This window comes from Monodon monoceros, unplaced genomic scaffold (genome assembly GCF_005190385.1).
Source record: "Monodon monoceros isolate NGI ecotype Baffin Bay Population unplaced genomic scaffold, NGI_Narwhal_1 Super_Scaffold_6, whole genome shotgun sequence".
Lineage (NCBI taxonomy): Eukaryota > Metazoa > Chordata > Mammalia > Artiodactyla > Monodontidae > Monodon > Monodon monoceros.
The window spans coordinates 26,105,050-26,340,342 of record NW_021703783.1 but is presented as its reverse complement, the minus strand read 5'-3'; the positions used below and the strand labels follow the sequence as shown (position 1 = coordinate 26,340,342).

At 38.7% G+C, this 235,293-nt stretch overlaps 1 protein-coding gene, 1 non-coding gene and 4 pseudogenes across 6 annotated transcripts; 2 read left to right on the top strand and 4 right to left on the bottom strand.

Annotated features, from left to right (window-relative positions):
* Window positions 1–8,807: 8,807 nt before the first annotated feature.
* On the bottom strand, window positions 8,808–8,914 carry LOC114886306. The gene has a single exon (XR_003791312.1). It is a non-coding gene; the product is annotated as a U6 spliceosomal RNA (small nuclear RNA).
* A 7,992-nt stretch (window positions 8,915–16,906) lies between these two features.
* LOC114885079 lies at window positions 16,907–17,553 on the bottom strand (annotated as a pseudogene).
* A 291-nt stretch (window positions 17,554–17,844) lies between these two features.
* FGD4 (FYVE, RhoGEF and PH domain containing 4) lies at window positions 17,845–224,326 on the bottom strand. Of its 5 annotated transcripts, none has more exons than XM_029204412.1 (18): window positions 223,751–224,127; window positions 92,056–92,208; window positions 83,955–84,138; window positions 79,320–79,827; window positions 63,628–63,717; window positions 61,508–61,653; window positions 60,894–61,050; window positions 51,565–51,703; window positions 49,301–49,359; window positions 48,842–48,988; window positions 42,912–43,084; window positions 39,622–39,652; window positions 39,311–39,403; window positions 38,847–38,972; window positions 34,317–34,457; window positions 31,450–31,590; window positions 29,142–29,319; window positions 17,845–17,952 (listed from the first exon to the last, which is right to left on the bottom strand). In XM_029204412.1, exons 1-18 carry the CDS (start codon window positions 223,914–223,916, stop codon window positions 17,924–17,926), a joined length of 2,661 nt encoding a protein of 886 aa, XP_029060245.1. In that variant the 5' UTR covers window positions 223,917–224,127; the 3' UTR covers window positions 17,845–17,923. The 5 variants fall into 5 exon arrangements, with proteins under 5 accessions (XP_029060245.1, XP_029060244.1, XP_029060246.1 ...); XM_029204411.1 differs by lacking the exon at window positions 17,845–17,952 and adding an exon at window positions 23,449–23,532; XM_029204413.1 differs by lacking the exons at window positions 17,845–17,952; window positions 223,751–224,127 and adding exons at window positions 23,837–26,648; window positions 168,844–168,879.
* On the top strand, window positions 137,419–138,289 carry LOC114885081 (annotated as a pseudogene).
* LOC114885080 lies at window positions 146,674–147,540 on the bottom strand (annotated as a pseudogene).
* LOC114885082 lies at window positions 165,795–166,430 on the top strand (annotated as a pseudogene).
* Window positions 224,327–235,293: the final 10,967 nt, after the last annotated feature.

Genomic DNA, 235,293 nt, shown 5'->3' with positions numbered 1-235,293 from the left:
GGCAAAACCAGTGTGAAAATTCCGGATAGGAATATGTGTTAAGTATAACGGAGTCTCTTGGTATCCAGGACGTCATTTCCTGATAAGGACACTTTTTCAAGTAGGGTGGGTTAGAAAGGCTTAAAGAAGAGCTCCATAGCCTCAGACACCCTAGGCACGTACGAAAGGTCTGTAGGCTGATACTAAAAGATGTGAGGTGCTGTTTTGCAACAATGCAAAACCAGCTCAGGTTATAACACGAGGGTTCTCCAGGATATTTGTTAAAAATGTGTTTAGAAAGAATCTGAAAGTGTCAGAGTTTTAGAGGGGAAGGGCTGGGCCCTCATTCTCTATATTCTATATGTCTTTATTCACTGTGGCCTGATTCCTGGCAAAGTGGAGAGCTGATAACTGCCTTACTAGCTGTTTGCTAAGTGTGCTTACTGTTCTATTCCTAAATGTTTTTCTTTTTAGACAGATAGTATCTCTCCTCTACTGTGAACCTCCAAAGGTTTCCTCTCTCAAAATAAAAAAAGGTGACATCTGAGCAAAGATCCAAAGTAAGGGAGGAGAAAGACCCCTTCCCTACTTGATTTTTTTCCATAGTGTGTATCTCCATCTAACATGCTATATACTGAACTTGTTTACTCTCTCTCTCTTCTAGATTATCAGCTCCTACATGCCAGGGATTTTTTTGACTGTTTAATTCACTGATGCATCCCTAGCCCCTAGAAAGGGACAAACAAGATAGTCTCAAACTCAGTACCCTCTGAGTTTACAATCTAACAGAGGATGACACCATTATAGACAAATGGATAAAGTGCTATGACTGGGTTTATTATGGAGTGCTTTTTCTAGTCTGAGAGGGGAGTGAAAGTTCAAGCAAGACTTCCTAGAAGTCACTAGATATAATCTCCTTGAGAGTGAGGACTACCTCCAGTAGTGGAAGTTGTGCCCTGCACAACTTCACTGGGTACCATTAACCTACACAGCCATACACAGTGGCCCTGGGGAATATGCTTGATTTGTTCAACAGAACACATGATAGACACTCAATAAATACTTTTTTAAAAATTTTATTTATTTTATTTATTTATTTTTGACTGAGTTGGGTCTTTGTTGCTGTGCACGGGCTTTCTCTAGTTGTGGTGAGCGGGGGTTACTCTTCATTGCAATGTGCGGGCTTCTCATTGCGGTGGCTTCTCTTGTTGCGGAGCACGGGTTCTAGGTGTGCGGGCTTCAGTAGTTGTGGCACGTGGGCTCAGTAGTTGTGGCACACGGGCTTAGCTTCTCCGTGGCATGTGAGATCTTCCCGGACCAGGGATTGAACCTGTGTCCCCTGCATTGGCAGGTGGATTCCTAACCACTGAGCCACCAGGGGAGTCCCTCAATAAATACTTTTGAACAAATGAATTAAATGTCATCTAAGCTAAGACCTGAAGGTCCACTAATGGTGTTTTGGCATCAAGTTTTATGAACATTTCATTCTCTCTAATTCTTTTGTTTGTTTTAATTTCAGAGACAAAAATGAGACAAGAACTTCAGAACTCCAAAAACAGAAAGCAGACCAAAGAGATTTATTCCAAGTTCTTTTATTTTCTACCAAAGATAATATTATATAACAGTCAGATGTTACCCACTTTGTTTCTCAGCCCTCCATTGCTGGAACTTTCGTTCTCTTCTTTTTCTCTGAGCAGTCTATATTCCTTCCAAGAAGAAAAGGCAGACAAAAGGAGAGGGTGGGTTCACAGTGAAGCTCCATGGGCATAACCAGTAACTGCTTCATAGGGGCAAGGTGCCCTGGGGCAACAACGATGCAACTGCTTTTCCTTTATTTGTGGCACCAAAGGACATAGTCGTTTTTTAATTTGCTAATGGCAACATTTAAAGAGCAAGCATACATATATTTCAAAATGCGAAATGTCATGAATTTTGGATGGCATTATATATTTCCATTTAAATTATAAAATATCTGTTGGGATGGAACATACAAAGCCTTGTATTAACATGCCTTAGGAACAATAGGGACTGCTTTTTAATTCTCTTTTTTTAGGAGAAGGAAGAATGATCAAATGGCCAGTGCTCAAAAGTCCTCCTGTCACCCCCACCATCACTTAGGTTAAAGCAGGATTGTCCAGCACTTGTCTAGACTCTAGAGCATTGAGTTCATCACTCACAGAGGAAAGAAAAGTGTTTGAGGCTGCAGAAACAGGAAACGGCGAGGCCTTGAAAAAGAGTGTCTGTAATTTGATGACTTCTTTTAACATAAGGCAGGACACACTAAGTGCAATGTGTTCATTGGAAGCAAACAAAGCAAACCTATTTGGATTTTCACATTTTAATTTCAGAACACTCTTGCTTGTGGGAAAGCCACTTAGCCAATTAGTAGGTCTTTCCTCATCTAAAGTAGAATAATGTGTTTTTGAGTGGGTTGCTATGAAATCACGTTAAGCTGTTATCAGAGTCTGTCTCCAAAGTCTTTTTATTTGTTTGGTTGCACTGGGTCTTAGTTGTGGCACGTGGGCTCCTTAGTTGTGGCATGTGAACTCTTAGTTGCGGCATGCATGTGGGGTCTAGTTCCGTGACCAGGGACTGAACCTGAGTCCCCTGCATTGGGAGCACAGAGTCTTATCCACTGTGCCACCAGGGAAATCCCTCCAAAGGCTTTTTAAAAAATTCTTCTCCTTCAGCCATCCCTCCCTCACTTTAGGTTTATGATTTAGGAAAGTTTAGTTTCAAGTCACAGAAATTTAACTCAAACTAACTAATTTAACTCAAAAAGAGGAATTAACTAACTTGTATAACCATAGTGCTGACATGGCCTTGGCCTCAAAAAATAACTGGAACCAGGGGCTCAGTTAGCATCAGAACTCTCTACCTCTTATCTCTGCTTCTCTCTGCATCATCTACCTCATTATCTCAAACCCCTGTATTCTTGTGAATTAGGAGGTTGGGCAGTGGGTGAGGCTGTTGGGAGATCTCACTGAGCAAGCTTCCTCAGGGCAGATGAGGTTGAGGGAATCTGGGGAGGAGCTGAAACTAAGTTTCCACCCTATTTCCCTGGCATAGTAGTTTCCTATTGTTGTTTTAACAAATCACCACAAACTTAGTGGCTTAAAACAACAAAAATGTATTATCTTACATATCTGTAGGTCAGAAGTCCAACATGGATCTCACTGGGCTAAAATCATAGTATCATCAGGGTTGCATTCCTTTCTGGAGCCTCTATGGAAGAGTCAATACCCTTGCCCTTTCCAGATTTCAGACCTCTCACATTCCTAGCTCTTGACCCCCTACCGACATCTTCAAAGCTAACAATGTCACATCTCTTTGACCCTGACCCTTCTTCTGGTCATCAAATGTCTCTCTAACCACAGCAAAGATAGGTTCTCTGCTTTTCAAGGACTCATGATTAGATTGTCCCACCTGGATAACCCAGGACAATCTCCCCATAGCAAGGTCTGTACCTTTAGTCCTATCTACAAATCCTATCTTTTGCCATGTAAAATTCACAGGTTCCAGGGATTAGGGCATGGACATGTCTGAGGGGCCATTATTCTGCCTGCCACACCACGTTAAGATGATTGGTCTAGGGATGGATCTGACCCAAATAGGGCCTTTGACCTGACCCAAAGGGGGCCTTCTCTGAGAATTTTTTAACTTGAGTTAGCCAGATAATTTTCTCTCTCTCTGGTTATGGAACTGTAAGTATGTGAGTCACTGACTCCAGAGATCATTTTTCCTACCACTTGGTTTTAGAGAATAAAGTAGAATCCTCATTCAGCATAAAAAAATTCCCCAAATCCAACAATTGTTCCGTACTTCTAAATGTACATATATAGTACATAATCTTAGATTCTAATCTCCATAGTTAATCACTCCCTCTTTTCCTTGTTGCCCTTTTCACACGATATTATTAAACTATTATTTATTGAGTACTTGCTGTATGTGAGGCACCGTGCTAAGCATTTTATGATGTAGAAACTAAGGCTCAAGGGGTTTAAGTAAAGTAGTACGTTTACATAGCTAGTATGTGGCAGAGCTGGGATCAAAACAGGCTATTTGGCAAATTCTTAACCTATACACATATGTTTGTTCATTCATTCCCTCATTTATTCAACACATATTCATCAAGTACCATTAGGCATATGGATCTTAGCCAGACACTCTATTTGCTAAAGGGAGGGGGTACTGTGGACATGACAGTAACATGCCTTTCCCCCTTAGCCAACACTGAGCTCACTGAAGGTAGTAGTGGTGTCTTATTTAGCTAGTTATCTCTACAACCTATTCTGATGCTTGTTACATAGTACCACTCTAGTGGACTTGGAATTTCCTTTTCTTTTACTTGGAAAAGCTGGAATAGCAAGGATTTAACCAGCTCTGAATAGGTACAATTGCAATTAGGATTTGCAGTCAAACCCAACAAAAACATAATGAAGCTGGCCTGGCATGGGACACCTCATCATAATAGCTGCCAAGTTACTTTGCTAGGGAGCAGGCTGGCTTTGCTCTAACTTATAAAATCCCTAATGAGAGAGTTTATTTTGAATTAAATTAATAACTGGAAATTATTTTAATAGTTCTTGCAAAAATTCAAACTATTTTTAATAGCATAAGCATCCAATATCATTTTATGCCAACATTTTGATCATCAGTCATAGCAAAGCTGCCATCATTAGTGCCTTCAAATCATAGTGGAATGTGCAGATCTAATGTTAATATAAAATACACAACTCTGATGGGGAAGCCTCTTTGTCATATTTTGGAAACTGTCCATATTTTGCAAAGACAATAAGGTAAGCAGCTTTAATCAGTTTGCGCCATTCCCCAGGCCTCAAGCTTAAGACAAACTTTGTCAACAAGTGCGGGGAAACTGTCGGCAGATGGCGGAGTCAGGTGGTTCAGAAGCCAGCAGTTGAATCTGGCAAGATACTGACAGCCCGTTAGAGGGCAGTGTGACAACACAATTAATAGTAAAGTCTTGTTTCTTCTTCCTATACTGTTTTCTTCCCTTTACTCCACACCCACACACCAGTGGAACTTAGCCCTTCCTTTAATCCTCCCACCCCCAAAACATGTGGCATATTTTACTAACTGTTTGAGATAATAGAGTGATTTTACATCACAATAATGCCAACAACAAAATAGTACATGTTAGGCATCCCTGTTCTTAAATACTTCACCTACCCTGTCTCTGGGAATTTCTCATTAGCCTCTTTTACATGTGCACTTCAGGTTCCCAAAATGTTGTTTGGCATTCTTAGAAACTCTTCAAACCTCCTTTCTCCTCTGTTTTTCAGGATTCCTTTTCATCTCCCCTATACCAGCTCAGAGCCCACACTTTATGACGAAGAGAAATATAGCTTTTCAGCCCTTGGTTAGCTGCCTTTGCATATCCAAAGGCTCACTGGTACACTGTGGTAAACAGAAGGGACACCTATTCAGGATTTCTTCCTTCAGCAGCCAGGCCTAGGAGAGACTTTGAACATCTCTCTTTTCTAATTCCCAACCAGTCCATCTAACCAGTAGTGGGCAGCATGAGTCATGCTGGCATGGGCAGTTTTGAGGCTTCCCTGGTGGCGCAGTTGTTGAGAGTCCTCCTGCTGATGCAGGGGACACGGGTTCGTGCCCTGGTCCGGGAAGATCCCACATGCCGAGGAGGGGCTAGGCCCGTAAGCCGTGACCGCTGAGCCTGCGCGTCTGGAGCCTGTGCTCCGCAACGGGAGAGGCCACAACAGTGAGAGGCCCGCGTACCGCAAAAAACAACAACAACAAAAAAGAACCAGTTTTCTAGAAATGCTATACAGTTGTGATGGATGATAAGACTTACACATCAATGACACAGCAAAATTAGTGAATAAGGCAGCATATCATAAAGTACTAAGTATATTATATATAATATGTATAAAGGTTTATCCAACAGTTGACTTTTTGTTTCTTTCTGATGGCTTTTATTTATTCTTATTCCTCTTCAGTTACTGAATGTTTGACTAAATGGATAAATGTATGTATGAATGAATGAATGAGTAAATGTTTTGCATATTAAATATACTTCATCTGGGCTAGTCAGGAACTAAGAAGTGTTGTTTTAGACTTAGTATAACATGAGGGAAGAAGTTCTGAATTAATTATCCTCTTTAAGAAGCTGTGACCTTACTCCCAACTTCAATCTATGAAATAGGAATAGTAACATAACTACTAAGGATGTGACCTACTACCAAAACAAAAGTAAGTTTTTAAGCAGCACTAGCAGTACTAGTAAACTAATGCAAAGGTAGAAAATTATATACATCCAAATCCCTACAGCAGTCTTAAATGTGTGCCTCTGTTCACACCACTGGCAAAAACAAAAGCAAACAGAACAAAAATGAAAACAAAAGAATTAATTACTATATTAAATACTAAAGATAGAAAGGCGAACAAAACACATTCATTGGCATTCTTCAAAACGACTCCTCAAATCTATTCCCTTCTCATTCTTTCCTCTCAAGAAGAAAATCATCAAGTAACCAGAATTAATATGGAAGTCAGCACATAGGAGATGAACCTAGCCTGGGCTTCCTAGATTAAAGGATGTATAGGAGTTGACCTGTCAAAAAGAAGGGAAAGAACGTCCAGACCAGACAGAGGGAGCAGCCTGTGCAAAAGTGAAGAGAAAGGAAAGGACATGAGACATTCTGGATGCTTTAAACAGTTTCGTGTGTCTAAGTATAGGGCATGAGGTCTGTGAGGAAATGGTGAGTGACAAGGCTAATAGCCGGTCAGACCGAGGTGAACTCTTAAGAGTGAGGAGCTAGAGATGTATCCTGAAGGTAATGAAGAAAATCAGAAGAGTGACCAAAGAGAGACATAATCTTATGAATTTTACAAAGATCACCCCCATCCCACTGAGTTGGGATGAAGTAAGGGAGAACAGGAAACCACGTAGGGAGTACTGCAGTAATTCAAGTCAGAGATGATCGTAATATATCCTAGGGTGGTAATGACGGAGATGGAGACACCTGAACAAATGTAGAATAGATGCACTTGTCCAGAGAACATAAAGAAGAAGAAAAACTACCAAGGGCAGAATGGGCAATAGTATTATTTAAGAGGAGACAGAAGAAGGATGTTAAAGAAATAAATCATAAAATAGTGACCAAAAAGATAAAAGGAAAAGTAAAAGAGAATAGCTTGTTCAAAATGTATTTCAACCTCTTTCTCGTGGGCTTTTTCTTTAATTTTTTTCTTTTGCTTCAGAAGCTAAAAACTAAAGGCTACATTTCCCAATATATTTGCAACGAAGTGCTCCAGGTTAATTTTAGTTCCATAAAACAGATGTATTCACTCACAGCTTAAATTCTGAACTAAATTGTGAGAGGATGGAGTTACACAAGGCATCCATTTTGCTTGTGCAGATCCTGGGAAGCATGACGTGGCTCCGGAGCTGATGGTTCTGATAATGCTTTCCTGATTCTCAGATACTGGCTGAAGTGAAGAGATCCTGAGAGCCAGCTCCTGATTGTGGTACATATATCAGTAACCCTAGGTGTCCCAATTGTTCTGGGAGTAATTCCTGGATGTCTAGACTAGAGCCTGTTTTTCCAGTCATTCTAACAGATTCTTAAGCGTCTAATTCCATGTATTAAGTCTCTTTCTGCATCAATTTGATAGATAAGTGTATTCATTCCCTAGGGCTGTTGTGGCAAAGTACCACAAGCTGGTTGCTTTATGACAACAGAAATTTATTGTCTCACAGTTCTGGAAGCTAGAGTCCAAAATCAAGATGTCAGCAGGATTGGTCTCTTGTAAGGGTTGTGAGGGAGAATCTGTTCCATGCCTCTCCACTAGCTTTTAGCGACCCGAAGCATTTCTTGTTTTGTGGCAGCATAACTCCAATCTCTGCCTCCATCTTCACATGGTAATCTGCTCCCTGCATGTGTTCACATCATCTCCCTTCTGTGCATGTCTGTCTCTGTGTCCAAATGTCCTCCTTTTATAAAAGCACCAGCCTTGGGCTTCTCTGGTGGCACAGTGGTTAAGAATCTGCCTGCCAATGCAGGGGACACGGGTTCAAGCCCTAGTCCAGGAAGATCCCACATGCCGTGGAGCAACTAAGCCTGTGCGCCACAACTACTGAGCCCACATGCCACAACTACTGAATCCCGCACACCTAGCGCCCGTGCTCCGCAACAAGAGAAGCCACTGCAATGAAAATCCCGTGCACCACAACGAAGAGTAGCCCCCACTCACTACAACTAGAGAAAGCCCACGCGCAGCAACAAAGACCCAACGCAGCCAAAAATAAATAAATAAATAATTTTGTTTTTTAAAAAGAAAAAGTACCAGTCTTATTGAATTAGGGCTCGCTCTAATGCCCTCATTTTAAGAGGAGAGAGAAGAAGGATTTTAACTTGAAGGCATTTTTAACTTGACTACCTCTGTAAACATTCAATTTCCAAATAAAATTATTTTCTGAGGTACTGGTGGAATATCATTCAATCCATAACAAGGAGTATGACAGAAATATTTGGTATTCTTTAAATGTTCATGTAGTTCTCATAGTTCCCAGCTTCCTTTGCAACTTGGTTGGGGTCACGTGACTAGTTCTGCAATAACTATGAGCAGAGGTGTTGTGTATTTCTTCTGAGCTGGTACCCTGAACATGGAATTCTTGCCTCCAGAACTGTGAGAAAATAAATGTCTGTTGCTCAAGCCAACCAGTCTGTGGTATCTTGTTATAGCAGCTTGAGCTGGTTTCTGGTAAGACCCCTCTTTCTACCTTGCAGATAGCTGTCTTCTTTGTCGTCTTTTTGTGTGTGTGTTTAAGTGTTGATCTTGTTTTAAAAAACATGCAACGTTTCACAAATTTGTGTGTTATCCTTGTGCAGGGGCCAGGCTAATCTTCTCTGTATCATTCCAATTTTAGTATATGTACTGCCAAAGTGAGCACAATAGCTGTTTTCTCAGTGTGTTCTCATGTAGCCTTTCCTCTGTACACATGTGGAAAGAGAGAGCTCTCTGGTGTCCCTTCCTCTTCTTATAAGGATACCAGTCCTATCGGATAAGGGCCCCACAAGTATGACCATTTAACTTTAATCAACTCTTTATAGGCCCTTTCTCCAATTACAGTCACACTGGGGGTTAGGGTTTCAATATATGAATTTAGAGGAGGCACAGTTCAGCCCATAATAATGTCATTAAATGAATGATATAAAATATAAAAAAGCTCACTGCAGAACGTACTCTCCAGATGAGAACCACAGTTAATAGCTTCTTTCTGTTCATACTTTTCACTGTCCAGATGCAAACATATAATATAAATTAGATCATACTATACATACAGTTCTATTTTTTCACTAAGAGTGAAAAAGTTCCTTTTATTATAGTTTTTCTTCACTTATTACTGTATTACAGATGTTTTCCACACCAGTGCATAAAAATATCAAAATATTCTTCCCAATGGCTGCATAGTAGTCTCTTATAAGGAATATTATAATTTATTTAACAGTTTTTCTCTTGGTAGATGATAGATCACTTCGAATTTTTTATTATGGACAATGTTGCAGAAAATATCCCTATACATTTGTGTATTCATAATTATGTTAATATTTCTGCAAAGTAGACTCCTAGAAATGAAATTGCTAAGTCAAAGGCTATGCATCTTTAAAATCTAAATAGATATTGTGTGCTAGTTTAAGTATGTAGGAGTACCCATTTCCTCATACCCACCCGTGGGTAGTATCAATAATTTTACTTTTGCTAATTTAATCAGGTTAAAAAGGATTAATCTCCAAAATATACAGGCAGCTCATGTAGCTCAATATCAAAAAACCAAACAACCAAAGAAGATGTGGCACATATATACAATGGAATATTACTCAGCCATAAAAAGAAACGAAATTGAGTTATTTGTAGTGAGATGGATGGACCTAGAGACTGTCATACAGAGTGAAGTGAGTCAGAAAGAGAAAAACAAATACCATATGCTAACACATATATATGGAATCTAAAAAAATAAAATTAAAAGGTTCTGAAGAACCTAGGGGCAGGACAGGAATAAAGATGCAAATGTAGAGAATGGACTTGAGGACACGGGGAGGGGGAAGGGTAAGCTGGGACGAAGTGAGAGAATGGCATTGACATATATACACTACCAAATGTAAAATAGAGAGCTATTGGGAAGCAGCCACATAGCACAGGGAGATCATCTCGGTGCTTTGTTTCCACCTAGAGGGGTGGGATAGGGAGGGTGGGAAGGAGACGCAAGAGGGAGGAGATATGGGGATATATGTTTATGTATAGCTGATTCACTTTGTTATAAAGCAAAAACTAACATACCATTGTAAAGCAGTTATACTCCAATAAAGATGTTAAAAAAAAAAACACGGAAATTTCCTGTTCTTTATGTGTTTGATTAAAAATCTATCCAAAAAAGTCTTGATGCCAGTAACACTATCTCCATCCCAGTTGTGACAAAATGTCTCCAGACTTTGCCAAATGTCCCTGGGGAGGGAGGAGAAAGGAGATAAAAAACCAGGTTGAGCACCACTGTTCTGGAGTGTGTGGAGGCAAAGAATAGGAATACACCCTGGCCACCCCCCAATTTCCTTTCTCCTTTACAAATATTTTGCTGCTTTGGAAAGGCTTTTTATGGATACCTTAATTCCTTTCTCTCTTCCAACTGGATAGCTGTTTCTGTTTTCATTCTAGTCACCCCAGGACAGGCTGAAGACATACCCTAGAGACACTTGGTGAAGTCTGCAGCTGAGAGGAGAGCAGGAGGGTGTGAGGTCATGGGAGCAGCCCAGAGACAGAGGTCTCCTCTAGACAGGGCTTGTGGTGTCTGGCCTGAGCACAACACTGAAGACTAATGTTCTTCCCTCAGTTTTGACAGTTACAGTGGTTCATAAAAGGGGGGTGGGCAGGTACAGGAAGAAAGGGAAGAATCAGAATCATTTGGGAGAAAATTATACATCCTTGTCCACCTGCCGGCACGTAGCATCAGGCACATCAAAACTGCAGCAAGGTGTGGGATAGGTATGCATGTTTTCAACTCCACACAGAGTAACAGTCAGGTGTTACTTCCTCCCACTCTCTCCTTCCAGTTGAACTACCTGCCTAAGAGGTTTTCTGTGATAGACGAATGGATAAAGAAGATGTGGTACATATATACAATCGAATATTACTCAGCCATAAAAAGGAACGAAATTGGGTCATTTGTTGAGACATGGATGGATCTAGAGACTGTCATACAGAGTGAAGTAAGTCAGAAAGAGAAAAACAAATACCGTATTTTAAATTTTTATTTAAAAAATAATTTTATTTAAATTTATTGAATTTATTTAAATTTTAAATTTTATTTAAAATGATACAGATGAACCAGTTTGCAGGGCAGAAATAGAGACACAGATGTAGAGAACAAACGTATGGACACCAAGCGGGGAAAGTAGCGGGGGGTGGGGGTGGGGGTGGGGGGGTGATGAATTGGGCGATTGAGATTGACATGTATACACTGATGTGTATAAAATTGAGGACTAATAAGATTCTGTTGTATATATATAAAAAAAAGTTTTCTGTGATATTTAACCTATTGAGGTGTAGCCCTCAATAACAAGTTAAAGATTTTTTTGAAGCATTATTCAAACTAGTGAAAAATGATGAAAACACTAATTTGAAAAGATATAGGCACCCCTATGTTCATTGCAACATGATTTATTATAGCCAAAATATGGAAGCAACCTAAGTGCCCACTGATAAATGAATGGGTAAAGAAGGTGTGGTATGATATAGATAATGGAAAATTACTCAGCCATATATGCCAGTGCTTAGAGCATGATGTTAAATGAAACTAATAAAACCTCAGACTACAAACAGTGGGTCCCTATTTTATAAACAGATACCTATAATTTGGGGATCAAGAATGAGCTGTGAAGGTCTATACCTTGGATTCAGGGTGGACATATTTGAGGAATTTACTCTGGTGTTTTTAAGGGAAGGAGAATAAGGGGACAGAATTGAGGGGGCAAAGGCAACTGGGAGGACCATAGAGCAGCTGCACTGTCAACTGTTATTCCCAGCAGAGCTGGATTAAGGGGTGGACCAGCAGGGGAGCTGTCCATGTTGCCATTGTAGGGGATACTGAGGTATCAGTGAGCACTGTTGTGGTGGAAAACAGTGATATGGAGAAAATTGTATTTACCAGAATTCCTCTTAGGAACAGAATGTGGTTAAAATCACTTGTCATAGTTCGAAACCCCCAGGGGGTACTCTTTAACAACAGTACATGGTCTCTAAGCTGCTTTTAGTGAAACTGGGTCCAGCTGATTTCCATCTTTTTATTTTGTGAATAGTAAGTATTGGGTTGACCAGAAAGATTGTTCGGGTTTTCTGTAAGATGTTACAAAAAACCTGAACGAACTTTTTGGCCAACCCAATATATACAACTCCCTTGCCAAAACTGAAGAACCCAGAATACAGTAGAAGAGTTTGCCAGCTGCCCCAAAAGTCTTATTACTCAGTTCTTCCTTCTCTAAGTAAATGTTAAACAAGCATTTCAGTAGCACTAATTTTAAGAGGCACGAAATTATTACTGTACCTGGGAACCTGTATATCCCATTGGGCCCTCATCCCTGGCCTCCTTCAGAGCTCATAAAGATCAGGATTATTGGCAGAAACTGGAAGAATTTTTCTTTGTTGTAAGCTGGTTGTTATGTTGGCCAAGGAAACTTTTGAATTCTAAGATCTAAGCAGCCTATGTTGTATAATTGGGGCTCAGGTGACAAATAGTGATGCAAAATGCAGGAGCTGGGGATGCTTTCTTCTGTGTGGAGCCAAGCTTAACTGCCAGATAATACCCTGCAGCTAAGAGGAAGTTTGAATCTGCCGAGCTGCCGCCACGACTAGTAAATGATGGCAGGTGGTGAATGTCAGTAGCTCCTTAATAATGGCATGTTTCTTCTTAACTTCTAAATATATTTTTTAGGCTTCAGAAAAAAATGGAAAATACAGAGAAGAAAAGTTAGGAAAAAAATCACCCAGGATTCCATTTTATTTTTAAATTTCAGACATTGATCTTTGCTTTGGCTGCTTGAAGTCTGATTTTCTGCTCTAATCTCATACTGGTTTCATGGTTTTCTTGCTTTGGGTTCTGAATTGTGAAATGTATAACTTGTTCTATTGCACCTTTTCTATTGTTGCTTGAAAACAGTAGCTCAGGTCCTCTGTGGAATTTAGGACTTTTAAAATAAATGAAGGTCTTCCCTGGTGGTGCAGTGATTAAGAATCCACCTGCCAATGAAGGGGACATGGGATCGAGCTCTGGTCCGGGAAGATCCCACATGCCGTGGATCAACTAAGCCTGTGCACCACAACTACTGAGCCTGTGCTCTAGAGCCCGCGAGCTACAACTACGGAGTCCCGCGCACCTAGAGCCCATGCTCTGCAACAAGAGAAGCCACTGCAAAGAGAAGCCCGCGCACCGCAATGAAGACTAGACCCCGCTCGCCGCAACTAGAGAAAGACCCAAAACAGCCAAAAAAAATTAAAAATATATAAATTAAAAAATAATAATAATAAAATAAATGAAAATACATTAGTGAAGGTCACTGATGCAGCCCTTGGTCTCTCTGTGAGAACACCAAATGCATGAAGGAGCTCTGGAAGTTGGAAAGGTGAGAGATATTATCAGCTTGTTATCTCTTTTATTCTCACATGATTTTTTCCTACTCAAATTCCATTAGCATTTCTTGGATCTCTTAAATAAACCAATCATTAATAAATATCAAAACAACCAGGAACAATCATAATTCCTTTAATAAGTTTGAAACAATGTGTAACTTTATAATGTTTTAGATATTGATTTGTTCAAATTTCCACTCTGATTAAAATAGGATGCTTCTCCTGTTTTTATTTCATTTTATAAATCTTACATTAGGTTGAATCACAGATGACAAGTGTGGGATGGGTCAGAAATTTTCCTCATGAATGTTGACATACACATATTTTGTGACAGTATGGCTAATATATTTTAAAATATCCAGAGTATTTTGTTTACAAAGAACATATCTTCTGATTAGAGGAATGACAAAATATAGGGATAGAATTATTTGTATGCTAAGAGAAATTTTAAAAGAAATTTAAAAGGAAACCTACTGTCAGCATATTCAAAGTAATCCTAGACCTTAAATATTGATACAATAAGCAACTAGCATATATACCCTGATACCAAAACCAGACAGATGTCACAAAAAAAGAAAACTACAGGCCAATATCACTGATGAACACAGATGCAAAAATCCTCAACAAAATACTAGCAAACAGAATCCAACAGCACATTAAAAGGATCATGTGGGGTTTATCCCAGGAATGCAGGGATTCTTCAATATATGCAAATCGATCAATGTGATACACCACATTAACAGATTGAAGGATAAAAACCAAATGATAATCTCAATAGATGCAGAAAAACCTTTTTACACTCATTTATGATAAAAACCCTCTAGAAAGTAGGCATAGAGGGAACTTACCTCAACATAATAAAGGACATATATGACAAACCCACAGCCAATGTCATTCTCAATAGTGAAAAACTGAAACCATTTCCACTAAGATCAGGAACAAAACAAGGTTGTTCACCCTCACCACTATTATTCAACATAGTTTTGGAAGTTTTAGCCACAGCAATCAGAGAAGAAAAAGAAATAAAAGGAATCTAAATAGGAAAAGAAGTAAAACTGTCACTGTTTGCAGATGACATGATACTATATATAGAGAATCCTAAAGATGCTACCAGAAAACTACTAGAGCTAATCAGTGAATTTGGTAGAGTAGCAGGATACAAAATTAATGCACAGAAATCTCTTGCATTCCTATACACTAATGATGAAAAATCTGAAAGAGAAATTAAGGAAACACTTCCATTTACCATTGCAACAAAAAGAATAAAATACCTAGGAATAAACCTACCTAAGGAGACAAAAGACCTGTATGCAGAAAACTATAAGACACTGATGAAAACATCAAAGATGATACAAACAGATGGAGAGATATACCACGTTCTTGGATTGCAATAATCAACATTGTGGAAATGACTATACTACGCAAAGCAATCTACAGATTCATTGCAATCCCTATCAAATTACCAATGGCATTTTTCACAGAACTAGAACAAAAAATTTCACAATTTGTATGGAAACACAAAAGACCCCGAATAGCCAAAGCAATCTTGAGAAAGAAAGATGGAGCTGGAGGAATCAGGTTCCCTGACTTCAGACTATACTACAAAGCTACAGTAATCAAGACAGTATGGTACTGGCATAGGAACAGAAATATAGATGAAGGGAAGAGGGGAGAAAGCCCAGACATAAACCTACGCACATATGGTCACCTTATCTTTGATAAAGGAGGCAAAAATATACAATGGAGAAAAGACAGCCTCTTCAATAAGTGGTGCTGGGAAAACTGGACAGCTACATGTAACAGAATGAAATTAGAACACTCCCTAACACCATACACAAAAATAAAATCAAAATGGATTAAAGACCTAAATGAAAGGCCAGACACTATAAAACTCTTAGAGGAAAACATAGGCAAAACACTCTGTGACATAAATCACACCAAGATCCTTTATGACCCACCTCCTAGAGAAATGGAAATAAAAACAAAAATAAACAAATGGGACCTTATGAAACTTAAAAGCTTTTGCACAGCAAAGGAAACCATAAACAAGACAAAAAGACAACCCTCAGAATGGGAGAAAATAAATGAAGCAACTGACAAAGGATTAATCTCCAAAATACACAAGAAGCTCATGCAGCTCAATGTCAAAAGAACAAAAAACCCAATCCAAAAATGGGCAAAAGACCTAAATAGACATTTCTCCAAAGAAGATATACAGACTGCCAACAAACACATGAAAGGATGTTCAACATCACTAATCGTTAGAGAAATGCAAATCAAAACTACAATGAGGTATCACCTCACACCAGTCAGAATGGTTGTCATCAAAAAATCTACAAACAATAAATGCTGGAGAGGGTGTGGAGAAGAGGAAACCCTCTTGCACTATTGGTGGGAATGTAAATTGATATAGCCACTATGGAGAACAGTATGGAGGTTCCTTAAAAAACTAAAAATAGAACTACCATACGACCCAGCAATCCCACTACTGGGCATATACCCCGCGAAAACCATAATTCAAAAAGAGACATATACCACAATGTTCACTGCAGCTCTATTTACAATAGCCAGGACATGGAAGCAACCTAAGTGTCCATCGACAGATGAATGGATAAAGAAGATGTGGCACATACATACAATGGAATATTACTCAGCCATAAAAAGAAACAAAATTGAGTTATTTGTAGTGAGGTGGATGGACCTAGAGTCTGTCATACAGACTGAAGTAAGTAAGAAAGAGAAAAACAAATATTGTATGCTAACACATATATATGGAATCTAAAAAAACAAACAAACAAAAAAAAAACGGTTCTAAAGAACCTAGGGGCAGGATAGGAATAAAACCTGGGACGAAGTGAGACGGTGGCATTGACATAGCTAGTGGGAAGCAGCCTCATAGCACAGGGAGATCAGCTCCGTGCTTTGTGACTACCTTGAGGGGTGGGATAGGGAGGGTGGGAGGGAGACATATGAGGGCGGGGATATGGGGATATATGTATACGTATAGCTGATTCACTTTGTTATACAACAGAAACTAACACAACATTGTAAAGCAATTATATTCCAATAAAGATGTTAAAAATAAATAAATAAATGCTGTAGTGCTTTACAATTTTCAAAAAAAGAAAGAAACCTACTGTCAGTATATTCAAAGTAATCGTAGACCTTAAATATTGATACAATAAGCAACCAGCGTATAGGAAACACTCAATATTTATTTATTTATTTATTTTAATGGTGGGAGTATGGCTTATTAAGCTGTTCCTTAGTAAAGGCACTGGGGCTTGCCCATGGTGCTCTTAATGTACAAAGCCTGGATGTTCCGCCAAATTTTTCTTAAGCAATGACACCAGGAAGTTGACAACTAAGTGGATGCTGTACACAAGCTCATATGTCATCTTCACGTGGCCAACAGCCACTGCCAGACACAGCACCTCCTTCATCTGGAGCTTGATCATGGACTTCATCAACTTTGACCACCATGTTCTCATTGTGGGTCAGCAAGGAAAGGAACTTGCCAGCCTTATTCAGGCCTGGGCCCAGTATTCGTGGGATCTGCTCGATCAGAGACTCTGAAGCCAAAGAGGCATCGTACTTCTTGGCCAGCTTCTTGACCAGTTTCTTATACTTGTTGAGTTTCTTCAGTGCCTCGATGTCCATGCGGGGGATATCCACAGCCTTGGCCTCATCACAATACTGTTGGTCCCGCAGAACACATACAGAGAACTTGGGGCAGGGAGTGGACTTAAGCCTGACAGTGCCTGAGAAGCGTTCCTCTTACTGAGAGTCACAGTTCTTCAGGCTGATTTGAAGGGCCACTGGCTCCAAAACCTTCCGGCGCTTGCACTGGTTCCGGTACAGGACTTCCAGCACCGCCTCGTAGAGGGTGTCGTGGGAGACTTTGCTGCTCATGGTGCCTTGTGCCACGATAACCGGAAAAGAGCAACACTCAATATTTAAATGTTGAATGAGTGAATGACTCAAGACAAACTATTTCTTTATACATTGTTTTTTCCTGGGACAATTTAAGTTGCTTTTCTTTATATATTTTTATGAAATAATTTTTATTTGTATGAAGAGAGATGAAGTAAAGGAAAGTTGCAAATGGCTTACAAAACATCTCAGGAAAATAGCTGGGTTAAACTCCATAAAAACATTAAAAAATTTTATTTGAAATACCTGTACATGTTTTGTGGGTTTTGTTTGTTTTGTTTTTCTCGGCCACGCTGAGCGGCATGTGGGAATCTTAGTTCCCCCACCAGGGATGGAACCAGTGCCCGTTTCATTGGGAGCACAGATGTACATGTAGACCTAAACAAAAGTTAGAAATATATTACAAAAACTCTAGTTTACCCTTGTCTAGTTTCTCTATTAACATTTTACTTCATTAGCTTAATTATTCTCTCTCCCTCTTTCATCTCTGAACCATTTGACAGTAAATTGCAGACATGATGCATTTTTACCCTGAAATACTTGAATATTTTCAAGAACAAGGATATTCTCTTACATAACTACATTGCAACTTGCTGAAACAAGAAAATTAACAGATACAATGTGATGATCTAATCCAGATATTATTAATTTCTCACCAATGGCCTCAATAAAAACTTCATAGTAGAAAAAAATATTCTGGCCTAGGTTCGATCCAGGATTACATACACATTGCATTTAGCTGTAATGTCTCTTTAGTCATTTATTCTGGAAAAGTTCCTCAGTCTGTCTTTGTATTTCATGACCTTAATATTTTTGAAGAATATAGACCAGGTATTCCGTAGAATATTTCTCAGTTTGGGTTTGTCTGTTATTTCCTCATGATTAGGTTGAGGTTCTGCACTTTTGGCAGGATTACCACAGAAGCGATGCTGTGTCCTTAGTGCTTCAGATCAAGAGGCCCGTGATACCAGTTTGTCCTTACTGATGATATTAACTTGGTTAAGGTGCTGTCCACCAAGTTTTTCCATTGTAAAGTTATTTTTTTTCCCTTCTGTAATTAATAAGAATTTTGTGGGTACAACTTTGAGACTATGTAGATATACTTGTCTTCAAGAATTTTTTACCCATTATAGTATCCATTGATGATTCTTACCTGAATTATTACAATGTTTTGTCAAATGCTATTTTTTTAACTTTATTATTCCTTCTACATTTACTTGTTTGCATTCTATTATAGGGAAGAGTTTTTCTTTTTAAATTTTTATTTACTTGTTGATTGACTGATTGACTGATTTTTGGCCACCCCATGCCGCATGCGGGATCTCAGTTCCCCAACCTGGGATCGAAGCCATGGCCCCTGCAGTGGAAGAACGGAGTCCTAACCACTGGACTGCCAGGAAATTCCAGGGAAGAGTTTTTCATTTTTCCTCATTCATTCATTCATTATCAGTTTGAATCCATGTGTTCCTATTTTATTCAATGGATTTTAATCAATTACCATCGTTCCTTCCCCTTCCCCCTCCCACTTCAATGACATGTTCAACTGTCCCAGATTTTGCCAGCTGGAGCCTCTTCAAGCTGACTCCTGGGTCTTTTGACATGTCCCCATCATTCTTTGGGTACTTTTTCACTTTCTGGCATTCTAGAGCTAGAGCAGAGAAAATTCAGTTTTCTCTGCTCTAGCTCTAGAATCAGCTAGTTTTTCAGGGAGCTCTGGTTCCTTTTAGTGGAAATGGTATTTAGAAACCAACATAGGTATGCTCATTGCTACAGGGTTTTTATTGCTTCTAGACCCTCACAGCAGTCAGCTAGGAAATATATGCTCGTGTACACACACAAACACACACACATACACATATGTCTATAAATGTATTATAACTATCTATACCCAGTTAGCTAGCTAACTTTATAAAATCATGTGTTCATACTGATACCTGTAATTCTAGTCCAACAACACAGAATTTAGTATCACGTTCCTCCTTTTCCATATTGAAACTGCCTTCTCTGACACTGAGAAATTTGGCTCCCATTATGCTCAACCTATTATTTGCTCAGTTGAACTCAGTAAAAGTAATGTTAGAAATGCTAAGTCATACCACTGGGTAAAACAAACCAATGACCTAGAATTCAGTATTTATAATTCGATTTGCCTTTAGTTTAAGCATGTATAGTCAACATACTGTGTTCAAAAGTGTGTATTAGTTCTAATTTTTATCTTCAGAGTGGTTATGTTATTCATTTGCTATTATTTGACATATGTTCATTTGTATTTATATTCCATTTCAGATTTTTTTTTCTTTTTTCTTTTTTTTTGCAGTACGCGGGCCTCTCACTGCTGTGGCCTCTCCCGTTGCGGAGCACAGGCTCCGGACGCGCAGGCTCAGCGGCCATGGCTCACGGGCCCAGCCGTTCCGCGGCATACGGGATCTTCCCAAACTGGGGCACAAACCCGTGTACCCTGCATCGGCAGGCGGACTGGCAACCACTGCGCCACCAGGGAAGCCCCCATTTCAGATTTTTTCATCATTTTTTATTATGTGTGTTTGTGTATATAAAACACTAAGATGGCTCAAAAGTCAAAACTCAACAAAAAAGGTATACTCAGAAAAGTATCAAGATTTTTTAGCAAATATTTTTTCTTTATTGAGCCTTCCTTCTCCTATATTTACAACTGTGAGCCTGGACCCTTTGGTTCATTCTCCCTGTAGTCTGTGCCTGCCTGCCTTCCACTCCCGAAGCACACACACAGACATACATATACACATACTGATGGAAAAGATATTGAAAAACTACAAGATGATCTTTAGGATGAGGTATGTTTCTTCCACCTTTGGACATGATTCTATATAGAAACAATATACTTAATTTTGTTCAGTGTATTATAACCATATATGTAAGTGATCTAAAAATATTTTTTCTTGTGAAAACACCATAATGGACTACATGGTCCAATCTCACTGTATAAAAGCAGAGTTTCCTTTATTAAGACAAAGCAACCTGGATTTGTTTTTACTTAAATACAAGAACAAAACAACACATGAATCATTTCCTCTATAAGAGAGTGACTCCAGACTGGGAGCTCATTATCCAAACCCTGTGTCAGGTCCACTCTGCCAGCCCCACTTCCTCAGGACATGTATCTTTCATCACCTCTGGCTCCTCTGGAACAGTAACCAGCTGCCTCTAATTGCCTCACAGACCAGGTGTGGTGGTGGTAGTGGTGGTGAGAGTGGGCTGAGACATTATTTAAAAAGCAAGAATCCGCCGTGCGAAGGTTAACTAAGATTTTCACCATTGTATTTTGAAGTCCTTGACTATGTTTTAAACACTATCAGGAATCTAGCTTTGTTATTAAAACAATTTAGCTATATAAAATGTTGATTTCTTTTCCTCTCAGCCTCTATTCCAAAGGTCTATACCCATAACAATTTGATGTTTTGGAAGAACAGTTCTGTTAGTTTTTGTAATTTTATATAACCTGGCTTTTGTGCAGCATGCGGGATCTTAGTTCCCCGACCAGGGATGGAACCCGTGCCCCCTGCAGTGGGAGCGCAGAGCCTTAACCACTGGACTGCCTGGGAAGTCCCACCACGTAAGTATTTACTGAGTGCCTACAATGTGCCAAGCAACCCCAAGTACTGTGGATTGGGGACATCAGTGGTCGAAACAGATAAAAATCCTTACCTTTATGGAGCTTATGTTCTAGCAGGTGTAGACAGACAATAAAAAATAAACAGCTAATTATCTAATTTGTAACAAGATGTTAAGAGCTACGGGAAAAAAACAGATCAGATTAGGGCAGCATGGGGTGCTGTTGCAGCAGAGGCAGTTAAATGAGGTGGTGGTGAGATCCGAGCAGGCTTTAGCTTGCAAAAGCTGTTCATTATGCAGACATCTAGGGGAGGAGCACTGCAGGAAGAAGGAACAGTGTCTGTGATGTAAGGCTGAAGTGTACTTGGCTTGCTTCAGTAAAAGCAAAATGTATGGTACGGGGTGGGAGGGTGGGTGGCGGCAGAGACATAGAACCATGTGAGGGCAAAGGACTTTGGCTTTTATTCTGAGTGAAATGGGAGCCCCTGGAGGGACTGGGGTTAAGAAGCAACATAATTTGATTTGTGTTTTAACAGACTCCCTGGCTGCCTATTTAACACTGGAAGGGTGGAGGGAGGACTGGAAGACTTGAGACTAATTAGAAAGCTACTGAAATAATGTAGCAAGAGATGATGATGGTTTAGGCCAGAATGGTAGATAGCGGTGGAACTGGTGAAAGAGAATCTGATTCTAGGTATATTTTGAAGGTGAGCTAATATAAATTCCTGATGTACTGGCTGTGTAGTCTCAGAAAAAGAGGAGTCAAAGATGAAAGATTTTGGCCTAAGCAACTTGAAAAGCAGAGCTGCAATTAACTGAGATAGAGAAAATTATGGATAGAGTAGGTTTTATGGGGAAAGATCAGTTGTTCAGCCTGACTGGAGTACATTCAGGAAAGGATGGGAAGAGAGAAATTGGAAACAGATATAGAAAACTCAACTATTGCTCCAGAAGGGAAGGGAATATGGCAGCTGGCAGGGGAAGTGAAGTGAAGAGGTCTATTTAGGTTGGGAAAAATTATAACAGATGTGTTTGCTGATAGGCATATTCAGTTAAGAGGGAAAACTGATATCGTACAAGAAAAGGATAATGGCTGGAGCAGCATCCTTGAGAAGGTGCATGGGGGTAGGATATGGCACACAAGTAGAGACCAGATTTAAGCAAGAACATGGATGGGCAGGAAGATAGACTACATGGAACCTGTGCTGGTAGATGGGTAGATTCGGTTGTGGGAGGCTGTGGAAGTTCCCTGCCAATTTAATTTTTTGAGTAAAGTAGGGAAGAAGGTCATCAGCTGGGTGGACGATGAAGGAGAAGGTGTTGGAGGTTTGAGGAGAAAGGAGGTGTGAAATGGTAATCTAGTAATGAATTTAAAATGAGACCAATCAGTATAGTTGTTCATTTTGTTCAGCTGCATGGCTGTAGGCATGGAGAAGACAGAGTTGAGTCAACCAGGTTTTGGTTTTGCCAAACAAGTAAGACAAAGCTAGAGAGTGAACTGAACGCAAAGGAGTGACTGTAATGACTGAACTGTAAGGGAGGGTTAAGGGAGGAAGAGAGGACATCAAGAGCTGAGTGACAAATTACTTAACCTCTCTAAACCTGCTTACTTATATGAAAATGTTAAGAGTGCTGTTGTGAGGCTTACGTGGGATAATGTGTTTATAGAATGCTTAACATAGGACCAAGCACTGAGTAAATATGCAATCAGTTTCTCAGGTGAGGTTTCCCATCAGGATCACCTGGGGAATTTTTGAAAATACTCATGCCCACAGCCCAACCCCCACAAATAGAATTTCTGAGGGTGAGGCCGCAGCATGGCTTGGTTTAACTACTCCCCAGGTGATTCTAATGTATAGTCAGGGTGGCAAACTTCCCTGTTAACTAAATGATCTCTATTAATAATACTAACAATCACTTACTGAATGTCTCCTATGGGCCAGGCAATATACTATAGTATTATCTCATTTAAGGGCCACAACTTTTCAAGGAGGAGTTCGTGCCTGAAGTGACAAACAGTAAGTGACAGAGCCAGGGATTTCTAGCCAGTTGTCTATGACTAAGTCCCTTCCACTATAAGCTTGCTACTCCAAGAATGGTTTGAGGAGCATCAACACCACCAAAGACCTTGTTAACAACAAATGCCTCATCACTGACCTTGCTAAATCAGAATCTGCATTTGAGTAAGATCTTCAGGTGATTTCTATGTATATTAAAGTTTGAGAAGCTCTGAAATAGGCCACACTGGCTCTCTCCGCCACAATTTCCATTCTGGTGTAAGGTGGAGGCAAACAAGTCATATCGATGGACCAAGGGCAACAGCTGATGCCAACTGCTTGTAAGTATCAATAAATAGTTCTTCAAGGCCTGAAAAAGGTAATAAACGTCTAAAAAGGATTATCTCTGGAAATATTTTACTTATGAAATAATGCTGAATAATATTATTCTTGAAATATTTACACAGGTTTTGGTGGGATTGGAGGTGGAAAGGAACATCAGTACCTTAAGGAGTAACTTTTTTCTGAATCAACCAAAATTTCTGACAACCAAAATCATTGTGAACTGAACATATATAATCCTAGCTCAAATAACAGCTAAGTCTTTCGAATTCATTTAAAGGTGTATTTATTTACAAGATACAAGTGTTTAATATTTAATAGGAATTAAAGTGCTTAATTTTACAATGTTTCCAATTCTCTGCCTTTATGAGCAAATATACATATGTTACACAATATATACACTATCTGCAAGTATTTTACATTCATATAGCTAGAAAAGAAAAATTACTTTCTCACATTTGACTTAATTCTAAAATTTTGCTAATATACATTTCAAATTGATCAGTCAACAATTCAAAAACCCAGATAACACTTATTCAAGAATATCAGTCAATTGTCACTCATAAAATGAAATGCTAGTTTGGTACAACAAACAAGAACCTCCAAAGTTTTATATACAGACATGATTGCTAACGAAGGGAGACACCCCTCCCCAAGCAATACATTTCAACATCCATATAATGTGTAATATATAATGTAATTCTGTTATCATAATGGTCCCCATAGACTATTATGTCTCTTCCCAAACCCATATATATATATGATATATATATATATATCACTCTATGTATTTGGTATTTACTTATTCAAATATGCTACAATATTTCTTGATTTAATTTCTCACTAAATCTACCTAATCACACTAATTCAATCTATAATGAATTTTAGGAAGGGGTAAACATCATGTAACTCTCAGTGACCCCCAATGAGTTAAAAACTATCTTGTAGAAGCCATGTGCTATTTCATCTCAAAAGACAGAAAAGACACTATTTTCTGCCAAATGTTCAGTCCATAAAGTAGAATACAGACCATGATTGACTTTAGAGGGATTTTTTATGTCAGTAAACAGTGCAGAAAATAGTCCAATAGAATTAATTCTTTTTTTTAGGTCTAAAGAAAAAGTAATGACAAGATACTAGTGGTATAATTTAGAGGGCAAGGTGAAAGGCCCAGGTGTAATGGATCCCATCAGTGTGCAATTACATAGATTTACATCTTGTAGTTTATATCCCTCTGCAGTTTAAGTGTTTTTCATTTATCTTAGCATATATTGCTCTGATTTGGAGTCCAAGGGACTCTTTCTGTCCACCTCTCTGTCTGTTCTTGCTTGTTTCAGTTCCTAATCTTATTCCTCTCTACCACATCAGTAAAGAAAGCAAAGTTACTCTTTCATGACAACATGATTACAGGGCATACATAAGAATGAATTATACTAAAAATCCATGTATATAATTTATGTTAAAATATTTAAGTTAAAAAGAATACTTTCTATAAAAATTTCATTCCTATGGATAAACAGAATTGGAAATCAACATTGCTTTTACATATATACATGTATGCATAAATTCAGAGAAAGGGTTTTTAAAGTATATCTAGTGGTCTTTTATATATCATACTCCTATTTTCTAAATCTGGAGACTCTATAGTAGATAGTAATATGAAAATAAAAAGCAATTTGATTTTACTAAAATTGGATGAGAATGAAAAAGTAACATGATCCACTACAGATGTCCAGTATAGTCCTAAGAATAAGAACAGGTTAGCCACAGATTTTATATTAATATATTCTTGAAGAATACAAAAGTTAAGAATGAAGACATTATGACATTCTTGCCTTTTGAATTAATTTTAGCTTATAAATACCATGTGATTAATCTTAGACCCGCTAACAGGAACATTATGTGATGTAGAAAGATTTAATGTATTTTCTACTGTGCATTATAGCAAGGATACCTGGAAAAGAAAAAAAGAAAGAACTTTGTTCCCTATAAGTTTATTTGCTCCTGTTGGTGTCTTTTCCTCAGGATATATCCAGCTCAGGAAAATCATTATTACATATGCTCAGAATAAGAACTTAAGGCTTTGAGTATAACCAGAAATGAGATCTAAAATTTAAAGGGGAATTTAGATCTGTTTCCTGTTTCCACAAAGAAGACAATAAAAAGTGTGGTAATTTAAAAAAACTGTTGTTGTTGTTTTAATTTGGGTAGCTTACCCAGTGAATATAAGTACACCAAGCTATATTAAACTTCATGGAAAATGAAATGTGTAGTGCAGATGTGCTTTAACTGTTTTTAACCACCCATACATACCCTTTGCAAAAAAAAAAAAAAAAAAGGCTTTAAAAAACTTTAAAGTAAAATAAAAAGGATTTTGATGGTTACTTGAATCCAAGGAATAATGTTGTCCCTTCCCTACCCCACCCCCGCCACACATACGTTCTTTTCCCTATACTGAGCAATTTGAATCACAGTATCACTCCTAGGAGTTAATTTTCTATACCCTTGTGGCTAGGAACATTCACATTAAAAGTTCAGTGTAAAACCTACCCTGTAGAGTTTTATTGCTTGCATACATGATGGCATTATAGATGCCATTATTACAAAAGTGGCTGGTGGCATTTTTCATTATTGGGTCCCACTTAAAACCTGGAGATAAGTCTGCACTACATTTCATTGGTAGACTTTCAATAAAGCAAAATTTATGTTGAGAAAACTGGAATGTTTTATAAAAAATAGCAGTTTTATCAAAGAAGTATTTTGTTAAGTTTAGAGAAAGGGCACTTTAAAAAAAAGATGATTTAGAGAAAATAAAGAATAAGACCAGAATGGAATGTTGGTTTTAATAGTAAAACAACCAATTATTTTTCTAGGTTCAATTTGTCATGACTGCTCAGGTGTCTCAGAAAGCAAAAGACAGATTATTCTTGTAACCAGACAATCACATTTTGAGGTCTTTTGGTTGAGTGTTTCTAAATGGCTAAGAGTATTCCTTTGCCTTTCTCCAAATAAAAGCATTCGTGATTCTTTAATAAGAAACAGGTAAGGCTGCTTCATTGCTTCTCTTTGTGCTTGGCAAAAGAACATGTGGAATGTGAAGATGGTGACTGGACAAGCAGAAATTCTCTTCTAATACTAATATTTCTATTTTTTAAAACAAATTAAAGATAATGTTAAGAGCATGATAATAAATATTCTCTTTACATGAGTATTCTTTAAATAATCTAAATTAAATAACATTTGATATTTATTGAGCCAAAGCTTGAATGTGTTCATGTTACTTCCATTCCAGCAGAACTTATTTGTAGGGAAAGTGTAATCTTCTTGTTGTTCAAAATAGTTTTCAAAAATAATCTGGCTCGTAAATCTTCTAATTGGCTCTTACATTTCCATTTTTCTATCCACATTTACAGAAGTCACCTTCTCCTGTTAATCATTCTACATTTTTATTGCTTCTCTTTTCTTGAGATTAAGAAAACCAAAGCATCACCTAGAGCCGTAGTTCAACCTCAATAACCACCCCTGAACACAAATACACACACGGTTGGCAACTAGAAAAGAGAATCAATGTAAAAAATTAAAAATTTGTCCTTAATTTAATAGGGCCTAAGAAGCTACCTTTATCTTTTTTTGGCTCTAAGTATTTGGTTTAATGTTGATGGATCATGGCTGGTGTTCCTTTTACAGAGGAAGGCGACCTAATCATGCCCACTATAATTAGTTTATCTGCTCCTTAGGGGTGTGGGGGGAAGAAAAGAGATACTTCAAATATTTCTTAAAAAAAAAACAGGGCCTGAATAGATGTGTGGCAATCTCAAATTCTGAGTGAAGCTAATCTACATTTAAGGTGTAATCCTCAAAGGCCGAGGATAGTGGGGCCATTCTTGTTGATTTCTAGCAGACAGATGCATTAAAAAGTGACAATATTTGGAAAATGACAGAGTAAATGAGAAAAAAAAAAAAAGAGACAGAGAGAGATCTAATTTTGAGGAAAGGATTAACTTAAATAGCCAACTTAATGTGAGATTTTAATCACAATTAAATATAATAAAAAGCAGCCTTTGTGACAAGGAATCACATTTTGTCTATTAAAATTCCCCAGAGGATAAAAGGGAAAAGAATGCTCAAAGTGTCATCAATCATCTTGTACCCCCCAGAAAAACCTGCCATTAAAATATTGCTTTTTTATATTGTATTTTTCCCCACTCTTCTTTAATGAGGTGGTTTAAAGAGTTGAGGATAAACTTTCTTAATTACCTATCCATCCCCCTCAATCATAGGTTATCCCATGTGAATTTTGTTTCATATCTGACAAACGAATAGGCCCACACAGTTATCTTAAGTGTTAACTATATATAGTCCTCATTTAACCACAATTAACAGTCTTATGGGAAAGAAAAACATAACAATAAATGTAGTTTCCATATGTCCCAGTTCTGTGTAAGGTCAGGTATCTTGTACATGCTGATATTAACTGCTGCAACAATTAGAGGATTGTAAAAGGTAAAATAACCTGTATGACTTGACCATCCCAGTGACCAAAATGCACTTATCTCAGAATAATCAAGACTGAAGCATTAATTAAACCCTCATCTTATATTTAAGTAGGTATTATTAGCACCTTCAAAGAGAGGCACTGTTTTAAATAGGCACAGAACAAAGAAAAATAGTGCTTTAAAAATACTGTTGGAATTCACTAATATATCCCATGCCACATAAATTACAGCTTTTTATTATAAAAATATCAAGACCCTTAGATGTCAATCAGTTAAACATAAATCATCAAAAACATTTCTTAAGTTTAGAACACTGGTCAATTCCAAGATAAAACATGCTGTGTATTTAAAAAATAAATTAGAGACAAATATGAACCTAAAGTTGAAGAGAAAAGCATGTATAATGTGTGTGTATATATATATATATATATATTTGTATTTAATACTATATATACATAATTGCTATATACTTAAGATATTTTATTCTTAGAAGTATTTCTACAAAAACAAGTATCTTAATAAGTTGAAAGTTTGAATACCAACAATTTGTTCTTTTTCTTTTGTTTTAAAAGAATGTACATCATTTATGCAGCTTGAGCTTTATAAACTAAATTAAATAAGTTAATAGCCTAAACTGTCCCTGTATTTTTTATTTTTAACGTGGATCTATTTTGGCAACATGGAGGTATATCTTTCAAACTGTTATAAATCCTACATGTGTAAGTGAAGACATTAAAGGATTTCTTAAATGAAAATGGCCTTTTCTAACCTGAAGTGATAGAATTGATACCAGTTTTTTCCAAGACAAAAGTACATATTCAAGGAATAGCTCATTAAAAAATGCTCCATTTTTCACATTATTTCAAACTTTATGGGTAGAATGGCTCTACACGTTAATTTCAGTAAGAGTACATAAACATAGGAAAATAGTCTCCCCAAAGATGCATTTATGAGCCTGTATTTTTCAACATAAAGTGCTAAGAGATGAATAAGGAGAGCTGAGAATGTTTTGAGCTGTAAATCTTGAGACCCCCCATCCATACTGCAGTAGGCCCTGGAACTCAGCATTCTGATTTTCTCTTAGGTTCAGGATGATCGTCCAAAGTGGCTGGATGCTTACTAGGGCCATCTGGCGTCTCACCTGTGACAGCTAAAAGGATGATTTTCAGCCACTTCTGTTTCAGTTCTTCACTGTCTGCAGCAAAGCTGTGCACAGACTTGGACTGGGTCAGTTTGAAACTGTGTGGCAGGTCTGCACTCCTCAGCATATCATCCACAATGTAGCCCAGGAGTGGAATGGTGGCCTGGGCTCTGACATCCTAAGAAAAAAGCATGGTACATAAAGAAAAAACATGGTGAGATGTGATCCGGCGCCCACTAAACCCCCTTTCTTACAACCATTCCACAGACTCGCACTGTGAACTCTCCATGGAGAGAGATGGGGATCCAGTGCTTTTAGCACAGTGCTTGTGTATGAGGCCACCCGTAACGTCACCTGAGTGAATTGATGAATGAGTGCTGACACCTAAATCAGCTAGAGTTCATTGACCCCACACCTCTTTCCCTGTGAGGGAGCCCATTCAGTTCTTCATTCAGTGTAAAAGGGAAGAATAGTCATCTTATTGTACAAAACCAGCAAATGTTAATGATGATTTCATTATCAAATGCAGTTCTATTTGGTGTTTCATTCATTCATGCATCAATTTACTTATGGACAGGAAAAGAATGTAGGAAAAACAATGAAACAGAATAAAAAACCAAACAACCCAATCAAAAAATGGGCAGAAGACCTAAACAGACATTTCTTCAAGAAGACATACAGATGGCCAAAAGGCACATGAAAAGATGCTCAACATTGCTAATTATTAAAGAAATGCAAATCAAAATTACAATGATGTATCACCTCACACTGGTCAGAATGGCCATCATCAAAAAGTCTACAAATAATAAATGCTGGAAAGGGTATGGAGAAATAGGAACCCACCTACACTGTTGGTAGGAATGTAAATTGGTGCAGCCACTATGGAAAACAGTACGGAGAACAGCTCTAAAAATAGAGCTACCATATGATCCAGCAATCTCACTCCTGGGCATGTATCCAGAGAAAACCACAATTCAAAAAGACACATGCACCTCAATGTTCACTGCAGCACTATTTACAGTAGCCAAGACATGGAAGCAACCTAAATGTCCATCAACAGATGAATGGATAAAGAAGATGTGGTATATATACATACAATTGAATATTACTCAGTTATAAAAAAGAACGAAATAATGCCATTTGCAGCAACATGGATGGACCTAGAGATTATCATACTAAGTGAAGTAAGCCATATAAAGACATATATCATAAAATAAATAAATTTTTAAAAAGACATATATCATACGATATCGCTTATGATATATATGGAATCTAAAAGAAAAAAAAAAAAGACACAGATGTACTTATTTCCAAAACAGAAAGAGACTCACAGACACAGAAAACAAACTTTGGTTACCAAAGGGGAAAAGGGGGTGGGAGGAGGGATAAATTAGGAGGCTGGGATTAACATATATACACTACTATGTATAAAATAGATAACCAACAAGGATCTGTATAACACAGGGAACTATACTCGATATTATGTAATAACCTATAAGGGAAAAGAATCTAAAAAAGAAATATATATATATATATATATATATATATCTGAATAGCTGTGCTGTATACCTGAAACTTACCCAATATTGTAAATCAACTATATTTCAATTAAAAATACACACACACACACACACACGCATATCTCAGCATTTTTAGTCTATTTCTAAAATAAAGTTTTACTAGCACTTAATGTAGATATAGGCTAAAACACAATAGGTACATGAAAATTTTTATATGTTTCCAGGTGAGTGCACAATTGATTTAAGTGTTGTTTGTTTTTTAAGCACAACACAATCCATAGTGCCTGGTGCATGTCTGCTGTTCCCATATATTTATCTCAGATCCATTCAAATAAGGTCTCAAAAAATTGTTATTGGATAATGTTAATCCAAGGTTGATTTAAATTCACCTTCTCACATTCCTTTCTTTTTCAAGTATCCCTCCGTGTAGGAAAAAAAAAAAGGCTTACTAATATTTCCCATCATTAAAAATGCTCCTTCTTCTTGCCTCTCCCTCTGATTCAACCTCTTCTCCCTATGCCCTTTCCTAATTCAACTCACATTTTCTCAAACCCACTAAATAGGAATGAGAGAAGAGGGCAAATGATTCACAGGCTGAAGAAATTATTGGCTATAGAAGGAATCAGTCTAAATAAACTTGAATTTTAGTTACTTATTATTTTTCAATTATAATGAAAAATAGTGAAACTGTGTGAATTCTCTTGTTCTATAGAGAAGTAATGGAAGGATTTTAAGTTCAGTGTCTACTGGCCTCCCTCCGTCCCTTCAGAAAGATGAAGTTTAGATACCTGGGGGGCACCATACATGTACAGCACAAGAGGGTCTTGTTTGGGGATCACACACCAAGCTTTCTGCCAAGGTTTTGACTTTTCCATATATTGAAGAAAACTGCACACCACACTGTTTCCAGATACTTCTGCAGATTCGATCTAGAAAATACGATGGAAAGAAACAGTGAGAGAGAGTGAATGAACACAAAATGAACCAGATAGAGAGGTAATTCAACTTAAGGTAACATTCATAAATTACAATGTGTTTATATAAAATGTCTCCTGGGATTGTCTAGAGAAGGTTCATCTGCAATTATTATTTAAACATTCATCTAGATCCATGATGAATTAAGTCAATTTTAACTGTATTACCAGACCTGTAATTTAAATAAAATTAAACATTTATTGACTGCTTACTATGAAGGCACTTTTCTTAGCTCACTACTTATATCATTTAATCCTCACACCAACACCAAAAAGTTATTACTTGCATTATTATGAGGTTTAGAGATGAAATAGCTTTCCTAAGATTTAGGAATTGGTGTGCTTGGATTTGAGTCTGCACCCAGAGTCTGAACTCTTAGCCACAATGCTATACCAATGTCACTATGTAAGAATGCAATAGCAAAAAGGCAAATACTTACCAGGAACCTTTGACCTATACCTGAGATAATTTTAAAGTTTTTTAAATTGCAATAACTCTTTGTGGAGCCATGTACGGTTTTCTGCTTTGTCTCCAAATACGTAAATCACTGGCTAAAAAGGGAACAAAACCCTTTGACTAAATGATGGTTTCTATTACACATATCATGGAAAGCAACTGGTTTGCTTCTATTTTCTATCTCTCAAATCCAGTGTCATCCACTGAACAGTGCTGGTTTGCAAACTGCTTTGCTGCCAGTTCGAGATAAGCACAGAAAGCAAGAGTAAGCATTTAGAAACTTTTATAGCAATCTGACTTGTGATGATACCCAAGCACATAATTGTGTATTTTACAAAAATACTGAGCTGTGATGGTTTAGAAAGTAAAACTGGCCCTTCATCACAGATAGTTTGAGAAGCATTGACTGGCAAACAATGGACTGCTAGCTCACCACCTGTTTTTATGTGGCCTGTGAGCTAAGCAGAGTTTTTACAGATGACCATTTAAAATCAATCTGATGATCTAGAATACGAAAACTTTGGACTCCAACTAAGTGAAATGTTATCTCCCCTCCCCCAAAGGAATTCCATACTCCTTATTACCATATTACAAAAATTATACTAAATTATTACTTTTAATTTTGTCAATAAAAATTTGAGAAAATTTGTTTTCTCTCTTGTTTTAGAAGTAATATTCTCAGTTTTGCCTTTCAGCCTGCAAAGACTAAAATAGTTTCTCTCTGCCCTTTTACAGAAAAAATTTGTTGATCCTTGGTCTAGAGGACATAACAAACTAGTTGTCATGAGAAAGTTTCAAATATATATGTATATATGTGTGCATATGCACACATCCACACTTATCTTCTACTTATGGACTTCACACTATAAGTACATTTGATTAAATGTGTTAACCTAATAAGTAATTAATTTTCCTCTAAGTACAGGTTTTTCTAGAAAACTACCTAGAGATTTTTATTTCATAGATACAGCCTGAAATGCACCCCTTAAAACAAGTTATTTGACTCATTATTCTATGCCAGTCTCATCCATTGCTGCTGTTCAGTCTTTCGAGACTGTGTTTCTGGAAGCTACTGAAGCATGTCTTTCCACCCTCCCTGCCAGAGAAAGTCCACTCTGGTCTGCCATACAAGCAACATCTATATCCTAGAAGAATGCAGAGTTATAGTTTGTGGGCCTGTACTTTAACCTCAAGTGGACATTGAAGTTTATGATCCTTCTTCAGTTAACAGAAATGACTTTTTGTATGTTTATACAGTGTAGGGTTCAATAAACACTCATTGATTCTTAAATAAATTGTAGAAATTCTTAATAAACCAAGTATGTCTATGATTTTAGATACATAAGAGTTTTTTTTTTTGATACATAAGAGTTTTGATCATGAGTCTATTCTTCACATAATTCCAGGCTATCTTGAACTTTCTGTCAAAAAGCCGTTATTATGTAGTTTATTACTTATGTTGTTAATATCTTTGGGTGTAAAACTTATTTCAGACACTAGTCGCATTACAGTTCCTAGGTCTGGGAGGTCTGAATTTATCTAAAACATGAATCAAACTTACTTGTGAGACACTTCAGTAATATTTCAATGTAGTTCTCAGATTACTGTCACTGGCCATTAAATGATTCTTTTAATGCAATAAGCTGGAAGAGTTTTTCAGGTAATAAGACTTTAATCTAAATTTTAATAATATCATACAGTATTTTCAAAGCCAATATGATGAAACTGAGAGAAACGCTTTCCTCTTAAAAAAATATATATAGTAGTAAGTTGGGCATTAGAAGAGATGTCAATTAATACTCTAATATTTGACCACAGCTACCTTCACAAAATCAATACACAATCAGCCCTCCATATCTGTGGATGTAGAACCTAAGGATATGGAGAGCTGGCTGTATCACGCCACTGTATATAAGAGACTTGAGCATCCGCGGATTTTGGTATCTGTAGGGGTCCTGGAACCAATCCCCTGCAGATGCCAAGGAAGGACTGGATTTACTCTCAAATGCACATTGGTTAACATAGCACTGTCCCTCATCTTTCTGTACAACTGAGCATGACTGCAAGAGTCAGCAATAGAACAAAAATATAAATCTTGCTCATCATAGTCCAAATTATTAAATACTAAGAGAAATAAAATATATTATTTGTATTCTTCAGAGTTAAAAAAATTCTGTTTCTAGTATAAAAATCTGAAAGATATCCAATATTTAATATTTCATACCTCTAAAATTCCTTTTCTTTTCTTTTCTTCACTGTCTGTGAATCCACTTATTATCTGATAACAGTCTTTACAAACTTTGCTCAATTTACCACCATCATACTCAAGTTGAGCTTTATAATCAGAACACTTCCAACAAACCACCTTAAATTAAGAAAAAATAAAGAAGAGTGAATAATCATATTTTAAAAATAACAAGATTTAAGCAATAATCAGTTATAGGTAATAATAAATGAGAAAAAGTTAAATGTAAAAGGCAAATTTTTATCAGACTAACAATATCCCCATGAACATTTGGAGTATTTGTCATGTATTATAATGCTGTTTGTGATGGGCTCTGCTTGCTCATCCTTCTCTTCCTGGCCCTAAAGGTAGGAGCTCTTCAAAGGCTTGGTCCAGACCATTACACTTCATACCTCTGGACATTTTATATCTTCCCCAAATGAATTCATGGTCTACCTTGCTCCCAGCTTTCTCCTTATCACACCTCGTCCCTCCCAACCTGTTCCCCTCTCAGAGTACTCTCTATCGCTGGAAATAGCACAGCCTCCTAACCAGTTATGGCAAGTCAGAAACCTAGGAGTCATCCCGATACCTCTCTCTACCTCACCCCATAGATTCACCATGTTATAAAGTCCTGCTGATTTTATCTCCTAGATATTTTTTCAATCTGTCCATTTTTCTACATCTTCCTTGCAATTACCTGAGTCCAAGCTATCAATGTCCTGGTTTGGACCATTATAGCCTCACAACTGGTCCTTGTAGCATTCCTACTGGAGTCCAGGCCACTACTCTAAGATCCCCTCCAAGCTATTTTCCAAATGGTATCAGATGCTTCCTTAAAAATGCTAATCTGATATATTTCTCTTCTATTTAAATTTCTTTAAAGTCTTCCCTTTGCTCTTGGATGTTGAACAAATTCTTAACCATGGCCTATAAAGTCCTGCATGATTTACCTCTCTTACTCTATCTTCAGTGACACTGGCTTCTTACAGCTCCTAGAGTGCTCTGCTCCCTCCCTCTCTCATCTCTGCTTCAGTGAGTTAACTCTTGCTCATCCTTCAGATACTGACTCAAATTTCACTTCCTCAAGGAAGACTCCTCCAACTTCCAGAATACAGCCCATCTCTTTTCACTGTGCTATTAAAGTTTCATGTGCTTTTATTTTTTTTTAGAAGATGTTGGGGGTAGGAGTTTATTAATTTTTATTTATTTATTTTTGCTGTGTTGGGTCTTCGTTTCTGTGCGAGGGCTTTCTCTAGTTGTGGCAAGCAGGGGCCACTCTTCATCGCGGTGCGTGGGCCTCTAACTATTGCGGCCTCTCTTGTTGCAGAGCACAGGCTCCAGACGCGCAGGCTCAGTAATTGTGGCTCATGGGCCTAGTTGCTCCGCGGCATGTGGGATCCTCCCAGACCAGGGCTCGAACCCGTGTCCCCCGCATTAGCAGGCAGATTCTCAACCACTGCGCCACCAGGGAAGCCCTCCATGTGCTTTCTGCATGCACTGATCACAATTTGTAATCATATACTTGTGTGATTTTTCAATTAATGTTTGTCAACCTAACTAGGCTGTAAGCTCTATGAGAAATTGGCCTTGTGTATTTTGCTATTTATAGTAACTGTTTAAAAAATAACCTTGCAGTTTAAAAAATTATCTTCTTGGGGACTTCCCTGGTGGTCCAGTGGTTAAGAATCTGCCTTCCAATGCAGGGGACGTGGGTTCAATCTCTGGTGGGGGAACTACGATCCCACGTGCTGTGGGGTAACTAAGCCTGCGTGCTGCTATTACTGAGCCCGTGCACCCTAGAACCCCTGTGCTACAACTAGAGAGCCTGTGCACCGCAACTACTGAAACTGCATGCTCTGGAGCCCACATGCCACAACTAGAGAGAAGCCTGTGTCCTGCAATGAAACATCACACATGCCACAACAAAGATCCCGCATGGTGCAACTAAGACCTGACGCAGCCAAATAAATAAATAAATAAAATTATCTTCTTGCTTCTAGAAGAATATTTTCCCTCATTTATAGTGGACAAACTATATTTAAGAAATATAAATATTAGTAAAACTTTCGGTTTAGATTCACATCATGTAAAATTCATAATAAAAAATTGTTCATTGTTTTCTCATACTTTCAATGAAATTACACTAGGATTTAAAATTAGACATGTCTGTATCTGCAAATTCATATCAACTAATATTTATTTTCAAAGTATGTCACAGTACATTCATATTTTTGTTTGTTTACTGAAAGCAAGTATGTCAATATCTGAAATCATTTCAAGCAAACTCAATGAGAGATTTAAAAAAGTCTTGCACTGGGGGGGGAAAAAAAAGATGTTTGCTATCAATTTGATTTTGATTATAAAACTGTCTCACTGAGTCAAAACTTAGGTAAAAAGGAAGAATAAATCTGCAGTGTAATTGAGAATAATCTGAATGTACTATCAATAAAAACTGTTGCACGAAAGCATACTAATAATACATTCAGTCATGAAACTACAATGCCTACCCTTCTCTATGCTTATGTGTTGCTTTTTAGTAGAAAGTATTAATCTTCAACTTGGTTTACAAGGCCCTCCAAAACCTGCTGCTACTTCTCTCCAACTTCAGGTCATGCTTTGTTCCTTCTCATTCTTTCTATATGAAACAATTCAATCCCTGAAAACCTGTCAACTGCCTTAGCTGGCTTGAGTTGCTGAATCTTGTTAGAAATATTTCATTCCATTAAATGGACTAGTGTGTCCTTTTAAATTTATAACCATAAACCTCTAATAGGCATCTTTGTTTCTTTGGTAGGCTCACTTTTTCCTGCCCAGAGACAACTATTACATACTTAGCTCTCTTTCTCAAATCTCCCCCCTCCCTCTTACTTCCCCCTTCACTTTCAGATGATGACTCTTCCTCATACTTCAATGAATATGTAGATATTATCAGACCTAAATTCCCTCATTTCCCACCACCAAATCAAAAACACACCCACATTTCCACTCATCTTTCCCTTTATCCTTTTCGTTATAATGGAGGGAAGTTTCCCTCTCCCCATCAAAAGTCTGAACTTCTACTTAAGCTATAGGTTCCATCTCATATTTTCTCAAAGTCATTGACTCCTTTGGTTATTATTTATCTTTCTATTTCTTAGATTGCTCATTATGCTCCAGCTACATGACCTTTTGGCAGTCTCAAGAATAGATCAGGGCTTCCCTGGTGGCGCAGTGGTGCAGAATCTGCCTGCCAATGCAGGGGATATGGGTTTGAGCCCTAGTGCCGCAAGATCCCACATGCCGCACAACAACTAAGCCCGTGTGCCACAACTACTAAGCCTGTGCTCTAGAGCCCGTGGGCCACAACTACTGAGCCCACGTGCCACAACTACTGAAGCCCGCATGCCTAGAGCCCACGCGCTGCAACAAGAGAAGCCACTGCAGAGAGAAGCCCATGCACCACAACGAAGAGTAGCCCCCACTCACTGCAAATAAATAGAAAGCCTGTGTTCAGCAACGAAGACCCAATGCAGCCAAAAATAAATAAATAAAGTTATTTTTAAAAATAAAAAAATTGGGCTTCCCAGGTGGCGCAGTGGTTGAGAGTCCACCTGCTGATGCAGGGGACATGGGTTCATGCCCAGGTCCAGGAAGATCCCATATGCCGTGGAGTGGCTGGGCTCAGGAGCCATGGCCGCTGAGCCTGCGCATCCAGAGCCTGTGCTCCGCAACGGGAGAGGCCACAACAGTGAGAGGCCCGCATACCGCAAAAAGAAAGAAAGAAAGAAAGAGAGAGAGAGAGAGAGAGAAAGAAAAAAAGAAAGAAAAATTTTAAAATTAAAAAGAATAGACGAAGCTCTATCCTACCTCAGGGCTTTTGACATACAACTCTCACTGCCTGAATGCTCTTCCTGCCTTCTTTCCTTTTTGTTTTTTTTTTTGCGGTACGCGGGCCTCTCACTGTTGTGGCCCCTCCCGTCACGGAGCACAGGCTCCGGACGCACAGGCTCAGCGGCCATGGCTCACGGGCCCAACCGATCCGCGGCATGCGGGATCCTCCCGGACCGGGGCACGATCCCGTGTCCCCTGCATCGGCAGGCGGACTCCCAACCACTGCGCCACCAGGGAAGCCCCTGCCTTCTTTCTTATGGTTAGCTCTTTCTCACCTTTTAGGCATCAGCTTAAATATCAAACGCCTCAGATAGGTCTTCAGTTTTCTAACCGAAATTGGTTCCAAATCTTCTTCCATTACCGTTATTCCCCATTTTAACTTCTTGATTTCTTATTGCATTTATAGTCATTTGAAATGCTTGTCTGTTAATTTGGTCTGTTTTCTCCATTAGAATGTGAGCTCTGTGAAGCTGGCTACCATTTTGCTTACCAGTTTTTCTCCAGGACCCAGCACAGTGCTTTGCATAAAGTTATCACCAACAAAAGTTTATCAACTAAGTGATTTATTGAATGATTTCTTTGTTTTTTTCCAAGTTAATGATTTTACAACACTTATATAGTGACTAACAACCTTAATGACCAAGAAAGCTCACATACATGTCCACATGCTCGACAATGATGCCTTCTCCTTGTCAGGGCATTAAAAGGCTCCTTGCATTTCATACACATTGTAACTTCATTATCTCGGATCCATCTTGGGGCTCTTTTTCCTAGCTCAGCAGTCTAAAAAGGAAAGAGATTCAATTTTAATGGCAAAAACTGTCATTTCCATCCATCCATCCATCCGTTCATTCATTTATTTATTTTAAAAAGAATTTTAACAACATTGCTCATACCATGTTCTGAAACTCAAGATCCAGAAAAAGAGAGAGAGAAAAAAAGTTCAAAGACATTTAACAGCATGAAAAGGCATTCTATTTTATTCATCTAAGAAGAAATGAGATCCTGTCCAAATAGCCAGTTTTGGCAATGCAAAGGGAAAAGACTGGGTAACAAAATAACTAGATAGATCTTCTGCAACTGCAAAGAGAAAAGAACTTAAAGAATTTAATTCAACTTACAGAAACCTCTGAGTGAATGTCATTATCCTTGGCAATTGCATTTCTGAAGGTTTCATGCCTCTGATGGAAAGCATCAATAGTCTCTTGAAGTGCCTAAAATATACATGAAATTCAAGGCAGATATTAAAGTATCACATGCAAATTAATAAAAACACTTTTTTAAACAAATATCTTGGATGGAAATCACCTTAAAAATTAAATGACCTTATTCTGATGACTACAATATGTGCATAATACAACAATATGTGCACATCTGGGTACACATACAGAGGTTACCACAAAACAAAAATGAAAATAGAAATCAGGTTTACCTTGATCCATTCTTCTTTGTCTTGCTCAGAACTAAAACAAACAACAACGAAAAATTAAAGTGAATAAAGAGAACATTAATGAGTTATACCTGGTGCATACAACTGTATTTATGTTAGTCCAACTTTCTGGAAAATTCAGGGATGTCCAAGAAGGAGTTATAATAAAAATTAAACAGAATCTCTGGCAATTGAACAAATGAATTCATAAACATAGTTTTATACCATCCACTTACTTTGGTACACATAACTTTTGATGGAGAGAGTTAAGTTTGGCTTCTATTAGTTTAACCACCATCATCTAGTTGTATATATCAGGTATCTGTAGATCTAGCATTATACTAGATATAGGCCTAGTCTTCCAATTCACCTTTATGAAAACACATGAGGCTTTGAAAGGCTGCTAGTCACAACCCATCTTAGAAAAGATTGCAATTATCCTTGAGACTATAAATTATCTGTGTAAAGCCTTAGGGAGCTATGTAACATTTCCTTTGGTAAACAATTTAATTCTATTTTGCTAGGCTTCAGGCAATACCATACCTAATTCATTATAGATAAAACACAACGAAGATTTAAATGCCTGTAGGAAGGAGGTTTCACAGATTAATGAACCCCAGTATTTAATAATTTTCTGTTGGGAAAAAATGTCCCTTTTAGTAGACTTTGTACTCAGTAAGATCTCCAAACTGAGGGATTGTGAAGAGTGGGCTCTATTTGTTTGCATGTATTTGGTAGGCATGGGCTAAGTCTGAGTCCCTGTCCCAGCCTAAATGTCACATGCCACAGTCCCACAGGTATCACATATGTATAAGTCTGTGATCATACCATCCATGTGACACCATCCATCTTTCTCACAAAAACTGAGTATCATGATGTGCCAGGAATACTGCTGGAATCCGTGCATGTCAAATGTAAGATTCTGCTTATATTTCACCTGGGGATCCTGAACCAAGAACCTTGGTGGGGGCAGGGGCTTTAATCTTGCCCCTCAAAAAAGGTTTCTCCCTAATGCTATGCCCCGCCCCCAGAAAATCAGCTCTATTGCTCTGGAAGCATAGTTATTTGCTAGCTGCTTTTAGCCTTTTAAATGCAAAGTAACTTGACAAGTCTTTAATGCCTTTTGTTTTACTTTCTCAATCATGGCAGATTTTTAAATTTACTCCTTTGTTTAATTTACTCATCACTATATTTTTATATCCATTTAGCAATAGAAAACCATTGAATAAAAACTACATAAAATAATTTTGTTTCAAAAGTTTATATTCTTTTGAATATGGAAGGGGAGGCAGAGTGTGAGAGGTCAGTCTTCAGGCTGACTTATTTAATAAGAAAAGTAGAACATTTTTTTCTGTGTTGCCTTCAGAAGTGATTTCTCTTTAAATATCACCAAATATATACGCAATTTGGGGTTCCATGTAATCCTTCAGACTTTCTGAGAATTCAGTGTTTGTTCTTCTTGAGAGAGAAACTTCTTGAGAGAGTCATTATAGACCAGAAGATAAGTAATCACACTTCATTCAGATCTTCAATTCATCATATAATCATAAATACAACTAAAGCAATGAGATTAGGGGAATAAGAAATTTAAGGAAAAATGAATGTGTTTTCAGTACTAACTGGAATGTATCCAATAGTGCATATTGGAACTCTACAAAATGATAACTGCCTGTACTTAAGAAAAATTTTCATGAATCAGCCCCATCCTGAAGCGAAAACAGCCCAACCTGCTAATGGAGGGGGGCTGGAGTCCGTCTCAACTCAGGTAACCCAAGAATCCTTGATAATCTCTCTTCTGCTGTTCAGACACATCTCTTGGGTTTGCAGATTTGGAACTATGCTGATATTCAGAGCCAGCAGAACCTTCATTCATCTGTAATGAAGACTTCTATGATGATCAGAACAATTGATGAGTCTTCTCTGTGGCCAGGGCCAATCATTCAGGGAGTCAACCACTGAGTGAGGACTTAGGTCAGGGGCTTCCAAGTACAGTAACATAAATTGTTCTCTTGGGTTTGATGGCTGGGGTCCAAATCCCACCATGATAAAGTAGGAAAACCATAACATCCAAGCCAAGTCCTCCACCATTTGAACTCATGCTTGAAATGCTGCCTCCTAACCCTCAGGGCAGCCTCCTGGCAGCTCCCTAAGTAATGCAGGTTCATTATATATTTTCTGTGGGAAATCAAAGAACTGGCTAGGTATTTCTTCAAACTTTCCTAACCTGCCACATGTTCCATATCTATAATCACCAATTCCCTGCCTCCCTGGGTACAGATTCCTATTAAAATAATGTATTCTCTTTTGAAAATGTGAAGTTTAAGCTCGTACATAGTTACTAAACACAAATATCCAGGATGAGTTCACCTAAGCAGCCAGAACCACATGCTATTGGTGCAAAGGAATAGAAAGGAAGAGAAGGGCTCTCTGATTATCCATGGATTCTAGGGTATGAAAACCATCAGAGATGGGATTAGTAGTTAACCTCTGATCTGTGAACTTCTGGTGTATCTCAATTTTCACCATGCTAGGTTTTTTTTTTTTATAGGATAAATGGATGACAGTTTCCTAAAGCAGATATTTTAAAACCTGACAGCACTCTGTCTTCTAGAGGTTCACGCATGAGGTAGCTGTGATCTACTACAGTGGTTCTCATGTTTTGTTTCATTTTTTTTCTTTCCAAACAGGGTTATGCTAGGGGGATGGATGCTAGGCCTCCAGCTCTTTCTCTCCCACTCAATAAACATAAAAGAAGAGCCACCCCTTCCAGAAGTCCTGGTTGCTAGAGGCTACTAGAGCCCCAAATGGCCCCCTTCATGTATCCTCAACTGTGGCAGGAGAATCATCTTTTCCAAAATGCCTCCCAAATGATTGATTTCCAAAATCATTCTCTCCATCAAAGTGCCATTAAGTCCTATAAATGCAGAGTCTCTGAAGGACAGATAGTTAAAGCTTCAACATTTATCATGAAATAATAAACATCAATCAACATTTGTGGACCAAAAGGAAGGATGGCAGAAAAAAGGTTAGAGAACTTTTTCCTAGAAGACTCAAAACTTTGGCTTGAATGCAACAATTCGGTCACTTTAATTTACTGAATGCTTACTGTCTGAAAAACCACTGTCCTAGGCACTACAGAGGAACCAAAAGGGAAGACATAATTCTTGACTTTCAAGAGCTTACCTCTTTCCATTTATGTCCAACCAGACATGGGATAGATCCTCAGAATTATTTTGTCCTACGATTTATTCTGATTCTTTTGTAAAGTTGTGAGATAGGAATGGTTCTCTTACCTGGCTTGCAGTTCCAGTGTTCTCTCTTTCCCAGATACCTGGAAAGTGTGTGGATATTCCTCATTGTGAGTCTCTACAATTTTCATTCCATCAATTCCAACCCTGGTTCGAACTGTGAATTTAGAGCCCACCAAGCTGAATCTTGGCACGCAGTACAGCAACATGTTGTTGAACTGCAAGAAGGCAGAACACATGTCAAAAAAAAGGAAAACAAAGAAGACAGAGGAAAGTGACCAATATTGAAAGTAGCCCTAGACATAAATTCCAGGGAATACCATACTTTCTATGTGAGAAAAATTACTTAAATACCAGAGAGCTTTTATGCTTGTATCAAAATTGTCATATTTTAAAATTTGTAACATATATTCCCCCCGTGTTGGTTCATAAATATTTTATTAATATTTAAGTAAACCAATCATCATTTTGTATTAGTAAGGAAATTAGTTAAGGAAATTAAGCTCAGCAACAATTTATTAAGGACCTCTATATACAAGAAACTGAAGTTCTCAACCATGTAAGTTGAAGCCCTTAGACAATAAAATTTCTAACTGTTGTGTCAGGCAACAAGTCTACAACAGCTGTTAGAGGAAAAGATTAATATTTAGCAATTATTTTTACCAATGTGTTTAATGTTGTTTAAAAAAGTGGGCAAATTTTTTGCAGTACGCGGGCCTCTCACTGTTGTGCCCTCTCCCGTTGCAGAGCACAGGCTCCGGATGCGCAGGCTCAGCGGCCATGGCTCACAGGCCTAGCCGCTCCGTGGCATGTGGGATCTTCCCAGACCAGGACACGAACCAATGTCCCCTGCATCGGCAGGCGTACTCTCAACCACTGCACCACCAGGGAAGCCCCTGCCCCACATCTTGCTTAAGAATTCATCATGTACGAATTAACAGAAAAGTCATTTATTTTAGCAAAAAGTCTTTATTTAAAATGAAGAAACTTATTTTGAAACTGAATCAAATTAGTGCCTCATTTCTAGTCAACCATGAACAGCTCCTGGTCTTCCCTGGTGGTGCAGTGGTTAAGAATCCGCCTGCCAATGCAGGGGACACAGGTTCAAGCCCTGGTCCAGGAAGATCCCACATGCCGCAGAGCAACTGGGCACGTGCGCCACAACTACTGAGCCTGAGCTCTAGAGCCTCTCTAGTGAAGCCCGCATGGCTAGAGCCCACGCTCGCAACAAGAGAAGCTACCGCAGTGAGAAGCCCGTACACCACAACGAAGAGCAGCCCCTGCTCAACGCAACTAGAGAAAGCCCGTGCGCAGCAACAAAGGCCCAACGCAGCCCAAAATAAATAAATAAAAAATAAATAAATTTATAACAAAACAAAACAATGAACAGCTCCTGCTAATCAGTACCAAGCAATGATTTGGGGAAGGCAGTTAATTAACTTTTAAATATATTAAAACATGCAAAAGGATGAAACTCTAAATATGGGGGTTAATTTGTAGGCAGATTCCTAAAGAAGGTCCATATTTATCTTTCTACTTCATATTTATTGTTTCTAACACTGTTTCTAGGCTTAAATATATTTTTGTAAGACAAAAGCAACTGGGAACTTAAAACACTTATGTAACCTCTCATGTCTCAGGATCATTATCTGTAAAAGTCACAGGTTGTTGAGAGGATTAAATGAGGAATAATGTCCTGTTTTGTCAGGTCCTCCTTTTAGCTCCAACCATGAAAGAAATGTTGATGGATATTTAAAACATTTCAACATGTTTATGTGACAATGTCCACTGTACTCATTCTGAAAGCAAATTTTTTACCAGTTTGTTCCTCGTACATTATTTTGCAACTTCCTATAACCAACATCATAAATTTCATTTCCACACTGGATAATGTAGAAATAAAAGGGCACTAAATGCATTTTTTTTTTTTTTTTTGCGGTATGCGGGCCTCTCACTGTTGTGGCCTCTCCCGTTGCGGAGCACAGGCTCCGGACGCGCAGGCTCAGCGGCCATGGCTCACGGGCCTAACCGCTCCGCGGCATGTGGGATCTTCCTGGACCAGGGCACGAACCTGCATCCCCTGCATAGGCAGGCGGACTCTCAACCACTGCGCCACCAGGGAAGCCCCATACATTTTTATCATATATATCTGAGCACCACATTTCACATTTACATTTCTAGAAGGGAACATAATGCTTTATCATTAATTGTCCACTGTATTCTAAGTATGGCAATCACAGCCTCATTGTAGTACACAGAATTTAAAGATCTGAAAATATCTTAAAGGTTCTCATCACCGTCCCAGCTTGATTAAGGCAACAGCTTGCTAACTGTTCATGTTAGTATTTCTTTCTCTCTTCTATAAGGCCTTCTCAGGAGGGGATTTGGCCATGTCTGAATGGTACTGCAGGAGTTGCAAAGCACCACCAAAATGGACAGGACTAGCCAATAAATACCCTTTTTCTTCTACTTAGAGGTGAAGGTAATAATGCTTACAAAGAAGATGCCATATACGTAAAGGAATTAAGTAGCTAGTCCTGTTTCCTCGGTGAACCTGGCTCCTGTGGCAAAAGCCACCATCACCTTCTCTGGGTTTTGCTGGTGCTAAAAGAGGGAGTTATAACAACTGTAGCACCAAGTAGACTGACTTTCCCTTTTAGTGAACGAAACTCCTTTTATTCCATGCCCCCTGCTCAGAAGTAGTTATTGACAAAGCAGTCTCTGGCTGGCAAGCTCTAGAAGTGCTAGGCTGTGCCGAAACCTAGAAGAAAGTCTCAACTTTATTAAAAGTGTAGGGAGGTTCCTGCTTCTTGATCTCCAGGGTTCCTCGACTAGTTATTTCAAGTCTCTTTAAAATATATTATTTGATTGAAATAATTCAATTTCATGTCTCGCAAGTGACAGTTCATTAAAGTTTGTTTTAGAAGGTAAAAATACATTGTTGGAGAAAATTTCCAGTGCCCGGCCTGTATTCAAAGTTTAAATAAGTCAAGAGAAAAAAATATATATAACTCTGTCAAAAGGTATAAGGAAATAAGGACTAGAACTCCAAAGAGCCAAGATAAAACCTCCTATCATTCTATGGGATAATTCAGTGATTTTTTTTTTTTTAACTTTCAGATGTCAGGTGTGGTTATTTACTTACTCAACAGAGTACCCTACATAACATAAAAAGCATGATGTGGAGGCAAGTAAATATGCAAACACATGATGATCATTTGAAAGCTGAAATCAAATTCTAAATATAACTTGGTTTTTCAGATTTACACGTGTAATATCCCCAGAATAGGAAATAGAAAACTATTTTCCTTCTAGAGAGAAAGGAGAAAAAATAAAAGGTACTTCTGAAGTTTCTACATATAAGAAAAAAAAGATGCTCCATAGGAATAAATGTGTGCTGGGGAGAGGAGAGATTCTGTGACAAGTACAGTACTAGAGGGGAAGGACTGAACACTACAAGAACTGTTTCTAAGATGGTCTTCAAAAGATGAATAAGGCTTTCCTAAAGTTTCTGCTGTATGACTCCATTCTCCTGGAAGGCAATGACACGATATGTTTGATAGCTTATAATAACTGGAACAAGATGGGTACTTTTCTCTAAGTCACTACTGTTGTATTCCCCCAAGGCTCTTTGCCATCTGTCCTCCAAATAGCTGTTTAATTTGGCTCTGAATTAAGGTATTCAATCCAAAACTATTTCCAGAATAATTCTCAAATGTGAAAATTAAACCAAGACCATTGGTTAGACACAGAGCTGAAAGTTTAACTACAGAAACCGTGACGCTGATGTTGAAGAGGGGAAAGGAAAATTATCTAAGCACCTACAGGTAAAGCCAAAGGGAAGACACTGACTCCCAGGCATTTTGCCCAGAACAGTATATTAAGCATGTCTTTGTAATCTGGATTTTTGATGCTTTGACATCTTGGGGCCTTGCTGACATTGGAGGACTGCCCCCTCTCAGGACTACTCAATTCTTTGAAGACAGTGAGTGACTCACCTGCAAGCATGACTTCCATATGGAAACCAACAGATCCAGAACTCACACCCCAAGCACCTCCTCTATTGAGCGCTTACACTCCGAGTCAGTATTCCCCTTCCGTAAGAACCCTAAGGCTAGGTACCAGTCAACAGTCCCTGTGTGCCAGAGCCTGATGAAATTATTTAAACTAGCAAATTCTAAGCTGGTTTTCTCTGCCTTGCCTATCCCTTCTCGCAGAAACCACAGTACAGGCTCTTGCCCACATTTGCTGCTTGCTTTCTCTGCCTTCTGACCAACTCTGGTGCTTTCTCATGTAGCTCTTCCATGGTGTGGCATGCCCCCTCCTTTTGGAATCTGCGAGTATAACTATCTTTTCAATGGCAATCATCTCCTGATGTGTTGGCCTCACCATATTTGAATAACAAAACCTACATTTCAAAATAAACAGCCCTCTGGACCCTAACATGACATCACATGTCCCTGATTAACATTTAGGTCTCTGTAAAGCTTCTGAAAGGTGAAGTTCTTCTGTTGAGCTCCAATGAAGATTTTTTATAGTTAATTTGTAAAATATCTATAAATTTTTAAAGTTATTGAGATATAATTCATATACCCTTTTAAAATGTATAATTCATGGGTTTATATAGTTGTAAATTGTGCAGCCATCACGACTATCTAATTTTAGAACATTTCCTGACTCTAAATGGAAATCCTGTATCCATTTCCTCCTCCCCACCAGCCCTAGGCTACCACTACTTACTTCTTGCCTCTATGCATTTGCCTATTCTAGACATTTCATATAAATGGAATCATATCACACAGTGTGGCTTTTTGTGAATGGCTTCTTTCACTTTACACAATGTTTTCAAAGTTCATCCATGTAGCATGTATCAGTATTTTATTCCTTTTTACTGCCGTATAATGTTCCAGTGCATGGTTATACCACATTTTGTTTATCCATTCATCAATTGATGGACATTTAGTTTGTTTCCACTTTTTGGCTATAATGAACACTTTTGCTATGAACATTCATGTATAAATTTTGTGTAGACATGTTTTCAATTTTCTTGAGTTATACAAACTTGAAGTAGAAACGCTTTCAAGAGAGATACTGAATACCCTTCTGCATGACAATTAGTTCCTGTAAATCTTCCTTTCAAAGGAAGCTGTAACCAGACAACAGAAACCTCTAAGCCCCCAACAACTCATACTAAGGCTAGTGAGATGACTGCCTTGCAGCAGAAAAGTCAGATGTGAATAACATCCTGAGAATGTGTCATGTGCCAGTTACTGGGCAGCCTCTTTACCAATGTGTCTGTTTCTTTGCCTATAATAACAATCATAGTAATAGCTAACATTTACTGAGCTATTACTCAATGTTAGCTTATTGTTACTCATTGTTAGCTATTATGATTATTATCATATCATTAGATATAGAAAGGAACTGGAATTAACAGAGACTAAAATATAATGGCCTGGATGCCCCAGGGAGAGCTCCTATATTTTCGATAAGTTCTAGACTAACTGTCATTTCCCAGAAGTTAAGAAAGGGATGGAGATTGATTGCAGTGAAAAGGAACTATGTAGCAAACTCATGTACTTTTACATAGATATCTGAGGCACAAGTTTTACAACTCTGTCTATATATTTCTTCAACTAGAAGAATTAAAAATAGTGGTCCCCACATATACACTGATGGCTACGATCATCATGGAAAGGTTAAATCATCTTCACTACGAGTTACTGAAGTAAATTATACACGGTAAGTACACAGAAAAATTATAGAAAAATACTTCAAAAAAAGAGTTGTGTCCTTGAAAGAACAAGTTTCAGTTACTAAGGACATTCCCTGATGTGGAATCCTGACAGTACTGACTAAACCAGGTTAGATATAATTGTTCTGGTGAGAGCAAGCAAGCATCCTACTTTTCCAAGATGCATATAACAATGTTTATGGGTTATTCTTATGTGACTTGCTCATACTACAAAACTCACTAAGAAAAGGTAGCGTTCTTGTGCCGATGTGTTCCGAGCAGCTAGTTTGAGGATCTGTCCTTCTTTTATTAGTTCATTTGAAGGATTTACAATGTCTTCTTCTTCTCCCAACATTTCATAAATCTCTAAGAGTTTTTTTAGGTTCTCCTAGGAAATTAAAACAAAACACACAAGATCATATATAAGGAGGTTTCACCTTAGTTCCTTTAATAAATGACCTTAGCTAAAATATACATAATTCAGAAGGGATTGGAACTAAGCATAAATTTTGGTATAAAGTATGTCAGTTATGATCAAGTTAAAACCTGGGAGAAGAGGGATAACACTAAACATTTTATAAACAATCTTTTTTGTTCACTTGTATCAATTCATTTGGGTCCAAACCTGTAGATAATATCAGACTATATTATTGGCAATTATCTAACTAGAATATTCCTATTTCCTCTGGAAACCACTTACCATTTTTCTTATTGCACTATTAGAATGACTTGCTGCTGTAGATATAATTTCAAGTGATTCTAAATGGAAAAAAGGAAAAGTAAATACATTTTGTCTTTACTATGTTACTAGATAGCTGAATAATATACAGTACAATAAGAAGAAATCTGAGGCCGAAGATACACGATAAAAGCAGGGGGCAATTTGCATTTATAAGCTGGATACTTTCAAAAGTTCATTTGTAAGCAGATTATTTGGAACTTGAAGGGTATCGCCTCATTAAAAGTCATATACAGTGAGTAGGCTCTCAGGTACCTTTAATCGATAAGGGACCTTCAAAATAACAAACACCCTGACACTAGCTCGGTACAAGGAACTTTGTCAGGGGCTTTCATATATATTAGGTCAATTCATTCTTATGCAACCTTGAATGGAAAGTATATTAGCTTCATTTGGCAGATGAAAGAAGTAGAGAGTGATGTGACTTGGCTAAGGTCACAAATTATGATACTGAAGGGCTACATTAGAACCAAAGTCTTCTGACTCAAATTTCTACAACATTTCAGCAGTAGTAAGTATTTCACTAGTTTTATGAGCAAATTAACCACCAAGCATAATCATTTTTCCCTGCGAAAACACACTCACATTTCTAGTCTAGGTGAAAGGGAATTTTCTGATGCCAATGTTGATGGAGGGTTTTGTTGCTAGGGCAGGTGGTAGTGAGAGATGGGAATGGGAACTCTGATATGGGCAAGGTAGGAGCTTCGGGACTACCGGTGAAGAGATGTGGAAGCTAAGGCTTCCTGCTGGATTAACCTGAGGGAATGTTCTCAATCCTACATCACGTCCTGCTCTCTTCCTTTCTTTCCTATCTTATGAATACTGGTTGGGATAATTCTGTTACCACAACAACCTCATTATTCTGAACCAACTTTTCTGTCTTCTTCGTTCTACTGCCGAACAAAATGCACTTTTGTTGCTTTCCCCTCTACTTTTAGGTCTCTAAAAGTACTTCTGTGATTTCCTTACAATTTTAGTGTAAGTAGTAATGGGAAACCAAAAAGAGTAATAAAATACCCTATTACGTTGCTGACTCTCTGATTTTTGACATAGCTACCTTAGCAGGAGTCAAAGTCTTTTGAGTATAGAAGAAGCAGAATTGTTATTTATATTTTACAGAACTATCCTGATTTTGACAATTCTTTGCATTCCACATAGGATCCAAGGTAGAGGGAGACAAATTAAGATGGGCTGGGGCCACCACCCAAGAGACTAGTTTGAGAAGTAGCAATGGTGATCCAACCTCCAATCCTACCACTACTAAAACCAAGCACTCAGGCCAGGTGAGTGGAAAGTGGAGATGAAGTGGAAAGTGGAAGAAGACAAGTTAGGATAATTCTAAACTTTAGAGGAAGAAAGGGGAGATAAGAAGTTCCTGTGGTCACCAACTCACTTGGATGGTGGGAGAAACATCACAGATAGCCTATGTTCAGAAAAAGACCCAGTCTCTAAGACCAAACATTGTGTTTTGTGTTCATCTCTCAACAAGGTTCACTTATAACAGCAGACAAAAAATTATTAGAGAAAGTAGCAATGCTTTAAGATTGTACACCAGTATTGTTTGTACATGTTGATTACTAATCTAAGTTAAATTTTCTCTTCACAGTTAACTGATTTTTTTTAAAGTACACAAGAAAACAAAATTCTTATTGAAACTCTTAAGCCCTAAAAAGTCTTCCATTATGATCTAATGTAGCACAGGAGTTGAGCAGGAATAAAGTTTTCTCAGGGAAAATGTTAACTGACATTAAACAGCACCATTGCCTCTTCTGTCTTACAGTAGAAAAAGGTAGAGAGATATCACTTTGCTTAGGCTATTTTTACATAGTAAATATCATCTTAGTTTTCTTGGTATGTATCAACCTACCTAATTAACCAGCAGCACTAGTAATTCTGAATGGTTGTATTCTTCCTGTGAGAAGGTAATTGTGTATTGCTATTCCAGATGTCTCTAAGACTACAGTTTTATATTTCAGAGTTAACGATTAACGTGAAACCAGCATGAGAAATGTGATTTGCACTGCTCCAAGCCTATGATTTGGGCTCAAAAGTGCTTGCCCAATTGAGGTACTGATGACAATTTCCAGTGAGGTTATTTTCCGGCACCAATATTTTACTAAAGTGGCTATGAGACCTATCTCACTTTGAAATCACAAGTCTACTTGGCCACTAAATTATCCAAAAATGGAAAGCAGGGGCGGGGCCGGGGTGGGGGGAGTATTTACTTTTAGCATCATTCCAGTCCGGAGAACCAGGGGGCAATTTCCTTAGGTAGTCCTTAAGGAGCATCTCATACCGGGGAATCCGCTGAACAGGTTCTAGCATGTGATGCTGCAAAGTCAAGCTCCCACAGATCTTCTGTTTCTGTAATGAGAAAGGTTTTTAAAAAAAGATTTAAAAATTAGGTTAGCCAGTCTAAAAAAGTTCAACGTAACATAGAATTTTCATTAAGGGCAGCATTTCACTACAAAGTGTGGTCTGTGCATCACCTGCATTAGATATACCTGGGATGCTATTAAAAACGGAAATTCTGAACCCCATCGCAATCTATGAAACCACAATTTTGAGGCCACAGCCTGGGCATATGCATAAAAACGCCTCCAATTCTTCCATTAAAGTTTGAGGACCACCAATCTAGTGTTAAGAACAGAAAGAAAAATCAAGCAGAATTTAAGCAAGAAATTTCCAGATTGATGACATCCACTTCAATTAGTCACTACAAGGGTTTGTCAGGTCACATTATTAAATCATACTCCAGAGATTTTCAAAAGAAGCATCTATTCAATGAGGTTCACTAAGTAACACTGCATTAAATGACTCTGGACTCAGCAGAAACTATTTCATAATAAGGCTACCATAAATGTCATTACCTTTTAACTTAAAAGACTCCACATGTAGAAAAGTGACAAGATGAGAAAAATTTAATTTTTCATTAGGTCATGGCATTCTTTTCCATTAGAAATCAAACTCTAAACAGATCTCCTTTGCTTAGGGCAAAACTGAGTCTATAGAACATGCTTTCAGTAAGCTGTCAACATGGAAGGAGAGAAAAAAGATTACTTGAAAAATAAGGTGTGTTCCTGTTCATATTAAACAAAGAAGAAACCCTCTTACTATATTTATTGATGACGATGATCAGGGCACTGCAGGGTAAAAAATGTTGTATTAAGACATGATGTTTGCATTCAAAGCAAACAAGAAACTAAAAGCTTCATAGAGAATGGAATATTTACACATAAACTCAGGTGAGGTCAGGCTTTGGGCAGGGAAATGAGGAATACCAGGTAAGTGCAGGAAGAGGGACGTTGGAGAACAGGCCCAAGACAGTGGGGCATGAAGCATGTTTAGTGAAAGGGGGCAGTTGAGTTCTGCTCGGAAATAAGATATTTACAGGGAAATAGGGGATAAGGAAGAAAATGTAATCTGGGGCAATAATGTCAAGCTGGGTTTAGATTTACTTCATCTAATGCAGGTTTTCATGCAGGGGAGTGATATCATTAGATATGACAGCTATTAAGATTAACCTACAGCAATGTGGCTTTAGGCAGATGTCGGGAAACTAGTTTGGAAGTTATTGTAGCCCAGGAGAAAAGTAAAAAGAGCCTGAAATTAGCATGGAAGCTGAGGGTTAATGGCTTTCCTTAATAAAGTATAAGATATTAATATTATAAGTTTAGTTATTGCATTTGATTTTCTCCAGCAAGCCTATGGTAAATATACACACACATGCATATATGTGTGTGTATATATATATATATATATATATATATATATCCAGGAAAATATTACTGATCCCCAAATTTTTACATGAAGAAACTGGCTCAGAAAAGTTAGGGGAGTTTTCTAAGGTCAAGTGGCTCTAAGTGGCAGACTAGAATCCTAAACTAGATTAGTTGATTCTCAATCTACCATTCCTTTCACAACTCCATCCTTTCTTCATAACATGGAGAAGACAGACGTTGCTGAGATAGTTTTAATATTTGATGAAACAACGATAATGACCACCATTGTGTAGTGAGCACTTACTATGCAACAAGCTCCATGCTAAGTCCCTTGAAAATATTATCTAACAGGCAAATGAACACATACAGAGAATGAGGAAAAGTGACAAATCAAAGATAAAGCCAAGTGATCAAATTCTGGTGAATAAAAGAATATTGGTGCTATGTGATAAATCCAATCCCATAACCACAAGCTACTCTATGCAAGGCACAAAAGGTGAAGTGGAAAAAATGTTTGTAAGCTAAAGACAGGAATGGAACATGTTGACTTTGTATTGACAACAAGATGTTCATACAGAATTGTGTAGCCAGCACTCAGCATTTTGTAACTGGAGTTCAGGGGTAGAGGAATACACTAGAAATAATGACTCTATAAGCATCTGTATGACATGATGGTTAAAGGCTTGGGAAACTATGACAACATTGAGACTGTGGAGAGAAAGAAGACTATGAAGGGCAAAAACCTTGTATTCTGCCCACATTTCAATATTAACAAAAGGGGTTAGTGAAAGAACCAAAGAAGGAGCCAGTGTTCAGAAAGGTAGATGAGTGCTTAATCATGAGAGAAAAGAGATGTTCAATAAAAGGAGTGAAGGGGAAGAGCAGGACTTTTGGCTATGGCTGAGTGAGGAGATTGGCAAAATCCTCCCTTTAAAAAGCGACTTTATAATGAGAACCTACTATAGCACTGGGAACTCTACTCAATGCTCCATGGTGACCTAAACGGGAAGGAAATCCAAAAAAGAGGGGATATATGTATACCTATAGCTGATTCACTTTGCTGCACAGTAGAAACTAACACAATGTTGTAAAGCAACTATATTCCAATAAAAATTAAAAAAAAATAAAAAGCAGCTTTAAAGCTGGATAAAATTGATTTTAACAACAACAGCAATCATTTCAGCACTTTGGAAATTGACCAAAGGCACAAAACAATCTGAAAAGTGTTTCTCTTAAAAACTGCTGAACTTTGGGTAAGAACAGCAAGAAGCTGTGGTATTCTGGCCTGGGGCTGCACCTCTTCCTCTCCCAGCTCAGTCACTGTGAAGATTCTGCAAGGGTGGGGCAGGCTGTGAGGACTGGCAGTTTCTCTGCTGAAGTTGAAGAGGGCTCATTTGATTTACAGCGGTGAACCATATGCCCAGCAACACTGTCAGTGGAAGTGATGGTCTCTGAGGTGGGCAAGTGGGGAAGACCAATGACTTTAATAGCCTGAAGCTGTGTTGTGGTCGGACAATCATTTCCTTGGCTGAGGCTGTGTGAATAACCAGCAGAGACAGAAGAGAGCCCAAGCCAGCAACCTCCTGGCCACTCCGAGGTTGTGGAGATGCAGACAGAAGATACAGATAGGAGATGGGAAAGGGCCACAAGGACTTTGGAAATGGCCCGATCTTTAAATAAGTGTGTGTCCCTCCACACACAATTATAGGGCCATCAGCAGAGGAGAGAAGCTAACTGGATCTAGGTAGTTAAGCACCTGTGTTTAACAACTGTTTGATCTTTAACCTACACAGATATAGGGGCAACCCCTATAAAGCCAAGATCACATACAAACACAAGAACATTCAACAAAAAACTGAATAGAGACATTAGTGGCTGCATACCAGAGGAGAGATAAAGTTCATAGATTTAGTCTAAGCAAGTTAATAAACAAACACAAAAACAAAAGTAACCGCAGCCACTCTCAGTAGGGAAAATCCAAATCTAGAGTTCCCACAAAATAGGTTATCTAAAATATCCAGGGCTTCCCTGGTGGTGCAGTGGTTAAGAATCTGTCTGCCAATGCAGGGGACACAGGTTTGAGTCCCGGTCCGGGAAGATCCCACATGCCGCGGAGCAACTAAGCCCATGCAACACAACTACTGAAGCCCGCGCGCCTAGAGCCCGTGCTCTGCAACAAGAGAAGGCAGCACAAAGAGAAGCCCACGCACCTCAACGAAGAGTAGCTCCTGCTCGCCACAACTAGAGAAAGCCCATGCGCAGCAACAGACTCAATGCAGCCAAAAATTAAAAAATAAACAAACAAATAAATAATAATGTCCAACATTCAGCAAAAACAAAAAGAGATATTCAAATAAACAGTGAAGTATTAACCTACACTGAAGAAAAAAGGCAGTCAAATAAAATTGTCTCTGAGTGAACTTAGATATTGGATATAGCAAAGATTTCAACATAGCTATTATATGTATGTTCAAAGAAATAAAGGTAATCATATTTGAAGAACATGAAAAGTATAACAACAATACATGCATACATAGCAATTTTCAAGGAGGAATCAGACAGTATAAAAAAGAACCAAATGAAAATTCTGGAGTTGAAAAGTACAATAACTGAAATGAAAAATTCACCCCAGAGACTCAACGGAAGAAACAAGATGGCAGAAGAATCAATGAACTTGAAGGAATATTAATTGAAATTATACAGTGTAAAGAACAAAGAGAAAAAAGGAAGAAAATTGAACAGGTCTCAGAAACTCACATAATGGGACTTCCTTGGTGGAGCAGTGGTTAAGAATCTGCCTGCCAATGCAGGGGACACGGGTTCAAGCCCTGGTCCGGGAAGACCCCACATGCCGTGGAGCAACTAAGCCCGTGTGCCACAACTACTGAGCCTGTGCTCTAGAACCCACAAGCCACAAATACTGAGCTCACGCACTGAAGCCTGCTACTGAAGCCTGCGTGCCTAGAGTCCATGTTCCGCAACAAGAGAAGCCACCACAATGAGAAGCCGGCGCACCTCAACGGAGAGTAGCCCCCGCTCGCCACAACTGGAGAAAGCCTGTGCACAGCAACGAAGACGCAGCGTAGCCAAAAATTAATTAATTAATTAATTAATTAAAAAAAGAAAGAAACTTGGGTAATGAAAATATGAAATTCAAAGAAACAATGGCTGAAAACTTCTCAGACTGATTTAAAAAAATCTACACAACCAAGGAGCTCAATCTACTCCAAGCAGAATAAATACAAAAAAGATCCACATCATTTTCAAACTGCTAAAAGCCAAAAACAAAGAGAAAACTTTGAAAGCAGCAAGAGAAAAGCGATTCATTACATACAGGGGACTGTCAATACAATTAAGGGCTAACTTCTCATCTGACACGAGGGAGGACAGAAAACACTGAAATGACATTCAAATTGCTGAAAGAAAAAAGCTATCAGCCAAGAATTCTGTGTCTAGCAATGCTATCATTCAATAGTGAAGAAAAAAATATTTTCCAAATAAACAAAGCCCAAGAAAATTCATTGCTATTCACTCTGCCTCACAAGAAACACATCATTTTCATGCTGAAAGGAACTTATTCCAGAAATGGTAAATATATGGGTTAAAAACATATTTGTAGGGCTTCCCTGGTGGCGCAGTCGTTGAGAGTCCGCCTGCCGATGCAGGGGACACGGGTTCATGCCCCTGTCTGGGAAGATCCCACATGCTGCGGAGCAGCTGGGCCCGTGAGCCATGGCCGCTGAGCCTGTGCGTCCGGGGGAGGCCACAACACTGAGAGGCCCGCGCATAGCAAAAAAAAACCCCCAAAAAACATATTTGAAGACATTTTTCTTTTTTCAAATTGAAGAATAGTTGATTTACAATGTTGTGTTAGTTTCTGGTGTACAGCAAGGTGATTCAGTTATACATATATATTCTCTGTCCATATTCTTTTCTATTATGGTTTATCACAGGGTATTGAATATATTTCCTGGTGCTATACAGTAGGACCTTGTTGCTTATCTATTTTACATATAGTAGTTTGTATCTGCTAATCCCAAACTCCTAATTTATCCCTCCCGCACCCCCCTTTCCTCTTTGGTAACCACAAGCTTGTTTTCTATGTCTTTGAGTCTGTTTCTGTTTCATAAATAAGTTCATTTGAGTCATATTTTAGATTCCACATATAAGTGATGTCATATGGTATTTGTCTTTCTCTTTCTGACTTACTTCACTTAGTATGATAATCTCTAGGTCCATCCATGTTGCTACAAATGACATTATTTCATTCACTTTTATGGCTGAGTAGTATTCCACTGTGTATATATACTACATCCTCTTTATCCATTCAACTGTCGATGGAGATTTAAGTTGCTTCCGTGTCTTGGCTATTGTAAATAGTGCTGCTATGAACATTGGGGTGCATGTTGTATCTTTTCGAATTAGAGTTTTCTCTGGATATATGTCCAGGAGTGGGATTGCTGGATCATATGGTTACTCTAAGTTTTTTAAGGAACCTCCATACTATTCTCCATAGTGGCTGCACCAATTTACATTCCCACCAACAGTGTTGGAGGGTTCCCTTTTTTCCACATCCTCTCCAGCATTTATTTGTAGACTTTTAAATGATGGCCATTCTGACTGGTGTGAGATGATACCTCACTGTAATTTTGACTTGCATTTCTCTAATAATTAGTGATGTTGATCATCTTTTTATGTGCCTTTTGGCCATCTGTATGTCTTCTTTGGAGAAATGTCTATTTAGGTCATCTGCCCATTTCTTGACTGGGTTGTTTGTTTTTTTGTTATGAGTTGTATGAGCCATTTGTATATTTTGGAAATTAAGCCCTTTTTGGTTGTACCACTTGCAAATATTTTCTCCTAGTCCATAGGCTGTCTCTTCGTTTTGCTTACAGTTTCCTTTGCTGTGCAAAAGCTTCTAGGTTTGACTAGGTTCCATTTATTTATTTTTGCTTTTATTTTTATTACCTCAGGAGACTGACCTAGGAAAACATTGGTACAATTTCTGTCAGACAATGTTTTGCTATATTCTCTTCTAGTTTTATGGTGTCATGTCTTATATATTTAAGTCTTTAAGCCATTTTGAATTTATTTTTGTGTATGGTGGGAGGGTATGTTCTAACTTCATTGATTTACATGCAGCTGTTCAGGTTTCCCAACACCAATTGCTGAAGAGACTGTTTTTTCTCCATTGTATATTTTTGTCTCCTTTGTCGAAGATTAACTGACCATAGGTGTGTGGGTTTATTTCTGGGCTCTCTATTCTGTTCCACTGATCCACATGTCTGTTTTTATACCAATATCACAGTGTTTTGATTATTGTGGCTTTATAGTATTGTCTGAAGTCTCGGAGGGTTATGCCCCCAGCTTTGTTCTTTTTCCTCAGGATTGCTTTGGCAATTCTGGGTCTTTTATGGTTCCATATAAATTTTAGGATTATTTGTTCTAGCTCTGTAAAAAATGTCATGGGTATTTTGATAGGGATTGTATTAAACCTGTAGATTACTTCCGGTAGTATGGCTGTTTTAACAATATTAATTCTTCCAATCCAAGAGCATGGGATAGTTTTCCATTTCTTTGAATCATCTTCAATTTCCTTTATCAATGTTTTATAATTCTCAGAATATAAGTCTTTTACCTCCTTTGTCAGGTTTTATTCCTAAGTATTTTTTTTTTTTGGCTGCAATTTTAAAAGGGATTATTTTTTCACTCTCCCTTCTTGATATTTCACTGTTAGTGTAAAGAAATGCAACAGATTTATGTATGTTAATCTTGTATCCTGCTATGTTGCTGAATTCATTTATCAGTTTCTAGTAGTTTCTGTGTGGAGTCTTTAAGGGTTTTCTATATACAGTATCATGTCATCTGCATATAATGACAATTGTACCACTTCTCTTCCAATTTAGATACCTTTTATTTCTTTTTTCTTGTCTGATTGCTGTGGCTAGGACTTCCAAATACTATGTTGAATAGAAGTGGTGAGAATGGGCATCATTGTCTTGCTCCAGATTTTAGTGGGAAGGCTTTCAAGCTATTCACCATTGAGTGTTATGCTGGCTGTGGGTATTTCACAAATAGTTTTTATTATGTTGAGATATGTTCCTTCAATACCCATTTTGGTAAGAGTTTTTATCATGAATGGATGTTGCATTTTATCAAATGCTTTTTCTGCATCTATTGAGATGATCATGTGGCTTTTGTCTTTTCTTTTGTTGATGTTGTCAGCATCACACTGATCTGCGTATAGATATTTTTTAATATTCTCTTAACTCCTTTAAAAGACATAAAATTGTACAAAACAGTAATCATATCACTATATTAATGAGTTTAAAAAACATATAAAAATATTTATGTAACACAGGGGCTTCCCTGGTGGCGCAGTGGTTGGGAGTCTGCCTGACAATGCAGGGGACATAGGTTCGAGCCCTGGTGTAGGAAGATCCCACATGCCATGGAGCAGCTGGGCCTGGTGCCACAACTGCTGAGCCGGCACTCTAGAGCCCGGGAGCCACAACTACTGAAGCCTGTGCTCCTGGAGTCCATGCTCTGCAACAGTAGAAGTCACCACGATGAGAAGCCCACGCACCTCAACGAAGAGTTGCCCCCGCTCACCACAACGAGAGAAAGCCCGCACACAGCAACGAAGACCCAATGCAGCCAAAAATAAATAAATAAATTTGTAAAAAATAAATATATATATATTTATGTAACACAAAAGAAGTCAAGGAGCAAAAGAATCCCCACCCAGGGGCTTCCCTGGTGGCACAGTGGTTGAGAATCTGCCTGCTAATGCAGGGGACACTGGCTCAAGCCCTGGTCCAGGAAGATCCCACATGCCACGGAGCAACTAGGCCCGTGAGCCACAACTACTGAGCCTGCGCTCCACAACAAGAGAGGCCACGATAGTGAGAGGCCCCCGCTTGCCACAACTAGAGAAAGCCCTCGCACAGAAACGAAGACCCAACACAGCAAAAATAAATTAATAAACTCCTACCCCCAACATCTTAAAAAAAAAAAAAAAAAAAAAAAGAATCCCCACCCAAATAACCTTATGTGATCTAAAGAATTCCTTTTCAATATTTAAACTTCAGCAAAGAAGAAATGATTAACAGTTTTGACTAGAGAATCAAACAGAAATTACTATGATATTATTAAAATGTATTATCCAGGTCTGATGAAATTTTAAGTCAGGACACATATATAAAATGACCAAAAAAACACCCCAAAATGAAATAAAACAGAATACAGTTGATCCTTGAACATGGGTTTGAACTGCACAGGTCAACTTATATGCACATTTTTTTTTTCAGTAAACGCGTACTACAGTACTAATCCATGGTTGATTGAATCCATGAGGCATAACCACAGATATGGAGGGCTGACAGTAAAGTTATACTGGGATTTTCAAACACATAGGGGATCAGCACCCATAACCCTTACATTGTTCAAGGATCAACTGTAATTATGTTTCTAAAATGTCAGGGTTTATAGCAATCATTCTTTATATTCATTTATAGTCATTCCAACATCTCAACCTCTGAAAGCAAGCAAGAGAGACACAGAGCTGAATGGGAACTTACTTTGTAAATTAATGTGGACCCTGATAAAGCCAGACTTTCCTTGTCTCAAAAGCAAATGGAGAATTCACTGTTCAGTATATTGCACGTGCTCAATAAATATTTTAACTTTGCAGAGATGATTTCTGCATAATTCAGACCAGAATGGAATTTGGCCAGGTGTCTCAAATCTCTCAATCTAAATTTTAGATCTAGAAGACCTTATGATTTGTACAGAAAAAGTAATTATAGCCTTGAACAAAAGAGTCCTATTACCTGAATTTCTTCAATTATTGATTTGAACTGGGGAATACGCTCTGTCATGTTTTTAACCAATTCCATTGCGTTATCAAATCCCTTCACATATTCTCCATACATCTTAAGGAATGGGGCCAATTTCTGAAGGATGTCACCAATTCTAGGGGTAGTTTCCCTGTATAAAACATAGAAACAAGTTGTTAAGATTTCTTATAGAATGAGTGAATTAACAGGACTCCAAATGAAGTAATCACTTTCTACATGTACCCTGCGCTTTGTCAGATCCACTTTGCTGTGAGATTGAGAGAAAGCGAAAAAGCACCTTTTTACAGGGAGGTTAGGAATAACACAGTAAAGAGAGATGCTTTACTCTTGGAAATCTTGAAGCTCCAGATTACCCTTAATATCTTGTCTCCACCAATCAAACTATAGCTTGGAAAGGAGAGATGAAACCTTTTTCAACTAAAGACAAAAATGTACCACAAGGTCTTTCAGTGATCTTTAACATAAAAACTTTGTGTAAATGTTTGTTTACAGCTCTGTGTAGCATTATTATTTCAAGTTAACAGCTGAATAACACAGCTTCTAGTATGACTGCCTTAGATATATTATTTGCTATCTATGCCTCTTACCATTCTTGCATTCTTTTCTCCAGCTCTGGCAATAGGAATTTACTATGGAAGGCATTTATTGATGAAATATTAGAAAAGATTTTATTCACCATCTCTGCTGGAAATGAGCCTCGATTTGCTTCTTCCAGTAGTTTGCAATAAAATACCTGAATAAGAGAATTAATGCAAACATTACTTCAAAGTTATTGGTTAACCATCTAGCACTGTGCTAAGGCATATAGTGGGCTCTTAGTAACTTTTTGTTGAATAAATGGCAAAGCTCGTGATTCAAGAAATCAATCATTTTTGAAATGTAGGAGTGAGTATATGCTTTAAGAAGAACCAGGAATTAGAATTAGGAAGCTTTGACTCTAACCTAGGCTATGCCTCTATCTGTGGGATGTTAATCTTTTCTGTTCCAGAGAATTTCCAGTTGAGGGTAACAGGATTTACCCTTCCTATCCATAGGTAGAGTTAAAAGATGGAAAACTATACAGATACATAATAACTGTGGTATTTTCCACTCCTCTTTATATTTTGATTGACTTCTATGGCACATATTACATATTGCCCTTTATTATAATTTGTTGGCATGTGTCTCATTTTCCCTATTAAAACTGTACACTCCTTGGGGAGGTAGAACATTGTGATTTACTTCTCACAGTAGAAAAGGTGCTTAAAAAATACGTGGTCAATGCATAAACAAAAGACTATTTCAGTTCTCACATGTTTTCCTGCTTTAGTAAATAATAATGCATGGTAACTTAAAACTCAGAAATGAGGATAAAAAGATCTTCTCTTGTACATAATAACAGGTATCTTAAAGACAGTAAAAAAAAATTTTGCAGTCTTAGCTCTACTCTAGTAGGGCTACTATACCTCTTAATTGCCATTCTGTTAAATGTAGGCAGAAGGAGGTCTGTTCTTTCATAATGTCCAGATGGTTGTCTATTTTCTAAATTCACCTCCATTGCATTTTCTTGAGAGGCAAAAAGAATACCAAATTATGTCCTTAGAGACTCCAATAGGATATTTTAGTAATTATGATTAAATTCTAAAAGGTCAGCAACAGGAGCTGACAAGATAATATGGATGAAAAAAAAGAAAGAAAAAAAAATGCAACTTGGTAAGTGGAAAAAACACATTTCCACTATGGGAATACCTAAAAGTTTCAGGTCTGTAATCACCATGAGGAGAAACATTGTTTCAAAGGCACAAACCAACATGAATTGATTGACTTATGGCGAAATTCTTTGGAAAGTGAGTATTTGAGTCACAAACACATTATCTCAGAGAACACAAGTCTTAATCCGGACCCTTAAGGCTCACCCTAACAGGCATGTAGTCTGCCCTAGGAACTGATAAAAAGGTGTGTCCAGGATGGCCTGTTCCCACGAAGTTCCATTTTTCCAACTGCAGTAGCGGGACATCTTCTTGCAACTAATTTACTCAAAGTTGGCAACTTTATCTTTTAATAAGAGGAGTCTGTATCAGCAGACAATCTACCAATTATCTTGATCTTTTATCACTGAAACAGGATTAAGAGGCCATCGTGTTTAACAGTTATTCTTAATGATGCATTTTCAAACTTTCTTTGCAAACGTATATTTGAGATGATTCACAAGCATCTACCATGATGGAAGTACAAAATGTTATTCACATATTCAACAAATATTTACACCTGGCACTGTTTTGAACGTTTTATGCAAGGCCGAACAAGCAAACTCTCAAAATTCCTTCTGGCCCTATGACTGCAGGAATTCAGATCATTTACAACAGCAAGTGAGACAAGAATCAGTGATGTATTCATGTCAGTATCAGAATCTCCTATTTAATAACACAGCCTTCAGGATCACAATAAGTGGGCAAGAAACAGAGTAGTGTTTAGGATTGAAAGACACAGATAAATGCATTTTGCGACTCCTACAGAGAGTCCTTCAATCTGTTTTTTATGAATTATGAAAACTTTATACCTAATGAATTCACTGACAGAGCTGAAAATGTTAGAGATCTCCTTGAGGAAGTAGCTTTCACTTGCCAAAAATGGTTAGGTCCTTCTTGCAGTTTCTTAAACACTTAAATTACTAAGTTAAAATGATGTATAATGCCAAAAAATAAAATACTGAAAGGGAAAATATTACCTGATCTAAGAGGTCAAGTCGGCTGACGTAAGCTCTTTCTGTAAGCAAAAGTTCATTGGCTATTTTGTGAAGTTTTTGCTCATTAGTCTCCTGAAAACAGAACAGATATTCACATATCAGGAAATAAAGCTTGGACAGTATTTCTCAAGTAATAAATATTATCAAATGGTTTTATCAAGGACTTCCCTGGTGGCGCAGTGGTTAAGAATCCGACTGCCCGTGCAGGGGACACGGGTTCTAGCCCTGGTCCGGGAAGATCCCACATGCCGCAGAGCAACTAAGCCCGTGTGCCACAACTACTGAGCCTGCTTTCTAGAGCCCGTGAGCCACAACTACTGAGCCCGCGTGTCACAACTACTGAAGCCCGTGCACCTAGAGCCTGTGCTCTGCAACAAGAGAAGCCACCACAATGAGAAGCCCGGGCACCGCAATGAAGAGTAGCCCTCACTCACAGCAACTAGAGAAAGCCCACTTGTAGCAACGAAGACCCAATGCAGCCAAAATCAAGCAAATAAATAAATAAATAAATAAAATTTAAAAAAAACTGATTAAAAAAAATGGTTTCATCAAAAGTTTTCCTAATCTTCTCAGGTACCCAATTCCTTTCAGTCATCAAGGAACATCCAACCAGAAATGAACAAAATTAGAAATCAGCTAGATTTAATCTATGATAACTTCTTTGATCTCTGTATCAATTAACACTATCTTCCACCTTTTCTTTGAAACTTCTTTTATCTTTTTTACTTCCCAGACACTATACTTTCCTCATTTTCCCCCTACCTCTCTCAGGCTACTCTTTGGACATGTTTTTATCACTCTCTCAAAGATCTTGTTTAATTATTAGCTCTATGCACAGAACTTTTTACCTTAAAAAAACTGTTTTTATTATGGAAAATTTCAATCATATATAGAAGTAAAGAAAATAGTAAAACAAACCCCCATGTGTCCATCACCAAGATCCAACATCAATTCATTGTTAATCTTTCACCTATGCTCGCACCCACCTCCCTCTATCTATATTACTTTTAATTAAATCTAGACTTTAATATTTCTTCAGTTTATATTTACTTAACTCTTAAATATCTCTGTATAACCTTGCTAGTGCCATGAGGACAGGAACATTTTTTCGTTGTTAACTGCTCCATCTCTTTTATCTACTGCAGTGCTTCAATAAAACACTGGCACTCAATAAAATATCACTGAATGAATGAATGAGAAGCAGTCTCACATGACTAACTATTGCTGGACATTTATTACCACTTTGACATGTTGTCAATCTAAGACCAAACTCATCATTTCTGTAAAATCTCCATTCTACCACCACCCTCCAACCTTACCATCCTAGCAATGGTTCCATCCCTTTCCAGTTAGCTGACTTAAATTACTTTAAGCTTAGTTCCCTACCACAAAATCCAGTCAGCCACCAACTCCTATTCATGGCATTTTGTCTTTAGCATCCATCTTTTAAGCTCTCATCACTGCCACCCTGTTTTGCTCATACCTTATCTCAAGCCCAGGCCAATCAATAGTTAGTTGCCCAATTAACTGATTCCATTATTTTTTTTGGCTCTAACCCACCTTGAATACTATTGTATGAGGAATTTTTCTAAAACTCTGCTCTGGGGACTTCCCTTGTGGCACAGCAGTGGTTAAGAATCCACCTGCCAATGCAGGGGACACAGGGTCGATCCCTGGTCCAGGAAGATCCCACGTGCTGCAGAGCAACTAAGCCTGTGCACCACAACTACTGAGCCTGCGCTCTAGAGCCCCCAAGCCACAACTACTGAAGCAAGCATGCCTAGAGCCTGTGCTCCGTAAGGAAGAGTAGCCCCTGCTCGCCACAACTAGAGAAAGCCTGCGCATAGCAACGAAGACCCAATGCAGCCAAAAAATAAATAAATACAATTAAAAAACAAGACAAAACAAAAACTCTGCTCTGCTCACCTAATGCTAATTCCCATAGGAAAAACCAAAATGCTTCAATAGTCCTCTTCTCACTGACAGGATAAAATCCAGACTCTGCGTACCATCCAGAGTTGTTTCTACCTAGTTACTTTACTGAAATACTTTTCTCATTCTAGGAGACTATGAAATATAATAAGAGTTTAGTAAAAACTTTAGTACCAAAGCAGACCAAAGTGTACTTTAAACCAGTGTCTGATTTGTGTAAATGCTACATTTTAAACTATGTATAAAATGCTATTAAGCTGTATAAATGCTTCATTGTGTTAAACACATATGACATCTATTTTATGCTTTATATGCAAAATATGTTCTAACATGGTAAGTTACCACGTTGCTTCTTACAGAACTGAGGTATTTTTATGTGAAGTCTTTAGGGTAAAGTAATATAATACGTTTAAATAATTTGTGGTCTCAGAAACACTGAAATAAGAACTATGTAGTAATCGGGACTTCCCTGGTGGTCCAGTGGTTAAAACTCCTCGATCTCATTGCAGAGGGCCCAGGTTTGATCCCTGGTTAGGGAACTAGATCCCGCATGCCACAATTAAGAGCCTAGATGCTGCAACTACAAGATCCCGCAGGCAACAACGAAGATCCCGTGTGCCACAACTAAGACCCGGCGCAGCCAAATAAATATTTTAAAAGAAACAACTATGTAGTAGTCAAATTCCATAATTAGTCAAAGTTTTGGTTTAACTTAAACTCAGAGTAAAGTACTAGCATTGCTGCTTGCCTACCTGGCATCCCTTCCCCGCTATCTCTTAATGGTATCCAGATTTGGTTCGTGTGTCTACCCAACTACTATGTAGCCCTTCCTTTGGGGAAACTGACCTTATCCACAGATCAAAAGGGGAGCCCTGAATGGTGTCACAATCAGGAGTATACAGCGATAGGTTGGGGGGCCAATGAGACACGAGGGAATATGCACTGGCAGCTTTGGAAAAGGAGGCTCCCTGCTCTTAAGGAAGAACCATAAAAAAAGAGATCTCTCTTTGCTGCTCCACGTAAATGAGGGTACATGTAGTCTTGAGTGCTATAAGCAGCCATCCCATAACCACAGAGATGAAGCCAATAAACTTCCTTATTGTTTAAGCCAGGTCGAGTAATATTGGTGTTATTTGTAGCATCCTGATTAATATAAAAAACTTAAATACTAAGAAACATATGTAGTATATTCCATGAAACTGATAAACTTTCAATAAATTTTTAGACAATCACTATTTATAGAGAAGAAAGTAAAATACTTAACGAACTAAAAATGTGACTTTCAAAGATGTAATTAAGTGTAATAAGTAAATACATAAGAATTACATCAACATTTCAGAAAAAGTGATATGCTGTTCTACACACTCACAGGAAATACTGACCTGCACCAACACTACAGCCATTTGTTTTGGTTTCTTAAGCCAGATTTACTGAGGTGAAATTTACAATTAGTAAAAGTCACCCTTTTGGTGAATAGTTCTAGGAGTTTTGATGAATGGTTACAAGCATGTCACCACCACCACAATCAAGATACAGAACATTTCTATCGAAACTTTTCTTAGGTCTCTGCAGTCAACCCCACTCCTCTTCCACCACCAGCTCCTAGTAATTGTCGATCTGGCTTGTTCCAGAGTGTCATGTAAATGGAATCACACAGCATGTGCCTTTTGAGTCTTGCTTTATCAAAATGCATTTGAGATAGATCCAAGTTGTTATTAGTAGTTCATTCTTTTCAAGCCCTTCATTTTATTCTAATAGTGGAGATATATTTTTGACCCACTATACTCTTTTGTATATTCTAATTCTAGTTCTAGCTAATATCTTTAAAGAAAACAATCCAGCAGAATTTGTGCCATGATAAAATAATACATCTTTTGTAAGTCAGAGAATTCATTAAACAACAAGTCATAATGTCTATTATTGCTATGCAATGAAGTCACCCCTGAGGTCTTCCATATCCTACGAGATCTTAAATAGGAAGCTTCTAAGAAACAATCTTTTTGCTGATCGCAAATTATACTTTAGCTGAACGTGGCAAATTGTGGGTATCCTGGTCATATTTTGCAAAATCCAAGGGTATGCCAGAAGTTATTAGTAAAAGCTATATTTCTTCCACACAGATGGTCTTCTAACATTAGGTCCCTGACCTTGCCAAAGTCAACACAAAGTAAACTTGCTGACATATGGTTTAATCACTCACATATAAGGTTTGTGAAAAGTTACTAGGGATTTTGTGGTGGAAGTGAGGACATCACAGACTCATGGAGCCTTTCTTTAGGTTAATCACAACAATAATAGCATCACCATAATAAGAACAGCTAACAATTATTCACTCATTGCTTGTTATATGCCAGACTGTTAAAAAAAGTATTTTACACAGATTGACTGGTCCTTACAACAAGTCTATAAAATGGGTACCATTATTATTCCTATTTTATAGATAGTATACACACAAAACAAAACAAAATTCCAGAGCTTAAAAAAAAACATCCAAGGCTCAAAGAGGCCAGGAAACTTGCCCAAGGTCACACAGAACCCAAATGAATCAGATTTTATTCACATAAGAGAGTATGTGATTTCTGAGTAACTCTTCAGTAAATAGTTGGCTCTCACTCTAACCCTTCTTTGCAACAAAAAACAAGATTGTATTAAGTGCCTACAAGTGAACAGACTAACAAGATACCAACTATCCACTTAAAAATGGAATGTGCATTTTAATTTATATACTGATTATTTTTCCAACATGAATTTTATTTAAAGCAGACTTTTTAGCATTTAGTAATAATTATCAGGTATAAAAAATTCAGTCATATTTGATGTAACAATACGATGGCTTCCAAATTTTAAAAAATTAGTTTAGTTTCTGAAACTTAACTATAATGTACAGGGTCAATTACTCTATCAGACTTAAATAATGCACAAAGTAGTTTTAAAGCTGCTGGTACATTGGGGCTGTAGCCTGATATTTTTTAAAATAGCACTTTACTAAGAAGTCATTTATTTTTGTGATTCTTTGGAAAACAATAATGGTTACACAATACTGATTTGATGAGTAATCCCATTGGATTCTTTTGCAGCTGAATACACAGGCTTGACTTTTCAAAATAATTATAAATATGCTATTTAAAAAGTATCTTACTTTTGATATTCCTCTATAAAATAAAGGGATTGGTTTTCTTTCTTTTTTTACCTGCAAATATATACTCTATTGAAAGCTGATTCTCAGAGTATTGCCTCAAACAAAAATACACTAGAGTATACCTAAACTATCAGAACTGAGAAAGTAAGATACACTCCTCTTACACTAATAGACTATACAATTTATTTTCCCCTGCTCCTCTCTGCTTATGCATTCCTAGGCTATTACTGTGTACCTTTACACCTCTGAGAATCTTTTCGTAGAGATCTGCTCCATTTTCGCTTGGGTTAGGGTCAGCCTAGTTATTAGTCACTGTACCCACTGGCACATGAAGCGTTGCAGTGTCAGTTCTGCCTCCTTCCTTGCAGATGTCACCAGCTCCTGCAGGTCTTTTCAGACCTTTTGGCATGACTCTTCCATATGGCAGGAGCCGGGACAAAGAGCAGCTCTCAGAGTTCATTAACTGGATAGGCAGAAAATGCTTGCGTGGAGCCAGCAATTCACTCTTCAGAATCTTAGTGCCATACGCCCTGCACATGTCTCAAAACCCCAAGCAGGGGAGTAGATATTTTGAAAAGAATTTCACAAATGCCAATGAGTAACTGTTTCCTGAAAGATGCTTTAAGGGCAGAATCTTAAACTGTTTAAAAAGGAATCAGATATTGATACTATGGCTTTATAACTCTTCAATACATGTTCTCATGTGATTTCATTTTAAGCAGGAAGTTTTTCCCCTAAAAACACTGAATCAAAACTACTAAAAGTTCTTATAGCCTTTTCCATATGTATATTTATAACATATTCCATATGTTATATTTAAAATAATATCTATATAAATTATCATGTTTTATAGGACCAAATGGATGTTTCTTGCTCGTGCGGAATTTCTATCCAAATCTGTCATCAGTTAACTGTATTCTACCATGCAGAAAGAAGATGTGGTTTTGTATAGGTATGTGTCTCTGCATTCCCTAAAGTCCATTCTCTCATAGCAAGATGAGTCAACTTAGGAAATAAACACTTGATTTTGTACCACAATTCATGAGATGCATCAACATTTTGATATGTCATTTTTTAATGTATTTACAGACATCAAAATCTTCAGTGTGGTTCCAGGTGATAATTAAAAATTAGATCACAATGATATTTAAATGTCACATAATTAGTCTATCATCTCAAAACACAACTTAAAATCTTTAATTTTGTGTTAGACACCTTCATTCCAGTATTCTTTCTCAGTATACTGAAGAGCAAGGTAATCAAGGGAAGTTATATCATAAGTGAGTGACAGGGGCAACTCCCACTATTTATTGGCACTATTCTACGTTCTTCACATGAATTATCTAATGTAACCCTCTTAATACTCCCAGGAAGCAGGTAGCGTTATCCCCTCATTTTATAGACGAGGAAGCTGTGTCCTAGCGAGGCTGGGTAACCTGCCCAAAGTCACACAGCTAGTAAGTGACTAAGCTAGGATTCAATGCAGGTCTGTGAAAACAAAGTTCGTACTCTGCTACCACCTTTTAACTAAGAGAACTCCCCCTGGATCTGGGGAACAAGAAAATGAAAAGGTAAGGGAACAAAACACAGATTTTGTGTTCTATTAAGATCATGCAATAATGCCATAAGTAAGGTCACGTGGTCTCAGGGAAGAGTTGTAATCAGGAAGAAATTTATCACCAGGTTCACATTACAAGAAAAAGAGAACGCCCACTACGACAAGCAGGCATTATTCCTTTCCCTGCTGCATAATATAGTGTCACAAGCATAAACAGTCTGGTACTTTAACATGATCCTTCAGGAAGCTTTGGGAGCAAAATCCAAGCCTAATTGTGACCAGCACCAATATTTTTCAAATCTATGTCCTCTATACTGTTTACCCAATTCGAAAGAGGAGAAGAGGCAAGTGAGAGCTTTTAATCTGAAGGTTTAAATTACATCCTTTTAAGAGAGGGTGGGGAGGAGGGAGAAAGAGCCTGCACTGAGAGGGACAGTTTGGTTACTTGCACAAGATCAGACAGGAAGTGACAGCAAAGAGAGAAGAACTTTGCTCTTCTTACACCCAATTTAGTGTATATTAGACTAAACTGTCCTTTGGGTTTAGCAGAAATTAAAGATCAGACACCAAGAAAATGTAATATATACTCACAATCAATAACTGAATTAAACTATCCCAAGCCTAGGCAGAATATCAAAGTAATAAGGTCACATAAATATTTCTGGTGATGATTCCGCAGAGTTAAAACTTTGTACACAGTAGTGAGTGCCTCATATGGCATGAGGCATGCAAACTTATCTCTGTGTATCCGGTAAGGGAGCACCTTAGTTTAAAATAGAACTGAGAGAGAGGGGCTGGGATCTTCAGCAAGTAAGCTATGTTGAATTTTGGTCTATTAAGGGACATCTCAGGTCATGAATCTATTCATCTAGATTTACAAATGAGGAAACAGGATTTTTATTTTATGTTTTATTTAACAAACAGCTCACATTGTTTCAAGGCACTGTTCTATGTACTTTACAACTATTTAATGATTCTATGCCTTGTAAAAATGTTATGAGGTAGGTAATATTACCTCCATTTTACAGATGAGGAAACTGAGATACAGAGATGTTTAAGTGACCTGCTCAAGGCCACATAGCTGGTAAGTAGCTGAGCTGGGATTCAAACATAGAGAGTCTGGCTCTTGAGCCTATCTTCCTGACCACCAGGTTATGCTGTATCACTCTGTTTTGTTTTTGTTTTTTTTTACGCTACATACAACAATCACTGTGTTTTCAAGATCTGACCTTTCCTTTTCTCTCACACCCATACTGAATCTTTGTGTACCCTGTGACCTCCAGGCACCTGACTTTCCAGACTCTGCCTGAGTTCTCCATTTTTGCTAACAACAGGTAATTCATCCTCTCAGCCATGCTCCAAACCTTGGCTTTATCTTTGAGCTCTCCTTTCCCCTTTACCCCATGATATCTTAAGTAATGGTCATTTATTTATCTTAATCCTCCTTCTCGACTAGTAGTTTCCTCTTTGAATTTACTGCAGTGACTTGAACACAGTATATGTGCAATATAGATTCACTGTATTTAATCTGAATACCCAGGTTTACTGAGCTACTTAGCTATAATGTCCCAGTAAAGGCCTAGGTCTCCGGGTTAACTTCTAGTTCCACATTCTAAATGATGACCATCCTCACAAGCTCACCAATACCCCCCCATCCCCCACTCTCTCAACCCCAGTGGTTCTCATGATACTGCTCTCTCTTCTTCTTTCCCCTCTCAGACAAATCTCTATGTTCCCCTTTCGATTATGCTTGTGCTCTCTAGGGCTCAGTTCTTGGCCTTCTTCTGGTTCCTACACATTCTATTTTGGCAATATTAATCACATGCTTATGTATATCCTTTTACATTCCTACCCTCTTTCCTGAGCTCCAGGTCCATACTTCATCTGCCTATTTAATATCTCCAAATGGATGTCTTGCAGGTGCCATAAACTGAGTAGCATAAAAGTAACCTAATCAGCAACTCTACTCCCTCCCCTCATTCCAAACACAATCACTTTCCTTCTTGTCTGTCATCTCAACCAAGGCCTGCAGAGTTATACTGAAGTGCCGTGTCTGAGATCACATAGCTGGGAAGTAATGGGGCTGGGACTGGAACTCACCTCTTAATTCTAAAGCTTTCATCCTTAACCAATAACCCATAATGTCTCCAGAATATTCCATTTTTGTTTTAGGTATCTTTACCTGGACATCCCACAAGTCCTTTAAATACATTATGTCTAAATCCAATTAATTTTTTTGCCCCCCCAAATATGTTGTTCTTTCTATTCTCTTGTAGTTCAGTAAATGGTACACCGTCTGCCTCTTCATCCAAGCTCGGAGTTGAACATGACTCATTCTCTACATCCAGTCACGCAGTTCTCAGAAATCTCTCTCCCTTGTCCTAACCCTCTGCTTCGTCCAGGACCTCTTCCTTTCACACCTGGACTACAACAGTTGCTTACTAACCATGTTCCCTGCACCATCTGTTTTTCCTTTCATCTGAGTCATTTTTCTAAAACCCACAGATGTATAATCATGTCACTTCCATGCTTTAATTAAATGCCTCTTAGGCCAGATAGTATTAGGCTTATGGAAAGTTTGAAATAACATGGGAAAATACCTATGTTTAATCCTACAAAACAGGATGCAGAATGACCATACATTATGCTACTGACATATATTTTTTTAAAATATCAGCTGAGAAAAACAAGCTGGAATGTTAGATATCAAAGCATTTTTCTCTGGGTGGTGGAACTATGAGTGATTTTGTATTCTCTACGCTTTGCTGCATTTTCTTGATTTTCTATGAGGATTATTAATTTTTATTCAGACTTTTAAAAATCTTTAAAAAAAGGTCTCCATTGTTTTCAGGGGAAAAAGTACAGCTTAGGCACACAAACCCACTGCAATTTACCCTTAGCTTACATTTTCTTTTTAAGCCTATCCTTCTACTCCCACACTCATTTCACTAGCCCTTCTGGCCTCTATTATGAGGCCAGAAAACCCCTAAACATGGCAGCTACCCTCTTGTCTCTACTTCTCACACCTGCTCTCAGCCTAGATGCACTCATCTTCCCTACCTCCGTGTTCCTGCCTATTCTGGACCACCAGCACCTCCCACTCCTCCTTCAAGCCCAATTCTGCTGCTTCTCAGCAGCCTGCCCCTCACCAGCATTCCTCCAGGCACAGCTGTTTTCTCATCTGTGTTTCCCAAGCCCTTTTTGCAACATATCATGCTGATTTACTTATGTCTTTCTCCCCTCAGCAGACTGAGGTTTTGTGGAAAGGGCTTGCCTTGTTCATTTCTGTTTCCAGCACCAAGGAGAGTGAGCCTGCATACTGAATTTTTAAAGTGAACAATAGGTGGTTTTATTCAGGTGCAGGCTCTCTGAAGCACACTTTTTCTCATTTCTTTCTTATATCTTTCCAACATACTAAACGGAGTCACCACAATATAAAGAAGTTTCTGGGGCTTCCCTGGTGGCGCAGTGGTTGAGAGTCCGCCTGCCAATGCAGGGGAAGCGGGTTCATGCCCCAGTCTGGGAAGATCCCACATGCCGCAGAGCGGCTGGGCCCGTGAGCCATGGCCGCTGAGCCTGCGCGTCCGGAGCCTGTGCTCCTCAACGGGAGAGGCCACAAAAATGAGAGGCCCGCATACCGCAAGAAAAAAAAAAAAAAAAAGAAGTTTCTGAGTTCCCCATCAATTCTAACTGAATAATGAAAAGCTACCCTCAAGGCATTTATGAACTATCCACATGGTTAGTGAGGAAACTTTTCCATTATTCTACACATCATTTTAAAATGCCTACGACTTTAGTTGGAGCTGTCATTACAATACTAGCAACAATGAAAGATCGATTAGTAAAGCTGGGTAATTTCTTCGCTTGTGTTGCCTTTCACTTTCTTGGAATTAAAGCTGATTTGGCAAAAGAAACAGAGGTGTAATTTAATACTTGCCTTCAAATCTAACAAGACCTCAGCAGTTGTCCCCTTATCTTTCAAGAAGTGAACCAAAAGAAATTTAAAGCTTTATGGGGGTGGTATAAATTGGGAGACTGGGATTGACATGTACACACTACTATATATAGAATAGATAACTAATAAGAACCTACCATACAGCACAGGGAACTCTACTCAATATTCTGTAATGAACTATATGGTAACAGAATCTGAAAATGAGTGGATATATGTATAACTGATTCACTTTGCTGTACAGCAGAAACTAACACATTGTAAATCAACTATACTCCAACAAAAATTAATTTAAAAAATAAAAAGTAAAGCTTTATAAAAAGAAAGGACTTGTAGCCCATCATAAGAAATGGATAAGCAAAGTAAGCATTATGTTTTACCTCTCAGAGAACTTTGATATCTCATATTACACCCTATAAAATTAATCAACAATTTTAAGAAATATAATTAAACTTAGTGAGGAGAAATTGAAGGAAAAAGAGGAAAAGTGAGTTAACTTGTATCACACCACTGGTTTTCTGTTTGCAATTTACTTTTTTTTTTTAATCAAGCCTCACTTTTTCTTTTTTAAAAAATTAATTAATATATTTTTATTTTTGGCTGCATTGGATCTTCGTTGCTGTGCGTGGGCTTTCTCTAGTTGCAGCGAGTGGGGGCTACTCTTCGTTGCAGTGCGCGGGCTTCTCACTGCGGTGGCTTCTCTTGTGGCAGAGAGCGGGCTCTAGGCATGCGGGCTTCAGTAGTTGTGGCACGTGGGCTCAGTAGGTGTGGCATGTGGGTTCAGTAGTTGTGGCCCACGGGATCTAGAGTGCAGGCTCAGTAGTTGTGGTGCACAGGCTTAGTTGCTCTGCGGCATGTGGGATGATCCTGGACCAGGGCTCGAACCCATGTCCCTTGCATTTGCAGGCAGATCCTTAACCACTGCGCCACCAGGGAAGTCCTGAAACTTACTTCTGAATGTGCTTTTCCGTCATTTTTTCCCCCTAGGAGATAATTATCTTTCTTAACTTTTGAGTATGTTCAAAAGTTATAAACCCTCAAGGCTTATATAAAAACATAATAAGTAAAATAGCAATTAAAAAACCAGAAATAAGCAGGAAATAAACATTTATGTTTTTTTAAAAAATATATGTTTCTATAAGTCTCTACATTGTGGACACCACCTTCATCTATCTGCCAACTTCACTACATAATTTCTTTCATTTTTGGTGAAATGAAAGATTAACTTTTAAAAAATCTGCTTCTTTTACATTCTTGATAAAATTGCTATTATTATAGTTTTAATACATTGCTACTTTGAGCTTATGTTGGCAATAACAGAGATTCGTTATTTATATAAACGTTAGTCTTAAAAAGTGCATATCTACACACTGATATTTGGCTTGCCGTATGAAATACAGAGGAAGGGAATACTTTGAATAAATCTCAGAAAAAACTACCAATCAACCCATGGAAATATAACCTGGATATTAAAAGACTCGTGAAAACCGTGAAGAGAAATTTTCATTTCCACGGCACAAATTGACGAGTGCAGCATTCAACATAGTGCATTTCTACTAAAGCTCACCCACTGAAGCCTACAAATCTGAGAAAAAATAACTATTTTTAATGAAATTCATTCTAACCCATTTACCTGAGTCTCCTAATATAGTTTAAGCTATTTATGATAACCCAAATTCATCATGACAAACAAGAATTATAATACTGTTGATATCCCCTGATGCCCTCAAGTACCATCCCTGAGCGTGCACATGCATACACACTACGATAGTCGTTGACCCATACCTTTCCTGTACCTTACGGGTTTTAGTATGTGTCCTTATAATATTGTATAGATGTTATGGAAAAAACCTAACAAACTTTTTGGCTCACCCAATGACATCTTCCTTTTAGTAGATTTCAATCTGTAATCTGCTGTAATACATGATTAACCTTAATTTAAAGATACTATTAACACATTGTGGCTGAAAACTTAAGGTATCATAAGGTGCTAAAATTTTTCTTTGATTCTGAGATTTTAAAGAATTATCTGATTACTTTGAGGTGTCTGGCTATATTTAGATCACTGGTGCAAAAAGTTTAAACGTTGGAAAAGTGTTGCTTTGCTAAAGTATAGTAGAGGCAACAGTTTCAATGAGGTAGGTATTATCTTTTACATGGTAAAAATAACATTATTCTATATTCACCACTGTAAGTGATTCTTGATCAAAATACATCAGATAATCAGTGAAAGAGTTACACAAGCTGAGACTATTTTCAAGTCTGTACTCAATTATTAATGATGATTGTTCAAGATATATTTTAATATGTATCTACTTTCCTGAACTATCTTTGCAATTCTATTGTACCCCCACTTTCCATCCCCCAGTCCCTCAGTCTTCCACTCCTGGTGCACAATGTCCATTAAATTTAATTCTGGTTTAAATGAAAGCCAATAAGACTATTATGATGTAAACCTCTATATCAAGTTATATAAAGACTGAGGTAACTTTTTTTCAGTTGTCTGCATAGTGAAACTCAAATACTCCATGATGTCTTAGAAGTTCAACACATTAGATGGTTTAAGAAGCAGCTGACAATCTGGAGGGCTATGCTAACAAAGGAATATACCTACATACAACAGCACAGGATTATTATATTATTATCACTAAGGAGAGACTTTCAGACTCAGTTTATATTCTTCAACTAAAGAATTTTAGAACCCTTTAATTAGAGAATTTAACTGATTTGTTCAAGGTCATAATGTTGGTTAGTGGATGTACAAGAAGTAGCATCAAGATTTCCTGGTTCCAATTGTTTAGTCTACTATATACTACTAACTTAAAATTTTTTTAAGTTTATTTTTTATTTTTAATTGTGGTAAAATACACTTAACATAAAACTTATCACCTTAACACTGCTAACATTTATGTTTGCATTTTGGAACAAGGAAAGGCAATGTAACAAGCACTAATGCTTGCTACTCTAAAGCAGCAAAAGAGAACACATTGTTACCATGAAGAAATTACATTCTAATACTCGTTTTTGGGTGGGAGACTCATGTAGTATTTAGATCAACAGCTCTGCAGAGAAAATTTCCTTTTTCTTCCCACATATAGCATGTGCCAACCACTGCTTAAATGCCCATTAGGAGAAAGACCAGATGTACTATTCCATGTCTCACTAATTTAATAGGAAGCCCTATTAAGTCTCTCCCAATCCAAAGAAGACTCATCTATGAAAATGTATACATAATAATATATGACATGGGAAAAAAAGTAGTACCCAGCAACCACAGGCATCATCACCAATTAAAATATTTCTCTTAATAAAAACAGCTCTTACTGTTTTACAAATACTTGCTGGTGGCATCATCCCAAGTGTAAAAGGACAGATGTGAGTCTTGAGTTCCTTGGTTCTAAACTTCTTTTCCATTCACCGTGATTTAAACACAGAGACACTAAAATCTACTACTATATCGAGATGTAAAGAGATTCACTTTGCAAAGTCCTGTTTCTTTAATGTTTCAGATATTGTTACCAAGTATGATTCACTTTCTCCCACTCACTTCCTTATTTAAACTTTCTCTGCTTGAGTCAGCATTTAAAATTAATTCACTAACTGGAAGAAAATAAGCTACTGGCTCTTTGCCTATTTGTGATTTTTTTCAGGATCACTGTAAATTGAGCTATAAGATAGACTTCACTTTAAAGTTCTGAACACATTAGTCAATCATTTTTTACTCTAATATTTTAGTATCAGTCCTTTTGAATTTCTGGCTATGTTAGTGCCACTTAAGATACAGCATCATAAAAAAATTCTAAATAGATTTAGGACTTGGATTTATCCTTTACAAATTTTCCTATAATTGTCCAATTTTCAATTATCAGCTCTCCTACAAAGATTGTTATTTATAATATATAAGAGAGACTAAACAATGGAAACTTTTTTCTTGTCTTCAGAATTATAAACAACTCCCCACTCCAGGGAATGCTATGATAATGCTTATATACCATCTTTGATCCAAGACATTCCAAGTGCTTTGTAAAAGCCGTATTTATTGCTCTTTCCAAAGCACTATATTGACATGAATAAAGAATACAAATGCAATCGTCTTGTTACTGAAATTGTATAAAAGTTTCTGCTATAGCCCAGGTAGATTATGAACATATTTCACCAGCAAATCAGTTCTTTGTTAGCTCAGAAATGCCATTCAGGTGGTTCACCAAACTGCTGCTCTGATTAGAAAGGAAATGAACTTCTAGTTTGCCACAGTCTCACTTCTCTCTAGTCTATTCCTCATGGCTGCTGCATTCATTGACATTTCCTGCAATTAGGCATTTACACTTGTGACTTCTTGCATCAGGACACAATACCGGCCTGAGAGTCAGGACACAAGGAGTCTGGGCTTTTACTGTGAGCCTGGAAAATCACTTAAGCTTCCTGGGACTGTTTTTTCTTCTATAAATGAACTATGAACCAAGATGATCTTCAGGATTATATAATTTCCTGTTACTTAGACCATAAATATTAGGGATGCAGCCTTAACATTTGGGCAACAAATAACATTTTCTTCCAATGTAAGTAAAAACAGTATGTTTGTGGTTTTCCTATATCAAAGTCTTCACACTGTTCTGAATCTTGAAATCATAATAGAGAGATCAACAGAAATTACATAGAAGAAAAAGTGGAATATCTCCTCAGAGTAGGGAAAACATGCATCATCAGCTAGAGCTTGAAAACTATTCAACCAGTGGTGTGGGTGATCTGACTTATTCATCACATAAGTGCTATAAAATAGTTTTCAAACCATAGTGGAATAGTCAGTCAGTGCTTGAGACTTCCCTGGTGGTCCAGTAGGTAAGACTCTGTGCTCCCAGTGCAGGGGGCCTTGGTTCAATCCCTGGTCGGGGAGCTAGATCCCACATGCATGCTGCAACTAAGAGTTCGCATGCCGCAACTAAGTCCGCATGCCGCAACTAAAGATCCTGTATGCCACAACTAAACATACTGCAACGAAGATCCCGCGTGCCGCAACTAAGACCCGGTACAGCCTAAATAAATAAATAAATATTAAAAAAAAAAGTCAGTGCTTCTTCTTACTTATGCTTTACCTTCATCTCATGGTGCTGGTCCAGCTGTTCCAGTTCTAGGGGGCTTTCTCCATCTTCCCTCTCTTGTACCTTGGCTTCTGTGCCTGCTCTTCCTTCTTCCAGGGGGAGCAGTGGGCCGACATGTAAAGTCCTGCAGCTACTGTCAGAAGCATTTTCATCACAGTCATTTGTTGTGGGGGATGCAAGGTCTGTGGCTGTTTCCTGTCTTTCTCCATTCACTAAGTTTGTATCGGGCAAGGGCTCAGAAGTTTGAATAGGAGTATCTGGGCTAAGAGTGGCCGCTTTATCCTCCTCACATTCCATCTGGTTTTGTGCTGCTACCATACCGTTAGCCACACAAGTCTGTGCACCCTCAGATTGATCTGTATCATTTCCCTGCTTCTGTGGTGAGTGTTGGGAGAGGAGTTTTTGCTGAGGTGTGGTTGTCAATCCATGCCTCCCCGGGGTTCTAGGCGCATTTAGGTTCACAGCAGAATCTTTTTTCAAATCACTGTAATTTGATAATGAGCTAAAAGATAAAATACAAAGGAAGTATGAAAATGTTGGCATGGACAAGTTCTAGAATAAAAACAAATTTATTCTAGCTGTTTAGGGATATTTAGTGAAGACATTTTTTTCCCCTCTGATGGTTTTAGAAACATAGGTAAGAATATTCCAGAGTAATTCTCAGTCTTTTAGGATGCTAAACATTTAAATAAAGATGATAAGCCTGAGCTTTATGTATAGGGTTGAAAACATTTCCTTGGGCTGTTTATTGATATAGCTAGTTAGTGAAGACTTAGATGTGCGAAATATTTAATAAGGCCATCTTATCCCAAGATTTTTACTTTCTTAACATTTTAAAAACAAGTATAGTTAGCCCTCAATTTATGGACAGGTTAGAAACAAAGGTTATTTTTCTTTGGAAAGCAGAACACATTTCTCAAAAATTTTATTGCACGTTTCCATAGCCTCCTAACTTGTCTCTCTGCTTCCACACAGATCCCCTCCAATCTAGTCTTCCCAAGTTGGCCACAAAGATCAAACTCTCAGGGTTTGCCCAAACACTTGAAGGTAAGTCTGGCATCTTGATCATGGCCTATAAGACTCTATATACTATAGCCCCCACTAGCCCTGGCCTCATTAAATGCTATTCTCTCCTCACTCACTGTGCTCTTGTCATACTAGTCACCTGCTGTTCCCATCCCCAATAAGCAAATGTGCATATCTAAGGGTATTTGTAGCTGCCATTCTCTCTGTCCAGGGCAATCTTCCCCAAGTCAATGGTGTGGTTTACTCCTTCCCATCATTCAGGTTTCTGCTCAGACGTCACCTCAAAGAGGCTTAATCCTAATAGTATGTTGGAATTTAACTGCCAATATATTACAATGTTCCTATGGAAATTTATATAGTACTTTAATCTAGGATTCCAGTGAGGACAAACACAAAACTCTGGACTTCAGTCTTGAAGAGATTCTTATGACCTAATGAGGAGAAAAAATTAAAACAGACTAATGCTCTGTGACGGTACAAAATGTGCTCGTCTTGTTCTCTGCTTTATCCCCACCTCTGAGCACAGCACTTGACATGTGACAGTGCTCAATAAATAGCTGAGGAGCAATGAATAACTCATCGTGATAGTGATCATGACAGTAATTCAATAATAGCAGCTAACATTTATTAACTGCCAGAAACTACATTAAGCCCTTTACATTGATTATCTTGTTTCATACTCATAATAATTCCAAAATAGGGACCCCACAAATAGAGAAATTGAGGCTTAGAAACTTATATAATGGGGCCAATGTAACGTGGCTAACAAATAATAAAGCCCGTGTTCAAACCGTGAAGTCTGACTCTAAATTCTGTAGTCTTAACCCCACATTATAATAATACACTGGAATAGGAAGGATGGAGTGAGAAACAGGTGAGCAGGCCACATACAAAACATGGGAAGAGGGCTTCCCTGGTGGCGCAGTGGTTGAGAGTCCGCCTGCCGATGCAGGGGACACGGGTTCGTGCCCCAGTCCGGGAAGATCCCACAAGCCGCGGAGCGGCTGGGCCCATGAGCCATGGCCGCTGAGCCTGCGCGTCCGGAGCCTGTGCTCCGCAATGGGAGAGGCCACAGCAGTAAGAGGCCCGTGTACCGCAAAAAAAAAAAAAAAAAAAAAATGTGGGAAGAAAGTCCAGGGCTGGCATCTTCCTCAGCACAAGCAGAGGTTATGGGGTGAGGGCTCATGAGGGATGTGGGGAAAGGGCACAGCGGAAAGGTCCATGAACAATGCTGAGATGTGTGTTACTGTCTCCCTTCACTGTACTCCTCCCAGATACTGCCGATCTGGACTGGAGAACGGAACAGGGAATAACAGTAAGAAAGTAAGTAAGAAAGCAATAAGAGAAGAAAAAAGACACAGTAAAGTTTATCAGCACAGGAAGGAAAGGAAAAATCTGGTAGGGGAAAATGTCATATAAAAGTTGGAGGTTGTCAGTATAAGTAAATGTGACACACTCCACCGCTGATATCTGCCTTCTAGGAGCATATACCTTAGGCCTAATTTCTCCAAAAGTCCTTGAAGATTTGAATCAAACTGTGGGCCACAACAGTGAGAGGCCCGCGTACCACACACACACACAAAAAACAAAAGCAATAAACCAGAGCTACTTAGATTATTACAAAGAGCAAAACTATGACGCATGGGTAAGGTTTTAATAGTGCCATATGGTCTTACATGACCCCACTGTAACAGACATTGGTTCTTCCTGTCAATTTACTGTGGTAAATCAGAGCCTGCAGAATCTCGCTCTATTCTACCAAGCGCTAGTTTAAGCTGTAATAACTGGGGTAAAATCGGACAGCCACACTGCAGGCACATGGACCTCACTGAAAAAGGAATAAAAACTTCCATTCAAGTCCTATAGATCCAATGCAACACTAACCCATACTTTTTAGGGGCTGTTCCTACTGGAAATACCTCATTAAAAACATATAATTATTTTTCGTACTGGCAGTGGAACTGCCCCAGGTAACATCCCTTCAGCAGATTGGCCCAAATGCTCACATTACATCCTATCTGCTCTTAGAACAATTTTGCTTAAAATGCCATACATTACATCTCTCCTTAGAGCCAACCTTCAAGTTTTGCGTCAAAAAATGACTTTGAATCTGTTAACGCTGGAAGAGTAAAAGAAAACTGATTTGGAAAAATATATTGAAAAAAGTTGATACGGAAAAACTGCATGTTTTGTGTATGGAGAGGAGGAATACAAACAGTGGGTTACCAAAATAGTGAGGATTAGAGGACTCAGTCTTTGGAATACTGACCCATTCGGGGCTCCCCAAAGCTACCCCCAAATCTGAGGATACAGGCTCTGGCATGCACTATGGATAGGGGTCAGGGCTCCATCCCCTCCTTTTATTATGCAGTCACTGGACATGGCCCTGGGAATCTGCAAACATGCTATTGAATCAACTTGCCATGAGAAACAAAAAAATTTTCAATGGAAATAAATCATTCTAGGAAAGATTACTATAATTTAAGATATCAAAGGTATTAAAAATCCTACTTCTGAGGGGGAGATGTTGAAGTTTAAATATTTATGACTCAAGTTCCCATAATTGATTAAGAACAGAAACTACTTTTCTCTAGAACTTGTTAGTAAATATAGTCTCACAAATGAGGGACACTGCAGTTTTGTACTTGGTCACAATTTCCAGAAGATCTTAAAGTATTTCTAAGCTATGATTCATTACATAAATAATGCATCCTGCAAATAACTACTGAAATCACCTAATGGGAAACCATTCCCAAATATTACACTAGAATGAATGGAAATATTTGGCTTCAAGGATGAAAGTGAAATTATACATACTGTTTAATTATATACAGACTTTTGGTGATACATAAAAAATCCTTCTGATAAAATTTTTTAAAAATTCTATTTAAGTCAGTGGTGGGAATTCTAAGAAAAAACAATTGAGTGTCATATAAGTAGAAAAGCAACTTATGTGAGCTTTTTTTTATCTTTAAGTGAGAAATATACGTTTCGGCTACCTTTGTGAACCATCAGGACTAAAGAATATAAAATTATAGCTAATAAATACGAATGGAAATTTAGCATGAATTTTGTTATTGCCAGTATCTCTTCACAATCCTAGTACAGTACAGGGGTATGGGGAGAGGGGAAACAGGGACTGAATGGATACAGAAGACCCACATTAAATAAAATGGGTCAGAAAGAAGAGATGGGACAGGCCCACAGGAGTTAAATTCAAGCATATGAAGTAAGAAGCAAAGAAACAGAGACAACTTCCTACGTTTCCAACCCAGATATCTAGTGACCAATGGAATGACCCCAAGGAGTAACAATACACAGATGCGCAGGAAATGAGATCTACACAGCACACAATGTGATGAGAAGGCTGGGGCACAGAGCACTGCACACAGGTAATATACAATATAATATAATATAATATGAATGAGAATTCATATTAGGGCAAGATTAGCATTTTAAAAATTCACTCTTTCTAAAGGCCTACCAAACCTAATGGAATAAAATACTCTATTTTTTATTTTAAAATCTGTAACTCTATCATACTTTTTAGAAAACCAGCTTTCTTCTCCCCCCTGCCTTCTCCCATTGTAAGTTAGCTCTTACCTGCCTCCTTCAAAGCGACTGATGAGATCTGATATCTTACTGGGTTTTTCTTTTGAGACACAAGAAGCAGAGGCAGGTTTAACTTCCTCCATCCTTGGTTTTGCACTAGATAAAGCTTTATGCCTGGGGGTTTGGTGTATGTTGGACGAAGGTGAATTCTGCAGGTGTAGTGGCTTTGGAGGCACTGTAGAAAAAGAATTAATAGAAATCAGTATTTCACTGATATTTGTTCCTTAACAAAAGAATTCTGGTGTCCTGAGTGTAAAAATCTTTACCATTATCAACCTTTTGTAAAGGGGTCTGTCAAATTTGTACTGAACCTTAACCAAGAGACCTTTATCTATCTTGGACATTTACTCTGTGTCCTGTAGAAATCCCATCTCCAAGATTCAAGTGGTTCTTTTAATTTTAAGTGACTTTAAATATGGCTTTATTAAACATCTATGGATCTACATATGGCTATGACATTCCAAACTCTATTAGAGATAACATAGCAGTTATTTATCTACACAGAGAAAGGAAAGCACTAAATTTGAAACTAATTCCTAGACATACATTGCTTGCTATAAAACAGATTTTCTAATAACAGGGTGATAACAGATATTCCAGAAACCAGAGCTAGTAGGTTAGACATAAAAGCCAACAAAAAACCCAACGAACAACAGTAATGTAATATTGCACTACTTAGAGCATCTTGCCAGTTAAAAGCACCTTATCTCATTTGACCTTAGATGAAATTTTTTCTTTATAGTCCTCTGAGGTAGATCATTATTTGCCTCCTATGTCTATGAAGTCTTAGAGAGCTTAAGTGATTGGCCTGGCGTAACAAGGCTGATCATATTTCATAACTGGTACCCAGACTCTAGCTCCTTCCATTATTAGCACTGCTCCTCATAATACATCTGCAAAAGGTGGTTATAGAAGTTCTATTACTATTGTCTGCTACATTAATAGTTGCCTAGCATTAATATACCACAAATCATTTGGTTACTAATAAGTCCTCCACTCAATTAATAGAATAGTAACAGATCATTTCCAAAATACTAAAATCTACAGGTTTTCCCTAACAGATGAGAAATTCTGTAGATGAGAAAATATAATATGTCACAAATGTTTAATCAGTACAGGAATTACTTCAATTTTGAAAACCAACACAGTATCATTTTTCTCTTCAATTAACGTTCTGGGTAAAAGAATATATAACTATACATGTTTTAACAAATCAAATAGAATCATCTCCTTTTTTCTTTTTTAAACCCTTTTCCTAACTTCTGGAAAAAGGGTGGGGAATCATGTCTTCTTCTAATTACATGCCCCATTTTCCCAGAGCTGTTTACCCTGGTTTTCAGTAATCTCATCTCTTTTATGAACTTAGCTAGCTGACAGCTGCCTGATGCTCACTGGCCCAGATTTCATCATTTCTGTGCCAGTTATCAATTCTTACAGAGAAGGGAGAAAAAAACATATACACACACACATATATACCTGTGTGTGTGTGTGTGCATATATACATATATATATATATATAAACACACAATGAGCTACAGCTGTAACAATTTACCTCTTTCCCTGTCAACACAAACAAGAAGAAAATTCCAGTGAAAAAATGAAATGCTTCTTTTTATGAAAATGATACTATTTTCCAAGACGTACTTGGGGGTGGGGGTGGGATGGTTAGTATAGTATCCATTGGAAAGGAAGAGGCTTACACAAGTGTGACATTTGTTCATTTTAAGGAAAAAGTTCCTGTGTAGAACAAATATATACCAAATAGTAAACCAGGACAATATTCCACCCCCCCAAATAGTTTTAATATTAGGAATAATTTCAATATTCCTAACTAGAATATTCAAAGAAGTGAATGTGTTCTTTATCATTCTGTGTGTAAAGATTGTTATAAAATAACTCTTCCATCTAGAGTTTACTCAGTGAACATTCCTTCTTTGATACTTGAAAGATGCAAATAAAATGATATGTATCAGCCAGTCAGTTTCTCAGAGATGACTCCACCGACTTTTCCCATCTCAATTATGCCTCTTTTAAACTGCATCATAGCACTGTGTACTTTTTCTCTAAAGTGCTTATAATAAATTGTTATATAATTATTAAGTAGTAATAAGCAGCATTAAATAATAGATCAGCAATAAAATATTAAATACATTATAGATATAAAGCTTTCTCTTCCACAAGTCTGGAGTCCTGTTAGGGTAAGGAATATGTCTGTTTTGATCATAACTATATTCACAGTAACTACCTGCACAGAGCTTGGCAAATTTGTGGACTACATGAAGAAACTAATGTGTCATCAAGGAGCTCATATTCTAATGGGGAGACAGTTTAAAGATGTTGATAAAGCAGAGCACGGGGTACACAGTTAATTTAGAGGCACAGAGGAGGCATCTATTTCAGCAAGAGAGACAATCCAAATGTGTATATTCACTGGTTTATGATACATTTTAAATAAAAGAGCACAAATGCTACATGGTATATGACAAAAATCCCAAGAGGGTCATGAATGGCTAAAGTGTCAGAAATACTGTCTTAGAGGAAAACAATGCATACTCTGATGAAAAGACATAACTGACAAGTGAAAATGATCCTTTTCTCTTACTCTCATTATTTTTGATCTTTCTTTTACACTATGGAGGTCAACATTTCCAAATGCTCTCTGGACATCTCCTAGGTGTCCTATCAGCACCTCTGGTTCATTATGTCTGAAACTCTACTTACTACTTCTTCCCCCTGCAGCCCAAAGGGTGTAAACAGAAAAAAGTGTTCAATCTAACCAATAATCAGAGAAATGCAAATTAAATCCACCATACCACTTCAGCCCCATCAGATTAACCAAAATTTCAAAATCTGACAATACCAAATGTCACTGAGGCTGTGAAGAAATGTGAACTAATACATTTTGAGAGGGATTATAAATTAATACAACAGCTAAGATCTCTCCCTCCCTCCCTTCTCTCTCTCTCTCTCTCTCTCTCTCTCTCTATATATATATATATATACACACACACAAACTTACACACATATATATATATATATATTTATTTCCAAAATATATATCATAGAGAAATTCTTACATATCTACACAGGGTTTTTAATTTTTTAAAACTTTTTTTTTGATCCCAACAAATATTTATTGAATACCTATTAAGTTCTGTGAACTTGACCATATCAATGAACAAAGGGAAAGATAAGAAACAAAAAAAATAATAAGTAAACCATGTATCAGAAGGTAGTAAATGCTAAGAGGAAAGGGGAGGGGCTAAAAGAACAACACAGGGGATCTGGAGTGTAGGGAGTGGGGGAAAAGGGCATACTGCAGTATTAAGTAGGGTGTTCAGAGTGGGCCTCTTTGAGAAATTCAGATTTGAACAAAGACTTAAAGAAGTTGAGGGAATTATTTGGGGAAGAGCATTCTACCAGGTAGAGTGAAAGCTAGAGACTAGTGCAGGGCAATGTGACTGGAGCCAAAGGAACAGGCAGAGCAGGTATTCAGGTCAGAGGGAGGGCCTGAGAAGGCAGAACCTGTGGAGTGCTGTAAGGATTTAAATTCCTGTAGAGTTCTGAGCTGAGGGATGATATAATATAGCTTAAATTCCAACAGGACCACACTGGCTGCTAGGTACAGAATGTAGGGAAGTAGGGTGGGATCAGGGTAGGAACAGGGAGAAGAGTTAGTGATGCTGAAAGCTCGGTTTCTGTGCACTGGTGCCGTATTGAATCTCAGAGACAGAGTTTTGGGTGAAGTATAAAAGAATCGCTCTATTGCTTTGCCAGGCAAAGGGGGCACAGAGGGCACCTGCCCCAAAACACTGTGTCCCAACCTAGGAGGATTTGACGAGGAGTTTTATAGCAATGGGTCAAGGGTGGGATTGCTGATAAGATTAGGGTGTGTGCAGGGCCTGCACTCCTCTAATCTGGTCTCAGGTAATCTTGATGAGTTTCTCTGGTTCCTTTAATGCAGCCTCAGTTGGAATTCTCTGGTATGAAGAAAGCTGACATCTAAAAAAGCTTAAAGACATAGTTCTGTGTATCCCTTGAGGTGGAACCAGGACTTTTCCCCAAGGCTGCACTATTGTTTCTTGGCTGCCTCTCCCTTGTCTTTGCATCCCTTCCCTTCCCGGATTAGCAACGGTTGGAATCTGTCCTTTGGAAGGCAGAGAAGGTCATGAAGGCTGGAGTCAAGAAATGGGGGACAGAAAGGCTTCAGTGCCCAGGAGCCCCACAGGGTCTTGCTTGGTTTCATTATGAAGTTACTATATAATGGTGTTTAAAATGAGGCAGTGAGAAATAGATTCCAGATATATTTTAAAATTAGTTTTCCTGAAAAAAAAGAAGTAGTTTTCCTGAGAGATTAAACGTGAGGTTTGAGAGAAAGAAAGAAGAATCAAGAATGACTCAGACATTTGGCCTGCCCAACTGGCAGGATGGAACTGTCATCAACTGACACAACAGGTAAAGCAATTTCTGGAGAGATCCGGTAGTCTAGTCAAGGACATGCTAAGTTTGAGATATCTAGATGACTATAAATAAAATGGGCTCTACTATAGCCAATTTTACGGATAGTAAATAAACCAAAATATTTAATTATTCAGAAATTTCCAAGTATGCAAAATAATTATTGAGAATGAAAAAGAAACTAATTGCCACTGTCTACTGAAAGAAAAATGCATAAGGAAAAGTTATAAATTAAGTTTTATTCAGGGACCTTACTAAGGACTCAAGCCAGGGAGACAGCCTCTCAGCCCTGAAGAACTGCTCCAAAGAGGTAAGGGAAGAACCAAGATATATATGAACTTTTTTTTGCTGGGAAAAACATGTAATCAAGCACAGAATGATTACTGCTCATCACAAAGAATAGACAGACATCTCATGTTAATGATTTTAGTGCTTTTCTATGTAGGGAAGATTCAAGAATCTGGGGTCATTGAAATTTTTCCTTAGATAGGTATCTTAACTTTCTAGGGTATGGTATATCCAAGCAAAGAATGCTTCCTGTTTTTCTCCATCCTAAATTCCCCTCAGGGTGTGCAGTCGGTGGGTTATTAGCTTGATTCCTGTAGAATTGGAATGGCAGTAACACTTTTTTTCTTTACACCAGTTTAAGTTTGGGGACGACCATTTGTAACATATTATACTTTAAGAATGAAACATTACACATAGAATGCTTTACTTTAGAAGCAGATGAAATGAATTACTAAGTTGAGTAAATTGAGTGTATTTACTTAAATTATTTGAACAATAATGTGGCTTTCAAAGTTGATGAAAATTTTTTAAACATTAAGGCTTAATGATTGAGGAGTGACACTATGTGGACTTTATCAAAATAATTAACTATGGAGGATGTTGTGGATCAAAGCTCCTAAGAGAAAAAGTACAGCTATCTTTAATTGCTAAGGAGTTTCAATTATATAATACAGTATTATTGACTATAGCCACTATCTAAATCCTCAGGATTTATTTACTTATTGGTAAATAATAAACACAAAAACATAAACTTGATGTTGTTCCAGGCACATTACTACATAATCACCAATAATAAGTCAGTTCTCTCCTTTTAAGCATCACCAAAATAAATTGTAACCATGATATTATCAGCACTCCACATGAGAAGCAAACACATAAATAAGATTCAAGTATGAGCCATTTTAGGATCTAGATCAGAGTTTCTCAAACTACTGACATTTCGGTTCAGATAATTCTTTGTTAGGGCAGTGGAAAAGGCTGGTCTGTGCATTGTAGGATGTTGAGCAGCATCCCTAGCCTCTACCCACTAAATGCCAGTAGCAACTCCCAAATGTTGTCGCAAGCAAAAAAGCCTTCAAGTAATACTCATGGGGTCAAGAGGGGTGCAACAGGCCTGCAAAACTATCTCCAGCTGAGAACTACTGATCTCGAATAACATTTTCTGAATGAAAATTCCATAATGGATCTTGAAGCCTCAACAGCCTCATCATGCATAACTTATAAGGGAGTTGCAAGGAAGTGGGCAGAAGGGTGTCAGTGTGATAATCCCTAACTCTGAGCAGCAAGTCTCCGTTAGCATCCCCTTCATTTCTCAGCCTCAGTCACCAAAACGGTCCTAAGGATTTGGAGAAATTAAAAGTAGCTTCTCTCTACTAGAGGGTGGGAAATACTATCTGTCAGCAAGTCAATAAGTAGTGCTCAATCTATTTGGCAGCTGATCTGACAAAACCAAGATGTAGCCTCATTTCAGGACACTGCTCTCTTTATGGCACACAGTCTAAGTTTTAAACAAAGAACAGCCGAAACTAAAAGAGACATGATGATGGAGCAGGATTCATTCAGTAAGTATTACTGAAGGCCTGCTATGCTGTGTGCTAGGCACAGGGGATGTAGTAGTGTAAAAGGCAGAAAAAATAACCAACATGGATGAGTTACATATATAGTAGACCAATCTGTAATGAATGAGAAAAACCAAAGCAGGGATGATCAAATATGAGATTTAAGGGGTGATGGTGGGGTTAAAATTTTAGCTAGGGGGGCCAGGGAAGGGCCAAACAATGAGTGAGAATATTTTGAAAAAGAAGTATAAAGTACTCTATGTAGTTTATTTACTATCTGGAAATACTCTGTCGTTATGTAAAATTATATATATAAACCCATATTCAAGATAGGAAGTAATTATATATATTTAAATAGCAATGCATTGACTTCAATATAACTACAAACAGCAAAAAGCAAGGTCAGTGTTTTCTCCCCTAAAGAATGGGATTATTTGGCACATGGCAGGTCAGAAAGGACACTGCTAGAATTTATCTCAATGAACTAAAAAAACAATGAAGTAATGCAATGCATCTTTCCAAAACAGTCTTTATAAATAATGAAATTCATGCTTTTGATCTGGGCAATTACATAAAATTGAACTGTATTTATTTCTTATATATATTTTTTACCTTATTTGAGGTCAGCTCAGGTCTAATGAGCAATATGGAATTTTGTATTGTGCAAATAAAATGGCTTAAATCATGATCAGAAAAATTTCTATTTTCATATTCACAATGTTATAAGGAATGTGGCCAAAGATTAAGGTTATAAACTCATGAATGAGCTAGTCATTTGAATCTCCAATTATCTGACCTTGTTTGATAGCCATATCCCATACCACGACCAACAGAGCTAGCAGTGAGAACAAAAAGAAAAATATCCCATAACCTGGAAGACTCCATTTTACCCCCATTAAAGATCTCTTTCAGAAATTCTTAAAACATAAGAACAAGAAAGAGACCAAAGTAAATACAAAATAATCCAAATAAAAATTGATTTTTCCAAAGTATAGTGATTCTGAAAATGCCTAGTATTGTTTCTTGGCTGAATGTTCAGCATTTGATATAAATGAAAATATATTAGAAAGAAACTACACATTAAGCCACAGTGTAGCATAGTTTTGTGTTTGTTACACTTCAAAAGGCCTTGCTCTTAATCATCAAAATTATAATTCTGTGCTTCTTAAAGTTAATACACAGTTTACTAGAAATTTATTTGTAAAAGAAAGTGGTCACTGAACAAAGCATTCAGAGATTTCCACCATATAATTTTTCCCCTTGTTGGATGCTCAATTCCTGGACAGAGGGACTCTTTTAATTTCTGTGGATGACTTTACTAGGAAGCCTGAAAAGCCCCAGTTCCTTGATATTGCAAAGTCACATTCTTGCTAAGTATATTAAAGCACTGTTTTAGAACAATCTGTTTCACAGACCCTCTGACATCTAGCAAGTCATGATGACTTTCCGACACACACGTTAATTTGTTACATATTTATTATGCAAACAGTAAGTTAGGCTCTTGTACTATGTCACGCATAATGCATGAAGAGATCACATTTCCATTAAGGGGACATGTAAACAATTTATGTAACATGAAAAGAACCATAATAGAGAAATATATAAGGTGTTTTAGGAGTAGAAACCCCGCCTGAGTAGGTTCACAGACTGACTTTTCTCCTGAAAAAATAAATGCACCCAGTTCCTCCCATTTAGAGCTTAAAACTCTTAGTGATCATCATTCTTCTGTGTTGCCTTCATCAATGAAGAAAGCATGCAACCTGATCAAAAAAACCCGATCAGCATACCTTGTGGCTTTGGACTTGCAGCTGAGTGTTTTGCTGGAGTTTTCCCATTTATTCCCTGAGCCTCTTCATCAGATACATTCTGATCAATCAGTGTGGTTGTGCTGCTTTTCAAGCAAGGTGAAACTATAGTGATCTTTGGACAGGTACTGCTGCCTGGGAGAGTTCAAAAAGAAAGAACAGGTAAATGCAGAGGTGGAGCATAACTACATCTCAGGACTTAATTTCTTCTGACCCCATAAAACAAAAACAGTCACAGTTACAAGAGTATGCATTGAAATAATTTTCCCACGTGTGCTGGCCTTGACAAAGAGTTTTCCTGAGAAAGATCTCATTCCACGTGCTTGAGGAACCTTATAATACACGCTGACAGAGACTGCTGACTACTACACACACACACACACACACACACACACACACTCTCTCTCTCCCCCCCCCCACCCCCGCCCCCACCCCTTTTCTTGCAGGGCCATGGAAAGGGCAGAATGCAGCTGCTATGATGCAGGTGAAGGAGAGGACCAGAGGGCCCCAGCACTAATCTGTTAAAAGCGTTCCTTTCCAGCATCCAGTCAGTCACCAGTCATTGAGTGGTTCAAAAGAACAAAGCAGGAAAGCACAAACATGACAGCTGACCTAAAGACTCTAGAAGAATGGCTTGATTAAAAAGGAAGAAATCACACACACACACACACACACACACACACACACACACACACACACACCATGACCCTCTTTCACAAGCTTACTCAGACTCCAAATCAACGTATTATTAATACCCATGTTTTCAAAAAAAAAAAAAGAATGACGAGGGTATGTAGATAATATTCATATTTAGTTACAACTCAAAAATCTTTGAAACACTGCAGTGTTTTAAAAAACTGAAATACATCATGAAGCATAGATGGAGAACAGATCAATTCTTAGTTCAATTTCTGATATAAGAAGTTAAATACTGAATTTCAGAGACTTTTAAAGAAATCATAAGCCAGTGTTTTCTCTTTAAACGCATGCTAAATTTTCCTTTCTTCTAGTTGACATGGTGATATTAACAACAGATTAGACCCTGTTTAGGAGAAAATAAAATTTCTACCAGGAAATTCACTATCGTTAAATAAAAGTATGCCATTTAAGAAACTATCATTTGACTAAGAAACAGTTACATTTTTACAGAATCCAAATATTTAAAATGAGAACTATTAGAGATAAAAGGCCTTAATAATTATTCAAAACAAGAAAAGCTAATAAAACCCAATCAACTTTTTGTTGAGTAAAAAAATTCCCTTTTACTTCAATTGATTGGGTAATATTGATTAAAAACTAAAATACTGCTTTATTTTCTGCACTCCCCTTAAAATATATCTAGGTAAAACAAATTTTAGAAGATATTAATAGTTCCAAGTATTGTCTGAGAAGTTATTAGAGACCCAATGCTAAAACACATCAGACACCCTTCTGCTAAAATGGGCTGCCAACTAAATAAAGCATTGTTTAGCCAAATAAAGGCCTTGAATGCAAGATTTAAGGAACATTTGACAGCATATTATAAATTATAAACAGAAGAAATTATAAACAGAAGAAATAAAAGCTCAGTCTTTAAATGTGTGATCCTATCTACCTTCTTAGAAAAACCACATGAAGTAGGCAAAGCATATTCCTGAAATCCACAGTGTACCAACCAACCACTTAGCCTTTTAGGGGCATTAGGATGTTTGTTCCACAATGATCCCAAGAATGGCTTAGTATCTGAAAGGCCACCTGCTGGGGTCTAGTGAAGGATGGCCTTGGGGCAGAAACAGTGAAAAGCCACAGCCCAACTACAAATCAGAGGCAGAAACTGTAACTTGACAGTAAAATGAGACACTGAAAGCAAGAATGCAGCTTTAGAGATGATTTATAGCAACAAAACTATAAAAGGGGGCAGCTAAGGGGTAAATGAGAAAACAAATTAAATTGAATCTTTAAAAAATAGATCACCACTGTAACATATTAAAAGATGAAACTACTTTAATAATTAACCTATTTAGAAACAAAACATGTCTTGAATAAATAATAATTTTTAATTGAAAACTAGGCACTTAATTTCTGGATAGCAAGCTTGCAGGATCTGATGGGTTTACAAGATCATATTTATTAAAGAACATCTCAGATGAATGTGATGAAATGCCTGCAGTAGGAGATCAAGTACACATCTATTTTCTTTTGAATCCATTAAAGTCATGATTACATATCTTTTGCCAGTGATAATAAATCCACAGCCAGAAACTTCATTTCAGATCATTATTTAAAACCCATCTCCAAACTTCAGCCATTATCACAAGGTATGAAAATATGGTGAAAGACACAGAAAACACATTCTTAAAAGGTTGTTAAAAAAAAAAAAGCAAAGACAAATATGCAACAGAGACCATGCAAAGCCCAAAATCTTTACTATTATTTACCATCTGGTTCTTTACAGGAAAAGTTTGCTGACCATGGTCTAGGTCAAACACATAATGGTAAAGGAAGTTTGACTAAAATTAGGCAGCACCATTTCATTAAATCATCTTTTAACATCCTGGATATTAGCAACACAGAGGAATACTTTTTTTTGCTTGTTTATGACTGACTCAGCCTATTCACATTTGGAGACAGTCCTTATTTGGGTACCAGTTGCATAACAGGGACTTGAAACCAAAATTGTAACCAGATGGTCTACCTATACAAGAAATTTTATATTATAGAGGTTTTCAGATTCCAATTTACCAAGAACCAGTATGAGTGATTAAACACGTATCTCTGGGCACAGATACAACCAGTTATATTATGTTAGCATAGGGAGAGGGGTCCTATTTACTGTCTCTTCTTGAGGATTGGTAATTTATTTAGGTACTGGTCTTAACCATTTTGCATTCCTCTGTCTTATGCTTGCTGGGTCATATCTCCTGTAAGAACTGCCTAGACAGATGTAACTGCAGGGTATCCTCAGATATTCTCAGTTAATCCAGCCTCATCTTTGACTGCATAAACCTCCCTGTTCCAACTGGAGAGGTTCCCACTATGGCTTAACTTTCATTTATGTGTCTTTTGCATAGTACTTGTGAGTGGCAGATAATCTCTCTGACTGGTTAGGGTAACTTTGTCTTCTATTTGCAAAATTTTGTGTTGGGTTGTTAACGTTTTGCCAACTTATTCTTGAATGGCTCGTTCACAAATTAAGGTTGGATTTACTCCAAAGCAAAGTCCGTTCACTTCTTGATTCTTCAGGCCTGATCTCTTGTCATGGTATCCGTGATCTCAGATCACATCTTTATGGCCATGTCTATAGTGCCTCACCCAACCATAATATCTCTCCCAACTGCACCACGTCTCTAGCCCAGAAGATCTCCATGGACTCCATCCCTCAGGACAAGAGGATCTCTTGATTTAAGAGCACAGAGTAGTTTTCTAAGGGAAACAATCTTCCTAGGTGTATATTGTCCAGAAGGAAAGAGATACTTAAAAAAGAAAAAAAAAAAAAAAACACCAATATTTTGAAATAATCTTAGATTTACATAAGAGTTGTGCCCAGGCTCTTAGGTTAGCATCTTATGTAACTACAGTATGTTATCAAAACTAAAAATTTAATATTGGTACAATACTAGGCCACAGATTTCATTCAGATTTCACCATTTTTTTCACTAACATTCTTTTTCTGTCACAGGATCCAAACCAAGATATCATGTTGCATTTAGTTGTCCAATCTGTGAGAGTTACTGAGTCTTTGCTCGTCTTTCATGACCCTGGCAGTTCTGAAGAGTACTGGTAAGTATTTTGTAGAATGTCCCTCAAACTGGGTTTCTCTGATGTTTTCTCATGATTAGACTGGGTTTACAGGTTTGGGGGAAGAACATCACAGAGGTGATGTACCCATCTCACTGCATTACATCACTGCATGATACCAACATGATTATCATGTGGTATTAACCTTGGTCACTGAGTAAGGTGATGTCTGACAAGTTTCTACACTGGAAAATATTCTATTTATAAGACATTTTTCAACAGTCTTCTCCTATTATCCCTTCAAAGTCTCCCCACCTGTCCCACAGTTCTGGATATGGGTCATATCTCCCATGTGCTATTTAAAATGCCTGGATTAAGAGATCAATTGCACTTTTTAAAAAAGCAATTAAAATTATAAAACTCATGGTTCACAACTCATTTGTCAATGAGGAACAAATCCTGAGCAAGGAAATTTATTTCAGAAAATGACTTCAGTTTCCCAAACTTCAAGACCTCAATAATAAAATCCATACCCACGTCCACTCCACCCTGCCAAATAATAAGCAAACCACAAAGGATCTTAAGAAGAAAATATGATGGACAGTTTAAGAAATTTCCTTGGACCTAGAAAATCTAATTCTAGGAATCTAATCTACAGAAACAATCTTGTGTGTGTAAAAGTATGTGCATATGGACAGTCAATGCAACATATGCAGCTGTGAAAAACAGAAAAACAAAAATAAGACTGGGAAGATTTCCAAGATATTATTAAATAAAAGACAAAAAACTAGAAAAATATGTACAATATGATCCCACTTTAAAAAAAGAAATAACATACATACAAACGTGTATAACTGTACTGAAATGAATGTAAGGTAATATGGCAAGGGGACAGGGGTAGGGTGAGAGAATGAATGAGAACTTTTATGTTTTGCTGTCTATACAGCAATATCATTTAAATCTTTTATAATGAAAATGTACTTATTAATTACTTATATAAAAAAGAGAAAAATCTATGAAAGTTGCCAAGTATATGAACTACAAATTATTATTATTTTTTTGTTTGTTTGTTTTTTGTTTTTGCGGTACACGGGCCTCTCACTGCTGTGGCCTCTCCCGTTGCAGAGCACAGGCTCCGGACGGGCAGGCCCAGCGGCCATGGCTCATGGGCCCAGCTGCTCCGTGGCACGTGGGATCCTCCCGGACAGGGGCATGAACCCGTGTCCCCTGCATCAGCAGGCGGACTCTCAACCACTGCACCACCAGGGAAGCCCTACAAATTATTTTTAAAAGTATATCCTTTACATGTGTACACCAATGTTCATAGCAGCATTATTCATAATAGATAAGATGTGGAAGCAAACCAAGTATCTGTTGACGGATGAATGGATAAACACAAATATGGCATATACATACAATGGAATATTATTCAGCCTTAAAAAGGAAGGAAATTCTGATACATGCTATAACATGGATGGCCTTGAGGCCATTCTGCTAAGTGAAATAAGCCAGTTGAGAAACACAAATCCCTTATGATTCCATTTAAATGAGGTACATAGAGTAGTCAAAATTGGAGACAGAAAGTAGAATGGTGGTTGCCAGGGACTGGAGGGATAGGAGAATGAAGTTATTGTTTTACAAAAGTTAAGTTTTACAAGATCAAAAGAGTTCTGTGGATGGATGATTGTCACAGTAGCACAACGATGTGAATGTACTTAATGCCAATGAACTGTGCGCTTAAAATAGTTAAGATAGGGCTTCCCTGGTGGCGCAGTGGTTGAGAGTCCGCCTGCCGATGCAGGGGAAGCGGGCTCGTGCCCCAGTCCGGGAGGATCCCACATGCCGCGGAGTGGCTGGGCCCGTGAGCCATGGCCGCTGAGCCTGCGCGTCCGGAGCCTGTGCTCCGCAATGGGAGAGGCCACAACAGTGAGAGGCCCGTGTACCAAAAAAAAAAAAAAAAAAAAGTTAAGATGGTAAACTTTATATTATGCATTTTTAACATAAAAATTTTAAGTAAAAATGCATATCCCTTGCTTAATAAAAAAAAAAAATACTAATATATTCAATTGCCTACTTAGCATCTCTACTAGTATGTCTAAGAACTAACTCACACCCAAATCTGACACCCTTGTCTCCCAACTCTCACTCAAAATTAACTGCCTTTACCATCCTCTCCATCTCAGTTAATGGCAACCTCATCTGTGCTTAGGACAAAAAGCTTGGAAGTGTCCTAAAGTCCTCTCCTTTTCTCTCAGACTCTACAGCCTATCCATCAAGAAATTCTGTTGACTCTACCGTCTACCACTACCACCTGCTCAGCTACTATTCTGGCCTAAATTACCACAGTCTTTGACTGGATTACAGCAAGACCTTCCACCTGGTCTCCCTGTGCCTACCCTTGTCCTCTGTATGTGTTTTCACACAGGCCACAGAGATCCCTTTTAAAACCCAAGTCAGATCATGTCCCTCCTGTGCTTAAAATTCTTCCATGGCTCCACATTTCACTCACAGTTTAACAACTCAACTCTTCACAGTGGCTGACAGGCTCTACATGATCTCACCTTAGTCCCCTTGCCACTGACCTCATTGCCTAGTATTGCCCCCTTGCTCACTCCATGCTAGTCATACTGGTTCCCTGCTATTCCTCCAAGGGGCCAAGCATGCTTTACAGCCTTTGGTCTAGCTGTTTTCTGCTGGAATGCTCTTCCCCCAGATAACTGCTTTCTCCTCACATCTTGGCTAAAATTGCATCTTGTCAACATGGGCTACCCTGACCACTCCTTCTAGTATTACTGTTACTCACAGGGTTTCCCGCCCCCCACCCCATAGCCCTTATCACCTTCTAAAAGACTACATTATTTATTTTCTTAATTGTCTGTCTGCCCTGGTTAGAATGTAAGCCCTGGGAACATCTCAGGAATACCACCTGCCACATAAGTAGAGGCTCAGTAAATAACTGTTGAAGAAATGAATTCTAGATACTTCAGGAAAGTTTCTCTTCATTTGCTTACATTCTCATTTTCTATTTCATGAGAGGTGCTTTCTAAATTCCAACAATAAAGGAGACATGTAGCTGTCTGAGAGCTTAATCTATACAAAATTTCAAACATTTCCATTCTTAGGTAAATTTTTAAACATTCTAGGTTATTTATACACAAATTCTAAATATCATGGGGGAAAAAAAAACTTTACCCAAGTAATCTTCCTCACAACCCAGCAGATGTCTAAACATCTGGAATTGTAGAACTATCCAGATGTTTGTCTTGATAAAAAAAGTAGCAGCCAAAAATCCCAGCAACTGACTGAAATATTTTTATTTATTATAATCTGTAATTTTATTTACATTTATTAGAGTCACTAACTAAAATGCACTATGGCTGCCAATGTTTCAGACTCAGCATCTGATGCTACCTAAACTTATAGTATAGTACAGAGTTATACTGTCAGGAAAAGCAGATTGCTTTAGGTCTTTGAAGTTCAAAAGTAATATGAACTCAAAATAAGCCTTGAAGGTAGGTGACTGTAGATATTATTTTTAAAGGTCCCATTGCTGTATGATAAAATAAAATATGTAAAAAGGCAACTGTTACTATTGTATCTAAGGTATATGCAACAACATATGTAATGAGATAAGATAAATGCAGCCTCTAAAAACACAAAAATCATTTGTTTTTAAACTAGAAATATTTTACTTTCCTGAAACATGCTCCATAATTTTATTGAAATTTTTGCTACTCAAAAGTAGTGAAAAGGATAGTAAAATTTCTAAAGAATGCTACTGTGACTGAAGAATTCTATTGTGACTGATCCTTTCAAAGGTAAAATCTATTAGATGAACTGAAACACATCTCACTAAGACTGTCAAAATTCCAGTTTTGAGTAGGAGCGCACAGATGAGGCCCACAGCCATAGTACGTGTTATGTATTAATATATGTATGTATAGCAGACTATGTATATCACTACAATTCAACCATGGGTTCTAGGGGTCTGAATCCCTGCTCCCCACTCTCAGAGTGACCATTCATTAGGTGCCATGAGTCCCCGCATAGAAAGTGTTGAAAGTGCACATTCCACGATGCCTTCTGGGTTGGTGCTGGGCCTGGTTGGTCAGTGCGTTTTGCTGTGCCTTGGCATGGTGTTATTTTAGGTAGAGACCAAACTTCCTCTGCATACCCCTGCGTAGGGAAGGGAGCTGGTGGCAGCTCTTCCACCCCCAACCATACACCGATGGAGATTCCCCTTTCGGCTATAGTTAACTAAGAATGTTGGTCAAGATTACAGAAAAGTTCTTGCCATTTAAAGCACAAAATATTACTCTATGCCTGCAGCCATGACCAGAGGGGAAGGTGGGAGTAAAGAGAAACCACAATCAATTACATGCTGCTCCTTCTGCCTGCTTGCAAAGGGCGGTTTTAGTTGACACCATCTGAGTTGGAGAGGTTCATAGCCTGCTGTGCTTTACCCGATAAACTGATGCCAATTTATAATAACACCCATTTCTTGGTTCCTTCTTTTTTATAACCAAGTGGAAGAAACTGGGCCCTAGATTTGTCAAAAGAACCTGCATTACTGCTGTACTGACAATGAGAAATATCCCTGAGAAGCTGCCCATCCATGTAATCAAGTAAGTGCTGTTTTGAAGTCATCACACTTTTTGCCAGAGCCTAAGGTTCATAACAGTTTTAAGTTTTGAAATCTATGAACATACATACTATAAAAGATCTCTAAGTATATTAATGTGCATACGGGCCTGCTAACTGGTGTTAGATTTCCCCAATATGATCATCTGTATCAAAAAGTCAGCTCAGGGACTTCCCTGGTGGTGCAGTGGTTAAGAATCCACCTGCCAATGCAGGGGACACGGGTTCAATCCCTGGTCCAGGAGGATCCCACGTGCCATGGAGCAACTAAGCCCACATGCCACAACTACTGAACCTGCACTCTAGAGCCCGTGAGCCACAACTACTGAAAGCCTGAGTGCCTAGAGCCTGTGCTCTGCAACAAGAGGAGCCACTGCAGTGAGAAGCCCATGCACCGTGATGAAGAGCAGCCTCCGTTCGCCACAACTAGAGAAAGCCCACACACAGCAACGAAGACCCAACACAGCCAAATAAATAAATAAATACATACATACATACATACATACATAAATAAATGTCGGGGGGAGGGGAGTCAGTTCAGATGCTGCGCATATGCACACCTAGGCAGCTTTCCTTGATCCCCAGAAGCGTAACACTTGGCTGTTTCCAGGTCAGTTGTACTAGTAATTGTATATACTAAATATATCCTTAGGGCAATATAAACATTCTTCAGGGCAGGTCAGTAATATAACTCTAATTGCCTAAATTCAAATCCTGGCTTCACCGTTTAATAGCTGATTGACTTACTTCAATTTCCTGACCTGTAAATGAGAATTCATAGGATTCATAACAGTACCCCTCTCATAAGGCTGTTGTGAGGATTATGATTTAATTAATTCTAGTGAAAGTACTAGAGCAGTAGCTGGCACACGGTAATTGCTATATAACTACTTGCTATTACTGTTACAACTTGTATAATACGCAATGCTGTATAATGCCCAATGCTGTATAATGCCAGGGTAGTGGATCAGGGGACCAGATCTTTACTCTCTCCTCCCTCCAGCCTCTTAAGAACCCTACCTTTTGCCTCCTTCTGTGCCCGCCCTATCTGCTTATATTTGCCCTTACCACTGCCTAAATTATGATTTACTACCACCCAGCACTTGCTCACGCTGGTTTACTCTCTTAGCAGCTGCCATTTGCTTCAGTGCCTCTGCTTTCAGGGATTCCCAATAGGTCATTTTGGATAAATTCCGGCCAATTAATGACTCTTTTGCAAGTTAATACAATAATGAATTATTTACAAATATGTGGCCTGGTGCATTAAACATGATAACAGTATTAGTAATGACAATGTGATGTCTGACGTTTTTTTTTTTGGCTGCCCTGTGCGGCTTGTGGGATCTTAGTTTCCTGACCAGGGACTGAACCCGAGTCCTCAGCAGTGAAAGCGCAGGGTCCTAACCACTGGACCGCCAGGGAATTCCCTAATGCCTGACATTTGACGTGGAGTAGAATTTACTACAGACCATTTTAATCCCAAACAATTTAATAATTATTCTTCACCCTTTACCATGATTGTAAATATGTGTCCTGGATTCCATAACTTTCTTCATTTTTCCTCTATTTGACATTTCTTCATTTAATATGAGGCACAATTGCTGGTTTTTAAACAATTAATCATTTTCTGAAAAGCACATTTAAGTGCTTATGACCACTTAAACTCAGTATTTAATAGCTCTCATCTTTATGCTTCCAAAGTACAAACTGTTTTTGTAAGCTCTGAGAATATCCAATGATCAACTGCAAAATGAGTAAGAAAACTTATCAAGCTTCTACTTTATTCTATTCTTTTTTTCTTTTTGTTCCTCCTTACATGTACTGAGTGATAACTCCCTAATTAAAAGTGCCAGGTACTCTGCTAATTACTGGGGACAGGAGGACAAATAAGACATAATTCTCACCCTCAGGTAATTCCTAGAGATATGCACAATTCCACAGGTGTCAGTCCCCCTGCCCCCAACCCCTTGTTAACTGCAACTAGGAAGCAACTGCACTATTCACCCTATCAGCAATGGCAGAGGGTGAAGAGGAGAGGAATGGATCTGAGGCTTACTGAGGAAAGAATCAGTAAGGGACTAGCTTAAGAAGGAAGGGACAAAGAGGAGGAAAGGATAACACTTACTTAGGCTTCTGACTAACATGACAGGGAAACAGTGCCTTTCACTTTAAGAATGCAAGAAGATGGGGCTTCCCTGATGGCACAGTGGTTAAGAATCCACCTGCTAATGCAGGAGACACGGGTTCAAGCCCTGGTCTGGGAAGATCCCACATGCCGCGGAGCAACTAAGCCCGTGCGCCACAACTACTGAGCCTGCGCTCTAGAGCCCACGTGCCACAACTACTGAAGCCCAGGAGCTTAGAGCCCATGCTCTGCAACAAGAGAAGCCACCGCAATGAGAAGCCCGTGCACCGCAACGGAGTGGCCCCTGCTCACCACAAGTAGAGAAAGCCCACGCGCAGCAACGAAAAACCAACGCAGCCAAAAAAAAAAGAATGCAAGAAGAATAGAGTTTTGAGTTTTGTGTGAGATATTTTAGGAGCCTGTGAGACTGTTCAGGATGAACGGTCTGCCCTGATGTTCATTAGGTTTGGCCAATCTTAACGCTCCACTCGCCTCATTTTCCAATCTCCTTGTTAAAGTTTTCGGACATATTCCCTTTGATATTTTCTTTAAAATATCATTTTATTGACTATTAAGGGAGGGGGGAAAAGCCTATTTGCCCCATGCAGGGCCAGCTGTAAGAGACTCTGACCCATTTTGTTGTTGTTTTTGGTCTCAGTAATTATGGGTTAAATCACCTGTCTTTCCTTCTATAAGAAGAACTGATTTCCTTAATTTTATTAATAACAGTAACAAATATCAGTTTCCCTGGAGGGAGGGAAAAGGCACTTATTGAGAGCACGGACAGGTTTCTGGGTGTTTGTGGGTTCCTTCAGGACTCCACAGGGCTCAGCAGTCCATTAAAGAGCCCAGGTGAAAACGTAAAATAGATAGCTAGTGGGAAGCAGCTGCATAGCACAGGGAGATCAGCTCGGTGCTTGGTGACCACCTAGAGGGGTGGGATAGGGAGGGTGGGAGGGTGGGAGACGCAAGAGGGAAGAGATATGGGAACATATGTATATGTATAACTGATTCACTTTGTTATAAAGCATAAACTAACACACCATTGTAAAGCGATTATACTCCAATAAAGATATAAAAAAAAAAAAAGAGCCCAGGTGAAAAGTCACAGGAGTCTTCACAGCAGGTGTCACATGTGCTAGGACAACTTTCCCCAAAGTGTGTTCTGTGAACAGGATTCCTCAATTCCCCCCTCCACCACCCCACCACAACCAACCAACCATGATTCTATATGAAGTATCTGTGACCTGCCAAATTTGACAGTTTTATCTTGTAGACTCATGATGCCAGTGGGCATACTAGAGGCCAATGCAGAGCACTACAGTAAAAATCAAAAACAAAAACCTATTTAACTTTGAACCTAGTATACATCCATGAAACCTTTCCACCATTTATTACAAATTAACATCCCATGGAGCATGGAACACATTTTGGGACAACTTGCCCCAGGGACTCCTCCCGTTCTAACAACTGTTGCTTGGGCTACTTCCCATACTTTCCCATCTCTACTGCTCCTGACTTCCCGATAATCATCTTGGCTGCCCTCATGACTGTGACTCTCAAATTATGAACTGAAACTCCAACCCGGCCTTGGCTTTTTGGACATGACCCTGCTGTCCCCAGCTTCAAAGCTGCCCAATCCCATAATGTGCTGACCACAAAAGCAGCATTAGGGGCAGACCCAGGATGCTTGAGGCCTGCACATGGAGTCTAAAACTGGAGCAGCGCTCAGCTTAAAAAATCAGATGAAATTACATTCTGTAATCCTGCCAGTCTATACTTCCTCTCCATTCTCTCCACCTCCCTCTTCCTCTCACACGCATAATCCCACAGCCTAGCAGACAAACACATGTAATTTAGTAAACACAAAAAAATCTCCAAAGGGACTTTTTCTTTTCTTAAAGTGGTTATAAAACAGGATGTAAAGTATTATAATAATTAACAATGCAGAGAACAGTAATATGTAGAATAATGCAGGCAGTTTCATTTCATTGAGACAAGTATCATAAGACCTCTGAATATAAAAGTACATCACTGGGGCTTCCCTGGTGCTCAGGGGTTGGGAGTCCGCCTACCAGTGCAGGGGACACGGGTTCAAGCCCTGGTCCAGGAGGATCACACATGCTGCGGAGCAGCTAGGCCCGTGTGCCACAGCTACTGAGCCTACACTCTGGAGACCACGCTCCACAACTCTTGAGCCCACGTACTGCAATACTGAAGCCTGCGTGCCTAGAGCCTGTGCTCCGCAACAGGAGAGGCCACTGCAATGAAAGGTCCGTGCGCTGCAACAAAGAGTAGCCCCCACTCGCTGCAACTAGAGAAAGCCCACAGGCAGCAACAAAGACCCAACTCAGTAATAAATAAATAAATAAACAAATTTATTTAAAAAAAAAAAAAAAAAAAGGACATCACTGGCCTTTAATTGGGAGAGTGGCAAGCAGATACAACTGTTCCCTTTGTTCTGTGACTTCCCTGTGTGTTTAAACCCCAAGATCAGGCAAAACATTTTATAAGAAGCTTGACTTCTTCCTAAAGACTTATAACCCACATACAACAGGGTATTAGGACAGACTGTGCTCCCTGAAAAAAACAATTTTTCAAAATAGCCTTTTCTTAACTGATTTGTTTTCTAGACATCAAGAGGAGTTTATATAAATGCAGTGCAATGCATAGCTTCAGACAGGGATGCACTGATGCTAAGATGTCCTTCAGTAACACACACACACAAATATCTATCCTGAATGTCACAAAAAAATTAACCATCATAACTTGGGATTTCATAGTGCTTTAAAACATACACAATATACAACCAGTATGCTTGCAAATGCTAGTACTGTTCTTACTACTAGTAGTAATAATGGTAGTAATAAAACCGAACAATATTGTCTATTCTGAGCCAAGTATGAGGTACGTGAAGTACTTTATATACATTATTTCATTTGTTCCTCTCAAGAATCCTATGATAGGATAAAGTAAGGTAGGCATTTTAATGTCCACTATAAAGATGAGTCAACTGAGGTGGTGTTAAGTGACTAGGCTGGTGTTAGATGTCATAACTACATATAGTTTGTAAGTACCTTCGGGGCTGGGACCCTAGCTCATAATCCTTTGGCTTTCACTCAGCAGGTAACAAAGTGATTACATCTCTGTTATAGTATAGCTATCTGCCATGACTCTGTGCCTTTATTTCAGCAAACACTATGCAGCCAGGAGCTTCCAAATATCCAAGACATTAAAAAAAAAATCATACGAGATTAAAAAAGAAGTATGAGATAAGAATGGGAATCTTATCTGGAGTCACTAAACAGCGTCCCAGACTTCCTTGCCTCCTCCAGCTTTGAACTTCCTCCTCACTTGCTCTTCAGTTCTTCCAATTTCTGATCTCTTTGCTCTAGGATGAGTCTCTCCATTACAGACTCTTAGACGTTCCCTCTGGAAACCAACGGGCATAGTCCCTTAGGTTCACTCCATGCTAGTCTAGTCCTACTTAGCTCTTGGCTACACGGCTGTCGCTTCTGCTAGACCTGACCCGGACCTCTTCAAGGAGAGGTCAGAAAGACCCCATGAGGCACTTTCACATGTCATACCATATTTCACCTTCAGCATCCATAAAAGGTATGTAGGACAGATATCTGCATATTATAGTTGAAGAAAGTAAGGTTGGTAAATAGTGGTAAATCCAAGAGTCACACCAGGTTTTTGATTCCAAGGTCAGTGCTCTTTCCACTACAACTGATGGCCCTGTTGTCAGGCTTGTTTGTATTTTGCACTGGAAATGAGCTCATGATCTGGGGCTGTATTTCCAGTATTTCTGGGGCTGTGAGGACTCATCAGTATTTGCTCTGCTTGGCCAAAGACTCCGCTCACCAGATACACTGTAGTGATCTTAAATCCAAATGAATTGAAATTGTTTTGAGAAACTAAACATACTCTTTAAATTGTTAATGACCCGCTAGTTGTCACAAAACCAAGTTTAAGAAATATTTTGAGTTTTTAAATAAAGTCTTAGAATCTACTCTAAGAAATTAGGATAATAATAAATGTCCTCAGGGAATCAGGTCTCTATTCCTTTCAAAAATTCTACTAAACCCAGCAATTACAACCTGCCACAGACCTCAAAGAACTAAAGTGCGTTTCTTCTTCATAGCTGGAATATGTGCCAACTTTTCTCCTACCCGAAGACTGGTTATAAGAGTAGGCTGGAGATAAAAGTAAAAAAGTTAAAAGTTGCATGTATGCATTAATTCAGTAAGCATTTATTTAGCACCTTGCTAAACTGTACAATATGGGGAATATAGCCAATATCTTATAACTATAAATGGAGTATAATCTTTAAAAACTGCAAATCACTATATTGTACACCTATAACTTACATAATATTGTACTTCAACTATACTTCAATTAAAATGAAGGAAATGAAGAAAAATATTTAGCACCTTGCAAGAATCAGTTAACAGAATCAGTGCCAGGCACTGTATAGGATCAGTAAGATCTTCAACCTGCTTTCAAGTAGGAAGATTAGAATGCCCTTCAATCAGGGAACTGCAAACTACAGCCTGTGAGTCCCTCAGAGATCTACAATCCACAGTTCACAGGCCAAATCTGGTCCACCACTTATTTTTGTTAATGAAGTTTTATTGGAATACAGCCACATTCGTTCTTGTACATACTGCATATGATGTTTTTCGCTAGGTTGGCAGTTAAGTAGTTACAACAGAAATCATATGGCCCACAAAGCCTAAAATATTTATCATCTGGCCCTTTACAGAAAAGGTTTGCAGACCCTGACCTAAATAATCAAGGCAACAAACCATGGATTAGTACTATAAATGATACAATGTTATCACACTATTATTATAGCACTATGTTATAATACATTTGTACTTTAATTTTCCAGAATCAATCTTGGTTCTGTCCCCAGCTAGCAATGTGACCTTGGGCAAGGAAAACCCTCTAGGTTTCAGGGAACTCACTGGCAGCATCATAGCACAATTGATCTAGCACAGCTGCAGTTACAGATGACTCTGGGATGTATTTGGTAAATTAACAATGTTATAGGGTATAATCTTTAGTTTGTTATTGGTCTAAATCCCACATGCCTAGCATGCTAGTGATTCTTTTGTCTTCCAAATATTTTTCACAAGAACTATCTTCCCCAGCTACCTATTGCATGTGAACAAATAAGCCAACAGGTCATGCTCCTTGGTCAGTGCTGCTCAACCATGAATCACCTGTGGAGCTTTAAAAAAGAAAACTATAAATACCTGGGCTGAAACCCAAGCCAATGAAATCACTATCTCTAGGGAGTGGGACCCAGGTATCAGTGTGTTTTAAAGCTTCCCAGGGGATTCCAATGTGCAGTTGAGATTGAGAACCACCATTCCTGGTATCCTGGTAACAGGCTTGGATCAAATTAGTATTTTCAGTAGAAGCCATATAAAATAGATTTCCAACATCTGGTTGATAAAGTTATCTGATTTTAGAATCTACTACTGAAAAAAAAATAGACATCCCCTGGTTCATATGAAAAGCTACTAATTAGGAACCTTGAGAATTCAAAAGAGAGATTATTTCTGGCCGATGGAGAGTATGGCAAGCTTTGCTTTGAAAGAAGAGACTTCTGAAAACAATAAAATTAAAAATTTTATTGCCTTTATAAACTCTGAAAGAAATAAAAACAGATGTAAGAAATGAACTTGAAGGGCAAAAGTTAGTTTTTCTCCTAACAGCTATAGCCAACTCATTTATTCAAGATGTCTGGTTTATAAATTAACCAGAATCTTGGCTTTTCCTCTTCCTTTTACCCACTGCCAAACTATTTTCCATTTATTCACGGTAAATTTATCTGCAGGTCCAGAGAGAAGAAGAAAATCAAACTGGCCAAGATGTTTCATAAGGTTTGACAAGGATGTTGTTAAAACCACATAGAATTGTTTTTCATAATGTCAATCACAGCAACCAAGAATGGACTACTATTTCTCTTCACAAAGGGAAAAATACACCCTTTTCATAAGCAAATCCTTCCTGACCTAGCTCGATTTTCATTAATTTTGTATCTGCTTTTCTGGTTTATTTCTCTGAACTTGATTTCTCTAAACCTGGTTCCCAATGGCCAAAACATTCTAGCTTAACGCTCTCTATAAACTTAAGTTCTATGAGCTCCTGCCTACTTCACGTTGCCTGTTTAAAATTACTGGCTGAGTTCTGCTTCTCAGCCCACTTTGTTTTGCAGTTATTGACACAGTTCATTCATTTTTCAAACCTAATTTGGCTTCATGGTAGTAATGGATAAAATGAACTCTACCGAGTAGGAAAATCTCTTTAGGGCCAGCCAGTCCTTCAACCTGAACTGCTATTTCAAATGCACCAATCCTATCACTGTAGTCCAAGGCCCAGATCAGCCAGGCCTGGGAAGAAAGGCTATGTTTATCTGGGAAGTGCATGCCCCCCCTCCCCACCCCCACCAGGAGAAAACAGGGTGGATTAGGAAAACTAGAGGTTGAAAGGTCAAAATTTTGACATGATTATTACTTTGTGACCATGAGAAAGTTACTTAAGTTCCTCATAAATTAGAGAAATTTTTACTGCTCTAGTATCATTGCTTAGGCACAGTTCACAGGTAGATGCAGACCTTGATTACTGGTAGTTTTTAAAAAATCTGACAAGGTAGGTGGTTTTAGAAAAAGGGCTTGGTGACAATCTCTAATCTATCCCAACTCTCCTTTTTATTTTGATATTCTTTTAAGACAAACATTAATATAAATCTCATTTTACTAAAATTTAATATTTAACAGCTTACATGGATATTTGCTTTCCTTACTCGTTGCTGTGTAATCAGACCAGCAGGCCTCATATTTTTCCCCTGGCTACATTTCTAGACCAGGAGCACAATAGCATTTGTGTTTAGCTTCTAACAGTGTAGGGGATTGTTTCAAGTCATGCAAAACTTAAAAAGCAAATACTGATCTAGCTTATCGTTTATTTCCTATATATATTTTTTGGCTGACAAAGGAAGGAAATTAGGAAGAAAAATAATCCAATTTATCAAATATAACCATTTTTCTAATTCTGAGTTTTAAAACTGCATTACATAACTCATGTTTAGTTATGTCTAACATGACTGATCCTACAAAGAAAAAGTTTGTTTTATTCACTGAATGATGAAACCAATCTTATTACTCCCTTGCTTAAAATCCTTTAATGGGACTGCAAGATCCGTAGGAAAAACTCTAATTTCCATACAGGACCCTTCACCATCAGACATAAGCCTGTAAATGCTTCATATCTATCTTCTCACAGCCATGCACCCCTAACGCTCTAGCCACATTCTGATCTTTGCGGTTCCTGTAACACATTATACTCTTTTCATGCCTGTATGGTTTTGCATATGTTGGTTCCCTTAGCTCAGTAAGGTATCTTTAAACACATTAATCTAGTTCCAATGTCACCTTTTTGAGGAAGTTTCCTTGAGTCAAATAAACAGTCAGTTGCTCCTCTTTTTCTGTTCTCCAAACACGCATTTTGTACCTATACTATGACACTTGTCATGCAGTCACTGCTTTTACTGGTTTCCTACCCTTTCAAATCAAGTTTTACAAGAACTGTTAAAGAGGAAACATTTCTAGATTGTTACATTTTATTCTGTTTCCTTTCTTTTCCTATCATCCTCATAACAGGAGAGTTTCAAAGAATTAAATGTTTTAAACACAGGAGGGGAAAAAAAAGAAAAACAAAAAAGGGAGGGAGTATACCCTTAGACCAGAACAAAATATCTTAAATATTTTCTCTTCATCTTGCCACAATTTTCTCCATGCAAACCATTCCCCAAATTTCTTGGTCTCCCACTCAGAAACGTCTCCCATCTACTTCCTCTCTCAACACAACCCCGTAATACAAAACCAATTATGGAGCCCTCCACAGGCTGCATCTTCATTACCCATGCCCAGCCCACCCCCAAAACTTTGTCTCAGTTCTTTATAATTGGGATCAACTTGGCCTCTCAGACTTCATGGACAGATCAGAATGAGCAGGGAACACATTGAGGTCAGAGAATTAACAGGGTAGAGGCTGGCATCAGGACAGGCAGGGCCTTGCACGTCACTGAGAGGACACAGGCTTTTCCTCTGAGAGAGATGGGAATCCACTGAAAGGTTCCGAACAGAGGAGAGACAATATCTGTTTTCTTTTTTTTTTTTTGCGGTACACGGGCCTCCCACCATTGCGGCCTCTCCAGCCGCGGAGCACAGGCTCCAGACGCACAGGCTCAGGGGCCACGGCTCATGGGCCCAGCCGCTCCGCGGCACATGGGATCCTCCCGGACCGGGACACAAACCCGCATCCCCCGCATCAGCAGGCGGACTCCCAACCACTGCGCCACCAGGGAAGCCCTCTGTTTTCCATTTTTAAAGGAGCACTCAGGCTGCTGGGTGGAGAACAGACCTCAAGAGGCCAAAGGTGGATAGGAAGGTACTGGAATAATCCAAGGAAAAGTTGAGTGTGAACTGAACCAGGGTAGTAGCAATGGAGGCATTAAGACATGCTTAGTTTGATATCTTTCGAAGCAGGACTGATTGACAGATTGGATTGGCAGACTGGTAAGAGAAAAAAGATTCAGGAAAACTAAGATTTTTGGTCGGAGCATAAGAAATAACTGTTGCTATATTATGGCATGGAGACGACCAGGCTACAATGGCTTAGTGGTTTTTTTAAGAGGAGAAAGAGAGGTTTTCTCCAGGCCAAGTTTTAATATAACCATCATGTAGAATGACCAGCTTCCATGACTAACATTATTTTTCTTCTCAGAGGCGCTTTCCTTTGGTCTGCTTCAATACATGACCGACCAACTACAGACCCTGGGTCAATTAGCAGAGGAAAAACCCTTAGAAGGATCTGATCTAAACACGGCTTAACAGGGATTGTCGGAGGAAATAAGTTTGAGAACATATTTAAATGAGGGTGAAGACCTTACAAATGTATTTCAGACCAATAAAAATTAGCTTCCTATTTTATATATAAGAAATAGCACAGAGAGTAAAGATGACTACCAGAGGGTAGATCAGAAAGGTGGTAGGGATGGATAAGCCTATAACCACCTAGGAAAAGGCCTTTTTATTTTTTGAATGAATGGTATATTCCAGTGTCTAAGGAAAACTGTTCAAGTTTAAATCTTAATCTTGAATTAAAATTTAATTTACCTATACTTTGGATGAATATCAACTGAAGACCATGTTATCATCCCTGCAAAGACTTAAGAATACTTCCCACTGAGTCATTCCTCACATTCCATTTTTCTCTTCAATTTTTATGTGCTTTTGTCTACAAGCATAAGTTTTAAAAAGGAAAGTTTCTTCAAGTCATAAAAAAAGATAAAATGTTTACAAATAACATGTACACTAAATGCACATATTTACAAATTTTCTTGGACAACTTCATAGCAATAAAATAACCCAGTAGTGTGGGCAGGAAGTGCTACATTACTGTCTTTTCAGTTTAAAAACCGTAAAAGGAACTTCTAAAGCCTACATTATTGTAGTGGCCACTCACTATAGGGAGTTGTCCATTAGAGCAGAAAATTCGAGTAGCACTTCTCTCTCCAATTGAGGCTGCCTTTCAGGAAGGAATACTACTTCTCTCCAATCATCCCTAATTATTTAAAGGTGGAATGAGAAGGGACAGAATTGTTCTAGGTAAAGAGAGAACTCACTAACGGAGAGTGAATTCATCCCTTTTGCAGCTTTTTAAATAAGTTTCATATTTAAGGGCTTCCCTGGTGGCGCGGTGGTTGGGGGTCCGCCTGCCGATGCAGGGGACACGGGTTCGTGCCCTGGTCCGGGAGGATCCCGTGTGCCGCGGGGCAGCTGTGCCCGTGGGCCAGCTGTGCCCGTGGGCCATGGCTGCTGGGCCTGCGCGTCCGGAGCCTGTGCTCCGCAACTGGAGAGGCCACAGCAGTGAGGCCCGCGTACCGAAAAAACCCACACAACACACAAACCTTGGGGAGATCACACAAACCTTGAACTTAGAACCCCTGCGAAGGAACTGAGGCTTCTTCCTGGATAATGGAGGGAGTCAAGGCAGACATGGGCTGGGCTACTCAATCTCTAGCAACTACTGGAACCTGGGAACAGAGCCAGTCAAGGCCTTCTAGCTGGGGGAGGGAGCCTCAGCTTCCCAGCTGCAGTACTGTGACTGGCCCCGCCCCTGGGCTTCCAAGCTCAGTGCAACTCCCGTCCGCCCGGTCCGCTGCCCCCCAGGCAAAAAGAAGGAAACAGTGACACCACAAGGAAGAGAATCTTGGTAACTATGAAGACTTGCCTGTTCTAAGTTTCAGTTCATTTTATTTAATTAACAGTGTAGACAGCGGGGTAGACATTCCTCAGGAAGGTTAATATCCATGCACAAACAATGGGAAAATAGCATCACAAAATGAACCCATTTCAGTTTTAAAAAATATTTTTAGCAGAAATTTCCTGTCACATGATTACATTTCTACCACACAGTATTTCATGCCTCTTTGAAAGAATCAACTTCTCATTAATATACTCTCTAGAATATTGTAGGAAAAAAACGGTGTCTTAATACCACTAACAACAACAACAAAAAATCCATGCCTGTCTCTACGATGTTATCTTATATTGAAAAACAAGTAATATTCACTCTTCTGAACTTTGCTGAAACAAGAAGACTGGGATGGTGGGGATGTGTGTGTGTGTTTGCTTGAACAGAACAGTATTCCATGCAGTAGTACTAGAAAAGGATTAGTGGTAAACATTTCTTAGCTTTGTTCACACGAGAAATGGAAGAAAAAACTTTTGCTTTCTTTGTCTGTATTCTCCCGTCAGTGACTAACTTTTCAAACTTCTAATGTTAGTAAGAATGAGTCAGAGAAACAGAACTATTAAATTTGTATTTCGCTAAACCCAGAAACAGCCTCCTGGAAGAAGCAGAAACTATGAATACAGTACATATTTTAACATTAAAGTTGAAAAATAATGTGAGCCTTATTCTTAACTTAAAACCAAACTCTGCAACTTTCATGTCCCTCAGCATGCTGTTATAAATTGACCCACAGAAACCGGGTGAAAAAAACAAAACAAAAACGAGAAAGATAAACCAGAAAATGAAACTACTTACCTTGATCAGTGGACATGATTTCACACATACTGATATAATTAGTTTGCTTTGGTTTGATAAGAAAATATTTGGCTTTACTCTTTAGTTCATGTGATAAAATCTCACTACTGGCTCTAAAGCCTCTCACAGCTTGGAGACCCACAGGTTAGCCCGGAGCTCTGATGGTGCACTGCTTACTTCAGGACCTCCTTAGACCTTAACTGCTCAAAGACAACCTCATGCATAGTATGCCACACCTCCCCAGAGGAGGGCTGCTGCAGTGCTTTTCATGAGACCAACTTTATGAGGATGGAGAGAAAATAAACAACAACGGAGGCCCATGCAAGCAACAAATGCACTAGAAATACATTTGGGAATAGGACAGTTTATAAATTGAATAATTCCTTAACGATTAGTAATGCTCTAAAAAAGCCAACATGAAAACAGTTTGTTTCCACTTGAACTGGGTCCATGCTCTAGACCAAAGAGGTTACAGATTCAGGATTCACAGGCTTAAGATGTTAAAACGTCATTTTAAATTATTTCAAATGCTTTTTGTGCCACTTAATACTTTCCATTTTACCATAGGTCATTGATCTTAGTGCAGAGTGAATAAATACTACTCATAAATTTCCTAAGGAAGTCAAATTTTATGTTATTTCAGAGCATTGTTTACAATCACAATGAAGTAATGGGCTATAGACATCACGCTCACAGTTGAAAGTAGCCTCTCCAAACCCCTCCTTAGTGTGTCCAGACGCAGTGGTTCTCACATACCAGATCATCAGGATGGCATTTTAAAACACACACTGCCTGGTCCCATCCCAGGAGTTGAATTCAACCAATCTGTGGTACAACCCCAGAATCTGCACTTCTAACAAGCTCCCAGGTGACGCTGACACTGCTGGTCTGGGACTGCACTTCAGGGACCATACAAGGAGAACCACTGGGGCAGAGACTTCACACTCACTGGTGGCCTAAAGCTCTAGCTCAATTGCACCTGCTTAGGAATTGCTTAATGTCAGGGCAGGGGCCAACACTCAAGATACGGTATTGGGGACTATGTATTATACATTCAGATAAGACACAGTAACATCCAACTGCATATCAGGAAATGGACTTATCAACTTAATTCTTAATAAAATAAATTTGCATACTAGGCATGAATAGGTTTTAATCTAAAAAGTATAGACAATTAGAAAATGTAGAAAAGGAGTCAAAGAAAGATAAGAAACCTGAATTGTCCTTTATGTCTGTCAGGAACTCCACCAGTGTTTAAAATTCACTGTGACAGGAAAACTATTAAAATTTGATTCCAAAGACCACTTAGCCTGGGCAAGTTTCAGTACCATAAAAAGTAGAATGTTTCCCTGTCATAAAAAGGCACCAATTCTCTGCTTCCTGAATTTTGATAGCAATGTTTAAATTATAATCTCAGGTTAGGTTTCCAAAGAAATACCTTTTTTTCTTAACATGTTTATTAGAGTATAATTGCTTAATATTGTTGTCTTAGTTGCTGCTGTATAACAAAGTGAATCAGCTATACGAAAACATATATCCCCATATCCCCCACCTCTGGCATCTCCCTCCCACCCTCCCTATCCCACCCCTCTAGGTGGTCACAAAGAACTCAGCTGATCTCCCTGTGCTATATGGCTGCTTCCCACTAGCTACCTATTTTACATTTGGTAGTGTATATATGTCCATGCCACTCTCTCACTTCATCCCAGCTTACCCTTCCCCCTCCCCGTGTCCTCAAGTCCATTCCCTACATCTGCGTCTTTATTCCTGTCCTGCCCCTAGGTTTTTCAGAACCATTTTTTTTTAAGATTCCATATATATGCGTTAGCATACAGTATTTGTTTCTCTCTTTCTGACTTACTTCACTCTGTATGACAAATTCTAGGTCCATCCACCTCAATACAAATAACTCAATTTTGTTTCTTTTTATGGCTGAGTAATATTCCATTGTATACATGTGCCACATCTTCTTTACCCATTCATCTGTCAATGAACACTTAGGTTGCTTCCATGTCCTGGCTATTGTAAATAGTGCTGCAATGAACACTGTGGTACATGTCTCTTTTTGAATGATGCTTTTCTCAGGGTATATGCCCAGTAGTGGGATTACTGTGTCATATGGTAGTTCTATTTTTAGTATTTTAAGGAGCCTTCATACTCCACAGTCTCCATAGTGACTGTATCAATTTACATTCCCACCAACAGTCCAAGAGGGTTCCCTTTTCTCCACACCCTCTCCAGCATTTATTGTTTGTAGATTTTTTGATGACAGCCATTCTGACCGGTGTGATGTCATACCTCATTGTAGTTTTGATTTTCATTTCTCTAACGATTAGTGATGTTGAACAGCCTTTCATGTGTTTGTTGGCAATCTGTACATCTTCTTTGGAGAAATGTCTATTTAGGTCTTCTGTCCATTTTTGGACCGGGTTTTTCATTCTTTTGATATTGAGCTGCATGAGCTGCTTGTATATTTTGGAGATTAATCCTTTGTCAGTTGCTTCATTTGCAAATATTTTCAGCCATTCTGAGGGTTGTCTTTTCACCTTGTTTATGGTTGCCTTTGCTGTGCAAAAGCTTTGAAGTTTCATTAGGAGCCATTTTATTTTTGTTTTTATTTCCATTTCTCTAGGAGGTGGGTCAAAAAGGATCCTGCTGTGATTCATGTCATAGTGTTTTGCCTATGTTTTCCTCTCAGAGTTTTATCGTGTCTGGCCTTACATTTAGGTCTTTAATCCATTTTGAGTTTACTTTTGTATACAGTGTTAGGGAGTGTTCTAGTTTCATGCTTTTACATGTAGCTGTCCAGTCTTCCCAGCACTACTTATTGAAGAGGCTGTGTCTTCTCCACTGTATATTCTTGCCTTCTTTATCAAAGATAAGGTGACCATATGAGTGTGGGTTTATCTCTCGGGTTTCTACCCTGTTCCACTGATCCACATTTGTTTTGATGCCAGTACCAAACTGTCTTGATTACTGTAGCTTTGTAGTATAGTCTGAAGTCAGGGAGCCTGATTCCTCCAGCTCTGTTTCTCTTTCTCAAGATTGCTTTGGCTATTTGGGGTCTTTTATGTTTCCATACAAATTGTGAAATTTTTTGTTCTGGTTCTGTGAAAAATGACATTGGCAGTTTGACAGGGATTGCATTGAATCTGTAGATTGCTTTGGGTAGTATAGTCATTTTCACAATGTTTATCATTCCAATCGAAGATCATGGTATATCTCTCCATCTGTTTGTATCATCTTTAATTTCTTTCATCAATGTCTTATAGTTTTCTGCATACAGGTCTTTTGGCTCCTTAGGTAGATTTATTCCTAGGCATTTTATTCTTTTTGTTGCAATGGTAAATGGGAGTGTTTCCTTAATTTCTCTTTCAGATTTTCATCATTAGTGTATAGGAATGCAAGAGATTTCTGTGCATTAATTTTGCATCCTGCTACTTTACCAAATTCATTGATTAGTTCCAGTAGTTTTCTGGTAGCATTTTTAGGATTCTCTCTCTATATAGTGTATCACGTCATCTGCAAACAGTGAGTTTTTCTTCTTTTCTGATTTGGATTCCTTTTATTTCTTTTTCTTCTCTGACTGCTATGGCTAAAACTTCCAAAACTATGTTAAATAACAGTGGTGACAGTGGGCAACTTTGTCTTGTTCCTGATCTTAGTGGAAATGGTTTCATTTTTTCACCATTGAGAATGATGTTGGCTGTGGGTTTGTCATACATGGCCTTTATTATGTTGAGGTAAGTTCCCTCTATGCCTACTTTTTAGAGGGTTTTTATCATAAATGAGTGTAAAAAGCTTTTTCTGCATTTATGAGATTATATGATTTTTATCCTTCAATTTGTTTAATGTAGTGTATCACATCAATTGGTCTGTGTATATTGAAGAATCCTTGCATTCCTGGGATAAACCCCACATGATCCTTTTAATGTGCTGTTGGATTCTGTTTGCTAGTATTTTGTTGAGGATTTTTGCATACTTTCATCAGTGATATGGGCCTGTAGTTTTCTTTTTTTGTAACATCTTTGGTTTTGATATCAGGGTGATGGTGGCCTCGTAGAATGAGTTTGGGAGTGTTCCTCCCTCTGGTATATTTTGGAAGAGTGTGAGAAGGCTACGTGTTAGCTCTTCTCTAAAAGTTTGATAGAATTAGCCTGTGAAGCCATCTGGTCCTGGGTTTTGTCTGTTGGAAGATTTTTAATCACAGTTTCAATTTCAGTGGTTGTGATTGGTCTGTTTATATTTTCTATTTCTTCCTGGTTCAGTCTTGGAAGGTTGTGCTTTTCTAAGAATTTGTCCATTTCTTCCAGGTTGTCCATTTTATTGTCACATAGTTGCTTTTAGTAATCTCTCATGATCCTTTGTATTTCTGCAGTGTCAGTTGTTACTTCTCCTTTTTCATTTCTAATTCTGTTGATTTGAGTCTTCTCTCTTTTTTTTTTGATGAGTCTGGCTAATGTTTTATCATTTTTGTTTATCTTCTCAAAGAACCAGCTTTTAGTTTTATTGATCTTTGCTATCATTTCCTTTATTTATTTCTGATCTGATATTTATGATTTCTTTCCTTCTGCTAACTTTGGGAGTTTTTCGTTCTTCTTTCCCTAATTGCTTTAGGTGTGAGGTTAGGTTATCTGAGATTCTTGTTTCTTGAGGTAGACTTGTATTGCTATAAACTTCCGTCTTAGAACTGCTTTTGCTGCATTCCATGGGTTTTTGGCCATCGTGTTTTCATTGTTATTTGTTTCCAGGTTGTATTTTTTTTTTTTTTTTTTTGCAGTATGCGGGCCTTTCACTGTTGTGGCCTCTCCCGTTGCGGAGCACAGGCTCCGGACGCACAAGCTCAGCGGCCACGGCTCATGGGCCCAGCCGCTCCGCGGCATGTGGGATCTTCCCGGACCGGGGCACGAACCCGTGTCCCCTACATTGGCAGGCGGACTCTCAACCACAGCACCACCAGGGAAGCCCTCTAGGTATTTTTTGATTTCCTCTTTTATTTCTTCAGTGATCTCTTGGTTACTTAGTAGCATAGTATTTAGCCACCATGTGTTTGAATTTTTCACAGTTTTCTTCCTGTAATTGATATCTAGTCTCATAGCACTGTGGTCGGAAAAGATACTTGATACAATTTTCAATTTTCTTAACTTTACCAAGGCTTCATTTATGACCCAAGATATGATCTATCGTGGAGAATGTTGCATGAGCATTTGAGAGGAAAGTGTATTTTGTTGCTTTTGGATGGAATGTCCTATAAACATCAATTAAGTTCATCTTGTTTAATGTATCATTTAAAGCTTGTGTTTCCTTAATTATTTTCATTTTGGATGATCTATGCATCGGTGAAATTGGGGTGTTAAATCCCCTACTATTATTGTGTTACTGTCGATTTCCTCTTTTATGGCTATTAGCCTTTTGCCTTATGTACTGAGGTGCTCCCATGTTGGATGCATAAATATTTACAATTGTCATATCTTCTTCTTGGATTGATCCCTTGATCATTACGTAGTGTCCTTTGTCTCTTGTAATAGTCTTTATTTTACTATTTTGTCTGATATGAGAATTGCTACTCCAGCTTTCTTTTGATTTCCATTTGCATGGAATATGTTTTTCCATTCCCTCACTTTCAGTCTATATGTGTCCCTAGGCCTGAAGTGGGTCTCTAGTAGAAAGCGTATATATAGGTCTTGTTTTTGTATCCATTTAGCCAGTGTATGTCTTTCGGTTGGAGCAGTTAATCCATTTACATTTAAGGTAATTATCAATATGTATGTTCCTATTACCATTTTCTTAATTGTTTTGGGTTTGTGATTGTAGGTCTTTTCCTTCTCTTGTGTTTCCTGTCTAGAGAAGTTCCTTTAGCATTTGTTGTAAAGCTGGTTTGGTGGTGCTGAATTCTCTTAGCTTTTGCTTGTCTGTAAATGTTTTAATTTCTCCGTTGAATCTGAATGAGATCCTTGCTGGGTAATCTTGGTTGTAGGTTTTTCCCTTTCATTACTTTAAATATGTCCTGCCACTCCCATGTGGCTTGCAGAGTTTCTGCTGAAAGATCAGCTGTTAACCTTATGGGGATTCCCTTGTATGTTATTTGTTGCTTTTCCCTTGCTGCTTTTAATATGTTTTGTTTTTAATTTTTGATAGTTTGATTAATATGTGTCTTCGCGTGTTTCTCCTTGGATTGATCCTGTTGGGACTCTCTGTGCTTACTGCACTTGATTGACTATTTCCTTTCCCGAAGTTTTCAACTATAATGCCTTCAAATATTTTCTCAGTCCCTTTCTTTTTCTCTTCTTCTTCTGGGACCCCTATAATTCGAACGTTGGTGCATTTAATGTTGTCCCAGAGGTCTCTGAGACTGTCCTCAATTCTTTTTATTCTTTTTTCTTTATTCTGCTCTGAAGTAGTTATTTGCACTATTTTATCTTCCAGGTCACTTATCTGTTCTTCTGCCTCAGTTATTCTGCTATTGATTCTTTCTAGAGAGTTTTTAATTTCATTTGTTGTGTTGTTCATCATTGTTTGTTTGCTCTTTAGTTCTCCTAGGTCCTTGTTAAATGTTTCTTGTATTTCCTCCATTCTATTTCCAAGATTTTGGATCATCTTTACTATCATTATTCTGAGTTCTTTTTCAGGCAGACTATTTCCTTTTCATTTGTTTGGTCTGGTGAGTTTTTAACCTTGTTCATCTGCTGCATATTTCTCTGTCTTCTCATTTTGCTTAACTTACTGTGTTTGGGGTCCTCTTTTCACAGGCTGCAGGTTCATAGTTCCCGTTGCTTTTGGTGTCTGCCCCCAGCAGATAAGGTTGGTTCACTGGGTTGTGTAGGCTTCCTGGGGAAGGCGACTGGTACCTGTGTTCTGGTGGATAAGGCTGGATTTTGTCTTTCTGGTGGGCAGGATCGCATCCTGTGGTGTGTTTTGGGGTACCTGGAACTTAGTATGATTTTAGGCAGCCTCTCTGCTAATGGGTGGGGCTGTGTTCCTGTCTTGCTAGTTGTTTGGCATGGGGTGTCCAGCACTGGAGCTTGCTGGTCATTGAGTGGCGCTGGGTCTTAGCATTGAGATGGAGATCTCTGCGAAAGCTCTCACCAATTGATATTACGTGGGGCCAGGAGGTCTCTGGTGGTCCAGTGTCCTGAACTTGGCTCTCCCACCTGAGCCTCAGGCCTGACACTCAGCTGGAGCACCAAGACCCTGTCAGCCACATGGCATCTTGACCCCTAAGAAAGCTGCTCACTGGACGTACCACCACAGTGGGGATCTGAGGGGCTCGCTGGGAACAGGAAATGACGCCACTGCTCAGCCTCAGGCACCTGAGGGATGACCTGGATGCCCCAGGGGCACCGTCTAGGGCAGGGCAAGAAGAGCTCCCACACCAAGGGACACCCCCCCACCCTCTTTTTTTTTTATAGCTAACATTTACTTTGTGCCCGGTGCTCTGGTAAGCACTTTCCATGCAGCATTTCTTTAAATCTTCACTGTGAGGTAATAATTTATCACTATATTACAGAAGAGAACACTTTCCTACAAAAGGAATAAATAATACAGGTAAGATAAGGAATAATAATTACCATTTTGTACAAGAGAAAACTAGTTTAAGATGTTAAAAATCTTGGCCAGTAACACAAGTAAAATGATAACCTTTAAGAAATTCAATTCTCTTTTGCACAATATATTAAGATATAATGGAATCCACATTTGAATCTATATAGTGAAAACCAAAATATGATTTGCAGCTAGGAAGTGATAAGTAAAGTGAGAAATAAAATATCATTGACTCTCATTGTTCACTGTGGATAATCTGAAATTATATTTGGAATCTACCACAAACTTGTGACTAAATTAAAGCTACCCAATAGGAGCCATGGCACTTTCTTATAAAGTTAAACAAGCATTTCCATATGACCCAGGAATGACACTCCTAAGTACTTACCCAAATGAAGTTAATACTTACATTCACACAAAAAGCTGTACATGCATGTTTACAGAAGCTTTATTCATAGTTATCAAAAGCTAGAAAATACCCAAATGACCTTCAATCACTGAATGGATAATCAAACTGTGGTAACTCCATACAATGGCATAACACTCAAGAAATGAACTAAGGACACTTGCATGGGCATTAGAAGGAAGCCAATGTAAAAGGCTACATATATACGATTCCATATGACATTCTGGAAAAGGCAAGCACACAGGGACAGAAAATAGATCCCAGGTTGCAGGGGGCTGGAAGAACTGACTGATTACAAAAGGGTATGACAGAATTTTCAAAGGTAATGGGACTGTTTCTTATCTGCATTGTTGTGGTGGTTATATAACTGTATGCATTGTCAAAATTCAGAATTGTACCCTAAAGAGGGTGAATTTTACTGTATCCCTTAATTTAAAAAAAATAATGATTTTTGGTACAACTATTGCCTTTCTTGTAATCAATAGTAGAGATAATCACTGGTTCATTGTATCTGTTTCCTGTGATTTTTAAAAAATATTGAAAAATTGAAAAGTGACTTAATTAGCTCCCCACACAAAGTCCATTTGTGAACAATGAAGTTTATGATAGTGTATTTAAAAGCATCTTTCAAATTAATGTTTAGATAATTTAATTAGATCATTTGTCATAGACATCAGTCCTGAAAAATACCTGAAATCCATGCTAACCAACTCAGTTATTCACAAAATTCCCTGTGCACTGAAGACTTAATGGGCTCTTTCCCTGCTGTTAGGCTTCTCCTCCTTGTAGAGAGATTATTTCTTTACAAATTGTGTTGAGTGAGTAAGGAACATAGAAAGTTCTGCCAAACATTCACACGGTATTTCATAACCACCTGCTTTTTCATTATATTAAACTTAGTTTACTTTTTATTAAAGGCTACCTGTATTATTTTCAATAGCTTACCATTTCTAATGGAAATTATCTAAAACAAAAATTTCACCATGTAACCTGTTCTTCCTGAATTAAAATTTATTAATTTGTAATGCTAAGGGGTGGGGGAAAGACTGAGTTGGTCTGCCCCAGCTTTCTTTTTTGGCCAAGCCACGTGGCATGTGGGATCTTAGTTCCCTGACCAGGGATCAAACCCATGCCCCCTGCAGTGGAAGTACGGAGTCTTAACCACTGGACGCCCAGGGAAGTCCCTGCCCCAGCATTTTTTTTTTTTTTTTTGCGGTACGCGGGCCTCTCACTGTTGCGGCTTCTCCCATTGAAGAGCCCAGGATCCGGACGCGCAGGCTCAGCGGCCATGGCTCACGGGCCCAGCCGTTCCGCAGCATGTGGGCTCTCCCCGGACCGGGGCACAAACCCGTGTCTCCTGCATCGGCAGGTGGACTCTCAACCACTACGCCACCAGGGAAGCCCCCCAGCATTTTTATTTAAAGGTACCTAGCACATCATCTATCATATAATTGAAAACTTCCATGTATCGATACTAATGGCAAAGTTGGCTTAAATAATTATTTACTAATAAATATATTTTGGCAGTATAATAACAGGACAATTATACCAAGTGAATATTCAAACAGAACGAGGAGTAGGAAAAAATAATTGAAGTACTTCTGACTTTCAGTTATCACACCTAAGGAGTAAAATCCTCAGGCTGATTCTCCAATGATATTTAACTGGGGGGCAATCTCCATTTTCATAGAATGAAATCTGAATCTTAACCCAGTTTGCACACTTTAGTATTCTAATAATAATCTAATAAAATCAAACAATTTGGTATTAAACTAATTTCCTCAGTGGCTTTAAAAAGCCACATTTTAATTTAAAAATCCAATCAAATGATGTTTAATTTCCATTTTGTATGTCTGTGAGTCTTAATGAAGGCCTGTAAGTTCTTGAATACATGCCAGGTAAGTCATGTTTCTTTTTTTTTTTTTTTAATTTTTGGCCACACCATGCAGCATGTGGGATCTTAGTTCCCCAACCAGGAATCGAACCTGTGCCCCCTGCATTGGAAGCACGGAATCTTAACCACTGGACCAGCAGGGAAGTCACTAAATCCTGTTTCTTGAATATTTCGTTCCAAACTATTTTTATACACATCTTCAAAGCAAGCTTATTATCCCTGAATCTCTATTCTTTCAAAAAAATTTTTTTTAATTTAACATATGTTAAAGTTTAACATATGTTAATGTTTTATATTAATTCTTCGGTTAAATGTTCAGTTAAAGTCCCAACCACACAGTACCGTTAAAGCAGACAGTGACCCCAAACCAGGGTTTCTGGATGGATGACAACACAATCCTAGATTAAACTGTTGCCCATTCTGGGTTTTAACTCAATGCTATTACTCTTCTACTTTGGAAGCCCATGCTGAGAAGCTATACATGTTTTTAATGACATGTGGATCGGGATAGTTTGTATATTTTAGGTATGCAGTTTAGGAGAAGAAACCTTGTATCTGAAGTGTCATCTCACCTTAATAATTCTCTTCTAGTTAAAAATATTTAATCCTAGAGAATAAAACCACTCTTTCTTAACCTAAATTATGGAATTGATCCTCACCCCAACTTATAGTTTGTCTGACCTTATCTGTACGGATTTCCTGCATCACACCACTCATTTCATCTGTTCACATAAATAGCTCAGCAATAAACACACTTTTAGGTTGGTGATATTTCAGCATTTCCCCCCATTGTGGTCCACTCTTTAAAATAAAGGCATACTTTTTATCTAATTTTGCTTTTGTACTAATCCTAGGTCATTGATATTACCTAAATTCAAAGCAGGAACAAAGTTAATTGATAAATACGGTGTTTCTTCTTTAATTATGACCTTTTTTTTTTTTTTTTTTGCAGTACGCGGGCCTCTCACTGTTGTGGCCTCTCCCGTTGCGGAGCACAGGCTCCAGACACGCAGGCTCAGCGGCCATGGCTCACAGGCCTAGCCGCTCCGTGGCATGTGGGATCTTCTGGGACCGGGTCACGAACCGTGTCCCCTGCATCGGCAGGCGGACTCTCAACCACTGCGCCACCAGGGAAGCCCCTCTCCAAACTTTTTGATGGCACATCCTCTCAGTATGGAATCTGGGCACTGCACTCCCAAATATGTATGTATGCATACACACACGCGTGAATGTATATACATTAAATACAAGTATGACGGCACTAAAATGCATACTGTAAAACGCAAAAATAGAAACTAAAATAGGATGTGGTAAAGATAATATGCTGTTTTTGAGAAAACAGTATGATTCAATCTGCTTTGCTTTTTAAAAATGTCTTGGTTAAATATTTCATGATACAGACATTTGAAAGAGTAGATCTAAGTCACTTTACTTCCATACATGGTTTTAATGATGCCCCAACTGAGAAAGATTCACTGTTCTAAAGGGAAGAAGTACATCATCAGCTGCACTTACTAAATCATGTTATACATTTTTCAATCCTATCTACCAATTATGCAAAGGTTTTCCTTGAAATTCTTCTAGTAAACTTCCACCTTCCCAGATGTCTTGAAAGGTGTCACATTTCTTAACTTTGAAAATATGGTCTAAAATCTACTAAAACTATTTCCAAAATTTTTAAACAAGGTAAAAAAGATCTATATTTAATATATACTACTATATATAAAATAAATAACTAGTAAGAACCTGCTGAATAGCACAGGGAACTCTACTCAATACTCTGTAATGGCCTATATTGGAAAAGAATCTTAAAAAAAGAAAAAAGAGTGGATATATATATGCATATGTATAACTGATTCACTTTGCTGTACACCTGAAACTAACACAACATTGTAAATCAAATATACGCCAATAAAAATTAAAACAAAAAAATCTGTATTTAAGTTTGTATGTGTGCACAGAAATGAGTTTGTTTTTTTGTTCCTGTTTTTTCAACTTTAAAAAGGAAGATACACATATCAATTTTGGTGGTAAAATGACACAGTAATGGAAACATTTCCAAACAATCATTTAAAAAATGCTCTGTCCATAGAGCACTTTCCCTCTGCTGAATGCAGTTACTTTCTCACTGATTCAAATGTCACCTTTACCTGAAAAAGATAGGTTGTGTTTATTTTTGTCAAACGTATCTGTTGGTTAAGAACCTGCTAATTATGTACTGTGCCTACTTCTCTTCACATGAAAGGCTAGTAAATGGGGATCATTTGTGGGTTTTGTTAAAAGAAAAAGATACAATGTCTGACAACTCATTTAAGTACTGTCATCTATAACTCGCAAATCTCTGGGTGGTACAAAAGATGTTTATGGTCACTTATTACTAAGTATTGCCAGAATTCCACCATCTAAGATAATGTAATCTCAGTCTATTTAACCAGCAATGCCTAAAATGTCACGGCAGAAAGGAGACAGATGAACCTGTCACTGCTCACCCCTCAGTTTTCCCTCAGAATTCCTCACTTGTACCTGAAACACTAGGTGTATTTGACACATGGACTGAATGAAAGTGCAAGAGTAAGTCTATATATATTTGGAATGTTAAAGTGTTTCTTTTAAACTCCTTAGGCAAAATGTTCTAAGTTCTAGGATCTGCTTCCCACACTGCAATGGTTAATTTTTTTGTACCACGGGGGCACATAACCCTTTATAGACAATTGCTCTGGAGAAGGAAACTTCTGGAAGACAAGTAATATTTATATTCCTAGGTAGTTTTTCACAGGATCTTTCATCTAATAACCCTTCAATCTTCAGGTTATTCCTAAAATTAAGATAAGTCATAACATTGACATAAATGTACTGTACCAATGTTAAAATTATGACTTTAGAAAGTAGGCAGCACAAACAGTAAATGCATTACAGTAAATTTAAAAGTAAATACATGAAAGTAATTTGAAAAAAAAAAAATCTCCAGAACAATTTTAAGTTGAATTCTTCCAAAATTTTAATCATATTCTCTAGATCAGTCTAGGTAATATAAAGACTACCTAACCCTATAGTTTGATTCTAAGGATATTATGATAATGAAAATTCCATGATTATATTTTCATCTAAAAGTAACTGTGAATAATATTGGTAAAGAAATATTTCAAAAAGAATGTCATCACCATAATAAAAAGAAAAAAATTCAAATAGGGCTTTCCTGGTAGCGCAGTGGTTGGGAGTCCGCCTGCCGGTGCAGGGAACACGGGTTCGTGCCCCGGTCCGGGAGGATACCGCGTGCCGCGGAGCGGCTGGGCCCGTGAGCCGTGGCCGCTGGGCCTGCGCGTCCGGAGCCTGTGCGTTGCGGCGGGAGGGGCCGCGGCAGTGAGAGGCCCGCGTACCGCCAAAAAAAAAAAAAAAAAAAAAAATTCAAATAATACAATTTTTTAGCCCTGGATTAGAATAAATGCAATTGAATTATAAGATCCAATCCTAAAGAAACCGTCATCTCAAGCACACCCAGTGGCAGGTAAAATGAAACAGCCATTGAGGAGGCAAAATAGTAATGCATATCAAATGCTAGAAAACTGCACATCACCTAGCTCTGCCACTTTGGGCAAGCTATCCTAAACAATGTATACACATAAAGATGAATGCATATGCTTTGCGATAACCTAGAGAGGTGGGATAGGGAGGGTGGGAGGGAGGCTCAAGAGGGAGGGGATATGGGGGTATATGTATGCATATGGCTGATTCACTTTGTTGTACAACAGAAACTAACACAGTACTGTGAAGCAATTATACTCCAATAAAGACTATTTAAAAAAACAAACTATATATATAAAAAGAAAAAGATGAATGTATAACATCATTTAGAAAAGGAGAAAATTAGAAGCAATCTAATAGTTTAATAAAGTAACTTTATAACTTTAGTCCTTCCCCCAAGACAAGGTCAGTTCAAAGTAGAAAGAGGCCATACAATATTTGCTTATTTGCTAATCTGAATGAGTTAAAGAAGCTTTACTATGCACTTAAGCCCTTTTTGGGGTACTCACTAAAAACATACTAGACCTGAAATTATGGTAATTTCCAGGCCTACTACAGTATTATGTAGTAATATTCCCAATATTGTGTCATAGATACGTATTCATTAGATAAATTGCCATCTCAAACCGAAGTGCTAAGTTTCCCATTCTTTTCTTCATTTAAATAATGAATTAAAGCTTTGGTATGCCCAAAACAGTCTATTAGAAAAGAATTTTTACTCTTATCATTTATATATAAATTATTTAATAACTACCCTGGAGTTTGAAATGAGAGATTTTATTCTATTAATATAAACTTTATTATATTTTAAATGTAAGAGTTCATGTTAAAAGATCACTTTATAATTTACACATTTCACAGTTTATGGTATGCATCAATGTAAGCAAGCATTCATGTTTAGAACAGATAACCTTTGTCAGTTTCACCATAATCACTATTAACCAGGATGGTGTCTAAAAGATCTTGCAAATGAAGTGCAAATAGAAAATGCTAACTATATTAACCCCAGCTCTAGATAGGGAAATTAGTTCCACACCCTATAACTTTTCAAAGGGCTTTTTTTCCTGATTACCATTGTTGTTTTTCTTCTGGTTTCTGAGAAGAGTTTAGGTTTTGGTTTTGACACTTTTAATTATTACATCATATACTAATTTGGGATTAACAGCACATTATTTATTAAAATCAAGTTGCTGGTTGTAGACACATTTCTTGCCTCAACATTCACACTGCTTTAGTATTTTATTACTGAAATATACATAACTAATTTCCTGCTTGAATATATTTTAGACATTTTGCATAAACATTGGTTTTTTGAAGTTACACTGTGAACTCAGAAGAATCCTGTGTTAATTTTGGCTTTCACTTCACAGCATGTGTTTAACCACCTGTTGATAGGCAAAAATTAATTTTAAATGGTAGAAAGTGCTAGAATTTGATGTATGATACACGAAGAAAAATTAGGAGCCATTTTAAAACATCTGATTATTTTCCTTTTGCTGTCATAGTTCCCTTTTTTAAAAGATGGAAACATACATTTTAATCATACTAAGAATTTGTGGCATATTTTTAAAATTGTAAAAAATATAAAGTTCACCCATAGATTTAAATCAGCTAGACATGTAATGAAGATATCTAATATAGTTCCTGAATCAAAAACAGGATTCAAGCCTGCTTCCCCCGTGGCTAACGATGTAACATCTAGGCAGCTATCCAAGTTGGACACTTCAGGGCTGTCCCTGACACTTCGCACTCCTTCATCCCATCCACACATCCAGTTAATCACCAAGTCCTAACAATTCTACTCCTATATACTTTTCAGTTCCTTATCTCTTCTACATCTTTGTGCCACTGTCTTAATTCAAGAAGCTCATCATCTATTTAGCATCTATTGCAGATGTATTTATTATTGCAGATTGTATTTGCTTTATCAATGTCTTTGCTTTGGTAATCAAAAAATAAAATAAAATAAAATCTGACAAAAAAAAAAAGAAGCTCATCATCTCTCTCCTGGACCATCTGTTGCCTGTCAAAATGCCACGGCTCCTGCACCTTGCTACACTAGCCCTTCCTCTATAGTGCTATTAAGGTCATTTTTCCAAGATGTATAAAGGACCTCCTGCTTGCCAGTTTAAAAATCCTGAAGAGCTTTCTCCACTGCCAACAGGATAAAGTCCCACCAAGACATGGTTTACACTAACACAATCTAATGCCATTTATCTTACAAATCCTAACCACTCCACTCCTGTACCCAATCCCAATTCCCAATACTCTAGTTACATCAACTTTCTTGTATTCCAAATGTGTATTGTTCTTTTGGTGGGTTGTTTTTTTTTTTTTAAACAGTTGTTAAAGTCGTCGTTGTTCCCTTGATAGGAAATGCCCTTCCTTCTCCACCTGGCAAATCCCTCCCTTCACCCTTAAGATGCAGCGCAGAGCTGGCTCCAGAGTGACATCTTTCAGATCCTCTGGCCTGGGCATGAGTCCCTCCTCTCTGTGAAATCACAGCACTTTGCACACACCTTTGTATATAGTCTTAGGACCTTGCATTATACTTAGTTACTCAAGTGAGGTTACTGAGAGCAAGACCATTGCTAGACACAAAGAAAAACACTTAAATGTTTATGAAATGAATGCCTGGAAAGCCTGGACCAGGAGATAAACCTATCTAACTTTATCAAAAGGAGATTCCATTTGATCTGTTCTCCACTAGAAATTTTATGCAAATATCATGCCCTTCCCCCTTTCTGCCAGTGTTCACAAACAACAGAATAACTTTTGTGAAAATGTATTATACCTATGGGCAATCAAAAGGGATAGTTCTGGATGGCTGAAAAAATGCAGGAAAAGTAGGGAGCCATTGCATATACTTCAAATCATCCTCCTTTACTCTGTCCTCTTGTCATTTCCACCTGGTCAAAATAACTCAATTTTTACTGATGTTAAAATATATATGCTCCCTGGGAGGCAAAGAGCTCAGTCTTTCACAAAGTCAAACTATTGAATTAGCTAGTGGCTGTTTTACATGATACAGAACTGGTTCTTCTGAAAGAAGAAACAACTATTCTGGTAATTTTCTGTGACAAGAAAGCAGTAACAAACTCTAATATGGAATGGGAGTGCTAATGTGAAAAGAGGAGTCCCAAATATTGTAGCACCAATAGATACCTGAAGGTTGAAGCTAAGTGAGCTTAAACATAAGTATGCCACTCCTTGAGCCCTCAAAGTGGCCATGACCTTGAGTTTAGGATGTACTCATCAGTATTAGTCTAGAAGCTGTTAATCATCACAGAAGAGACTTAATGTATACAATGATCAGAAAGCAGAAAAATAAATCAAGGAAGAGCTATATTATTGATCATTTTACAGCAATAATTTTATGTCTATTCCAATTTTTTAGAGAGGGAAAATCAGCTTTACAGAAAATGCTAAACTAAGTTTCAACCCTGAGATCAACTTACTCTTTAAGGAGCTATGTCTTTTTGTAATAAACAGAAAGAATATACCTTTAGTATTACTTTACTTTGGCAAAAAGATGACAACAACACATACACACACACCTCAGTAAAATTAAAAGTCTGGCTCCTGTGCGGTTCTTTGTAATTTCAAAGACTTTTAATGTCTGAGAGTTAAACAAGCAGGTTCAATTTATGGAATAGCTGTTAATGTATTACTGCCATAATTTAACATAACCACCAAAAGATAAAAATCATGGCGGCTAATCCTAAAGTTTCTTTTCTAGAATGCAGTTAGGCCCACAAACAAGCAGACTGGCTTGACTTTGCTCTCTTTTTCTAAAGTGTAAGTTTTATACCACTTCACTCACTAGAGGATGAACAAGGAAAATGTTCTCCCATTTGTCAAGTCAGCTTGAGTACTCTCCTTTATCCATAAATGGCCAGTGGAATCGTAATTCTGCCTTAGTGTCAATCACTGTAGACCTTAAAAGAACTTCCATCACATAATCCAATCCCTGCATATCACCTTTTTCAAGATGTGACTGAAATTCATTTCCTCCTGCTTAATCCCACAGACTCTGGCATCTCCTATGAGAATTTCATATCTCTTTCACAAAAGCTACTTGCTTTGTATACCTTCCCCTAACATCTAATGGAATTTTTTAAAACAAGCACTCCAAAGTAAATCTGTTTTCCTAACAGAACATGGGGGTTGAAAAGGACTTTAGAAGTCATCTAATTCTTCATACCTGATAGATGAAGCTTTTCTACAGTATCTTTTATAAATGCTTGTCTAATTTCTATTTGAACAACACCAGTGATAGGAAAACAGCTCTTGAATAGACCATTCTACTTTTAAAAAGTACATTAGGAAATCCATCCTTAACTTTTTCTTACACGATCTATAACACTAATACATACTAGTTATTGGTTACTATTGGTTACTATTGGTATTGGTTACTATTACTATTACTTTACCTAGAACAAGTTTATCCTTCCTACCAGATTGTAATTTGCTTTTTTGAGTATTTTTTATAAGTATAAAATTACTATATGGGTTTCCCTGGTGGCGCAGTGGTTAAGAATCCGCCTGCCAATGCAGGGGACACGGGTTCGAGCCCTGGTCTGGGAAGATCCCACATGCCGTGGAGCAACTAAGTCCATGCACCACAACTACTGAGCCTGCGCTCTAGAGCCCACGAACCACAACTACTGAGCCTGCGCTCTAAAGCCTGCAAGCCACAACTACTGAAGCCAGCACGCCTAGAGCCCGTGCCCCACAACAAGAGAAGCCACTGCAATGAGAAGTCCACGCACCACAATGAAGAGTAGCCCCCGCTCTCTGCAACTAGAGAAAGCGCACGTACAGCAACGAAGACCCAACGCAGCCAAAAATAAATATATAAGTTTTGATAAGTAAGTAAATAAATAAAATTACTACGTGGCTTTTGTTAATCATTTAAAATCTATAGAAAAATTATAAAGACAAAAAAAGTGATTCTAAAATCTAGTAATAATGTTTGATGTAATTACCTCTAGTATTTTTCTATGTATTATATAAAATGTAACCTAGTACAGCATACATACAACATGTATATACATTTACATTTCATTGTAAGCATCTTCCTATATATTTTGAGAACATGTTTTTAATATTTGCATAATTTACAATCTCATGAACAGATCATAATTCATTTAGCCATTTTCCTGTTGTTGAACATGCCAGTGGTTTCCCATTTCTTCCCATTCCCACTGGAGCACCTGATGTGATGTGATAAATCATTTGTGATCACTTAATAACTTACTACTGGTAGATTTCTAAAACTGGAACTGTGAGATCAAAGGACATAAACATCTTTAGCTCTACTGACACATGGAGCAAGTGTGTTCTTCTATTTCCTTGTTTTAATTATTCCCCTTTCAAAGAGTTCCTGTTTCACAGGACATTCTGAGTAGGTAGTTAAGTCAAGTGACCTTGTGTTCCATGGTCACATTTGATGGGACCAAGGGTAAGTGCTGACCAAAGCTTAGCCCATCAGAGTCTAGCTCCAAGGAATCAGTAATTGGAACTTCTGTTTCTGCTAGGCACTGGTACTAAGAACTGGTATAACTGAGATTTGTGGTAGCCATGTTTTTTTGCCATCCACACAGAGATGCAGAAGAGGCCGGTCTGAAGGACATGGAGTTGTAACTGTCCTGGTTCCAGGCTCCTGTGAGGCCTGGATGAACTTACTGTCCCTTGGCTCCTAGAGACACTTTTTTATTGTTTCTATATATCCCCCTTTTCTCTTGAGTTATAGTGGGATTCTTTTATTCCTTGCAACAAAATGTTCTCTAATTCAAATAATACATATTACTACATTGTTTCCCAAAAAGTTATATCAATTTACACTGTGATCTGAAGTTACATGGTTATCTGACGTATATAAGGGTGCCAATCCAAAATATAACCATTCAGGAAATTTTTCCCAATGTAATAAAAGAATATTTTATATATTTCTTTGACTGCCAGTTATATAAAACTTTTTTCTCATTTATTAGGCATTTGTGTTTCTTCCTTTTTGAAATATTTGTTCATGTTCCTGGACAACTACTAACTACCTAAAGGCTTCTTAAAGACAGTAGTTATTAATTCTCTCCCTTCATCTCTTTAGAATCTTGTTTCTATACAACTCTGCTACTATGATGTTTAAGTTTCTTATATTTTTTTGACTAGGTTAATGCAATGGCTTTCTAATTGAAACTGAGCTTTTAAGAATATGAGATTGAAGCAGAATAGATCAGGGTTTTAATCATTTAATTACTAGTGAACTTGAAAATAGTATGTATCTAATAGCAAGTTTTATTTGTTCAATGAGGATAAATTCCAATTATCTCAAATGTTTGTTAAAGATTAAATGAGATGATAAATGTACTTTGCATCGTCTGACATACAGAAAACACTGAAAGTTGGTATCGCAATTACAGCAGTTGTGTTATAAGTGTATTTAAACTGGCTCAAATTGAACTACATATGCTTTGCAAATATAAAACAGCTGCACAAGAGAGCGCACAAACACAGTTGCAATAGTTTAAGTCATTCAGGCAACAGTGCTCATGTGCTCTGTTGTAGGAGTGAGACCCAGAGATCATGAACCTGCTGCTCCCTCATACTGCATACAGCATGACCCCGAAATACAAAAGAAATTATTTCTTCTGGTGCCAAAGCAAAGAAGCAGCAATCTATTCCAATCCTGAAAAAAACACACATACTGGATTGGTCTTAACGAGAGAGTTGATCTCCAAAGCTATGCCTTCCTAAGGGAATTCTCAAGGACTTTCTGAATTCTATACAAGTTTTACTTAATGTGCTGACTTTAGAATCTAAATATAAGAATAAGATATGACTTAATTATATTGTGGTGGTAATGATAGATGAAGAAAAATTCTGGCCTGCTATGGATGAAGATGAAGATGAGAAAAAGAACAACTCAGGCTGCCTTGGGTGTTGTTCTCTCCAACGTTTCCATCATTTTAACTGCCAGTTATCTTTTTAGATGACAAAACTGAAGATCTATTCCTTGAATGTTTAAAACTATTCAAAGGTTCCTCATTCTTTATAGTAAAAATTTCTATGCAAACCAAGGTCTCCATTCTCAAATCCTGCCCTACCTTAGCTCAGATTCTACTCAGCTACCAGCAGTTCCCAGGCCCATCATGCCTCCTTGCTTTTGCTGCCTCAGACTATAATTCCCAGCCCACTTCACCTGTAGTCAATCACCTGTTCCTGTCTCCTACACCCCTCCACTGTGTCACCAATCATACTGAATGCAACTGAATGGTTAACAGATTGTTAGTCGAGCACCATGTGAGTACAGACCATTTCTAATCATGTTCTTTATCCAGAACCTAGCAAAGGCAGATGGACATGCAAAAAGTCTTCTTTTGGAGGTGATGAATATGTTTATGGCATAGATTAGGGTGATGGTTTTACAAGTGTATACTTATCTCCAAAGCTCGTCAAGTTATATATATTAAATATGTTCAGCCTTTTGTATGTCAATCATGCCTCAATAAAGTGTTGTTTTCTTTTAATCACTTGTTGAATAAATGAATGTGAGGAGTGAGAGAGTGAATGGAAGAGATCAAAGAAAAATTTATCCTATAGAGAGAAGGCAAGTAGTACTCCCAGGTTTTCACTGCCAACCGTAGAAATTACACTGTTCATTTATTTGTTTAATTGTGTATTATCTGTCTCCCCCTCTGTTATGTAAGTTCACTAAAGACCCTGCACCCATTGTGTTCCATGCCCTGTCCTCCACACCTGCAACACTGCCCAGCATAGAGTACAGGTTCAATAAATATTTGATAAGTGAATGCAAGGTTAACACTGATAATAGTAACACAGCCGAAGAAGCAATGTCTCAATAGGCAGTAGGGTGGTCCTGAGCAAGGTGAAGCAGATGGGTGGGGTGAGCAGAGCAGAGGGAAGGGAGGCTGGATAAGCAAACACAAGTTGTATGTCTCCAGCAATGTCCACAGAAGAAAGTGCATTAACTCACAAGAGAAATATACTAACCAGGTGACAAGTGTGCCCTAGAATGGAACTGTATTTGTCCTTCAGGCTGTCCTTCCTCAGTGCTCCACCACTACCTGCTCTGGGCTCCATAATCACCAAGCAACGTCCTGATCATGATTTTACTTCTATAGATACAGATACAAGGGCGAGACCCTGCAAACTAAAAAACACAAACATCTAGTTGGCTTGGCAGTTACATTTTTTAAAAAAAGTTTAGGCAGTTATGAAAAATATGTTTCTTATGACCTTGGTTACTGAGGGAATCATCTTTCAAAGCTGCCCTCCCCCTGGGCACATTGAAAATTGCATCTGTGAGGCTTTAGGGTGATACCCCCTATGTTCTGTGCCTCATCAAGGTGACAATGTAGGAAGTCAGTTGGCTTTACCCATATCTTTGTATTCCTCATGCAATACTGAACATTAGCTGTTTCTGCAACTCAAGTTCTGTGACCCTGGACAAGCTGCTTAATCTTTATGGACCTCAGATTCTTCTCTGACAGATCCTCCCAATCTCTAAATTATGTGAAAATAAACATCTAGCGATGTATAATAGGGATCTAAAAAATCTCTAATAGATTCCATCTGTTTGCCTTATGGAAATACATCTTTATGGAAATAAATCTGGGTTCAGGATCAGGAAACAGGCAAAAATTTTAAAAGAGCACAGGGTTTAAGCAGACAGGGAGGAAGGAAACAACTGCTTACAGGGGAAGTCAGTAACTCAACACCTTTATTACAATAGAACAATTACAGCCCCCACAGAGTAGGGGTTATTTGTAAAAATATGGAATTTTTCTAAGGATAAGGTATTGCTAGATACCCTCATACAACTCTATCAAGCCATCACTGGGCTTAAAGCGGTGACAACTGAATGAGAAAGGTATGAGTGTGTTACACAAAACTGTTCCAAGGATCTGCTGCTGCCTACATAGGTCCATTGCCAATTTATAGAAAGTTTGCCTTTTTATTTTACAGAAGCATAGGAGCAGGTATAAAATCAGAAGAAGGAATATCTCAGAAGAAACTGATGATAATCAAATATATGGCACACTCACAGAAAGAAAAATCCTGCCAAATGCAACCACCTTTGAGCCATAGCTTTTGGGTGAGTTTACAACATTCATGTGCACATTGTATATAGGTGTCACACCCTGTAGCTCTATAACTAACACAGCAATGCAAAATTTTTACTGATGCACAAAATTAACTCATTCTAAGCGTTTCTTGAAACCATGGCAATATGGAACTGTAGGAGAGGGCAAAAGAAGGCAATTTTTACTACATCTATTTAAAAAAGTCACATTTTTATGCAAACAGCTTCAATACCAGGGGACATGTGAACAAAGCAGCATCAGCAATGACAGCATCAACAGGCACTCCTTTCCTTCAAATCCCTAGTGTTCCATCGTCTCAGCACAAGGGCCAAATGGACCACCATGGCCAAAAATAATGAACGGCAAAAATGGATTATAAATCTGTATCCCAAAAGCAAAAAAGACTCAATTTAGAAGTTAGACAGAACGTGGCAATAACCGGAAGAAAAATGTAATAATTTAACTGCTGTTTATGAGCTCTTTGGTCTACTTATTCAAATAGTTAAGTCAGGCAGCATTCCAGCATAATGTGTCAAAGAAGCAGAAAGACTTGACTGTTTGTCCCGAACTAGTGGTGGGTTGACATGCTGTCTACTCAGACTGTTATGGATTTGAATCATTCCAGGCACTTTATTCAGAGTTTCCAATTTGTCATCTATATAATACTTTTATAAGAAATAACTCTAAATAAGGGTTGCTTTACATATTTACAAACATAAATCTAAACTTGCCATTTAGTAAAATCTTAAGTTGTACTGAAGGACTGAAAAGTGTCATGCCATCGAAGAGCTTGAAGAGTTGGAAGAAGGGTCACAAAGCACTGAAATCTAGCACCTCCCTCCACCCTCAGAGACAAGGACAGTGGGAACCAGGAAGCAGTGCTTCACAGCTGACCTGACATTCTCAACTTGTTACCACAAGACTGTGGACATGGTGGTGGGTCTGACCACTGACAATGTTTGTGAATGGAAGTGAACACATCACCGTGAGCAATAAGAGACACCAGGTCCAAAACCCACACCCCCTCGAGGAAACTAACGTCATGGGACTCACTAGTAGGGATCACAGGTGCTTCAGGGACTGTCCCACTGCCCATTCCTCTTCACCAATTTCAGAAAGTGTAACCCTAAGCTTCTTGTCTTGTCAGTGGCTGATGGAACAAAGTTTTTCAACACATTTTGAACACCCCTGTGGCTTTATTCTTTATTACTCAGAAAAATCATGCAAGAAACATATTAATAGGAGACTGCTGAGCCCCATCCGTCCTTCGTCACCCACTCTGGACACAGAACATCCAGTCATGGATAAAAATGAGCCGGTGTAGAAGGCCAAACTGGCCGAGCAGGCTGAGCGATATGACGACATGGCGGCCTGCATGAAGTCTCTAACTGAGCAAGGAGCTGAATTATCCAATGAGGAGAGGAATCTTCTCTCAGTTGCTTATAAAAATGTTGTAGGAGCCCGTAGGTCATCTTGGAGGGTCGTCTCAAGTATTGAGCAAAAGACAGAAGGTGCTGAGAAAAAAACAGCAGATGGCTCGAGAATACAGAGAGAAAATTGAGACTGAGCTAAGAGATATCTGCAATGATGTGCTGTCTCTTTTGGAAAAGTTCTTGATCCCCAATGCTTCACAAGCAGAGAGCAAAGTCTTCTATTTGAAAATGAAAGGAGACTACTACCGCTATTTGGCTGAGGTTGCTGCTGATGACAAGAAAGGGATTGTGGATCAATCACAGCAAGCATACCAAGAAGCTTTTGAAATCAGCAAAAAGGAAATGCAGCCAACACATCCTATCAGATTGGGTCTGGCCCTTAACTTCTCTGTGTTCTATTATGAGATTCTGAACTCCCCTGAGAAAGCCTGCTCTCTTGCAAAAGCAGCATTTGATGAAGCCATTGCTGAACTTGATACATTAAGTGAAGAGTCATACAAAGACAGCACACTAATAATAATGCAGTTACTGAAAGACAGCTTGACATTGTGGACATCAGATACCCAAGGAGACGAAGCTGAAGAAGGAGAAGGAGGGGAAAATTAAAAGGCCTTCCAACTTTTGTCTGCCTCATTCTAAAATTTACACAGTAGACCATTTGTCATCCATGCTGTCCCACAAACACTTTTTTGTTTATGATTTATGACAGGTTTATGTTACTTCTATTTGAATTTCTCTATTTCCCATGTGGTTTTTATGTTTAATATTAGGGGAGTAGAGCCAGTTAACATTTAGGGAGTTATCTGTTTTCATCTTGAGGTGGCCAATATGGGGATGTGGAATTTTTATACAAGTTATAAATGTTTGGCATAGTACCTTTGGTACATTGTGGCTTCACAAGGTCCAGTGTTAAAACTGCTTCCATGTCTAAGCAAAGAAAACTGCCTCGTATTGCTTTGTCCTGGTGGGGAATAAAAGGGATAATTGGTTCCAGTCACGGGTGTAGCTGTGGGTACTTTTAGGTTTGGAGCACTTACAAGGCTATAGTAGAAATAGATATCCCATGGATATTACATGTTAAACCATGTGTTATCTGTGGAATACTCAGTCTCAATGTGCACACCATTGACTACAGCTACAGAAGTGCTCCTTTAGTTGTGACCCAATTTACTCTGGATAAGGGCAGAAACGGTTCACATTCCATTATTTGTAAAGTTACCTGCTGTTTGCTTTCATTATTTTTGCTACACTCATTTTATTTGTATTTAAATGTTTTAGGCAACCTAAGAACAAATGTACAAGTAAAGATGCAGTAAAAATGAATTGCTTGATATTCATTACTTCACGTATATCAAGCGCAACAGTAAAACAAAAAACCCACGTATTTAACATTTTTTAGGGTTTTTTTTTTGCTTTTGTGGGGTTTTTTTGTTTTGTTTTTTGTGTTTTTGTGTGTGTGTGTGTTTTTTGATACTTGCCTAACATGCATGTGCTGTAAAAATAGTTACCAGGGAAATAACTTGAGATGATGGCTAGCTTTGTTTAATGTCTTATGAGATTTTCATGAACAATCCAAGCATAATTGTTAAGAACACGTGTATTAAGTTCATGTAAGTGGAATAAAAGTTTTATGAATGGACTTTTCAAAAAAAAGAAACATATTAATAAACATATTTATAAGTGAAAACAAATGATTAAATGCCTGCCAATACCTATAAAATACTGGGATACATTCTGACATAAATACCCACTTAAAAAAACACAATCTTATAACTTTAACTTAGTAACAATCAAAATAGTAAAGAAATTCACAAACACTTAGAGAACTTTAGAAGTGTACTGATTTGCCCAGTTCACCTCAACTGCTTGAGTAACCACATCCCAGGCACACAGATGCTCACACACTTCATACCCATTCACTCATAGGCTTTTCAGGTTTCTAAGACACAAGGTAATTAAGGCAACATAAACAGCCTAATGTTCTTAAATTATCTCATTTCCTCCCCAAACTTATATTGCTTATGAACAATTGTTTTTATGGGTGAAAATTTCATCTAAATAATACAACATTCACTTAAAATTTTTTACAGATGCTGCCAAGGAAATTTTCAGGCAGATACATATCTATTATTACTGAAAAAGATGCTTTTTAAGAGCCAGTATGCACCTAATCTAATTTTGCATATTAAAAAACTTTAGAATAATATAATGTATTAATTAGACCAGTAAGCACAAAAGAAAGTAAGAATTTTAGCTACAATAAGTCAACTACAATAAATACCAAGAACCCACAATTAGCAGTCAGGTCTGAAAACCTCTTCTTGAAGTAAGAACATGAGTCCTTGACCAATTCAAGGTTATCTAATTTTATATTATAATAAAAAAAAATCAAACAAGTAGGGCCTGTTGGCAATGACCCTTTCTAGCTCTCTGGGCAGCCACTGACCCACTGGCATGAATGTCCAAGATAACAGCAGAACAGCAGAATTAGAGGAACTAAAGCTGCATTAGCAAATCCTCTCCTTGCAACCCCTTCCTATATCAAATAAAAATGGCAGACCCAGCTAGACTCACAGATCCCTGGCACTACAGTTTAAATGATAGGAAAACTTACACAAAAGAAGTATCCAGAGTACAGACAGCACTCTTTTTGTTTTTCACTTTCATGTTTTAGGGCACAGTTTTGGGGAAGGGGATACAATGCTGCTTTACAAAGGACATAGAAGTCCCTTGTTTGAGCTACCAACCTCTTAGCCACACAGAAAAATGTCAGTCATCCATTTGTTAGCACCAAAATCTCCTTCTACTGCTTACAATATGCACCACACATTTTAAGGGGCTGTTCAAACAGAAAAACAAAGGCAGCCCTTGAAATAGAAGCAGATCTTCCTAGCTTTGCCCCTTCCTTTATCACTTATGCCTACATGCCTGCCGTTAAAGCACTGTCACATTGTTTCCACATGCTCAGGCCCTTGAAACTTGTGCAAAAGCATTGCAAAATAAAACTGCATAAACATCACATTACAAAACATGAGCTAGTAATAGTAGATCAGTCATGTGGGCCAGAATAATGATTAATAAAATCATAACTTACAAATGTCCCTGACCTGAGACATTTTTTTTACTTGAAGAAGACATTGAACACGTTGTGGCCATGGGTGTATTTCAAAAAGCATATTGGTACAATTCACTCTGAGAAACCATTTAAAATGATTGTCTTTTTGCCAATTTCAGTGGTCATAATACAATTTCACAGGCATGAAAAATTTTTAAAGATTAGAGAATAATTCTTTCATTTTTCCAACATCAACTTGTAATTGTATAGGTATAACTGAGCTGCTTAAAATCAATCAACAGAAGTGTGTAATGCTGGAGGCTCCTTCCAGAAAAGCTTATAGCTCCCTTTCCTTGGACCACATAGAGATAATGCCCCACGCCAAATGTAGTACAAACTGGATACACAGTACTAGGATTACTTACCTTATAAAAGCTGAATTTATTCCTCTTGGTTAGAAGTCACAAATGGTTAAGAAGTAAAACTCCCTTCATTTGTTCTTCTAGTGAGCCAAATCTAGCCTCCCATTAACCCAGTCCATTGCAGATAATTTCACACAGCACACGCTCCCGGTTTCCAGCCCAGCAAGGATAATCACATTCCGGCGGGGAGTGAACAGATGGTGGATTCCATGGAAACCAGCCCTCCTAAGGCGATTGGTAGAAGTGTGTGACTACTGCTTATTGGGTAACAATCGCTGTCTTTGTGCTCCAGCCTTGCAAATCCTAAAGGAAAGAACGAACATATAGCCACTCACATGCGCAGGGGCTTGCCTAGCAGGTGTTTGGCTATTTAAACAAGGCAATACGGGCCAATTAAAAGCTGTCCTGTAAATCTACCCTTGGAGGTACAAAGTCCTAACATGTCAGATAGCGTCCACTGCTCATTCAGGGAGAAAGGTCACATGAGGCTTAACTTGACAAACAAAATAAAACTTGAAAGTTAACTTGAAAATTCAAGATAACGCATTCCAGAAATCTAAGCTGCATCAGTACTTTTCCAATTTACAATCCACATCAGAAGTGAAACTGGTTTTATATTTAGATCTTCTTAAATAAAATTTTGAAATTTGCAAAACTTAGTTTGAAAATAAAAGTTTTCAAAATCAATTGTCTTATAAATGTACACGTAATAATTTTTTTAAACTTACATAAATTCATTTTTACTGTTTTTGTTGATTTGGAAGGAGAGGGAGAGGCTACTAAACTTCAAATTTTCATAAGGGGCTTATGCAATTATAGGATTGAAATCTCTTGGTTACGTAGTCTCTACTGGGTTTAATTTGTTTCTGCATCCATGAAAGTTAAATGTCAATTCAGCAGGAAAAGAGCTTTCCCCCAATCCGTGGTGCTCAAGGAATCAGAGAATACGTCCTTGGAAGAGCAAAATGGCTGAAAACCAAATATATACCACACCTAAACCAACTACTGGAAATAATGCATAAATCTAAAACAGATAAACACTAAGCACTCAAAATAAATCCATCAGAAATAAATTTTTTAAAGGCAAGGAAAAGAAATAATTAGGATATAATCTTAAAGCAAAAACTAAATAAAACAAAAATTGTGAGCTGTGACTAGACCTTTACGTCTTAATTACCTCAGTACTCTATGGTTTCCCACTATCCTAAATTTAGGACTTCTTTTCTTGGCATGAACAGAAATGAGACACAAATGTTGAAAGGAAAAAGACAAAATTATTATTTGCAAATGATACAATTCTACTGTAGAAAAATAAATTCAAAGAAATCAAGGATATTATTTATAATACCCAAAATTTAGTGATGTGGCCAAACATATCAATATAATTCCTTTATAAGGCAAAAACTATCAGAATACTGGTGAAATTTATGAACAAGAGCATACAACACTTGGGAATAATATCAAGAACTGTGTATGAACTATTTGGGGAACAAAGAAATGAACTCTTATCAGAAGAAATAAAACTAAATGGAGAGAAATAATGCACTGCTAGATACAAAGATCCATTTTAAAGATGCCAATTCTTCTCAAATTACCAGATAGTCAGTCTTCTAGTAAATTTACATATATATGTATATATGTGTGTGTGTATATATATATATAGTTTTCCAGTAAAATTTCCAACATACTTTAGGAAATAAATTTAACAAAGTGACTCTGAAGTTTATGTGGATTAAAAAAACGAAAATACCAATGAAAATTCTATGAGAGGAGTAATGGGTAAAATAACTGTACCAAGTTTTTTAAACTTGTTAAAAATACTATAAATATACAGCTATCTCCCAAATTTATAACTCCAGGACAAATCTCTTTCCCCGTGAATTGCAGATTCCTACATCTAACTACTTACTGAACATCTCTGCCTGATTAATGTTTAATAAATATCTCCAACATAACATCCCAAAACTCAACTCCCAATTTCTCACCCAAACCTGCTCCTCCTGAATCCTTCCTTGTTTTTGGAAACAGCAACTCCAACATTCCAATCACTCGAGCTGAAAGCCTGAGAACCCATCTTTGACTTCTCTCTTTCAGACATCTTCACATACAACCTGACAGCTCATGACATGGGCTATTTCTTCCAATACGGCCACTTCTAATATGGCCCCTCCACCACTTCCACCTGGTCTAGGCCATACCACCTCTCACCTGGATTCCTTAATAATTTCCTAATTAAACTCTCTGCTTCCACTTTGCCCTGTACAGGCTATAAAACCTAAGCAGATAATGAGAATTCTCTTCTCGAAACTGACTTTCCCCTTGCACTGAGGATGAAAGTTCCATTCTGTATGAGGGCTTAAAAAGCCCTTAATAGGGCTTCCCTGGTGGCCCAGTGGTTGAGAGTCCGCCTGCCGATGCAGGGGACACGGGTTCGTGCCCCAGTCCGGGAAGATCCCACATGCTGCGGAGCGGCTGGGCCCGTGAGCCATGGCCACTAAGCCTGCGCGTCCAGAGCCTGTGCTCCGCAACGGGAGAGGCCACAGCAGTGAGGGGCCCGCGTACCACAAAAAAAAAAAAAAGCCCTTAATAACCTGCACCTCACCCCCATTAACTCACTTGATTCGTCTCCCACAACCCTCTCCTCCCTTCCGTGAGCTCTCCAGGCAGAGTCTGACATTGTCTCTTCTCAGCACCTTTTCAGTAACTTGGACAGTGACAGTGTTTACTACAGGCCAGAGTTCTCTGCACATATCTCCATTTACAAACCAATAGCCCCTCAAAGCCAGGGACTGTGCCAATCTGATCTTTGTGCTCCTGGTGTCAAGCAAAGGTCCTTATACACAGTGAGTACTTACTGAATCTGCTGAATGAATAACAGCTTGCTGAAGAATTTTTTATTCTAGGGCAAATTTAGAGGCAACTTAAGAATCTAATAATAGATGAATGGTTATGCAAATAAGAATGTATTCAACTTGATAGAATATCATGCAGTTATTAAAAATATGGTCATGGACTTCCACGGTGGTCCAGTGGTTAAGACTCCGCCTTCCAGTGCAGGGGGAGTGGGTTTGATCCCTGGTCGAGGAATTAAGGTCCTACCTGCTACAGGGTGCAGCCAAAAATTTTTTTAAATAAAATTAAAATATGGTCACAAAGACTATATGGCATAAGGGAAATGTGAATGGTATAATATTAACAATGGGGACTTCCCTGGTGGTGCACTGGTTAAGAATCCACCTGCCAGTGCAGGGGACATGGGTTCGAGCCCTGGTTGGGGAAGATCCCACATGCCGCGGAGCAACTAAGCCCGTGCACCACAACTACTGAGCCTGTGCTCTAGAGCCCACGAGCCACAACTACTGAAGCCTGCGCGCCTAGAGCCCGTGCTCCGCAACAAGAGAAGCCACCCCAATGAAAAGTCTGCGCACTGCAATGAAGAGTAGCCCTTGCTCACCGCAACTAGAGAAAGCCTGCACGCAGCCAACGAAGACCCAACGCAGCCAAAAATAAATAAATTTATTAAAAAAATAATAAATGTTCTATTTACTGAGTCCCTAGTATGTGCTAGGAACTATAATAAGCACTTTACAAATATTTTATTTAAACCTCACAGAGATTATGAAGTAGGTATTACTATCCTCATTTTTCAGTTATGGAAGCAGACTCAGAAACTAAGTTCTTTGCCCTACATCTCACTGCTGAGACTAGAACCTCATGTAAGACCAAAGCTTGGGTCTGATCATTAAGCCACACTACCTCCTGGAAGTGTAGGGGAAAAAAATACATAACTGAGTACTAACTATGAACAACTACATAAAAAAGAAAAGATTCTTAGGAAGAAAAGTCTAAGCCTCCGTATCTCAAAATTATAAGAGCAGCTGTGAGGAAGAAATATTGGTGATGTTTTCCTTTCTCTGTTTTCCAAAATTTTTAATGTCATAAATGATAATTTTCTAAAAATAATATTTATTGTTCCTACACATATTTTTCAATGTTCACCCCACTATGTTCTTGGGTGGATCTACTAACTATCAAGACAATAAAAAAAAACTAAAAAGGGGCTTCCCTGGTGGCGCAGTGGTTGAGAGTCCACCTGCCGATGCAGGGGACACGGGTTCGTGCCCCGGTCCGGGAAGATCCCACATGCCGCGGAGCAGCTAGGCCCATGAGCCATGGCCGCTGAGCCTGTGCGTCCGGAGCCTGTGCTCCGCAACGGGAGAGGCCACAACAGTGAGAGGCCCGCGTACCGCGAAAAAAGAAAAAAAAACTAAAAAGAATCTGGCTTATAGTTTCTAGGAAATTGATTCTGTCAGAATTACTCAGAAAGAAAAAAAAGTCAGATCTAAGAAAGGCAAATAAGTAGTAGTGTCCTCTTTAGCTCCAGGTTCACCTCTGGCTGTTCTAACATTGTCTCCACAATAGCACCTCAAGCCACTCTGCTCAGAATCTAATAATAGGGTCCCCAAACTTAAGCTGTAGGACACGTGTCAAATAGCCAATAATCCCCATAAAGGTTCTCGAGATAAAAAGGTGTTGGAAGCAGAGACGCCTGATAATTTATCTTCTTCAAATACTGGGCAGTCTGCAGTGTTGCCTAGAACTTGTTATAAGTAGCCACTGTGCCAGCTGAGCAGTGATCAAATAACCTTGGGAGTATTGTTCTATCTCCCTTCACCATTGAATCTATACCTAGGCACATATTTTTGGAATGTTTTTAAGCCCTTAGCTTTTACAAAGCTCAATAATAGAAAGACTCCCTAATTAGAAATTCAGAAACCTGGACTCTAGTCCCTGCTTAACCACTGGTATGATATGGCAAGCCATTGCCCTCTCTGGTCCTGTGCACTTCAGTCACAGAATGAGAGCACTAGGTTAGATCATCTTCAAAGATCTCTTCTATTCTAAACTAATGAGAATGAATTTTGGAGGAAGGAGGATCCCTCCTCATTCTTACTGGTTTCAGCAGAAAAGGAGAAAGGGGCTAGAGCAACAAGGACAAGAATAAATATTTGTTTTCCAAAATGAAATGGCATACTAAAAATTTCTGGGTACAACCCTTAGGTGTAGTGTGACTGAAAGGTCTGAGCAGGAGGTATTACTAAAGTACCAGGTGAGATGGCAATTGTACCCACAACAAAGATGCCCTGTGCAGGTGCACTTCGAGTAACATTACCACCAGCTCAGTTCTCACCACATTCTCTTTTTCTTGCTGAAACTCCTTCTTGACAAATAGTTCATATTATGAAGTGACTGGATATTGTTAGGGTTTTGTCTGTGAATATGAAACAGACTCAAGTTACCTATCCTAATTGGAGATAAATTTATCATGTAAGCCTAAGAAGCACCAGGTTAAACAACAGAGTTAACCAGTCACAGACACTGAAACACAAAATGCAACGTCTGAAAAAGGTGACATTTTCTTAGGTATTTTCAGTGTGTACCAAGAATTTTGTATTTTTGCTTAACATTCTGTGTAAGAGTTTTTTTATTTGACTGTTTTGCAATTAGTTCTATGAAGATGATTTAGAGCAAAAATATATTTGCAAGGTACGAAGTACCTGACAAGCAAAAGAAAACATTGAAATAAATGAAACTTCTCTGCCCAGTTTGCAAGGTGTTAACAACGATGGAGTAACAAATACCCTGGCGGTCCAGTGGTTAGGACTTCGCTCTTTCACTGCTGTGGCCTGGATTCAATCCCAGGTGGGGAACTAATATCCCTCAAGCCACATGGTGCGGCCAAAAACAAAAAACAAAACAAAAACAAAAAACGATGGAGTAAAAAGTCTACCCTGATTTGGTGGAAGCTTTTTTTTTTAAAGGAAACAATGTAAATATTTTAATAAAAACAATCCCACAGCATTTATTGTCATCTGGTAACAACATAAAGGTGAGCAAAACAATATGAATAAATGCTTCAGAACTACACTTCTAACAAAGGACACCTAAAAAAACTGTATTGCCTTCTCAACAATTTCTCACTTCATTGATCATTTCTAGTTGGAGACACTCTGGAGCAGAGTAATGTTACCTCCTTTTAGCATGATCCGACCCAGTTGTTTTCTTGACTTTGTTTTAGAATGAATCTCTTCTGCATCATCTAATACGAGGTTCATATACTCATCAAAACCAATGATACAGCCCTCTATTCGCATATTCACTTGCTCATAAAGCCACACCTGAATCTGAAATTTTGCAAGAATCTGAAGATGAGATTGACTGGCTGCACCATCACCTTCTGCACCTTCTGGCCCTGGCCCCAGTATGCCATGGTGGAAGCTCACAAAGACCACACTATCCCGCACACTACCTCAAAACGCAACTTCCGGAATCAGAAGCATTTCTTTTTAATTGCCCATCATTCCTCTGATATGGTTAGCATATCAGAGAAGTACTTTCCTTTCCCAGCTACCACACTGCAAAGAAAACAAGTGTTGAAGATAAGTCTATGTCAGAGGGTCTCTAGCCCTTTTTCGTCAAAGTCCAACCATTGGGACTTGAACCCAGATCTACCAATGCCCCAGGGATATTTTTTTATTAAAATCAGAAGGATAATATATCTTAGTCAAATGAGAATAATTGGATCCAATTCTTCACATCATGAGATCATTGCTATCTTCATTAGGGTAATAGTCCCTCTCTTTCCATATATTTAATGTTGACTCTAGAACAGAGGCTGGAGGAAAGTATACAAATATCTGGGTCCTAGTCTGTTGCCTTCCCCATTCTTCATTCTTATCCACATTCTTTTAAGAAGTGATGCATCTAAATCGGAATCTAGATGTTTTAATTCTTTTTTCTTTGTCTAAGAAACTTTCTGAAATATATGAAAGTGAAGACTCTCTTTGGGGAGTACATATATATAACATAATAAATATTTATGTTAATACATTAATTATATTAGTAACTATATTTTTACAAATATTTGTGACAAGTGGAAAAAGGATTAAGAACAAAGAATGTTCTATAAACAAGACTTATTGGGGATCTACAATTTGCAAAGTTCCAACCTAAACTTTACAGACAAAAAAAGGAGACACTGGTTCCTTCCTCTTGATGAGTTTTTAATATGTTCACACAACAAAGACTTTCACCTTTTTGAGAGGTGAGGGGTGGAAACGTGTTAACAACTGTTATAGATGTCTAGCACTAGGTAAGTGAAAAAGATATACCACACAAACATCACTCTGTAAAAATTATCAAAATATCAACATTATGAACCTTCTTTTTTATACTTTAGGTGCTGAGATCACGCCACAATGAAAATTATGTCAATCCCAGTTTTGTGCTCATAAAATCCAACGCTGAACAGTTAATCCCCACAACTCAAAAATTATCCTGAAGGACCAAAGCATACAAACATCTATTGCTCTAGATCAAAGCTAAGCAAAAACTGTTTAGCATAAGTTCTACAGGGTCTCCCTTGGGAACGAAAGCAAATTCAGCAAAAACTGAATGATCAACTGAACTCTTACTGTTGAAACCTAGGGATTTATAGGCATGCCTCTGAGATAGTGCAGGTTTGGCTCCAGACCACCATAATAAAGCAAATATTGCAATAAAGCAAGTCACATGAATTTTTTGGTTTCCCAATGTATATAAAAGTTATGGTTACACTATAGTGTAGTCTGTTAAGTGTGCAATAGCATTATGTCTTAAAGAAACAATGTACATACCTTAATTAAGAAATACTTTATTGCTAAAAACTGTTAACCATCATCTGGCAACGCAGGGCTGCCACAAACGTTCAGTTTGTAAAAAATGCAATATCTGCAAAACTCAATAAAGTGAAGCACAAGAAAACAAGGTATGCCTATATGTATGGTCTCTCATCTGATCTCATAAAATCAATTCTTTCTAACCTAACTTTACCTTTTTATCCCAAATCCAACCCCAGAAAGAGGAAAGTAGTCTAGTTTTGTGGGCAAGGGTCCTTTGAGACTAGGACTAAGGTGTATCCAACTGTGAACATTTGAGGCTGTGTGTGTGGCAGAGATATGTACGCGGGATGAGTGGTGTGTGTGTATATATGAGGGTACACAGGTGGGTGAGAAGGGTGTGTGTGCAGGGGGATTTGGGAAAGCTTCTTAGTTTGCCTTATGAATTATATCTAAACACCCTGGATTTACTTTTCGGGTAACCAGAGGATAACCACTTGAATACAGGGCAAATCATGGTCAGTTAGTGCTGCGAATACAGATTCCCAAACTCTGGGCAAGATAGGGTATACTTAAAAATTTCTTGCCCCACAACTTATCAGTGGGGAATGACTTCTCAGCTACAACTTCTGAGCTTTGAGGCTTTCATCTAAGAAACAGGTAGATTAATATTTGGTACCTCCCTCTCAAGAAGATCAGTTAGACCACATAGGTGAACCCCCTATGAATACCTAGAAAACTATATAGCTGTAAGAAGTTTTAAACATGTTTAAAGGGGCAGGGGGGAAGGGAGACACAACTGTCTACTCTGAGACAAGAATAGCAAAGGATGACTTCCTGTTACGGGGAAAAAAAAAACCTTAAGTCTCTTTCAAACCCCCCCTTCCCCCAAAACCCAAAATACCAATAAAACAAAAAAGTCCTTTCTTGGCTCCATTTATATTCTTGTCAAGCTATCTAATCGCATCGCTTTTCTTGTTGACAGTTCTCAAAAAGTGGGAACTCCAAGGTCACTGCCTCCACTTTCTCACCAGTTAGTTGCTCCTTAGCCTACCAGTGTAACATGCACCTGATCCTACTCCCACCAAAGCCAGTGGGACATTGCAATCAGCAAACCCACAGGTCACCATTCAGGTTTTCGTTTTTTTGGTTTTTTTTTAATTTATGTATTTATTTTTGGCTGCGTTGGGTCTTCGTTGCTGCACGTGGGCTTTCTCTAGTTGCGGCGAGCGGGGACTACTCTTTGTGGCCGTGCGCGGGCTTCTCACTGTGGTGGCTTCTTTTGTTGCAGAGCACGGGCTCTAGGCGCGTGGACTTCAGTAGTTGTGGCACGTGGACTCTAGAGCACAGGCCCAGTAGTTGTGCCGCACGGGCTTAGTTGCTTCGTGGCATGTGGGATCTTCCTGGACCAGGGCTTGAACCCGTGTACCCTGCATTGGCAGGCGGATTCTTAACCACTGTGCCACCGGGGAAGTCCCACCATTCAGTTCTTGAACCCCTACACTTCTCTGGGAGCACCTGACAGTGCTGACCTCGTTCTCCTTCTTGACATTCTTTCCTCCTGGGCCGCCTCACAACCAACTCTCCTGGTTCCCTAGGACTCTCTCCAGTAACTCCTTTCTTCTTTGCTTTAATCAGCAACTCTTTCTCCACCTTCTCCCTCCTCCATACATCCAGTCAATCAGGTCTGTTCAATAAATGTTCACTGAATAAACATTCATAAAACATCTCCAGTAAATGTGTTTAGATATTATACAGCAATTAGTTGGCCAAATATGAAGTTATGAGTTCAAACATGGAACCCCACTGACTGAATAAAAGCCTTTGATCTTTATAAACAAGAAAAAAAGCCAAATAATATCTTACTGAGTGTATGGTTGGAGGTGGGTAAAAGTAAAGACCTTCCCTTCCCTCATAAACTGAACAGTTGTGTAGGAATTTAAATACTTACTTCCCTGCCAAGTTCTCACTGCCAAACCTCATTCCTGCCTCAAGTCCCTTGCACTTGCAGTTCCCTCTGCCTAGAACGTTTCATCTAGATTTTCCTCTTGCTTCTGTAACACAATTCATGCAAATCTGCACTTCGATGCCACTGTCTCAGGTAGGTCTTTCCTTCCTCACAACCCCATCTGTCCATTTCTATCGATCCTAGTACCTTGTTCTTTGTTATTTAATAGCACTTATCGCTGCCCAACTTTATATTAAATGTTTCTTTTTTACTCTTTTTACTTTCGGCTCCCACCCTATTTTTTAATGGACAAAAGCTTCGATTGGGAACCTCACAAAAGGTCTCCAATAAGCATATAAAAATCATTAATCAGAGATGTGCAAATTAAAATCACAAAATGATACCACTAGATACCTGCCACATGGCTAAAATTTTTTTAGACAAGCAAAGTATTGGCTAGGAAGGGGAACTAGAATATTCACACCCTAAAACCACTATGGAAAACCTTTAGGCAACGTCTCCTAAAGCTGAACATACGCATAACACAATAATTCCACTAAAAGATGTAATGTTCATAGAACCTTTCATTACATAATAATTGATGTTCATCAACAGCAAAATGGAAATAAAATACTATTCATACACACAAAAAATTGCTGCACAGTGTGTAATGGATAGGCTACAATCTTTGGGAACAGACGATCTTGGACTTGAATTCCAGTTCTGCTATTTACCATGTAATACTGAATATGTAGATATGGGTATATAACCTCATTGAGTCTGCTTTCTCCACCTGAAAAATATGGTCATATCAGCTATCTTACAAGATTATTCTAAGGATTCGAAATAATGTGCATATAACACCAAGCACTGTGTCTAATAGGTACTCAGTAAACAATAAGACTAGGATTTAGGAGATATAACTTATATCATTCAGTATCAATTACCAATACTTTTTATACATAAACTTTCTTCCTGTAAAATAAAGATGATGTTTCACCTGACCTGCCAAACATATCTGCAGCATTTCTGAGTTACCAACACAGTCATCATTGAAACTATACAAGAACCAGGTCATAGCATTTTATTATTCAGCTACTTTACGGACCCCATGTGCAACTGCAGCTGTTGGTCCTAATGCCAGAGGAGCAAATGAGTTGGAAAGATGAAAACAAATGTGCAGGAGAAATGCCAAGAAGTGTGTAAACGGCTGGACAGGAGTCCAATTGGTTCAGTGACAAAGCTGATCCTGAGAACACTGTGTGCACTGTATGCACGCTCCGAAGAAGCATACACAGGTTGGCATGCCTGAAAAACAATGGGGGCCAAAAAAACCCCCCCTTGAACTACTGTGGTTTTCAGCCTAATTCTGAGTCCCCTTTTGTCTTATAAATAGCTCTATTTATACTTGTTATTAGAGAATAAAACCTACAGGTCCTATAATAAATCCTACTTTGACTTTTTTTTAATGTAAAATATATATGTATACATATAATCTGGTGTTTAATAGCAACCAGATCCTAAATTTTAAAGTTACAATAAAAATTAGGAGAAATGACTATTTCTAAGTATAATACATGTTCAATAAAATTTTACTCATCATAATAAAGAAAAGTCGGATAGTAACTTATATTACCATCTAAACTAGTGAGGAGGACGCAGAGCAGGGCAAAGAAAAAATAAAACTCCTAAAATCCTGAAATCAAATTTTCCAATCCAAAATAATTACTTGAAGAATAAGACTCCAAACTTCCATATTTTGATTGTATATTCACATTACTCTAGCTATTTGTATTCTATTAAAATTTATCATCATGCCTATAAAGTTTTAAATGCAAGACACATTTAAGAATTTATAAGTAACTCAAAGTACTCTAAACTCAGTTCCATTCATTCCACAAGGTAGGTCAGTACTCCACGTTGGTGCAAGTCTGTGACATAGGGGCCTCTATACAATGGGAACGAAGAACAACAAGCTTTTTCTTTCTTTTGTGGCTGAATTATTGGGAGAATCTCAGGCCATTTCTAACCTAGTGAAACAAAGAAAAACTAAAGGCTTTGGCTAAAGTCTTGTGAATCTGTGTTTTCCCCAGCACCAGTATTTTCATAGCCCATGCTTTTATGCATAGATCTAGTTTTCCATTCACATGAGGCTTGTGGCATAGAAGAACCTGCCTTAGTTAGGGAAGTTCTCTTTCAATGTTCCTCAGTGATCACCTATCTGCAAATATTCTATAGAAACCACTCCAGTTTTTCTCTATGAAGAAAGCAATGTCATCTACATTTGAAAAATAGCTAGCACATGGGCTCCCTGCCACACAGAAGAAAAAGTTTTTAAAATGTGTGATTCGTAAGTTTAAACCAACATGGAACCTAACACGTTTGTTTAAAATCCTAATTCAATGTCTTTAAAATTCTAAGGTATAGGTATTATTAATATCTTAAATGAAGAATACAAACACAATGGGATTTTTCCTCCCCAAGGCACCTTGCAAAGACAGTCTTTAAAAAATGGTGGTGTTCTCTCAGTTATTTATAATCCAAAAACTTGAAAGATGTTAAATATCTAACAATGGAGGATATATTAACTAAATTAAAGTACTACTTTTTAACAGAATATCATACAGCTATTGAATTTTTACTAGGAAGTTTTGTAATGTGAAACATCTAATGTTATGTGGGAAGGGGAAAGCATGATTTTAAAAATCCATGTAAATTACGACCTCAGCTTTGCCAAACAACAGATACAAAAGAGGAAAAACACATCAAAATGTTATCAGTAGTTACACCTAAATGTTTATTTTCTTTCTCCTTACTACAAATCAAAAATCTGTTTAAAAATGTTTTTCTGAACAAAACATTCATCTAACGTTGTTTTTCAGTTAAATAGAAAAAGACCATGAGAACAGTAAAGCTACAACGCTAGGAGGATCTAGGCAAGTCAACTGACTTCAGAGTCCAATAAATCATATGTAATTTCAAGAAATCCTTAACCTTGTGTGTTACCAATGTACCTTGCTGATGTTTTAGAAGTAGAGGGAATCTTTCCCCAAATAACTGATGAATGAGAGAATATTAAGTGCACAAATAAGTTCTAAGAAACTTGAAGTGTAGCTTTTACATATTAGAAACAGAAGGAAGGAGGAGAAATAGAAACTAGAAACAGAAGGAATGAGGTTATAATAAAAAGGCTCAGCTAAGAAAAGTCAACAGCAATTGCACTTAAAGCACAGTTCACTTTCACTGCTCTCAGGGAACACTGCTATGCTATGAATCCTCAGGAAGAAATGCCATTATCTCAAGTAATCGTACTTGGGCCATGAAAATAAGAAAAAGTGTACCTTTGTGCTAAAATCACAGTATGAAACCATTCTAGACAAGAGCCAGGATAATTTTTCAATAATGATACAAATTACTTATAATTTAGTAGTAAACAAAGAGATAAATACCAGTTACTTCATCTACTCATATACTTTGCATACTCAAAAATTTCAAATGTTTTTAACCTAAGATATTTCAAAAATGGAAACTGCAAAAGCAATACTCACAGACCCCCATAAAGGATTCCTTTCAAACAACATCCAGCAGTGCCTTTTATTCTTCTGATTAATCATACTTATTTCCTGCTTGTGGAGGAACTCGTTGGATATACAACTTGTAGGTACAATCTATAGGCATTCTGTATTTAGACACCAAACACGCACACATCTTCTGTTCAACATGGTGAAGAACCAACTAAGGGGAAGTGCACAGCTATGTTTCATAACTCCTCTTCTAGCACTGATGCAGCCTCAAAGAACTACGCAAGTAACGAATTTCAAAATTCCACGAAGGTATTTCAAAATGTGGTGAGAGAACTCTAGAATACTGTGGTAAAATGGGAAGGATGGGGCCAACTACCTGTGATTTTATTGTAGTTAGAGTCTTTAAATTTATAACAAACTATCCTTTAAAACTAGGTCATAAAGAATCTTAGCATATTTTTTCATGGTCATAAGAAAGTCATAAGAAATGCTGAATAGCAAAACCAAGGTCCCCCCAAGCAAAGGGACCTTGTTTCCTTCCCAGGTTACTAGCAATTCCAAATGACTTCTTCATTTAAAAAAAAAAAATCAGGATTTTAAAGGAGAGGCACCAATGAGCAAACTTTCCATCCCTGCCATGCTTGTAAGAGAAAATTACTAATTAAAGTCAATGTTTTAGATAATGTATCACATAACATAGACTTCTTAAAACATCTAAGGTTTATCACCACATGGATTTAACATTTACATAATAACCCAAATTCTAATTTTCCTTTCATGTGATATTTAGATGGTGTAGTCAGAATCAAACTATAATATCTAGACGCAGTACAACTTTGCAACAGCACTTCTTCAAATTATTCTGTTTCTGAAAGAATAACAAACTGAAAATAGTGTATTACCTTAAAGTACTTGAGGACATTTTGACAGGTAGAATAAAATAAACATTAATGTAGCTTATGAACCAAGAAGTGGAAACATGGAGAAAACTACTTGGAGAAACACATGCTAAAATCACAAAGCCTTAGAAATTTAGAAATCCTCCCTTTGTATGGATAAGAAAACCGAGGCCAGGAGTGTTAAGGTAGGATAGATATGGACATACTGATATTAGGGAGACAAAATATATACATTTCAGATATTCTGATAGATTTTTTTCAGTTCAATTTCCATAGCATTATATTTCTAAATTAGCTCTTTCTTAAACGTGCTGTCATCCAGTATACTACTTTCACAGGGTGGTGGTCTTGAGAGCTACTAACTGGCCTGTAACAATCACTTACTATCAATGAATATTGTTATTATAAGCTTTGAAAGCTTATCTCTATGAAATGAAAGGTATAGTAATGAGACATGGCATGTTCATACAGTGTGAGGTATCCAACCGAGGGATAATGCTTTCCAAACTTCACCAACCCAAGCCAGCATCCCCACCCAGATCAGCTGAGGGCTGAGAGTGTCCTCTGCAGAGTCAGGGTAGGTTTTGCACAGGAAGTGTTGGTGTATGTGCTCAGGCATGAGTGATGAAGTCAAATGAGGACGTCAGCATTTTTGTTTCCTTCTCTCTAGTTCAGAGAAATACAGCAGGAAACTTCAAACTGACCACATGCCAGTGAACGACTGGCTGAAACTGGAACTGTTCTGCTCTGCTACAGTGTACCAGGGCTGGAAGGATCCAAATAAGTATGTTGGCTCTGGTTCTTGGCCTCTTTTTCAATGGTTTAGCAGTTTAGCAGGCAAAGAAAAAGAAAATTCATATGGAACATTTTCTGATAATTTGACATTGTACATTGTAGATTTTTAATATGTCTTTATAATTAAGTAAACCCTTTCTTTTTTATTTTTATTTTTATTTTTTTTGCGGTACGCGGGCCTCTCCCTGTTGTGGCCTCTCCCGTTGCAGAGCGCAGGCTCAGCGGCCATGGCTCATGGGCCCAGCCGCTCTGCGGCATGTGGGATCTTCCCAGACCGGGGCACGAACCCATGTCCCCTGCAACAGCAGGCGGACTCTCAACCACTGCGCCACCAGGGAAGCCCCTAAGTAAACCCTTTCACTGTTCATTCAGATATTATGTGAATATAGCTGTAGAAACATGTTACAGGTATTGCACTGAAATAAAATTTCATAAATGTGTGCTTTTATTTGTCTTAGTTTTCTGCTTATACTTTGGTCTGCTAGATTTTACAAAAACAGATTTATCCCTCTTGGCTTTAAATCAAGTGATTTTGATCCATTTAGCCACACATTAAGAACAGCTTTAGGAACCACAATATCAACCAATTTGTTATAAAGCCAAAATTAGTACTCCCCCAAGAAAACCATTATTACGTGGCTAAAAATAAATCTTCATAAAAGAGTAAACAAAGCTATTTGTTTGCTCCTAACACCACCATCATTCCATTCCATGTCTTGATAAAATTAATATTATCATCAGTAATTACAGCTCTGTATTATTATATACCCTTCTCATAACAACCCTAACAAAAAGGCATTAATTAGTCCCATTGTATAGATGGTAAAACTGAGAACTAAAGTTAAATAACTTAGACAGTAACTGGCAGAGCTGCAATTCAAACCCTGGACTTTTTAACTTCAAAACCTGATATCTAAAATGCAAACTGCCTGCCATTCTCCCAAAGTTTTCCCAAAATTACTAACCTGTGAAAGGATAAGAAAAACTTTTACCCTATGTCTGAGTTTTCTTGACTTTAACCCCCAAATTCAAATACTAAAACTGTTCATGCCTGCTAAAACAAACTTCCTCTTTCTACTTCATGTGACTCTTGCCATAAGTAAGTTCCTCAAAACTTTGTATTTAATCTACTTGTAAGTGAAGAGTTTTATACATAGCCTAAAACATTAGAATAATTTTAGAATAACTTATCCTATAGTCCACCAGAGCAATAGTCAGTTTTATCTTAATTTGCTTATTAGTTATGAGAATGAGAAGAGTCACTTCCCTCAGGGTCACTTTGAACCAGAAATAGAATTCTGGTTTAAGGTCTGGTCGCTAAACCATGCTTCCTCTGCAATAGTAAGCTACCATTGGTAAACTGGTCACTAAGAAACAGAAAATAACAAAAAATATGGGATGTTTAAAGTATTTTTCCTGCTGATACCTCTTTCCCCTACCTGTCCACCCCTTCTATTTTGCCCATTGCCTATATATTCTATATTGTGATTATGGAAAGAAAGTGCAACTGCCTTGGCAGATAAGGAAAAAAACCTATCCCTATTTCAAACATGAAGCAAATGTTTCATTCCCTTTTCTTATTAAAATATGGGATATAGCCTCAAAAATCATGGTAGCTTTTAAATGCATCACATTAAATCCATTTTTTTTCTATTTAAATTTTGCTGGTACATACTAATGTCTTTTGATTTATAAATTTAAGATAGTTCACTAAGAAATGTGTAGGTGCCCACATGTATGGCAAATGGCATTATTGATTTGTCTAAAGCATTTGTGCCAATTGAACTTTCTGTGTTGATGGAAATGTTCTATATTTGTGCTATAGTATAACGTAGCCACATGAGCATTTGAAACATGACTTGTGTGATCAAGGAACTAAAATTTTATTTTAGTTAATTTTAATTTTAAAAGCAACTTGGGGCTAGTGGACCACACATGGCTAAGTCTGGGTATATGTATATATATTTTGAATAAAATATATAAAGTACATAAGTGTATTTTGAAATAATTATTGACTCATAGGAAGTTGCAAAAATACTACAGAGGCCCAGTTTCCCCTAATCATTATGTCATATTATATAACCATAAATACAATACCAAAACCAAGAAACTGACATTTGTACAATGTGTATGTTTAGTTCTATGCCATTTTATCACTTGAATAGACTTGTGTAACCTCTGCCACAATCAAGATACTGAACAATTCCATCATCATGAAGAGCTCCCTCATGCCACCCCTTTCTAGTCATACCCAACACCCTTCTCCTCACCGTCCCTAACCCCTGGCAGCCACTAATCTGTTCTCCACATCATGCTGTCATTTACAGAATGCTTTGTAAGTGGAATCATACAGTATGTGACTTTTTGAGATTGGCTTTTTTCACTCAACCTAATGCCCTTGAGATCCATTCAAGTTCTTGTATGCATCAATAGTGCGTTCCTTTTTATTGGTGTGTTGAATTCCATAATGTGGATGTTCCACAGTTTAGCCATTCATGTTAATGAACATGAGTTTGTTCACAACTTCGGGCTATTACAAATAAAACTGCCATGAACATTTTGCACAGGTTTTAGTGTGGATCTAAGTTTTCATTTCCCTGGGATAAATGCTCCAAAGTGCAAATGCTAGATTATATGATGAGTGTCCACATGTGCTTATTTTCATTTGTCATCTGTATATCTTTTCTTGGTGAAATGTGTCTTCATGTTGTTTGCCCATTTTCTAATTAGACTGTTTGAGTTGTTTCTGTTGAGTTTTTTTTTGTTTGTTTGTTTTGTTTTGTTTTTGCGGTATGTGGGCCTCTCACTGTTGTGGCCTCTCCCGTTGCGGAGCACAGGCTCCGGATGCGCAGGCTCAGCGGCCATGGTTCACGGGCCCAGCCACTCTGCGGCACGTGGGATCTTCCCGGACCGGGGCACGAACCCGTGTCCCCTGCACCGGCAGGCGGACTCTCAACCACTGCGCCACCAGGGAAGCCCTCTGTTGAGTTTTGACAGTTCTTTATACATTTTAGATAGGAGTCCTTTGTCAAATATAGGATTTCCAAATATTTTTCTAGTCTATAGCCTTTCTTTTCACCCTTTTAACAGGCTAAAGTTTTAAATTTTGATGAATTTTTTCTTTGGCTGCATTGGGTCTTCGTTGCTGCGCGCAGGCTTTCTCTAGTTGTGGCGAGCGGGGACTACATTTCGTTGCAGCACACGGACTTCTCACTGCGGTGGCTTCTTCTCTTGTTGTGGAGCGCAGGCTTCAGTAGTCGCGGCATGCGGGCCCTAGAGCGCACGGGCTTCAGTAGTTGAGGCGCACAAGCTCTAGGGCACGTGGGCTTCAGTATTTGCACTGCATGGGCTCAGTAGCTGTGGCGCATGGGCTAAGCAGTTGTGGCTCGAGGGCTCTAGAGTGCAGGCTCACTAGTTGTGACACATGGGCTCAGCTGCTCCGCAGCATGTGCAATCTTCCCAGACCAGGGTTCGAACCCGAGTCCCCTGCGTTGGCAGGCGGATTCTTAACCACTGTGCCACCAGGGAAGTCCCCTGATGAAATTTTATTTATCAGTCTTTTCTTTTATATTCATGCTTTTGGTCACATGGCTAATAACTTTTTTAATTTTTTACTGGAGTATAGTTGATTTACAATGTTGTTAGTTTCAGGTGTACAGCAAAGTGAATCAGTTATACATATACATATATCCACTTTTTAAATTTTTTTAATTTCTTTTAATTTTTATTTTTTGCAGTACATGGGACTCTCACGGTTGTGGCCTCTCCCTTTGCGGGGCACAGGCTCCGGACGTGCAGGCTCAGAGGCCATGGCTCACGGGCCCAGCCGCTCTGCGGCACGTGGGATCTTCCTGGGCCGGGACACGAACCCGTGTCCCCTGCATCGGCAGGCAGACTCTCAACCACTGCGCCACCAGGGAAGCCCTCCACTCTTTTTTTAGATTCTTTTCCCATATAGGCCATTACTGAGTATTGAGTAGAATTCCCTGTGCTATACAGTAGGTTCTCATTACTTATCTATTTTATATGTAATAGTGTGTATACGTCAATCCCAATCTCCCAGTTTATCCCTCCCGCCTTATTCCCCAGTAACCATAAGTTTGTTTTCTACATCTGTGACTCTACTTCTGTTTTTTTAACTTTTTATTTTATGTTGGAGTATAGTTGATTAAAAATGTTGTGATAGTTTGAGGTGTACAGCAAAGTGATTCGGTTATACATATACATATATCCTTTTTCAAATTCTTTTCCCATTTAGGTTGTTCATAGTTCCTGTACTATACAGTAGGTCCTTGTTCGTTATCCATTTTTATTTTCTTTTAATTTTATTTAATTTTGGTCATGCCACACGGCATGTGGTATCTTAGTTCCCTGACCAGGTACCGAACCTATGCCCCCTGCTATGGAAGCGTGGAGTCTTAACCACTGGACCGCCAGGGAAGTCCCGGTTATCCATTTTAAATATAGCAGTGTGTACATGTCAGTCCCAAACTCCCTATCAATCCCTTCCCCCCTGGTAACCATAAGTTCATTCATGAGTCTGTTTCTGTTTTGTAAATAAGTGCATTTGTACCCTTTTTAAAAATTCCACATATAAGTGATATTATATTTGTCTTTCTGTGTCTGACTTACTTCACTCAGTATGACAATCTCTAGGTCCATCCATGTTGCTGCAAACGGCATTATTTTGTTCTTTTTTATGGCTGAGTAATATTCCATTGTATATATGCACCATACTTTCTTTATCCATTCCTCTGTTGATGGACATTTAGGTTGTTTCCATGTCCTGGCTATTGTAAATAGTGCTGCAATGAACATTGGGGTACACGTATCTTTTCAAATTATGGTTTTTTCTGGGTATATATGGCTAATAACTTTTTGCCAAGCCCTAAGTCCTAAAGATTTTCTCCTATGCTGTCTTTTAAAAGTTTTGCAGTTTTATGTTTTACTTTTTTTTTTTTAAGATTTAACTTTTTTTTTTTTTCTTTTTTTTGCGGTACGCAGGCCTCTTACTGTTGTGGCCTCTCCCGTTGCGGAGCACAGGCTCCAGACGCGCAGGCTCAGTGGCCATGGCTCACGGGCCCGGCCGCTCCACGTCATGTGGGATCTTCCCAGACTGGGGCATGAACCCGTGTCCCCAGCATCGGCAGGCGGACTCTCAACCACTGCGCCACCAGGGAAGCCCTATGTTTTACATTTAAATTGATAACCTATTTTGAGTTAATTTATGGATATATTCTAAGGTTTAGGGTTTTGGGGTTTGCTTTTTTTTTTTGGTCTGTAGATATCCAATTGCTCTAGCAGCATTTGTTGAAGAGACAAACTGTATTACTCTTGCAGCTTTGTCAAAAATCAGCTGGCTCTACCTGTGTGAGGCTACTTCTAAGTTCTCTATTCTGTTGCATTTATCTATTCGTCTATCCCTCTGGCAATACCATAGTCTTGATTGCTGTAGCCACATGTCTTAAAACTGGATAGAGTGATTCTCCCAACATTGTTCTTCTTTCTCAAAACTGTTTTAGCTATTCTAGTTACTCTTTCTATGTAAATTTTAGAATAATCTATCCACACCTATAAAAATTTTCCCAGAATTTTGATAAGAATTGTGTTAAACTTTTATATTAATTGGGGAGATCATCTTTACTATATTGAGAGTTTTCTAATCCATGAACACAGTATGTCTCTCCATTTATTTAGATCTTTGATTTCATTTATCAGCACTTTATAGATTTCATGGGTATATTTTTTAAAAGCAGCCCAAATGAAGAACTAGAAATAGCTTGTAAATGCTACCAAAATAAAAAGTGGTAGTTCAAACAAGTTCTGGGAGTCAAAATTATCTTGGTTAACTAGAGTTAAAAATCAAGAATACCACAAGCACAACAAATATACCCATTGGGGCAAATAAGCAGATTTTGTTGAAAGACTGGCTTTATATAATTTACAAAGAAATGAAAGGGCACCATAGGGCATTGTGCAATTAAAACAATAAACAAGGCAGATTAAAGGTATAAAACAGATAAAGTATCCTCCAATTACATGCAGCACTGTCTTCCTCCCTTTTTTGATTATATTAATTCTATGTATCAAACCTGTGCATTACTTATGCAACAACAGAAGAGAAGGGCTCTAAATCACATAATTTCAAAGGTCCCTTCCAAGCCCCACATTAAATTATTTTACGAATTATATTTTTAAAGAGTTCATGGTTAAAAAGGTTTTATGAATTTTGCTGCTTAGGTATCTATGGAGGGCAGGTCAAGTGGAAAAATAATTCTGTTGAATGTAAATATATGTAGCTATTTGGACAATTTACTAAAGCTATGGGGAAAAGCGGGATATGAGAAAATCTGAAGGGGATTAAAATTAGTTAGTCCAGAAATGAGTATTCTATGAAAATACCTGGAAGGTAATCAGGAACTACCCAAGGGAAATAAAGGACAATTTTTAAATACATACAAAAATACATTCTTAACAACTGGAGTTCAAAATAGTGAGACTACAGTAGGCTGTATAAACCCTGAAATAAGTAAGATCCTATTTAATGACTAGTGAAGTACAGTTGTGAAGACAGCAACCCCCCCCCACCCCCCACCAACATTCTACAGGTGTCTAATCCAAGCCTTCAGAAAACCATGCCAAGCTTTCAAATCTGACTGGGAAGGAAGAATTTGAAGACTGGAGAGTAAGAAGCAAATAACAGTGACCATTTCCTATTCACCTAAGTGTCCCCAGAATGCTTTACTAGTTCTCACACTCACACTAATTGCTTGATGGACTGATGAGTACCTAAGACACCCCAAAACATGTGGAACTTTAATTTGTAAAGAAACAGAAGATGATATTTTCTGACAACGAAGAGCACAGGCATCATTTTCCAAACTGTTGGTAATGATATCATGCCAGGGAAGTTTGATGCTGAAGAGTATCAAGAAGAAGCTAGGGGCTTCCCTGGTGACCCAGTGGTTAAGAATCCACCTGCCAATGCAGGGGACACGGGTTTGAGCCCTGGGCTGGGAAGATCGCACGTGCCGCAGAGCAACTGAGCCCGTGTTCCACAACTACTGAGCCTGCACACTAGAGCCCGCGAGCCACAACTACTAAGCCCACGTGCTGCAACTACTGAAGCCCGCGCACCTAGAGCCCATGCTCCACAACAAGAGAAGCCACAGCAATAAGAAGCCTGTGCACCGCAATGAAGAGTAGCGCCCGCTTGCCACAACTAGAGAAAACCCGCACGCAGCAAAGAAGACGCAATGCAGCCAAAAATGAATAAATTAAAATAAATAAATTTTAAAAAGAAAAAATGAATGGTGGACCTTCTGGGCTGGAAAAAAAATTTTTTTAAAAAAAAGAAGAAGCTAGAAGGATCCCTCATACAGAATCATAAATACATGTATAATAATCATCTCATCCACACCACCCATTATCTCATTCCTGAATATATCATTGCACCAGACTTCACAGGGTAGTAGGAGAATAAAGAAGAAAAACATAAAAAGAAGAACGAAGGAGAGACAGAAAGAGGAAGCAAATTATTAGTCACACTTGACAACTACTGTAGAAGAGTAAAACTAAAAGCAAGTGAGGGAAACCAATGTTGCCCCAAACATTTTTATAAACAATCAAATTAAAGAAAACATGCTCAAATTATTTCAATATTTAACAACTTATCAGTGCTATCAAGATAACGTATAACGAAACCCAAAAGCATGAAATCAAAGCTAAAAAAGGAACTAAAGTTAAAGGTCAAAGATTTAATACCAGATTATATGAATTTTAAAGCTACAAGATGTATTTAAACTCTTTTGAATCACTATTGTAATAGAGCATTAATTTGATTTTAAGAGCTTCAAATTGGATAGCGAAAAATTTACTAATGTAAGTGCTTAACAAATTCAGGAAGTCATTTACTAGCCTGTATGACCTTACCTAATAGATGATTTGGGTGAATAAGCAAAAGCTTGGGCAACCATCGTCTGTTTTGTCCTCTCTTGCCAATCTGGAAAGAGCTGCACACAAAAGTTCCAAATGATAGAAAACCTTGGGATCCTTTCATCCCATTATTCACCCTCTGCTTTACCACAATCACTTCAACAAAGCATCCAGAGTCCCCCTTTCATTGCACACAACTCTTAAACAGCATTTTGTCCCTATTTCAAGAAGGGGAATCTTTGGAAGGGGACTATTTCTCTACATGTGGTAACACAGAAGGCAACCTTTACTAAAAATAAACAGGTCAGTGTTAAGACCAAATAAGATACATAAGTGCATTCAGACATCCCTGTTGCATACAAATCTTGATACCAGAGGTGCTTAAGAGTAAATAAATAAATAAATATTGGCTACCCAATGCTTAGTGCAGTGCCTGGCACAGAGTTCATAATTAATAAACATTTGTTAAATGAAAAAAAAAAGTATTATTCTGATGAGAAGAAATTTTTTTTAAAACATCATTATTGGAGCATAATTGCTTTACAATGGTGTGTTAGTTTCTGCTGTATAACAAAGTGAATAAGCTATATGTATACATATATCCCCATATCCCCTCCCTCTTGCGTCTCCCTCCCACCCTCCCTATCTCACCCCTCTAGGTGATCACAAAGCACCAAGCTGATCTCCCTGTGGATGAGAAGGAATTTAAAAATTAATTCTACCCCCCCAAAATGACTTTTGTCCACCAGTAAAATATAACATATAAAATTTTCACAGATATTGAAATGCCTTCTTCCAGAGCTCACGACTTTACTTCAAATAATAAACAATTATTTTTCACCATCTCATAACTTGAGCCAAGAGTGCCTTTTCAATACTGTCAAAAAAAAAAAAAACCCCTAACAGAGTAGAGTGGATTCATGACAGCCACATATTCTCTGTCACTACTCCCACCAAGAGGTGGGGTCTATTTTGCCACCTCCTTGATTCTGGATTGGGCCTATGACTGTCCAAAGGAAAAAGGGCAAAAATGACATTGTGCCAATCCTGGGCTAAATCTTTAAGAGGCCTGGCAACTTCTGCCTCCTTCTTTTTGGAGTCCAACTACCATGCTGTGAGCAGGTCCAAACAGCCACATGAAATGAGAAAAACCCACATGGAAAAGAAGAAATACCCAGCTGACAGCACCTACTTGCCAGGCATGAAAATGAGCTATCTTGAAAATAAATCCTACAGCCCTAATCAAGTTGTCTCAGCTGACAGCACACAGACTGTGAGATACAGTGAGCTGTCCTTATCAAACCCTACCAAATCCCAAAATTGTGAGCAAAAACACCATTGTTGTTTTAAGCCACTAAATTTGGAGGTGATTTGTTACGCAGCAATAGATAACTGAAACAAAATTTGGTACCAAAAGTGGGTTTTGCTGCAACAAAAACCTAAAATATGTACTGGCTTTGGATCCACGTGGTGGGTGGAAGCTGGAAGAGTTTTGAGGAGATTGCTAATAAAGATTTGAAAAAGTGAAGAAATGTTATCAGTGCCTGAAGAAAAGGGACCCAAGTTATGTACTGTGAGAACAATTACCAAACCATTGCATGCAGTGATGTGGAAGGTGGAAATGGTACCTAATGAACTCAATGATCTGACTAAGGAAAATTCAAGGAAGAAAGTTGAAAGTATCAACTGATTCATTTTAACTGCCTATATAGTGAGATGAACTAAAAAAGGCACTGTTTGGTTCCTTTTCAAACAGAATTTAGAGGAAATATAAAGGGGTCAGATTTGACTGGTTCAAAAATAAAACCATTGCTCATTTCAGCATCTTAGCAAAAAATAAGCTCAAAGTAAGAAATGGCTCCAGGTAGCTCTTTCCCTGCTGTGGCAGAGTCCCACGGAGGTGGAAGCTTGGGTGCATTCAGGATTCAGCTCCACCCGTAAGCCACTGCCATAGCCACCACCATAGCCGAAAAAAGCACTGCTGCCAGAGGTATAATGGATGTTAATACTGCTCTGCAAGAGGTGCTGTAAGACCGCCCTCATCCACGATGGCCTAGCACGTGGAATTCGTGAAGCTGCCAAAGCCTTAGACAAGCTCCAAGCCCATCTTTGTGTGTTTGAATCCAACTGTGATGAGCCTATGTAAGTCAAGTTGGTGCAGGCCCTTTGCGCTGAGCACCAAATCAACCTGATTAAGGTTGATGACAACAAGAAACTAGGGGAATGAGTAGGTCTCTGTAAAATTGACAGGGAAAAACCCCGTAAAGTGGTTGGTTGTGTGGTGGTTAGGGACTATGGAAAACAGTCTCAGGCCAAGGATGTCATCGAGGAGTACTTCATATGCAAGAAATGATCAAATAAAAAAAACGGGCTCTTGGGACTTTCCTGGTGGTCCAGTGGTAAAGGATCTGCCTTACAATGCAGGGCACATGGGTTCAATCCCTGGTCACGGAACTAAGATCCCACATGCCGCGGGGCAACTGAGCCAGCGCACCACAACTACTGAGCTCGCAAGGCTCAACTATAGAACCCGTGTACCGCAACAAAAGATCCTGTATGCCTCAACGAAGATTCCGTGTTCCACAACACCAATACAGCCAAAAAGACCCGATTCAGCCAAAAATATAAAAATAAAATAAATAAATAATCTTAAAAAAAAAACACAACTGGGCTCTTGTGAAAGGGAGGAAGGGAGGGAGGGAGGGAGGGAGGGAGGGAGGGAGGAATGGCTCAGGGCAAAGATCAAATCCTGCATTGCCAGTAAAATGTGGCCTTGAGGATGTGGCTGTACAACCCTTTGTTGACCCCTCTTAAAGATTTTAGGTTCCTCATAGACTTTTTCCTTTAGACCAGTGGTTCTAAAATTTTGTGTACACACTTCTAGGTACTCATGTCCTTGTAGAGTCCCTTCCCACACTGACTCTGGGCTAAGCCTATTACTGCTTAGACGATTAGAATAGGATAGAAATGATGCAGTACCAGTTCTGGGCCCAGACCTTATTTGGTTGGGCAGCATCTATTTTTTCCATTTTGGAACCCAGACACCTCAGGTGACCTAAGCAGCCACTGGGTCCTAGCTGAGCTCCTATCCAAACCTCAGAGGACCATAGCCTTTCTAGCAACCAGCTGACAGGACATGAAAACAGAACTGCCTGGTCAACCCACTGAACCACAAAATAACAAACTGCTGCTTTAAGCTACTAATAAGTTTTGGAGCGGTTTATTACACTACAATAAAGAACCAAAACACAGGTCCCTTTTACTGGTGTTTTAAACTTCACTTCTCTCTAGTCATGACAGACTAGATAATTATGAAGAAATGTAACCGAAACTTTTTGTTCTAAAAATTTAATGTCCAGCATGGATAGAACTAGAGATTATCATACTAAGTGAAATAAGCCAGACAAAGACAAATATCATATGGTATCATTTATATGAAGAATCTAAAAAAAAAGAAAAAGATACAAGTGAACTTATATACAAAACAGAAATAGACCCACAGACATAGAAAAAAAACTTATGGTTACCAAAGGAGAAAGGGGGGAGATGATAAATTAGGAGTTTGGGATTAACATATGCACACTACTATATATAAAATAGATAACCAACAAGGACTTACTAGATGGCACAGGGAACTATACTCAGTATTTTGTAATAACCTATAAGGGAAATGAATCTGAAAAAGAACATATATATATATGTGTGTATATATATATATGTATAACTGAATCACTTCGCTGTACACCTTAAAATAACACATTGTAAATCAACTATATTTCAATTTAAAATATATATATATTATACCTAGGATCAATTTAACCATCATTTAAGCAAATGAAACATACCTTCTAAGTCTCAGGAAACTTTTTTTAGAGGCTATCTTACAGACAGATCTTAGAGTCTAAGCCACTAATAATAACAAAAACTTAATAGCTTCCATTTTCAGTAGAAAACAATAAGCACCTACGCAGGCCATCAGGGAGGACTGACCAGGGAAGGAGATCTTAGCAAGGCATACCAGGGGTACAGACAAAACTGAGGAAGGCCCTGTGTATCAGATAAATTCACAATGGAATTTGGAAGTCAGCAGGGGATACACAGACACCAAACAATCTGTGGTAACAGCCAGGGAATCCTCAAGGCACAGTCACAAGAGTGAAGATGGCAGGTCTTCCAAAGCCTGTTGTTATGGCAACCAGCAAAGATTTTTAACATCAGAAACTCCAATAAGAATTTGTAAGCTCTGCTTTCTCTTGTGTTGATGCAGTTGCTACCCGTCTGCTTAGCTCCTTTGGATTTAAAGAGCCCTAAATGTCTGAGCCATCACCCCTCTTTCAGTCCATCCTATGGATGACCATGATGGCATATAGGGAGGCTGGAGGCTTTCTGCATCTTGAGAATAGGCACAATAATAGTAAATCCCTCATAACATGGTAGCATTATTCTTCTAATTTTCACAGAACAGTGCTTAGAAGAGTTCTAGGCACATAGTAAACTCTCAATATGTTACACTATCAACAAATTACATTTGGTAAATTTGTTCAATTACAAGTGCATCTGCCCTAAAAACAGTAACTTTCAAAGAAAAAAAATTAAAAGAACATCAACTCATAAGCCTATTAATAGGGAACTGGTTTAAACAAATTGTAGTACAGCTATAAAGTGAAACACTATGCTGCCTTAAAAGAGATAATAAATAAAATAAAGGAAGAGGATTTTAAAAGATTTGATGTGGGAAATTTCTAATATAAGTGAAAAACCAAGTTGAAAAAAACATATAATTCCACTTTTAAAGTAAGTATATACTGTTGTATATGCATAGAAAAGAACCTGTTAGAAGCCACCAGACTAAACAGACACCACAATCTGGGTGGGAATTCCACTTTCTACATAATATACCACTATAACATTTGTTGCTGTTGCTGTCTTTTAACAGTAAGAACAAATGACTCTTATAATCAGAAAAACATTAATGTAAAGGCACACAGATCCTTCTTAAAACAAAGCATGCTTTTACCTGAATTTGTCCACAAGTTTTCAGTGCTCATTCTTATTCAGCACACAAGCAGCTCAGGTCTGTTTTTAGAACAGTGTCAGAAGCTGCTATATGAGCTGTTTCCTGTACTGGGCAGCTATTTTTAATTAATGAACATTTTGTTGTTAAGAGTTCACTGGAAAAATAGAAACACCACCATTGCTGCAAGTTAAACTAAAGAAAGGCTTATTCTCTAAAATAAAATGAAAGGTTTAAGTTATAAAAAAAGTATTCCACTTTAAAAAGTATTAAGGTATATAGTATTTAGTATTAAATATTTCCACTATGATATTGAGATAAATTAGTTTCATTTAAAAATTCCTGAAGGAGATCTAATTCTATTTACTTAGTTTCTCCTAAAAAATAATACAGCATTCTTTATATAGTGGGGACTCAAATGTGAGCTGTGGAAAAATCAGAGGTAAGAGAAAAGAGGATGAATACAGAAATAGAATAAGATTTCTTTCAAGCAAAATATTTATTAAGCAACAATGTGCAAAATGCTGCCCTATACTGACTAGAGAAAGTAAAATTGTGGTTACTCTGTCAGTATGAACAGCAACAAAATCACCCTGTCCATTTTATTATTTTCTCCCAAGGTTTATATGAGATAATATGGCTCAAAAGATAGCTGCTATGTAAACAAATAATATTTTTCATCTATTCAGTTGTTCAACCCATGGGTCACATAGCACCACAAGGAGTCCTCTGGAGAACCAGCAGCAGTGAGAGTTGGTGAGAATTCAAATAGCTGGGTAGCAGAACAAGAATTCCCAGGTCCCACCCAAGCCATCCTCCCATAGAATGAAGATGGGATTTTCCTGTAAACCTAAGAGAAGGTTCTAAGAAGGCCTCACTGCACTGGGTATGATTACGTGCAGTCCAGTCACAAAAAGAAAGGTTTATTGTTCTCTTGCCAACCTATAATCCTCACGACAGGTGGCAATCCACCCAATTATGCTAAACTCTACCCACACCCTCTTCACTCACCACATCCCTAAATTCCGTGCATTTGTAAACTGCTTCACAATTTTTTAAAGTGCTTTCTTATCCATTAATTTGATTCAGAAAGGTTATAAGATTTCTTCCTAGTGTGTTTAGTTAAAATTGTTTGCATTTGAGAGAAGTTCTGAGAATGGGATAGGATCAACATCTGGCTCCCAAGGGGTGGTGAGGGCTCCCAATATCCTCTAAGGAGGCCTTGCTTTAGCATGTCCCATGGCGGGGTGTGAGGGGGAGGTATTAATACTATGCATCAACCTGGAGGGTGTTTTGGACAACATAAACATTTAAACCAGTGAACTGTGAGTAAGCAGACTGACTTCCATAATGTGGGTGGGCCCCATCCAATCAGCTGACAGCCCGAATAGAACAAAAAGACTGGCCTCCCTGAGCAAAAGAGAATTCTTCAGCAGACTGCCTATGGACTCCATCTGCACCACTGGCTCTCCTGGGTCTCTGCCTGTTGGCCTTTGGACTGGAGCTGCACCACCAGCTCTTCTGGGTCTCAAGACTGCCAACCGACACTGCAGACTTGGACTTGTCAGCCTCCATAAACACATGAGCCAATTCCTTATAATATATATATATGTATACACACAACCTATTAGTCCTGTCTTTCTAAAGACTCCTGACTAGTACAGAGGGTCCTGCAGTTTAATAACTACACAGGAAGAGTCACTAAATGAGGGACAAGTGGCTTCTCCTGACTAGGGGATGCCTGACCTTTCTCCCTACCATGGTGCTCTCCAGAAAACCATACTGTTTAGAGATGCATGAATATGCCTGGAATGGATACACACATTATTATTCCTTACTTACTAGATTCCTGAGAAATGAGTCCTGAAAGCAGTTCACACTCTGCTCAAAGCTTAAAAACACAAATATAATATAAAAATCACATAATTAGGGCTTCCCTGGTGGCGCAGTGGTTGAGAGTCCGCCTGCTGATGCATGGGACACAGGTTCATGCCCCAGTCCGGGAAGATCCCACATGCCACGGGATCCATGAGCCATGACCGCTAAGCCTGCGCATCCGGAGCCTGTGCTCCGCAAGGGGAGAGGCCACAACAGTGAGAGGCCCGCGTACCGCAAAAAAAAAAAAAAAAAAAAAAAAAAAAAAGAAAAAGAAAATCACATAATTAGCTAGACAAGTCTCAGCAATGACCTGCTGAGGTCATTATGGAAATGAGAGTAAAAGAAAAAAGGTAAAGGTGACAGTGTAGGAAGCACAGTGACGTCTGATTCGGGGCATCACACACATTATTCTCCCTTATAAGGACTGAATTATTCATGCCTGCCTCAAAACACCTCAATATTATCAAATATGTACCTAAATAGTTATGGAACTTCTCTACCCAGTTCTTAAACCTTCACCAACATTTACCATGGGTCACTTGCTTAACTAGACAAATGTACCACCTGTGGTTACGCTTCATCCTAACTTCCCAGATCCTCTTGAGGCTGTCTAGTCTGGCCCACCCTCTGCAGGCAGCAGCACGACAGGGGAGCCCTTTACCTCAGTCCTCTGATCTCTGACAGATCTACTTCTACTTCTTGAGCTCTACTTCTGGCCCCTCCCACTCATCATCCCATGAAGGTAGTTCTTACAGCCTACCCTGACAATTTACGTATTTGCACTTACTTTTCCCTCATCAAACCAATATTTTGAAATATTTTTGCATATAAGCTTTTAAAAAATATACTTTCTTTCACTTTCTATTGTCTTTACCTCCTTGTCTTTGCCTCTCGTTTCACAATGTATCCTTCCCCATGGCCACTATACCTCTCCAGCTTTAATTCCCTCCACAAAGTAGAGTTGTAGGTAGAACAGATACTATCACACAATTTAGAGGTGAGGACATAGGCAAAAAGAGACGAAATGACTTGTACAAGTTCAGACTGTAAATTAATGGTAAAACTACAGTCAGGACCCATTTTCTATTAACTCTTAGCTTAATGTCTGTTACACAGGATGGCAATACAACAGTTATTAAAAGCACCGGATCTCAAGTCAGATTATACCTGCTCCAATACTTATCAAACTGTGACCCTCACTATTAAGCTAAACTATTAGTGGTTTGGTTTCCTCACCTATAAAAACTGAAATAATAATGTTACTACCTTCACTGGGGTTTTGAGAAGATTTCATGACATAAAATGGGTAAAATACTTTGAACACTGCCTAGCACACAGGAAACTCTCAGTACACTTTATCCATTCTTATTCTTATTTAATCACCTTTTCAATGGGTATATAAAATTAATGCTCTCCTCAAAATTGTCCTTTTTCTTTAATCTTTTGTAGAATCATGAATTTCAGCTGGATGAGACCAAACACACATAAAAACCAAGGCTAATCCACTGTTTATTTACATAGCATGTTTCACTGGGTCACATGCAAAATTTTAAGTGTTTAGCAAAAACTTTAAAAGAAACTGGGGGGGGCTTCCCTGGTGGCGCAGTGGTTGAGAGTCCGCCTGCTGATGCATGGGACACAGGTTCATGCCCCGGTCCGGGAGGATCCCACATGCCACGGAGCAGCTAGGCCCGTGAGCCATGGCCGCTGAGCCTGCGCATCTGGGGCCTGTGCTCCACAACGGGAGAGGCCACAACAGTGAGAAGCCCGCGTATCGCAAAAAAAAAAAGAAAAAGAAAAAAGAAACTTGGGGCAGAAAGGAAAATCACAACTTAAAAAATATTTCTACCTGTTATTGGCTATGTGAAATAGCTGGTAAGTGCAGAACTTTAACCTTTCCCTCATGGGATTACTTTACTGAACACTGACAAAACAGTCTTGACACGGCTACATTCTAAACCCAAGTAACAAATGCAAGGTGAGGTCCTCTTCCTCTGTCATTTTTAACCTTGGGTCTTTACCCAAAACACTCAATTACTCTGCCCACATGGATTAATGCCTCTGCAAAGAAGTGGGCAGGCCGTCAGAAGACCAGAGTTCTTATTTAAATTCCCACACAATCTTTTCAGATCTTAGTGTTGCCGACAATATCATCACCACATGCCCCCTTACCTCACAGGCTTTTCAGAACAAAAACGGGAAATGCGACAAACCATAAAACATGGGCATTTACCACAGGTTTCCAGGTTTGCTGCACAGAGGAAAAAATATATATTTATGGGGATAGTATCAACGTTCCTCCAAATGGAAGGCAACTTGAATATCTGAAGTACAAAGTTGAGAAGAATGGTTATTTACCTTTAAACAACGATAGTTGAATAATTCTTTCTTGTGCTATAGTCTTTTAACTAATTTGTCTCCCAAAAAGTTAGTATTTTAATTAGTACTTAATACACAACAAAGGTACTCCTGACATTAACATTTTTAATTATGAAGGGTTTTGGTATCAAGGTTTTTAGTAATAAGGCAGACCTGGTTGAAGCTTTACTCTCTCCTATAGCTATGTGACTTTGAACAAGCTAGCTAACCTCTTGAATCCTTGGATTTTATTTGCTTGTTTGTTTTTCAGTGGTGATGGTGGTTTTGAATAAAGAAGACGATTTCATCTCTTCTCTCACAGGGCTATGGGGAGCAAATGAGATCACACACCCCAGGGTATGAACAAGAAGGCACCAGTCAACACTGCTGCCCTAGTCCATCAGCAGCTGAGGCAGCAATCTGTTTTATTCAACAGTTTATACCTTATAGCACAGGGAACTATATTCAATATCCTAGGATAAACCATAATAGAAAAGAATATAAAAAACAATGTATATATGTGTATAACTGAGTCATTCTGCTGGATAGCAGAAATTAACACAACATTGTAAATCAACTACACTTCAATTAAAAATTTTTTTAAAAAACCAACAATTCACACCTGAATTTCCTAAGCTGTCTCAAGTGGGTTTGATAGGTGATATGAGTTAACACAAGCCCATTGATCCAAAAACTGAAAGAAATAAGGTTAAAATCGACCCATGAAAGAAAAACAGGGTGAGTAAAAGTTTTAGCAAAAATGTTGGCTGTGATTCACAGTACCTACGTTGCATTTTCTTTCTGTTCTCACTGCCTTTAATCATGGCTATGGCACAACTAAGTGTGAGGTGAGCTAATGGAAATGTCAATACCCCTCAAGTACTACTGGAAGCACCAAGGTCTAGGATCCAAACTTACATGGTCTAAGAGGTATAACCTTCTCATTTTGAACTTGACCCTGGATTTGCCAACCTGAAAGGTCTTTAGTTAAGATAGAAAAACAAGCTCAAAACGAACGTTTTCTTATCTTTCTTTAAGGCAGAAGATTTTTTAAACTGCGGTCACATCTCCTTAGTGGATCTGATAGAAAATAGCAGGGTATATAAACACACAGAAAGGATTAAGTTTTATTTCAGACACAAATACACATGCACATGGACACACAGAGTTTTGTACTGGGTTGTGGTTAAAATGTTTGAAAGCAACTATTAAGAAGCATAGTTATGGACTGTTCTCCTTCTGAAAACAAGTAGGAAAGCATTATGTATTCAGTTTCCACAGTAACACTACTTTTTTCAAAGTCCATTGCTGTGACAAAGAAAAGGAAGACAATTTAAAAGCCTGGACTCTTGAAAAGAAAGTTTTCCCCCTGACTTCAGCATGTTGGTTCCAACTAATCATTAATATGCCCAGATAACTAATATATTTTCAAAACAAGAGATAAACATGGGGGGAGAGGCAACTACAGAGGGAAAAACATTTTATTAAATTCAGGTATTATGCTAGGTTATACGCCAGGCACACGTATAGGCGTCCTCCCTCAATCTTCACAATTCTGTAAGCATCACAATGTGGTAGCTGCTATGACTTCATAGGTTTGCATTTTAAGTGACAATCTAATGAAGGTTGTTTTCTTATAGTCACAGGACTGGCAACTTTGGTCATTACTACCTGCCTGGTTTGGGTTGCATCAGGGCGTACATTCAGAACTATGGAAAAGCAGAAGGTAGAATCCAGAACATCTTCTAGTCTCTACTTTTTCCCATAAATAGACTGCACTTAAAAGAATAGCTTAACTGGCACAGAACTGTAATTCAAAGAACAAGACCAGCCAGTGACTTACTGTGAGATCTTGTAAAAACCAACTTCAATGGACATCTATTTGTGCATCTATAAAACAGGGATAACACACACGCACTTAAACTTCGGTTGGTGTATGTCGAAGAAACGTCACTACGACCTGAGGAGACCAGTGAAGAGGGACCACTGAGGCTCGCGAAAGGTCCACTGAGTGGGCTCCCATCCAGAGCTACTCCAGGCTGCCGCGCACCCAGTGGAGCCCACGCCTGGCACAAGTGTGGGACCCCAACCTTACCGTCTTCGCAGAGGAGTCCTCACGTAAAACAAAATTTCTGCAAAGAAGATACACAGATTGCCAACAAACACATGAAAGGATGCTCAACATCACTAATTAGAGAAATGCAAATCAAAACTACAATGAGGTATCACCTCACACCAGTTAAAATGGCCATCATCGGGCTTCCCTGGTGGCGCAATGGTTGAGACTCCGCCTGCCGATGCAGGGGACGCGGGTTCGTGCCCCGGTCCGGGAGGATCCCACATGCTGCGGAGCAGCTGGGCCCGTAAGCCATGGCCACTGACCCTGCACGTCCAGAGCCTGTGCTCCGCAATGAGAAAGGCCAAAAGAGTGAGAGGCCCGCATACCACAAAAAAAAAAAAAAAAAAAAGGCCATCATCGAAAAATCTACAAACAATAAATGCTGTAGAGGGTGTGGAGAAAAGGGAACCCTCTTGTACTGTTGGTGGGAAAGTAAATTGATACAGTCACTATGGAGAACAGCATGGAGGCTCTGAAAAACCTAAAAAAAAAGAAAAGAAAAAACCTAAAACTAGAACTACCATACAACACAACAATCCCACTACTGGGCATATACCTTGAGAAAACCATAATTCAAAAAGAGTCATGTACCACAATGTTCACTGCAGCTCTACAGAATATGGAAGCAACCTAAGTGTCCATTGACAGATGAATGGATAAAGATGTGGCACATATATACAATGGAATATTACTCAGCCATAAAAAGAAACGAAATTGAGTTATTTGTAGTGAGGTGGATGGACCTAGAGTCTGTCATACATAGTGAAGTAAGTCAGAAAAAGAAAAACAAATATTGTATGCTAACACATACATAAGAAACCTAAAAAAAAAAAGGTTCTGAAGAACATAGGGGACTTGAGGACACAAGGAAGGGGAAGGGGAAGCTGGGACAAAGTGAGAGAGTGGCATGGACATATATACACTACCAAATGTAAAATAGCTAGTGGGAAGCAGCACATAGCACAGGGAGATCAGCTCAGTGCTTTGTGACCACCTAGCGCTGTGGGATAGGGAGGATGGGAGGGAGATGCAAGAGGGAGGAGATATGGGGATATATGTATACGTATAGCTGATTCACTTCGTTATAAAGCAGAAACTAACACACCATTGTAAAGCAATTATACTCCAATAAAGATGTTAAATAAATTAAAAAAATAGGGATAACAGTGCCTTACCAACCTGATGTTAGAGTTTTTTTTTTTTTTTTTTTTTTGCGGTACACGGGCCTCTCACTGTTGTGGCCTCTCCCGTTGCAGAGCACAGGCTCCAGACGTGCAGGCTCAGCAGCCATGGCTCACGGGCCTAGCTGCTCCTCGGCATCTGGTATCTTCCCGGACCAGGGCACGAACCCATTTTCCTTGCATCAGCAGGCGGACTCTCAACCACTGCGCCACCAGGGAAGCCCTGATGGTAGAGCTTTGTAAAGTTTCTAAAAACTAAGATTTTATGATTTATGCTTTTTAAAAAATTAATTAACTAATTTATTATTCGTCTGCGTTGGGTCTTAGCTGCGGCAAGTGGGATCTTTGTTGTGGCACGCGGGCTCAGTAGCTGTGGTGCGCAGGCTTAGTTTCCCCACAGCACGTGGGATCTTAGTTGCCCAACTAGGGATCGAACCCACGTCCCTCACACTGGAAGGGTGATTCTTAACCACTGGATTACCAAGGAAGTCCCGTGATTCATGCTTTTAAGATGACACATTCTATACTCTAAACTCCATCACCAGAAACTTCATTACCAGAGGTAGAATTAAAATTAGTAGTAGAGAAATAAACTCTAGGGCACAAGTTCTTTCCCTGTGGCACCCTGACTGGCCACACCCTACCTCCAAAGCCTGAAGTATGGCTAACCAGGCTTCCTAATATTATAGATCTGCCTGGAATTTTTGCCTCTATCTTGCCACCTAGTGGCAGCAGGATTCACACCACTATAACCAAATGTTGATTCCTGGTGCTCAAGAGGAAGAAGGGTTTGGGCCATTCTCTGAGCCAAGAAATTCTTTCCTCAGTCACCAGGCAGGAGCCACAAGCCTGGAAGCCCCGCTCTCCCGGCTGGAGTCTAGCCTTCAGATGCCTCCACCTTCCAAAGCTTGTCTTCATTAACAGAAACTTCATTGTTAGATAGCCTCATCCACCAGAGGGCAGAGAGCAGAAGCAAGAAGAACTACAATCCAGCAGTCTGTGGAACAAAAACCACATGCAAAGAAAGACAGACAAAATGAAATGGCAGAGGGCTATGTACCAGATGAAGGAACAACATAAAACCCCAGAAGAACAACTAAGTGAAGTGGACATAGGCAACCTTCCAGAAAAAGAATTCAGAATAATGATAGTGAAGATGCTACAGGACCTCAGAAAAAGAATGGAGGCAAAGATCAAGAAGATGCAAGAAATGTTTAACAAAGACTTAGAAGAATTAAAGAACAAATAAATAGAGATGAACAATACAATAACTGAAATGAAAACTACACTAGAAGGAATCAATAGCAGTATAACTGAGGCAGAAGAACGGATAAGTGACCTGGAAGACAGAATGGTGGAATTCACTGCTGTGGAACAGAACAAAGAAAAAAGAATGAAAAGAAATGAAGACAGCCTAAGAGACCTCTGGGACAACATTAAAAGCAACAACATTTGCATTATAGGGGTCCCAGAAGGAGAAGAGAGAAAGGACCAGAGAAAATATTTGAAGAGATTATAATCGAAAACTTCCCTAACATGGGAATGGAAATAGCCACCCAAGTCCAGGAAGCACAGCAACTCCCATACAGGATAAACCCAAGGAGAAACACGCCGAGACACATAGTAATCAAACTGGCAAAAATTAAGGACAAAGAAAAATTATTGAAAGCAGCAAGGGAAAAACGACAAATAACATACCAGGGAACTCCCATAAGGTTAACAGCTGATTTCTCAGTAGAAACTCACAAGCCAGAAGGGAGTGGCATGATATAATTAAAGTGATGAAAGGGAAGAACCTACAGCCAAGATTACTCTACCCGGCAAGGATCTCATTCAGATTCAATGGAGAAATCAAAAGCTTTACAGACAAGCAAAAGCTAAGAGAATCCAGCACCACAACACCAGCTCTACAACAAATGCTAAAGGAACTTCTCTAAGTGCGAAACACAAGAGAAGAAAAGGGTCTACAAAAACAAACGCGAAACAATTAAGAAAATGGTCATAGGAACATACATATTGATAATTACCTTAAACATGAATGGATTAAATGCTCCAACCAAAAGATACAGGCTTGCTGAATGGATACAAAAACAAGACCCATATATATGCTGTCTACAAGAGACCCACTTCAGACCTCGGGACACATACAGACTGAAAGTGAGGGGATGGAAGAAGATATTCCATGCAAATGGAAATCAAAAGAAAGTTGGAGTAGCAATACTCATATCAGATAAAATAGACTTTAAAATAAAGAATGTTACAAGAGACAAGGAAGGACACTACATAATGATCAAGGGATCAATCCAAGAAGAAGATATAACAATTATAAATATATATGCACCCAATATAGGAGCACTTCAATACATAAGGCAACTGCTAACAGCTATAAAACTGGAAATCGACAGTAACACAATAATAGTGGGGGACTTTAACACCTCACACCAATGGACAGATCATCCAAAATGAAAATAAATAAGGGAACAGAAGCTTTAAATGACACAATAGACCAGATAGATTTAATCGATATTTATAGGACATTCCATCCAAAAACAGCAGATTACACATTCTTCTCAAGTGTGCATGGAACGTTCTCCAGGATAGATCACATCTTGGGTCACAAATCAAGCCTCAGTAAATTTAAGAAAATTGGAAGCATATCAAGCATTTTTTCTGACCACAACGCTATGAGATTAGAAATGAATTACAGGGAAAAAAACGTAAAAAACACAAAAACATGGAGGCTAAACAATACGTTGCTAAATAACCAAGAGATCACTGAAGAAATCAAAGAAGAAATCAAAAAATACCTAGAGACAAATGACAATGAAAACACGACGATCCAAAACCTATGGGATGCAACAAAAGCAGTTCTAAGAGGGAAGTTTATAGCTATACAAGCCTATGTCAAGAAACAAGAAAAATCTCAAATAAACAATCTAACCTTACACCTAAAGGAACTAGAGGAAGAAGAACAAACAAAACCCAAAGTTAGCAGAAGGAAAGAAATCATAAAGATCAAAGCAGAGATAAATGAAATAGAAACAAAGAAAACAATAGCAAAGATCAATAAAACTAAAAGCTGGTTCTTTGAGAAGATAAAATTGATAAACCATTAGCCAGAATCAACAAGAAAAAGAGGGAGAGGACTCAAATCAATAAAATTAGAAATGAAAAAGTAGAAGTTACAACAGACAACGCAGAAATACAAAGCATCCTAAGAGACTACTACAAGAAACTCTATGCCAATAAAATGGACAACCTGGAAGAAGTGGACAAATTCTTAGAAAGGTATAACCTTCCAAGACAGAACCAGGAAGAAACAGAAAATGTGAACAGACCAATCACAAGTAATGAAATTGAAACTGTGATGAAAAATGTTCCAACAAACAAAAGTCCAGGACCAGATGGCTTCACAGGTGAATTCTATCAAACATTTAGAGAAGCGCTAACACCCAGTCTTCTCAAACTCTTCCAAAATATTGCAGAGGAAGGAACACTCCCAAACTCACTCTATGAGGCCACTAACCCCGATACTAAAACCAGACAAGGATACTACAAAAACAGAAAATTACAGACCAATATCACTGATGAATATAGATGCAAAAATCCTCAACAAAATACTAGCACACAGTATCCAACAACACATTAAATGGATCATACACCACGATCAAGTGGGATTTATCGAAGGGATGCAAGGATTCTTCAATCAATCAATGTGATACACCATATTAACAAATTGAAGAGGAAAAACCATATGATCATCTCAATAGATGCAGAAAAAGCTTTTGACAAAATTCAACACCCATGTATGATAAAAACTCTCCAGAAAGTGGGCATAGAGGGAACCTACCTCAACAAAATAAAGGCCGTATATGACAAACCCACGGCAAACATCAATCTCAATGGTGAAAAACTGAAAGCATTTCCTCTAAGATCAAGAACAAGACAAGGATGTCCACTCTCACCACTATTATTCAACATAGTTTTAGAAGTCCTAGCCACGGCAATCAGAGAAGAAAAAGAAATATATGGAATACAAATTGGAAAAGAAGAAGTAAAGCTGTCACTGTTTGCCGATGACATGAAACTATACATAGAGAAGCCTAAAAATGCCACCAGAAAACTACTAGAGCTAATCAATGAATCTGATAAAGTAGCAGGATACAAAATTAATGCACAGAAATCTCTTGCATTCCTATAGACTAATGATGAAAAATCTGAAAGTGAAATTAAGGAAATACTCCCATTTACCACGGCAACAAAAAGAATAAAATACCTAGGAATAAACGTACCTAGAGAGACAAAAGACCTGTATGCAGAAAACTATAAGACACTGATGAAAGAAATTAAATATGAAACCAACAGATGGAGAGATATACCATGTTCTTGGATTGGAAGAATCAATATTGTGAAAATGACTATACTACCCAAAGCAATCTACAGATTCAATGCAATCCTATCAAATTAACAATGGCATTTTTTCCAGAATTAGAACAAAATATCTTAAAATTTGTATGGAGACACAAAAGACCCCGAATAGCCAAAGCAGTCTTTTGGGAAAAAAACAGAGCTGGAGGAATCAGACTCCCTGACTTCAGACTATACTACAAAGCTACCATAATCAAGACAATATGGTACTGGCACAAAAACAGAAACACAGATCAATGGAACAAGATAGAAAGCCCAGAGATAAACCCATGCACCTATGGTCAACTAATCTATGACAAAGGAGGTAAGGATATACAATGGAGAAAAGACAGTCTCTTCAGTAAGTGGTGCTGGGAAAACTGGACAGCTACATGTAAAAGAATGAAATTAGAACACTCCCTAACACCATACACAAAAATAAACTCAAAATGGATTACAGACCTAAATGTAAGACCGGACACTATAAAACTCTTAGAGGAAAACATAGGAAGAACACTCTTTGACATAAATCACAGCGAGATCTTTTTTGATCCACCTCCTAGAGCAATGGAAATAAAAACAAAAATAAACAAATAGGACCTAATGAAACTTCAAAGCTTTTGCACAGCAAAGGAGACCATAAACAAGACGAAAAGAAAACCCTCAGAATGGGAGAAAATATTTGCAAACGAATCAATGGATAAAGGATTAATCTCCAAAATATATAAATAGCTCATGCAGCTCAATATTAAAAAAAAAGAAACTCAATCCAAAAATGGGCAGAAGACCTAAATAGACATTTATCCAAAGAAGACATACAGAAGGTCAAGAAGCACATGAAAAGCTGCTCAACATCACTTATTATTAGAGAAATGCAAATCAAAACTACAATGAGGTATCACCTCACATCAGTTAGAATGGGCATCATCAGAAAACCTACAAACAACAAATGCTGGAGAGAGTGTGGAGAAAAGGGAACCCTCTTGCACTGTTGGTGGGAATGTAAATTGATATAGCCACTATAGAGAACAGTATGGAGGTTCCTTAGAAAACTAAAAATAGAATTACCATATGATCCAGCGATCCCACTACTGGGCATATACCCAGAGAAAACCATAATTCAAAAAGACACATGCGGGCTCCCCTGGTGGTGCAGTGGTTGAGAGTCCGCCTGCCGAAGCAGGGGACATGGGTTCGTGCCCCGGTACGGGAGGATCCCACATGCCGCGGAGCAGCTGGGCCCATGGGCCATGGCCACTGAGACTGCGCGTCCGGAGCCTGTGCTCCGCAACGGGAGGGGCCACAGCAGTGAGAGGCCCGTGTACCTCAAAAAAAAAAAAGAAAAGACACGTGCACCCCAATGTTCATTGCAGCACTGTTTACAATAGCCAGTTCATGGAAGCAACCTAAATGCCCATAGACAGACGAATGGATAAAGAAGATGTGGCACATATATACAATGGAATATTACTCAGCCATGAAAAGGAACGAAATTCGGTCATTTGTTGAGATGTGGCTGGATCTAGAGACTGTCATACAGGGTGAAGTAAGTCAGAAAGAGAAAAACAAATATCGTATATTAACGCATATATGTGGAACCTAGAAAAATGGTACAGATGAACCAGTTTGCAGGGCAGAAACTGAGACACAGATGTAGAGAACAAACATATGGACACCAAGGGATCAAAGCGGCAGCGGTGGGGGTGGTGGGGGTGTGATGAATTGGGCGATTGGGGTTAACATGTATACATTGACGTGTATAAAACTGATGAATAAAAAAAAAATTAAATTAAAAAATTAAAAAAATGAATGTATAAGACACAGTTACAAGAGCTTACAGTTCCTTGATAAAATATATGTATATATGCATATATACACATATGTATATACATACATATTAAAGAAAAAAGGAGAAACTTCATTATCCAAGAAGCCATCAATTTGCAAACATTTTTTTAATGGTAAAATATAACATATAGATGGGGTCTTAAAGAGACTTAAAGACCCGTACAACTAGAAAGTGAACTCTTCTTAGAATTTATCCATCTATTAGACTCAAGGCCACTGTGCTACACAACTCTGGGGGACATGATGGGGCATTCATACTTAGTTTATGTGAATGGCACCCCACCCTGATGAGACTCGCTACTACTCAATACATCTCTGCATTTACTAAGCAAAACCTATCAGGGCTCCCCCTTAACTGCTTTCTTTGTATTAGGAGCCTCCTTGCCTTAAAAGCTAATATCTAGAAATGCTTGATTAAAAAAAAAAAATTCTTCAAACAAACTTCTAACAGAACCCTTGTTACTAAAGTGTCAAATTGGCTCTAGCTTTCTACAGCTCTCAGTTGGCTCCCACTTAACACTCAAAATAGAAAAGCTCTCTGTGAGCGGTCCCCCCATGGTTAGCCAAAAACGGATAAAGCAGCTTAGGGTTATGTAGGACATTTCATTTCCTTAAGTTGCCCCTTCTCCCAAAGGAGGAAAGGAAACACAGCAGCTATCCCCTTTGCATCTTTTTAAATTAACTGCTTCACTGAGAGGCAGAAAAGTTCAGAAAAAGAGAAAGAGAGGAAAAGGGAATCTACTATTATTAAGAATCTATATCAACTATATTTCAATTTAAAAAGCCAACTACATTAAAAAAAAAAAGAATCTAATATGTGACAGACACCAAGCTAAGGCTTTTTTATATTGTATATAGGTTATCTTTTTCAAGAAAAAGTACAGCAATGGTACCAGAGTCAGAGATCAATCCCCTCTTTGTCAGTAACTAGGGGTACAACCTTGAAAAGCCTGTTATTTATATTCTCTGAAGCCTAGCTTTCGCCAGTGTAAAATGGGGATTAATACATTCTATTTTTACTAAACAGCAAAGCACTGTGCCAGGGAAGTGTTGACTGCATTCTCTCCCTTACTACCGCCCTGCTTCTACTTAAAACAATGGGGAAGGGGTGGGGGTTGGAGAGTCCCAAGCATTTTTGCACTGATAAACTGCCTCCAGCCTTTTGTCTATTTTTAGAAATATTTGGAATTAAGTTTCATTTAAAATAAAAGTACATAGTAGCTTCCTCAAAGATCAAAAAGAAGGCAAATGTTAGTGCACGGTAGGAGTTCAATGGCATTGATTTAAAAGGTAAGCAAACCCTGGAGAGAAAGTATAAGCAAATAGTGAAAATTAATGGCCTTCAACCAGAAAAGGGAGAGAGTCAAATACAGGAGAAAACAATGTAATAATAGCAATTAATTACTGAGCACTTAAAAGTTTTGCATGCACACTGTATTTGATACTCACCAGAAAAGGCCAACCATGGAACAAGCTGTGAAGGCTTTTAAAGCTGCCACATTGGAAATGGAAAAGTAACTTATCTACCAATTTTCCTATGACAAATATGTAGTGTTTACTTGTTATTAACCACCTGATATAATGCAGACCAAACCAAATCCAAAACTAAAAAAGTCACAGTGAAAACCTTTAAAAAGCCCAAAAGGAAGGATAACAGTCACAGGGCAAAGGGCAAAAACTGGAAACAAGAAAAGCAGATACTTCCATTTTAAATGCACAACATTCTTGAAATTGCCCCAGGAAGGTGTCTGTTTCCCTTATAGCATCTCTCAGTGCTCTGTGCAAATATGTAGATTCAAATTCCACTCTGCTAGTTGTATAAATTTACAGCAGATAAATAAACTACCTGGTAAAAAGACATCAGAAGAATCAGAGAAACAGATGAATAAATTGAATTATTACTATTAAACTCAACAGGTAAAAGCCTCTTATGCATTGTGGCATTTTTCTGCATCTTGTTAGCTTCTAAGACTGAAGAAAGAAAATCTTTTGAAAGCTTTTGTTACAAGCCTGGAGATATATGAATCATAAGTGGGCATGAAAATCTTTACCTGAAAAGGGCAAAAAAAAAAAAATCAGTAAATTTGTATTAATATAAGTTTTAATTGCTTGAATAGTTATAGTTTTTCCCACATGATCCTGATTCAAAATATGATAATTTACCAAGAGTAAAATATTTTTCCCTAACTGAATATTTTATCATCAAACACAAACTTAGAAGAATCAGTATTAACTCTGAACATGATGAATAAGTTATGGACCCTCAGACACAGAAACAACACACATCCTGTATGGATTAGATGTCTTATCTAATAGGTAGAGTAATATGATAGGTAGGGTTACTATACATATAACTTCATTAAAAATTCACTAGTAATCTACTGGAGAAAATGAGTTATTTATATTCTTTATCTCAGCTAATAGCACTTACAAATGCCCAGTTATTCAATAGAAACAATATGTAGAAAGAGTGTGGGGATATTTTTAGTTATTTTTTTATTCAAGTATAGTTGACTTACAATATTATATTAGTTTCAGGTGTACAACATAGTAATTTGATATTTTTATAGATTATATTCTGATAGAATAATTTTTCACATATTGAGGTTTGAGAAGTCATTCTGACTTATACATGATTTAACTTAAACTTTATGCTAATGGGTACAGCCTGTTTTGGAGCATGGGTTGTTTTTTTTTTTTTTTTTTTTGCGGTACGCGGGCCTCTCACAGTTGTGGCCTCTCCCTGTTGTGGCCTATCCCGTTGCAGAGCACAGGCTCTGGACGCGCAGGCCCAGCACCCACAGCTCACAGGCCCAGCCGCTCCGCGGCATGTGGGATTCCCCCGGACCGGGGCACGAACACGTGTCCCCTGCATCGGCACGCGGACTCTCAACCACTGTGCCACCAGGGAAGCCCGGAGCATGGGTTTTAAAGTAAGACACCTAGGCTGAAATACTGAATCTGAAACACAGTAATTGTGATCTTGGGCAAGGTATTGAACTTCTCTGAGCCTCAGTTTTGCCATCTATAAAATGGCAATATCTACTTCACAGGAAAACCGTTATCATTATATCACATGATATATGCAAAAAAAACTACATAGTCTATTAATACCTAGTGGAATCTAAATAGATACTTACATGACCTCTTTGCCTTAGTTTTTCAGCATCTTTCTCTAAGCCACTCATCTCACATTTTTTTCATCATACAACCCATTAAAACTTTTGGCTCTGCACCCCAGGAATGTACATTTATAAATTCTGTACTATGTACTATTGTGCTATTACAAAATACACAAAAATAGAACTTTTAACAAGACGATACAGAGACAACATGAAAAGCAGTTTTAAATATTGGCCTCATAGTATTACTTAATACTATCTCAAGGCATGATAAAACTTAAGCCAAAATTCATACTTAACAAAAGTAGATGTAAATTCAGACTTCAAAGAATCTTCATGGTAATTCTGATTTTTTGTTTTTTGGGGGTCACCTTCTTGTCCTATTTGGTTAGACAGTCTGATTGTTTTTACATCATAATATGACTCAGAGTTACCAGAAGTATAAACTGTACTGTTTACTTACTGTTCATGTGTCTTGTATTCTTAGGCTTATCTTCAAACTGTGGTTTCTTTAAGAGAGGATTTGAATTTGATATCATGTATCATTTTATGAGAGTTTAGTTAAAGCTAAACAATATATCCTGTAATCCTGTAAGTCCACTAAACCAAGCACATATAAACTACAATGTTTAGCAAAATGCTAAAAAGAAAGGGCAAAAAAGGCCTGCCATCCCTCTGAGTCATGCAATTGCCATTCTCCTTTCAGGAAGCCTTCCCTACCATATGGGATGTGACATGTGGCACTGTGATATTCAGACTAGGAAGTCACCATCAACATATAAAATTATGATTTTTCAACATGTATAACAGCTGTTAGTAAGGCTTATTTTTTAAACAATAAACAGAAGTTCTAATATTTTCTCCTAACACCTGGATTGTCTAACATACATTGTGTATATACATCCTACACCCCACTTGGCCTTCAAATCTTAAAACAGCCTCCTGACCAATGTCAGCCTCTCCCCTCCTCCAGTCTATCTTCTACACTGCTTACAACTGTTCCTTTCTAAATTATAAATCTGATCATTACCCACTCCCTCTCAGAAATCCCCAATGGCACTACTCTTTAGCATGGCATAAAAAGTCTAGCTCCTAACTCATGTACACACAGCTTCATCTCTTATCATCTCTTCATCTTACAGCTCACACTATGCCTTATTCTGGAGCCCCACCAAAAGGTTAGATGTTTTTCCCAAGCATGGTCTCACACATCTTCCTTCATTCAGCAAGCATTTATTGGCTACCTACTATATACCAAGCACTGGGGAAGATAAGACTACTCATTGCCCTTGAAGGCACCAGTCTCCCAACACGACAATCAAGTAAATAAAATTGCAGCATAATGCGAAAAGTACTCTGATGGAGATTTATACCAAGTACGTACTGTGGAAGTCTGGGGTCAGGAACGCTTCTTGGTGTTGCCAGAGCTGTGCCAGGTCTTTGCTCAAAACCTGCCAACACCCACCTTTAGCAGGAGTTAACACAAATCTTTAAGTCAAAGTATCCAGAGATTCAAAAAAAAGGAAGCTACAAACAGAAAAACAGACAGAGCCATCTGGAACCAAGAAGGTGAGGAACCTGACGTGCAACAGACCCCAAGTCTCCTTATATGCTAATTTTACTACCGGCAGCCATGACAGGCCATTAAGGACCAAAAAAAGGTAAAAAGGGGGTGGCACCCTACTCCCTCAAAAAGCCCTGCCCCTTCCCCTGGTAGACTAAAGCATAATGTCTCCCCATCATTAGCCTCACTCCACTTCCCTTTGTCTTTACTCTTTACAATTAAATCCCTCTTGCCTAGTAGGTTGATCTGTGAACAGTTCCCGCTTCTCTTGTTCTTTGGTCACTGAACAAAGCTTGTGCTGCATCAATCTCAGCTTCAGTTTTGTTATTCAGCTGCTCGAACCCAATCCAAAAAAGAACCATCCCCTGCCGCCTCAGCTGCGGAGACATTTGCTCCTTGTATCATGTCGGTGCTATTCCTTCACCCAGAGTATACTTACCTACCTTATTCCTTGTATGATAACCTCTTACTAATCCTTCAAAAATGTAAATTTTTACTTCATAAACTGCCCTGGAAAGATGTGGTCTCTTCTTCCCAGAAGCTCCTGTATCACTCTGTCATGCTGTTATAACACCTACTGCTATTTCATAATGACATCTTCAAAACAAGTTTTGTACAAAGGAAATCTTCAAATGTTAGTTAGGGGAAACCTGCAAAATAATAACCCCACTTAATGACAATTATCAAATTTTTAAAGATAAGATTAACCATTCAAGAAATATACTTGCTCCTCAGGGGTTTTACGTTTCCAACCTTCCATGAAAGTATAATATACACAGAGAAAAGTGCTCATATAATGCTCAATGGATTTTCACACACTGAACACGCTCCACCAGCCTTGCACCCATCCTTAGGTCTTTATGAGTCCCAGCAACTATCTGACCATCAATTTTTAGACACTATGAAACCGATAATCTAGTTTTTAACCATTGGAGCTTCTTTAAAATAAGAACTCTTTTCGGCCTTAGCGCCATCTTTGGAGAAAACTCCACGCCATGAGAGCTAAGTGGAGGAAGAAGTGAATGCACAGGCTGAAGTGCAAAAGAAGAAAGATGAGGCAAAGGTCCAAGTAAACTTGTACACCCATGGAAGCCACAGGAGCAGAAACAAGGGAAGCCAGAGGCCAGGGACGCTGGTACAAATTGTTGGACTGCTTGCCTACTGTCTAGAACTTGTCTCAGTGGATCTGGAACATCGATGGCCATTTTGATCGCCTCGACCACCTTTGAGAGACCCACCTTGCTCGTATCAAAACGGTCCCTTTTGGTCCTTTGCCCTAGACCTTTGATATACTGGACTAGTTCTATTCTCAGTTGTGGCTGAATGTAACATGTAACAATAAATTATCTCTTTTGCTGTCTTAGCTGAAGAAGAAAAAAAAAAAACTTCCTTTTAAATATTAAATTGAGAATTCAAAAAACAGAAAAATTATAGCAGGAAAATATTTTGTGAATAAATATGACACTTTAAGTAAGCTGCATAATCAATGTTTTCATTTCTCATATTCATCTAAGATAGTGTAATTTATTTCAAAACAAATATCTTTTTTCTCGAAAATACTTTGATTTTTAAATGCATATGCTTCCTTTTTCAAATTTTTACTTTTGTTGAAGGAGATAAATCTAGGTGTAGAAGTGTCTTTAAGTGCCTTAAAAATATTTTTTATGATCCTTATAATAGCAATAGTCAAACATTCTCAAATAACCAACCAAACTGATAACCTCTTTCAAATAACCATCTGCTGGCCCAGCTCTTCCTGCCATCTAAATCCTTGAAAATTTTTAATTTTAGTAAGTCGGTGACTCAAGAGATTTCTGAAAGTATCATCACTCCTGTTGATAATTTCTAGCCAATTATATGAAGAAAGGAACAGCAATTTCAGTACAAGACCTGACTTCTTTAACTAGCAGAGAAACTTTAGCAAACTTAAGCAAATCCCTTAAACTCTATGAGCCTGTTTCATTGTAAAAATGAAAATTACATTAGTGAAGAATAAGTAAATGCTTCTCAAACAAAAATGCTCCCTCCAAATTCAGTTATACTGTCTGTGAAGTACTGCTGTTAAATCTAGAACATATGAATATAAAGTTAGAAGCGGTATGATAGCACCATTGATTTTTTGGGTGACCTTAAATCGAGTCATTAAATCTCTCTGGGCCTCATTGCTAAGTAAGAACACTGGACCAGATCACCAGTTGTAGTTAGCTATTGGGTAATGGAGACTTCAAGTTCATGATGCTCTTTGCAGAACATCTTGTAAAGTATTGATTTACCAGCTAAGTTCAGTCTTATCACACACAAGGGACTTATTAGCAGAAAATATAATTATACCTATTAGAAATTTAAAAAATTACAGCCACAGCAAACAAGGTCACAAAAAATAAGCTGTTTGAATACAAATTAATTTTCCCATTAATTTGTATTCATTTGTACAAGTACAAATTTCACGTTGAATTCAGTTAGTGCTCCCAAGCAGACTGATAAAAACGGCAGGAAATGATTAAAAAAAAAAAAAAAAAAATTGAGTGAAAAAAATGTAAATGAAGAAATTCTATTAATTATCTAATTAACAGAAAGGAAAGCAATCCTGTCATTATTTAATTATTAAACATTTAGTTATTTAATTTCAATAGCAGAACTCCTGACTCCAGCTCCTGGGAACAGAGCTAGAGGAAGGAAGCACCAGAGGCTCTCCAAGGTCCCTTTCAGCCCTAGGACTCTGATTTCCACTGAAATTTGCATTCTATTTGTATATGCTACATGCTGTTCTGGGTGCAAATAACGATATAATACTTTTTTTTTTTTTTTTTGCGGTACGCGGGCCTCTCACTGTTGTGGCCTCTCCCGTTGCGGAGCACAGGTTCCGGACGCGCAGGCTCAGCGGCCATGGCTCACGGGCCTAGCCACTCCGCGACATGTGGGATCTTCCTGGACCGGGGCGCGAACCGGTGTCCCCTGCATCGGCAGGCAGACCCTTAACCACTGCGCCACTAGGGAAGCCCCAATATAATACTTTTAATAGTGCCTAATAAGCTTATTATTTTTAAGGAAATAGCCCAGCACACTCATACATAAACACATACCCACAAAACTCAACCCTTGAGTACTGGGTCCACTGAAAACATCTTGAAGCTCAGTGAATACTGTACCAGTGCATATTATTCCATATTAATTTGACAGACCAAGTTAGACTGTCTTTTCTTGCAAAAGACCCTAGCGATTAGATGTGAGAAATTTCCCTCCACAATCTATACACACTATGGCGTATTTGTGATGTATGCTTGTGGCACTGGATAGACTAGTTCCAAAATGAGGACAGTTTTTTGTAGGGGGGGCGCGGGGGGGCGCTGTGAAGCATGCAGAATCTTAGTTCCCTGACCAGGTATCGAATCTGTGCCCCCTGCATTGGAAGCATGGAGTCCTAACCACTGGACTACCAGGGAATTCCCAAGGGCTACCGGAAGTTGATTTTTTTTTTTTTTTTGGCTGCGTCACATGGCATTCGGGATCTAGTTCCCTGACCAGGGACCAAGGATCGAACCTGTGCCCCCTGCAATGGACTACCAGGGACGTCCCGAGGACAGTTTTAAGTGGTAAGAAAAGTAATCTAGTTACTGCAGTTCCCCATCTTAAGATGATCATGACACCTTTAGGCATTATTATTTCAGTGGTAGTGGTCCTGAATTAAGTTAATGGACAAAAATAATCCTAGACACACTTTGGCTAAAATATAAAATATTTCACAATAATTCTCCTTCATGTAACTCTGATTTCTAGTTAAAAACAGAAAACTTATGGTTATCCAAGGGGAGAGGGAGAGAGGGAGAGTGGGAGGGACAAATTAAGAGGATGGTATTGACAGATACAAACTACTATACATAAAATATATAAGCAACAAAGATTTACTGTATAGTACAGGGAATTATATTCACTGTCTTGTAATAACCTATAATGGAATATAATCTGAAAAAAAAATAACTGAATCACTACACTGTACACTTGAAACTAACACAATATTGTAAATCAACTACACTTCAATTTAAAAAATCTAAAAACCAAAAAAATTATAAACAATATTGGAATAGAATACTTCTTTAAATTACAGTTTTTCTTGTTAGAAATTACATGTTTACCTAAAAGTAACCTTCTAATGACATAATGTAGAATACATGAAAAGTAGAGAACAGAAGCCCTGTTTTGCTTTTTAAAATCCAAAGGTTTCCAAATAATTTAATTCCTTCATCAAGCACATGCCTACTCATTACAGAATTCAGAACAGGTTATACCAGTTCATGTTCTCCATTTCCATTTTGTCCCAAATATCACCCAGTCAATATAGAAACAATGAACATTTATTTATTTATTTATTTTAAAGCAAAAGCAGCCCAGCTCATTAGCTGACTGAAGACCTTTGTGTCTCAAATTCTAAAGGGGAGGCGGAAGTCTCAGACCATTCAAACAAGAAAATGTCAGATTATTTGTTCACAGAGACTTCCATTTTACAGCACCCCATCTTTTTTTGGAAACAGAAGTAGTGAACTTCTTTAGAATATATGGCACTCTAATTTTTCTTAACATTTATCACTTCTTTCAGTATAACTTTTTATTACTTTGGTTAATTCTTTCTGCATTAAGCATATTCAAAGGTAAAAGGGCACGCTGAACTTTATGAGGTTTTGGTTGAAAAAAGATCTAAAATTAAGTTAATGATAAAAACAATATCAATCTCATAAATAAGGTTATAAATAAATCCTCCCACCAGTGCCTTTGCCTTCTGAATACCTTTGAATTTTGAGCAGAACAAATTCTTCTAAAAGTGGTAATTCCAGGCGAACCAGGGGGCATTATCCTTTTACTACAATACTCTCAGCCAAGTCACTAAATAGCCATTATTCAGGTGTTGTGAAAACAGGAAAAGGAAGGAAAATAGACTAAAGGACTACTGCTTTCACATTGTCCTCATACAACACATTCACAATCCCTGTTCTCCTGAAGCCAGCAAGTCACATGTCACAGTATATTTTGATCACATGCAAAAGTATCTAATTACAATGAAGAAATTGGCATAATGTATCTCCTGAATTTCAACCAATGTTAGATAGCTTTTAATAATAGCTGTAGAACTACACTTGCTAGTAGGAGAGCTATAACATTTGCTAATTTAAATATGATTATTCAAATTTTATACCGGGGACTTCCCTGGTGGCTCAGTGGTTAAGAAACCACGCTCCCAATGCAGGGGGCCCGGGTTTGATCCCTGGTCGGGCAACTAGATCCCACAGACATGCTGCAACTGAGAGTTCGCATGTCGTAACTAAGGAGCCCACAAGCTGCAACTAAGGAGCCCGCCTGCCACAACTAAGACCTGACGCAACTGAATATTTTAAAAAAATAAAAATAAAACAAATTATATTTAAATCAACACTTAACATAGTACTTTAGCAAAAACACCAGCTAGAAATGAGAGCCCTGAACTGTTAATGACAGTAATGCTCATAGAGCATTTACACAAGAGAACTGTGGTCTGCAAATGGAAAAGTACCTATCCATTAAAATTATTAATTCCTTTACTTTCTCAATCATTAGGCTACTGCTATGGCAGTCACAGTAATTCCTTTTCAAGTAATCACAAAGTGAATGACATACTCACCAAATCTCCTTCTCTAGGACTCTATCAGCTGTTATTTTATTCATTCCCAGTGTAACGATATGATTCAGAGGGCAAATAATTTCATACAGGAAAATTCTTCAAATGACAAAAGACCAAGTTTCCTTATTCAGGATCCAGAAGTTTTACACTGGACCATGCTGCCTCCTAGAGGCCAAGGTACATAAAAACACCTCTACATTCATCATATTGTTTTAACAAACATCACATATCTTTGAAATCAAATCTTGATGATGACCAAAGGGAACATGCCCCACTTATTTTATTATTTTAAGTGACTCTTTTTCTAATTTCTATATCTACTTGCATTTAAAACCCTGAAACGATTAGGGAAAAAAGTCTACTGCAAATGACCCAACCCTAAAGAAAGCAAATGACATAGATATTCTGTCAATCAAAACATCAAATATTAATAAGTACAAACATTTAAAAATGTATACAGTATACAATTTTAAATGTATACTGTAAGTTAAATACAATTATCTTGATAGTTTATCTTTAAATATCTAAAAGGACTAACTGCTATATTCTTTAAAATGGCAATTTTAGGCACAGAGCCATATGCCTAAAAAAGATCTAAGTACAAAGTAAAATTTTCCCTATATGCATAATGTCCTATTAAACAAAATGCATAAAGATGTTTCTCAAAACAGCAATCATATTGAGATGGAACACGTGTAAGCAACTGCTGCTGTGAAATCCTCGTTCAAAATATTATTGTTAGAATCTGTAGAACTGAGATGAATAAAACTTCTTAATTTAAGGAAGTCAAGTACAATGCAATCTTCCTCACTTCTTTTTGGCTGCATGAAGCTTCATTGTGTTTGTGTAATAAAAAGACTTTGCAAAGTGGGAAGTTTCAATGCATTCACACGGGGCAATTCTGTAGCAGTTACCCTGGGGATAAACATGCTCTCCAACACAAAGAACCATTCTAAGTAGGTCAAAGCACCCCCAAAGATTATTGAGATCACCAGGACCTTCATAAAAGACTTTAATACTCTGTTACTTCACCCAGAAAGGAAGAAAATTACAAAGAATCACAAAATACATTGTTAGAAACAAGAACATGGAGGAATTTTTTTAAAAAGGCAACTATTAAATTCTGAGATTCTAAATTGGAGTCTAGTGAATTTAAGATATTAACCAGCAAAATATTTGGTCAAAAGCATGCTTATGATCTTATCGAATTAAATAAAAGGTTTGTTTTTTTCTTAACTATTAGGTTAGAGATACAGACAAACAGCAATCAAAACTTGTTTAAGGGCTTCCCTGCTGGCACAGTGGTTAAGAATCTGCCTGCCAATGCAGGGGACACGGGTTCGAGCCCTGGTCCGGGAAGATCCCACATGCCGCGGAAAAACTAAGCCTATGTGCCACAACTACCGTGCCTGTATTCCAGAGCCCGCGAGCCACAACTACTGAGCCCACATGCTACAACTACTGAAGCCCACGTGCCTAGAACCTGTGCTCCGCAACAAGAGAAGCCACCGCAATGAGAAGCCCATGCACCACAACAAAGAGTAGCCCCTGCTCGCCGCAACTAGAGAAAGCCTGCGTGCAGCAATGAAGACTCAACGCAGCCAAAAATAAATAAATAAATTTTAAAAAAAAAGAACTTGTTTAAAACAGGGACTTCGCTGGTGGTCCAGTGGGTAAGGCTCCAGGCTCCCAATGCAGGGAGTCCAGGTTCGACCCCTGGTGGGGGAACTAGCTCCCACATGCCGCAACTAAACAAGATCCTGCACGGGGCAATGAAGATCCCGCAAGCCGCAACTAAGACCCGGCGCAGCCAAATAAATAAATATTAAAAAAACAAAAAACAAACCACGAGTGATTTTAAAAGGATTAAAAAGGCTTATAAAAGACTAGTGATTAATGAAAAGGCAAAATCAAAGATGCTATCTAATAACAATCAAAACATAGGGCATTTTGTAGAGAATGCTAGAAAAGCAAATAGTGCATATACAAAACCCTAATTTTTCTGGTACACTCATACCAACGTTGACATTGAGGCACTTGCCACTGTTTTCCTCATTTCTTCAACAATTTCTGGCTGCCTGGGCACTCTAGATAGTGAGAAAAGGAACTAACTTTAAAAGCTATAGCATCTTTTTCCTCCATGACTTAACAGAAACCCAAGGCCTTAAAGTTCCCTAAGAAAGCGTGTTGAGTATCCCAAAGATGATGGGCCTAGAACGGCTAAATACTCACAATTGACTATTATTTCTGTTCTTATGTCTAGATTTGACAACTTCATCATTTATATTTACCTTAAAATAAACAAGAAAGAAAATTTGGAACTTTTTTTTTTTGGTGACAATTTCCAAGAACATGTAGAGCTAGCTTAAAAACAACTAAATCTACTCTAAATATGAAATGGTTTTCTCACAGAAACCAAATGTAGGGCTGCAACTCAGTCTCAGGAAAGACTATAACAGGAAATTGGAAGACCTCCAGAAACCAAGGGAGGTTTTCTGGTGTCACCTTTGTATCTCATTTCACAGACTAGTCTTCCTCTGCTCACAACCAACCTTCTGTCATTCAGTCCCCTTGGCTTACCAAATGTAGGCCCCAATTTCATACAGTAATATGATATTCTCAGTCCAAGTTCCTCATTCCTAGAAACACATTCTGAATGACAAAGCTAAGGTCTGCCTGTTTATGATCAAATCATCTCTGCCCAATCAAATAGGGAACCTGAAAGCCCATCCATTTGGTAATGAATTCTTTAGGCTTTTGTATGTCTGAAAATGTCTAAAATATGTCCTTATTTCACCTTTACTTTTGAAAAATATTTTCAATGGGTATAGAATTATGAGTTAATAGTTTTTTCTTTGAGTACTTCAAAGATGTTGCTCCTTTGTTTTCTTGCTTTCGTTGTTTCAGAGGAGAAATCTGCTGCCAAAGATCCTCATCTCTATTACTCTATATGTAATACATCTTTTTTTCTCTGGCTGCTTACTTCTATTTATGATAAAAACTCTCAACAAACTGGGCATAGAGGGAATATACCTCAACATAATAAAGGCCATATAACAAGCACACAGCTAACATCATACTCAACCATGAAAAGCTGAAAGCATTTCCTCTAAGATCAGGAACAAGACAAGGATACCCACTCTCACCACTTTTATTCAACATAGTATTCAAAGTCCTAGCCATGGCAACCAGACAAGAAAAAGCAATAAAAGGAATCCAAATTGGAAAGGAAAAAGTAAAACTGTCACTGCTTGTTGATGTGATGCTATACACAGAAAATCCTACAGACACCACCAAAAAAATACTAGGTAGGACTCATCGATAAAATGGTTAAGTTACAGGACACAAAATTAATATACAGAAATCTGTCGAATTTCTATACACTAACAACAAACCATGAGAAAGAGAAATTAAGAAAACAATCCCACTTACAATCACATGAAAAAGAATAAAATACCTAGGAATGAATCTAACTAAGGAGGTAAAAGACCCATACCTGGAAAACTATAATACACTAATGAAAGAAAATGAAGACAACACAAACAGATGGAAATACAGTGTTCTTAGATTGGAAGAATTATCATTGAAATGACCATACTCCCCAAGGCAATCTACAGATTTGATGCAATCCCTATGAAAATACCAATGGCATTTTTCACAGAACTAGAAAAAATACCTCTAAAATTTGTATGGAAACACAAAAGACATCAAATAGCCAAGACAATCTTAAGAAAGAGGAACAAAGCAGAGGTATTATGCTCCCCGATTTCACACTATATTACAAAGCTACAGTCATCCAAACAGTATGCTGGTGGCACAGGAACAGACACATAGACCAAAGGAACAGAATAGAGAGCCCAGAAATGAATCTACAGTTATATGGTCTATTAATCTATGACAAAGGAGGCAAGAATACACAGTGGGGAAAACTTAGCCACTTCAGTAAATGGTGTTCAAACTGGACAGCTACATGCAAAAGAATCAAACTGGACTACTTTCTCACACCATGCACAAAAATAAATTCAAAATGAATTAAAGACTTAAATATAAGACCTGAAACCATAAAACTTCTGGAAGAAAACAGAGGCACTATGCTCTTTAGCATCAGTCTTAGCAGTATTTTTTTGGATATGTCTCCTCAGTCAGGGGAAGCAAAAGCAAAAGCAAAACAAGTGGGACTATATCAAACTAAAAAACTTTTGAAAGCTATCAACAAAACAAAAAGGCCGCTTACTGAATAGTAAAAGATATTTGCAAATGATATACCCAACAATAGTATTATGAAGACTAAATTACATAAAAATATAATACTTAGTGTACTTTTGGGGAGAAACATAACATAAAATATACTAATTTATAATCCTACTTTAGAATATTCTGTCTCAGGAGACGTCTTATGGTTTCAGGTTTTCCCCAGTTTTTCTTCATATCCTTCTTGCACATCCTCTCCTATAATTCAGCCTACAGGAGGTGATCAGTCTGCTCCTATGTCCCCCATGATCTGCCATTCTCTTCCTTTCAACTTCCTTCCCTTCCCCTTGCTGAATACACATTAATATTTCAAGACCAAGCTCAAGACACTCATTTTTCTATGAGCCCATCCGACTCTGCTCCATCTGCTCAGACAGAAATGAGATCTCTCTTATTTGTATTCCTACTATACCTTATACATACATTCATCACAATACTTCTAACACCATATAGCGCTGTGATCTGCTTCTATTCACTGTTCTACTACGATGATGGCATGGGCCCAAATTCATCATGCTTAAACCAGGGCTTGGCACCTACAGGTGCTCAATAAGTGAATTCTGACTGAATGAATCAACCAAAGTGAATGAGCAAGTGAGGGCAAAATGAAAGGCGCCAAGGTTACAATTTGAGGAACCTGAAGATCTGAGGACAGATCAGGCAGGCATTCACTTCTCATTTTTGCCAAACAGTTTTTTGTCTTATACCTGTGTTATTTCCCTCTTAATGAGTGGTTTGGGGGAGAGGAGTTGTTTGTTTTTGGTTTTGTTTTTTCCCTCTCCTAACACCACAGGGGGGATAAACGATTTCTCTTCTACATTGATTTTAACCAACAAATATCTGAGTGCCTGTTATGTGTGAAGATTCCACAGTGAACATATCAGACAGTGTCCTGGGGGAAGGGACAGCATTTTTGTTTGTGTATTCCAAACCTTGCCTTATTAAGTATTTAGCCAGGTTACATTCTATTTAACAGGTGAAAAACAAAGCAAGTCATTCAAGGTAAGTGATATGCCCTGTCACTGGGCAAGTTAATGGATAACCCAGGACTAGAATGTTAAGCCTTTCACTGTAGATTTAATTATTAGTTGTGTCAGATATCTCTCATATTTCAAATGGACAGTCTCATTTAATACAGCACAACTGTGTATATATAATAGTGTCACCTTAAATCAAAAATCTAATGCTTAAAGGACAATAAACTTTAACTCTGGGAAGGTGAAAGAATAACTTTAATAGCCTTTATTTGAGTCATTCCAACCATACCCCAGAGACTACTCCTTGAGAAACATAAAGGTAATTCTAAATCATGAAAATATAGTGAAGGAAAACAAATTTTAAGAGACCAAAGACTTAAATTCTTCTAGTACTGAGCCAATATCTTCTTTACTTAAAGATGTGTGAAGGTTTTATTTTCAGTCCAGTGACTCCTCAGATGAAAACTGGGTGACTACTTATAGAACAGTAGACCAAATAGCAGCTCCCAGATAGAAAAGTGCATGATTCATCTGGGGAGGTTTTGGGGGGGTTTTTGCTTTTGTTTTTGCTTTTGGTGGGAGAGGCGGCTTATGCAGATTATGGGAAGGGCTTTGCTTTATCCTTTACTTGGAATATCTCTATAGCCCAGGGCTGGTGGCTAACTAAACTAACTGCACTCACCATAACCAGCCTGTGCTTTCCCACTCTAGGCAGGGCGAACTTCCCTCACTGATCCAAGGCTAAATCCCACCTTCAGGGGTGGAACTGGTGCCACCTCCTCCTCTGTGGACTGTTCCTTGTGGCCCCTGCTGCAGATTTTGGCACCTCTACGCATTCTAAGTTGATCACTTTCTAGTTTGTGTAACAGGTATTGATGTTCTCTCCATTGAGGGCAGAATCATGCCCCACACTGCCTAGGCTAGGGAGTGCACATGAGCAAGACAAAACAACATTTTAAAATTAGTTGCGGGCTTCCCTGGTGGCGCAGTGGTTGAGAGTCCGCCTGCCGATGCAGGGGACACAGGTTCGTGCCCCGGTCCGGGAAGATCCCACATGCCGCGGAGTGGCTGGGCCCGTGAGCCATGGCCGCTGAGCCTGCGTGTCCGGAGCCTGTGCTCCACCAACGGGAGAGGCCACAACAGTGAGAGGCCCACGTACCGCAAAAAAAACAAAAAACAAACAAACAAACAAAAATTAGTTGCAACCACTAAAAAAATTTTACATAGCCTTTAGGCTTCCCTAGAAAAATTGTAAGTTCTACAAGCAGGAAGTCCTTCCAGAAGCTGTTTGAAACTGTGTTTAACAGATAAATTTTAGACTCTTGGAAATAATATGTATCTTATTCACAACTCAAATTATGCCTCATTCTCCAAATGATTGTTTGCATGAAATGTGTAAGTTCATTTCCAAAATAACCAATGCATAAAGACCTATTGATGGAATGCAGTAAATATGTTTTCCGACTGCCATTTGCAGCACTCACAGAAACAACAGTTTTTATTCAGTATCCTAGCATGGGATGTTTCCTTCAGTTCTTACCCATATAAAAAGCCATTGTACTATAGGCACCCCCCAATCTGCAATCTAATCATTCCTAAGCAATGGTCAAAGGGTAAGAATTATGTAAGTCAAAGTCAAATTTCCTAAATACCTATTTTATAACATAGAAATAGCAAAATAAAAAGAAGAAAACTTCAACATGGGCTTTTACAAATATTAAGCATGTAAAAACTTATGTTTAACGAGCCATATTATAAATATTGTATATTTTTAAAGGATTTTTTTCTTGTAACAACTAGACAAGACTGAGTTTTACTAAAAACTTCACTGAGGACCAACTTCTTTTTCTAACAGATCTTATTATAGCAACTGCAGGCTTTCCTATCTCTTAAAGGACGTCTGAATCATCTTTCCACTTCATTCACCTCACATTCTTTCATGGCCAATTATGAACACACCCAAAAGTCTTCAACTGGTAAATGTTAGAGGAAGGTACATATTTCCATAGGTGCTTACTCATCAGTGACCCTTGCTCTTCTATCCCACTTTGCTAAGCTTCTGTGCAAGATACCACAGTAAGTCAACGTATCTATTTACATTATCAATCACCATTTCAATGTTACACAATTTGGTAGAAAGCATTAAATGGTTACAAATTTGAGACAGAGTGTCTTCTTAAAGGTTGCCAAACCTTTCTGAATTCTGAAGAAATGCCCCCCATCCTTTGTTTGATCTTTACCTCAGTTCTTACCTTGCCAGGATTAAGCACCTTTGAAGAGAAGAAATTCCTCTGTCAAAAATCATCGCCTAATTCAGAGTTCTATGGGACAGTAATGAAACAATTCAAAGTTTTTCCATCTCAGAAGTCAGCCTGTCTACTTTATTTTTTATTTTTTTTGGCTGCGTTGGGTCTTTTTTTTTTTTGTGGTACGCGGGCCTCTCACTGCTGTGGCCTCTCCTGTTGCGGAGCACAGGCTCTGGACGCGCAGGCTCAGCGGCCATGGCTCACGGGCCCAGCCACTCTGCGGCATGTGGGATCTTCCCGGACCGGGACACGAACCTGTGTCCCCTGCATCGGCAGGCGGACTCTCAACCACTGTGCCACCAGGGAAGCCCTGCGTTGGGTCTTTGTTGCTGTGCACAGGCTTTCTCTAGTTGCCGCGAGAGGGGTCTACTCTTCATTGTGGTGCACGGGCTTCTCACTGTGATAGCTTCTTTTGTTGCCCAGCACGGGCTCAAGGTACGCGGGCTTCAGTAGTTGTGCCTCGTAAGCTCTAGAGCGCAGCCTCAGTAGTTGTGGCACAGGGGCTTAGTTGCTCTGCAGCATGTGGGATCTTCCTGGAGCAGGGCTCGAACCCACATCCCATGAATTGGCAGGGAGATTCTTAACCACTGTGCCACCTGGGAAGACCCAGCTTATCTACTTTATTTATTATTTTTTTGGTATATCTCTGTTGGCTTTTTTTTTTTTCTTGATTGATTGATTGGCTGTGTTGGGTCTTCGTTGATGTGCACGGGCTTTCTCTAGTTGCCGCGAGCGGGGGCTACTCTTTATTGCGGTGTGCGGGCGTCTCACTGCGGTGGCTTCTCTTGTTGTGGAGCACGGGTTCTAGGCGCACGGGCTTCAGTAGTTGTGCAGGCTGTCTACTTTAAATGGCTAAACTGTACAGTATCTGAACTCTACCTCAAAAAACCTTTTTTTTTTTAAAGTCAGCCTGTCAACTTTTTTTTTTTGATCACAATGTATTACTTTAATTTTTTTAGGTCCTTTTAAAATACTGTTCCTTCTTCAAAATTGTCATCACAGTCAAATGCAAAAAAACTGAACTTGAAAGCTGTATCATTCATTTTCACCTGGCCTTTTGATCACTATCAGTACTATGCTCTCCTAGGATAAAAGATTTTCTTGACTTGACATTCTGTTTCTCACAAACTCTTTTCTTCATTATAAAGAAAAGGAAAAACTTTTGAGGAATGTGACAATTTACAAACAAGAGCTTTAAAGATAAAACTTTTTTATTAGGAATAGTTGGGGACAGGAATGAGCTGAGCCACTGTGACCAGATCCCAGGGCTGATGGTTCAGTGAACTTTGCTTAACTAGAGGGACAAGAGGAATTTATTTATCATAAAACATACCATAAAACCAGAGGGCTACTAGCCTATTGTTCATAAATTGGGATCACCTGAAGTAATTCTCTAAGAATGATGCAGAGATTTTATTTAAGCAGATGACAGTGGGCAGGAACAATGGTCTGAGATATATCTAGATGATTTATACATTTATCTTATCATAAATCAACAGTTAACAGTGCATGTAATCTCCTTTCTAGCCTTAAAAATATCTATCCAAAAATATTTTTATATCCACCTAAATTAACAAGCTACCAACCCAAACCAGGAAGCCACGTACACACACACAAGGAGGAAAGGAGTAAGAGTGGTATTCTGCTAGAAGACATGGGCTCTCACAAGGCCAGGGAGCACTCTATTTCTCTTCTCAGTGGTCTGATAAATGGAATATTGCCTGCCATATCAGTAAACAAAGGATGTCACAGTCATCAGTGACTGCAACCACTGCCATAGGTGAGCTGCCACAGGTGAGCCCTGAGGGAACTCAGGAAGGAAAAGAACACTTACCATCTAGCAGTCATCAGACTGCAGCCACTCCCCAGTGAGCCCTGAGGAAACTCAGGATATGAAAATACAGGATACAGGCCCGAGATAGCTGAGATGCATATCAAAGGAATGATTTCAGTGAGCCCAGACTCTTGCATGAACCATACATAGAAAAGTGCTAAGCTTGAGATTTCTAGTTTTCTTTAACTAACAGTAATCTTTTGTTCCTACTACCTGCACTTTGTTGTAATACTCCTATATATCCTAGCTCCCCCCTTGGCCTGTTTGGAGCAGTTCTCTCAGGGTTACTTGAGATGCTGCCTCCCGTAAAAATTCCCACTGAATAAAACATAACTCTTGGGGCTTCCCTGGTGGTGCAGTGGTTAAGAATCCTCCTGCCAATGCAGGGGACACAGGTTCGAGCCCTGGTCCAGGAAGATCCCACATGCAACAAAAGAGCAGCCCCCGCTCGCCACAACTAAAGAAAGCCTGCGTGCAGCAACGAAGACCTAACGTAGCCAAAAATAAAAATTAATTAATTAAAAAAAAAAACACCGTAACTCTCAACTTCTACATTGCACGTATTTTTTAAGTTGACAGGTCCAAAGTATTTTAGTTTCTTTTTATTTAATTAGAATAAAAGATAAGTTTCCACTATTTGTGTCTCTAAATCTCACAAACTAGAAATGTGGTATCTAGCAGCATATTAACTGAATCTGTGGTTACGACTGCAGGCTTCATACCTGGACCAGCCTGGATGTGTCCTGGTTCTACCACTTAGTAGCTGTGAGCCTTTGGGCCAGTCAATCACCCTTCTGAGGTCTTGGCCTCCTCATCTGTTAAATAAATATAACAGTACATGCCTCAGAAAATTGGTGGGAGGACTAAATGAAGCTGTGTATATAAAACTCTTTGCTTAGCACCTGGCATGTAGAAGGCCTTCAAATATGAATATGAATAAAATGTCCACTCTATAGCAACATCTCAAATCCCCTCTGATCGCCCGTGCACTTCTCACATTCTGCCATTATTTCTGGGCCTATTTAAAACTCCCTCAAAGCATTCCCATAGCTCTAGCCTCCTCTGGTGCTTTTGCGCATCCCCTTATCTGGTTCACGCTACTGCAAAACCAATATGGAAATGATAAAACTCTTGATGGAATGAGAAAGAGGAGAAAATGAGATAGCAAGGCCAGCAGCACCCTCTCTGGCCAGGGCAACAGAGGCTGGCAACATTCATCTCTCTCATAGATTCTCTGGTGCTCTCTCCTGCTGCGTTCAGCATATCCAGAGACTGAATTCAAGAGCACCAGCTATTTTAGGGCACCAGGTAAAATTAGGCAAGTTGCAAGTGCTCTCCCCTTCAACCAGCACTTGGCACTCTACTAGGAATTATATGGCCCACCAAAAAGTCTAGAAGCTCCTATAATGTGAAGTTAAAACAATGATGTACACTTCCCTGTGAGTCACAGAAATCTTTTTCAGTACTTTCAAGTTACAATATGGACAATGTAAGATACACAGGCAGTTCTCTCCTCCATTCAACAACAAAAAAAGTGAGACCAGAAGGTACCCAAAATGACCAACCAGAAATGATGGTAACTGGTTGTTCTGCATAGCTAAAATGACTAATGATGCATTTGGCTCATACCTAATTTATTTTTTTAAATATTTATTCATTTTTATTTATTTATTTTGGCAGCGCCGGGTCTTAGTTGCAGCACACGGGATCTTCATTGCAGCATGGTGCTTCTTAGTTGCGGCATGCACGCGGAATCTAGTTCCCTGAAGGGATCAAACCCGGGCCCCCTGCATTGGGAGCACGGAGTCTTACCCACTGGACCACCAGGGAAGTCCCTGGTTCGTACCTAATTTAAATTTAATTTAAATTTAAGTTCACACCCAACTTAAACGCATTTACACTAAACCAATAGTTCTCAACCTGGGGCAATTTTGGCTCTCTAGGTATATTTGGCAATGTCTAGAGCTACTGGTATCTAGTGAATTGAGGCCAGGGATGCTGCTAAACATCCCACAATGCACAGAAGAGCCCCTCACAACAAAGAATTATTGAGCCCAAAACGTTAACAGTGCTGACTTGAGAAATCCTGCACTAACCAAATACCTTATTGATGGTCATCTGAAACATCATAATCAGTATCAAAAAAGAAAATTCTTTGTTAACCAACCACATTCATTTGTAGAGAATTTTAAGACCCTTTAATTAAACACTCTTTTGATCTCACAAAGACTTAAGAGGTGGGGCCAATGGAAACCAAAGAAGAAAAAAGATGGCTGGTTGTGATATAATGGTCAGAATGCTATTTCTAATTATGTTACACTGTATGTGTAGTCTGCTATATGAAGGTAAAATTGAAAATATTTCAGTTGAAATTTCTAGGAAATTATATACTATCTTGCTTTCTACAATGCTGAATATTCTTTAACATTTTTTTGATGACAAGGATATAATTATGACTGTCCATTACTGAAATGTTGGGTGGTATTTTGAGTTTTTTCTACTCTTGATATCAGATTGTCAGACAATTTCCACTGTCATGTCTAAAAGCATACTCCTGTAGCCACTTCCCATCAGATCAACTCTCATCCCTTTCCTCATTTGTGGCATTTTATTTGCCATGCATGAGCAGTGAAAAATTAAAACCAAGCTTATTAAAGAATTTGCTGAGTGAAGGCTAACATGAATAAAGTACAGAGCTTTCAACATTATTTTAAGAGCAGATACTTTTTCCTTTTTCAAGTTGGGCTGATGTTCTAGGGGTTAATACTGTTATGCCAAGAATGACCTATGGAAGTGCAGTGTTATTCGATACTATAATTTCCAAACCATTTCTGTAACAAGTGAGATATTAATGTTTTCTAAGATGTGAAGAAATGGTTCAAGGACACATTCCTACCTGCCACAATAGAGAACAATAACATTGTGAAAAGTAATTTTTACAGTGACAAAGGGTACATATGTGGTATACAGAATGTATATGTGGTAGGGTGAAATAATGTGCAATAGTAGGGTTGTGTGTCTAGAAAAGATATTTCACTTTTACCAAAAATGAAAAGACTCTGGTCAAATGGGAAATATCCAAAAGGGTAAAGGGGAATTCATACGACATGTAAATGTAACTTCACTTCGTAAGATTTTAGGAGCAAATAAAGACATCTGCTAATGTGAAATCAGCTGATTGTACTTACTTAAATAACATGGGTATCTGCCTAGAAGTTTTGCTACATTAGTTTTATGAGACATCTTCAAAAGGGCCTGGCCCAATTCCAGTATACATACCACACATACACAAAATATATATATAATTTATAGTTAGCATTTATTGCATACTGATTATGGAAATGTATCAAGCTTTACATGCATTACTTCATTTAATCCTTCACAACCTTATGAAATAAATACTTTCATTATCCCAGTTTTATAAAGGAATGGCCTTAGGGAGGTTATGCAGCCCTCCCAAAGCTGTAAAGTGGCAGAGGCAGGCTTTAAGCTAAGGCCAGTCTGATTACTGAGCCAGATCTCTCAACCACTTTTACCCCAGTTTCAAGAAACGAAGTTACTCCTCTCAGAACAGAAATTTCTATCATTCACCATTATATTTGATTTTTTTTATCTCGTGCATATTCCATGACTTACATACAGTGCACGAAATTCAGTCAAACACTATACTGTACCTCATCATGTTGTGCAGATTTTTGCATTAGAATAAAGTTGAACCTTGTTCACAAGTTTAATCATTTTAAATGTCAATACCTACAAAAGTTTAAAATAGTTCCCATTTTCCTATCATAAAGCACTGAGAAGGCAATTAAGTTAATTATACCCATAAAGAAACCACAGAGTGGACCCAGATGCAAAAATATCCTAATTTACATGAAGGAAGTGACCTTTTGTAAGGAAGACAGTATGATTAAAGCTTTCTTTTTTGAAAAGGCCAAACTATTTCAAAGGAGCTAAGAAATGAATTTAACCTACAAATTTAAAATTATTTTCATGTGCATGAAGTTTACCCATGGAGGGAGGGAACAAAACTATTTTAAATATTCCAGCTGTAAAAAGTTATTTGTATTTAAACTATTACTGCTCACCTGAGCCTCATATTTTAGTTACAGGATAACCAGCTTTTCTGTGGCTAAGGAACATCTAATGCAAGCTAATAACACAGAACATATTACTGTGGTTTAGGGTTCTCCTCCATCTTGTAAGTGTAGACATAAAGTCTGAGAATATAGCATTAATTAAAAGAGCTGAAAAGGAACAGAGTGTGTGAAGAACCTTAGAAAACCAAGGGAAAAGGCTCAGCTTGTTATGCAGTTCAGGTTAAATTTACAATGAGAGAGCCAGTCCCTTTGTTTTGCCAAAGAATTTTTTTTAGTTGCACCCCACCCCCAACCCATGACAGAGATCCTCACAGATGTAACTTTGTCTCAAAGAAACAATTAACAGTAATGTTAACTCCAACAGCTATAATTAGAGAATACTTTGTTACATAAAACATATAGTTTTGAAAGTTATATAGTTAATGCACTTTTAAATTGAATCATCTCTCAAATATACCAAGGAAACTTATTTAAAGGAATGCTATGTTGGAAAAATAAAGAAACTGAGCAAAGAAAAAGTTGAGATAAGATGGTGATAAAGCTTGCATATTAACTAGATTTTTATATATCGGGCATAAAATATGCACTTTGAATTTTCTTTTTAATTGAAGTATAGTTCATTTACAATGTTTGTGGTAGTTTCTGGTGTACAGCAAAGTGATTCAGATATATATACATATATTTTTTTTTCATATCCTTTTTCATTATAGGTTATTACAAGATACTGAATATAGGGCTTCCCTGGTGGTGCAGTGGTTGAGAGTCCACCTGCCGATGCAGGGGACGCGGGTTCATGCCCCAGTCTGGGAAGATCCCATATGCCGCGGAGCGGCTAGGCCCGTGAGCCATGGCCGCTGAGCCTGCGCGTCCAGAGCCTGTGCTCCGCAACGGGAGAGGCCACAACAGTGAGCAGCCCACGTACCGCAACAACAAAAAAAGATACTGAATATAGTTCCCTGTGCTATACAGTAAGACTCTGTTGTTTATCTATCTTATTTTTTTTTATTGGAGTACAGTTGCTTTACAATATTGTGTTAGTTTATACTGTACAGCAAAGTGAATCAGCTATACGTATACATATATCCCCTCTGTTTTGGATTTCCTTCTCATTTAGGTCACCACAGGGCACTGAGTAGAGTTCCCTATGCTATACAATAGGTTTCCATTAGTTATCTATTTTATAAATAGTATCAATAGTGTACATATGTCAATCCCAATCTCCCAATTCATCCCACCTCCCTCTATTTTATATATAGTAGTTTGTATCTGCTGATCCCAAACTCCTAATTTACCCCTCCCAGCCCTTTTCCCCTTTGATAACCATAAGTTTTCTATGTCTGTGAGTCTGTTTCTGTTTTGTAAATGAGCTCATCTGTACCATATTTTATATTCCACAAATAAGTGATATCATACAATATTTGTCTTTGACTTACTTCACTTAGTATGATAATCTCTAGGTCCATCCATGTTGCTGCAAATGGCATTATTCCATTCTTTATTATGGTTCAGTAATATTCCATTGTATACATATACCACATCTTCTTTATCCATTCATCTGTCAATAGACATTTAGCTACTTCCATGTCTTGGCTATTATAAATAGTGCTGCTACAAACATTGGGGTGTGTGTATCTTTTTGAATTAGAGTTTTTGTCTTTTCTGGATATATGCCCAGGAGTGTTGGATCATATGGTAACTCTGCTTTTAGAGAAACCTCCATATTTTTCTCCATAGTGGCTGCACCAATTTATATTCCCACCAACAATGTAGGAGGGTTCCTTCTCTCCACCCCCTTTCCCGCATAAAATATGCACTTTGAAATGTTGCACTCAACATGGGATTTCATTCACTCACTCACTCAATTAGAATTTCACAAACACCTAACATGAACCAGAACTCTGCTAAGTGCTGGACAAACAGCAGGGAACAAGAAAAATATGGCTACTGCTCTCATGATGCGAATGGAAAGTTTCATCTTCATGTTAAAATTATTCAACAAATTACTAAAAGAGGTGATGAAAAAAGCTCCTCTGTATACACAGCTCAACTTGATGAACTGAAGGCCTCCTATGTCTACCTTATTCTCAGCTCGGTTTGATCCCACACTGACTTCACCTATTCCCATTAAAACACCAGCCCATGGTGTCTCTGTTGCTGTGACTGCTGGTGCTTTGGTGCAAAGGGCCCAGACCTGGCACTTTACCTCTAAGATGTGTCAAATGCTCACCTTCACCCCAAACACAAACACCTGCCACCTCCTTCCCTGTCTCACAGACCAGCCGCTGAGAACAAGTCCTTAGGCCCAAGCTTGGCAGCATCCATATTGAACATCCTGACTGTATACCCTGCCTTTGGAAAAGAGAATGCAACAGACAAAAACCCCTGCTCTCATGGGATTTAGTGTATATTGGGGTGGAGATGGAGGGACAGAAAATAAGATTTTAAAAAATTAAGAGTTAGTGGTAAGTGTTGTAGAGAAAAATAAAACAAGTAAAGGAGCACAGGAGTGGGGCTTCCAATTTTAAATAAGATGGCCAAGGAAAGGCTTCAGTGAGGTGTACTTAAGTAAAGATGTGAAGCAGATGAACTCAATACTTTTTAAACATTGCAAGTAAGGTTTCAATTGACTGAAATTTTGTATTAGTCGAGACTTTCAGGTCTACAATAAAAAGTTGTATCATTTAACACATGAGCAAAAGGAAAATATTAAAAGAAAAAATGTAAAAAAGAGAAATTATTCTCTTTAAATCTATTCTGAGGGGGGCAGTTTCTGGATAAAGGAAAATAAGCAGACACAAACTATTCAACTTTTCCAAATGTCCATAACAAAGCCTATTTTCTCAATGAGCCACTATAGCATTTGCAGGAACTAATGGTAAGGAGCTAGCTTTGAGACCCAAAATAAGGAGATTATAAATCCCTTTTCTAGATGCAAAAGTATAAACTGTAGTGACCCAGGAATCTATGCCAGAAATGAACAATTAACAAAAGATATGCAGGAATGACTATTCTGAAATAAGTACATTTACTGCAGCAGTGATAGATGGAATTGCCAGTACAATTTTTTTAAGTTTACAGAAATGAGCCACCATCAAGACCATGAGGGAAAGAAGCACCTCCACCATCCCTGCCAGCTGCTTCATCAGAGGCCTTCAGACATTGTATGATGACAGCTGCCCACTGAAGGTGGGGATTATGTGAATATCTTTTAATTTTCTATTTCTTTTTTCTACCTCCCCAATGCCCACAATGTGGTTAAGCAAATCTCTCAGGTTAACAAAAACATACAAGTTGGTCATTCAGTTCCAAAACTCAGAAACGGGCATTAGTTCTCAATGAGAATGAGCTTATACTGGGCACCACACCGACTTCAGAACAATGACTGCCATCATTGGCAGTTTCCTCCCTGCTTCCTCCTGAATCCTTCTCTTCCCTTCTTTTCACTGTTTTCATAACCAGTGGCGTGAGTTTACCGCTTTCTGTAAAAGGACTATAAAGGGTTCTAATTAGCACCCTAGTCAGTTCCCTAGTTCTTCCATGGGGGACAGCCTGTCTGAGCGTAACTCCTCACATCCAAGTTTTTATTACACTAAGATGTTAAAAGAGTGAAAAAAGCTATGCATAATTCTCTTAATTAGAAAAATTAAAGTGGTTTGCCAACATATACCAATAGGATCATGGTATTGATATATTAATACTATATATACATATGTACCTGTATATATAATAATATTAATATATATTATGTTAATATATACATTCTATATTATTCTATGCATTGTTATATAGCTATCCATTTTTGGTTTTTTTAATGGAATAAAAGAGGAGAAAGGCAGTTTTGCCTGTTTTTTCAGAACATCTCAAATTTAACAGGATTCTTGAAAATTAATACTATTTACATAATTTCAAAGTTTAGTACATAACCATCACCCTGCTAATGAGATATGACAAGAAAGCAGTAGAAGCCTGAATTAGGTGAGTATTCCCAAGAGGTCTGGTTGCACAGCAAAGGCCAGAAAGCTACTTTTTGTTTCCATCTTCAGAATCTTTTTTAAGAATATTGGGCTTCCCTGGTGGCACAGTGGTTGAGAGTCCGCCTGCCGATGCAGGGGACACAGGTTCGTGCCCTGGTCCGGGAAGATCCCACATGCCGCGGAGCGGCTGGGCCCGTGAGCCATGGCCTCTGAGCCTGCGCGTCCGGAGCCTGTGCTCCACAACAGGAGAGGCCACAACAGTGAGAGGCCCGTGTACTGCAAAAAAAAAAATAAAAAGAAAAAAGAATATGTTTCTCGTTTTCCTTGAAATGTCTCTTTTTCCTCTTCCTCACTAGCTGCAGTTGACCAGAGTTACTCTTTTTAATACTCTGGATAAACTAGACAAAACTATCAGAGACAGTATCTTCCCCGTTACTAAAGATCAATAATTACTATCCTTATATTCAGAGATGTTAAAAAAAACTGGCAATAAGGGACTTCCCTGGTAGCGCAGTGGTTAAGAATCCGCCTGCCAATGCAGGGAACATGAGTTCGACCCCTGGTCCAGGAAGATCCCACATGCCGCGGAGCAGCTAAGTCTGTGTGCCACAACTACTGAGCCTGCGCCCTAGAGCCCACGAGCCACAACTACTGAAGCCCGCTGCCTAGCTCTGCAATGAGAAGCCACCACAATGAGAAGCCAGTGCACCACAACAAAGAGAAGCCAGCGCACCACAACAAAGAGTAACACCTGCTTGCGGCAACTGGAGAAAGCCTGTGTGCAGAACAAAGACCCAATGCAGCCAAAAAAAAAAAAAAAAACTGGCAATAAGAAATTTATGGGAGGTAGGAAAGTACATGGGTTAAGAGCCTGAGTTTAAAATCCTGGCTCCCCAGCCAGGTAAACTTGGACAAATTATTTAATCTGTCTGGACTTCTGGTTCCTCTTCTGTATAATGTGGATTACAGATCTTACTAGTGATGATTGAGTTTATGCATGTAAAGCACTTAGGATGTCTGACCAAAAAAGTAATTGCTCAATAAATGATAGCTATTATTGTTTTGACTCTTATGATTGTTAATTATAATTAAGAGGCAGAAGGAGTAGTCACAGATATAGAAGATATAATCACACATAGTATGTTTGGGTTTAGAGAAGGGGGGTGGGGATGTTAGTCAATGTTTTCAGTTATATATTCCACAAATTCATAATCTTTGCTACTATTCAGAGGCAGTAAATATTTTACAGTTATGTTTTAAAATTTAGGCCAGTCTATATTTTAATGTCTCACAATTTTTTAACCAGCACCAACTGAAAAAAGCATCCCAATTTCAGAGATGTTAAAATGTTAAAAAGACTTGATAAAATATTTTAAATTTTATGAAATACATTAAGAGACAGAAAACAATACAGTGATGCTTCAGGTCTCAGATGTTCTACAATCTCATCTTTTTGTATGAGAGCTGGAAATTAAAATCTTGCTTCTGATCATGCCTAGTTTCTACGTGTCAGATTGCTTTTTAAAGTATGCCCTTTAGAGATGGGCAGAAGAAAGGAGCACTATTAGAAGTTTTGACCTTAAAAGCCAAGTCCTAATAGTGAGAAATAACAGGCAAAGAAAAAAAAGACTGTTCAAGGAGAGGACACCTGGAATGGTAAGTGATACGTATAAGATAATGAAACTCCTGACAACATGACAAAGCATTCTGAGGCCTTTCAGTGAAGGAGCAACCCAGGGCCTACAAACTCCAGTATACTCTCGAATCAAGACATATAACAGCATCAGAAAGGACGCCAGGAATAATAAGAACTGTTACACTGAAAGGGATATCTAGTCCATGAAATCTCAAGGAGAACAAAGTATACTATTCCCACGCCTTTCCTCATAATACACCCCTGCACAAAACTAGTACATATTGCTGACAGGAGAACATGAATGGTGCAGACACAGGACAGCTGAGACCACTGACAGAATATTTTAGTGTGCAAGCTGGGATTATTGGTCAGAAAAGGTTACATCTGACATTCTGTCTCCTCTATAGCCACGAAGCCATCTTGCCTCTCCTTGAATATCCTCATTAATAAGGAACTCACAACCACCAAAGGAAACCAATTCCATATTCTTTCAGCGTTGTCAGAAAATTCTTATGTTGAAGCAAGATATGCCAAGCTAGTTTGGGGTTCTTCTGTTGACAATATTTACTGAGCCCTTGAGTGGACTCTGAGGGGCCCTTGAGGAGCAATGGCAATGGATGACTCAAGTTAGGGACTGGTGGGCCAGGCACAGGAAAAACAAGGAGAAATTTAGTGAAGAAGTTGAGGTGGCTGGCAAGAGTGAATGCAGGAGGATTTTTTTCCAGGAGGGTAGAAAACAAATATCAGGAAAAGCTAAGAGAGAGCTGACCACAGGTCCTGACCAGCAGCTATGTGGATGGTGGAAGATCAACTGCCACTTGAGTCACCAGGGAACCAGCATTAAAGGTGAGAGCCAGGCTTCAGTCAGGAAACAGAGGCAGGGTGTGGTTCTGTGATGCAATTCAGGCTTTAAGGAAGTCTGACGTAAAAGTGGGGCTCAAGACAGCACAGGAGGAAATACTGAGGAGAGAGGCCAGCAGTAAAAGGCAGTTCTGGCAGCAACTAAGGGGAGGAAAGGACTAGGCAGGAAGTGGATAAAAGGGGGTGGGAAAATATGTGCCTAAAAGAGCTTGTACCTTGGGCAGTAACTTGTACTCAGTAGGTACAAGTGTAAACAACCAATCACAATCCAGAGAGACAGCGCTAGATCAGAGATACACATAAGATGCAAAAAGAAACCAGAACTGTGAGAGTAGTATTTGTGTTAATCCTAACAAAAACACCGAAAAAGTTATCATTTGAACATTTCCCAAGCACTGTTCTAAGCCCTTTAAAAACAATAACATTTTTATTCTTCCGACAACTCCACAATGTAGGTAATATATCATGTTATCATTTTATAGATGAGGAAACTGAGTCAAAGAGTTCCAAGTCACCCAGTTAATTACTAGAGAAGAATTCAAACCCAGCCAGTCCAACTCCAGGGCCCACACTCTAAACCACTAGCGTGTATTCTTCTCACCTTGATTTCTAGGCCCCAACACAACTGCCTGGTCCATAGTAAACACTGAAACACTTGTTGAAGGACTGAAAGATCCAGCTTTAGTGGGGTCTTAGGAAGGAAAATTTATAATGAAGGATATAAGGGTCTGAAAAGAGAACACAGAGATACTGATGGAATTAATTGGCTAATGGCTCTGAATGGAACCTGTGGGTAGATTTGTTTTTCCAGCCTGCCATGGATTTTCAGCTTGTGTCAGCAGGAAGGTGCTCCAATCAGATGCATGAATCAGCACATGGGCTCATGGGTAACTCCAAAGGCACGAGTCAGATGTGCAGTCTTCCTCAAAGTGAAGACGCAGCACAGTTAAAAACGTGCCTTCCGGGCTTCCCTGGTGGCACAGTGGTTGAGAGTCCACCTGCCGATGCAGGGGACACAGGTTCGTGCCCCGGTCCGGGAAGATCCCACATGCCGCGGAGCGGCTGGCCCCGTGAGCCATGGCCGCTGAGCCTGCGCATCTGGAGCCTGTGCTCCTCAACGGGAGAGGCCACAAAAGTGAGAGGCCCGCGTACCGCAAAAAAAAAAAAAAAGTGCCGTCCTCTGAAATATGATCACTCTGATCACTGTTCTTACACCCAATGTGACCTTATACCCTGGTGTTTATTATACATCATATCCCCCTTCTAGGATGGAAATTTGTTCCATTCATCTTTGGATTCCCAACATTACTTATCAATATTGGTTCATCATCAATATGACACCATTAAGGTAAGGCAGCATGTTTTAGGAAAAGAAATGTTACATGTTAGTCAATTTTCTGCAGAGGAAATAAAGATGACTTTGTTTAAAAGTTGTATTTTTCTACAAGTGGTTTTTAGTAATTAATTTTAACTGAATTCGTCTATAATTTGGTAACTTCCCATACATTATACTACACTGCACTTGAAACTATAAGCGTATTCTTCAGCTGGGGTATCTTATAATTTATTTGGCTCTACATACTGACTTTTCACCTCCTAAACATACTCACTAGCATATATTTTAAAAATACAAATAACATATGGTAAAGTCATGGCACTTTTAAAGGCTACTTATTAACATGTGTCCTAACACAAAATTCTGCCAGAGGCCCCAGTGAACAACCCAGCCTTGCAGAGCAGACTAGATACCTGTCTGCAGCAAGGCTTCACTGCGGCTCGGTGCAGTCCCCAGAACGGAAGCAGCTCCCTGGTTTCTGCAGATGCAGCAGTTGGTGAAGTTGACAGTTTAATTCCAGTGAGTGGGTATGTGTATGAGAGGGGCACAGCAGTTGGGTTTGTGTTCACTCTATTCCTGCGTAGGTGAGGCAATAATACAAAACAGATTATGGGCTCTAAGAGTACTTACTGGTGCTAATGTCCACCCACTATTAACTGCATTCCAAGGACAGATGACTAATTCTGGACAATGCTCTACAAACAATGCCAAATTTATTCCTGAAAACACACACACACACACACACACACACACACACACACCCCTCCTAAAGCATGACTAATGCATGATTATTCTAGGTTTAATATTGAATAGTTCAAATAAGATTAAATGTTTATATGAATTTTGAAAGGTCCATTTCTATACTGAAGGGTTACTGGTAAAGGTTTAACCAAAGTCACTAAAGTGTATATAGAGTACTCCATTATAAACATCAATAACAGGCAGTTAGGAGCCATAGAAAGCTTTGACCATGGGAAGGAGATGAACAATACCCAGATTTAAGAAAATTAATTGGGGGAGGGGGGCGATGTAACGTGGATAGCTGGTGGGAGAAGTGCCCTGAAATAAGACAAAGGCCACCATCATGAAATGAAGAAGAATCAATAACAACTGGGTGGCTAACTCGGTAGCAAGTAGATAAGAGGGAAGAGCAGATTTAAAATAAACTTTGAAGTCTAACAAAAGCAAGGTTAATAATTCCTCCAAGAAAGTCAGGAGGATGGGCTAGATTGCAGCAGAAAAAGGAGCTGCAATTTGGTACCCTTAGGACATTTACATTTATTCAGCAGTAAAGAGAAAGAAGCCCAGAGGGTGGATGACACCACCAAGTAAGAGGTGGCAGGAAATAATGGGAATGCTGGAGGAGAGAAAGGAGAAAAATGACCTAGTCAAAGGAATAAACTTGGAGATCCAGTTGAAGTATGAAAATCAGGACCAAGAAAAGAGCTTTAAAAAGAAGCAAATACCGGGAATTCCCTGGCGGTCCAGTGGTTAGGACTCTGCCCTTTCACTGCCAACATCGCGGGTTCGACCGCTGGTTGGGGAACTAAGATCCCACAAGTCACGTGGCATGGCCAAAAAAAGAAAAAAGAAGGAAATACCACCCAGAAATTATGAATAAGGACCACAGAATTCCCTGGCGGTCCAGTGGTTAGGACTCGGCGCTTTCACTGGTCAGGGAAGCCTCGCCGCACGGCCAAAAACAAAAAAAACAATAAGGACTACAAACAGGCTACTGGATGATACGTAGGAATTCACTGCTGACTTAGAACACTGATCAAGTTTAGAACAGAAGCCAGCCTAGACCAAGAAAAGGAAGTAGGGAGAAGGATGGGATGAGGGGATGAAGAAGCGGAGGCAGCAATGGAAGTATATGTAGCAGTTTAAGGAAGAAAGCTCCAGAGAATATCAAAGTTTAAAGTCTTGCAAGACCTCATTTGGAGAGAAGTGGAGGTGTAGGACAAGGAGCCTGTGAAATGAGGAGTGGATTCATCCTCCAGATTAGGAAAGAAACAGAGGGCAGCAATAAGGACACTAAGAAACCAAGACTGAAATGAAAGGTCACTTGTGTTCACGTCAGATACTCCAGTCGTATATAAATTGTCTATCAGCATAAATTAAAGTCTACTTCAACTTAACAGGTTAAGTCGAGAAAAAAGAACCAAGCAAAATAGTATACCAAATGTAAAGAATACAATTAGAAACCAACCGGAAATGGGCAAAAAGTTTGCCAAAAATACAGAGGGCCAATATGATGTGTTAGTTGAGGGACAATCTATATCATTCTTTGCCTTGCACCTAAAAAATATTGGTTGTCTGGGCTCAGGACCAAAGGTGGGGTTTACCCTAGCTTGGAAATGCACAGTAGTTGATGAAGTTTGGTTGCACATCAGAATCATCTGGGGCTCTTGTCAAAAATACAGCTAACCCTACCCCCTGGAGATTCTGACTCATTCTATCTAAGGTACTGCTGGTTTTTAATTAGCACTCCAAGTAATTTTGATGCAGTTGGTAGGATGGCATTTGGAAACCAAGCTGATTATCAGAATTATCTGATATACTTTTAAAAAATACAGATTCATGAGCTTGTGTCTAAACCTACTGAATCTCACACACAATACTCACATCCATAAAATTAAATGCATTATGTTTAAATCCTTTTTGAATCAACTTTCCAGCAAATGCATGTAGAAAAGAATTTTCAGGCAAACCTTGGAGATACTGCAGTTCAGTTCCAGGTCACTGCACTAAAGTGAATATTGTAATAAAGCAAGTCACAATTTTTTGGTTTTCCAGTACATAAAAACTATGCCTACAGTATACTATAGTCTATTAAGTGTGCAACAGTATTACATTTCCAAACACTGTACATACCTTACTTTAAAAATACGTTATTGGACTTCCCTGGTGGTGCAGTGGTTAAGAATCCGCCTGCCAATGCAGGGGACACGGGTTCGAGCCCTGGTCCGGGAAGATCCCACATGCTGCGGAGCAACTAAGCCCATGCGCCACAACTACTGAGACTGCACTCTAGAGCTCGTGAGCCACAACTGCTGAAGCCCACTCGCCCGAGCCCACGTGCCCCAACTATTGAGCCCACGCACCACAACTACTGAAGTCCGTGTGCTCTAGGGCCCACGTGATGCAACTACTGAGGCCGCATGCTGCAACTACTGAAGCCCATGCACCTAGAGCCTGCGCTCCACAACGAGAAGCCACCACAATGAGAAGCCTGCGCACCGCAGCAAAGAGTAGCCCCCGCTCACTGCAACTAGAGAAAGCCAGCACGGAGCAACAAAGACCCAACGCAGCCAAAAAATAAATAAAAAATTTAAAAATACTTTATTTCTAAAAAATGCTAACCATCATCTGAGCCTTCAGCAAGTCGTAATCATTTTGCAAGGTGGAGGGTCTTGCCTCGATGCTGATGGCTTCTGACTGATCAGGGTGAGGCTGGAGTGCCTGTGACAACTTCTTAAAGACAATGAAGTTTGCTAACTTCAATTGACTCTTCCTTTCATAAACGATTTCTCCGTAGCATGCAATGCTGTTTGATAGCATTTTACCCACAGTGGAACTTCTTTCAAAATTGGAGTCAATCTCAAACCCTACCACCGCTTTATCAACTCAGTCTATGTATTGATCATATTCTAACTCTTTGTTGTCATTTCAACAATCTTCACAGCATCTTCACTGGGAGTAGAGTCCATCTCAAGAAACCAGTTTCTTTAGTCATCCATAAGAAGTGATTCTTCATCCATTCAAGTTTTACTATGAGACTGCAGCAACTCAGTCACATCTCCAGGCTCAATTTCCACTCTAATTCTCTTGTTACCTCCACTGAAGACTTGAACCCCTCAAAGTCATCCATGAGCACTGGAATCAAGTTCTCCCAAATTGCTGTGAATGTTGGTATTCTGACCTCTTCTCATGAATCACAAATGTTCTTAATGGCATCTAAAATGGTGAATCCTTTCCAGAAGATTTTCAATTGACTTTACCCAGATCCATCAGAGGAATCACTATCTATGATAGCCTTATAAAATGCATTTCTTAAATAATAAGACTTGAAAATTGACACGACTCCTTGGGGAATTCCCTGGTGGTCCAGTGGTTAGGACTCTGCACTTTCACTGCTGAGGGCGCAGGTTCAATCCCTGGTCGGGGAACTAAGATCCCACAAGCCACACTGCACAGCCAATTAATTAAATTAAATTAATTAATTTAAAAAGAAGAAGAAATGACTCCCTGATCCATGGGCTGCAGAATGGATGTTGTGGCAGCAGGCATGAAAACATTAATCTGGTTGTATATCTCCATCAGAGCTCTTGCGTGACCAAGTGCATTGTCAATGAGCAGTGATATTTTGAAAGGAATATTTTTTTTGGAGCAGTAGGGCTTAAAATATTCAGTAAACCATGTTGTAAACAAACGTACTGTCACCAGGCTCTGTTGTTCCATTTATAGAGCACAGACAGAGTAGATTTAGCATAATTCTAAAGGGCCTTAGGATTTACAGAACGGTAAATGAGCACTGGCTTCAACTTCAAATCACCAGCTGAATTAATCCCTAACAAGAGGGTCACCCTGATTACACCAAGATTGAATCCACGTGCCCTTTAAGTACAGAGGTAATGGCCTTGGGCCAACCCCTAATTCCTACCCCAATAAGTCCAGGTCCTCTTCTCTGTCACCAGTTAGATCCATGACCCTGAGTTTTTCTCAGTAGAGGAAAGGAATGCAAGCAAATAGGTGACTGTGGATTAAAAGTCTCTCAATGTTCCTAAGTTCACAAGTTTACATGGCTATTCATTGAAAGACGACTGACTACTCTTTAAACTGCTCTTGGCCTTCCAAGAAATAAGAAAACTTCCTGGTTCCTGATTCTCTGAAGGACTTTCCTATTTCAAAGTCCATCTTAAGCAGCTTCTAAGAATCACTGATGAAATTAACATCACCATTTTATTATAAATCTTTAGATAAATTGTGTTTAGATCACTGTTTCAAATATAATATGCATTCATTAATGTTACAAACAATATTAGCCCTAACATATATGAAACACATATATGTTATATTGAGGCTTTGCCTCCAAAGCCCTGGGAAACCTTAAGAACTAGTATTATAAGCATGTGAGTACTGAAGCCAGAGAGACCTGGTTCAAATCCTATCTCCGAAGCTTAGGCTGGTTGCAGAGCACTGCAACTTGGTTTTTCTTTTTCTCTAAAATGATAATACCATCTATCTTGCAGCGTTGTCATAAGAATAAGTAATATACATACAGTCCTGGTTCAGAATCAGCATCCAATAAACAGTAATTACTCTTATTGGTATAACCCAAATCTTCATCCCTCCTCCTCCAACAAAGGTAAAATTAGTCCTCAAAAAGTGCTCAGGGGGCTTCCCTGGTGGCGCAGTGGTTGGGGGTCTGCCTGCCGATGCAGGGGACACAGGTTTGTGCCCCGAGCCGGGAAGATCCCACATGCCGCGGAGCGGCTGGGCCCGTGAGCCATGGCCGTTGGGCCTGCGCGTCCAGAGCCTGTGCTCCACAACAGGAGAGGCCACAACAGTGAGAGGCCTGCGTACCTCAAAAAAAAAAAAAAAAAAAAAAAAAAAGTGCTCAGGATATTGGAGTATGTGTTGAAAATCGAGTATTCTAACCATGGTGAGAATTGGAAAAAGGAATTCTACTTATAGAAAGTCTGCACAAATAGTGTAAAAAGTCCTTCACCACGAAGCACCCAGATGCTGAATAAATTACAACAGATATACTTTTAAATGTACTGCTGAAATCATAAGAAAATAAAGGAGATTCCCAAGGACAAGAGAAAAAAAGAAAAAGAACAATAAACCTAAACTCTAGTGGGGGAACCTAGAGCCCAGGAACTGCAGCTCTTGCAGTGGAAGGGGAGACATGGGCCTTGAGCTTGTGAAATGGGAAAGGACTGAACCTGGGACCCATACTGAAGAGGCTACACCTTGGATAAAAGGATGGTGTAGGAAAAATCTGCCTTCCATCCAAGCCAACTGATAAGAAAGTCTGCAGACCTACACTAATCCAAAGTGGAAAAATTAATGACAACAATGCTGATCTCCCCTTAGCAAACCTGAACTAAATTTACACCTTCTTCAAGTCAAAGAAATGCTTGGCTAATCAAAGTGGTCATGGGTTGGAAGTAGAAACAAACATATTTTATAAAGAAAGGCATCTTCAATAAAGATCCTTCAGGATTCCCATAAAACGAAGGAATAACTGAGGAAATAAGGTACCTTCAGTGATATTCAATAGACAAACTCTCCCCCCGCCAAGGGTTTCAGATATTCAGACTATAGAAAAGAAAAAAGGGAAAGGCACAGAAAAAAGCTGGACCCAAAAAAAAAAAAAAAAAACCACACACACATACACAAAGTAACAAAATTTTCATCCTGTGTGTGTATAAAATATCCCTTTAAATGTATGTTCTTACCATAATGGAATTATATGCTTTATGTGATGTGTGGTAAGAGCACTGCCTTTAATGCCAGGCACACTTGAATTTGAATCTAGCTAAACAAGTACCAGTTTACGATTCCAAGCAAGTTAGTAAAACTTTCTGTGCCTCAATTTCTTTAGCTGGAAAATGGGCATAATACTACCTACCTATTAAAATTGTTGTGAAATAAATTCATACACAAACATATTCAGGTGTGTATGTATCACAAAGCACAATTCTTAGATATAGAAAATGCACTCAATAAACAGTAGCTATTATGAACACCATAGGGGAAGGATTTTCATTCACCCAACAAGTATTTACAGTGTCTCTTATGTGCCAGTCCTAGTGCCAGACATTTTGGGAAACAGAAACGGATAATGACTCCTTGTTATGATTCTAACCTGCATACTTGTTTTGTGCCAGCCATTTATCTATATAATCTTACTTTATTCTCCCCATAATCTTATAAAGTACTGTTATCTCCATTGTCCAGATGAAGAAATTGAGAAATTAAGAGACTTGATTCAATTCATAAAACCAGTAGTATAAGGACTTGAACTTGGGCACTATATGACCCCAAAGCCTATGTCTTAATTTAATTACCTCACCTAGACGAGGACACTGCCATTCAGATATATATGGAGGATGTGGTTGGTAGACTTTTTTGTCTTTCCCTTTCTTTCCTTTTTTTCTTTTTTTTTTTTTTTGAGAAAAAGCAAAGAACTCTAAAAATAACGGATTTCACAGCCATGGAATATAACACAACACCACTAAACTGAATTCTTAGTTTTTGTTCCTTCTTCAAGAGGGAAAGTAACACTTCGATTATGAGTAACATCCACTATACATGTAATGGGTCTAAATGTTGTAGTTTCCATATATAAATACTTTTCTAGGTACTACAGAGTAAATTGGCACTTCTTGGGAATTTAAACCTGGTTTACTTTTTGATGAGGGGAGGATCCTACTTATATAATGATAAACAGTTGGATGAAACTTAATAGGCAGGCAGATTAGATTCAAAGAAGGAAGCAATTTCTAAAATGTTTTTACCTCACCAAATTGAATGGGGTGTGGTCACTCAATAGTGTCAGACTACTTTTCAAAACATTAGGTCACTCTCCAACAGATACTATAGATTACATCATGGTAAAGAGGAATAATCATACCTAGGAAGATCGAGTAATTAATTTTCAACCCTGAAAATAATGGCAACAAGAACTTTGAGTTCTTTTAAACAATACTGAGACACCCTAACAGATTAGAAAAGTTATTGCTAGGTCCTCCATCTTGTCAAAAAAAAAAAAGAAAGTGTTCTGGATTTTCTCTGTAGAAAAAAGAGAATAGAAAAGAAAAAAGGACTCTTCCATAAGCACAGCTGCCTTGCAGAAATGATTTATACTGCTCGCTCCTACTTCTAGGAGGCAATTCATCTTTTGCTCACCTACTCAAAGAGTTTGAAACTAAGCACGAGATTTTCAGTAAAATAATGATGTAAAGAAATTGGATCCCTTTACCCTCCAACTGAAAACTGCTGATGATTAAGAAATCGAGTAGGGCTTCCCTGGTGGCGCAGTGGTTGAGAGTCCGCCTGCTGATGCAGGGGACACGGGTTCGTACCCTGGTCTGGGAAGATCCCACATGCCGCGGTGCGGCTGGGCCCGTGGGCCATGGCCACTGAGCCTGCGCATCCGGAGCCTGTGCTCCGCAACGGGAGAGGCCACAACAGTGAGAGGCCCGCGTACCACAAAAAAATAAAAAAGAAAGAAATCGAGTAGCTCAAACAATTAAAAAATTCATAAATAAGTAACTTCAAAACAAAGTAACGAATTTTCACTTAAAAGGAAGAAAACACCCCTCTACTCATTTTAGGGTGAATCTGGGAAGAGATTTTAGAGATTATTTCACCAGAGTCTTCATTTCAAAGATGAGGAAATTGAGACCTAAACCACTGTGATTCGATTACTTGTTTATATATTTTCTCACATCACTATTTCTGCCCTTACCTAATGTGGCTATAAATTTGTAATTCATCACCCACCATGCTCTTCTGTCCTATGAGTAAATACTACAGCTTCAGGACGGAACAGAAAAAATTTTAAAGCTCCAAGACTTCACAGTTAAACCATAACAGCTTTGCTTAATAAGAATAAAATGAGTGTAAGTGAATAAAAAAGCATTTGTATTTCTGCTACTCAAATAAGGTTTCTGCCTCATAACTGGTCTATACACAAGCCACCTCTGCTTATGGCACAATAGGAGCTCAAAAGCCGTGGGTGGGGGTTAAAGAAAAGTTTTGCAATTCAAGAAAAAAAATCCCTAATGTGTTCTACGTAGCTTCAAGCCCGCCTAGGGAGAACAGAATGCCTTTAAAGAGCGAAGAAGTTGTGGGCTGCAACAGATCATTTTGAGGATTTCTTCCAAGACTAAGAGTCGATGGAGAATTCAGAATTCAAAATACCGCATTACTGAGATCTTAATTTATCAATACAAAACCACAATAAAAACTGAATTTCTTGAGAGTAGGAACATGTTTCCTTCTGAGAGACCTACAGCTTTTCATACTCAAGCGTCTTTTTCAAAAGGGAAAACCGGAGCACTCAGGATTGCTGGTCCGAGGTCACTCAACAGGTAGGCGGCCGGACCAGGACGAACATCGGCCTCCCGCATTTATTGTACTAGTCCTTCACAAGGTCTGCCGAAAGCAACTTAGCGAAAAACCTTAAACTTCAGTAGAAAACTGGTTATTAAATCCTAATCAAACTTAAAAAAAGAGTTATCCTTTACTTCCGGAATTCCCTGGTAAGTGACCTCCAGGACTGATAAGTTCAGCCTCAGGCGCGCTCCCGCCAAGGACCTTTGGGGGAAGGGACAAAATAGGTAAAGTGGGTGGGCGGCCCGGCGCAGCCCTCTGGGAAGGTTTCCGAACTGGCTCACACCGCTGCGGTGGACGGGGCGCACCTGCAGGGCGCTCGGCGGTCCATCAACTGCGACAACACCCCCGCCCACCCCTTACCTCCCGAGGCACTTACCTGGGGCGTCTGCGGGGGCCTGGCCCCTGAACGTGGCCGTCTCGGCCCATTCCAGGTGCGACGAGGGCCGACTCCAAGGCCGGGGGGTCCCAGGCGGCAGGTAGGAGGGGTTGGACTTCCGCCGGATCGCCACCCGTCTGAAGTTGTAGTCGCCCTCGCCGCTCATTTTGCTGCGTTCGCTCGCGGCTCGGCACCCTCGCCCGCCCTCGTCCGGCCGCAAGCGCGCGCTCGGCGGATTCCTGAGGGGCGACCGGACCCCCGGGGGCGTCGTTTGTATGCCCAGGCTCGGCGCGACTCGACAGAGACAACTTCGGGGCTGCTCAGCGCCGGCGCCCTTCTGCTCCGGCGTCTCCTCTGCAAGTGCTTCCTCGTCCCTTCCTCCCGGGACTCCCAGGGTCGCGCCGTGAGTTTGGCTCCGACTCCCTGTGCGGCAGCCGCCACGCCCGGTCTCTGCGGCTCGCGCTCTCACCTGACGCCGCCACTGCAGCGGCTGACTTCGGCTACCACCACCCGCTCCTCTCTGGACCAATCGCCGGCCAGCGCCCGAGAGCGCCGAGAGTTCGGCCTGTGGTCGCCGCTGCCGCTACAGCAGCCGCCGCGTCCTGGTCCCGCCGGGGCAGCAGCCTAGCACGCTCGCGCGGTGCCGCCGGGAGCGTGCGCGCGGGGCCGCCGGGAGCGTTCCGGGCAGCTCCTCCCTCCCCTCTCCCCTCCCCCTCTCCTCCCCTCCCCCTCTCCTCTCCTGCCTCTTCCCTCTCTCCTCCTCCATCCCCAGCGAGCCCCGGCTCGCCCTCGGGTCTCGACCGGAGCCACGAGGGCGAGGGCGCTCACCTGCGGACGCATACCTGGGGTGCTCCGAAGGTCAGCCGCGCTCACCTGTGGGCCACGCCCTGGACTCGGGGAGAAAGAAGAGATCATCACAGCTACTCCGGACTCTGTACAGGGCCTGCCATTCTCGCAGAGCCACACGGCAAGGGTCACACGTATGTCTCAAGCTGCTTCTGAGCCCTTGATAATGATCTTACCAGTGAAGTATTTCAGATAAAGAAACCGAGGTGCGGAACCTACACAGAGTCACACAGTACTGCAGAGCTAGAATGCTTACCCGAGACTCTGCCCCAAAGTCTGTCCTTATCTCACTGAACTAAAAAATCTTGTCAGGAGCTTCGAGCCAGAGAAAGATAAAGAGGTGCGTGGAAGTAAAAGAGAAGGTGGAGCTGACCGTCCACAGGTTTCCTGCAGAGCATCACCACTAACACTTTAGGGACTTCATTAGTAATGCACTTTAGAGTCCTTTAATTTGTCAAGTCTTTTTTTTTTAACTTCAGCTAAATACTAAGTTGAAAAAATTTTAAACTGGTTTGCTCACCTGCATTTTAAAACTCATTAATAATGAAGAGGCTGTGTTCCAAAACCACAGAGGTAGGAGGGGAAAGAGCAGCGTTCCGAGTATACCAGCTGAAGCAGAAAGAATTCCCCAGCCATCGCTCCCACCTTAGAAGCCACCCCACATTTTTTCAGATGGACTTTCATCCAGGTAACTTCTTCTCCAGCTCCCTGAAGTGTATCCCATAACCCAGTCCTCAAGAAACCTTTCAGAAGGCAGTTCAACTGTCTCAGTCTCCTTGGCTGTTACTCCAATAAATGTACGCCTTAGGAGAAGGAACTATCCCCATAATTTCTAATGCAACCATTCAGACCTTGTTAAAAGGAGCTTTTGCTCCCTTTGAATTTCTTATCCCTGTATCACTATATTGTACCTAATTATTGTTTCTCTGTAATTGTGGTGTTATCTACTATGCTATATAGTATCAGAAATAATTTAATCAAGTGGTTTCAAATATAAATTAATAATGAAAGGGCTTTTACCTCCATATGCATAAGATAACTATAATTTAAGTGCAGGTTTTTGACATAATTTATTTGGTTCAATAAAAAGGTGGTGTTGCAATCAAAAACACCATACTAGCAACCTAGCTCAGACCTATCTATTTTTTGAATTAATTAATTTTTTACATCTTTATTGGAGTAGAATTGCTTTACAATGGTGTGTTAGTTTCTGCTTTATAACAAAGTGAATCAGTTATACATATACATATGTTCCCATATCTCTTCCCGTTTGCGTCTCCCTCCCTCTCACCCTCCCTATCCCACCCCTCCAGGTGGTCACAAAGCAACGAGCTGATCTCCCTGTGCTATGCGGCTATCTATTTTACGTTTGGTAGTGTATATATGTCCATGCCAATCTCTCTCTTTGTCACAACTTACCCTTCCCCCTCCCCATATCCTCAAGTCCATTCTCTAGTAGGTCTGTGTCTTTATTCCTGTCTTACCCCTAGGTTCTTCATGACATTTTGTTTTTTTTCTTAAATTCCATATATATGTGTTAGCATACGGTATTTGTCTTTCTCTTTCTGACTTACTTCACTCTGTATGACAGACTCTAGGTCCATCCATCTCATTACAAATAGCTCAATTTCGTTACTTTTTATGGCTGAGTAATATTCCATTTGTATATATGTGCCACATCTTCTTTATCCATTCATCCGATTATGGACATTTAGGTTGTTTCCATCTCCTGGCTATTGTAAGTAGAGCTGCAATGAACATTTTGGTACATGACTCTTTTTGAATTACGGTTTTCTCAGGGTATATGCCCAGTAGTGGGATTGCTGGGTCATATGGTAGTTCTATTTGTAGTTTTTTAAGGAACCTCCATACTGTTCTCCACAGTGGCTGTACCAATTCACATTCCCACCAGCAATGCAAGAGTGTTCCCTTTTCTCCACATCCTCTCCAACATTTATTGTTTGTAGATTTTTTGATGATGGCCTTTCTGACTGGTGTGAGATGATATCTCATTGTAGTTTTGATTTGCATTTCTCTAATGATTAATGATGTTGAGCATTCTTTCATGTGTTTGTTGGCAGTCTGTATATCTTCTTTGGAGAAATGTCTATTTAGGTCTTCTACCCATTTTTGGATTGGGTTGTTTGTTTTTTTGATATTGAGCTGCATGAGCTGCTTGTAAATTATGGAGATTAATCCTTTGTCAGTTGCTTCATTTGCAAATATTTTCTCCCATTCTGAGGGTTGTCTTTTGGTCTTCTTTATGGTTTCCTTTGCTGTGCAAAAGCTTTGCAGTTTCATTAGGTCCCATTTGTTTATTTTTGTTTTTATTTCCGTTTCTCTAGGAGGTGGGTCAAAAAGGCTCTTGCTGTGATTTATGTCATAGAGTGTTCTGCCTATGTTTTCCTCTAAGAGTTTGATAGTTTCTGGCCTTATATTTAGGTCTTTAATCCATTTTGAGCTTCTTTTTGTGTATGGTGTTAGGGAGTGACCTAATCTCATACTTTTACATATACCTGTCCAGTTTTCCCAGCACCACTTTTTTTTTTTTTTTTTGGCGGTACACGGGCCTCTCACTGTTGTGGCCTCTCCCGTTGCAGAGCACAGGCTCTGGACGCGCAGGGTCAGCGGCCATGGCTCACAGCCCCAGCCGCTCTGCAGCATGTGGGATCTTCCCGGACCGGGGCACGAACCCGTGTCCCCTGCATTGGCAGGCGGACTCTCAACCACTGTGCCACCAGGGAAGCCCCCCAGCACCACTTATTGAAGAGGCTGTCCTTTCTCCACTGTACACTTCTGCCTCCTTTATCAAAGATAAGGTGACCATATGTGTGTGGGTTTATCTCTGGGCTTTCTATCCTGTTCCATTAATCTATATTTCTGTTTTTGTGCCACTACCATACTGTCTTCATTACTGTAGCTTTGTAGTATAGTCAGAAGTCAGGGAGCCTGATTCCTCCAGCTCCGTTTTTTGTTCTCAAGATTGCTTTGGCTATTCAGGGTCTTTTGTGTTTCCATACAAATTGTGAAATTTTTTGTTCTAGTTCTGTGAAAAATGCCAGTGGTAGTTTGTTAGGGATTGCATTCAATCTGTAGATTGCTGTGGGTAGTAGAGTCATTTTCACAATGCTGATTCTTCCAATACAAGAACATGGTATATCTCTCCATCTATTTGTATCATCTTTAATTTCTTTCATCAGTGTCTTATAATTTTCTGCATACAAGTCTTTTGTCTCCTTAGGTAGGTTTATTCCTAGATATTTTGTTCTTTTTGTTGCAGTGGTTAATGGGAGTGTTTTCTTGATTTCATTTTCAGATTTTTCATCATTAGTGTATAGGAATGCATGAGATTTCTGTGCATTAATTTTGTATCCTGCTACTTTACCGAATTCATTGATTAGCTCTAGTAGTTTTCTGGTAGCATCTTTAGGATTCTCTATATATAGTATCATGTCATCTGCAAACAGTGACAGCTTTACTTCTTCTTTTCCGATTTGGATTCCTTTTATTTCTTTTTCTTCTCTGATTGCTGTGGCTAAAACTTCCAAAACTCTGTTAAATAAGAGTGGTGAGAGTGGGCACCCTTGTCTTGTTCCTGATCTTAGTGGAAATGCTTTCAGTTTTTCACCATTGAGAACGATGTTGGCTGTGGGTCTGTCATATATGGCCTTTATTCTGTTGAGGAAATTTCCCTGTATGCCTACTTTCTGGAGGGTTTTTTATCATAAATGGGTGTTGAATTTTGTCGAAAGCTTTCTCTGCATCTATCGAGATGACCATATGGTTTTTCTCCTTCAATTTGTTAATATGGTGTATCACATTGATTTATTTGCGTATACTGAAGAATCCTTGCATTCCTGGAATAAACCCCACTTGATCATGGTGTATGATCCTCTTAATGTGCTGTTGGATTCTGTTTGCTAGTATTTTGTTGAGGATTTTTGCATCTATGTTCATCAGTGATATTGGCCTGTAGTTTTCTCTCTTTGTGACATCTTTGTCTGGCTTTGGTATCAGGGTGATGGTGGCCTCATAGAATGAGTTTGGGAGTGTTCCTCCCTCTGCTATATTTTGGAAGAGTTTAACAAGGATAGGTGTTAGCTCTTCTCTAAATATTTGATAGAATTCTCCTGTGAAGCCATCTGGTCTTGGGCTTTTGTTTGTTGGAAGATTTTTAATCACAGTTTCAACTTCAGTGCTTGTGATTGGTCTGTTCATATTTTCTGTTTCTTCCTAATTCAGGCTTGGCAGGTTGTGCATTTCTAAGAATTTGTCCATTTCTTCCAGGTTGTCCATTTTATTGGCATAGAGTTGCTTGTAGTAATCTATCATGATTTTTTTTTTTTTTTTTTTTTTTGCGGTACGCGGGCCTCTCACTGTTGTGGCCTCTCCCGTCGCGGAGCACAGGCTCCGGACACGCAGGCTCAGCGGCCATGGCTCACGGGCCCAGCTGCTCCGCGGCATGTGGGATCCTCCCAGGCCGGGACACGAACCCGTGTCCCCTGCATCGGCAGGCGGACTCTCAAGCACTGTGCCACCAGGGAAGCCCTATCATGATCTTTTTTATTTCTGCAGTGTCAGTTGTTACTTTTCCTTTTTCATTTCTAATTCTATTGATTTGAGTCTTCTCCCTTTTTTTCGTGATGAGTCTGGCTAATGGTTTATCAATTTTGTTTATCTTCTCAAAGAACCAGCTTTTAGTTTTGTTGATCTTTGCTATCGTTTCCTTCATTTCTTTTTCATTTATTTCTGATCTGATCTTTATGATTTCTTTCCTTCTGCTAACTTTGGGGTTTTTTTGTTCTTCTTTCTCTAATTGCTTAGGTGCAAGGTTAGGTTGTTTATTCGAGATGTTTCCTGTTTCTTAAGGTAGGATTGTATTGCTATAAACTTACCTCTTAGAACTGCTTTTGCTTCATCCCATAGGTTTTGGGTCATCGTGTCTCCATTGTCATTTGTTTCTAGGTATTTTTTGATTTCTTCTTTGATTTCTTCAGTGATCACTTTGTTATTAAGTAGTGTATTGTTTAGCCTCCATGTGTTTGTATTTTTTACAGATCTTTTCCTGTAATTGATATCTAGTCTCATAGTGTTGTGGTCCGAAAAGATACTTGATACAATTTCAATTTTCTTAAATTTACCAAGGCTTGATTTGTGACCCAAGATATGATCTATCCTGGAGAATGTTCCATGAGCACTTGAGAAAAATGTGTATTCTGTTGTTTTTGGATGGAATGTCCTATAAATATCAATTAAGTCCATCTTGTTTAATGTATCATTTAAAGCTTGTGTTTCCTTATTTATTTTCATATTGGATGATCTGTCCATTGGTGAAAGTGGGATGTTAAAGACCCCTACTATGAATGTGTTACTGTCGATTTCCCCTGTTAGTATTTGCCTTATGTATTGAGGTGCTCCTATGTTGGGTGCATAAATATTTACAATTGTTATATCTTCTTCTTGGATCAATCCCTTGACCATTATGTAGTGTCCTTCTTTGTCTCTTCTAATAGTCTTTATTTTAAAGTCTATTTTGTCTGATATGAGAATTACTACTCCAGGTTTCTTTTGATTTCCATTTGCATAAAATATCTTTTTCCATCCCCCCACTTTCAGTCTGTATGTGTCTCTAGGTCTGAAGTGGGTCTCTTGTAGACAGCACATATATGGTTCTTGTTTTCATATCCATTCAGCCAGTCTGTGTCTTTTGGTGGGAGCTTTTAATCCATTTACATTTAAGGTAATTATCGATATGTATGTTCCTATTCCCATTTTCTTAATTGTGTTTTGGGTTTGTTATTGTAGGTCTTTTCCTTCTCTTGTGTTTCTTGCCTAGAGAAGGTCCTTTAGCATTTGTTGTAAAGCTGGTTTGGTGGTGCTGAACTCTCTCAGCTTTTGCTTTTCTGTAAAGGTTTTAATTTCTCCATGAAATGTGAATGAGATCCTTGCTGTGTTGAGTAATCTTGGTTGTAGGTTTTTCTCCTTCATAACTTTAAATATGTCCTGCCAGTCCCTTCTGGCTTGCAGAGTTTGTGCTGAAAGATCAGCTGTTAACCTTATGGGGATTCCCGTGTGTGTTATTTGTTGTTTTTCCCTTGCTGCCTTTAATATGTTTTCTTTGTATTTAATTTTTGACAGTTTGATTAATATGTGTCTTGGCGTGTTTTTCCTTGGGTTTATCCTGTATGGGACTCTCTGTGCTTCCTGGACTTGATTAACTATTTCCTTTCCCATATTAGGGAAGTTTTCAACCATAATCTGTTTTTTTGTTTGTTTGTTTGTTTTGCAGTACACGGGCCTCTCACTGCTGTGGCCTCTCCCGTTGCGGAGCACAGGCTCCAGACGCGCAGGCTCAGTAGCCATGGCTCATGGGCCCAGCTGCTCCGCAGCATATGGTATCTTCCCGGACCAGGGCACGAACCCGTGTCCCCTACATCAGCAGGTGGAAACTATAATCTCTTCAGATATTTTCTCAGTCCCTTTCTTTTTCTCTTCTTCTTCTGGAACCCCTATAATTCGAATGTTGGTGTGTTTAATGTTGTCCCAGAGGTCTCTGAGACTGTCCTCAGTTCTTTTCATTCTTTCTTCTTTATTCTGCTCTGCAGTAGTTATTTCCACTATTTTATCTTCCAGGTCACTTATCCGTTCTTCTGTTTCAGTTATTCTGCTATTGATCCCATCTAGAGTATTTTTAATTTCATTTATTGTGTTGTTCATCGTTGCTTGTTTCATCTTTAGTTCTTCTAGGTCCTTGTTAAATGTTTCTTGCATTTTCTCTATTCTATTTCCCAGATTTTAGATCATCTTTACTATCATTATTCTGAATTCTTTTTCAGGTAGACTGCCTATTTCCTCTTCATTTGTTAGGTCTGGTGGGTTTTTATCTTGCTCTTTCATCTGCTATGTGTTTTTCTGTCTTCTCATTTTGGTTATCTTACTGTGTTTGGGGTCTCCTTTTTGCAGGCTGCAGGTTCGTAGTTCCCATTGTTTTTGGTGTCTTTCGCCAGTGGCTAAGTTTGGTTCAGTGGGTTGTGTAGGCTTCCTGGTGGAGGGAACTAGTGCCTGTGTTCTGGTGGATGAGGCTGGATCTTGTCTTTCTGGTGGGCAGGTCCACGTCTGGTGGTGTGTTTTGGAATGTCTGTGGACTTATGATTTTAGGCAGCCTCTCTGCTAATGGGTGGGGTTGTGTTCCTGTCCTGCTAGTTGTTTGGCATAGGGTGTCCAGCACTGTAGCTTGCTGGTCATTGAGTGAAGCTGGCTGTTGGTGGTGTGATGGAGATCTCTGAGAGATTTTCGCCCTTTGATTTTACACGGAGCTGGGAGGTCTCTTGTGGACCAGTGTCCTGAAGTTGGCTCTCCCACCTCAGAGGCACAGCACTGACTCCTGGCTGCAGCACCAAGAGCCTTTCATCCACACGGCTCAGAATAAAAGGGAGAAAAAGTAGAAAGAAAGAAAGAAAGAGGATAAAAGAAAATAAAGTAAGGTAAAAAAAATAAAGTTATTAAAGTAAAATAATAATTATTAAGAAAAAAAATTTTTAAAAACTACAACAAACAAAAAAACGGACGGATAGAACCCTAGGACAAATGGTGAAAGCAAAGCTATACAGACAAAATCTCACACAGATGCATACATATACACACTCACAAAAAGAGGAAAAGGGGAAAAAATAATCTTGCTCTCAAAGTCCACCTCCTCAATTTGGGATGATTCGTTGTCTCTTCAGGTATTCCACAGATGCAGGGTACATCAAGTTGATTGTGGAGATTTAATCCGCTGCTCCTGAGGCTGCTGGGAGAGATTTCCCTTTCTCTTCTTGGCTCGCACATCTCCCAGGGTTCAGCTTTGGATTTGGCCCCGCCTCTGCATGTAGGTCACCGGAGGGCGTCTGTTCGTCGCTCAGACAGGACGGGGTTAAAGGAGCCGCTGATTCAGGGGCTCTGGCTCACTCAGACCGGGGGGAGGGAGGGGTACGGAGTGCGGGGCGAGCCTGCGGCGGCAGAGGGCAGCATCACATTGCACCAGCCTGAGGCCCACCGTGTGTTCTCCCGGGGAAGTTGTCCCTGGATCCCGGGACCCTGGCAGTGGTGGGCTGCACAGGCTCCCCGGAAAGGAGGTGTGGAGAGTGCCCTGTGCTCGCACACAGGCTTCTTGGTGGTGGCAGCAGCAGCCTTAGCGTCTCCCGCCCGTCTCTAGGGTCCGCGCTGTTAGCTGCGGCTCATGCCCGCCTCTGGAGCTCCTTTAAGCAGCGCTCTTAATACCCTCTCCTTGCGCACCAGGAAACAAAGAGGGAAGAAAAAGTCTCGTGCTTCTTCAGCATCTCCAGACTTTTTCCCGGACTCCCTCCCAGCTAGCCGTGGCGCACTAACCCCTTCAGGCTGTGTTCACGCCACCAACCCCAGTCCTCTCCCTGCGCTCTGACCGAAGCCCGAGCCTCAGCTCCCAGCCCCTCCCGCCCCGGCGGGTGAGCAGACAAGCCTCTCGGACTGGTGAGTGCCGGTCGGCCCTGACCCTCTGTGCGGGAATCTCTCCGCTTTTCCCCCTGCACCCCTGTTGCTGTGGTCTCCTCTGCGGCTTCGAAGCTCCCCCCCCCGCCACCCGCAGTCTCCGCCAGCAAGGGGGCTTCCTAGTGTGTGGAAACCTTTCCTCCTTCACAGCTCCCTCCCACTGGTGCAGGTCCAGTCCCTATTCTTTTGTCTCTGTTTATTCTTTTTTCTTTTGCCCTACCCAGGTACGTGGGGTGTTTCTTGCCTTTTGGGAGGTCTGAGGTCTTCCGCCAGCGTTCAGTAGGTGTTCTGTAGGAGTTGTTCCATGTGTAGATGTATTTTTGATGTATCTGTAGGGAGGAAGGTGATCTCCGCGTCTTACTCTTCCGCCATCTTCCCCCTCTCCCCCGAGAGCTATCTATTTTTAAGTAAGAAGATGATGGCAATCTTCTCTTTTAGAGAACTGGTTACTCAATGAAACTTAAAGGTACTCCCCTACTGCCCCCTCTCCCATTACCTCAGTAGATACTTACTCTTTCTGTAGAGAACTGCAGTAAACATACTTGTATGGGGCAAAAAGGTATCTTACCCCAAGTATTTGCAGCAGCAGTTTAATGCTTCCTCATTTGGATATTTTGACTTGTTTACAGTATATGTATTTCTATTTCTTTCATGGCTCAAGTTGTTCACATTACCTAATATAATGTTAGTTCACACAGTGGATGTCTGTATTTTCAGACATCATCTGACATTTCCTCTCTCAATGTTATGATGCTTAATATTTTCTGATAGAAACCATTTCTCAGGGACTTTGCATTTGATGACTATGTTTTTGCAACACTAAATGAATGGATCAACAGAACTTTATTTGATCTCAATTTACCATAGGTTAGAGCAGAACAAATTTTTTGTGTATCATCTTATACATATAGTCCTTATATAATGTTTTATTTGCTTATATAGCTAATAGAAAGTTTGGTAGTAATTCACTTAACACATATTGAATGAGAACTGTGCTGGGTCCTGAAATACGGAGATGCATGCAATACACAGGTGCTTATACTCCATGTCTCTGTGACTGAAACAATGCTGAATGCTGACTAAATCAGGTATCATTTTCCTTGGGCACACAAGGAGACATTTAAACCTTCCCTTGCAGTTAGGTGAAGCCATGTAACTGGATTCTTCAAAATTTTGTGGGCAGAAGTAATAATGTGTCACCTCCAGGCCTGGCCATGAAACTCTGCTCCTCTTCTCCAACTACCAGTTAGAATGCAGAGGGGCCAGTGGAAGGACCTGAGCCCTAGACCATGTGGAGCCACTGTATGGAGAGGAGCTGACAGTCCAGAATCACCCCTTTCCTATGAATTCACATACAAGATCAGACTAGCAAAATGCATAGCAAGGCTATGAACTAATTCATATTCCTTAAATTTTGTTTTTATATTTTCCAGTGTAGAAAAAATTATATACATTGATATGTCTTTTTATTCTAATTAAAATGTTTTAAACAAACATTTAATTTTAACAACATAACCAGTCTCAGATTGATCTAGTCCCTAATAAATAAGATAAAACCATAAAAGAATACTCAGGTGAAAAATTATGAATCAATAAACTGCTTCAACTGCTGACAGAACATCACTTCCAAAACTAGAGTTTAAGAGAAATCAAGGGGCTTCCCTGGTGGTGCAGTGGTTAAGAACCTGCCTGCCAATGCAGGGGACACGGGTTCAAACCCTGGTCCGGGAAGATCCCTCACGCTCTGGAGCAACTAAGCCCATGCGCCACAACTACTGAGCCTGCGTGCTAGAGCCTGCAAGCCACAACTACTGAGCCCGTGTGCCACAACTACTGAAGCCCGAGTGCCTAGAGCTCATGCACCGCAACAAGAGAAACCACTGCATTGGGAAACCCATGCACTGCAATGAAGAGTAGCCCCCACTCACCACAACTAGAGAAAGCCCGCGCACAACATCGCAGACCCAATGCGGCCAAAGATAAATAAAAAAATATATATATATATAAAAAAAAGAGAAATCAACACTTTGCAGCAGATTCACTCATTTTAATCTCACTAGAGAAAGAAAAAATTTCTCGTGCTTTAAAATAGTGTTATTTCCTCAGTAAATGAATTATAAATTTATTAATTACTTTGATGCTGTCACTGGGTAGGAATTTATATACCATTAAAGTAGTAAAGGCCACTA

Coding starts and splice junctions, on each gene's coding strand:
- FGD4 (XM_029204415.1), bottom strand. CDS start 223,916: ATGAGCGGCGAGGGCGACTACAACTTCAGACGGGTGGCGATCCGGCGG. Junction 48,989..49,300: donor ATAGTGCAATAAGAAAAATG/GTAAGTGGTTTC, acceptor TTAATTTCCTAG/GAGAACCTAAAAAAACTCTT. Junction 39,653..42,911: donor ACACTGGAACTGCAAGCCAG/GTAAGAGAACCA, acceptor TGTTTGTTTTAG/TTCTGAGCAAGACAAAGAAG.